Source organism: Prionailurus viverrinus, chromosome B4 (genome assembly GCF_022837055.1).
Source record: "Prionailurus viverrinus isolate Anna chromosome B4, UM_Priviv_1.0, whole genome shotgun sequence".
Classification (NCBI taxonomy): Eukaryota; Metazoa; Chordata; class Mammalia; order Carnivora; family Felidae; genus Prionailurus; species Prionailurus viverrinus.
Window position 1 is genome coordinate 52,383,978 of NC_062567.1, and position 234,961 is coordinate 52,618,938.

At 37.2% G+C, this 234,961-nt stretch overlaps 2 protein-coding genes across 6 annotated transcripts; both read right to left on the reverse strand.

Moving 5' to 3' along the window:
- Positions 1-74,944: 74,944 nt before the first annotated feature.
- On the reverse strand, positions 74,945-82,647 carry KCNJ8 (potassium inwardly rectifying channel subfamily J member 8). 4 transcript variants are annotated; one of them, XM_047868368.1, is made up of 4 exons: positions 82,565-82,647; positions 82,093-82,231; positions 80,801-81,242; positions 74,945-76,637 (listed from the first exon to the last, which is right to left on the reverse strand). In XM_047868368.1, the coding sequence occupies exons 3-4, from the start codon at positions 81,172-81,174 to the stop codon at positions 75,737-75,739; spliced, it is 1,275 nt and encodes a 424-aa protein (XP_047724324.1). In that variant the 5' UTR covers positions 81,175-81,242; positions 82,093-82,231; positions 82,565-82,647; the 3' UTR covers positions 74,945-75,736. The 4 variants fall into 4 exon arrangements, with proteins under 4 accessions (XP_047724324.1, XP_047724323.1, XP_047724326.1 ...); XM_047868367.1 differs by lacking the exon at positions 82,565-82,647 and adding an exon at positions 82,386-82,475; XM_047868370.1 differs by lacking the exon at positions 82,565-82,647 and having other exon boundaries at positions 80,801-81,828; positions 82,093-82,410.
- Positions 82,648-88,617: 5,970 nt separating this feature from the next.
- On the reverse strand, positions 88,618-232,534 carry ABCC9 (ATP binding cassette subfamily C member 9). 2 transcript variants are annotated; one of them, XR_007154077.1, is made up of 42 exons: positions 232,385-232,534; positions 231,928-232,042; positions 229,371-229,431; positions 227,666-227,827; positions 225,158-225,299; positions 219,234-219,355; positions 210,414-210,580; positions 209,203-209,445; positions 207,127-207,321; positions 204,901-205,053; positions 204,270-204,425; positions 201,097-201,231; positions 198,888-199,050; positions 194,225-194,265; positions 193,180-193,322; positions 184,177-184,285; positions 179,335-179,442; positions 173,366-173,438; positions 172,368-172,473; positions 164,593-164,631; positions 163,112-163,213; positions 161,354-161,438; positions 160,070-160,150; positions 149,318-149,455; positions 148,867-148,992; positions 144,942-145,038; positions 136,932-137,161; positions 136,113-136,261; positions 135,810-135,879; positions 133,400-133,557; positions 129,713-129,805; positions 125,035-125,137; positions 115,651-115,752; positions 114,950-115,070; positions 113,509-113,639; positions 112,708-112,786; positions 110,713-110,821; positions 108,719-108,822; positions 106,012-106,145; positions 103,968-104,030; positions 97,405-98,965; positions 88,618-88,628 (listed from the first exon to the last, which is right to left on the reverse strand). XR_007154077.1 is itself a non-coding variant. In XM_047867417.1 (41 exons), exons 4-41 carry the CDS (start codon positions 227,805-227,807, stop codon positions 98,828-98,830), a joined length of 4,650 nt encoding a protein of 1,549 aa, XP_047723373.1. In that variant the 5' UTR covers positions 227,808-227,827; positions 229,371-229,431; positions 231,928-232,042; positions 232,385-232,534; the 3' UTR covers positions 97,383-98,827. The 2 variants fall into 2 exon arrangements, 1 of the variants encoding a protein (XP_047723373.1); XM_047867417.1 differs by lacking the exon at positions 88,618-88,628 and having other exon boundaries at positions 97,383-98,965.
- Positions 232,535-234,961: the final 2,427 nt, after the last annotated feature.

Here is a 234,961-nt window from a genome sequence, read left to right on the forward strand (position 1 = left end):
TGATGCATAAAAAAACAAAATGATTTTAGTGATCAGAACCACGTGTAGATAATCTTTGAAGCATTTTCAAGGTGGTCAGTTTTGAAGTTTGGCAAGGACCCAGGTAGTTGCCTGGGATGGGGTGGAAAGAAATATAGGTGGAAAGAAAAGAAAGCAGAAAGAAACAAGCTATGCATTTATACAATGAAAGTTTGATTTCCTGTATAGAGTTTAGCACTCTGTGAAGTGGGAGATCACATTGCTTGGTGTATGATGGAGGCTTTGAAAGTTTAGCTATGATAGCAGTGACTGTGGAATCCCCCTGCAAGTTTACCAAACAATGCTGTCCTGAATTTTTTTAACTTATTTATTTTATGATTATGATTATTATTTTGAGAGAGAGAGCGCGCATAAGTGAGCGAGGGGCAGAGAGACATGGGGAGAGAGAGAGAGAGAGTAAAGCGGGACTCACCTGAAGTGGGGCTCAAGCTCACAAACCGTGAGATCATGACTTGAGCCAAAGTCAGATGCTTAAGACTTAGCCACCCAGGTGCTCCTGGTATACTGAATTTTGCTTGATTTTATCCCATTGATAACTTCCTGGGAAACGTAAGAACCTGATAGATGTAGATAGGTATTGAGATGTCCCCTTTGAAAGCTACACCCATAACATAGTATATCTGTCACCTTTTTGTTCTCCAGGATTAAAAGTTTTTGGGCAGAGTCTCATGGGGAGGTGAAATGGACATAATGATCATTACACCTTTTCTATGGTTCTTAGACTTTAGGCCTGAAAACTCAGAATACCTTTGCGTTCCCAGATATTGAGGAAAAAAGTGAGCCCAAATTCCAACTGATCTGGGTTAAATAATTAACATAGAACATCTGCTAGTCATTTTAGAATTCAACATGTTTGGACATTTTATTAGAGCAATGCTTTTCCCAAATATTCTATTTTGATGGCTCAGAATGTTTTCTCCTGTATTTTTGCATCCTTGCCACCAGATGGCAGTAACAACCCATTTATTAATTTCTCCCCCTTTTCTTCTCCCTTGATTTTCCTCCCTCTCCTCCTCTTTCCTCCTCCACCTCCTTTCTACTGGTCACCATTCTTCTGACTAATGTTATTCGAGAAGTGAATCAATCAATGGCTCTAAGTTAAAAGTGATGGCTAAAATTTCCACTGTATTTACTATGACAAATAAGCATGCTAGAGTCATAGTTCCCTAGTGCCAAAAAGGTGGGAAGGGACACCTGGGTGGCTTGCTCGGTTAAGCATCTGACTCTTGGTTTTTAGCTCAGGACATGATCTCACAGTTTCTGAGTTTCAGCCCCGTGTCAGACTCTGCACTAATTGTGTGGGGCCTGATTGAGATTCTCTGTCTCCCTGCCCTGCACATGTACTGTCTCTCAAAATAAATAAATTTAAAAAAAAAGGGGGGGGTGGGAAAATGTCCATTTGGCAAGCAATGGTAAATAACATGATCTTGTGTGGAAGTTGAAATGCCCTTAAATAATAAATGTCTCTAGTAAGTAATAAAACACTACCTTGGATTGTATGTATGAGAAGTATATAAAACTATGTGTGTGTGTGTGTGTGTGTGTGTGTGTGTGTGAGCAAGTTCTTAAAGCGTGTGTGTGAGAGCATGAGCAAGTTCTTTTGGGGTTGCGGTGTAGGTTGTATACAAATGACTTCGGGAATCACTTGTCATAACAACCCTGTCACATCCTAGGCATGACTCCATTAAAGATGAGAAAGTGAGGTTATCCAGAGGTGAAGTGAGACCTTACATGACCCTTGTCTCTATTCCACTTAATCATCACTTCCCTTATTCAGTTTGCTTAAATATGACATATTTTCTCTCTCAGATATTTTCTCCAGGAAGAAGTTTCTTGTTCAACTATCTTGGTTTCATAAGTACATGTTTCAGTTTGGGAAGAAAAATTGTTGTGTGACTCTTTTTTTTTTTCCACTTCTTAAAAATAGCTATAAAGGGGCGCCTGGGTGGCGCAGTCGGTTAAGCGCCCGACTTCAGCCAGGTCACGATCTCGCGGTCCGTGAGTTCGAGCCCCGCGTCGGGCTCTGGGCTGATGGCTCGGAGCCTGGAGCCTGTTTCCGATTCTGTGTCTCCCTCTCTCTCTGCCCCTCCCCCATTCATGCTCTGTCTCTCTCTGTCCCAAAAAATAAAATAAACTTTGAAAAAAAAAATTTAAAAAAAAAAAAATAAAAAAAAAAATAGCTATAAAAACCTTCTAAAGCTTGGAAGAAAGTAAAAAACAAAAAAAACAAACAAAAAAAACTAATAATTGTGCTGAACCAAAGGCTGCTTGGACATAGTTCTTTAGATTTGTCTTGAAGAGACTGTTTTTAATTCTTTGTTTTTTAAAGTTTATTTTATATATTTTGAGAGAGAGTGAGTGAGCAGGGGAGAAGCATAGAGAGAGAGGGAGAGAGAAAATTCCAAGCAGGCTCCACACTGTCAGTGCAGAGCCCAACTCAGGGCTCTATCTCACAAACTGTGAGTTCATAACCTGAGCAGAAATCAAGAGTTGGATGCTTAACTGACTGAGTCACCCAGGTGCCCCTTGATGAGACTGCTTTTAAACCAAACATGCAGGGGCGCCTGGGTGGCGCAGTCGGTTAAGCGTCCGACTTCAGCCAGGTCACGATCTCGCGGTCCGTGAGTTCGAGCCCTGCGTCGGGCTCTGGGCTGATGGCTCGGAGCCTGGAGCCTGTTTCCGATTCTGTGTCTCCCTCTCTCTCTGCCCCTCCCCCGTTCATGCTCTGTCTCTCTCTGTCCCAAAAATAAATAAACGTTGAAAAAAAAATTAAAAAAAAAAAACAAACCAAACATGCACACTCAAAATTTAAAGGGAAGTAGCTTGAAATGGATGGGTTTTTTTTGTCCATTGTATTTTTAGTTAGTGAGGTTTATCTGGACCCTTTTCAATAGCTTAAAATGATTAGCTGATATGATTTTAGCTGCAGCACAGAAAAGTAATTCTCAGGGTGTCTTTAGTGATTAACGATGGCAGATTATGGAACATAGGTTTTATTAGTGAGATACAGTTATCTTTAACATTATAATCTATAGGTCTAGCTTTGATATGTGCATGTTCACATACCATATTCATAGATGTGGGCATGTTTTTTACCCTCATATATAAAATGAGGATAATAATGCCCATATGGGGATTCAGTGTGATAAAGCCCATGAAGTGTGGCTATGCATACAATATTCAAACAAGAAGTGTGCTCTCTCTTTCTCAATCTACCCCCAGGATAACTGTATACAGATTCTAGTTTACATTGTAAAGAGGCAAAGCTTTTACACATTTGTTGCTCCCAGAAGTTCACTCGGTAAACATTCACTTCCATGTCTCCCTTTGGTTTGGGAATTTTTTAAAGTTTATTTATTTATTTTGAGAGAGACAGAGACAGCACAAGTAGGGGGGCGGGCAGAGAGAGAAACTGAGAGACAGAGAATCCCAAGCAGCCTCGTGCTGCCAGCACAGAGATTGACTTGGGGCTTGAAGTCACAAAACTGAGAGATCATGACCTGAGGCGAAACCGAGAGCCAGAGGCTTAACCAACTGAGCCACACAGGTGTCCCTGGAATTTTTCTAATGGCAATCTAATGAGGAAAATAATTTTTTGTTCTTTTTTATTTTAGATTTAAAAAAAATGTTTTATTTATTTTTCAGAGAGAGAGAGAGAGAGAGAGAGACAGAGTGTGAGGGGAGGGGCAGAGAGAGAGAATGAGACACAGAATCCTAAGCAGGCTCCAGGCTCTGAGCTGTCAGCACAGAGCCTGATGGGGGGCTCGAACTCACGGACCAAGAGACCATGACCTGAGCCGAAGTTGGACACTTAACTGGCTGAAGCACCCAGGCGCCCCAAGAATGTTTTATTCTTATGCCAATCACAGCACTTAAAGCATCCCTTGGCGTCTACCTCCTGAGCCCACCCTCAGCACTGGACCACATTTGTGGAGGAAGGAAGAATAGAAGCAGATGGGACTAAAGAAATTAAGTTTCTTTTCTTAACTAAACAAGGAACAATGCTACTAGTTAGAATAAATTAGTGAAGATTAAATAAGGTAATTAACAGGTGCTTTGAAATGCTCTGTGTTGCTAGAACGTCAGAGGGACTTAAGAGTATACTTTAATACAGAAAGTTTTCTAAATGCCTATGTCTTAGAGGGGCCTACAATAGTTGTCTCTGCTGAAGAGCTTCAAACTCTATCACATATTTCCGTGAGCTGTGAATCTGGTTTCATAGCCCTTAGCTTCTGGAATGGCACAGACTTCTAAAGGCAGGCAAAGGCCTCAGTTCCTCCTACAGTTTCAGCACTGACTGATTGATATTTTATTTCTGAATAGCTTTAAACTTTATTTTTGAAATAGAAGATAATGTTCCCATGGAATCTTGGCATTTTAAAGAAATAATTTCTGTTTTAAAACCTTGCTCAGGGACATTTGAGGTATTAGGAACTCAAAAACCACATGGCAGTTTGGCAAACCTACGTGACCAAATTGTATTTGTTTAATGAAAGCCTTGGGTTGCCTTATTCTAAAATGTTGAGTGCTTAATGCTTCTGGACCTTAACATGGTGAAGTTGGAAAACTTTCCATTTGGGGAGGAGTGATTATTCCTGATACAGGAATTTGCCTTTGTAGCAGGTCTTCCCTTTCACCCAGGAGTTTTCGATGTGAAGATAGAATGAATGATAACCTCCCATCATTCTTAGAGAAGTGCTGAAATCCAGTGACGGAACCAAAGGGCAGTACCTTCGGATTGATGCATAAGCATTTTGTTTTACAATATAAATTGTATGTACTGGTTGAACTTTTATCTTTGCAGAGCCAGAGATTTTTTCCCCTCTAAATTTTATTTATTTATTTATTTGTTTGTTTGTTTGTTTAATAATCTCTACTCCCAGAGTGGGGCTTGAACTCATGACCTCAAGATCAAGAGTCACATGCTCTACCAACTGAGTCAGCCAGGCACCCGCTTTCTCCCTAAATTTAGATTTAGACTGCCTAAAGCCTGAAAAATACTGTTTCAGAGAGATGTACAGATGCTTCCTCTCCTCCATTTCCACACCCCCTCTATAAGAATTTCCTCCCAGAGATGGGAAGTTGAGACTGTGTTTTCATTGAGCAATGCAAAGCCTAAGTGTCACTTCGTTTGAGGAGGTAACTGGGCTCAGTGGAAAGGACCTGAATACACAAGACTGATATCAAGGAGCTTTACCACCTATGTTTTCTTCCAGTTTTATGCTTTCAGGTCTTATGTTCAAGGCTTTAATCCATTTTCAGTTGATATTTGTGTATGGTGTAAGCCAGTGATCTAGTCTGCCTTCCCCGCTGGCTGGTTTTTTTTTTTTTTTTTGCAAGTAGCTGTCTGGTTTTACCAAGACCATTTATTGAAGAGACTGTCTTTTCTCCATTGTGTATTCTTGGCTCCTTTGTTATAAATTAATTGACCAAAGAGGCATGCGCTATGTTTGTTTGTTTATAATTAAACTGCAACCACTTTCTCCTACTTTAAGAATCCTGGTTCTCATGAACACAGTAGATAAATAAATTAAAATTTTCCATAATTGCACTATTATTTTATTCCGTGTTACAAACATTAGTCTTGAAATAACCATACTAAAATCACTATGATTTAAAATAACTGAGAACTGTTGAAGTGTTTTTTTTGAATATGTTCTATACATTATACCCAATTTTTTTTATAACTTACTGCCTAGCTTAAATATAGAAGCATTATGCAGTATACTCTCTTCCCTCATTCCTCTCTTAGTGTCAGTTCTACAATTAATTAAGTATATGTTCAGTACTCATCATCAGTCTTCATGTTGATAATTCTTTACTCGTTTGGGTTGTGTAAAATACATTTTGTATTTAAAAAAAATTTTTTTAAGTAGGCTTACATCCAGTGTGGAGCCCAACACAGGGCTTAAACTCATGACCTGAAGATCAAGGGGTGCCTGGGTGGCTCAGTTGGTTAGGTGTTCAACTTCTGCTCAGGTCATGATCTCACAGCTCGTGAGTTCAAGCCCCACCTTGGGCTCTGCGCTGACAGCTCAGAGCCTGGAGACTGCTTTGGATTCTGGGTCTCCCTCTCTCTCTCTGTCCCTCCCCTACTTGTGCTCTCTCTCAAAAATAAATACTTTTTAAAAATTACATACACAAAAAAGATCAAGACCTGAGCTGAGATCAAGAGTGGGATGCTCAGGGCACCTGGGTGGCTCAGTCGATTAAGTGTCTGACTTAATTGAGCTTCTGACTCTTGATTTTGGCTCAGTTCATGATCCCTGGGATGTGGGATCAGGTCCTGTGTTGGGCTCCTTGCTGAGTGTGGACCCTGCATGAGATTTTCTATCTCTCTCTCTCCCTCTGCCCCTCTCCCCAACTTGCACATACATGGGCGCTCTCTCTCTCTCTCTCTCTCTCTCTCTCTCTCTCAAATTAAAAAAAAACTGATGATAATCTAATTTTCTTTCCCTTAGTCATTCCCTCTATCTCTCTTTTACATTGGTGGTTTCTGTTGACACAAAATAAACTATACACATTTAAAAGGTATATGCTAAGCAGAACTATTCTAGCTCCAAGATTCCCTCCCCTTATCTGTGTACATACCCTGTATAATCCCCTCTATGGATTGAATGTGTCCCCACAAAATTCATATGCTGATGTTCTAATCGCTCATGTGATATTTGAAGATGGGGCCTTAGGGAGTAATTAGGGTAGATTAGATCATAAGGATGAGGACCTCATGATGGGATTAGTAGCCTTGTAAGAAGAGGAAAAGAGAGAGACAAATGACCAATGAGAACATAGCAAAAGACAGCCATCTGCAAGCCAGGAGAGAGCTCTCACCAAGAACCAAATCAGTCTATATCTTTTTCTGGAACTACTATGCCTCCAGAAGTGTGAGAAAATAAATATTTGTTGTTTAAGCTTACTCTATGGTATTTTATTATGAGAGCCCAGCTGACTAGGATACTTTCCTTTGAGTAAGGGCGGGATCTGTAAATACAATGGGACCATCACTCCTGTGATTAGGTTATCTTGAGTAAGATTCTGTCAGAGCACACTGGAGAGAGGTTCTCCTGTTTGCTTTAATAACGTAAGTATGAAGTAAGCTTCCGTGTTGTGAAAGGGCAACATAGCTGGAACCTGAGAGCAGCTTCTAGGAGCTGAGAGAACCCCTGGTTAACAGTCAGAAACAAAATGTAGACATTAGTTCTACAACCACAAGATGAGAGTCCTGAGACTTGGAGTCTCAAATGAGAGACATCACGGCCTTGGCAGACACCTCGATCTCAGCCTGGTGAGATACTGACCCAGTTAACCATACTTGGACTCCTGACCCACAGAAATGGTGAGATAATGAATTTGTATTGTTGTAGCTACTAGATTTGTGATAATTTATTATGCAGCAATAGAAAACTAATATAGAGTAAAATATAATAAATTTCAACATATACAAATGTGAGAAACCATAAGTAAAATAAAGATAATGAACATATTCATCACTCCCTTAAATTCCCTATGCACTTTTGTAACCCATCCTTCCAACCCTCTCCCAGACTGTCCTATTCCCAGGCAAGCACTGATCTGCATTCTGTGACTGTAAATTAGTTTGTATTTTCTAAGCTTTTTAATAAATGGAATCATACAATATGTACTCCTTTTTGTTGGGACTGTTTCACTCAGTGTAATCACTAAAATTTTTTTTAATTTTTATTTATTTATTTATTTATTTATATTTAATTTTTAATTTTTAATTTTTAATTTTTTTATTTTTTATTTATTATTTTTTTTTTCTGAAATTTATTGACAAAGTGGTTTCCATACAACACCCAGTGCTCATCCCAAAAGGTGCCCTCCTCAATACCCATCACCCACCCTCTCCTCCCTCCCACCCCCCATCAACCCTCAGTTTGTTCTCAGTTTTTAACAGTCTCTTATGCTTTGGCTCTCTCCCATTCTAACCTCTTTTTTTTTTTTTCCTTCCCCTCCCCCATGGGTTCCTGTTAAGTTTCTCAGGATCCACATAAGAGTGAAACCATATGGTATCTGTCTTTCTCTGTATGGCTTATTTCACTTAGCATCACACTCTCCAGTTCCATCCACGTTGCTACAAAAGGCCATATTTCATTTTTTCTCATTGCCACGTAATATTCCATTGTGTATATAAACCACAATTTCTTTATCCATTCATCAGTTGATGGACATTTAGGCTCTTTCCATAATTTGGCTATTGTTGAGAGTGCTGCTATGAACATTGGGGTACAAGTGGCCCTATGCATCAGTGCTCCTGTATCCCTTGGATAAATTCCTAGCAGTGCTATTGCTGGGTCATAGGGTAGGTCTATTTTTAATTTTCTGAGGAACCTCCACACTGCTTTCCAGAGCGGCTGCACCAATTTGCATTCCCACCAACAGTGCAAGAGGGTTCCCATTTCTCCACATCCTCTCCAGCATCTATAGTCTCCTGATTTGTTCATTTTGGCCACTCTGACTGGCGTGAGGTGATACCTGAGTGTGGTTTTGATTTGTATTTCCCTGATAAGGAGCGACGCTGAACATCTTTTCATGTGCCTGTTGGCCATCCGGATGTCTTCTTTAGAGAAGTGTCTATTCATGTTTTCTGCCCATTTCTTCACTGGGTTATTTGTTTTTTGGGTGTGGAGTTTGGTGAGCTCTTTATAGATTTTGGATACTAGCCCTTTGTCCGATATGTCATTTGCGAATATCTTTTCCCATTCCGTTGGTTGCCTTTTAGTTTTGTTGGTTGTTTCCTTTGCTGTGCAGAAGCTTTTTATCTTCATAAGGTCCCAGTAATTCACTTTTGCTTTTAATTCCCTTGCCTTTGGGGATGTGTCGAGTAAGAGATTGCTACGGCTGAGGTCAGAGAGGTCTTTTCCTGCTTTCTCCTCTAAGGTTTTGATGGTTTCCTGTCTCACACTTAGGTCCTTTATCCATTTTGAGTTTATTTTTGTGAATGGTGTGAGAAAGTGGTCTAGTTTCAACCTTCTGCATGTTGCTGTCCAGTTCTCCCAGCACCATTTGTTAAAGAGGCTGTCTTTTTTCCATTGGACGTTCTTTCCTGCTTTGTCAAAGATGAGTTGGCCATACGTTTGTGGGTCTAGTTCTGGGGTTTCTATTCTATTCCATTGGTCTATGTGTCTGTTTTGGTGCCAATACCATGCTGTCTTGATGATGACAGCTTTGTAGTAGAGGCTAAAGTCTGGGATTGTGATGCCTCCTGCTTTGGTCTTCTTCTTCAAAATTCCTTTGGCTATTCGGGGCCTTTTGTGGTTCCATATGAATTTTAGGATTGCTTGTTCTAGTTTTGAGAAGAATGCTGGTGCAATTTTGATTGGGATTGCATTGAATGTGTAGATAGCTTTGGGTAGTATTGACATTTTGACAATATTTATTCTTCCAATCCATGAGCAGGGAATGTCTTTCCATTTCTTTAAATCTTCTTCAATTTCCTTCATAAGCTTTCTATAGTTTTCAGCATACAGATCCTTTACATCTTTGGTTAGATTTATTCCTAGGTATTTTATGCTTCTTGGTGCAATTGTGAATGGGATCAGTTTCTTTATTTGTCTTTCTGTTGCTTCATTGTTAGTGTATAAGAATGCAACTGATTTCTGTACATTGATTTTGTATCCTGCAACTTTGCTGAATTCCTGTATCAGTTCTAGCAGACTTTTGGTGGAGTCTATCGGATTTTCCATGTATAATATCATGTCATCTGCAAAAAGAGAAAGCTTGACTTCATCTTTGCCAATTTTGATGCCTTTGATTTCCTTTTGTTGTCTGATTGCTGATGCTAGAACTTCCAGCACTATGTTAAACAGCAGCGGTGAGAGTGGGCATCCTTGTCGTGTTCCTGATCTCAGGGAAAAAGCTTTCAGTTTTTCCCCATTGAGGATGATGTTAGCTGTGGGCTTTTCATAAATGGCTTTTATGATCTTTAAATATGTTCCTTCTATCCCGACTTTCTCAAGGGTTTTTATTAAGAAAGGGTGCTGGATTTTGTCAAAGGCCTTTTCTGCATCGATTGACAGGATCATATGGTTCTTCTCTCTTTTTTTGTTAATGTGATGTATCACGTTGATTGATTTGCGAATGTTGAACCAGCCCTGCATCCCAGGAATGAATCCCACTTGATCATGGTGAATAATTCTTTTTATATGCCGTTGAATTCGATTTGCTAGTATCTTATTGAGAATTTTTGCATCCATATTCATCAGGGATATTGGCCTGTAGTTCTCTTTTTTTACTGGGTCTCTGTCTGGTTTAGGAATCAAAGTAATACTGGCTTCATAGAATGAGTCTGGAAGTTTTCCTTCCCTTTCTATTTCTTGGAGTAGCTTGAGAAGGATAGGTATTATCTCTGCTTTAAACGTCTGGTAGAACTCCCCTGGGAAGCCATCTGGTCCTGGACTCTTATTTGTTGGGAGATTTTTGATAACCGATTCAATTTCTTCGCTGGTTATGGGTCTGTTCAAGCTTTCTATTTCCTCCTGATTGAGTTTTGGAAGAGTGTGGGTGTTCAGGAATTTGTCCATTTCTTCCAGGTTGTCCAATTTGTTGGCATATAAGTTTTCATAGTATTCCCTGATAATTGTTTGTATCTCTGAGGGATTGGTTGTAATAATTCCATTTTCATTCATGATTTTATCTATTTGGGTCACCTCCCTTTTCTTTTTGAGAAGTCTGGCTAGAGGTTTGTCAATTTTGTTTATTTTTTTCAAAAAACCAACTCTTGGTTTCGTTGATCTGCTCTACAGTTTTTTTAGTTTCTATATTGTTTATTTCTGCTCTCATCTTTATTATTTCTCTTCTTCTGCTGGGCTTAGGCTGCCTTTGCTGTTCTGCTTCTAGTTCCTTTAGGTGTGCTGTTAGATTTTGTATTTGGGATTTTTCTTGTTTCTTGAGATAGGCCTGGATTGCAATGTATTTTCCTCTCAGGACTGCCTTCGCTGCGTCCCAAAGCGTTTGGATTGTTGTATTTTCATTTTCGTTTGTTTCCATATATTTTTTAATTTCTTCTCTAATTGCCTGGTTGACCCACTCATTCGTTAGTGGGGTGTTCTTTAACCTCCATGCTTTTGGAGGTTTTCCAGACTTTTTTCTGTGGTTGATTTCAAGCTTCATAGCATTGTGGTCTGAAAGTAAGCATGGTATAATTTCAATTCTTGTAAACTTATGAAGGGCTGTTTTGTGACCCAGTATATGATCTATCTTGGAGAATGTTCCATGTGCACTCGAGAAGAAAGTATATTCTGTTGCTTTGGGATGCAGAGTTCTAAATATATCTGTCAAGTCCATCTGATCCAATGTCTCATTCAGGGCCCTCGTTTCTTTATTGACCATGTGTCTAGATGATCTATCCATTTCTGTAAGTGGTGTATTAAAGTCCCCTGCAATTACCACATTCTTATCAATAAGGTTGCTTATGTTTATGAGTAATTGTTTTATATATTTGGGGGCTCCGGTATTTGGTGCATAGACATTTATAATTGTTAGCTCTTCCTGATGGATAGACCCTGTAACTATTATATAATGTCCTTCTTCATCTCTTGTTACAGCCTTTAATTTAAAGTCTAGTTTGTCTGATATAAGTATGGCTACTCCAGCTTTCTTTTGGCTTCCAGTCGCATGATAAATAGTTCTCCATCCCCTCACTCTCAATCTAAAGGTGTCCTCAGGTCTAAAATGAGTCTCTTGTAGACAGCAAATCGATGGGTCTTGTTTTTTTATCCATTCTGATACCCTATGTCTTTTGGTTGGCGCATTTAATCCATTTACATTCAGTGTTATTATAGAAAGATACGGGTTTAGAGTCATTGTGATGTCTGTATGTTTTATGCTTATAGTGATGTCTCTGGGACTTTGTCTCACAGGGTCCCCCTTAGGATCTCTTGTAGGGCTGGTTTAGTGGTGACAAATTCCTTCAGTTTTTGTTTGTTTGGGAAGACCTTTATCTCTCCTTCTATTCTAAATGACAGACTTGCTGGATAAAGGATTCTTGGCTGCATATTTTTTCTGTCTAGCACCCTGAAAATCTCGTGCCAATTCTTTCTGGCCTGCCAAGTTTCAAAAGAGAGATCAGTCACGAGTCTTATAGGTCTCCCTTTATATGTGAGGGCACGTTTATCCCTTGCTGCTCAGAATTTTCTCTTTATCCTTGTATTTTGCCAGTTTCACTATGATATGTCATGCAGAAGATCGATTCAAGTTACGTCTGAAGGGAGTTCTCTGTGCCTCTTGGATTTCAATGCCTTTTTCCTTCCCCAGTTCAGGGAAGTTCTCAGCTATAATTTCTTCAAGTACCCCTTCAGCACCTTTCCCTCTCTCTTCCTCCTCTGGGATACCAATTATGCGTATATTATTTCTTTTTAGTGTATCACTTAGTTCTCTAATTTTCCCCTCATACTCCTGGATTTTTTTATCTCTCTTTTTCTCAGCTTCCTCTTTTTCCATAACTTTATCTTCTAGTTCACCTATTCTCTCCTCTGCCTCTTCAAGCCGAGCTGTGGTGGTTTCCATTTTGTTATGCATTTCGTTTAAAGCGTTTTTCAGCTCCTCGTGACTGTTCCTTAGTCCCTTGATCTCTGTAGCAAGAGATTCTCTGCTGTACTGTATACTGTTTTCAAGCCCAGCGATTAATTTTATGACTATTATTCTAAATTCACTTTCTGTTATATTATTTAAATCCTTTTTGATCTGCTCATTAGCTGTTGTTATTTCCTGGAGATTCTTCTGAGGGGAGTTCTTCCGCTTGGTCATTTTGGATAGTCCCTGGCGTGGTGAGGACCTGCAGGGCACTTCCCCTGTGCTGTGGTGTATAACTGGAGTTGGTGGGCGGGGCCGCAGTCCGACCTGATGTCTGCCCCCAGCCCACCGCTGGGGCCACAGTCAGACTGGTGTGTGCCTTCTCTTCCCCTCTCCTAGGGGCGGGATTCACTGTGGGTGGTGTGGCTCGTCTGGGCTACTTGCACCCTGCCAGGCTTGTGATGCTGGGGATCTGGCGTATTAGCTGGGGTGGGTAGGCAAGGTGCTCGGGGGCAGGAGGGGCAGGCTTAGATCGCTTCTCCTTAGGTGATCCACTTCAGGAGGGGCCCTGTGGCAGCGGGAGGGAGTCAGATCCGCTGCCGGAGGTTTGGCTCCGCAGAAGCGCAGAGTTGGGTGTTTGGGCGGAGCAAGCAAGTTCCCTGGCAGGAACCGGTTCCCTTTGGGATTTCGGCTGGGGGATGGGCGGGGGAGATGGCGCTGGCGAGAGCCTTTGTTCCCCACCAAACTGAGCTCTGTTGTCAGGGGGCTCAGCAGCTCTCCCTCCGTTTGTCCTCCAGCCTTCCCGCTTTCCGAGCAGAGCTGTTAACTTATGACCTCCCAGACGCTAAGTCGTGCTTGCTGTCGGAACACAGTCCGCCCGGCCCCTCCGCTTTTGCAAGCCAGACTCGGGGGCTCTGCTTGGCCGGCGAGCCGCCCCTCCGCCCCGGCTCCCTCCCGCCAGTCCGTGGAGCGCGCACCGCCTCGCCGCCCTTCCTACCCTCTTCCGTGGGCCTCTCGTCTGCGTTTGGCTCCGGCGACTCCGTTCTGCTAATCCTCTGGCGGTTTTCTGGGTTATTTAGGCAGGTGTAGATGGAATCTAAGTGATCAGCAGGACGTGCGGTGAGCCCAGCGTCCTCCTAAGCCGCCATCTTGCCACAACTCTCATCACTTCTCCTAATTTTTAATTTTTTAAATGTTTATTTATTTTTGAGAGAGAGAGACAGAGCATGAGCAGGGGAGGAGCAGAGAGAGAGAGGGAGACACAGTATCTGAAATAGGCTCCGAGCTGTCAGCACAGAGCCCGACGCAGGACTCGAACTCACAAACCATGAGATCATGACCTGAGCTGAAGCTGGACTCTCAACCGACTGAGCCACACACGCGGCCCTAAAAAATTTTTTTTAATGTTTATTTATTTTTGAGAGAGACAGAGACAGAGTGTGAGCAGGGAAGGGGCAGAGAGAGAGGGAGACACAGAATCCGAAGCAGGCTCCGGGCTCTGAACTGTCAGCACAGAGCAGGACGTGGAGTTTTAACTCACAAGTTGTGAGATCATGTCCTGAGCTGAAGTTGGATACTAAACCGACTGAGCCACCCAGGCACCCCATCAGTGTAATCATTAAGATTTATACATGTCATGTAGTATAACAACAGTTCATACCATTTTATGGCCGAGTGGTATTCAGTCGTATAGTATTTACCACGATTTATTCATCCATTCAACTGCTAACGCACATTTAGGTTGTTAGTAGTTCTTCACTATTACACATAAAGTTGCTGTGAATATTTATGTATATGCTTTTGCTTGGATATATGCCTTTATTTCTTTTGGGTAAATACCTGGGAGTGGAATGCCTTGATTATATGAAAGATGTATGTTTAACTGAAAACGATTGTTAAACTTATTTTCCAAAGTAGATGTGCCACTTTACCTCCATAGCAGCAGTATATGAACATTCTAGTTGCTCCACATCCTTGCCAACATGTAACGTGGTCAGTTTAACAACTTTTAGATATTTTAATAGATGCGTATTAAATATACACATCTCAAAAATAAGATGTGAGATGCATTGCATCTCGTTGCAGTTTTAATATCCATGTCCTTAATGGACAGTAATGTTGAAAATCCTTTTATGTGCATCTGTATATCTTATTCGGTAAAGTCTGTTTAAATACTTTGTCCATATTTGAATTGGGTTTTTTATATTCTTATTATGGAGCTTTGAGAGTTGTTAATATCTGGATACAAATCCTTTATGTAATTTGCAAATATTTTCTTCTAGTCTGTCTCTTATCTTTTCATTCCATCAAGAGGATCTTTCAAAGAACAGAAGTTTTTAATTTTGATAAAGTACAGTTTATCAATTTGTTCTGTGTATTGTGCATTTGGTGTCAAATATTAATAAACTGTTGCCTAAGTTAAAGTCACAAAAGTTTTTTTTTTAATTTTTTTAACCTTTATTTATTTTTGAGACAGAGAGAGACAGAGCATGAATGGGGGAGGGTCAGAGAGAGGGAGACACAGAATCTGAAACAGGCTCCAGGCTCTGAGCTGTCAGCAGAGAGCTCGACGCGGGGCTCGAACTCACGGACCGTGAGATCATGACCTGAGCCGAAGTCGGATGCTTAACTGACTGAGCCACCCAGGCTCCCCAAGTCACAAAAGTTTCTAAGAAAATTTTTTTAATGTTTATTTATTTTTGATAGAGAGAGAGAGACAGAGTGCCAATAAGGGAGGAGCAGAGAGAGGGAGACACAGAACCTGAAGCAGGCTCCAGGCTCTGTGCCCTAAGCACAGAGCCTGATGTAGGGCTTGAACCCATGAACCGCGAGATCATGATGTGGTCTGAAGTTGGACGCCCAACCAACTGAGCCACCCAGGAGCCCCAAAGTCACAAAAGTTTTATCCTGCAATTTGTTTTATAAAAGATTTATAGTTTTAGGTTTTATATTTAGGTCTGTGATCCATTTTGAGTTAATTTTTGTATATAATGCAAAAATATGAATTGAAGTTTATTTCTTTTTTTGCATATGGATATCCAATTATTCTGTATCCTTTGTGTAAAAGACTGTTCTTTCTCTACCAAATTGCCTTTTCAGCTTTGCCAAAAATCAATTGACCATATTTGTGTGTGCATCTATTTCTGGACTCTGTTTTGTTCCATTGATCTATTTGTCTATCTCAATACCAATATAATGTATGTATATATACATATATATACATATATATTTAATGTTTATTTATTTTTGAGACAGAGGGAGACAGAGTGTGAGTGGGGGAGGGGCAGAGAGAGAGGAAGACACAGAATCTTAAGCAGGCTCCAGGCTCTGAGCTGTCAGCACACAGCCGGACGTTGGGGTTCGAACCCACAAACCATGAGATCATGACCTGAGCAGAAGTCAGACACACAGCCGACTGAGCCACTCAGGTGCCCCTGTAATGCTTTATTGTAGCTTCACGTAAGACTTGCAGCCTAATAGTGTAAGTCTTCTAACTTCACTTCTTTTACAGAGTAGTTTTGTCTATTCTAGGTCTTTTGGCTGTCATGAGTATTAATGATCCAAACTTATTGCCCTTTCCCCATTTATTGAATATCTACCCTTTCTCCTCTGATACACAATCCCATTTTCTTTCTTTCTTTTTTTAAATGTTCATTTATTTTGAGAGGGAGAGAGAGAGAGAGAGAGAGAGAGAGAGAGAGAGAGAGAGGTAGGCATGAATGGGGGAGTGGCAGAGAGAGAGACAGGGAGAGAGATAATCCCAAGCAGGCCCTATGCTGTCAGTGCAGAGCCCAATGCAGGGATTGAACCCATGAACAATGAGATCATGACGTGAGACAAAATCAAGAATCAGATACTCAACCAACTGAGCCACTCAGGTGCCCCCAATCCCATTTTCTGATAATTCATTTATATACGTGAGGTTTGTTTGGGACTTACTATATTATTCCATTGGACTATTTATTTAGCAAGGCACCAATATTCAGTCTTAGTTACCATAGCTTTATTATTATTATTTTTTTAATTTTATTTATTTTTGGGACAGAGAGAGACAGAGCATGAACAGGGGAGGGGCAGAGAGAGAGGGAGACACAGAATCGGAAACAGGCTCCAGGCTCCGAGCCATCAGCCCAGAGCCCGACGCGGGGCTCGAACTCACGGACCGCGAGATCGTGACCTGGCTGAAGTCGGACGCCCAACCGACTGCGCCACCCAGGCGCCCCAGTTACCATAGCTTTATAATATGTTTTATTTTCAGGTAGAATGGATCTATTTACCACTTTCATCTTATTCAAAAGTGAGTTGGCTATTTTTGGCCCATTTCTCTGCCATATAAATTTTAGAATCATTTTGTCAAGCAATTAAAGAAACCCCAAACTACTGGTATTTTTATTAAAAAGGTGTCAATTCTTCAGATCAGTTTGGTGACATCTACCATTTTTATCATACTGAGTCTTCTGAATCATGTAGTATGTCTTTTTTTTTAAATTTGTTTAATGTTTACTTACTTTTGAGAGAAAGAGACAGAGTGTGAGCGGAGGAGGGGCAGAGAGAGGGAAGGAGACACAGAATCTGAAGCAGGCTCCAGGCTCTGAGGGGTCAGCACAGAGCCTAATGCGGGGCTCAAACTCATAAACCTTGAGATCATGAGCTGAGTGGAAGTCAGACACTTAACTGAGCCACCCAGGTGCCCCTAGTATAACTTTGCATTAATTTAGATATTCTCTGTCTTTCAAAAAAGATTTATTTATTTTTTTCTCTAATGGCTGGCTTCTTTTTTGTTATATTTATTTCAAGGCACTTGATATCTTTGTTGAAATTAGTAAGATTTTTTTTCCATTTTAATTTTTTAATTTATATACAGTAAATTTGAATTTTCTTTGGTGCATAGTTATATGAGTTTTTAACATATGCATAGATTTGTGTAACTATCACCACAGTCATGACACAGAACCATATCCATTACCCAAAAAACTTCCTTCATGCTGCCCTTTGTAGTCAAACTGTCCCTGTATTCCTGACTCCTAATCAATCTATTCTCCATCCCTGTAATTTTGCCTTCTCCAAAATGTCATATAAATGCAGTTATAGTAAGTAACCTTTTGAGACTGGCTTTTTTTTCACCTAGCATAATGCATTTGAAGTTTATCTGTGTTGTGTGTTTGTTCCTTTTTATTACTGAAGAGTATTCCATTGCATATATATACCACAGTGTGTTTGTGCATTCACCCCTTGAGGTTGCTTCCAGTTTGGGGTGATTATGAATAATTATACAAGCATTTGTGTACAGGTTTTCATCTAAACATAAGTTTTTATTTCCTTAGCATATATACTCAGGGGTGGGATTGTTGGGTCATAATATGCATATGACTTTATAAGAAATTATCTAACTATACTATTTTGTTTTCCCAGATGCAATGAATAACTTTCAGGTGCTTCACATCCTCATGTATGGTATGAGGTCATGATATGGTCATTTTTTAAATTAGCCTATCTAATAGAAGTGAATAATATCTTTTTAAAATCATATTTTCTGATATTGCTGGGGCATAAGAATATAATTTTTAAGTTTATTTATTTACTTTGAGAGAGGGAGAGAGAGTGTGTGTGTGTGGGAAGGGCAGAGAGAGAGGGAGAGAGAGAGAATCCTAAGCAGGCTCCACACTGTCAGTGCAGAGCCTGACATGGGGCTCAAACTCACAAACTGTGAGATCATGACCTGAGCCGAAATCAAGAGTCGGGGACTTAACCGACTAAGCCACCCAGGTGACTCTAGAATCTAATTTGTTAAAAAAAAATTTTTTTTGAATTAGGGACACCTGGGTGGCTCAGTTGGTTGAGCATCCAACTCTTGATATCAGCTCAGGTCGTGATCTCTCAGTCATGGGATCAAGCCCTGCATGCAGCTCCATGCTAAACATGGAGCCTGTTTGGGATTCTCTCTTTCCCTCTCTCTCTGTCTCTCCCCTGCCCATGCATGCTCTCTCTCTCAAAATAAATAAATAAACGTTAAAAAATAAAAACTTTAAAATTAAAGTATAGCATATATACCAAATATGTATTTATTATGACAATTTGGTTAATTAAACACACACAGTAATCAACAACCAGATCAAGAAAAAGAATATTATGAGAACCCTAGAAGCCTCTTCTATTCCCCCTTCCATTTTTTGCCACCCTTCTAAACCAGATTCTGACTTCTTCTTTTTTTTTCTCTCTTTTTATTTTATTTTATTTTATTTTTTTATATATATGAAATTTATTGACAAATTGGTTTCCATACAACACCCAGTGCTCATCCCAAAAGGTGCCCTTCTCAATACCCATCACCCACCCTCTCCTCCCTCCCACCCCCCATCAACCCTCAGTTTGTTCTCAGTTTTTAACAGTCTCTTATGCTTTGGCTCTCTCCCACTCTAACCTCTTTTTTTTCTTTTCCTTCCCCTCCCCCAAGGGTTCCTGTTAAGTTTCTCAGGATCCACATAAGAGTGAAACCATATGGTATCTGTCTTTCTCTATGGCTTATTTCACTTAGCATCACACTCTCCAGTTCCATCCACGTTGCTACAAAAGGCCATATTTCATTTTTTCTCATTGCCACATAGTACTCCATTGTGTACATAAACCACAATTTCTTTATCCATTCATCAGTTGATGGACATTTAGGCTCTTTCCATAATTTGGCTATTGTTGAGAGTGCTGCTATGAACATTGGGGTACAAGTGCCCCTATGCATCAGTACTCCTGTATCCTAGATTCTGACTTCTAACAGTGCAGGTTAATGTTGCATTTTTGTACATCATGTAAATGGAATCACACTGTATGTGATTTTGAGCCCTCTGGTACTTTCTCTTACCCTCTTTGAAATGTCAGACAGAAGGAAATAACCCAGGAGAGTGAAAGCCTTATGGCAAATCATAATTGGTACCATTTTTAAAAATATTTATTAGTAGTAATTGAAATACACACTGCATATTTTGCACATTCATTAAGACAATGATAGATGTTGTACTACTGAAATATCAAGAAAGAAAGCAGATTATTTGGACTTAGTATTGCTAAGGTTTTCTTTTTTATATTAATTTCTTTAATCATAAATTTGTAGTTATGAACAGAGACCATGATTTATGTTTCATAGTTTATTTGGTTGATTGTGTGATTTTTATGTATTTTTCCCAGTATAAATGTTTTCCCCCTTTTGGAAATGGTGGAATGGAGACACATAACCCCTGTCATCACCAACTGAATTTTCATTAGTTCTGTCATTCATGGTCTCCATTCATCAGCAGCAGAATCATGACACCCCACGGAGGTGGTGAAGAGAAATTAGCCAGCCCTTTAATTTTCTTATGGAGTTTCCCCTCAAGGAAATATCATCATTCTTGTTCTTTCATATCACTGTGATGCTTTGTCATAATGGCAGAAGCCCATGTTGGCTGCTACATAGTAAGTTCACCACATGTTTTGACTTAATCTAAATTAGATCTTATGAACTTGCCTTATTACGTACATACAAGCTTATCAACATACATAGATACCTAAAACCTTACTGATTTATGTTTTTCCTTCTGGAATTGTTGAAAATAGGTCACAAGTTTATCTGAATTCTACTATCTTTAGTAATTCATATTTATGTACACCCATACACATACACAAGCATATAATACTTAAAGGCATACCTAACTTACCACTTGCACAAATTTTTCCTTCATCTATTACATATTTTATGATAGTCTTAGAACAATTGGTAATTACATTTTAAGAAACCAATACTTATATTTTTAACAACTGAATCTGCTAATGGTGTCTTGATAGATTTGGGATAGTTATATAGTGTTCATTTCTACATGTCTTAACACAAAGAAGAAAACACTGATATATCAGAATTACATTTATTTATTTATTTATTTATTTATTTATTTATTTATTTACAGATTTTATTTCTGGGATTCCTGGGTGGCTCAGGTGGTTAAGCATCTGACTCTTGATTTTGGCTCAGGCCATGATCTCATGGTTTGTGAGACTGAGCCCTGAGTTGGGCTCTACACTGATGGTGTAGAGCCTGCTTGGGATTCTCTCTCTCTGCCCCTCCCCCTGCTCATGCACTCTCTCTCTCTCTCTCTCTCAAAATAAATACATAAACATTAAAAAAAAAGATTTTATTTTTAAATAATTTCTACACACAACATGGTGCCATGAACCTACAACCCCAATGTCAAGAGTTGCATGCTGTACTGATTGAGCCAGCCAGGCGCCCCATCAGAAGTACTTTTAAATGCCAGCAATCAGACCAGGTAATTTAAAAAACTAGATAATACTAAAAAGGTAAGAGGAGTTAGGGGATATGTACATAATTCTCTTTTAGGGGGTGAGGGTCAATTTTAACTTTCAAAATACTAAAAACGTATTTGTAAGAAGACATGATATTCTGCACTAATAGAATCATTACCACCTGCTATGATGGCCAGTGATGGAGGCTTTCCCTTCTGGATCAGGACAAATATTTTGAAATCTACACCAGCAGAATTTCAAAGTGCTTCAACACATGGGGTCTGAGCCTCATGGGCTGGGTTTGAATCCCAGGTACATTGCTTGCCCACTGACTTTGTGTTCACTGTGCTTTTGTTTTATCATTTATGAAATTGGAATAATAATGGTATTTTTGTCTCATGGGGATATTGGAAAGATTAAAAGTGTTTATATATACATAAAGTGTTAGAAAAGTTCTTGACTCAATAAATACTGACCATTATTATTGAATAAATGAACTAAAAGTATAGTACAGTTCATCTTATATACCTCATTTTTGTTATTAACCTGATAATTCATAGTGTTTTACAGCTAAAAAGGGCTTTAGGAATTAACTATTCCAACAGCCTCAGTTAAACATGAGGAGAGTAAAATGGAGGAAGGTAAAATCATTTGTGCTAAATCATCTAGCTCATAGTAATAAAGCTAGGATATTAATCAAAGTTTCTTAGTGTGTATTGTTTAAGAGGAATTGAATAGTCTAATTATAACTGGGTTTACAATGAAAAGAAAATACCAATTTAAAGTAGGAGGTCAAAAGCCTTAAGGGTAATTCATGTTCCATGATATAGAACTTTCTGTTTCCTGTCTTCTGTATCTATGATCCCTACGGCATCATATTTGTTATGCATTTTGGTGGCTTTAGGTGCTTTGAAATATTTAGTAGCTTCTTGTATGATTTTTAATTTTTATTGAATGCTGTCATACTCATAAGAGCGGATATCAAAGCCCATTTAAGGAGCTCTGTGTTTCTTAGGTCATCTGAGATACCATCTAAATAGTTCCTCAACTTCTTTTGCTTCTTTTAGAAAAATACTAGCCAAAGACATTCTGATCAGACAGGTCCAAAGGGCACAAAGTGGACTGAAATATTTTATCTTCTGTGATCAAAGTAGACAAACTGGCTATTTTAGACTTCAAAATATGAATTCCTTATTTGTGCCCATTGAACCTATGGTTAAACTATTCACAACATATCTTTAATATTGTAGTTCTACAAATGTCACCATCCAAGGTTAAGTAGCTATTCTCAAAAATGAGCAAGAAAGAGAAAGAAAAAACAAACAAACCAGAAATGGTATGCTGCACTGTCTTCTAAAAAAAGTCTTTTTAAAAGAGTTTATTTTTTTGAGAGAGAGAAAGTGTGAGTGGGGGAGGAGCAAGGAGAGGGAGAGAGAGAATCCCAAGCAGGCCCCACGCTGTCAGTGCAGGGCCCAGCCTATGCAGGGCTTGGACCCATGCGGGGAACGTACCCATGAACTGTGAGATCACGACCTGAGCTGAAGTTGGATGCTTAACTGACGGAGCCACCCAGACACCCCCTAAAAAAAGTCTTGGTTGTGTGTACATGAGTGTGTACCTATGTGTGTGTGTATGACAGAGAGAGAGACCAAGTCCCCATTTTCTGGAAAAATGAATTAAATGCTAAAAATTAAATAAACTTTTATTACCAGTTTATTAAGTGTCAGGCCCTTTGCTAGGCATTCACCATATAGCAGTGACTAAGACAACATATCACACAGGCAATAAGTCACAGGACCAAGATTTAGCTCAGCCCAGCTAACTCCATCATGTGCTCTCTTAATCACTATTTCTTAAAAATCTTTGCTTATAAAAAACTATGATTTATTGTTTTCTTGTGAATGCTGAGTAAAAAAAACATGTCATTGCTTCCACACCAACATTTAGCATGAAAGTGACTCATGTTGATACCTTGAGGTTACATCTTACATTCTACAAAACATCTCAGTGAAATTTTAAAATAATATTAAAATGTGGATTTTTCTAGTAAGTTGCTATTTAGTTAGTTTTAGTTTCTATACTGTATTTCCAATAGGCAATTCAGTATACTTATTTTTTTATTTTTTTGATTTTAGATCTTTCTTAACACTTATTTGGGAGGTACTTAGACATTCTTAGCCCCAGCTGGGTCCCAGCTCCTCCCTCTTGGAGAAGGTAGAGCAAACTGCTTAAGAGTATGGCGTTGCCCAGTTCACACCCAGTTGTATGATAGAAATACTTGATACAGGTTTCCTCCCTGTGTGTGAAGTAATGAATCATTGATTATGTGACTTTTTAGGTATTCTATTAAACACTAAAGAATAAAACATTCACTCCTTTACAAAACAATAAGAGCATGGTCTGGAATGGTCAGCCCTACGTTCAACTCCTAGCTCTGCCACTTAGCTGTCTCATCTCTGACAAGGGACTTAATTTCTCTTGCACCTCAAGTTTTTTCATCTGTCGATCATTTCATATCTTATACATGGATCATGTACCTGTAATTATTATTTACCTTATAAATAAAGTACTGTTTACCTCAAGCCTGTCATTAGATTGCGTTCATCAATGAAGTATTGTTTCAGTAAAATGAAAGGGTCAGGCCTAGAGGTTTCTAGCTCTAATGTAGAACTTATGGCCTTGGGGATCCTAAGGCTTCTCCCTGGTGGTCTAGAGGGTGTTCTGCTTTTTTAAGACTTTCCTGAATTCAGCTGGAGTCTTCCGATTGAATATTCTGACTAGCGCTACCGAACAGCAGCCATCTTCCCGGCCAAATTAGGACTTTTGTTAATTCACTTTCAGACATGATCTTCACATTGCGGATAGTGAAAGTGAAAACCCTGTGAAGTTAGGTTTGAGATGCCATTTCCCCAAGATGATGATCAAGGTATTCAGAGTTCTGATTACTAAGCATTTCCTCAGTACTCTTTCTGGCACACTGCATTGCTTCTTTATAAAAAGGTCCAGTGAGAACAAACCATTTTGTTAGTACACTAAAAACATTTATGGGAGAGGCTCCCATAAATCTCTTTAGTGCTTAACATTGGGATAATAAAACTCGGGGATTTGGAACTCACTTTGTTTCTCATCTTCTCTCTGGACCTTTGTGATTTAGAAAGTCCATATGTTAAAATCTCATAAAGGCTGATTCAGAGAGACCTTCTTTAATTTGGAGGCTGCTGGGGACCTCTTATTTATTTGTTTCCTCTTATTTTTTTTCCAAACTAAGATTTTTTTCACAGGGCTTCATATAATTTTTCCAGCTTTTCTGGTATAAACCATCTGTGGTCATTTTGCAGAGTCTCTTTAGGTCATGGGAAAGTTCTGTCTTTCCTGCATAGCACATATATGAGTCCTGCTTACCACAGCCACTTTTTAGTAGTGGATAGTTGCATTTGTCTCCAAGGAATTTAGATGTAGTCACAATGCCAAACTTGTTGCTGATCTATAATTGTGAAGAAATTTGAGAATTCTCTTACATTTAAATAACTCATTCATCAGTTTATTTTAATGTTTACTTTTATTTTTGAGAGAGAGAAAGAGAGAGAGGGAGAGAGAGAGAGAGAGAGAGACAGAATCTGAAGTAGGCTCTAGGCTCTGAGCTGTTTGCGCAGAGCAGGGCTCAAACTCACGAACCATGAGATCATGACCTGAGCTGAAGTTGGACACTCAACCAACTGTGCCACTCAGGCACCGTCCTTTGTCAGTTTTTGAGATGCGTTTTGCCTCTTCCTCAAAGATATAGGTTATTACAGAAGATCTGTTAGAAAATGAAAGTTGTTAAATGCTGTATTTAGTATGTTAGTAGTATTTTATGTTGGTTTTCCAGATACCTTACAACTGTAAAATAACCATTGAGTGGATAGAAAATATGAGATGTATTGTCAGAGCCAGTCCTGACTGTTTCTTTTCAAGTCTTTATCACTTATCTTTTCTAATTACACAAATTTCTATCTTCCTTCAGGACCCACCTCAGGTACCCTTCCTAGACTTTGTACTCCCCAGTGCCTCTGAATTTCAGAAGACAAATTATTGCCTATTTTGATATTTGAATATACCCTGTCCTATGTATTTGAATTTTTTTTATGCATGAGGTTATATGGAGTGAAACTATAAGCTTCTTGAGGACACAGACTACCTCATTTAATTATAGTCAAGTCCAGACATCATCTGCCTGGTGGCTGCAAATATGTTACTTTAAATAATATAATTTATAAAAACTACAATACATACCTCCCATGGATATTCTGGGAAAAGCCAAGATAGCAAAGCAAACCTGAAATCGTCAAAAAATTGCAACAAATACATTCTTCTATTTTTTGGGGATCTTATCCTTTGAAAATGTGTGTGTGTGTGTGTGTGTGTGTGTGTGTGTGTGTGTACAACCTGTGATCTGTGATCATATTAGATATGGTTTTGATGCTTTTTTTTAAATAGCTCATAATAATCTTTTTGCTATGAAATATTATCCAAATGCATAATCTTGCCAGCCATCATTTATTCAACTATTTACTTATTGTTGGATATTTAAATTGTTTCACTTTTCATTTTATTTTTAAGAATATTTTTAAATATTTTTATTTAAAATAAAAACCTTTACCAATTTATCATTTCAACAGTCCATTATAGTGCCCTTTCCCTCCATTTTTGCAGCTGTCAGTATTATTGCTGAATATATATATGTTTTTAATTTTAGAAACACATTTTTATTATTTTAAATTACATTCTTTGCTTATTAAAGACATTATCTATTTCCTATTTATTATCTATTTCCATTTAAATTTTTTCTTTTGTGAACTGTCCATTTGTCATTCTTTCTCAATTTAATTTGTTATGTCATGTGTTATTCTCAGGTTCATAAGAACTAATTGTATATTGGGGCGCCTGGGTGGCGCAGTCGGTTAAGCGTCCGACTTCAGCCAGGTCACGATCTCGTGGTCTGTGAGTTCGAGCCCCGCGTCAGGCTCTGGGCTGACAGCTCAGAGCCTGGAGCCTGTTTCAAATTCTGTGTCTCCCTCTCTCTCTGCTCCTCCCCCGTTCATGCTCTGTCTCTCTCTGTCCCAAAAAATAAATAAACGTTGAAAAAAAAATTAAAAAAAAAAGAACTAATTGTATATTAAGGACAGTATCTGAGCCCATATTTGTTAGATTCATATTTATTTTTCCTTTAGTGTTTACCTTTAATTTTGATACAGCATTTCTTAATAGTTCTTGCAAAAAATTAAATTTAACAATTTTTTTCTTTGTGAGTTTTTGCATATAAAGCATTGAAAATATTTATTTACATTTTTCCTCACTTAGATTTTTCTGCTCTGAAGTTTTAATATTTAACTTTATAATGTACTTAGAATTACTTGTTTTTTCCCTCAATTGATCAATTTCTTAGACCCATTTATTGAATTTTTTTTCCTACTCATTATATGTTTTCTTATTTATTGCATATTTTAATGCATACTACATAATTTCTTACTGGTAACACATGTATCATATGCCAGTTTCATGTGCATTTTTGGGCTCTCTATTCTATTTCATTGACCTGTTCATGCTTGTTCTAGCTCCACAGTGTTGATTATTATAGCTTTATAGTAAATTTTACTGTAAGTTATACCATTAAATACAGTAAATTTTAACATCTGGAAAGAAATTCCTCATGTCACTATTTTTAGCCTTACAAAAATTCATTGTTTTTCTTGCCCATTTGATCTCCTTACAGAAATTTAAGATTATTTATTTGCCAAGTTAAAAGTATCTATTTGGGATTTTGCATAGCATTACACTAAGCCTTAATATTCCTTGAGATACACTGACAGAAAATATTATAGCACTCAGTATGTTCTTTCTTTCAAGTCAGACTACTATTTTCATGCTGGAAGAGAAATAATTGCCAGCCTGCACCATAGTCCAAGTGCGTAAGAAGCAGGGTGTTAACTGATGATAACTTACATCTGCAAAGAACGTTTCCTGAAGAGACTTTCTGAAGTACCTCTCACAGCTGTTTTACTTATCTGATACTTTTCCTTAGAACACAGACATGAATTTTCTCCATCAATAAATCTCAAGCAAAAATGTTAATCCTGAGAATTTTTAATGCATTGGTGTTTCCTATCGAAGCCAATGTTTATTAAAATATTGAAGTAAATACCTTGAACAACTTTCATACTCGAATGGAATTTAAAAAGTTATCACTGGAAAATTGCCCTAAAGTCTAGTTGTAACACTGTAATACAAACAACAAAAAATAGTTTTCACTCATCTAAGCCTCCTTATCTGTCTATTGTTTTTGGGTTTCATTCAGTTTTTCATGGTCTCAAATGCATGTGTTCTTGTTTCTGGTGGGAATTCTTGCTAAGTGATATGTGTCTTTCTCTTCCTTTGGGATTTGAACTATCCCAGAACCATCTTTTCTCTTTTTTTTCCCATAAATTCTGCTCCTGGGATGACGGTGTCCGTGTTTGGTTTCACAAACATCTGAATAAAATGTGTTTATTTTCCTTTAGAAATATGCATTGTAAACCAAGTGTACTTTCGTTTTTAGAAAAGTACAAGGTGGTAACTCAAGGCCTAGATAGACAGAGGATTTTTATATTCAGAGTAAGTCCAAGAAGAGTAGACTTATTTTCCAAAGATTTCTGTGCTGAACAGCATCTTGAGATGAGAAATAAATTTAATTAGTTTGGATAATTTTATCTGTCTAGCTATTTGGCTTTTGATCAACAATTTTGAAGCAAAGATTGCCTTTTATTACAGAAGATTTTTCTTAATTCTTATTTTATGTTCTTATCAGAACAGTAATCTAATAGCAGATCAAAAATCTCTAACTGATGGTGGCAGCAGAGTTGTTCTTGGGAGGTGTTGAGTACAAAGCATTTTGTGTTTGGGGAACTCATTACAGTCTCAAAACTTTCTTCATTTTCTAAGACAATTAGGAAAATAAGAAATCCTGACATCTTAGACAACTTCTATTAGATACACCAGGAGGAAGCTTTTAAAGACATAATTTAGGAGCACACAAGAGATCAAGTAACTTCAGAAAAGAAACTTGCACTTTAGTTTCAGGACAAGCTATAAAGTTGAAAATTTTGTGATAGTAAAATACTAAACTTGAGTAAATTATAGGCACTGATACTTTAGTCTGAACATATGTTTAGAAGCAATCACCACCATCAGTGACTGTAGACACGTGCCAGTAGGTTGGATTGCTGAGAATCATATGTTTTCATTTATTTTTGAGCTAACAACTTGAGAAGTTTCATGGCAGTGGGATTCTGACAGTATTTGGAGCAATCTGCCGCTATAACGCCTATATAAAGATTCATGTGGATTCCTAGGCCTGACGTATATTTGAGAGCCTGAGCTCATGCGCATCTTCTATGATTTGTGAAACTGGAAGTAATGACCATTTTCTTTATTTAGAGAGAAATATTTTTGAAAGGGTCATTAAAATATTTAATTTTAATTTTACCTTATTTTAAAACATCAAACATAGATTATTATCCAATTTGATTCAGATTCAATTCAATTTTTTTTTATTTAAAAAAAATTTTTTTTAACGTTTATTTATTTTTGAGACAGAGAGAGACACAGCAGGAGGGAGGAGGGGGAGGGGCAGAGAGAGAGGGAGACACAGAATTGGAAGTAGGCTCCAGGCTCCGAGCCATCAGCCCAGAGCCTGACGCGGGGCTCGAACTCGCGGACCGCGAGATCATGACCTGAGCTGAAGTCGGACGCTCAGCCGACTGAGCCACCCAGGCGCTCCTCAGTTTTTGTTTTTTTAAGAAAACATAATTTTGGGCACCTGGGTAGCTCAGTCGGTTAAGCATCCAACTCTTGATTTTGGCTCAAGTCATGATCTCATCCCACATTGGGTTCTGCGCTGATAGCGTGGAGCCTGCTTGGGATTCTCTCTCCCCCTTTCTCTGCCTCTACTCCACTCACACACTCTCTTACAAAACAAATAAATAATCATTAAAAAATTTTATTAAAAAAAATAAAATGCAATTCAAAGATGCCAAATAGCAAGAATAATGCCCATAACCACAAAACATGCAAAGGATTGATTTTATATTTTTTATGAAGAAACTCTACCAGTGACCACTAGATTTTCCTTTTTTCAACAATATAATTCTGTGGTAGAAACTGCTGAAATTTCTACCCAAACATGGACAACTACTTCTTGAAAATTATTGTCATCTAGTGCTGATCAACCTATGACAGAATAGAAACAGAAGCAACAATTATACAAAGAGAAATAGATTTATGTAATATTCCATATTTATTAAAAACTGTTCATTGACCATCTACTAAAATGAAACATTAAACATTAAACAGAAAAGTCTTTGTCAATAGGGGTTTCTGTTCTAGGGGCACCTGGTGGCTCAGTTGGTTAAACATCCAACTCTTGGTTTCTGCTCAGGTCATGATTTCACAGTTGGTGGTTTCAAGCCTCGCATCGGGCTCCATGCTGACAGTGCAGAGCCTGCTTGGGATTCTTTCTCCCTCTCAAAATAAATAAAGAAATATATATATTTTAAAAAGGAGTTTCCATTCTAGAGGGTGAGTTTAGGAAAGAAACAGGTACTATATAATGCAGATATTGAGAAACTATCACTCAAAGACCAAATATGGCCCACCACATATTTGTGTAAATGTTATTTTATTAAAACACAGCCATGCCCATCCCTTTGCATGTTAACCAGTGGCTGCTTTTGCACTACAACAGTGGAGTTAAGTAGTCGTGACTGAGACTTTGGCTCCCAAAGCCTAAAATATTCACTATCTGGCCCGTCACATCAAAATTTGGTTGACTTCTGGGAATAATGTGTTGATGGCAATAAACGGTTTTAAAAGGCAGGGTGAATATTTGTGTAGAGTGATCAGGGAAGTGTTTTCTGAGAAGGTAACATGTGAGCAAACCCGAAGAAAGTGAGGAAGAAAGCAAGAAAGCTCTGCAGATTTGACAGAAAAGAATCCTGAGGAAGAGAACAGGAAGTACAAATGAAGTGGGAGTGAGCTTGTCATGTTTGAGTAACTGCAAGGAGGCCGGTGAAGCTAGAGTGTATTGAGCAGGGGGACCATGATAAGAGGGCTGTCAGAGATAGCAGAAGGGCAGATAATGGAGGACCTTGTAATCCAAATAATGAACTTGTTTCTACTCTGAGACAGTAAATCACTGGGAGCTACAGAGTGTAAGAGGGACATGATATGCCTTATATTTTAAAAGAAAACCTCCAGCAATAGCTAGAGGGAAAACTGTAGGGGAATAGTGATGAAAATAGTAAGCTCATTTGGAGTGCTAATTGCAACAGTCCAGGTGAGTGACCATGGTGGCTTGGACTAGGGTGGTGGTGGTCAAAGTGGTAATAAGTACTTGGATTTAAGACACATATTGAGAGTAACCAACAAGATTTTCTGACTGACTGGATGTGATGTGTGAGAGAAAGACAGCCACAAATGACTCTAAGGTTTTTTTCCAAGCAATTGAGAGAAATAGGGTGAAATTTATGAGATGGGATCCACTAGAGGAATAGCAGGTTGTTTTGGAAGCAATAAAAAATGAGTTCCCTTCCCTTCCCTTCCCTTCCCTTCCCTTCCCTTCCCTTCCCTTCCCTTCCCTTCCCTTCCCTCCCCTCCCCTCCCCTCCCCTCCCCTCCCCTCCCCTCCCCTCCCCTCCCCTCCCCTCCCCTCTCCTCTCCTCCTCTCCCCTCCCCTCCCTCTTGCTTTCTTGCTTTCTTTCTATCATATTTTCAGACCTTTTATTTTTAGGTCAACAAAATCAGATTGAGACTTGCAAAAAAGAAGGAAAGAAAAGAAACTTCTTTAATAGACAATGTAAAGATATTGGAAGCACTTTCTAGAGCAGCAGGTGATGATTAACTCATAGCTCACTCTATGGCTTCTAATCAGCTTCAAGACAATTTACTTGGACCCCTGCCTCATCTCCCTTCTCTTTCATTTCAGCCTAATGCATCTTCTTCTTCTCCCCTTCTCTTCATGAGTCCAGCTGCAGCAAGTAGGCCTCATGGACACATGCCCACAGCTGCTAAAGTCTGCTTTTGAACTTACAAATTTTGATATGACCGTTAGCATCCAAGTGACCATGTTGAGTAGGTAAGTAGATACCTGAGATGAGTTCAGGGAAGCAGTCTTGGCTGAAGAAAAAAATTGGGGAATCATTTGGACATAGAGATCATAGATCATGGCACTGTTGGAGACGACCTGGGAGTAAGTGTATGAAGAGGAAAAAAAAAGTGTAAAAATACAAGGATTCCCAAGAACCATGTTTAGGATGATGAGGAAGAACCAATAAAGAGAATGAGAAATGTAGCTGGACAGGTAGAAAGGGAACCAAAAAAATTGGTGTCTTGGAAGCCAAGTGAAGAAGTTGATTGAAGATGGAAGGAATGGTGCATTGTCTCCAAGGCTGCTGAGGTCAAGATGAGGAGTAGGAATTGACCTTCTGATGTGGAAGTGTGGAGGTCATATAGGACCATGTAAAAAGCTATTTCAGTAGAGGGACAATAGCCCAGTTAGAGTGACCTCAAGAGAAAAAGGGGATATTCAGGGAAATAATGTATCTGTGGAGCAAATGGAGAGAATGAGAACAGGTAATCTTGTGAAAAGATTTTCAGTAAATTCAATCACGGAAAGGAAGCAGTTGCTAGAGGGAGTTAATGGGTCAAGAGAGGATTTTTTTTCCTTCAAACAGGAACTATTATAGTAAGTTTTTATATTAACAACAATGACTTATAAAAAAATAGAATGTGGCCTGAATGAGGTCCTTAAGTAAGCGAGAGCAATAGAATTCAGTGTGCAAGTGGAAGAGATGGATTTACACAAGAGCCCAGGAGGTTCATCCCCAGAACGGGAGGAAAAAATCAAGTGCAGAAGCATCCAGAAAAGACGGTGTGATAGGTTTTATAGTAGACCCATGTGGATTTTCTCTTGTAATTTGATTCATATTTTTCAGCAGAATAAGAATCTAGGTCATCAACTCAGAGTGCAGAGCTAGGAAAATGGGTAAGTGAATGAATTAGGGGAATGAGTAAAATTGTCTGGCAGCATTAAGGGTCTATTTTAAGTTAATAATCCTCATTTTATTTTTATTTTTTTTAATGTTTATTTATTTTTGAGATAGAGAGAGAGAATGAATGGGGGAGGGTCAGAGAGAGAGGGAGACACAGAATCCGAAACAGTCTCCAGGCTCCGAGCTGTCAGCACAGAGCCCGACGCGGGGCTTGAACTCACGGACTGCGAGATCATGACATGAGCCGAAGTCGGCCGCTCAACCGACTGAGCCACCCAGGCGCCCCAATAATCATCATTTTAAAGTGAGACCAGTCAACATGGTTGAATGCATTTTTTTCCCCAACTCTGTTCTCCTCCTTTGGTGCATAAGAAAACTAGACACAGGGTTGTATTTAACCAGGTGTGGAGTTTTGGCAGAGGACTACTATGGAGAGGAAAAAAGGTGAGAGGGCATGTGTATGGGAGTAATGGTACTGATAAATTGTAGAATCTAAGCTGGATAAGAAGGAAGTGAGAACATGAGATGGATAAGGGACAGTGAAGAGGTTGTAGAAAAATTGGAGGTCCAAAGACAGGTGGAAATAAAGTTGAGTACCTAATTGTTAGAGTCAGGGAGAAAAGTACACAATCTTAAAAGGTAGGATGTGGGGCTGGAGAGAGGTACATTTGAAACTGAACTTGGGGAATGGTGTAGTTATTGGTAAAGCATATGGAAGATATCATTGTGCCAAGGTGAGTTAGGCAGAATTAAGGACAGGCACAATTCAAGAAAAGAGGCATGAATCTGAAAGGTCAAGATAAAGGAGGGCTTGTCTACCTGGATAGGAAAACCACCAAGAATTATGGCAGAAGTCCTTTTGGACTGGCCATTGCTGACCTCCCAGGGGGGTGGTCCTGGATATCCACAAATGACTGGAATAAAGACAGATAGTGAATGATAATTGTCTGATGGCATGAACTGAGAGTTTTAGATATCAGCCCAAGAAAAGACTAAAAAATGCATAGGCCAAGGTTCCCAAATTTTGCTGCATCCTGGAATCACCTGGGGAACTTTACAACACCTGGATCCCCACATCACAGCCCATACTAATTAAATCAGAATATCTAGGAATAGGAACATAGCATGAGTATGTCTTTCCAGATTCCGAGGTGATTTTGGTGTCAGCATAGTTTGGCGACCACCACCAGCGTCAACCCTACATTATATCATTTGGTGAGAATTAAAGTAGAACAAATTGATCTTGGCTGAAAGGCTGATTTTTTTCTGAAAATATCTCTATGTAAATGGAGAGCAGGAAATGAAAATAACATCGAGAACAATAACAAAAACAGCTGTTGGAAATCAGCCGGAAATGGTGAGGTTGTTATGATAAGAAAGTTGACAGTTTGAGAATTGGAAAGAGTGTTTTAGTTTAGATAATTAGCTTTAATATCCATGTGGCCATGTGCCAGGTACTTAACTTTATCCTCAGGTTCCTCATTTATAAAATGGAATCAAAATATATACCTTTCAACTATTGACAGAATATGAATATCTTGGCAGAATTCCCTTACTGAATTCTTCCATTGAACATTTTTGTATCTTCTGCATAAATGCCTATGTACTATTTCTTTGCTACAGATATTTTTGTGTTTTATATATGTATATATAATTTATATATGTTATATGTAATTTACAGTGTATGTGTATGTGTATGTATGTATGCATCTGCCAAATAAAATCACGACAGCAAGCCCTATGTGTAAGAATTTCATCAAGCTGAAGCCAGGTTCAATTCTTTTCTCTCAAAGTCATTGTCTGATAAAATATGAGTGTACCAAGCTCCTCATCTTCTCTTGCTTTGTGAAAGGATTGTAAATAACATTTCTGGAAGTGAGAAAGGGGAAAGAGCTCATCACTTGCCTTCTAGCTTCACTCAGACCATGTTGTATGGTCAAGGGTTACAATCACAGTGTAAAGTCAGGCATGGGACTAAGTTTTAGTTGTATAGTTTTTAACTTAACCTTTCTGAATATTATTTTAGAGCTGTTGAGATAATATATGTGCCAATTGAATAAGTTAGTAATTGGCCCATAGTAAAGAGGAGTATATGTTTAATAAATGATCATATTACTATTCACCATTTTTAGCCACTTTATTTATTAAATAATTTTTAAATTTTAAAAAATATTTATTTTAGAGAGAGAGAGTGAGAGAGAGTACACAAGCAGGGGAGAGGATCAGAGGGAGGCAGAGAGAGAGAATCCCAAGCAGCCTCTGTGTTGTCAGCATGGAGACCAATGCTGGGCTTGATCTCATGACCCTGGGATCATGACCTGAGCCAATATCGAGAGTAGAATGCTCAACTGACTGAGCCACCTAGGCAACCCTAGCCACTTCAATCAAGGCCATTTACAGTTTTAAAGTCAATGTTACCATTAGAAGAATTCAAAGCAATGTGTGAAAAATACAAAAATTCCTAGTGTTAGAAAAATTGGCATTTCGTGGGTTTTGAGAATTTTTCTGACACTTTGTTTACACAGGACATAAAGATTGCAAGGACAGGTATTTAATTTCCTCTGACACAGAGGCTGGCAGGAAGTTGAAAAAAATCAAGATGGATTGTTCCATAAGGGCTTGATGTTACTTAAGACATGAACGCCACCAGGATAGAGACCTATCTAGGGAAATGGTACTTTTTTTTTTTTGTGAGCCAGTGACCTATTGTCCCTTCTTACAATTTGCTGAATGTGATCTTTGCTCAAGTTAATCACAGAGAGCCAGTTTTGCAGGATTCCAACAGCAGCCTTCCAGTGGTGAAGGGCCAATGGCAACATACTGCAATACTCGCAGGAAATCCACTGCTTTATGGGTGAAATAGGCTCTCCAAAAGAATCTTTAATAGCATGGTGTTGTTTCACATGAAGCTATTAAACTGTCTACATGAGAAAGAGACCTGCACTCCAAAGCTCTCTCTGGTCCCTTTCACTTTGATTTTTCTGGCTCTTATAAACATATATAAATTCAGTTTGAAATTTTCAAATCCTGTAAACGGCTCAGAAAATTTCAGATCAGTTAACAAAAACCCAGTTAAGCAGTCTCTTGGCACAATTCTGTAATACTTAACAGGTTTCTTTGGGCCGTAAATTAAACAGCCCCTCACAGGAGTTTAAATAGCTTATGGGGAGGTGGGGTGGGCTGGTGGTCTTTGACAAAAATAGCCAAGGAAGCGATATATTGATCTAAAAAAAGGTATGATTTAATGCCTTCTATTATTTTCTTCTTAGATTACCAAAACCTTGTATTCCACAAAATTACTTTATATGTACCAATAGTAGCAGTTCTTGGTAGATAACGTGTTGCCATCTTCAGAAAGTGATAATGTTTGATTGCAAAGGTCTTGTTCTGTTGACTGTATAAATCCTAAAGAGCGAGAAGGGATTGTTTTTCTCTGCAACTAACTGAGAGTTGGTAGGAGCTTCCAACATGGCTTTGAAAGGCAAACTTGGCAACAGTGGTTTCCACTTTAATCAGAGAGTATAAATCTTTTTAAAATCTGTATTAAAGAGTCATGCAAAAGAGAGGAACTTAAGTTAAATTTCTGCCTCTATTTTTAAGAGCTAAAAACTTATATCCATGTATCCTTCACAGAGGTCCAAGTCCTATTGTTTCTAACTAACTTATTAATGGTGTCATGTTTGGCAAACTACCTTAACTCTCTGGGTGTGTTGGCCTTTTTGGAGTAACCGTAAAGAGTGAATGAAATAATGTGTATAAAATGCCTAGAACTTAATAGTTTCTCAATAAATGTTTACCCCTCCGTACCAAATTTGGGCTTTATAGGATTTACCATGACTAGAAAAGTACAGGCACCTTGCTGAATCAGTTTGCTCTGCTTATTTAACATATGCTCTCTGCATCTCATTTCTTTTTCCAAAAAGCTAAAACAAAAGTGGGACCTGAGATCTTGTCTGCTGTAGGTGGGCTCTCTGTCTATATTCCTACTCATTTAATGGTGGGTACATTTTCTAATTCATTATGTGTGTTGCAGGTTGATGTCCCTGAGAAACAAACTCTAAGATGGACATCAGCATGCAGGAGGGATTTTACAGGGTGCCCTTAGGATCAATGCTTATGAAGAGAAGGTGAGATAGAGGAAAAAGTCTAGCTTCAAGGCACTCTCAACGACAGACTCAGTAAACTCTATGGGAAGTTCTGAAGGACATGCCACCTCCCTTAGTGGAGATGAGAGAGAGGGGCCTTTCTAGTCCCATGCCAAACACTGTTAGGGTTTGGGACATCCTTTAAAAAAACTTGACTTGGACAAGTTGACTCTCTACAGTTGACGAAATATTTGAAGGAAGCTGGTACTAGGAACCATCTGGAGGCCGTACTCCCAGCAGCAGGGGGAATAAGTCTTTCATCATAGCAAGAGATCTAAGCATATACCACAGTGTTCACTAGTGCTTGGGCCCATGCCAGGAGCATTCTGAAAGCCTGTAATGCCTTCAAAAGCAAGCTCATGCCATGACTATGCTAAGGTGAGCAGATGTGCTTCCTTGTTCATACAGGTTTATGCTGATGCAAACAAACACAAGCAGATACTTATCCCTTGGAATAATGAATGGTTATGAAATAGACAAGATTAAATACTCATGTGTAAAAGGATAAAAGCACTTATCGATAATGTATAGGGTACTACCACTGAATGTTTGTTGAATGAATAAGTACAAGTAAAGGAGATGTTGCTGAGGTCATACCATCTTTGAAGGTGCCATCAAGGAGTGAATGTAACCCAGGGAAGCTGTGTGGAGGAAACAGTAGTCACAGAAAAGGGCTGAACTTGGGTACGTTTTTGGATATACATTTGGCATAGAAGTCCAAAATAAGAAATGTGAAGTTGTTCAAGAGGACTGAGATTGAAAGGCTAGAGGATGATTTTCTGTGAATCTAAATCACAAAAGAAGGGAAGCAGTGTACAGTCACTTGGTGAACACTTTGGTCATACAGTTTTAAGGAGTGGACCTGGGCATCATAGACCCAGTAAGGCACTAGAAGGTGGTGTGGACAGTTGCGTTCGTTTTACACACAGGACATGAAGCAAGAAGTGCTGGAGATTGAGATTTGGAGAAGGGGGTGTTTCAGTAATTGCACGAACTGATTAAATTAGCTGGGGTAATAATGGTGAATGAAGCAGAAGTTATAGGCAGGAATAATTTAGAGAATTTGTCTGGAGGCAAGTTGAATTTTTCTTACTTGGAAAATAATGTACACAGGGCTTCAAATCATTTGGGGTTATATTCAGTTTGTATGTAGCTATGAAGACTGAGTTGTGAAAAGTCATGTACTATATTCCTTTTTTTTTTTTCCTAATGACACCAGGATAAAAAACTGCAGATTTGGAAAGAGCTCTAGAGATTATTTATTTCAGCTCTTTCATTTTACAAGTGAGAATAGCAAGGTGGAGCAAAATTAATGACTCGTCCCTTGCAGTGGTGGAGTAGTACAAATGGGGCCCTCTGTTGCCTGGGGTATTTTCTTACCTACAATTCCAGACTGTGGTACTACATTTACAAAATATTATTAAAAAATCTAACAGGTAAAAATATCTCGTACTAACCCTGTGCCATTATAATATATACTGGGGCTCCCCTCCAGGTTCCAATCACAACCATCTGATGGGCTTTTTTTTTTCTTTTTTTTCAACATATGAAGTTTATTGTCAAATTGGTTTCCATACAACACCCAGTGCTCATCCCAAAAGATGCCCTCCTCAATACCCATCACCCACCCTCCCCTCCCTCCCACCCCCCATCAACCCTCAGTTTGTTCTCAGTTTTTAAGAGTTGATGGGCTTTTAAAAATATGTAGATTTCAAAGTATATATTTTGAAGTTCTACAAGTGGTTTTGTTTCTGAAAAGAAAGGTTTAAAATGTTAATATCCTAACAAACCAAAAAGCAAAAGTAATAAATCAAAGATATTACACCCACAGGAAAAATTGTATTATGCATGTGAAAACCAAATGGAATATGTTTTATATGTATATTTGTGCATTCTCTGAAATCTTTTGCTTGCATGAAGTTATTGGCAGGAATCCTGGCTCTTCTAGAGAATTTTACAGACAGACACAGATTGGCTCAGTGCCCTCTGCACTGTGTCTTCGGGAGACTAGGGAGGGTGTAAGTTTTATGACTCCTCCAATGTAAAATATTATACTTATGAAATACTTAAAATAGCATATTTATGCAAAAACACCATATACTGAGAACAACCCGGTTGTTGGTGCATATTTAAAGATATGTAAGGTTTTCCAATATTTTTCTGTCTGGCAGTTACATGAATCAGTGTCCCAGCGTTGGGCAGATGGCACATTCAGATAAGAATCATTTGAGGATGGTTTAAAAATGGGTCTATTTACATGGGTGTGGGCAGGGTGTAGTGGAACTACAAAGGAAAATGCATCAACCTGGCTAGGGTCAGCAGAAACTTTACTAGTCTTTAATCCAAAGGAATGAGGGGAAGAAGAAGTTACTAGAAGGGTAGAAGAACATGGAGTGACCTTAAGCGAGTGACCTTAAGTAAGGGGACACAACAGATTCAAGGTGACTTTACAGGGAAGGAGGGAGTGGGGGATTATGTGCATTGGCCTCAGTGTCCTCTCTCCTTCCAGTCTCCTGTCACCGCTGTCCACTGGCCAAACCAGCAAGAAGTTGGAGTGCAAGGGAGTGGAGGTAGCGGAGAGTGGATTCGGGGAACAAAGGGAAGGTATCTAGCACAGGAGTTGAGGGGGAGCAGTGAGGCCTTGGAAAGGTTAGTATCTATTGATGACATCATCAACTTCGTTAACTTGTTCACCACACATGTATGGAGTATTCACTATGTGGTGGGCACTGTTACTTGTCATTGGGACACAAAGGTAAATAGTACCAAGTTCCTGTCATGAAGGAGCTCAACTCCTTCATGGAGAGAACCGCAAATCAATGCAAGAGTGAAAATACCTGTAAATGCAAGGTTAAAATCCCATTTTGAAGAAGAATGGCAGCAACTGCTTTTGAAAGGATACTTTCCTCCCAAGATTCCTTAAAGATAACAGGAAATCCACTTCCAGGAAGAACCCAAATCTCACGGGTGATCCGAGAGAAGAAACAATATCAGGATGTTACATCAAGACCTGATAGCAAGGAGTGACGTTGATAAAAGTCCAATTAGAGAAGTTCTGAAGAAATACGATATTCTTCTAAATCCGGGAAGGTTTGCGTGTGTCTGTGTATAGGGTGGCAGTGCACTTATACACGGGGTGTTAGGATGGAAAGACAGGAAGCAGATAAGTGTTTACGAGAACCTTAGATTCTGTGTCAAATGTCATCATGGAGAACTAATTTAGGGAGATTCCTTGTGTAATTCAGACACCAGTGGGGCCTTCCATGTTCCCTCCATTTGCACAATTTCTCTTTCCCTCCTGTGTTAACCTGTACCCACGAACTCAGCCCCTTTACCAGTTTCTATATACGCACAGAACTTTGTCATGGTAGGGTGCGGGATATTTATGAAAAGTGTGCCACAGTCGACCATAATACTTGCCTTCTTTTCCCTTCTTCTCCTTCATTCCTTCTCTCTTTCTTCTTTCAGATTCTGCCCAGGCACTCAATTGTTTCCTTCTATCATTGTTAACCTAGTAAAAAGCAGTGGTTCCCAAACTAGCATTATCACAATCCCCTCAAGGGTTTGTTAAAACACAGATGTCTGGGGTTCTAGAATTTTAATTTCTAGCAGGTCCCCAGATGATGCTGATGCTGTTGATCTGGGGACCACACTGAGTACCATGGCCTTAAGTTCTAACACCACACATCTCTGGTAGCCATTTTAATCTTCAGGTGATTTCGTTTCTCTGCTGATGTCACAAGGATAGGTGTAGATAGAAGCCTTCAGAAAGACACCTCCGGTAACTTTGGGAAATGATGTCTCTTTTCACTAGACTGAACTGAGCCCTCTACCCTAGCCATCCTGAGCATAATGTGTCAGGTCATGGTCCTTCTTCAGCTGGGACTTACCCAAAAGCCAAATTATAACACATTCCTTGATTTCGTTAGTTGCACGAGACTCAGAGGAAGACAGAGATAGACTGGAGATCATTACGTGATTTTTCCTATTAGTCTGCCACTCAATAGTACCAATATTTGATATAACTGGGTGTGTACTTTTATTGTTTAAAAAAATAGACCATCAGCCTGAAAGCAAGTGTTGAACACAAACGAGAGCTAAATCTACCTGAAACATGTCTCAGTGTTCAAGTTACCCTTTGATTTATTGTATCTTATTGAACCAGTATTTATCAATTCCTGGTATATGCATAGTGCTTCCCTGTCTTGGAATGAATATGAAATTTGGTGGAGAAAACAAACATACACACAGACAAAGGAGCAAATAAATGATAGAAAGGAAAAACATTGCATTATGTAAAGAGAGGAAATGGCTGACATCAAAGTACCTAGCCAAACCTTGGTTCTGTAACTTGTGAACATTTAAATCTTTGATTGATGGTGTTTGGGACACAAGAATAGATCACTGTCCCAGGATTAAGCTGGGCTCCAATGGCCAATGTCTATTGGCAATAGCATAAATAAATAAGGATTTATTTTCCTTTCATAAGTAGTTGTCTGGAAGTAGGTAGTTTGATGTGGGTTCAGGAGTTCAATTTCATTGCCGAGATTTGTTTTGCTTTGTTTTGCTTTGTTTTGATTTAGATTTCCCCTTATGGCTTTAAAGTGGCAGCTGCAAGTTCCACTATCCTCTTGGTCACATTTGGGGCAGGAAGAAAGGAGGAAGGAAGATTTGGGTCAGTCTTGTCCCTCGTTTCCTTCTGGGAAAGGTTAGAAACACAACCTTTCCCAGAACCGCCCTGCAGAATTTAATTTACATATTACTGGCCATGGGTCATGTGGCCAGCTGTGGCAGCAAAGAAAGATGAAAAAAGTTTTTAGGTAGGTATATTCCAACCCCAAACAAAATCTGGCTTCCATTGCGAGGGGAAAGGGAGACAAATAATGTCTATCCCAGCGAGGTATCTTGGGAAGCTGTTTGTAACTGTCAGGCTGACAGTACCTGCCATCTGCCTGATCTTGCTGTCCTATCAGGATTTACACTTGGGGACGTAGAGAATGTAGTTAAAATCTCCAGCTCTAGCATCCCATAGCTCTGTGGTTTAATCCAGGGTTAGACACAAATAAGCTGGGTGACCTTGAGAAAGTTACTTGCCTTATCTGAGCTTAAATTTTCATAGCTGTAAAACAGGGATAATAATATTAGTATCTTCATCCCCAGGGTAGAGGTGATTTTAAATGAGGCACTGTATGTAGCACCCTTCCTTCAGGGCCTGGCTTATAGTGGGTACTCAATAAATTAAAGACTTAGAGTTTTAGTTGCTGAGATCCTTCTCAGGGAAGTGAAAGCATGGATGTCCCAGGACGGCTGTAGCAGAGGATCATGTTGGGATGTGAGAATAAATGATAGGCTAACCCATAGCTCATTACAGTCTCTCAAATTATTATAGTTGTCTACATAAGCAAATTCTTTCCAGTCTACTTTTAGCCTGGCACTGTTCACACTACTAACTTTTACAGACTTGAGTGTTTATGTGAGCCAATGAAAATGAACTGTAACTCAGGAAATGTAACTAGAAGAAGTTCAGTGCGCTATTGTAGTGTGCATGCAATAATCTGTCAGATTTTCTCTGAATTGTGTTCTCATCCTTGTGAAGCATAGAAGGTGAGTTCTTCGGTAGCTGTAAACAACTTCCTCCTCCTGATTCAGTTCACTTACTTGACTCTAGAATCTGCTTTATAGTTTTGCTTGGTATTATGAAAAAATGAGTGCCATATTTGTCCTGGTAGTATAGGAGACTGCTTCATGCCAATCACCATTATAAAACAACAGTGCCATTCTTGGGGACTTTGTAGAATGGTCATGTGAAGTAAGTAAGCTGAGGTCCCCACGGCTGAGATTGGAACGAAGCAGGAATGTGCGACATCAGAGCCCAGGGCCTCTTAGAGCTGTTGGGATGAGGGGAGGAATGGAGTTTCTCGTGGAGGCCAAGAATTTGGTACTGAAGAGGACAAAGTTAAAGCCATGCTGAGGGGGCAGGACAGGACCAAGGGCTCAGGGGGTCCATCTCAAGTAATGGCACAGCAGCCCCTGGTGCTGCAGAGTCATGTAACCTCTACCGTAGAGGCATCAGCTCTTCTGCCCTTTGTTGCAGGACCCCCTTCCAGAAGGAAAACCAAACGGCTCTCCTTCCCATGTCACCTCCTAAAACTCATCTTGATCAGTCCAACCCACTTTTCCTTTTTATTGAATACATAGTGTTGAGCCCTTGCTGTGTGCCAGACCCTGCTCTGGGCAATTTGAACTTGCCGTTCCCACTTCCTGGAATTCTTGTTCCTCAGATATCCACATAGCTTGCTACTTTAAATCTTTCCTCCTTCAAGTCTTTTATTCAAGTATCACATTCACAGTGAGGCCTTTCCTGGCCTAGATCTTTAAAATCATGCCCTCCCCTCTCCCCTTCCCTATTATATATTTCATGGCGTGTAGCAAATGTGCTATGAGATTTACTGATTTGTGATGTGTGTGTGTGTGTGTGTGTGTGTGTGTGCTCTCTGAAGAGAAGGTAAGCATCACAAAAGTTTTTGCCTGCCCTGTTTGTTTTAAAATATGTTCCATCACTGTTGCAATTCATTGCCTAAAAAAATGCCCACCACATAGTAACCTCCCAAGGAGAATTTGTTAAATGAAATAATGAAATACACTCCAGACAAATCCCTTGGTAATCCAGTGTTAAACAGTCTATGTAGACATTATTTTGTATATTTGGACTATGTACACTCTACTTCGACCTTGGTGTTGATATTGGGTTTTGGTGGTAAGCAGCACCTTTTATAGAATATGATCTTAACAGGATCTTACTCTAATAGTGTGTATGTATCCATGTTACATTCTCTGAACGTATAGATGGGGCTTCTTAGTTGCTGCAGTTTCCAAGGTAAATGAAATTTTATGTTAATTGACTTCCATAACTACTTTTCTTTTATTTTTTCCTCCTCTTCCTCCTCCTCTTTCTTCTTCTTCTTCTTCTTCTTCTTCTTCTTCTTCTTCTTCTTCTTCTTTTTGAGACAGGGAGGGCTCAAGTGAGTGAGGGGCAGAGGGGCGGAGGGGAGAGAAGTGGGGCTTACCCGGGGCTCCTGTATTTTACCCAAAGCGGGGCTCTGGCTCACCCGACATGGTTCCTGAACTCAAACTGAGATCATGACCTGTACCGAAGTCAGATGCTTAACGACTGAGCCACCCAGGTGCCCTCCACAACTCCTTTTCAAAGTGCTAACACTAACCCTTATTTCTTATTTCTACCCTCCACTATTGGAAGGATATGAACCTCACCTTATCTCACTAGCAGGGACAGATCCACCATGAAGCTAATGAAGTTTAAGTTTCTGTGATCCTTATGTATATGGATCCCATCTATATCACAGTATTTAATTGTGTATTAAGTGTAATTTATATATTATATTATTATTATAATGTATATATAATAATTATGTATATTATCTTAAAGAGAACCTCAAGTTGTTATCAGCTTCAAGATGCACCAACCTATACCCACTCCTATTCAACAGCTATGGTCTTTTTATTGAATGGGTCCTATGTGAAAGAATTGTATCTCATGGAGTTCCCTCTAATTCTCATGCTCTATTTCCCTAAAACATAAAACAAATGCTTTCATTTCCTTGAGATTTCATTGTAGATAATTTAAAAATATATCTGTCCGCTCTCTTTCATTATTTTTTCTAGCATGATAAACTTGGACAGTGTGTAAACTTGAAGATTACATTATTTAAATAAATATGCTATTAGATTATATTATTTAATAAATATGGTATTCAATAATAACACTCACTGTTATTGAGTGTGTACTAAAGATCCCCTGTTGTTTTTGCATTTTACATACATTAACTAATTTAATTCTCATGAGAACTGTGCATTATCCCCATTTAACAGATGAGGAAACAAAGTTTCCAGAGGTGTTTGTTATATGTTAGTCAAAGCCTAAATACCACGTAATTTCCATAGCAGGGTAAAGACTGAAAATTTGTGAATTGTATGATAGTGTAGGTGTCTAATCACAAAGCTGATTATTTGTCAAACTTTTAGCACCTTTTGGAAAAGTGACAAGAATAGTATTTGAGGTTTTTGGTTTTTCTGGTTTCTTGAGACAGGGTGACATTTATATCCATATGATTGCATATACAATTTACTCTAAAAGGAAAAAAGAAAAGGAAAAAATAATCTTACTGGCTCACTATCCTATGCATCAAATAAAGCCAGTGATCATGAAGGCAAGAAGAAATGGAAAGTGGAAATTAGGAAATGAATGCACACAAAGAATTATGCTTAGGAATTAAGCTAAGCATCATTTGCTTTTCCTAATACCATGCAATAAAATGTTTTATATATACTGCTGCTAAAAAATGCATCCCCATGATTGCTAAATGTAAAAAATCTGCTTTCGGGGCGCCTGGGTGGCGCAGTTGGTTAAGCGTCCAACTTCAGCCAGGTCACGATCTCGCGGTCCGTGAGTTCGAGCCCCGCGTCGGGCTCTGGGCTGATGGCTCAGAGCCTGGAGCCTGTTTCCGATTCTGTGTCTCCCTCTCTCTCTACCCCTCCCCCATTCATGCTCTGTCTCTCTCTGTCCCAAAAATAAATAAACGTTGAAAAAAAAAATTAAAAAAAAAATCTGCTTTCAAAATTCAGTCAGGTGGCTAATTCTGAAACTGGATAATATGCATTGATATTAATAATATGCATTGATTATGATGATTATTTCTGGTATCTCTTAGCCTTTTATTGCTTAGAAAGTAAATCAACATCAAAATTCACACCTGCGAAATGTATATCATTTTCTTAGCTGTTGTGACTTATGATTCATGATTCGGTTGTTTGTGTGTCTGGCTAAAATTGTGAGTTCAATGGCTGGGATCCTATTCTCTGGATGTCTTGCCTAATGCTTAGCATTAGGCAAATTATTTAAGTCATAACCCCTAACATTCTTGTCTAGACAGTCTTCCATGTGGTGTACTTGTTCTTATTTCCATGTTTTCATCAATAATAGCAGAATGAGTTTGAGGTTAGATGCAGATTTTTTAGAACAAATTTTTAATGTTTATTAATTTATTTTTGAGAGAGAGAGAGAGGCAGAGAGAGAGGGAGACAGATAATATCAAGCAAGTTCTGTTAGCACAGAACCCGATGCAGGGTTTGAACTCATGAACTGTGAGATCATGACCTGAGCTGAAATCAAGAGTTGGACACTTAACTGACTGAGCCACCCGGGTGCCCCTAGATGCAGATTAAAAAAAAAAAAACCACAGCTTCTCCAAATAACAGAGTGTGAACCATTCTGGGAACCATATTTTATAACAAAGAACATTTGAGAAAAATTCTATTTAATTTTTATTACAATTATATATATTATATATAACTATATATATACAATTTTCAAGTTAGTAGTCTTGGCTTTAGGAGTAGAATCCAGTGATTCATCACTTACATATAACACCCAGTGCTCATCCCAACAAGTGCCCTCTTTAATGCCCATTATCCATTTCCTCCAACCCCCATCAATCCTCAGTTTGTTCTCTGTATTTGTCTCTCATGGTTTGCCTCCTTCTCTGTGTATATCTTATTTTTCCTTCCCTTCTATGATCATCTGTTAAGTTACTTGTATTTCACATATGAGTGAAATCATGTGATATCTGCCAATCTGTCAAGAAAAACTCTATTTAGTTTGGAGAGTTTCTTTCTTATTTTAATGCTTTATTTTTGAGAGAGAGGTAGAGAGAGAGAGAGAGAGAGAGAGAGACAGACAGACAGAGGGAGAGAGAGAAGGGTGGGGGGGAGAGTGCGAGTAGGGGAGGGGCAGAGAGAGAGAGGGAGACACAGAATCAGAGGCAGGCTCTAGGCCTGAGCTGTCAGTACAGAGCCTATGTCAGGCTCAAACTCAAGAACCATGAGATTATGACCTGAGCTGAATGAGCCACCCAGGCGCCCCTAGTTTGGGGAGTTTCAAGAGTCATTTTCATATCAACTGGGTTTTAACAAAGTCTTTATGGTATAGAAATCTGAGGCTAGGATAAGCAGTTGCTATCTTTTCCAATAGATTCTGTGTAATGATTAATGTCTGGGCCTCCTCCACATAATGAAACTTCTGTTGTTTAAACAAGAACTCAGTTTCGTTAAAGGTCAGACCAATTAGTTACACACAGTATTTAGAATTCAGAATTATTGATTTCTATTTCCAAAGGCACAAAACTCTGCTACTAATAGCTTCTTTATTTTTCCTATATGTTGAAGTATATTTAAGAACAGTGAAATGTAAAGATGTCATTCATTAAAACACAGCTATCATTTATATCTATGACTGTCAAACAAGACATGACAACTTTAAGAGCAACAGGATTATGTGTGCCATATAAAGTATGTTGCCAATCACTTAAAGATCCCAGAAAAACATCCCAGAAGATAACTAAGATGTTTGTGGTGTTCCCTTGCTTGTTTGGCTCTGGAAGCCAGCTCCTTTAATTTGCTTAGTAAATTATCCTCCTATTTGAACATGAAAGTCTTGATCTGAACTTCAGCAGAGGGCAAAAAAGATAAACAGCCAAGATAGGTCATGTGAGGATAGTAAACTTGGCTGAATACTCTCTCCTCTTCTGGAGTTTGATCAATATCTGTAGGTGAAAATAGTTCTTATTAGGTCACTAAAATGTTTATGAGCTAGCTAGTTTCAAGTTTTCTGCTTTCCCAACTTCCTGGCATTGTAAACGTTCAGTAATTATCTAATAGTGACTTTTTTTTTGAAAATCAGATACGAATTAAAAAAAAAGACTTATTTGGGAATCACATAAACCCTGGAACTTTCATGATCTTTATCCTCAAAAGCATATAAACAAATATTGATCCCATACCACAGTCATTTAAAGACTATTGAATTTCAGTCATACGTTTGGCCTGCTGGTTTCCTTCTACATTCCTTTCTTGATGCCAAAAACCCCACTTGGCTCCAGTAATTCCAAATTATTCCAGCAACTTCTTATTTGATAAATATTATACTCAAAAACTATAAAGGCTAAGAAGGAGAATAATTAAGAAATTATAACTCATTATTAACGGTGTTTGCTATTTGACTCAAATGTATTAGTTATATGGAGGTTTTTTTTTTAACCTAACATTTCGAAGACTTATTGTGGCATAAAATAAAGGCTTTTTCAGAATATTTAGCTCCTAGTGAAAAAAAGAAGTTAGAATTATCACTAAATAATTGATATCACACTTGATATCACACTTGATATCACAGTTAATTTCTAGATGGTGTCCATACATGTTACCACATTTGATCTTACAACAATCTTGTCAAGTGATATTATTTCAATTCTGCAGATAATATATATACATGTTATCTGTAAAATTTAAATTTTTTACAGGAAATATTTTTATTTTTATTTTTTTAATGTTTATTTTAAGAAGAGGGAAAGCATGAAGCAGGGAGGAGCAGAGAGAGAGAGGGAGAGAGAAAATCCTAAGCAGGCTCTGCACTGACAGTGTGGATGTGCTGGGCTTGATTTCATGAACTGTGAGATCATGACCTGAGCAGAAACCAAGAGTCCAATGTTCAATCGACTGAACCACCCAGGCGCCCCACAGATATTTTTAAAAGTATGTTTACATTTCACAAACTTGTCTTTAGAAAGTTGGCTAAATAAGTCTCTGGTTGAATTTTTAAGGGATTCTACAATCTGGTTTTATTAGTTTTAAGATGCTTTCATCCGTTCTCTCTTCAAATATTGTTTTTGACCTTTCCTTTCTCTTTCTTTCTGGGACTCCAAATATAAGTATTGCTATTGTTAGTCTCTCACTCTATCCTCTATGTCTTTTACTTTCTCTTTTAGATTTTCTACCTATTTGTCTCTTCATGTTTCATTATGGATTTATGGTTTTAGTTTCTGATCTCTCTTTCAGTTCGGTAATTCTCTCCTCACTCTTTCTTAGCTGCTGCCGTACCCTTTAATTGTGTTACCTATTGAGTTCTAATCTGCTGTTAGATATGTCTATTTCCAATTCACTGTTAAAATTTTTAATCTTGTCATTTCCTTGAACCTAATGAGTACTGTTGTTTTAAAGTACTTCTCTGATAACTCCAATATCTAGAGCTCTTTTGGGTCTATTTCTACTGTCTGTTATTTCTGCTAGTTTATTCACATCATTTTGTCTCCTTATGTATCACCGTTTTGTCTTCACCTGCATAGAATTGGTGAATTCTTCTAGGTAGAAAGTAGCCTTAAATTCTAGCTCATCTTCCTAAGCCTCCCTCTTTCCATGGATTTCATCTCATAATTCTTTACTATTTTATTAGCTCTCTGACGCTTTCAGCAGAATTAAAAAAATACTTCACCAATTTTTTATTGTCTTCAGCAAAAGAGTAGTTTATTTAATCTGTGATTTCTCAGAAGCAGAATTTTTTAATGCATTTTTCTATTAACAGCATATATGCTAATTAGGTTTGGAGGCCCATTCATAAAAAAAATCTATTGTCCCTATGTTTTGGATGTAGTTCCTAGAAGCAGAGTCAGATATTGGGATTCTTTTGCAGGTCATTGAGGTAGTTCTCTCAGAGGAAACACCTGTAAAAAACTGAGGGAAGCAGGGTAGGGCATGGGGAAAAGTCAAGCAAAGATCTTCAATTACAGTATGAGCTCACCAATCCCATGCAGAGTTCTAGAATTTAAAATGTGCCACTGTATTGTGCCAAATTGAGGTAAGGGGCTAGGCTTTTATACCCCTAAATTAATCATTCATTGGCCTCAGGCTAACCCTAAAGAGGGAAGTTATAATTTTCCAGGCATTTCCATACAAAGTAGTTCCTGTCAGACCATGGTAATTCTGGGAAAAAGGTGTAGTGCTGAGCTCTTAGTAGCCAGCTCAAAATAGATGAGGGATGGGTGCCCTCTTCCTAGGATCTGGGCAGGACATCAACAGCAATCTTTTACATCTCATAAGCCACCTGAAGTATAAGGGAGTATTTTCAATTTCTAAGAATAAATGCATTTGTTTGAGAATATGTATTTAGATTTTATACTTTGAATACCTGCCAGACTTTTCTCTCTCTGCTGGGACTTGAGCAACTTTTTCCACACTTTTCAACTGCCATACAGAGAAATAAGGATTCCTTAAACTACAAGCCATGATGGTAGCTCCAGTATCCTGGCTTAAGAATACTTAAGGAAAGGACACAGAGTGTCCTGGAAGGAAAATAATAGAAAGGTGAGAGTCTTTAGGGGGGCAGATAATGAGTTCTGGGTGCTAGTGAGGAGCTAGAGAATGAGGACTATTCTTAGACTTTCTTTTCTTTTTTTTTAGATTTGTTTTTAATGTCTACATATTTACTTTTGAGAGAGAGAGAGAGCTCACAAGGGAAGGAGAGACAGAGAGAGAGAGGCACACATACAGAATCAGAAGCAGACTTCAGGCTCTGAGCTGTCAGCACAGAACCTGATGCAGGGCTCAAATTCACAAACCGTGAGATCATGACCTGAACTGAAGTTGGATGCTTAACTGACTGAGCCAGCCAGGCACCCCTTTAGACTTTCTAGTTTCCTGGTTACCTTCTGTTATCCACATCCCCCCCAACCCTCTCTTGATTTTATTTCTTACTTCTCTCATCTCTACCTGTTGTTTCATCACAGGGCTTTTTTGTATGCCTCTTAATCTTTTGCTGAGATTTGGGCATTTGAAAAAACCACCTCTCCTAGTCTTTGCCTATTGTCTTTCTGCAGAAGAAGACCTTCACCAACCCTGGCTAGGGGTTCCAGGACCTCTCCAACATTTTTTGAGCTCTTGCTTCCCTGGACAGTTTCATGTGAAACTGTACTCTGATGTGCCTGGGTACAAGCCTGTTTCTAGTAGCTTCCATACTATGCCACCAGTCCAGTCAGCATTTGGCATCAGAAGAGACAAAAATCAGTCTAATTAGGCAGATCCCCGACAAGCCAGAACGTTGGATGCACGGTCTACTCCTTTGTTTTGTCCAGAAGGAAAAGCCCTGTTATGGAGAACCCCTTCCCAGTTGTGCTGCACTAGCATTATAGCCCATGGGGAGGGAGGTGTGGACTGATACTCAAAACTTGCAAAATGATTTCCACTCATTTTCCTGGAATCCCTTCTTGGTTTTACATTGGCCTGGGTGCTGTGCCTTATCAACAGGTCTCTAGAGGTCACAGAATTATTCTTGTCTGTATATATTTGTTAACTCAGTTTCTCTTTGAAGGAAGGAGGGCTTGGTGCTTCCTCGTCTGCCATTTTGCTGATGTCACTGTGTGGGATTGTGTTTTGTAACATGAGTGACCACCCCAAACTCATTTGTTTTATAAATCCTTATTTTTATAAGTTAATTTTTCTTAAAATTGAGTATATCACCATGGGAGTCATTGCCTCTTGGTCTTTGTCTCTCTCTGAAGAAGCTGCTTCTGTACTAATAGTGGTATCTTAGCAGAGTACCTCCCCAGGACAGTTATGTGCTCTCTTTCTATATTACAAACTACAGGTGAAGCTGCTGGCCAATATCTTCTATGTCAAGCTACACATTCTAGCTATTTGGAAGAGCCTCTCTTGTGTTAAAGTCACAACTGCAAAATATGTTTTAAAATAATTGCTTAAGTGCAAACTTCTATTATTGAGCTTCTAGTTTTCAAGGTTTATGAAATTTGAAATAAAGACAGTCTGTTGTCTTCTTCTATTACTTTATAAGTAGATACAGTCATGGCTTACATGATAGATTTCTGGTTAGGTCCTTGCCAAAACTTATTTGATAGCTCACTATCAGTTAGTAAATCATAAGGCATTAAGTGCCTTGCCCAGACCTTAAAAGAATTTGGGTAGCTCAGTGAAGAAGCTATTTTTTTAAATAAAATATTACTTATTTGTGTCTTAACACGAGTAAACACTGAATGCCATGAATATAGAACATGAAGTAGGACAACACTTACTTTTGGAAATCTGTTTTACCATGAAAATTCCACCTGCCTTTCAGCCTACCTGATGTAGCTGGAAATGTGCTGTACTTTTTGCATGGGTAAATCACTCCGTTTTTCTTTTTGATTATTAGGAGGTGGGACATACTGATTTTTCCCCCCGATTATTCTTCCAGTCAGGGTGTCTTGAATAAATTTTCCAAGAGAATGGAGCATTAAAGGATCTCTTTCCTATTTAGGCCTGGAGAATCTATTTCGAGTTTGTGTTCTGAGATGTCCGAAGAGTGATTAGGGAGGCTTGTCTAGGACTCTGGGTGTGCAGCTTTAGGTGGTTGCCTCTCATCCTCCATTCTCCCTTTTCCACCTCTGCCCTGTAGTGACGCCAGCAGAAGCAGCAGGCTGGCCTGTCTTCCCTGAAAGATTCTCCCTTGCACAGGGTGCCATCCTCCAGCCTAGGCTGCTTCACCTGATACCCATGTTGAGTCATCTTGGGGTTTTCACCATGGTGCCTGTTCTCATGGTCCTAGACAAGCTGTTGCAGTCTTCATGTATCTTTGGTAAGTGTGCTGGTCAGCATGATTTTTGCGTGACCTCAGATGGCAGACAGGACTGTATTTGCAGGAACCAGCAGTGGAAGGCTTGCTCCAGAAGCAGAGTGACAATTTACAGTGTGTAAACTCAACGGCCTGGTGGGTGTGCCCTAGGTAAGACAGTGACCTACTCTAATTTTGTTTTCACTCTTTTCTTATGTACCTTTGTCCCTTTTTTCTCATCTTGTCTTTCCTTCCCCCTTCCCCACTCTCTAGACATGAGGATTTCTGGAGATGGTGAGATCATGGCTTACATCCATGTTTTTATAACTCTCCTCCAAAGCCTTTTAAGAAGGTGAAGTCAGATGCTCCAAAAATTTCCCTCTGATGTTTCCTTTCTAGCTACAAAGCTCTTTTACTGCAGTTTTCTTTCCTCAGCAAAGTGTCTAAGAAAAAGTAAAAAAATTAACTAACTCAGAGATTTTTGTCAATGACTAAAATAACATAAGATGTTATCACCCAAGGTGTATTTACAAATTAGAAGTGTAAGAGAGGCCTATTTTCCTAACCATAGGCATGCGTAGCAAATACCTGCTTAATTGTTAGTGTGCTGAGGAGAGAGTTAAGAAGGGTGTCCTAGAGTGACAACAGGTTCCACATTACAGAAGATCAATCCAAATTTGCCTTCTGCCTATCCCAGATGTTCGTGTTGTCTGCAGAAGGCTTACCTCTCGCATTGCTTCACACCCACTTAGGACCCACAGAATCACCTGAGTTTCCTTTCATTTCAAGGGGGTTGTGACCTCTATCATCTATGATGCACTGGAAGGAAAAGGGAATGCAGTAATGTAGGTCAGCAGTTCTCAACTGGGATTTCAGACTGGTGGTGGGGGTAGGAAGAGAGGAAGGGTTAAAATTTTTCCATCTTCCTAATTTTATTTTTTTTAAAAAACCTCTACTGCAGTGAATGGTGCTAGCTGAGTATAGGCTGAAATTTTGTCTTTCCAGACATGTTCTAGAATAAGATTCCACAGTGTAAGAAGCTTCCCTTGGGCCTGAGATGAAAACAAGGTCATTTTCCCAGGGGAGTAACCCATCGAGCAAGCGTTTAAAGTAAACAAACTGCCTGGCTCTGGCTTGAAATGAGCTGTAGTTATCAAGATTTATTGCAACTGACTTTGGACCTCATCCAAATGCTGAATTAATACAACCTTCTTATTAACTAAAATGGAGTCTCCCTTTTGGCAGATGCAATAGAAAAGTTCCTTTTCCCATATTCTGGAAGATTCAATTGCCTTCTCACTCCCAACATGGGTCACTAAGCATCCTAAGTGGAGAAGCAAGTACTTTCGGTAAGCATTGTATACGTGGTCTGATTTCAATGCTCATAAAACAAAATAGCACAATTCATTTATAATATGCAAAATTAGGACTTTTTTTCACGTTAGTTGAAAAAATGTAGCAATTCAGTTAAAATAACATCGTATATATGGTGTAGTTTAAATAGTGTAGGTACATGTGATACCTATAATTTTGATAAGTATGGTATGGTTTTGATATTTCTGCCCAACTATTTTGATATTTTCCCCCAACTATATCATTATACAGTGGAGAAGGCAGAATACTAAAAGCCAGGCGAATTGGTTTGACCTCTCCCAAATGACCTTTAGGATGCTTGTCGATAGAGCAAAGAGAGTTGCCTTACATAACCTCAGAGCTTCCTTTTAATCTTAACTTTCAAAGAATCTATAATTTCCTCATCCTTCTCTGGAAGATGAGAAATAACTTGACATTTCTAAGGAACCCTCCTGTGCCTGCCCTGCTAACAGGCACTAAAATATAAGGATGCACAAATAGAGATGCAATCCAGGCACAGATTCTAGTGTCTTCAAATAATTGAGGTTTTGGAAGTAAGTGAAGTTGCTTTATTTTAGGGAAATAGAGAATGACTGAGAGTACAAATCCTAAACTAAAACAATAGGCAAAGTGACCACTTTGAAAAAAAAAGTTGTGGTGTCTGGGTGGTTCAGTTCGTTAAGCGTCCGACTTCAGCTCAGGTCATGATCTCAAGGTTCATCAGTTTGAGCCCCACCTCAGGCTCTGTGCTGACAGCTCAGTGCCTGAAGCCTGCTTCGAATTCTGTGACTCCCTCTCTTTCTGCCCCTCCCCCACTCATGCTCTGTCGCTCTCTCTTTCTCAAGAATAAATAAACATTAAAAAAAAAAAGAAAAAAAATGAATTAAAGATGTGGTGTGGTAGGATGCACATGAAATGGAACCAGTACTTAGATCAGCTAAAAGGGTTCTGGATTCTAGGTGGATGGTGGGGGGAAGGCTTTAGGAAATGCCCACCTAAAGTTTTTGTCAGTCTTGCATGTGTAAGATGATGATTAGAGGGACTTTCTCTTTTCCCAGAATTGGCAACTGGGGCTCAACAGTGAGGTCAAAGAATATTACATACCCCATGTCCTTATTGAATTGTGGGAACCCCATAGCCTCTTCACCCCCTACCCCTAGCATTTATAAGAGATGACAGAACCCAACTCCCATCGCCAGCCACAGTCTCCAACCTGTCTGCACTTTCTGTGCCTATGTAAGACGATTGTGAGAAGAAGAAAAATGGCTAATGTCACATGTTAGTGGGGGTTCTGTGGCTTTTCCTCCCATTCTTTATGAGACAGGGCTCCAAGAGAGCCCTCATAAAGTCTAGGGTTGCCTGCAAAGTGTGAAGACTGCCACCTCATTCTCTGGATGGATGTTTGCTAAATTGTGATCCTCTCAGCATGGAACGCATAGGTGACTTTCTGGCAGTTTTATTCATGCTCTCTGGAGTTTTCAAAGCCTTTATGAATACTTGGTCTCATTGTTTAGAGAAGTCTGAAGGTATAAAGCTTGCTAGAGTTGATTGTGACAATGGAGTGAAGATATTGTGGTATCATGTCCCTGGGAAAATGAGAGCAACTTCACCCAGACAGAGTCTCTGTGGCCTTTGCAGGATGCAAGAGTGGAACTCAGTTCTTTCTGAGGCTCCAAGTGAAGGAGTTAGGGATAGAGGGTGGGGCAGGAGGAAGAGGGTTGTCCAAATGTCTACGGCAGGTTGACTTTAAAATGTCCTCTAATGATTTCAGTCTCCTAATATTCACACCCTGTGACTTCTAACTAATAGAATATGGCAAAGATGATAGAATGTCACTTTTGGGATTTTATTACTAGGGTTGTAATTTACATCTTGCTAGCTGACTCTCTCCATTGCCTTCTTGGCTTGCATGCTTTGGTGAAGTATGCAACCATGTTAGGAAGCCCATGAACTGAGAGTGACTACTGGCCAGCATTCAGCCAGGAACTGAGGCTCTCAATCCAATAGGTTGTAAGGATCTAAATCCTACCCACATCCACATGAGCTCAGAAGCAAATTCCTTTCCAGACAAGTGTTCAGATGAAAGTTGTTTGGGCCTCATTAGAAACTTTGAAGCAGAGGGACATAACTAAGCCATTCCTGGATTTCTGAACCTCAGAAACTTTGAGATATTAAATGTATGCTGTTTTAAGCTATTAAGTTATATAGCAAAAGATAACTAATACAGAGGCAGCGAAGGCATGGCCACTGGCAAAGGATGAATGAAGAGTGGTAAACCCCTCACTGAAGGGGGTATTCAGTAATATAATGGTGAAGCTATAATCACCCCAAGAAAAATACACACACATCATGTTGATAGAGACCACGACACTGGCGGAGGCTACTAGCAACACATGGAAACATACTGGGCACCAATTATATATTTTTCTACTATATCGCTTACTCACTCTTATCTCCCCAATACCCATGATGCCAAAAAGGAAGAGAGAGGAGGTGTCCTAATGATAGGACTTTTCTCCAATGTGAGGGAGAGGGAGGAAGATAAAAAAGAGCAGGCCACATCCACTCATTTATTTCCAGTCCCCTGGGCTACAAGCCTTTCTAGGGACAGTAGAATAGAAGTTATTAATCTGATATGTGATTGGAATTTTTAAGTGGAGAATGTTTTTGGAAATTGTGCAAAAATTTGTTACGAGACTTTCTTCCCCATCAGAAAGGGAAATTTGACATGTTATACATAAGACAGTGCTTGGAGAAAGCATAATCTGTTTCATGTATATATTCCCACCACGTTTAGACTCCATGAGATGGGTAACACATTAGTACAGGCAAGAAAGCATCTGAAACTCTGAAAAGTGGAGGTTGCCTTGGGAAAGGGGTTTTAAGCTCTGAACTGTGAGAAAATGCTTCAACATCTGAGAAACACCAAGATATCTTTGGCTGCTAATATGGAACCAATTGGTTTAATGTGGAAATTCCCAAGTGTTTGATAGTAGTGGGTCAATACTTGCATATAGCCTCTGATGAACCTCTTGAGTCATATGTATCTGGGTCAAATCAAGATATTGAATCACCTTAAAATATGATTTGAAAATGACCATAGTGACTCAAAGAGATGTATTTTCCTAACTTTCTCTGTCACTTCGATACTATTGTTCATTCCCATCCTTTGGGGAGTTCTCCTGTTTTAGGGCTTTTGTGACACATTTCCCAGGTTTTTCTCTTGCCTTTCTTATACTTCTCTATCTTCTTTACAGACTTTCCCTTCTTCCTATCTCTCTGAACTTTGGCAAGTTTTCTTCCTGGCTCTACTTAGCATTTTCCCTCTTCTTTTCCCTGTCAGGAATATCCACTTCTGTGGTGTCATCTGAGTTGTCTATGCACATGCCTTCCAAATATACACATAAACACACATGTGTGCCTGCACATACACACACATACACACACACACACACACACACACGTGCTGCTTTCCATCCTGGATCTTTGAATGATGAAAAAAAACGACATAGATTATACTTACTCTTCTTTGGCCCCTGTTGCCCCCTTGTCTTCTCAATAAATCAGCTTCAAAATTTCATAGTTTTCCTCTCTCACAATGTCCTGTTCATCTAAAAAGAGTCAGGTGCCCCCATAGCTTTGTTGGCTTTAATGGTAACTACTTTAATCCTAGTTCAAGCCCTCATTACCTGTTGCCTCAGCTACTACAATTACTTTCAATCTGGTCTTCATGCCTCTCCTTTCTCTGCACCATCCAACAAATTGTTAATGACATAGTTTTCATAAAGTAGAACCACTGTTATGTCCTTTGTTTAAAAAAGCTTAAAGACTTTCTCTTGCCTTCAAATGTAAATTCATACTCCTCATCCCAACACTCAAAGCCTTCTATAAACCCCTAATCTACCTTCTGAATTAATCCTTCTTCCTCTCATTTATTTTTCCCATAAGACTCATCTTGTCCCCTCTTGCTATACTTGAGCAAGCCCCTTTGTCTACCACTTTGCTCACAGCCACAGAATAAACTGTAAACATATATGTATATATATATACATATCTATTAGGCTATGATAATCCCTGCTTAAATCCTTTCAATGCTTCCCCATTGCTTCGAGAATAAAAATGGAGGCCTTTTGTGCTGACCCTCCAAAGGCTCTTTCACTCAGGCACAAGGCCTTTGTTCTATTCCTCTGAACAAGACCTGTCTTGGGCTTTTACACTTCTCATTGCCATTCCCCTGGCAACTTCTTGTCCAGACCTCAATAGAAATGGTGCCTTTTTTACAGTCTTTCCGGCATGATCCCACCTAAAGGGTTGCCCTTGCCCCACCCAGTCAGGTACATAACCCTGTTTGTTTCCTTCATCACTTTTTATATCCAGCAGAAATCATCTTGTGGTTTAAATATATATATTATAATATTTATATTATATCTATTATATAATATATTTATTATCATATATATTCGATTATAATATAAAATTATAATATAATACATATATACACATATATACATGTATATACACATATATACATGTATATATGTGTGTGTGTATATATTTACCTTTTTGTTGTTTGTCCTCCTTCACAACATGATAAACTCCATGATGCCAGGGATTTTTTTAAGTTTATTTATTTATTTTTGAGAGAGAGAGAGAGACAGAGCACAAGTGGGGTAGGGGCAGAGAGAGAGAGGGAGACACAGAATCTGAAGCAGGCTCCAAACTCTGAGCTGTCAATGCAGAGCCCTGTGCTGGGCTTGAACTCACGAACCATGAGATCAGACCTGAGCCAAATGAGCCACCCAGGCGCCCCCTTCAGGCCAGGGATTTTGTCGTCTTGCTCATGGCTGTGTTCCCATCTCGTTTAACATAGTGCCATTCCTTATTTAACAAATATATGTTGAATGAACGAATGAATGAATGAATGAATGAATGAATGAATGATTCAGTGTCATTTATTCTGAATTGATATACTCCTCACTCTCTCTACCTGTTGAAAATAGTGGTCTTGCCAGGTTCTGCTTGTTATTTTAAACCTTCTACCATCTGTTCATTAGACTATAATTTTCTTTAGCAATGCAGTTTTATTATATTCATCTTTACATCCAGTTACTGTGCCAAACAATTATAATTACATACATAGCTGATATATTGAATTAAAAGCCAAGAAATACCACAAGAAATAATGGGAAGTTTTCACAAATGATTTCATAGCTCTGTTGGTTTTATTTATTTATTTATTTATTATTTATTTATTTATTTATTTATTTATTTATTTATTTATAATTTTAAAAATTTTTAAGTAATCTCTACACCCAACGTGGAACTCGAACTTGCAACCTCCACATCAAGAGGTGCATGCTTTCTGGCTGAGCCAACCAGGTGTCCCCATAGCTTTATTGGCTTTAATGGTATTTTTGTCTCTGGCGCTAATTATTGATACAGGAACTGATAATGTCCACTGGTACCAATTAATAGTTGTAAAAGGCAGAAAATGTAAATCACATTATTTTAAAGAAAAAAATCAATGATAAAGAATTTTCCTTTTTGTTTTTGGAGTCAAATAAATGGTTCCATGCATGTGAGTATCTAATAGGTCTAAAAGGACCATAGTGTGAACGTGACTTGAATTTAAAAAGTAGAAAGTGGTAAATAGTATCTATCTAAAATTAGCAAAATATCAAATTATATTCAAGTATAATTTGTGAAAATCCCATTAGTGCCTGTTTCCAGAAGCATCTCTTTTACATTGATATAATTCATCTTATTTCTGCCATTTCCCACTCTCTGTTTTATGTATTTGTTTATTTTTTGTATTCTTGACTTTAACTGGATTTGTTTAGTCTTTTTTATGTTTATTTATTCATTTTGAGACAGAGACAGAGAGAACATGTGAGTAGGGGGAGAGGCAGAGAGAGAGGAGAGAGAGAGCATCCGAGGCCCTGTGCTGTCAGCATGCTGTCCAATGTGGGGCTCCATCTCACAAAACACAAAGATCATGACTGAGCTGAAGTCAAGAGTCAGATGCTTTACCGACTGAGCTACCCAGGTGCCCCTCCTTCGCTAGTCTCTACCACTTATGGTCTCTTGATGGGCTAGATATTCTATACCCTGCCTAATAATTCTAATCTTGTTGCTACCTTGTAGTGTTATCGAATATATATAAACTTTTCCCGTCAGTTTTTATTTCTAATTGCCACTGAAGATAAGCATTACCCTGGCTGTGGCAATACTAATTTGGGAGCATGCTGATGACATGATGACATTGTTGTTAGTTTTGTTCTGGGTGTGATAATTGCTTGTACAGATTCCATATCTTTTTAAAGTTTGTTTATTTGTTTTTGAGAGAGAGAGAGAGAGAGAGAGAGAGAGAGAGAGAGAGAGAATCTCAAACAGACTACGTGCTGTCAGTGAGGAATTCATGAACAGTGAGATCATGACTTGACCCAAAATTGAGTCGGACTACTTAACCTACTGAGCCACCCAGTAGCCCTCCATATCTTTTTAGATATGTAGTAAAATATTTATAGATAAAAGTATATGATGTTGGGAGTCCTTCAAACAATGTGAGAAGGAAAGAAGGAAGCATAGGAAGGTAAAAGAGGAAAAATGATTGGTCCGTTAGTCATTACTGAGGTGACTGATGAATAAGTGTAGTTCATTATATTATTCTCTCCACTTCCACATATGTTTGAAATTTTCTCTAGTAAGTTAAAAAGAAAAAAGAGTCACAATTCCCCCCAATGAAGTATAATTGACTTTACTGGTAATTTGCAAAAGGAAATCGGAGACAAAATAATTTTATTTTGAATGAGCACACAGAAAATCTTTGATTCAAATGCCAGAAATTTTATTTAAATTTGATAAATTCTGTGTGTTAACTGAACAGTTGTTCTTTGTTGTATTTATGATATTTGCCATTCCAGCATTCCAGATTAAGCTCTCTATATGTGTTTCTCCATAACGTTGCTTCTATCACGATGCACATTTCCATGGCTACTGCAGTGTCCTGCACAGCCTAGTTTTAGTCTTGAAATCATCTTGCGATTTCTCCAAAATGCAGGGTAATACCATTCAACTGCAAAAGAGCAAAGTTACCCCAGAAATCCTTTCTGCCTAATGTAGATCCACCTAAAATGGAAATACAGTAACTTGAGTTATGTTCCTGGGTAATTGTTTAAAAAGGTTTAATGTCTGTACCAAATGTAGTTTCTTTAGAAAATGCCAAAATTGTGATCTGTCAAAAAGTGTATCAACATACATAATCTTTAAACATAAATTGTGACCAAATGTTAGGAAACTTCAAAGGGCATTGAATAAAACTTTTCATCCTTGGATTAAAAAGATCCTCTTTCTCTCCGTATCACTTGCGATGGCCCAGGTTATCTGCAGGCTGAAAGCCCCTGTGGCCTCACTAGAAATTAACCTGAGGGTAACGGATGCCTAGTTACTTACAGGACCAATCAATCATCACTGTCTGTCTGCAGAGCATCACGCATCTGCACAGCCCCGCACTGTCCCCACATCATTGTCTGCTCCTGCTTCTGCTCCCAGCCCTACGGTCTATGAACTTTGGATATTTCCTGACCTTTGTGAAAAACTACTTGTCTAGAGACTCTCTACTTTCTTTTTGGTGAATCTGGGTAATATGACTCAGCTCTGACTGACTTTCGCAGCAACTCCGTTTCATCTTCTTTACATTTTCCAGGGATTCCTCGGGGTTTCTCTCCCACTGATAAAAAGATCTCTTATTTATGGGACTTCAATAAATTAATTATGATTTAAAAAATTTTTTGGTTTTCTTATGTCAGTGACAAGAGGACAAGCTTTAGGCATAGCTTATTGTTTTTCCCTAAACTACCTACTCGTACGCACTCAGTGTTTTCATGCTTCTCTGATCCTAAGCCACTTAACCTCTGTATGTGCCTGTTACCTATGACATAAAGATGGAGATTAATATGAGAAGAGAGTTTTGATAGCCTCTCTCTTTCCTTTCTCTGACTTTAAACACCCATGTCTAAGATATGTCTGTTTGTGAAATTAGACACACAACTTGGGGAGGAGGAGGGACTTTAGGAGTTGATAGCCTGGTAGCAATTTTCAGTGTCTTTGGTCGAAGATGGGATTTACCCTTCATCGTATTCCTGTGCAGTCACAGTGGATATTCTAAGAGCTTGGGGGATGATCTAGAATAAATCTACTGGTCTTCCCTTTTCATGGTTTCTTATTGCCTTTTCTGCTAGGTATTCTTTTTTCATTTCTGCCTTTTGGTTAACACTACTGTGGGAGCATCACACCATTCCAGTTGCTGCCAAAATAATAGTAATTATAATGATATGCTTAAGATTTACTGAGGGTTGGGGCATCTGGGTGGCTTAGTCAATTAAGTGTTTGACTCTTGATCTCAGCTCAGGTCATGACCTCATGGCTGTGAGATGGAGTCTTGCATCGAGCCCCATGTTGACCTTGGAGCCCGGTTAAGATTCTCTTTCCCTCTCCCTCTGCCCTTGCCCTGCTCATGCACCTGCACACATGTGCACTCTCTCTCTCTCTCTAAGTACATAAACAAGAAAATAAATGATTCATTGAGGACATAAACTGTGTTGAACACAGTTGAGTGTTCTAACTCCTCAAAATATGAAATATGTTATATAAAATAAATAATTGCTATATTGTAACTATATATAATGGTATATATGATATAATTACTACGTATAACTATATATACTATACAGCATTATAATACATATGCATTATGTGTCTTATATGTTATATGTATTCTATATGTGAAATATGTTATATAAAATTATATATAATATATACATAATGTATGTGTTATATGTGTATTATATACACAATAACATAGAAATAATATAATTAAATGTAATCCGTTAGACTGTAGGCATCTTGCGATGACTTCGTTATCATTTGTGTTCCCACAGTTTAACACAGTGTCTGACACTGAGTAGTTGATAAATAAATAATAAATGAATGATTGTATTCAGGCTTTAGCATGAGCTGTAAATCTAATAGATTGTGATACCAATGGAGTTAAGTGAATTTTAAATAACATTAATTTTATAGGATCTTTTGATAGTCAATTTAGAAAAATTCAGTGCATTTATCACATAATTAGAAAAGTAGAATTCTATCAGTGTTGATTAGTTTTAAGAGATTCGTTTTTTGCCTCTCATTCTTTTTCTCTTTAATGTATTTGGTGTGCTGAAATTCTTTTAAATTTCATTGAATGGAACTGTGGTTATAAAAAAGTGCACAAGTGATGATGTACAGCTCAATGAATTTTTCCAAGGTAAATATACCTAAGTAATTAGCATACTGTTCAAGAAACAAAACCTTAACAGAACCATGGAAGCCCCCCCATGCTGTCTTCCAGGTACGATCCTTTGCCCTTTGCCTTCTGAAGGTAAATTACATCCTGACTTGTAAACACCGTGGAGTTGTGTTGGCTGTTTTTAACTCTTTTGATTTGCTCAACAGTATTTATGAGATGTGAGTAGTTGTAAGTTTTTTATTCTCATTGTGCTATAGAATTTTATCATATAACTGTACTGCAATTTATATATCCATCTTATAGATAAACATTTGCGTTGTTTTCCTGTTTGGGGCTGTAATAATGATACTATAAACATTCGTACACAAGCCTTATGAGAATATACCCAAAGTGGAATTGCTGAATCGTAAAGTTTGTTATATTTAGTTTTAGAAGATCCTATGAAACAGTCCTTTAAGGCGCTAATGGTATAATCGTGTTCGACTAGTAGTATATGAAAATTCCTCATCTTCCCCAACACTTGTTTTTTGTTTTGATATATATTTACTAGTTTTTATATAATAAAGTCTCCAATAAAGGATACAGATGAGTGGCTAGATGAAGGGTTGGATTATATAGGGTAAGGACTTAAAGGGTCCTCAGGAGCTTCTGTCCCTGTGAAGTTGGGATACATACCTCTCCAGCACATGGATGTATTCACCATCCTGGAAACTCTTCTAGCACTGAGCCCCATACTAACAGAATTTTGGGGGGAATTTGCATATCACTCATTTAAAAAAATTTTTTTAAGTTTTATTTATTTTTTTTTTTTTGAGAGAAAGAGAGAGAGCATAAGTGGGGGAGGGGCAGAGAGAGGGGGGAAGAGGATCCAAAGCAGGCTCTGCACTGACAGCAGCAAGCCTGATGTTGGGCTTGAACTCATGAACTGCGAGATCATGACTCGAGCTAAAGTTGGACACTCAACCGACTGAACCACCCAGGTGCCCCGCAGAGCACACATTTTTAAAAACATTTCTTCCAGTTTTATTGAGAAATAATTGACAGAGACTACTATATATGTTTAAGGCATATAGCATGATGGTTTGATTTACATATATTGTTAAATGATTATCACAATAGGTTTAGCTAACATCATCTTTGCATCTAGATAATGAAAAGAAAGAAAAAAAGAACAAAGAAAGAAACTCTCAACTTGTGATAAGAACTCTTAGGACTTACTCTCTTAATAACTTTCCTATATATCATACAACAGTATTAACTATATGTTATACATGACAACCCTAGTATTTATCTTGTAACTGGAAGTTTGTACCTTTTGACTACCTCCCTTCACCCCTGCCTCTGGTAACCACAAGTCTGACCTCTTTTTCTGTGAATTTGCTTTTTTGTTTTTTAAAGATTCCATATATAAATAAGATCATACAGTGCCTGTCTTTCTCGGTCTGACTTATTCACTGAGTGTGATGCCTTCAAGGTCCATCAATGTTGTCACAAACGGTAGCATTTCCTCATTTTCTATGGCTGAATACCATTCTATTGAATGTATTTACCATAACTTCTTTACCCATTCATCCGTCATTGGACATTTAGATTGTTTCTGTGTCTTGCCTATTATAAGTAATGCTCTTTGATCATGGAGATGCAGATATCTTTTCAAATTAGTATATTCATCACCTTTGGATATATTTCCAGAAGTGGAATTGCTGGATCACATGGTAGTTCTATTTTTAATTTTTTGAGGCTCCTCCTACTGTTTTCCATAGTGGCTGCACCAGTTTACAATCCTACCAACAGTGCACGAGAGTTTCCTTTTCTCTACATCTACTCCAGCATTTATTATCTCTTGTCTTTTTGATGATGGCTGTTCTAAAAGGTGTGAGGTGAAATCTCATTGTGATTTCAATTTGCATTTCTCTAATAACTAGTGATGTTGAGCATCTTTTCATGTACCTGTTGATTTTTTGTATTTCTTTGGAGAAATGTCTACTCAGGTACTTTTCCCATTTTTTAAATTGGGTTATTTGTTTGTTTTCTACTGAGCTGTATGAGGTCTTATCCAAAAAAATCACTACAAAGACCCATGTCAAGAAACTTTCTTCCAATGTTTTCTTCTATGAGTTTCATAGTTTCAGCTCTTATACTTAAGTATTTAATCCATTTTGAGTTAATTTTTGTGAGTGGTATAAGATATGGATCCAGTTTCATTCTTTTACATGTGACTATCCAATTATCTCAGAACCATTTATTGAAAAGACTGTTTTTGCTCCATTGAGTATTCTTGGGTCCTTTTCAAATATTAGTTGACTGGGTTTATAGTGGGTTTATTTCTGGGTTCTTGATTCTGTTCCATTTGTCTATTTTTCTGTTTTTGTGCTAGTGTGGTATTGTTTTGATGACTAGAACTTTATAGTAAAGCTTGATATCAGGAAGTATGATACCTCCTGCATTGTTCCTTTTTTTCCCCCAGGATTTCTTTGGCTATGCAGGAACCTTTTGTGGTTCCATATTGATTTTAGGGATTTTTTTTTTCTTCTGTAAAAATTGCCATTGGAATCGTGATAGGGAATGCATTGAATCTACATATGACTTTCTGTAGTATTGACATTTTTATAATATTAATTCTTCCAATCCATGAACACAGGATACCTCTCCCTTTATTTGTGACTTCTTCAATTTCTTTCATCAATGTCTTATAGTTTTCAGCATGATATTTTTTGCCTCCTTAGTTAAATTTATTCCTAAGTATTTGATTGTTTTTGATGCTATTGTAAATTGATTCAACTTGTTTATTTCTTTTTCAGAAATTTTGTTGTTAGTATATAGAAATACCACTGAGTTTTGTATGTTGATTTTGTACCTTGCAACTTTATGTAAGTCATGGCCACGTCTAACAGGTTTTTTTGGGGGGTGGGGTGAGACTTAAGATTTTGTATACATAAAGATATTCTTTATATATGGATTTTTTTATAATTTATTGTCAAATTGGTTTCCATACAACACCCAGTGCTCATCCCAACAGGTGCCTCCTCAATGCCCATCACCCACTTTCCCCTCTCCCCCACCCCCCATCAACCCTCAGTTTGTTCTCAGTATTTAAGAGTCTCTTATGGTATGCCTCCTTCCCACTCTATAACCTTTTTCCCCATACGGATTTTTTATATATAAAAAGATTTTAAAGATTTTCTGTATATAAAATCATTTTGTCTTCTAATAGTGACAGTTTTACTTCTTCCTCTTTGATTCTGATACATTTTATTTATTTTTCTTTACTGATTGTCCTAGCTAGGACTTCCAGTACTATGTTGACTAGGAGTGGTAAGAGTGAGCACCTTGTTTTCTCCCTGATCTTAGAAGAAAATTTTCATCCTTTCACTATTGAGTATGATGTTAGCTGTTGACTTGTCATATATGGCCTTTATTATGTTGAGATATGTTCCTTCTATGCCTAATTTGTTGAGTTTTTATCATGAATGAATGTTGAGTTTTTTCAAATGCTTTTCTCTGTTTATTGCTTATTGAGATAATCATGATTCTTTTCTTTCTTTCTGTTATTAATTTGATGTATCACATTGATTGACTTGTGTATGTTGAACCATTCTTGCATCCCAGGGAGAAATCCTACTTGATCATGGTGAATGATTCTTATAACGTGCTGCTGAATTCAGTTTGCTGTATTTTATTGATAGCTTTTGAATCTACATTCATCAAGGGTGTTGGCTTATAGTTTTCTTCTCTAGTAGAGTCCTTTTTTTGGTTTTGGTATCAGAATAATGCTGGCCTTGGAAAATTAATTTTAATTTTTTTAAGTTTATTTATTTATTTTGAGACAGACAGAGACAGCGTGAGATGGGGAGAGGCAGGGAGAGAGGGAGAGAGAGAGAGAGAATACGAAGCAGGCTCCTTACTATCAGCACAGAGCCTGATGTAGGGCTTGAAATCATGAAACTGTGAGATCATGACCTGAGCTGAAACCGAGAGTCTGACGCTTAACTGACTGAGCCACCCAGGTGCCCCAGAAAATGAATTTTAGAGTGTTCTCTCTTCTTTGATTCTTTGGAAGAGTTTGATAAGGAGTGGTGGTAATTTTTTTTTAATATTTGCTAAAATTCACCAGTGAAGCCATTTGGTGCTGGGTTTTTCTTTGTTGAGAGATTTTTGATTACTGATTCAATCTCTTTACTAGTAATTTATATTTAGATTTTTAATTTCTTCCTCATTCAGTATTGATAAGTCTGCATATATATATATATGTATGTGAATATATATATATATATATATATATATATATATATATATATATATCAGAGAGAGAGCACAAGTGGGGGAGAGTGGCAAAGGGAGAGAGAGAGAGAGAATCTTAAGCAGACTCCACTCTCAGTGTGGAGCCCAATGCAGGACTCAGTCCCACAATCCTGGGATCATGATCTGAGCTGAAATCAAGAGTCAGATACTCAATCAACTGAGCTACTCAGGTGCCCTTATAAGTTATATATTCCTAAAAATTTTTCCATTACTTCCAAGTTGTCCAGTTTGTTGGCATATAGTTGTTCATAGTGGCCTCTTCTGATCCTTTGATTTTATGTGGTATAAGTTGTAATGTCTTCTCTTGCATTTACAATTTTATTAATTGGGGTCCTTTGTCTTTTTTTCCTTGGTTAGTCTGGCTAAGGATTTGTCAGTTTTGTTCATCTTTTCCAAGAATCAACTCTTAGTTTGGTTAACCTTTTCTATTGCTTTTCTTTTCTCTATTTTTATTTATTTTGCCTCTAATCTTTATTATTTATTTCCTTCTGCCTACTTTGGACTCAGTTTGTTTTTCTTTTTCTAGGTCCTTAAGGGGTAGAATTAAGTTGTTTATTTGAAACTTTTTTGTTTCTTAATATAGATGTTTGTTGCTATGAACTTCCCTCTTACAACTGCTTTTGCTGTATCCTATAATTTCTTCTATGTTGTGTTTCCATTTTCATTTGTATCAAGAAACTTTTATTTCTGGGACACCTGGGTGGCTCAGTCGGTTGTGTCACTTTGGCTCAGGTCGTGAGCTCATGGCTAGTGAGTTTGAACCCCGTGTCAGGCTCTGTGCTGACAGCTCAGAGCCTGGAGCTGCTTCAGATTCTTGTCTCCCTCTCTCTCTGCCCCTCCCCTACCTCACGTTCTGTCTCTCTCAAAAATAAACAGTAAAATTTTTTTTAATTAAAAAAATTTTTACTTCATTTTTAATTTCTTCTTTGATCCATTAGTTTAGGATATTGTTGTTTAATTTATATGTGTTTGTGAATTTTCCAGTTTTCCTCTTGTTATTTCTATTTTCATGCCATTGTGATAAGAAAAGTCTGCATCAGTTTGCATTCCCATCAGCAGTACAAGAGGGTTTCCCTGTCCCCACATGCTTACCAACTTGGTATGATTTCAGTCTTCTTAAACTTGCTAAGAGTTGTTTTGTGACCTAACATGTAGATTATCCTCGAAAATGTTCAATGTATGCTTGAGAAGAATGTGTATTGCTGTTGTTGGATAGAATGTTTTGTATATGTCTTAGGACTGTGATGTTCAAATGCTGTTTCCTTATTGGTTCTTTACCTGTATGATCTATCCATTGTTGAGAGTGGGGTATTAAAGTTTCCAACCATTATTACATTACTGTTTGCTTCTCCTTTTAGCTCTGTCTGTTGTTGCTTTATATATTATAGATTTATATTACATTTATATATTATAAACTTATATACCCAATGTTGGGCACATAAATATTTACAGTTGTTTTACTTCTTGATATACTGACCCTTTTATTGTTATATAATAACGATTTTGGTGTCTAACACTTGCTTTTAGGTTTTTAAGATTAAATTTTCTGTTGATATAAAATGGTATTGAATTGTGGTTATTTGCATTTTTTAGTTCCTAGTGAAATTGCACATGTTTTGATATATATGTTGGCACTTTAGACTCTCTCTTTTGTGATATGCTTTTTCATGTTGCTTGCCAATTATTTCTATTTGGCTGTTTTTACTTTTTATTGTACTTTTTTATTGATTTATGAGAGTCCTATATAAATTACAGATATGAGCCTTTTGTAGCATATGAAGACGACAAATGTCTTTTGCTATTCTGTGGGTTGTGAGTCCATTTGATCTAATTTAGCATTGTAGTATTTAGCATAAAATTTAAGCTTGAGTGTAGTAGTAAAATATACAAACAAGCAAATTTTGAAAAACTAAAAATACCCCACTAAAATTATATATATATTGGGGCGCCTGGGTGGCTCAGTCGGTTGAGCGTCCGACTTTGGCTCAGGGAATGATTTTGCAGTTTGTGAGTTCAAGCCCTGCCTTGGGCTCTGTGCTGTCAGCTTGGAGCCTGGAGCCTGCTTTGGATTCTGTGTCTCCCTCTCTTTACCCTTCCCCACTCATGCTCTTTCTCTCTCTGTTTCTCAAAGATAAATAAATGTTAAAAAATTTAATATTATATATATAATATTAAATATATATTTTTATATATTAATATATATATAATATTATATATGTAATATATTGATATATTTCTTTATTTCTCATGTAACTAACTGTCTAAAGGTAGATAGTCCAGGCTAGTGTGACTCTATTCCACAAAGTCATTTAGTGTCACAGGTTTTTCCATCTTTTTGCTCCTTGGGTTTTGTCATCATTAGCCTGGTGAAAGCTGACCTCCACCACATACGTGTCTGGTCCATGGGAGGGAAAAAGAAGGTGCAGAAATATAAGCTCAGGACATTTTCTTATTATTTATTTAGCTATTCATTTGAACATTAAAAATATTCACATTTCAATTAATGTGCAGTACAATATTGGTTTCAGGAGTAGAATTCAGTGATTCATCACTTACACACAGCACTCAGTGCTCCTCATGACAAGTGCCCTCCTTAATACCCATCACTCATCTAGCCCACCGCCGTCTACCTCCATCCTTCAACCTTCAATTTTTTCTCTATCTTGAAGAGTTTCTTGTGTTTTTCTTCTCTCTATTCTCTTTTTCCACCTTCCCATATGTTCATCTGTTGTGTTTCTTAAATTCCACATGTGAGTGAAATCATATGGTATTTGTCTTTCTCTGACTGACTTATTTTGCTTAGCATAATATATTCTAGCTCCATCCAGATTGTTGCAAATGGCAAGATTTCATTCTTTTTGATGGCTGAGTAGTATTCCATTGTGTGTGTGTGTGTGTGTGTGTGTGTGTGTGTGTGTGTGTATACACACCACCTCTTCTTTATCCGTTCATCAATTGATGGACATTAGGGCTCTCTCCATAGTTTGACAATTTTTGACAATGCTGCTATAAACTTTGGGATGCATATACTCCTTTGAATCTGTATTTTTGTATCCTTTGGGCAAATACCTAATAGTGAAATTGCTGGATTATAGAGTAGTTCTATTTAGTGTTTTGAAGAACCTCCATACTGTTCTCCAGATTGGCTGCATCAGTTGCATTCCCATCAGCAGTGCAAGAGGGTTTCCCTGTCCCCACATGCTTACCAACACCTGTTGTTTCTTGTGTTGTTAATTTTATAAGCTCAGAATTTTTAAAAGATTTATTTATTTTTGAGAGAGAAAGAGAGAAAGAACAAGTGGAGAAGGGACAGAGAGAGAGAGGAGGACAGAAGATCCAAAGCAGGCTCTGTGCTTATAGCAGCAGCAAGCTTGATGGGCGGGGCTGGAACTCATGAACCGTGAGATCATGACCTGAACCAAAGTCGGACGCTTAATCTACTGAGCCACCCAGGTGCCCCTAAGGTCAGAAATTTTAAAGTCAAGAAAGGGAAGACATCCATTGACCTCTGTCCATGGGCTGTTGACCCCAATTAAGCATGTGACCACAACGAACAGCAACAGAGTCTGGGGAAGGTAGTATCACTAGCTAAACAAATTTGTTGCTGTGAAAGGAAGAACAGATTTGGGGGAAGGTAACTATCGATTTTCTGTTACCATTTATTTGTGGTAAGTATTTTGGGAACAGACAGACTTTTAATCTAGTTAGGAATATGAAAATATGATATCACAACATTATATAGTACCAGTTATTATGAAGTGACCAATAAACAGGTACACATTATGGGAATGAAGAAGTACTTAAGGTGGAGGATTTGAAAAGGCTTTGTAAAAGCTATAGTTATGGTGGATAGAAAAAGCACAGATTTCAACCTCAGAAACTTGCAGAATTGTGTGAGAGACTGAATGGAGCATTCAATAAACTTGAAGCAGTATAAGGTATTGAGGAGAGGGGTAGGATTGTGGACGGAAGCTGGGAGGTGAGGCTGGAAAGATGTGTTGGAATCAGACCACAAAGAGCCTTGAGTATCATGCTTAAAGAATGTGGGATTTTATCAACAGTCAATGAGAAATAATTGAAGCCTTTTTTTCATGAAAAGGCTATTTTAACTTCAGTTTTACAGATAGCTATTTTGTCTTCTACATTTTCAATATTTATTTAATGCAAACCAAAGTAATCCAATAATATATAGAAATCCAGCCTTAATATTTTTGTTTTTTCAAGTGATTAAAATAAACACTGTGCAAAGTAATAGTTTCATTTAAATTACCCCAGAGAGTATTAGAGTTGGGGGGAAGGGTGTCATACTGTACTGCCAAGAAAATCTTCATGAGAACTGGGGAAACAATCAAAAAAGAGTACTAATGAAGATGTGAATAATCTGACATGAAATTTGGCTCCAATGTGATATTTTGATCTGAAGTTAAAGACTGATTAAGATTTTCATGAACTTAAACTTGAATCTGTGCAGTAAATTATCAAGGGGTGTAATTAGAGTCACTTCCTTCCTAGGTCTATGGGGAAATTCCCATCACCATTGATGAGAATTGTGTGTAAAGATCATGGGAAGAGCATGGCCCTTGGGTTTCCTCTTAAACAGCCTGTAGGATTTGTTATGGTTATTTTAATGCACTGGTCCTTAGAGACACTAATTTCAGATCTGCCTCTACCTTCGACATGCTGAAAATGACAAAAGTTGGGAGTGGGAACCCCAAGAGACATAGATAACTTGTCATTCTTCTTCATCTATAATTAATTTACTTGTAAAGAGGAAACTTCTTGTTTCTTAAATGCCAAATTATTAAACAACAACAACAACAAAAATGATTCATATCAATGGAGGGGAAAGAATACTGCCTCGTGTTGACTAAGTGGCTAGCAACTTCTCTGGGAGTTAGACTCTGGGAACTGAGGTTATTTCTTTAAGTCGCTGCTGGTTCTGAGACACTTATGTGCCAAAACACTTGGCCAGGGGTATTTAGAAATGTTTGTGGCTTGGGAAACAGGGTTTTTACTCAGGAAAAGTCTTGAGACAAATGGCAAATGATGAGAAATTATAGAATAAAACTGATATTGGGATAAGGTAAAGCAGGAAAACAATGGTAGTTCTAAGGATTAACAATGTTCTGGTTTCTCATGCAGCTCTCAGCAAAGCCATATGTGCAATGGCCCTGGATCTTCTGTTGTCTTCCCATGCCCTCTTAGTAACTAAGGGTAGGTCTTAACTTTGATTTTGAGATGGAAGTGTCTTTTTGGTAATTCTTTTTTTTAATGTTTATTTATTTATTTTGAGAAAGAGAGAGCAAGCGTGAGGGGGAGAGAGGCAAAGAGAGAGAGGGAGAGAGAGAGAGAGAGAGAGAGAGAGAGAGAGAGAGAGAGAGAGAAAGGAGAGACAGAATCCTAACCAGGCACCCAACCAGGACAGAGGCTAGTGTGGGACTCGGTCTTATAACTAACTGTGAGATCATGACCTGAGCTGAAACCAAGAGTCAGACACTTAACTGACTGAGCCACCCAGGCACCCCTCTTTTCTGTAATTCTGATACACAAGCCAGTGTTTCCTCATACTTTCCATCTTAGATTACTTAAGAGCAGAATCAGCACCTACCTTGCCTATAAATTTCTGGTCCTTTTTCATAAAACGAAACACACCTAGCTATTTTTTGCCAGATGGTAAATGTCAGACATTGAAAATATATTACCAGATGAATAAACGAATGATAGATATGTAAAACCAGAAATATCCTCTGTATATAAAATATTTCCTTTTATACATTATAGTGTTTTATACATTATACTAGTTGATGATAGGCAAGTGGCAGGTATCAAAGAATCAAGAAACATAATAACTGGAAGTGGGCAGATATAAGGTCTCTGCTGCAGATTTAAGAGATTAGATTTACACTGCAAAGATCTTTTGTCTGTCTTAGAGAACAAATGTAATGCATTGAGTTACTCATTTACTAAGAGTGCAACTAATTTCAAGGCAGTCCTTCATTTCAAGCTTTTGTTCTGGGCAAAGAAATTAAATTCTTCTGAGCCCTTTATACATGTTAACTCACTCTTTACAAAATCTTATGAGGTAGGTACCATAATCATTCTGCTTTTATGCATGGGGAAAATGAGGTGCAAAAATTAATTTGTCAAGACCTCACAGATGCTAAGTACGGCTGCAGTCTATTTCCTTAACCATAATATTGTATTGTCTTATGAGACGGCACTCCAGTCACTAAATAATGACAGGAGAGGCCCGTGAGGCTTTCTGGGGATAATGCTCCAGGTGCAAGCAAATCCATGATATAAGAAAGTATGTATGGTTCCTTTTCAAAGAACACCAAGGCCAGTGTGGTAGAGAAGGGAAAGAGTGATGAGACGTAGTGGCTTACAGGCTTTGGGAAAGATTTTGGTTTTCATTGTTAGAAAACCGGAAAGCCACGGGAGGGTGTTAAGCAGAGGTGCGATGTAGTATTACTTAAAACAATATTGAGGCTCAGGGTGTCTGGGTGGCTCAGTTGGATAAGCATCTGACTTTGACTCAGGTCACGTGATCTCACGGTTCGTGGGTTCAAGCCCCTCATCGGACTCTGCTGAGAGCTCAGAGCCTGGATCCTGCTTCCGATTCTGTGTCTCCCTCTCTCCCTCTCTCTATGCCCCCTCTCCCACTCGTACTCCGTCTCTCTCTCTCAAAAATAAACGTTAAAAAAATTAAAAAAAAAGAATATTGTGGCTGCTGTATGAAGATTAGGGTGGGAATAGAGACTAAATATTTAATATAAAATAATACTTAAATTCAATACATAAGTCAAAATTACCCCCCCACACATACAGAGTCTTCCTGTTTTCTAAAACTAAATAGTTCCTGAAACTTTTTAGCCAGTTAAATATATTTTTAAAAAAACATAGGTTCTCAAATTCTTGTAGTATTCTAAAACGTTTGTATATTTTTAGGAATTATTACTGTGATCTTTTCTTTAATGTGGCCGTCACCAGCTAAATGATGTCCCTGCCTGAGCCATGACTTGACATACGAGGCCCCATCGAACTTCTTGATTGACTTCCCCATTGAACTGATGGTCATTCGGTGTTTGGTATTTAGTATTTGGTTGCAGCTGGAAGGGGGATGGAGGAATTGCTCACGCTCCATAGCTAAATTTGCCCCAGTGCCAGGGAATTCTGTATCACTTGGACTCAAAAATCCTGCATTTCAGTCCCACTGACTGTACCCAACACTACCTACCCTGTAGCCTGTGTCACCTCCGCTAACATTGGCTTGTTATGGGGCAGCAGGCAGGCATTATACACAGTCTTACTGTTGGTGTGGCAGCTGCCTTTCTGGGTCTGCCCAGCTGCCCCGGGGTGAGAGTGGGGGACCTGCACCTGTACCAGAACTGCTACGAAGTCTGATACCAACCTCTGAAACCTCCGTTGGGTGAAGTCTTATTAAGATCTATTTTTTTCTTTGGCATCCTTTTCCAAAAACGGTTTAATATTCTAACAATTGGTAGAGCTGCATCTATATATTCTGGGTAATGAGCACCCAGCTTGAACTATGGAGGGAGAGGTAGAGAGAATTGGTCATACTCTGGATGTATTTCCACCGCAGACCTAACAGGTTTTGCTAATGCATGGCATGTGAGGTATGAAAGAGAGGTGTCAAGTATGATTCCCAGGTTTTGGCCTGATTGGAAGAAAGAGTGGGGATAGGGGGTAGGTTTTGTTAGTGAAAATGGAGTGTTTGGTTTTAGGCACATTTTAAATGCATATGGGGTAACCAGGTGCAGCTTTAAGTACCTGCTTGCTACATGAGTCTGGAGTTCAAAGGAGTGGTTAGAACTGTTCAGAAATGATTAACTCAGTAACTCAACAAACAATTTCCATTCATCGATTAGAATCATGAGTCTTTTGTTTAATTTAGGATTTTAATATATTTGTGATTATCTGCCTATTTCAAATGTTCATAAATGAAGTAAAATAAAATCTCCAAATCTGTGGAAAAGGCTGTACAAGAGCTCAGCTTTCTGATGTTTCTGATGTGAAACAGAGCAAACCCAGAGCCTCTCAACTAAGTGCTCGTCTTTGTGCCCTCATCCCTTCCTTGAAGAAACAGGAGCTCAGGATGATTAACTCAAACTTTGATAGAAAATATCACTTTAGCAGGTGAAATAAAGCTAAACTTATGTATGGTAGGCCTGAATTCAGGAAGGAAGTATAGTTTTAAGACGGAAGGTTGGAGATTCAAAGAAAAAAGGTTGTAAGATTTCCATGATACATCAGGCTCAGAAAGAAGAGCTAAGAAAACATCTCAAATCTTGGAAGGAAATAAAACCAAAATGAAAGAAAAAGATGTAGTGCCCTTGGAATAACCAATTGCAAAGGCAAGAAGATCTGAGAGGTATTAGCACTGTATATCTCTTTCACATGCCTCTAAAAATGCTTTTTTTTCCCCTTGAGCTTTGACTAGGGATAATATTGTGAAAGAGAAATCACAAAACTACAGTGAATACAAAGAAAATATTTTAATAAAATATTCAATACAGTATTTCCCTATGGGGGCTTGTAAGAAGTGAGAAGCCAAAAAAGTAACTGTCACTTTTGGCAATCCAGTCCTAAATGAGGCAGGAATGCTCTTACTTTTCTCTAAAGCTCCTTGCCCAGTTCCACCAATAGGCTGCCATCAGGAGGATGAGGAAACCTGCAAAGGTCATTGTGAAGAAGTGACTGAACAGAACCTGTTTAGAAGCAACTAGAGACCAGCAGGTTTTGCCTCAGGCCTCTCACCAGGTACAGTATCTGGGAAAAAAAAAAAACAAAAAGAAGGCAACATAACATACTGGTTGATATACAAAAGGTGTTAACAACAAAATTTTGGGTTTCTGCCCTTCATCCTATTTGCATTTCCAGAGTGACCAACAGAAACAGAGAAATCTGTTTTAACCTCTTTTAGTGGTTTTAACCTCTAAGCATTTTGAACAAATCATTCCTTGTCCAACTTTTATATTCAAGGTCTATTATGCAATTCTTGGGTTTCAAATGGAGAAAAATGAGAACATACTGTTTCCTATACATAATATAACTGCAAATACTGCATGTATGAAACAAGTGTCAGCCATGAATCTTCCACCTTGTGTGTTACTGTTTATTGACACAGAAAGTGCTGTTGCTTGAATATGAGTATCATCTAGTGCATGAAGATATAGAAGGACAAATTACTGTGTTTCCATTCTGGAATAGTCTGACAGTGCTTTGCACAAACTATCAACTTGATAAAAGACTTTCTTGAGGTTGTCTTGCTGTCATGATTCCGATGTGTTTTGATTTCCTTCAGGAGTCATAAATTGCACCTTTGGCACAATGAGGGATGAGTTGTTCCTTCGGATAGAGTTGTTTCTCCTCATGGAATTGTTTCTTCTCATGGAATTGCGCTTCCTCAGAGAGTTTTGATGGGATAGTTCACTCTTTTGGAGAGTCTGAATAAGGATGGAAGGCTTCTCATCCAGCTCTCGGGCACTGCACCTTGGAGCAGCTACTTTAACAGTGTTGCCAAATTTGGAGTAATCCACAGAATACACTCCTTCCTCCTCAGTAACAATGGACACAAAGCGATGGCCCCATTGTATCTCCTCGGCGATATAGGAGGTTCTTGCTTGTGTGGTAATGCCAGTAGTCTCAACCACTCCTTCGAGAATCACTATGACCTCTAGGTCTTGGTTGGCAAGGTCAGTTGCTGAGATATCATACAAGGGGCTGCGCTTGTCAATCACATGGCAGATGATCAAAGGGGCTACCAGAAAAATGTTATTGCTCTCAATTGGGTTATCAACAGGAATGTCCAGCTGGTGAATAGGCACCACCTCCCCTTCAGGTGTGGTTGTTTTTTTGACCACCTGGATGCGCACTGAGGCACTAATGATCATACTTTTCCTTAGGTCACCTACTCGGAACATGAAGCACAGCTTGCCATTTCTAACGGCAATCACAGCATGGCGGCTGAAAATCAAAGTTTCCGCCCTTCTGTGAGCCTGAGCTGTTTTCATGAAAATGCAACCCAACATGACTGCGTTGATTATCAAACCCACAATGTTCTGGAGAATCAAAACTGTGATGGCCAGGGGACATTCCTCTGTCATCATTCTCCCTCCAAATCCAATTGTCACTTGAACTTCAATGGAGAAGAGGAAAGCAGAGGTGAAAGACCTGTAAGGAGTGATATCAGAAAACGGTGCCATCAGATCAAATTTTGAATAATGAAATAACATGCTAAGCTGAATTTTCCATTTTCTTCCTCCAAAAGCTATTCAATACTTTTGGAAACACCTGGCAACTTAACTTGTCAAATGTCTGATTCTAAACACAAGCACTTTCTCTCTCCCCCTCTCTCATCATAATGCCTCCACTTTCAGACTTCTGGGATACAATTCTGTTATTTTCTACATCACATAATGATGGGCCTACTTATATGAAAGCATTAAAAGAATAAGTTAAAATAATAAATACACATTTGTATCTACAGGCATATTTTACTTTGTGAAATATTTTCACAAAGGCATAGTTTACTTGGTGAAACTTTCTATGTTTATTATTTATTGCATATCTGTGTTTAAGTGACTTGAGTCATATGGGAAGGTATTGAGTAATAAATGAACATTTTATTATTTACAACCCTTAAAATCATATTCATTGGCTAACACTTATCGTATACCTTATACAGACAAAGCATGGTGCTTAAAGGTGGCACAAAACACATGACTCAAAAATATTAGTATTTTTAATAAAAAAAGAATTTTTTGCCATTTGGAAAGAAAACTTTTTTTAAATTGATTGTCCCATTTTGTTCTCTAATTCTAGTGAATACTGAAGCCATTAAAGGAAAAATTTGAGAAAGAGATTTGTAAGTGGCTATGTCAAGATCACATAATTAATGAGAACTTGAATTCTGTCACTTCTAGCTTAGTGAGCTTTTGAAAGAAGCAAAAGGAAAGAGTGGACAAGTGTCAGTATTTTCTTGGGAAGTTTTTTCAAATTGTACCTCTCTTCCATATCTAGTGCAAACACTGATTTGGTAAGTTCAAAGTTGACTGGGCAAAACTTAGTCTGATTTGTTCCCCTGGTTAAGATACACCACATTTGGTTATTAAGGTTAATTTATTCACTTACCCACATAACCTATATTGCCATGGCTTCTTTACATAAACAAGGTTAGTCCTATGTTTGCCCCCAATGCCAATTCCAAAGTCCTCTAATTTTATAGATTAACCATGCGTAGGCTATCTGCCAGAGTATTATCTATCTATAAATGCCATGCACAATGAGTGGGCAAAATGCTTAAACATTTGAATACTGAGTATACGCACTGCCCTTTGGTGCAACACCATGAGGGGTAAGCATATATGATGCTGTTGATTAGCTTTCCAGTGGAACGTGAAAAATTGCCCTTTTACCCCTTTTGCTGCTAAAAAGATTCATGGAAACCACAATAATTGCTTAGTGCACTAGCTACACAGAAGATGTGTTGTATGATACAAAAACTCGTAAAGATTAAGAATGGACCCCAGGGGAGGAACTTGGATACAGCACTGATTTCTAATAATGTATATGTACTTCATGGAGCAGACTGACGGTGAATATTCCCAGGTTTCATTTTAATGGCTTGGGAGATTATTCATATGCTGTATTTTATGTATTGTTTATTTTATGAAAGAATTTAATTCTAAATATTACGTGGTACAAGACCCAGCCTTTTATGGACACCTGTCATGCTAAACACCCTCAGAAGATGAAAGTGTTCAGCTGTTCATTTGTTCTGGTACAGAGGGAGTTAGGCTGAATGAAAGAAAACATGTTGGTTTATTTTCTGACTCATGTTGGAAAGTCATCCACATGAAAGAGAAAGTGAGCCATCCTAAAATGAGAATGGTAGAATGTTATTTGGACATACTGGTGAGTAACCATCACTCTAAGTTGTTTCTAATTTTGATGACATGGTGGGACATTTAACTTACGAAAGGTAAAGAAATGTAAAGAATAAGAAATATTATCGGACATCTTTTAATCCCCTTTGGGAGAGAATGGAGATTTTCTGGTTCTATATTTTTGGTGAAAAAATTTTTATTATGTGCGGTTGGTTATGATTAAATGTTGAGATGAAGTATAAACAGTAGGAAAACGTTAAAAATAAAATTAGTAAGATTTTAACCTTAAAAGATTTCAAGTTATTTTTTTAGGTAAGAAGCAAAACTAAAAATCAAAAATTGTCATGCTGAGGAGATCAGCTTTGTCTCACTGTATTTGAGACGTCATTTCTCACAGTAAATGGAATATTCATACCAGCAGGAATACATCAGGGTAATGAAAATGCTTCAGAACACATCTTGTGAAAAATAAAAGCTAGCAGTAAAACAGCTTTTAGCAACCAGTGCATTCTATAAAGTTCTTTTTAAAAAATCATCAAAAGGATGTTAGTTTTGATGCTATATCTTTCTAAAATTTTTTTAACATTTATTTATTATTAAGAGGCAAAGATAGAGCATGAGCATGGGAGGGGCAGAGAGAGGGGGAGACACAGAATCCGAAGCAGGCTCCAGGCTCTGAGCTGCTAGCACAGAGCCAGACGCAGGGCTCAAACTCACAAACCGCTAGATTATTGACCTGAGCCGAAGTCGGGCGCTCAACCAACTGACCCACCCAGGCGCCCCAATGCTATATCTCTAATAAACTGCTTCATGACTTCTTTTTCACAGGAAAAGCCAAAATATTTGTCTTGTAAATAAAATCTGCCATTTATTTTTGAGGTTTATTGTTTTTTAATCTCTTTTTATGAGTATCTACTGCACGCTTGTTAAAAATTTATCTTGATATGAAATTGGTTCACCAATATCAGTGTCCATAAATTTCTTAAAGAGAAATATTATAGAAAATGATACTTGGCCTACAAATACCTGTTAAACACAATGTTTTGTTTCTTTTATATCCGGTACGCTGATGATCACCGACATTTTTCATCTATATTTTCTTTCAGGGAAAAGTTTGTGAAAAGTTCAAGACACAATAATATCTACTTGATGATAAAGGCAATGGATCAATTCAGTATATTTTTCTCTTCTCAAAATCTGAGCTGAAATCTGTGATGTGTGATCTCTGCACACAAATGTTGCATCTCTTCCTGATACGCTGGCATTGAAGTTACTTAGGAAATGGAAGGACGGACAAGGACAAGTTCAAAGTCTGGGTTTCCGCTTCTGGCAATGGTATGCTAAGTTCAGAAGATTTCAGGGTCAGTAAAGGTCTCATTCTTTACAGCTGCCTGGCAGAATGGTGCTTGTTCAAGTTGCTTTGCTTTGTACACTACGCGAATTTGTAATATTACTCAGAAAATGTCCTGGCAAAGTTTCCAGTATTATTGCCATTGTTTCGCTTCAGAGTGACTATTTTTGCAATTGATATACATGATCTCTTTGCACCTTCCAACAAAAATTAAAGGACAGATCACCCCATCTAAATGTTCTTAGGCCATGTGAAAATATGTTCTTAGGCCAAGTGAAATCAAATTCACTTTACTTACCATTGAAACACTTACAAGAGAAAGAAGCAAAAGCTAGGCAGTCTGAGGACGGTCTTGTTTTTACTCTATTAAAACTTGTAAAGAAAATCACAACATTAAGGTACTTCTGTATAATCCCTTCCATGAAAAACTTGGATCAATTTCCATTAAAAGTTAATTTTTTTCTAGTTCTGCATCTTAGCATAACCAATGCTGGCAACCAGCTATTATATAAGATACTCTTGATAAAGAAGGGCTTGTAGCTACTTATTTCAATTTTAGTGGATTTTTAACCTAGGACACCTCTCCGCCAGTGTTTTCCCATTTCCCTCACTATTGCTGGAAATGTCATGGGCAAGAGAAATATTGGAACAATATTGCTAGCATTGACACAATATTTTTTGTTGTTCAGAGATATTTACCCGTGGACACTAGAACTATGGCCAGCAGCTTTTTCATACTGAAAACTAAATATGTGCTTTTTCTGAGTGAGGCATTCTGGAATCCTCTGAATCATAACCATTTTTATAATAACCAGTGCAGTATTTTTAAAGCTAAGCTAGCCAGAGGGATTGAAGCTCCACGTTTGCAGAGACTCCTCATCCATAAAGCTTCCTTTAAAACGATTTTAATGTGTCAGATTAGTTTTGTTTTTTTTTGTTGTTTGTTTTTTTGTTTTTTTACTTCTTTGTGCCCGAAGGTACTAAAGGAATGCTTTATTTCACTTTCCACAAAAATAACTGTAAGAGGAGAGCAAGGGCAGTGTCCTATTTTTTCCCACACCGTTTTCAATCCCTGCCTCATCCCACTGCATTCTTACCTGACGTTAGTCACACAAACAGTGGACTCCAAACCACTTTTCTCCATTCCGCTTTTCTCCATGTAAGCGTAGATGTCCCCATGGGCAAAGGCCACGAGCCACCACATGATGGCGAAGAGCAGCCAACTGCAGAGGAACGACATGGTAAAGATGACCAGCGTGTGGCGCCATTTCAGGTCCACCAAGGTAGTGAAGATGTCCTGAAGGAATCGCCCTTGCTCGCGGATGTTCTTGTGCGCCAGGTTGCATGCCCCGCTCTTGGCGATGAAGCGGGCTTTGGGGAGGCGGTCTCGGACGCGCGGCTTGCGCAGATTCTCCGCGGCGATGCGCGCCAGCACATACTCCTCGGGGATGATGCTCTTTCTGGCCAACATCGTCCTGTCACCATAGCCAGCTTATTCACCTGTCTCTGACCTGACTCCTCTTCCCTCGGGACGTCCTCCTGCATAAGGCAAACGACGATTTTAAAACTCCCCCCTCCCCCATTTTCTCACCTCTTCAGTTCTTGCATTCAGGGATATGTGTATACGTTCCAGGTGACCTGCAAAGCTAAGGTATGATTTTATCAATCCCAACACGATTCTAGTTTTTGCGCTTGAGTTCTGGAGTCGCGGAGAAATTATTTGGTACGAATCGGAAGTGTTTCAATTTTCCGTATCGTTATGAACACGGGCAGAGCCTTAGTGAAACAAAACCAGGAGCCGTCCTGTAAACAGCAGGCTCAATGATAATTCCGAGATTAACCGCGTCTGTAGATTAGTGCAAAGATACAAACACGCGGCGTCTATGGTGGAAATTAAAACCAGCTGGGTATTACGATCCACTTATTATTTAGACGATATAGCAATATGAAAAGTACAGAGAGGAAATTCTTCCTCCGTTATTTTTAGAAGTAGCAGAGAAAAGGCCGTGGCCTCTTGCGCAGTATAAATAACATGTTGAGTGAAATTTCACAAAATAATAATAAGCGATGTGCTATGTAACTTGAAAACGATGAAGAAGTATTTTAAATTTTAAAGAAGTATGAACTGCATTAAAAAAAGAGAAAAAAATCCCATTGGAATTCATAATATTGTAAATTGAAAACTTTACAGCGAAGGCTTCAAACAAACATACAAGCCGCAGGAAAAACCCGGACAATAACCTGCGGATTGCAAGATAGAGTTAGAAGAGTGTGCCCCGAAAAGTCCCTCTAATACTGTAAAACTTCTGCTGTGTTTGGCATTTTAAATCATTTGCGGGGGTGCGAGCAGCCTCCCCCTCCCCTCCCCGGGAGGAGCGTTGAAACTTACAGACTCTGGGCAGCGGGTGCGGCAGCTGCACCTCCCTACACAGGCCGGCCGACCGCGGGCAGGTCCCTCGCTCTCCCATCCCGGCGCGCGGGTGCAGGGACCGCGAATGCCGGAGGGACAAATCCGGGGACCGCGTGTCCTAAGGAGAAGAGTTAAAATAATAAAAGGTGCAATTGAGTCTGAACGCGGGAAGGCTAGAAGAAGGGGGATGGGTGTAGATCTTCCCCTCCCCCGGTTCAGCGCTACTCCCCTGGCCGTTGCAGTGCAAGGAGGAGGGGCTGGGGGAAGAGAACCTTGGGGGTGATGCTCTACAAATCAGCCTCCCGGTTCAGGCTTTGACGCGCGCCAGATCTATGAGGCCGCCGGAGTTGGCGAGATAGAGAAGGGAGGGGAGTGGGGGAAGGCTCAACCCGCGGAGGTAGGGAGCTGGCCAGAGGAGGGGCAACCGGGAGGGGGGTAGGGAGGGCGGGACCTGTAGGGCCAGTTCTCTTCCAGAAGTGGCGACCCCCCGGGCCTCCAGTTTGACACGCAAGTCTTTAAAAGGCTCCCTGCTCAGGAGGGAGAACTTGCTGAGTCCAAGTTCACTGACGTAAGGAGAATTTAGTTTTTATTTTGTAATCTGGTAGATAACCGGGCTACTCAAGATTGAATAAAACCAGGTATAGAAATCAGAAAACAGTTTTCCGAGGTGTTCACGCTGTGTGCACACATATTTATATACATTAAATTTCGAACTAGTGGGGATGATACAGGTGGAAGATGTCTGAAACCCAGTAAACTGTTTCTTCACCAGCCAAAGCTAGTTCTCAGGAAATTAAACGCGCACGTGCACACAGGCACACTAAGACACCCGCCCCACCCCCCAACCTACAAAAACAAAAACAAAAAAACATTTGGGGTCCCTTCCAGTGAGAAAGTTTACCCCCAACAAAAAATCGCTGTCAACATTTAGAATTCAAATGGCCATTTTTCAGTAATTGGTTGCTTTCTGAAATGTTGCAGCTTCTCTATCTTGTCTAGATGGTCTGAAAGATAAAACAGAGCAATTGCGCACAAGAAAGATTATACAGTGAATATCTTTCTATAGCTTTTTGAATAGGAGCCAGCAAAGACAAATGTGCTTTGTCCCATAGATCAGGCCTCCTGATTTGGCACTTGTGTTAATGGAAACTTTAATTCTTGGAAATTTCACGTATTTTCCAAGACTCAGGACAGAAAGTGTATGGAGAATAAACAGTATGTTCACTTAATTTCCAAAAGACCTAAAATTAGTGTTTAATAATGGCAGTGAAGAACTTTTTCCCATTGTGGATAGATCTTAGTGCCTTTCAGCCTGGGGATGCTGGTCTGTTAGTGGTAGCTCTCCTCTCTACTGATGTTAATTTTTCCAGTAATTTATGTCATAGATTTACTACAAGTGTGTGGGGATCTATTTGTATAGTTAATCCCCTCATTGTTCTATTTTACAATTGAGTTTGGTGTACAACTTTTTCCCTATTATGGTTTTAGCTCAGGGAATATTCATTGAACACCTATTTTGTAAAGATTTTTTGTTTTTTTGTAGATATATATATATATATATATACACACACACAATCATAGTTGCTGTCTGAAGAGGCAAATGGTTGTAGTGATAGAAATGGGAGTTTGATAATAAATTCCAATACAAGCAAGGATGTGAACCAAATGAGAAAAAGAAATACAACCAAATTGCTATCGGAATTCAAATGAGAGATAGTAAGACAAAGACAATAAGGAAAGCTTCATGGATGAATTGACGTCTGATCCAGTCTTTAGACAATATATATTTGGGGTATGCAGAAAGGCAAAGATAAGACATTCCACAAAGAGGAAACATCATGAACAAAATTATGAAGTACTGGCAGGGGTGGGCTATGATTTAGTAACAGAAACTAAATGAATTACCATCGATGAAGCAAGGTCAACAAGATGGCAGGATTAGACACTTGGCGTTCAGTGTTGCCTGGGCAGCTGTGGTCACCACTCTTCTCAACACATGGGTTATTCATGTACTTGTCTCCATGCCACTCAGCCCCCCATGAAATGAGAGTTACTAGAGGGCAGGGCTGGGAGTCCTTTACCTCTGGGTCCTAACTAAGCCTCTAGTTTACCACAGCTCAAATGACAGAGGTGCTAACAAAATACTTTGGAATCAATATGTGGAAAAGGTAAGGCTGAAAACCGTATTGGGGACTTGAAAATAAATGCATTGATGGCCTTAAATGTTCAACAAAGGAGTCTGGGCAGTTTTCAATGCATAAGGGTAAGCCATGGAAAGATTTTGATTAGAAAAAACACAGTAAGAGTCTGATTTAGTAGGGTTGATCAGGAAGCAGGGGCTATGATGGCTTTGGGAGGTGCATTTCTGAGTAGAGTCCCTTGGGCTCCAAAACTCTGTGATTGGCAGAGGGAGATACTGGAAACTATTATATTAATTAAAAAAGGAATTGCGGTCTGGGGCTGCTAAGCAAATATATACAAAAAGAATGTTACATAGAATCAGTAGTGAGAGAGGGAAAAGTCAGAGCTGACTGTGATATTTACTGTGGTGACAGAAAAATACAATTGACACTTGAACTGCATGGGTTTGAACCACACAGGTCCACTTCTAGGCAGTTTTTTCCCGATAAATACAATACAGTACTGTAAATGTATTTTTCTTAATAACATTATTATTATTATTTTCTTAATAACAATTTATTTTCTCTAGTTTACTTTATTGTAAGAATACAGTATATAATGCATATAATATACAAAATACACGATGTTTGTTATCGGTGAGGCTTCTAGTCAAAGTAAGTGATTAGTAAAGTTTTTGGGGGTGTCAGAAGTTATATGTGAATTTTCAACTGTACATGGGGCCAGCACTTCTAACCCCTAAGTTGTTCAAGAGTCAGCTGTATTTATTATTGATCGATATCTAGTTTCTCTCCTTTTTGATCTTCCTATTCTCATATTATGGCCCAAATAGTGAACATTTAAATTTACCTTTGAGAAGCTTGTTAAAGAAATCAATGTTTTAAGAACACATTTACTACTTAAGGCTTATTTTATTGGTCTACTTGTTTAATCATTATTTTGCTGTCATCCACTAACAGTTACATGTGTTTTCTTTACTCTTCAATAATTTTCCTATTTGTTCTTTGATTAGTGAAGACTAATTTGTGCTCCACTCTTGAGGAGACCAGTAATAAGTTTAGAACAGAGCTAACTTTTAAAATCTTGTGATTTTCTTGACTTTAAGATGTTAAAAATTCTGTTAGAATCTGCTCATGTTGCATACCAGAGGAATTTATGTGACTGGGAAGCAATTCAAGGATATCTGTTCACTTTTAAGTAAACATCTGTTAGGTTCCTTTTAGACCCTATGAGCATTTTATTTGTGAATAAAGAAGTTTCTACAATTCCTAATTTTTCTGAAAACAAAGTTTGTCAGGTGCCTTCAAACAAGTAGAGAAAGTATTAGGCTGATGCTTTTCCCAGTTGTCTATGGTTTTGATTATCAAATATAAATCGGTGAAATCCTTGAAAGTACTCTCTAGATAAAGGGTGAAGTCCTTGCATTTAATGTGCTTGCCTTTGACTAGACTTGTGAATATCAAACTCTTGGATTTCCTGAGCCATATTAGACGTAAGAATTTGGAGAGTCTTCAACATGACAATGGAAAGGATTCATGTTAGCAGCCCAAGTAACAGTTGGTCTATTTGCTTGGTATGCTGCCTTATTAGTGTCCTCATATAAACCACTTTGGAACACATTGCTTGGGAATCAGCTTAATAAAACTCTTACATAAACTAGTAATCAAAACAGCATGTTATAAACTCACTTTTTTTGAGTTATCATGAAATGGCAATGACAGTATAACTCTTCTTACTTATCTGTTCCAATGAGTTTAGAGACCATTTCTTTTTGAGATGTGTATCTATTTATGTACAAAAAAGTCTCCCTGTCCTTGAAATTAGGTCACCCCATTTCTTCAAGGATATCCATCAGCACCCTTCATGAAAAAGAATCCACGCAGCTTGCATGCTCAGCTCCTCAAACTTATGGCAGCTCAAGGTGTGGATCCACAAGTCAGGAAGGGAGGCATTCGTAGTAATCACTACCTTTTAGTACACATCTAGGTGAACAAAACAAAGCTTCTGTGCCAAGGCGTTCTTGGGGAGGAAGCTGTTAGCAAACAAGTAACTGAGTAATACATTGTGTAGTTATCAATGGTGTCAAAATTTATAAGGAGAATAAAACAGAAAAGTATTGAAAGTAACTGGAGCCAGAAATGGACAATTTTACATATGGCTCAGAAAAAGCCACTTTAAGAAGGAGGAATTTGAAGGAAGAATTAGCCAGCTGATCAACAGGTGGAAAGAGTTCTTCAGGCAGCTCAAGAGCAAGTATAAAGGAAATGGTTTGGTATATTCAAAGAACAGGAACAAGATCAAATATAGAAAGGAGAAGAGGAAAAACAGACAAGTGGGGGGAAAGTGGCAAGAATATTCACTTATCTATCCGCCCCTCCATTTACCCAAAGAATAGAGAGTCTGCATATACTAGGCTCTGAAAAACATTGACCTAATCCTTTATACAGCTCTGCTGGGTTGTTTTCTTCCTTTCACACACGACTCTATTAAAGTATGGCTAAATAACTTACCCCATATCAAATACCTAGTAGATGAAAAGCTGCAACAAACTCAAAACATCTGAACCCAAATCCTGTGCTTTTCTCACTGGACAGCATCTCAAAGGGATGGTTGTTATTCCATCATCCAGCTACATGAGAAATACTTGGTAACATTATTTTATGCCCCTCTAGGCTTTTATTGAGCAAGAATAGAATAAGATATAAAATCTTAGGCCCCCACATGAAAATATCTTTAATGAGAATGCTTAAATACGGTAATAAAATAGAGCCTATTTAAAGGTTCCCCTGGAGATTCTCTTGCCCACTCAGGTATAAGAAGCTCACAGAATTGTTATGAGGGCAAGATGACACAATCCATATCAAGCACTCAGATAGTGACTAGCCTGTTAAAAGTACATATTAAATGTCGGTTCTTATTAATGTAGCAATGCTGATTTTGGTTTGGTGATGGTCGAAAGATCTCAGAGCTGGGTGTGGAGGTGGGAAGGGGGAAGGTATAGACCCACAGATTCCTAATAGTTAACTACTAGTTAACTATCTTCCCTAACCTAAGACTGAGAAAAAAAGACATGACCTGTGTCATTTTATAGACTTGAGTATTATTTTTGAGAACTCACTGACCTTCGGAGTGTTCACTAACCAACACTTGCAATAGTGTCTCCTCAACTCTTGAATTTAATCAAGACACCAGGAACTGAAAAGAAGCCAGCCAAGACACTAATAAAATAAGGACCCAGGAAATCAACATGTCTGCTTTACTATAATAGTGTTTCCAGGAGAAAAATGGTTCCTTCAGTCAAGTGGAGAGTACCTGTGGTAATTATTTTCTGCTGGTAGGGCACAAAATGCTAGTACTAAATAAAACGGGTAGGGTCTTTTCCAAGAGAAGATGAAGAATAGTGGCCTTGAAATTATGCTTTGATATTCTTGTGCCAAGAAAGACAAGTTTGCATGAGCCTGGGATCTGTCTTGCTATAGGAACTCTTTGCAGGCTTCTCTGAAGCTCTTAGGGAAAGAGCAATGTCCTGATCTGTTGCTAAGCTTTCACGTCACAATGTTTTGAAAAATCAGTGACTCATATGGTGCTTGGAAAGGGAAATCTGACATTTTCCAGAACTCTCAGTAGGGTGACTCCTTATTGCCACCTTTCATAAATGCCAGTTGCAGAAGGGATTATAGAAGTTGGAAGTTTTAAAATGATATTTAGACTCCACGATTATTTGACATGATTTTTTTCCCTGCTACTAAATGATCTGGATTTTCCTTTAGGTAAAAATTATCTGTGCCAGAAAAGCTTTCACAAAGTCATTTTTCTAAACAGGTTCATATCAGAATTAAATAGTTGGTATTTGTTACTAATTTAAAATGCCAAGTTACCTAATTTATTGTTAGAATAAATGGGGTAAGGGGTGCCTGGGTCAGTCGGTTAAGTGTCTGGCTCTTGGTTTCAGCTCAGGTCATGATCTCATGGTTTGTGGGTTTGAACCCCGCATCTGGCTCTGTGCTGACAGCACAGACCCTGCTTGAGATTCTCTGTCTCTCCCTCTCTTTCTGCCCCTCCTATGTTAGCTTTGTCTGTCTCTCTTTCAAAATGAATAAGTAAGCTTAAAAAAATAAAAATAAAATAAATGGGTAATGATATAATCTTTCTGTAAACCTACAGAAATTTATTATGCAGTTGGGTAAATCTTTTTTTTTAATAAATTTTTAATGTTTATTTTTGAGAGAGAGAGCATGAGGAAGGGAGGGGAAGAGAGAGAGAGGGGGAGAGAGAGAATCCCAAGCAGGCCCTGCACTGTCAGTGCAGAGCCTGATGTGAGGCTTGAACCCATGAACCGTGAGAACGTGACCCCAGTTGAAATCAAGAGTCAGATGCTTAACTGAGCCACCAAGGCGCCTCTGGGTCAATCTTTTTTTTAAAAAAGTGAAGAACTGGGGAAGATGCATGAAATATACTGTAACCTTTTGTTTAAGTTCACATAGTTTTAGAGTCAGAAAGATGTGGGATCAGTTGTCAGTTTTGCCTCTTCCTTAGTTGGTGGCTTTGAGCAACATACTCTATCACTCTGAGCCTCATTTCCTCTTCTGTAAAATGGAGACACTAACGTCTGCCCCTCAGAGTTGTAGAGCTGAAACTAGGTGAGGATGTAAGGGATTTAGCACACACCAATATACTTAAAATGTAATGTGTTCTAAAAAAATCATAACTTTGAGACAGCTTCCTTAATTAGTATTTAATTAACTTATCACTATAACTATTTTAATATTTTCTTAACCTGCATTTGTTAATATTTTTGGATCAATAGTGGGTAATAATGGTGGTAACAGGCACAGTCTTCTCCTTAGTGATTTTGAGACAATGCTTCCAGAATATGTAATTTACATAGTTATCATTTCAAGGTAGATAGATGTTCTTTCTACTTTTCTAGGTTTTTAAAAATTAATAATGGCTGGTGAATTACATAAAATGCCTTTTTAGCAAATGTCAAAGTTATTTTTTTTTTTGTTTCTTCCTTGGCCAATTAACTTGGCAAATTAAGTCACTAGATTAAAAAATGTTGAATTATTTTTACATTCCTGAGATAAACTGCACGTGGTCATGGTGAATTATTATTTTAATATAATGCTGAATTGCATATACTTATTTAGGATTTTTGCATAAATATTTATAAGTGAGACTGGTCTGTATTATTCTCTTTGTGTTCTCTCTGCCTGGTTTTGGATGAATGTTATGAGCCTTTGTAAAATTAACTGATGCATTTTCCTTCTCTCTGGATCAGAATAGTTTAAATAGAATAGGGATTAGTTCCTCCTTGAAAGTGCAATAATTTTGAAATCATCTGAGTCTGATTTTTTTAGGAATAGTTCTTGGCTCTTTAAATTCTCTTCATTCTTTGTTTGTTTGTTTGTTTCCCCTCTGAGACACCTGTTTCAGAACTTCTAATACGTTCTCCATATTTTCTTATTATGCTTCATATTTTTTATCTGCTTGTTCTGTGCTGCATGCTGGGTACCTTCTAGATCTGTGTCCAATGGAAAAAAAGTCCCTCATCATCTAAGCTTAATTACTATTTAATTTGTCCATTGAGTTTTTAATTTAACTCCATTTCATTAAAAAATTTATTTAATGTTTATTCATTTTTGAGAGACAGAAAGAGAGCGTGAGCAGGGGAGGGGCAGAGAGACAGGGACACACAGAATCCGAAGCAGGCTCCAGGCTCTAAGCTGTCAGCACAGAGCCCAGCGTGGGGCTCAAACTCATGAACTGTGAGATCATGACCTGAGCCAAAGTCAGACACTTAACCGACTGAGCCACCCAGGCACCCTGAGTTTTTAATTTTAATGGCTCTTTTTTCTTTGCTAGTTCTATTTGGCTATTCTAAATTAATCTACTTTCTCTCACCTTTTAAAAACCTGTGCATACCACCATTTAACCACTGCATGGATCACAGATCAAGACATAAAATATACCTATCACTCTAGAAGATGTCCTGCTGCTCCTTTCCAGACTGTCATTGCTCCCTACCAGAGCTAGCACTATTATGACTTATTTCATCATTAGTTTGTTTTGTTTGCTGTTGAGCTTTGTATATGTGGACTCATAGAGTAGGTACTCTTCAGTACTTGCCTTCCTTTACTTAATTTTGTGTGAGATTTGGCTGTGTTGTTTTATGTGTATTTCAAAGTGCTACTAAACCACCATTTATTTACCCATAAATAATTTTTTTGTTTTTTTTTTTTTGTTTGTTTTGGGTTTTGGGTTTTTTTGACTATTATGAATAAAGTTGCTATGAACGTTTCTGTACAAGTCTTTTTGTAGACATAAGCACTCATTTCTCTTGGATATATGCCCAGGAGTGGAACTGTAAGTCCTGGTATAGGCACATATTTAGCCTTAGTAGAAAAAGCCCATTTTCCATTCAAGTTGTGCCATTTATACTTCCTTAAGCAGTGTAGGAAAGTTGTAACTTCACCAACACCTGCTACAGTTTGTAGTTTTAGTCTTTTTATTGCTAGTCTTTGTAGTTTTAGCTGTCTTTATTTGCATTCCTGATGAAGAATGATGATGAGTACATTTTCACATCCTCATTGGCAAACATGCATATTTTTAAATCTCTTATAGATTGTTTTAATATTTTTAGTTCTTAGGGCCCCTGGGTGGCTCAGTTAGTTAAGCATCTGACTCTTGATTTCGGCTCAGGTCATGATCTCACGGTTTGTTGGTTGAAGCCCTGCATCAGACTCTGCACTGAAGGTGTGAAGCCTGCTTGGGATTCTCTCTGCTCTTCCCCTGCTTGTGCTCTCTCTCGAAAGAAATAAATTAAAAAAAATAGTTTAAAAAGTATTTCTAGTTCTTGTGCTAATATTTCTATTTGTTGTGTCTCTTGCTTCTACTCATGGTGGTTCATTTTCTCATGTGGTTTTAATTTTGAGTGTGAATTAATTTTATTGTTTGTTTTTCATTTCCAGGAGATCTAGGTTATACCCCAACAGACTGATTTTGCATTTGCTCTTTCCAGAACCCCATGGCTATCAATATTCTAGAGCCATTTTTATATAATATCTCAGCTTGACTATATCATCTCACCATTGTAAAGTTGGAAGCATATCAATTTTTTAAGAGGGAAAAAGCTTATTTTGTGACTTAAAAAATAATCCCAAATCATACTATTAAGATATGGTATATGTAGTGGATTCTCAAGACTAATATCATATCAGAATGTGCTTTTCAAATCATAAAATCCTTTTACCACCATTTAATCAGAGATTCACAAAAACTTGATGAAGCCGACAGAGCAGTTATCATGCCTTTTTGTGTTTTTTTTGTTTTTGTTTTTGTTTTGTTTTGTTTTGTTTTGTTTGTGAATGAATACTTGGAAACTCAGGCTTAAAATGATTAATCCAAGGCCACATCCAATATGTGATAGACCCAAGACTAGAACTCAGGTTTTCTAATTCCCGATCCAATTCTTTTCAATATATTCTCCATAGGCTAACATATTATTCTTTATTATATATCATAGATCATATAAATCATTTATTTCCAAGAGAAGTTCATAGGTTCGCTAAATGAATCCTCAGTCTAGTATAGTGCATGGCCAGGAATGTGGGCCTTGAGGTCAGATTGCCTGAATCTCTGTTCCACTAAACCTTGGGCAAATTAGCCAATCTGAACCTCAATTATAAAATAGTGATAATGTTTACCTTGTAGAATTGTTGTCAAGATTAAATGAGATGATACTAAAAGGCTCACGTCATATCTGCTCAACCTGTTCATTGTAATTATCCTTTCATCAAATTTTTAATGAAATGGTTTATGTGATACGCATTCTACTGATACCCTAATTGATTTTACATTGCTCTTTTCTTCTTTCCCCCAGGGATTTTGCTTCTCTCGTGTTGTTTGATACAAGATGGTACTAGACATTACAGAGATATGATGTTTAAATCATAAGTCATTATGTCATCTCTCTGCTTTATTGGCACACATAGCTAAGCTTTATTAAAATATTCTTTAAGCCAAGAATTTCTCATGAAATATTAGGCTTGCTAATTTTTTCCCTACGTTTCTGGCCAAAAGCCTAGATGCCTTGTGTTTCCAATATAATATTTTACTGAATTTAATATATGCTAGAAGTCCAGTGAAGTGGGAACAAAGAAAAGGAGCTCCTATTTTCAGGTGAAATCTTGTCCCAAGTCATAGTCTTTTGCTACCTCTCTTTTCCAGTTTGCCAATGACACAGCAAATTCAGTGCCTGGGCCAAGTGCTTGGCATTTGTAAGTGTCTGAGAGTGACAGGTCACTGGGAGGACTTGGTGCCTCTATCTGAAGTATGCTAGTAATTGTCCTATGTGTTGAGGATCCTAAAATGGATGAGAGAGTGCAATTCTAGGTGGGTGTTACTGCTTGTTTTGAATGGGTGGTTGTGAGAAAGCGTCTCACAGGCTGTGAGCTATGCAGTCATTCCCACAGGGAAATAAAACTTGGGCTTAAAAAGTCAATGTTTGGAGGTGATTACTTATGGCAGGAGATTTTGTTTTGTTTTCTTGGTTAAAAGAAAATTACATTCTTTTTTGGACTTTCCCTCTCTCTCTGGAGCAAAGGTAGGGTGTGGGACCATGTAAAGAATGTCCAAAGGGTTTAGTCAACCAGCTCACTCTGCTGCTCATGTGATAGAAGAATGGGTCTCCCTCCCTTCAGTTTTTTCTTTTATTCCAAAGGAAAATAATCAGTAGCCAGCTTGGTATCATCACTCTTTTTCTGAAACTACTGGTTGTTATTTTGGTTTGTATTCTTGCTTTCATGTCACTCTCCAGACTGTGTTAAATTTTCTCAGCATATTACTTCCAATTGGCATATACTGCCTGGCCACAAGCTTTTTAGGTCAGAGGTCAATCCCTGACCCAAAGTGAAGTAGTACAAAGTGGGATGGTCATGTGTAAGATAGAAAGATGAGCTGGACAAAGGATATTCCTTGCTTGATACTTTGAAACTGACAATCTGAGAAGTGGAGATAGTTGTGGGCCCCGGTGCTAGAAGCCTTCATATAAGATAGGAGTGGTTGGTAAAGGCTACATGCAAAGTGAGAAAGACATGGACAGAAGGATAGAATGCACAGAAGGGTAGAAGGAAGCTGAGAAGCTTGAGACAGAGAGATGAAATTAAGGGAGTGGACTGTCTTTAGACAGGCCATTAGACCTGGCCTAGTCATCACTTCTGAGATCTGACAATTCTGCTTTCCTTAGATTCCAATGCAGAAGTGTGTTTTCAACACATCCCTGTCTCCCACTCCCATCCCCAGGTGCTTGAAGTGCCATCTCTGGAGATATATCAGTGATTTGGGGGTGATACACTTAAAATTTAACCTCAGATCCTTACCTGTAAAATAAGTAAAATAAAGATAGTTATTTCAGAAGATTTTATACTATTTTTAGGGGAACCCTGGTTAAGCATCTAACTTCAGCTCAGGTCATGATCTCACAGTTTGTGGGTTCCAGCCCTTCACTGGGCTCTGTGCTGACACCTAGGAGCCTGGGGCCTGCTTCAGATTCTGGGTCTCCCTCTCTCTCTGGCCCTCCCCTGCTCAATCTCTGTCTCTGTCTCTTTGTCTGTCTTTCTCAAAAATAAACATTAAAAATTTTAAAAAAAGATTTTATACTATTTTAATATACAGTAAAGCTTTGTGTTACCCTGAAAAATAATCTCCTTGAATCATACTTTTTTTACTCAAAGGTGAACACATAGCAGATATTCATAACAGTATTACTCAAGATGAAGAACCAAAGTTTGTTTTCATATAGCATCCCTTAATAAGGAGATAGCCACCTTTCTTTCATAGATGCCCTGCTCAGTTCATTACCCTTATGACAACCATTATCATCTCTTTGTTGAACTAAAAAAAGCCCACTCAACATAACCCAACAATATGTTGCCATTGTTATTTTTTTAAATTATAGAAAAAAAGTTGAATTTCATATCACTGGAAACACATTTTATGATCTATCCATAAGTGAAATGTCCTCCTAAGGTGGCCTTAGGGCTAGAAGATACACTTATAGATTATTGTGATTATAAGAATTTCTCTTTATGCTAGCCATTGTATGCTTATCTATGCATTTGCATTAATATGTGATGCAAAGGTTAACTCAACTTTATTCTTCTTTAGGACAGCAAGATAAAATGTGAACATATATGTGCATGTGGAGGGTGGCATGCACACGTACTGAGGAGTTGGAGGATAGGATATAACCTTTGAAAGAGGGTTAACAGTACACCTTAAGAATTTAAACAGTTGAGAATTCTATTTATGTCTACATTCAGACTTGATAAACATTTTGGGTGTCTGAAAGATTAATTTTTTTTAATTGCTCCTTAAACTAGTGTTGGAACAAAGCCCCAATTACTATGGGTCAAAGAGCAAATACCTAGATATGGAAGAGCTGGTCTAAATCCACTTGACTCTGATAATATTAAAGGTCAATAGTCTTTCACTTAACAATAACTGATAATGTGTATAAATAGTGCATAATGTGGCTCTAAGAGAAAAATGGGAATGGAATGGCATTAAGTAGCGTTGTACTATTGCTGCATATAAACACATTACTTATTTTATGCAATGGGCAGATTAGGTAGGTGATAAAAAAAAATGATCGGAAAATAAAGCTCTTTGTCATTAGTGTGTAGTGTATAATTGGACATGATCTGTGATGGTTGGTGGCACGAAGTTCACAGAGAGCATTCTTCTTAGAGTCAGCTAACTTATTTAGCCAGGTATGACTCCTTTGACTTTTTGTCAATTTAGGAAAAGGGCACTGGTGACCATGGGGAAATTTGCTACTGCCTGTAGAAAAAGAAATAATTTAAATCCTATGTAGTAGATATATAGAATGAATATATCAACATTTATGTATCAGTGATGATGACAAACACCTGTATAAAAAAATGTGAAGATGGAAAGGTGAATAATCATCGCAGATAACTCACCTTCATTCCACAGTGTGAGGTATCGATAGTGAAACTTACCCAAATCCCTCACATTTATGGACTGTGAACATTTGGAAATATGATTCAAAATTCATCAGAATAACATACAAATGATTCAACACCTAACTCAGATGTGGGCAGGGGAAGCTTTGTATTTTTGTGAAGACATTTTCCCCTTAGATTCCATATTGCTGATTAAACCACAAAACAAAAGAAAATACATTCAGAACCCATCTTCTTGGGTAACATTCAGTTCATTTAACTATATGTTTCAATGATGGAACTAAGGGGTTCGCTCAATGACACTGAGAGGCTTGTTTTAGACATCTGGAGTAAGGTAATGTCAGGAAAGAGAGGAAACATGTGAAAATCACCTTCACTATTCTCTGACTTCACATTATGCATAACAAAAGGAAACTACAGTGATGAGTGAGGTGGGTCAGTGATTCCCAAACTTGCCTAGTTATGAATCTCATCTGGAGACACTTGCCAGAATAGAAGCCCTTTCACTGAAAAGTTGACCCAAGTGATCCTTACTAGTGCTTGAGAAAAACCATTGTGAATGATGTGTAATTACTAAAGAAGAAATCAAACTTAAGTTACAGGATCCATCCTCTTGACTACTGTTTCTTATGCTAAAATGCTAAGGTTAGAAGATTGCCTTTAACTTTAGATAAATCAATAGGGATTTATCATAGTACTATAAATCACAGAACTCCAAAGAATGTAGTACGAAATAAGTGATAAAAGATACATTGGAAGACAGCTATAAAAATTGATCAATAAACCTTAGGGAAAAGTCCAGACATCTAGCCATTTCATTAGAGATGTCATAAAATTTATCCATATAGCTGTTTCACTTAATGGAAACTTCCACATAGGACCTATATATAAAACTAATGAAGTGCATGATTGTGGCAAATGTGAAACAAAATTGTCAAAGCAGGGTATTATCTCAGCAATTGGTGTTAATTTACATCTATTGATCACCTTGGTTGATACCCAAAATACTATAAGTGAACGAATAATAACCCTATTTAATCAAGCAAAGAAAAAGAGTAATTTATGATATAATACCAAGTCAGTATAATTTCACAGTAGAATAAACATAACCCAGAAGGTGAAGGGAATAATCCATAATACTAGGCACATGGCTAGTGGTAAGATAATCAGTGGATCAATAATCTATACTTATTAGGGCCTACTGCAAGCTAGACACCATTAAATGCAAAGGGCAGAAAGACAAAACAGACATGGTCCCAGATCTCAAATATCAGTTACTTGAACTCAAATACCAGTCTTCTGGTATCTAATCTAGAGCTAAGTTGACTTTTAAATGGATGATGAGTAGTAGCATAAAAATAGAGGATGCACAATCCTTTAAGAGAAATTTTTTTTTTATCTCTCAGTGATATTAGTTACCTTGTTAGTTTTCACATAAATTTTTATGCATTAATTGATTTTATCAAATATTAAGGAATTAAAATTTATAAAATTAAGTTTGGTTAATTAAATGTAAAATTTGTGAGTGTAAAATTTGATTTGGTTAAGTCTCATCTTTTATAGATATGCACCTATTTAGTAAAGAATTATTTCAAGATGAGTCATTTCTATATTCAATAGATCAAACATGTGATATAATAAATGATTAAACAGTTAAAAAAAATCATCCCTGACTTTATTCAGTCAGTTTAGTTTTGTAAACAAACACTCAACTTAAGTGACTAAAAGTTATGAGGGAACCAGTGACCACTCGGGTGTTAGAATGATAAACGTGATTCTAGGTTTAGTGTAATTAGCTGCGGATCTGTTGACATTGCTGGTTCAGAAGTATAACTTACAAATATTGTGAGGAATCACTCTTATGGGTAAGTCCCCATTTCTCTGTGAGAATGAGCTATAAGTTGATAACAAGCGTCATGTAAATGCAGCCTTGTAAAACATTCCCATGCCAGAAATACTTGGAGGAGATTGGTAGAAATTTTAGAAAATATTTTCAAGATTGATTTACTAGCTATTGATTCCATTTTGTTTAGCTTTTGGGGAACAGTAAGAGGATTTTTCTCCCAATGAAGTTCTTTATATGCAACAAAGAGTGACAATTCAAGCAAAATAACATAGGACATTGTGTCCGTCCTCGTGGAACTTACTAGGTAAACATCAGGACTCTATATTCAGGTAAAGGCCCAGTCATATATTTTGGATAAATAAGTATTACATATTTCCCAAGAGTGAGTACATAATATAATAAATGGAACACAAGAACTATACGGAGGAAGCATAAATTCTCTTTTTCCATCAGTCATAATTCTTCAAAATCTAACAATGCATATGGATCTTCATATGAAAATCAATGGTATTTATACAAGGTGGGCACAGAATTATAGTAGAATGCTTTGGCTGCTAGCATGACAAGTGCAGATAAATTTGGTATTTTAAAATTTGTTAATTTATATTTAAGCAAAACAGCATTAATATTCCATACATTTTTGATGCACTCCTAACACACATAGTAACATTAAAATAACATTTTGATTCCTTTTTACATGTATGTTAAAATTAGAGCAAAATGGATACATGTGTGACACCACTGTGCATAAAAAGAGGTATACTCTTCCATCTTGAAATAGACACTTGTTATATATATACTTATATAGGCAAATATAAATTTGAATCTTGAATAATGTGGAATTTTAGGGCTCAAAATCATAAACACATCTAATGATGAGTTAAATCACAGAGAGCATTAGCTGGCCTGCCACTGAAGGATTGAATCTATTTATTCTTTGAACTTTAGTCTGGAAAAAACACATTATGCCTGATACCTTAAGAACTCTCTCCTTACTAGACAGGGAAAAACAGAAGCTTGAGTATACGTTTTCAAATATCCAAACTCTTTTTATGATCTTTCCAGTTAAGGCTTTGGCTTTACAAAGCTACTATAAATGTGGTGACTTCTTGGTAACAGAAAACAATTTAGATGAGGGGAAAAAAAACTGGTCAAGGAAGCATCAGTATTACTAATATTAATGAACACAGAACATTCACATTCAGTAGATAATGAATTTGAGTGTTTTATTTTCTCACTGATTAGAAAACCTGTCCTTTTAATCCTCTTCCAATAAAAACTGGAGACACTAACAAAAAGGAAAAGATATTCTTACAAATAAGAGTACAACAATACTGAATACTCATGACAACCTCTATACCTGAGAGCTATTTAACAGACTTAAAATTATGAGAAAATATAGCTGTTGACTTACCACTTAAAGTAGCTTACATGTTTTAATGCAACCTGCTATTCTTAAAGGTAAAGTGGCTTAATCATTAGAAAAACATCAGTAATGAACCTATTTAAGCAGTAGAGTCTAGGAAAGAAAAACAAAAAGGAAGTATCCATATAGGAAATACAGTAAAGTGTCATAGGTAAAGTGACATTGTTACTAAGTACAAAGTCCCACAACACAACAAATAAGCTTTACGAAAGAGTAAAAATTTAAGAAGCCACTTTATGAAGGTCAAGGTGATGATCCATTAAGTAGGTTATGACTGCATTATTTTAAATCCATGTATTGTTTCAAGACATCCCTTCACATGTCTGCACGGACAAAAGAAGCAAAAACTCCATCTTCTCTAGCCAAGAGGCTTTCTGGAGTGTCATATTCTAAAATATTTCCTCGCTTCATCACAATAACTAGGTCTGCCGTCAGAATAGTGTGAACCCGATGCTGTGAGTGAAAAAAAAAACAACATGTATTTGTTACAGATTTCTAGGTACAGGCAAAGCTATGGAATATGCATATTTCATCGATTATTCAGGGACAATTCTTTATCTCGGGGCACTAGGAGGTGCACAAAACAGCCTCTTTTTCTTATTTAACATATCATTATTTACATACTTTTAAATGCTGGCCAGTGTAACTGGGTTTGGGATGGGTTGTATTAAATTGAGTGTAGCTAATATAGTAGTTTCAGTACTGTCATGGATGTGTAAGGAGGCTAATTTTGTTTGTCAAATAATTAAATGATAAGAAGAACCATCATGGACCAGTTGGATTATCATTTAGTCTAGACTAAAACGATCTCTTGTGTGGAGCCAACTAATTTGTGGGCTAACACACATCTGAAGAACCTTGGAAGGTGGTTCAATTCTGGGAACACAATATGAGGAAATCCATTCTGGCATGCAGTATTAGAATGAATTATCCGGGACTTTAGACACGCCATGCTTTAGTCTTTAGACATCACTGCCACACACTTGTTCTCTCTTTCCACCTAGTACCCTTTGGAGAGAAGCTTTGGGATTAGTAACTAATAATAATAAAAACTATCACTTACTGAGCATATGCTATACATTAAGTGCTCCACACACATACTTGTTAATCATCAAAACATTCCTCAAATGTGGGTGTTATCTCTTTCTGCTTTGTTTGCAAGACAACTGTGGCTCACAGAGATAAAGCAAAATCAGGAGATCACATAGATAATAAGTAGCAGAACCAGGATTAAAACCAGACTTATTAACTTCAAAGCATGAGATATTTCCACCCTGCTATCAAACTGTTTTGTAGGGAGTATCTGGTACCTTAGAGGATTGTTCGCCTACCATTATTAGTGTTATGGTTAAGAGCATGGACTTTGAGGTTAGACTGGACTTGTATTTTGGTTTCATCATGTTTGGTTGTGCGATCCTGATCAACAAACTAAATTTTTGTATGTCTCAAGTTCCACATCTGTAAAATGATGGTAATAATATAGTACCTGCCTCACAGAATGGTGGTGAGGATCAAATGAGATTATCCATGTAAAAAAAAAAATCAGCACCTTGTCTGACACATACAAGCAAATACTAAATGTCAGACACTATTATTTTTTTTTATTTTTAAAATTTACAAGGGAGAAGTCTGTGCTGTGGGCTTTTCACTTCTCTTGGTAAGATAAGTGCTGAGAAATAGAAATATAATGTGAACCACAAATGTGAGACACATGTAATTTTAAATTTCTTAAAAGCCACATTTTAAACCATAAGTACACAGGTGAGATCTATTTGAAGTTACATTAAATCCAGTTGATTTTTTTTAAGTAAGCTCTACACCCAGTGTGGGGCTTGAACTCATAACCTTGACATCAAGAGTTGCATGCTCTACAGATTGAGCCAGCAAGGCATCCCATGAAATCCATTCTAATGATATATTTTAGCCAATATATTTAAAACATTTCAATGTATAATCAATTTAAAAATTATTAATGATATCTTTTACATTTTTCTATAAGTATTAAGTTCTTGAAATCCTGTGTGTTTCACACTTACAGTATCTCTTAATTTGGACCACTCACATTTTGAATGTTCAATAGCCACGTATGGTTGAGGGCTACCATACTGGATGTGGACTATGCAGGTCAAAACATCAGAATGCTGATGGGAGTGACGGACCCAGAAAAACCATCTGTTTATCTGATACACAATTTTCCAAAATTCCTTCTCCTTACAACCCAGCATCCAACCTAAAACCATCCCCGGGACAAAGGCCTATCTTCTTCCCTGGGCCATGTAGATGGGGTAGTTTCAATGCTTATGCTCTCAGAAAAGCAAAGAGACATAGGTGGACAGCTAAAGGTGAAAAGAAAGACATATACAGAGTATAATAAAGATGCCAGCTTAGAACATATACCAGTATTTCACATATCCATAATAAACCTATCATTTACTGACTAGTAATGAATGATATAGGGGCACCTGGGTGGTTTAGTCTGTTAGCGTCTGACTTCAGCTCAGGTCATGATCTCGCAGTTTGTGCGTTTGAGCCACGTGTCTGGCTCTGTGCTGACAGCTGGGAGCCTGGAGCCTGCTTCAGATTCTGTGTCACCTCTGCTCTCTGCCCCTCCCCTGCTCATGCTCTGTTTCTCTCTGTCTCTCAATAATAAATAAATGTTGAATGATATATATTTAGGAATTACCAAAATTTGTAGGATACTGCTTATTTATTTTTGAGAGAAGATCAGAATCACTTGTATACCCATGCATTTAGGAAAAAAAAAAACAACTTAAGGTTAATGAATTGTTTAATATCTGCTGTGTATTTTCCCTCCAAAAAAGATTATTCTTCAATCATCATATCATAGATGCTAAAAAAGGAATTTGGCCTTTAAATCCATAAATAGAATATTATAAACATTGCCCTGTTTTACTAAAATAACATTTACTTAAAAAATAAAAATAAAAACATGGAAAAATCTTGGCCAATGAAATATGTATGTGGTGTCTATTCAATTAATCAAAAATATTTTTTGCTTGAGAAACTGTGGTGTCAATTATAATAGCATTGATACAATTTTTGAAATGCTCTAGAGAAATTAATTAAGAGTGAAGAATAAATCACTTTCATAAATAAATGCCATGCACTATTTTCGTGCATGAAGGCTTACTTTCAGAACCCAAAGACATTTGTCATTTGAAGTTCTTTCACTATTTTCAGTTGCAGTCAACAAAATTAACAGAACAGCTTTTAGCAGGGAAGAAAGAATAGTAACTGTTAACATAGCTGAGAATCATTCTACAAGGGTTCTGTCACAAGTTGGTGGTTTTCTCTTTCTGTTAAGAGCCTGTTAAGAGAAGTTGGTCCCACAGTAATTCATCCTACCCATGGCTTTCTGTGTTCAAATGGGGAGGTATCCTAGTGACTACATTAGTGGTCTTGAAATGAAGAATGGGTGAAAGATACAGAAGTCTATGAAAAGTATTCAGTGAATGTAGGCAGATAAGAAAGAGAACATAATTTTTTGGTTAAAAATAGAAATTTTGCTATGGGGTGCCTGGATGGCTAGTAGGTTGAGTGTCCGACTTTGACTCAGATCATGATATCGTGCTTTGTGAGTTCCAGCCCCATGTTGGGCTCTGTGCTGACAGCTCAGAGCCTGGAGCCTGCTTCGGATTCTGTCTCCCTCTCCCTCTGCCCCACCCCCGCTCACACTTTATCTCTCTCTCTCTCTCTCTCTCTCAAAAATAAATAAAGATTAAAAACAAATTTAAAGACATACAAATTATGCTCAAGTAATCTAGGTGTGAACTAAATGGGGCTACTCAGCAATACCATGCTTCATGCAGAAGACAGAAAACTAGTCTTTTGAGTAGGCAAGGGTCTGCTTCTCCCACCCCTTTACCTGCTCATTTAGGGGCAACAGGAAGTTCTTTCTCCCCCCAAATATCTCCCTACCTTCTCCAGGGAGAAAATTCTTGAAAATATTAGAGAACTGTTTTTCAAGTTAGCTAATTCTCTCACCCATTAAATCCTTCACACTCCAGTGTGAATGACTTAATCAGGTAACTCTCCTCCAGGACAGAGTTCATTGGGAAAGTGAGAAAAAAGTGGCCTTTTCTTTACCTAGGCCCAGTGTATAAAAGGTGGGCCCTGATGGGAGTCATTTCCTACCACTTTAAGAAAAGCTGCACTTCAAAAGGTTCTCTTTCCCCATGTATCAGTCACAAAAATGGAAGCATACAAGCACTTCATACATAGCTACCAGTACTCAACGGTTAAACATAAATAATTCTGTAAATTAAATAATGCAATCTTCAGGGCACATAAGGAACATGTACAGTGTTTTTAAGGACACTTACAATATATCCTCAAAGAATAGTGAAATTGGTCCATAGGACAGAGGTAAATCTGATTCTCGGGTTTTTGTAAATACTACCTCCTGCATATATACGTACTTAAAATTATGCATGTGCTTCATTAAGTATTGAACATAACTGAAGCAGCAGGTTGAGCTGATTTGCATGAGAATACCCCAAAGGCATTTCCTTCACCATATCCCCATCCCCTTTAATCCCTGCATTAGTCCTGCCTGACTGAGGGGATGCCACTAGATAACTACCAGAGAATGGGCTAGTTGGCAGAGGAGCTGATGACGGTCTACTTGTTGGTCATCACCAAAGTGGAAAAGAGGCCATTCTTGTGGGCGAGCAAGTTTGGAACGTTATCACACTCCACTAAAATACCCTCAGAGAAGACTAAAACAAGACCTGCATCCAAAATAGAAGAGACACGGTGCTGGAGAGAAAAGAGAAATGGAAAGACAAGAGTCAGCAAGACGGAAAATGTCCAGGTGATTCATTTAAAAAAGTTATTGTTAAACATTAAGCCTAAATGCGAGCAAGAAACCATCCATCTGCAGACAGGAAGAAGAAAACCATGGCCTACATTAAGTAAGCTATGACAAATACAAAGATGTGAGCAATCCTTCAATTTGGTGCTCAGAGAAAGTATCTGCCTCAGCTGTATCTCATTGCTTTCTTTCTTGTTTAAACAGTTAAATGAATAGAAACATAGAAATTAAGTGTAAGTAGTAGCAGAATTGGTAGTCATTTTGAAGAATTTTGCTTCTGAAACTGCTCATCAGATGATTAGATTATCAAAAAGAGAATTACCCCATGTGAATTACCATCTGTGTCTGGTGAAAAAACACAGGCATTCCTGCTGGAATCCTTAAATTTAGGATATCACATCATTAGGGGAGGTAGGCAGAGGAGACAGTTTGGGGAAAAACAATATAAAGACTTTTAGAGCATAGCTGTGTGTATGTGTGTGTGTGTTTCACACATACAGAAGCATTGGCAGAGAAATATATCATTCAACGTACGTATACTTGAATTGCCCAAAAGTTAAGATTATTGAATCTTGGAACAAAACCCAAAGAGGAATAAATAACCCTGTCTCCAATACTTACAGCTATTGTAACAACAGTGCGGTCTGCAAAAGCCGTCATTACCACTTTCTGCAAAATGTTTTCCTGTCAAAAAATAAATAAATTAAGTCTGAATTTTCTCTGGACTTCTTTTTCTTGCCATACTATTCCTCCCTAAGACCAAAGACCCCCAGGCTTCTGAGAATTCCCGGCTCTTGTCTTCTGAGGAAGGTATGACGGGGGCAGTGCCAGCAGCAAGCTTATGCTGGGTTCTGTATGTGTCTTCAAAAGGCCAATAAAACTCAGTGATCAACCCAGAATGACTGATAGACTTGTTACCCAGGGAACTGGAAGGGGAAAATGAAATTAAATGGGCATGGAAATGCTCACTTGAGTTATACCAAACAGTATGTATTCAAAACTAATAAAACCCTAAAATGGTGTTAATCTTTGGGTTAGAAAAGGGAAAAAGTAAAAATACATGCCCCAATTCAGATTTTGACCCATAAAAGAAGAACCATCTAGGCAAAAACCATTTTTATCCTTACCACAAACTGTTACCATTATACCCTGAAAGATGTTTTGGGTAATGATTCTCTCTCTCCTAGGGGAAAACTTGATTCCTAAGTCTTCTTAAGTTTATTTATTTATTTTGAGAGAGGGAGAGAGCGAGCGATCAGGAAAGGGCAGAGAAAGAATCCCAAGCAGGCTCCATGCTGTCAGTGCAGAGCCTCATGAGGCTCGATCCCACAAATCATGAGATCATGACCTGAGCCCAAATCAAGAGTCAGACACTTAACTGACTGAGCCACCCAGGCAACCTGATTCCTAAGACTCCTAAGTCTTAATATGAAGACTTCCTTCCAGTTAAGGTGGCCTATTGCCCATTAATTCATTCTCTCTTTCTCTCTCATCTCTTTTAAGGCTATATTATACTTATGATAATCCCCAATATTATAAATAATTAGTAATTAATACTAATTTTGATGTAGTTATGTTTATTTAGTGAATTGGCTTAATTAGAAACTATTTTATATGCTTCAAATTATGTTAACTTTGAGAAGGAGATACAACTTTCTGTAATTGGTTAGAATTACTAGAAAGAAATGATGTCAAATTAGCATCTCCATGTATAATTGACTCTTAATAATCTTGAAACTGTTTCATATGTCTGGATATTTTTTACCCAACCTAAAGTGTGCAGCAAGAGAATACCATACGTTTGTGGATGTTTTTTATTTTTGTCCTTTCTGATGCCAAACGTCTAATATCAAGTTAACTTGTAAAAGAACAACATTAATTGCTAGCTCATACAGTTTGTGGTTTAATGTGACATTTTCTCCACTCCATCACATTCTTCTAGACAGATCCTTCTTGGGTGTATTTAACAGTTTTAAATAATTTATTTCAAAAGCTAAAGTTTCTGGCTTGTTCCTGTGATCACACTGAGAAGACCACTGTCAGTTCTAGTGAATCCTTCTTCTTCAAATTGCTTTAGAAAATAATGATTGATTTTGTTTATCAATTTCTATTAAATAGAAATTTGCATACTTCATTTTACAACTTCCATGGCATAAGACTTGAACACTTGAGTACAGTACAGTACTGTCGTCAACTGAGCATTGGAATTTTACTGCTTTAAGAATTTATCAAAAACTGGGGTGTCTGGGTGGCTCAGGTGGTGAAGTGTCTGACTTCAGTTCAAGTCATGATCTCATGGTTTGTGAGTTTGAGCCCCACGTCGGTGTTGATAGCAGAGAGCCACTTCAGATCCTCTGTCCCCTTCTCTCTCTGCCCCTTCTCTGCTCTCTATTTCTCAAAAATAATTTTTTTAAAAAAAGAATTTATCAAAAAGTGATGGCAAGTTGATTTTATGTTTACTGGTAGTAGGAATTGCTTTAAAAGTGTCATGTCTCCTTTATCATAATTTTCAATGTGTTATCATCCGTTGATTAAAGAAATGAATGAGAAGATACTCAAAACAACAGTACTGAGGATTCTGAACCCAGTTGGGGAAAAATAAGTTGTAATTTTTACATGTGTCTCTCCAACTCTTCAATTTAAAAAGCATAGATAATGTACTCACTGTGGCCATGTCAATGGAAGCTGTTGCTTCATCCATGATGAGAATGCTGCTTTTGCGGACAAAGGCCCTGGCAAGGCAAAACAGCTGTCTCTGTCCAACGCTAAAGTTCTCCCCACCTTCAGTGACAACTGCATCTACATCAGAGAGAGAAGCAAGGATTTCACTAAAGAAATGCTACTAACATTTTCCTTGAGCAAAGTAGGGGAAAATAGTTATGTCCTACAAGAGCACGCTGGACCTCATTGTACTGCTGTGAAGATTTCATAGTGGGAGGGCAAAGAGGAATTTTACTTTGGGAAAATGAAGATGATCCTGGGCCATCCTATATTTGACAACAGATTGTAAATTACCTCCTTATACTAGGATATAAAATACATTCAGCATCTTGAAGACTGGAAGACCTTAGAGGTCATTTAATTATTGAACATAATTATCAAGGGGGATTATTTATTATAATTATTTGAGGCCCAGAGAAATGAAGTGGCTTGCCCGTAATCACATAGCTAATTTGTAGTAGAGTTTGATGAGAAACAGAACATTCTTGACTCTATTATCCATTCTTTTTTCATTATACCATCCCACTGGACTGTAAGGTCCATGTGGTTAAGGACTGGGTTTGTTTTTGTCCATCAGTGTGTCCATCTGACATAGTGGCTGAATAAAACATTGTATGGATAGATGAATGTTACATCCTCATTAACATTTTTGTTTGCTTTCATCCATATGTCATAAACTGTCCTACTATGAAGTTAAGATAAATTCTGTTTCCAAAACATCTCTTTTATTAGGTTTCAAACACTTCTTCTTAGGGTCCTGGAGGTAAATTTCTATTGATCATATTCTCATTGCATCAAATTTTTATAATTTTTCACGCTTGGGAGCTATGCCTTTATTCTCCAAATTTTAATTTACATAATAAATAAGGAGGGTGATGGAGGTGATGAATATTCTTCATCAGAGTTGGCCTGAACCAGATCTTTATCAAGCAGTTGATATAATCTTTATGGGGACAATGAGCATAAACAACACTCAATTACATTGTGTAAATACAATCCCCTGTTGCTTACACTGTACCATAACCCTTGAACATCATGCCCATGATTCAAAACAGGTGCATGCATCTTTCATGTGAGTGAAGAGGACTATAAAGTTTTCATTGCCTGTATTCCAACTACTAACGGTGTGAGTGTCTGTACCACGAGAAGGGTATATACGCATTATCAATTTCTCAAGTAGACTTATTGGGCTTACCATGAGAGACGTCAAAAATTATGATAGGAAAGTTCTTCCAGACCTCTGGAATTGCTCCCACGGTCTAACACTGGCAAGGTCAATAAAACTACCCTTAAAGACATGCTATCTCAATTTCTCTTTGTGGGATGCCTTCGCCTTGGAACCTAATTAAAATCATATTGTTTTTGAGTAGGTCCTCCTAACCAAATAAACTAATAATAAACATGGTTTTATTTTGGAGGCTGATTTTCTTTCTAGATGCCAACACAACACAACCAATATGGGAACTACATGTTATTTATTAAAATTAAAATTTATTAAAACAATTTTTATTAAAATTAAAATAAAATAAAATTTATTTATTATTCATTAAAATAGTTAAAATAATTTATTAAAATCTAATTTAATAAATGTTTGATTTATTAATATTTAATAATTAAATTAAATTAATATTTAATTTATTACTATTTAATTTAATCAACCAGCTCTGATCTTTCTGATTACTTTCTTAAATGAGTTCAGATTTTTTTAAATGTTTATTTATTCTTGAGACAGAGACAGAGCATGAACAGGGGAGGGACAGAGACAGAGGGAGAAACAGAATTTGAAATAGGCTCCAGGCTCTGAGCTGTCAGCACAGAGCCTGACGCGGCCCTTGAACCCACGAACTGTGAGATCGTGACCTGAGCTGAAGTCAGATGCTTAACCGACTGAGCCACCCAGGCACCCCATAAATGAGTTCAGATTTTAAGTCCAAAACAATAAATATTCATTTTTATGAGTTGAACACTGCATTGTACACTTTGTTGTTTTGGTTTGTTAATCACTTTCTTTCATTATTCAAGTTGTTGTTTTATTCTGTCATCATTTGCCAGAAGTTGTCTACCTTACTCTTGAGCTAAATTTATATCAGTGATTGTTTGAGTATGTGTTTTATCCCTTACACAGGTGGCTAAAACTGATACTGCAGCAAGGTCATAGAAAATGATGTCTTCACAAAATTACGTTACATAAATATAAGAAACAGTCCCTCCTGGGAACAAAGAAAATGGTTGCCAATGTGGAGAAACTGCCTGCTCCTAAATGGTACCTCCTACTTTGAACTTAGTAGCCTCTTCAATCCTTTTACTCATTTACTGAGGGTTAGAGGTCATGTAGATCATGTGAGTAGAATGATCACAAGGAAATATTCTGATTAAAATGACCTGTACCACTAAAGGTGAAAAGACTGAAGAGTTAAGTGTATTAAGAGGAATATTTTAGAGTGTTCACATAGAACGGAATTTGTTATAAGGTTCATCCTTTTGCATCCCATGCAAATCATTAGATTTTAAGTGTCCTAATGACCTTTTGGAAATTATTTTAAAAATAAGGGGATTTAATATGAATTATGTAATTCTAGCATAAAATATAGATAGAGATATATAGAATTAATTGCATATGTTAAAATAAATGTATTCTTTAGAAAATATACCTAGACCTCCTGGCAGGGATTTGACCATATTCTTCAGCTGAGCAATTTCTAGAGCTTCCCAGAGTCTGTCATCTGTGCATTTACACTCTGGATCTAAATTAAATCTGTAGGGGAAGAAATAAGTTATTTAGTCAATAAATAAAAATAAAGGAATTTTTACATATGCTTGCTTATTGCTATTCTTTCCTGAAAATGTAAATCCTGGGGTACCTGGGTGGCTCAGTTGGTTAAGCATCCAACTCTTGAAATCAGCTTAGGTCATGATCTCAGGGTCGTGAGATGGAGTCCCTTGTTGGCTCTGTGCTGGGCATGGAGCCTGCTTGGATAGAGGAGCCTGCATGGAGAGAGAAGATTCTCTCTCTCTCTCTCTTTCATTCTACCCCCGGCCCCCTGAACTCACACACGTGTGGTTTCTCTTTTTCTAAAAAAAAATGTTAAGTCCTGTTTGTTTTGGTTATTATTATATCCCTGGTACCTAGAACAGTGCTCAGGATAGAGCAGGCATTCAATTCATGTTTGATGAATAAATGAATGACCTCAATGTTATGAACAATGTTTTTTGATGATACAGTTAGTATATTTATATGTGAGACATGACATGGTAAAATTCATTATGTGGATTTATCCAGTTTCATATTATGTTTAATGTAACTTGAATAATGTCTAGTAAGGTGTTCCCACAGAACTGATGATTATATGGGAACATATAATGATATCTTAGATGAGCTGTGCTGCACCAACCACAATAGTAGTATTCATCATAAATATATTCAGAGATAGAAATCCACTATGGTATCACTAAATAACTTGATACATCCACAACTTTTATTTATTTTCTTAAAATTCTTTTTTTTGAGAGAGTGTGAGTGGGGGAGGGGCAGAGAGAGAGGGAGACACAGAATCTGAAGCACAAAGTTGGACTCTTAACCCACTGAGCCACCAAGGTACCCCTACACAACTTTTAATTAAAATGATTTTACAGCTGAATATTGAGCAACCTTACATACATTTTCTCTTCAAGACAAAAAGAAGTGGCAAATACTTCTTTGTAATTAAGGTAGAGGAGGGGAGCCAGAGAGAACAAAGGATGTATGGAATGAGAGACATGACCCGGCAGATAATGCCATGGTGGGCTTTGGAGTCAGACGAACATTATTTGGAATTGGAGTTCTACCACTTACTAAGTGTATAAACATGGACAAATTAGAGCTTCTCTGAGGTTTAAAATTTTCGTATGTAAAATAAGGATAATAATATGTATACTAGAGCAATGCTTTGAAGATTTAATGAGACAATATATTCAAAGCACTTAGCAGATAGTAGATACCTAGATACTGCCATTCTTTCTTTCTTTCATTTTCTTTTTTTTACTGTGGGAAACCATAAACCAGGTATCGAGAAGATTGTAGCGGCTTCTTAAAAGCAATTTTGGCTGAAAGAGTAATTGTGAGGGATGGGGAGCCAAGGGATTCACTGAACTTAATATCTGCTGAGCCCAGGCCAGACGCATAAGCAATAGGCAGGATATCTGTAAAGGTAGAACACCTTAGAAATGCCTGTCAACAATCGCTGCTCCAAGTACAGAAGAAAAAGTAGCTTTTGTGGAGTCAAACTTAAAGAGCAGAGCTCCTAGAAATATATAAGGGACTGGCTTCTATAGGTTAATTCAGCAACTCTAGGGTTTCCCAATCCAAACTGTTGGTCAGAATATTTGATCTTATCATCCTTATTTTGTTTGTTTTATTGCTTTTTTTATTTTTAATTAAAAACAAAATTGTATTTTAAGTAGGGCCACACCCAATGTGGGGCTTGAATTCACAGCCCTGAGATCAAGTGGCTTGCTCTATCCACTGAGCCAGCCAGGTACCTCTCTGATCTTATCATCCTGATAACATCATTCACACCTACCTGAAAAACAGTTCTGAGTAAAACCCTCCCATGAGCCAAAAGGTAAATCCTGAGGCATACAGGTTTCTGTTGAATACATCACCTACCTAATAGAACCACTGAATAGTATTGGATCCTGCAAAATGATTGAAAGTCTAGAACGTAGTGTGTGCAGTGGTAGTTTTGAAATGTCTATCCCATCAATGACAATCTTTCCTGTTAAAGAGAAACAAAAATTATAAGCACGTAGGAAAATCAAAAGAAAAACAATATTGTTTACAAATTGAAAGTACTTGCCGGGTTCAGGGTTGAAACTCAGAAGATAAAGCTTTCCATTTAAGTATTAAAAACATCATTATGCATCTCTAAGAAAAATATACATTTTGGTGATATTTTATCTTATGTATTTTCCCTTAAAGAGATTCTCAGTTTCTATTCAATTTCTGTGGTTCATACAAACCAAAAGTACTTTTTCTCCTTAATGGGTCTTCTTTCTTCCGATATTCCTTTACCCTCCTTCCCTGTTTATTTTCCTTCACAAGATATTCTATATACATTTACCTATCTGTTTTAATTGTCTTTTCCTCCTAACCACAATAATAACTCCTTGAAGACAGTGATTTTTATCTAAATTATTTACTCTTGTATTGATTGAACAGAACATTGCTTTGCAAATAAGAAAGGAAATTCTATGACATACAAATCAAATTTTAATGAATTTCTCCATACTGTGTTTAGACTTATCAGAGACTTGTGCAATCTTGATGTTTTTTCCTCAGATTGATAAGCTATTTTATCATATCACTGTGTAAAGACAGTATTGCCCTATGAAATGAGTGGCCAGGTGAAAAATGGCAGGTGGGAGTCCCTTTTCCAGCTAGATTTAGATTCAAGAAGAAGCAAAGTGATCAACTTAAACTTTCTTTCGGGAGTACCACATTATCTATTAAAATCTTAATAGCTTAATGCTAAATAAGAGAATCAGTCATTGATAGTTCACATGGAGCCTAAAATCATGTTTCTGGATTCGTGAGGAAGGAAAAGGCTAATCTAATATGTACAGTTACAGCCACAGGTTTTTTGTTTTTGTTTTTTGAATGAAAAGTGTCAATCAATTGTCTTTGGATTATGTCATTGACTTACAATGCAAAGCCACTGAAAGTCCTCAAAGTACCTGTGTATTATTACTTGCCATGGAAGGGCAGGCTGCTAACCCAGTGGCTGATGCCTACTCTGCTTCTGAGTCTAAACCCTGAAGAGACTTCAATTCCTGTTCATCTGTGCTGTTCATAAACTGACCTCTTTATCTCACAAAGCTGTTGTGTAGATTACATTAAGTAATATAAACTGTCAAGTATAATAAAAATGTGAAGTACTATAATTGTCAGCATAATCATTTCAGATAATAATAGGAAGCACTTCCTTGAGCTCATGATCAAGCACATTGCTGGATCCCCTTTTATTCAAGATTGCTTATGTGCTGGGCTATTTATAGGCCACTTGATAGACTAAATAATGTGACATATTTTTTCTAAAGCAAAGATTAAATTATTTCCACGTATCATATTATTAGTAATTTTGTGGATGCATAAATATTTTTGTATGTTTTCAACATGTGCTTGGCAGTTTGCAGCTTTGCTGCCTCACAAAATGTTCAACATCATTAAACCATGTTACTAAGATGATAGTAAGAGTCATGCAGCAAAATTAATAATGTAGATTACTTATCTCCTTGCATTTTTTTCCTTTGATGGGAATGGATATATTTTTAGTTTCCCCTATTCCTTTCTCTTAAAATGCCACCTGAATCTACTGCTGTTCAAAATGGATGGCACTGTTTTCGTTTTACCAGTTTATTAGAATTCTTCAACAACAGTCTCTAAAGTTGAGTTCAAGGCTAATAATTTTATTAGCAATTCTATGTTCATTCTTTACTTCTAGAGTGTTTATCTGGGACACCTACCTCAAGCCATGGGTTGCAGGACACAAAGTCCTTATAAATATTCGTTTGTTATTTCTGCAGGATTAGGTAAGTTGATGTTGCATTTTTTTAAGGAAAATCACCACATAGTCATGAAAAAAAAACTGAGTTAGTAACTTACCATCAAATATATCAACCATTCTGAAGAAAGCCAGAGATAATGACGATTTCCCACTGCCAGTTCGGCCACATATGCCCACCTAAAAAAGCAAATGTCACCCAAAGAGAAGAGGACACAGAAAATGGGCAAAAGTAGTTTTAATTTAGACAAGATACCATGGTGAAACTGCATTTCTATTTAAATAGTTATAATAAATCATTATTCTTTTCTTAGGGGTCCTTTATGTATTATCATTAAGATGAAAACACAGAATCCTCACCAATCTTCAATGACTTCATTCTAGCTCTTTTGATGTGTATGTGGTTGTGTTGTTTTTCCTTTATGGCTTAATTTTTGTGTTTAGTGTATTGTTGGTCTAATAAGTAAGTATTCAACTTTATCTTAGAAGTGATGATATTATAACAAACAAGACTGATTCAATTTTTTTCTGCACATTTTCTCTTTTTAAAGTAACTAAAACAAACCATTTTGGGACTAGAGCTAGTACAAATGCAAAATTTCTCAAGGGGATGTCCAATATGGCTTTGAGCCAGAAGCCAAAAATTTGGAAAAACACATGTATTGTTGATTTCCCTGATCTTCGTGGGAGACTAATGAATGGCAATATAACTTAGAGAACATGTATTTTATCCTGATCCTATCTCCCCTCTCTTTTATGTAGATAATTTGATCTGTAAAGTACCAGGAGTGTTACATGAGCCCAGTGAGAATGTACTTGGCTGGATGTCTGAAGAGCTTAGGTAGTGATAAAATGGCTCCATCAAAGGTTTTGTATGAAACAAATGGCAATGAATTCCATACCTTTTGCCCAGGTTTGATGTAAGCCTTGACGTGTTTAAGAACAGGTTTCAGATTATTTTCGTATCTGACACACAGATCATGAATCTTGATCTCCCCTTCCTGTGGCCAATGTTCTGGAACTTGAGAAGGGTCTGGAGGGTGAGGGTGGAGTAGGGGAAGTCAGAGAGAGAGGAAGAGAGAGTGGAATGGAGGGAGGGAGAAAGGGACAGAGAGAGAGAGAGAAAAGGAAGGAGAGAGTGACAGAAAGAAACATACGCATACTGATATACATTTATACATACAAACATATACTTTTTTGGTAAATTTAAAGTAATACTGAACCAAATGCTATGCCTTTTTAAAATTAAAATTACATTCAGAGTAAAGGCCTATTGATTAAGAACTTTCAAAATAGTTATTTTGTGTTTGTTTTGGAGCTTGAACTATCTCATGTCTTTCTGCATTCCATAACTTGATTCTCTTTAAGATAGTTATTCATTCCTTTGTTCAGTCAGTCAGTCATGAAACATCTGAGTACTTAAAATGTGAGAGGTATTGTGCAATGTGTTGGAAATATGGAGATGAAAGACACACCTCATGGTGCTCACTGTGTCCTGGGGGAAGCATACAAGTAAGTTGGTGTCTGCAATACTGCAAGGAGAGTCAGTGATGGAGGCCAACCCAAGGTGCTCTGGGAGCACATGTGGTGGTAACCTGAGAGTTCCGGGAGGGTTTCCAGAGGAGATGGTGGCTGAGATGAGTCTTACAAGGATAAGGGGTGGTGAAATTTGTTTCAAATATATATAAAGAGAAAAAAAGATAAAAAGAAAACCATAGAAAGAAACCATAGTATGTTGGTATGGCCAGAGTAAAAGGTGTGTAGATAGATGATGAGAGATTAGACTAGGGTAGGTGGGTAAGGATCGACTAATGAGGAGTCTAGTGATCTTAGCTTAACTTATCTGGGTTCTGTCCTTGAAGATCTGGATAGCTATTGAAGTATTTAGGCAGAAGAATGCATTTTAAGCATGAAATTAAGAAAGATCATTCCGTCTTCAGTATTGAATTTCCTGCCAATTTTATTCTAGCAAAGCTGAGAATCTCAGTGAGTAGTTTTAAGATCCAAGTTTCTTGACATCTAAGTTAAATTGATCTTGAGAAAGAAAACACAATAGTTCATAGTTTAGGCTGGTAACTAATGTAATAAAGTCCAAATACTTTTTATAATTCTCTTTAAATATTACTAAATAATATCTATTTGGATTCTGGTTGTATCCAAAACTTTTCAGGCCTAAGTAGTCATATTATTTCAGGTATACCTTATAAAGCAAAGTCAAGATGAGAAGGGATTCTCTGGATATTAAAGTGGAAAACAAAAGCAAAAAAGACAGTGTCTGACACACAACTATCATTTATATAAAATAAACACTTAAGTGAAACAAAATAATATTCGGAACAATACCCATGGTGCCTTCATAGTTCTCAGACTCCATAGTTAAGAAACTGTTCACTTTCTTCACTGCCCCCATTTGGACCTCCAGGTCAGCCAAGTTCCTCACAACCCAATTCAAATAATTGGTTATCTGTGTCAGGTGACAAAAAAGTTAACACGTTTAAAATAAAGTAGCAATCTTTGTAATCACTGGATATTTTAGGATAGGATGACTTAGACAGTTAGTGTACATCATGTGCTATGACTTATAAGTGCTGCAAGATATCAGAGACCAGGGAGGGTATCATGGGATAAAGCAGGCAAAGAAAGTGTCCACTCTTCTTCAAGTGTCCTCAAATGTCAGTGTTGTGTAAACTGTCCCCTGCTTCCCTGCACAAGTTGTATTACCTGTTTGTACTTCTCTCATTTATATTCATATTCATTTTAGTTTCTCAGAATGGGTTGTCAATGACTTAGGACAGGGATTTCACACCTCGGGAGTGCTCTCACCATAAAGTTTGAGCAGTTTCTAAAAACTGACTCACAGTATAAGAACTGAATCCACACTGTCCTAAAATGCTGAGCTTGTGCCCCATCCTACCATTATTTGCAAGATGTCATTTCATTATGAATTTCAAACTGCTCCTCTAAATCCATGAATAAGAACTGACGATGACTATAGAAAGCACCTCCAACACCACATGAAAAGAGACATTTTCATCCATACTTACCGTAAGTGCATACAGAAGACCCAAGCCCACCAATCCAGAATTGGAAGACCCGCTGATGGATGCAATGGAAGCAGTGAGGACAATGCAAGCTCCCAAATAATCCTAAAAAGGAGCAAGTAAAAAAAAAATGCTAAAAGATTTTCGTCGAGTTCTCATACAAAAGGTACCAATCAATTTAGAGAGGTGGGTACTAAGACAGTACACATAAATTTCAGGGGAAGGTTACCTAAGATGCGGATGAATGAAAACTCACAATATTAGGGCTGGAATGGGAGTAATTCAGCACTCTCATTGCATCTGTGCAGAAATGGATTCATACAAGTTAAATAACTTGCCAGAAATTAAGCTGCAGTTGGTGGCACCACCAGGATCAGACGTAGGGTTTCTTTTTCTCCTCCCCCACCCTTGCTATAGCATTGTGTTGCCGGACAAGTAATTATTTCGAAACTCGATTTACTACCTTCAATTTCATGTGTGCTTATGTCAGAGTTGTGATCTAGCTCCCTTGTGCTATATAGTAAGGGCTTGGCAGAAATTTGCATCTGGTTAACTTTAGATTCTTGTCTAAACTGTTTGTCAAATATCTAGGCTTAGAGTTTGGGACATTAAGTCTCCAGATTCCATGTAAATAAGGATAAGGGTTTATATTTGTTCTTAAATGGGAAGTGTGGGCCTGTCTTAGAGCATCTGGATGAGCTATGACTCAATGGTAAAGTCTTTTGTGAAATTTTTAAAAGTTCACTGAGGCCAGTCTTTATCTCAAATAAGAAACAGGGCACAACCATCCATTTTCAAACACCTTGTTCCTTCCCATTTCCCAGCAGTCTTAGTCATTGTTATGTCTTATCATTTGTAAAAGAAATCTTTCAAACTTTTCATGCTGATGAGTCACATGTTCCAGAAGCAGGTAGCATTTCAGGCATGAGCACTTCTACAGTTATTTTAAGTCTCATCTCACTTGTGACCTTTCAAGTCTAGATATGTCTCTGATCCCTCAAAAAAAAAAAAACCAAATTACTAGATGCTAAGACATTAATGACAGTAAAAAAAAAAAGACTTTAATGACAGTAATGGACTGCTTAACATACTGGAGTAACAAGTGAAGTTACTCAAATCATCTCCCATGTGAGCTTTCCAAACTCTTTTTAAAACAGCTCCAAAGACCTAGTTCTTGAGGAGCAATCAGTAATCCCAGCCTTGAAATCAGAGATCTGGGCTCAGACCCTGACTTTGCCAATTACCAGACAAATAATTTAAACCCCTTTGAAACTCAGTTTCTTTGGAAAATAGAAATGATACCTAATTCAAAGACTTTGAAAGGACTAAAAAAGATTAAATGCCCATTAGATTTCACCACCTCCATGTATCAGGATGTCTTTTTTCCTCTGGATGATTTTCAAACGTTTGAACCAAGCTTAAAAGTTTATGTGCATCATAAAACATCAAAGGTTAAAAGAGGCACTAAAATTTAATTCCATAATGATTCCCATGATCTTTATAAAGAATAAAGAAAGAAATCATGCAGAGTTACTCTCTTGAGGCAGTAAATTCCAAAGAGGTAGTAAATGCTCCTTGGATTGCTTCTTCCAATGGGACCATGTGTTAACAACTTGTCACATCCCAATTAGACAGTTCTTCTTCATTTTCCCTTTATTTGAAGCAACAACTACATGGATGCATAATCTAACCAGTCTGGGCCACTCTTACATCTTACAAATGCCAACATGCTCCCCAAATACTTCTAAAATATTTACAGCAATATGAATTTTTCCTTCCAGCCCTCTGTCTAAAGTTAGTACTTTTGAAGTTATGCTGTAAATTTGTAATTTCTATATTATCTTTTTAAAAAGGACTTATAAAAAGTTTCTGTGATAAGTACCAGAAAGCAAGTTAGTATCAGGGGATACTTTGAGCAAGGTCCTCCTTCTCAGTTTGATATAAATAAATACACCATTCAGCTTCTGAGAAATTTCTGTGGGTAATGTACACATTAAGGCTTTGAAACAAGGCACATTTTTATTAATTTCTATTCTCTACTTTCTCCCAGATGGCCTTATTGGGAAGAAGAGCCTCATTAATTCATCTGTCTATTGATTTATTCATACATTCATTCATTTATTTTCAAGTCTTTACTTAAATTCCATTTAGTTAACATATAGTATAATATTAGTTTCGGGAATAGAATTTAGTCATTCATCACTTACATACAACACCCAGTGCTCATTGCAAGTGTCCTCCTTAATGCCCATCACCCATTTAACCCATCTGCCCCCCCACCTTCTTTCCAGCCACCCTGTTTGTTCTTTATCGTTTACAGTCCGTTTTATGGTTTGCCTCTCTCTTTCCCCCACCCCCACCATATTCATTTCTGAAAATCCACATATGTGTGAAATCATATATGGTATGTGTCTTTCTCTGATTCACTTAATTCAGTTAGCATGATACACTCTAGCTTCATCCATGTTGTTGCAAATGGCAAGATTTCATTCTTTTTTATGGCTGAGTAATATTCCATTATATATGTCTACTACAACTTCTTTATCCATTCATCAGTTGATGGAAATTTGGGCTTTTTCCATAGTTTGGCTCTTGTTGATAATGCTGCTAAAAACATCTGGATGCATTTGTCCCTTCGAATCAGTATTTTTGTATCTTTTAGGTAAATATCTAGTAGTATAATTGCTGGATCATAGGGTGGTTCTATTTTTAACTTTTTGAGGAACCTCCATATTGTTTCCCAGGATGGTTGCACCAGTTTGTATTGCCACCAGCAGTGTAAGGGGGCTCCCTTTTCTCCACATCTTCGCCAACATCTGTTGTTTCTTGTGTTGTTAATTTTAGCCATTCTGAAGGTATGAGATGGTATCTCGTTGTGGTTTTGATTTGTATTTCCCTGATGATGAATGAAACTGAGCATCTTTTCATGTGTCTTTAGCCATCTGGATGTCTTCTTTGGAAAAGTGTCTATTCATGTCTTCTGCCCATGCCTTAACTGGATTATTTGGTTTTTAGGTGTTGAGTTCGATAAGTTCTTTATAGATTTTGGATACTAACCCTTTATCTTTCTGCTGTGCAGAAGCCTTTTATCTTAATGAGGCAAATTCATGTTTGCTTTTGTTTCCCTTGCATCCCAGACATATCTAGTAAGAAGTTGCTATGGCTGATGTCAAAGAGGTTGCTGCCTCTGTTCTCAAGGATTTTGATAGTTTCCTGTCTTATATTTAGGTGTTTCATCCATTTTGAATATATTCTTGTGTGTGATGTAAGAAAGTGGTCCAGTTTCATTCTTCTGCATGTTGCTGTCCAGTTTTTCCAATACCTTTGTGGAAGAGACTTTTTCCATTGGATATTTTTTCTTGCTTTGTCAAAGATGAGTTGACCATATAGTTGTGGGTCCATTTCTGGGTTTTCTATTCTGTTCCATTGATCTGTGTGTCTGTTTTTATACCAGTACCATACTGTCTTGATCACTACAGCTTTATCCAGAATTGTGATGCCTCCAGCTTTGCTTTTCTTTTTCAAAATTGCATACATTCTTTTAAAAATATAACAACAAAATAATCACTGAGTCTCAACAATGGAAATTAGACAGTAGCCCTAATATAAACATTATAAAGGAAATGCAAAACATTATGTACTCAATCTCTCTGTCTCCTTCTGTCCCTTTTTCTCTTTCTCTCACCCCTCTCCCCTTCCATTAAAATTACTATGGAATTGTTATATTTTATATTGGGGCTTAGATTCACTTGTTATAGAACTAAATGGTAAATGCAATTAGATGATTATTTAAATTATTTTCTATTACATTAAAATGGTAATTCTGGTAATAGTTTACCCTGGCAATAAAGCCAGCAAGAGAAGTAAAAACAGATGAAGGAGGGAAAGGAAAAGGCTGATCAATAAGTTTGAGTTAATATATATTTTCTGGCTCTCTTTCATATGGCTAATGTTTTTAAAACTGCTTGTAAGGTTTCCATTATGATAATTAGACACTATTATTTTAATTATTATCACAGTAAATAAAATATGCCAAAATTTACTTATAAGAGATAATGTTTTTGGTTTTTTGGTTTTAAGAGATAATGTTTTTGACATCTCAGTGATAAGGCATAGCTTCTTAAAGTACATTTATAGCACATTTTCAGTGGATGAACCCATTTTCAAAATCTACAGTCCACTAAATTCGAATAGATATGAGGGCTTAAAAGCCAGGATGTCTGTACCTATATCAAAGCTATATCTGAGGCGCCTGGGTGGTGCAGTCGGTTAAGCGTCCGACTTCAGCCAGGTCACGATCTCGCGGTCCGTGAGTTCGAGCCCCGCGTCAGGCTCTGGGCTGATGGCTCAGAGCCTGGAGCCTGTTTCCGATTCTGTGTCTCCCTCTCTCTCTGCCCCTCCCCCGTTCATGCTCTGTCTCTCTCTGTCCCAAAAATAAATAAAAAACGTTGAAAAAAAAATTAAAAAAAAAAGCTATATCAAAGTTATTTTATTTATTATAAAAATATTCTTTATCTTTTTTTTTTTTTAGAAAGTACTATCCATGTTGTCTTCTGGTTAGACCAAACTAGATATTTTCAGTTCACTCCTAGATTATTTCCACTGCTCAAAGAAATTTTTTTGTAATGAATTTGGAATTTTTTGGAGGCATTTGATCAGAATTTTACCTTGATCTGCATAAGAAAGGAAGCTCTTTTGTGCACAATGTTTATCATGAGAACTCATAGCAAAAATACTAAATTCTATTAACTTCCCTTCAAGTAGGACAAGAGTATAGGTGTGTGAAATTGGTGGATAATGTAAGAGTTTATGCTAGCTCCCTACTTTTTGTTTCTTTACCATTAAACTTAAGCAATGTAATGAATTACAAAGTGATTGTACAGTTATACCTTCTTTCCTTTCTTTGCAAATATGTGAACAACAAAATGGCTTCAAGGCAATTAATTAAGAAAGGAGAAGCAGCTGGTCTGAATAACTCACACAGGAGATCAAATACTTAGCACTTAGTGGTCACTAGCCAGCATTTATTCTACTGCTAAGTCCTTACACATACTAATCAATCAATTCACTGAATAAAAGCACCTGTGGTCAAAACGATACAATGGAATGACAAATTCAGTTCAGGAAATAGAAGCTACTGCTTATGTGAACTGCCAGTTCTCAAAGAGGTCCCCACCAGAGGACCTTTTATCTGTCTAGTGATAAATTATAACTTCCATCGAGTTTGTGAATTCAACACTTCCCTCCAGAAGAGAAGCCTTTGATTTTCAAAGCTAAAAGAGAGGCCTCTTCTTGGATTTCCAGTGATTCAATGGCATCTATCTATCTTTTCTATAGTGAAAACTATAATTCTATAAAACAGACTTGCAAATAGTTAATAGAGATTCAATCTCTTTCCTTTTGTAGCCCTCAGAAGTACTGGTCTATGGCACCACTGAGTATCTGGAGGAATATATCAGGGCCTCCAAAGTATAAGATCAGTGCACACCTGTCTGTTGTGGAGTTATGAACACACAAAAAAGCTCTGTGTTGCTTCATAAAACAGGCTCTCGTGCAAGCTCACCCTGAATACTATTTTCACTTCAGTCTGTTGATTCTAAAGACTTTCTTTTTGGCTTCCTGATGTGAATTTTCTTTTATCCTTTCACCACACAGCAAGACAAAGCCTTGGAAAGACAGCCTTTAGATAGAGTTACACAATTTTCGCAAATGGAAACACTGGTGCCAAAGAACTGGAAGTGTTTAGTGCAGAGGGCTGAAGAGAAAACGCCATGTCGAACCAGAGAACGTAAGCAACATTCAAAGGTTAGGCTGTAGTGACACTCTGCACGTGATTGTGGCCCCCTCCACTTGGCACCCACAGGAAAAATGCTCCCCTCTCTGCCAAAGCAACCTGGGTGGTCACAGTCTTGCTAGTTTTCCTCCAGCCAATTAGTTTGCTCTTTTAGACTCTTGTCCTTTTTCGATGTGAGTGTATGGTGACCTTTATCTTTTTTTGCTAATTCAGAAGGAGTATGAAATGAATACAGTGGCCAGGGCTACCTCTTCCATAGGGAAAGCTGTTCACTCAGAGAAGGGGAATAACTTGTGATTGTCTTAACTCTCACTTAAGTTGATGAGGGAAAGAAATGAGAGCCATATATTTAAAATAAATTAGAGAATGAAAAAAAAATTGGATGGGGCTCATGGATCTTCCCGAATCCCACAAAAGGTGTTTTTCTCTGGTTTCCCTTCCTTTCTTCTTGAGATTTTCTGTCCAGGGAATCCAGTGACATTGCTTTTGAAAGCTCAAATTGAGAATGAAGAGAAAGGGAGGCAAAAAATAGCCACAGAAAACCACAATAAATTTTCTCCCCTTTCTCTTCATTAAGGTGATGAGTGAATTAGAGTTGGTGAAATCCCTAGATCTGCATCAGGATCTCCCCTCACACAGGAGAGCAAACACTTGCTTCTTCTGATTCATGCCCAATGCCCCAACCTTCCTTGTACCACTTTAGTTGTGTTTCTGCTCTGAGAACTCCAAGAATATTTGCTATAAGCAAATATTTTTCTTAATTTGCTGAGTAATATGGCAAAGAATAGAGAAAGGAGGAGTTATGTCAATACTGTGGGTTAAGTAAGATCAATGCAGATTCACTGCAACAAATAGAAGTTTTCATTACTTATTTTTTTAATGACTTACAAGACTATGTCCACAGCTGTTGGGGTCAGAGAACAGTTCACACCCTAGTCTCCAAGGTCCTATATCTCAACATTCATGTTTCTGACAAAAGGTCCATTTATTTCAAGCTGAAATTGTGTCTCCGGTGATGCGGACATGTCCACAGGAGGACAGCAGTAATGAGTTCTTTATATGTATACAATTAGGAGAAAGGTTATTTCCTAATAGGAGTTATCTAGTTAATTTATTCAATACTCCTACTGTAGCACATGTTCTTGGATTACAGCATTTATATTCAAATAAATATTCTGATATTTACATACTCTAAATAACAGCCTGGTTCTAACGAACACTCCCAATGTACTCAGAAAAAAAAAAACAGAAAGAGAGTGAATCTGACTAGTTTTAAGTTGGATCACTGAGGGCTATCTAGAGGGGTGTGTGTGTGTGTGTGTGTGCGTGCACACCTATACAAACCTATATACACCTATATAAACTTATTGACACACACAATTAGGCAAAAGAGACAAATCATATACAAAATCATATACAAAATCATATACATATACTTGATTTCTGTCTGCAGATATGCCTGGAAGTTTGCAATGAATCAACAAGTTCCTTACAAAATTTACTTTTATCCATAAGAAATAGAAGCCAAAGATTCCTGATTTATTTTTGTATTGGTTTTTAAGGGAGAGCTCTGGTAATGAGATTAGACAGCAAATGTTGGAAGGATTATAATACACAGAAAACAAAGACAAGACATACTAACAAATGTATTATAAAGGAACAAAATAGATAGCAAAGTCTGCCCTTCCTGTTTCAAATACCAGTATTTTCTTTCAGTTTCTACAGTTGGAACTAGAATTCTTTTACATTCAGGTTGGTCTGCTGCCTTTTCACTTGGGGGTTAAAGTAACGGGCCATGAGTCAAACTGAACTAAGCCATTCTGAATCTGGCCACTCTTCCTCTCTAATTTTTCCTGACTTCCCCTTTTTTGGCAGTCTGAAGGCTCTAATATCTTGTCTTCTGGCTATGAGAGTAGAACATACGGTTTGCTTGAAGATTCTTGTTAAACACTTGTCCATTAACCTGACAGTAGGAAGTGTGAAAGAGCAGAAACAGGAGTCTGGTCACACATTCACCTCAAGTCCAAAGCAAACACACTTGCCCCTTAAAAAACATGCTTGATCTCCAAGTTAAGAAAAATCAGATAACAAAGGTAACTACTGATATTTTCCCTTGTGGTTTGGGGACATTCTTTCATTAAGCTATTTCATGATTAATGCTGTTATTCAGATATGATTGGGTTTTTTTCTTCCTTAGAGAAAACAAATTTAAACAAACAAATAGAAGCTTAAAACGAGGAATTAGGGTCTGGATAGGATCTAGAAATAAGGTCTTAGTCTGGTTATAAATCCTAAGCAATACTTCATCTGCTTTCATGCTATCTATATATAGGTAGTTCAGGAGACATTTTGTCCTGCCCCAGAGCTACCTGGAAGGAATTTCTTAACAACAACCAATCTAAAATTTGTAAAATATAATTGTCTTATGTCACTGAATAATTTCTACATTATTACTAATATAGTGGAAAAGAATCTCTAAACCAGCGGAAAATCATGACAACTAAAGCTCACAGGGGGCTCTAAGAATCTATATCAATTTGTATCCGTCTATCAACAACTCAAGATTATAACCTAGCCTCCTTCATTTTAACCTCATCAAATTCCTTTCACTATCTGCCCTCTCTGGTCTGTTGAGTTTTGAAAGCCTGCATACAGTAGGGATGTTTAATTAGTAGACTCGATGTCCTTACAATAGTACAGATAAACTTACTTTTCCTTTTGACAAATGGACAGGTAATTATTTTTTAAAAAGTTTACAGACAACTCATCATTACCACAAAAATAGCTTATTTATAGTGCTGATTATGCAGACTAGTCTGCAAACTACATTTCCTTCCTTTCTGGAATTTGTATCTCATTCGTCTCCTGGTTCATACTCCAGCCGGTTGGCTTATGAACCACTTACCAGGGTAGGTGCTGTTTCCACTCATTTATTTATTCATCCATTCATTCAAAAGTCATTTGTCGAGTGCATTTGCTAATCAGTGAACTAGAGGACTTATATTATTATTTTTCATCGCAACACCCCCATATTCTTGTTTCTATTTTACAGATGGGAAACAGGACTCAAATAAATTAATTAACTTGCTAGATTCAAGTCTGCATGATGCCAAAGCATGTGCCTGTTCTCCTACTTCATAAAGGAAAGAAGAAGGCAACAGATGATTAATTGCAGTTTTTTATGTTTTGTGCTAACGTGATCCTCCACTGGCTTAAAACATAGAAAGTCACCATCTCTTGTCCTGCTCAATGAAGGAAAATGAGTACATCTGTTCACTTGTCAAATTTGCTTTTTTGAAAAAAAAAAACAACTGAAGTTATACAAACATTTGCCATTCCATTAACTTATGTAATCTAGAGACTAAAGAACACAAAATGAATTTTTGCTTTTTGGGCTATTTGTCTTGCCATTAGCTAAAACATTATGACAAATTTCATCTGTAACATAAACAAACCTGAGCTATTTTAATGTCTGGAAAAGTGAAGTTAGTGCTGAATCTCAGTGCAAGACTAATTTTTACAACTGTCTCCCTCTTTGCATCAGCCCCCTTTTTTTGTTTGGTTTCCATTTCGAAATCATGAAATGAACGTACCGTTCTGACCTCTAGCCATCTGTTGGCTGCTGAGAGAAATAAGTAGGCAATGTTGTTTGTGTCCGTCAGTTCCAGCATACGTTGCTTAAATCTGGTTTCGTGCCTGTAGAAAACAAAATTATTATCATGCTAGCCACACAACAGGAGAAATAATAAGAAACAGTCACACTTACTACTACACTATTTACTCGACAGTGACAAACTGATGGGATGGAATGACTAGTAAATGGACTCTGACTTCAAAATAAAGGCCAGCTGCTACTCCTTTGCTGTATGCTTGCTGGAGAGGGTGTGGTTCGGTGTTTCCTCCTTTCTCAGACCTCCGCTATGAAAAAGAAGCTTTTGGATGACAAATTCCTATTAAAGATCATTTCATAAATTTCCACATAATTTTGTAGCCACAAAGACAAGGCATGGCCTATGTTGCAAGGGCCTTACAAAAACCAGAGTAAGTTGTACAGAAATGCAGTATGCCTACTTTTTATTGCATATTTTACTTTTCCCAATGACACAGAGTTGGGTGGGAGGTGCTGGATGAGGACCAGGAAAGACAGGAAACTATGCATGTGTAACAGGAAAATATATACTTTTAAATATCTACTGCTGCCCGGTGTTTCTGGGAACCAAAGAGGGAAACTGGGTGGCAAGAAGTGGAGGATGGGGGTCCTTGGAGGTGGCAAATGTTCTTGCTAGATGTGGTATCTTACGCTCAAGATTCTAAAATATTTGTAAGGATGGTCATTGCATGGAAGGAACTCTTAGTCTATGGTACCTACAGGGTTTTATGACATATACAGTTTAGATATTGATTCCTGACCAAATTAAGTTCATTCTTGGCAACCAATGCCATCAGACCAAATTCTGTGTAATCCATGTTATAAATGAAACTTCTAAGAAAAATCTTATCCATTTCAACATGTGAGCTACTCTCTCACAGAACTCATGCTACATGGTGATAAATCTAAATAACAGAAATAGTCTCTTTTCATTTTCAATTATTTTTCCCTAAATAACCAAAACAATGGAAAGCTGGATAATATAATCAAAATAACTGGTTTGAAGGTTGGAGGAAATGCCATATCAAAATGTGGTCTATTCACCCTCTGTTCTTATATGGACTGCTTGACTACATGTTGCATTTATGAGGAATAGCCAAATTTCATTTGACAGCCCAGCAATGATTCCTGTTTGATAACAGATTGCCCAAAGTTTCCCCAAATCTGCAAATCAATTTGCAAAACTTTATATTAAACCATCACTATATCAAAGAATGAAAAAGTCCTGGATGGGGTGTTCCCTTGGCCCATGAAGCCATCTATACAGGCCAATATAAAGCAGATACTTGATATCTGTCCAATTGATCTGATCATTCCAATATGCCAAACCAGATAAATCAGATAACTGAGTCAAACAGCAACATCTGATCTACAGTAATCAAAGGATTTGGCAATCAGAGCCAAATAATTACCTCACTTTGAGTTATGAGTTTGCAGCCTTGATCTAAATGCCATGTACAGGGGGACCTGCCCTGAACAGCAACACATTTGAAGGGGACTGAGCAGTCAGAGAAACATGGCTACCTTGTCCTGTGATGACCCTTTTAGAGATGAATAGAGTGAATAATGAAAAGGTAGAATGGCTCACAGGATTATAGGATTTACTGAGATAGTGGATATGAATTGTAAAGAGATCTATCCATGTAAGAGCCAATCTTTCTGTTTGCAGTGTTATGTCGATTTTCATCCACTCATTCAGAAGCACTTAGGAAGCACCAACTCTAAATGAGACATTAGAATACCTACATGAATGAGACATAACGTCTCCCTCGAGGAGCCCATTCTTTATTGAAGGCGGTAAACATGGTATTAACAAACAAGGATGGCACAGCACAGAATCTAGTCATAATGACTCCGTGCACAAAATGCTACTTGAACATTAAGGAAGGGGGTGATTTGTATTGACCAGAGGGTTGGGATGGCAGGGAATGAGGTGAGGAACGGGGGGAGAAGGAGGATTAAGCAAAGTTTCAAAGAGCACTGTGGGGATGGTCTGAGTGAAGTTTTAAAGGATGAGCTGAAATCTTCAGGTGAACAAGGGAGGACAAAGCACTGGAAGCAGTAGGAACAACATGAGCAAAGGAACAGAAATGAGAAAACTCATGTTCTGGGGCTCAAGACAGGGTTCTCTCCGTAGAGGACAGTGGTAGTGGAGAGATTGGAGGTGGGGCCCATTGGACCAAAGCCACTGGGCTACATTTGAGATAAACATCAAACACTTTATTCTGACAAAGTGCTTTGTCTGGGACTCTTCTTACTCCTCATTTAGTTTTGGGATATTGTTTCAGATACACTCTTAAAGAGTTTGTAAATGGAATTGGCAATGGTCTGAAGCAGCAGCGAGAGGGGAGGGGTGGAAATGCAGTGAACATTCTTTCTGTGTGTTTCTATTTGGCAAGAAACCTTCTGTTTTCCTAATGGAAACTTTGACACACTCAGTCTGTATCTTTTCATCCACATCCAGCTCATCTTCTGAACATTCTTAGACCTTTATTCTGTTGGACAAAAAAAAAAAAAAAGGAAAGGTCCCTGAAATCTCAGTCTAATTTAACTGTGATGCTTTCGTGGTAAACTACTTGAGGGAGTACACTGCTGTGTGTGAGTACACCATGATCCCTGAATGCAGGGGAGGAAAAGCAGCCTAATCAGTAAATAATAACTTTCCAAAAGAGCTGAAGACTCTGGGGATCCAGGGAGCCTGAAAGGAAGGAAGAAATGGAGGGAAAAGAACATGTTTGATTCTTGACCACAAGCACCAAATGTAAAGACTCTAGAATTTTATTCATGGCAGCAGGACTAGCCCCACATTTTGAAACTCCCTTGGCTTAAAAATGCTGATACTTGTGGTATTTAATATTTACTTTAGAAAGGAACCCTGGAAGATGTAAATCTGGATGATTATGATGCAGATACTTCTACCCAAAAGTTGTCTTTTGTTTCTTTCAATCATAATTCAAGCGTGAAGGTTTAACACGTAATATTTGGTTCTTTTTACAACTACCTAGACTTCTCCTCATGTAAAATTAGGAATAGTCATGCTAAATTCTGTCCTTGTGTCTAGTGACAAACGTAAATGAAAAGCCTAAACCTTGACTCTTGGTCAAGTTTCTCTCATTTTGAACTGTCATTTCCTTCATGACAATTTACCTGATTCTAGTCCTCTCTTTCAGAAAATAACCTCAACTTGTTCAGAGAGAAAACAGAGCAGGGGCTATTATATGTCGAACCCATCAGTATTCTGTTGTCCCATTGACCAGCTTGCCTGAATCCAGTAACTTCTTGCCCCTCACTTGCCATGCTATCTTGTTTTCTTTGTGGTTTTTATCTGGGATGGAAGTGGAAGGCCATGTCTTTTTCATCTTTAAATATCCACATCAAGAGTAGTACCTAGCATATATTCAATACTCAAACAAATTAACTTGAAAGGACTTATTTGGTGAAAAATGTAATCTTTAATATGATGCACTTATGAGTACCAGTGGTCACTGCTGGCTACAATGTCAATAAATAATTTTGCCATCTCCAATAAGAGGCACTCTGATGGGAAAACACACCACTGCAGAAAATGTGAATGTTTCATGATGAAGTCTATGTAGATTTTATGTAGAAATTCTGTGATACACGTTGTGGATGGTTATATCTCTGTATCTCTATATTCTACTTTTTTTTAAGTTTATTTATTTATTTTGAGAAAGAGAGAGAGAGAGAGAGAGAGAGAGAGTGTGTGTGTGTGTGAGCGAAGGGAGGGGCAGAGAGAGAGGTAGAGAATCCCAAGTAGGTTCCACACCATCAGCACAGAGCCTGATGTGGGACTCAAACTCACGAACCATGAGATCACAACCTGAGCCAAAGTCAGACACTTAACCAACTGAGCCACCCAGGTGCCCCTCTATATTCATTTTAATTCAAGTTTATATATGTAAAATAATATAAATATGTCTTAGGTTAGAAAAATCTCTAATTGAAATAATTACATATTTGCATTTAGGGTTGCGAGAAGACATAATACTTTAATATGTCAATTTCCAAGATTAAATGAAATATTCAGTGGTACCACCTTCTTTAGTGAGTTTACTTAAACAGGGTAAATAGGGCAGATAATTTTTTAAGTGTTAAGCAAACACTCTTGATCAAAAGCTTGGATTATCACTATTTACCAACATTAAAGAAAATGGATTAAATCCTGAAATAACCTTGATTTAATATTTCTTTTATTATTATCAATAATACATTCATTTTAACTTGTTTATTGGGTGCTTCTTCACTAATCACTGTGGTTAATACTTTACATGCATTTTTCAATTAGCCCAAGGGCCTAAGAAGCACAGTTGATTTCTCCATTTCACAGATGAGTAAACCGGGGCTAGGGTTTGCAAAGCATGGTCTACATTATACAGCTAGTGTCTTCTCAATATGGTGTTTCATTCTTTCTTTATTTTTGTTAAAATTTTAGGTAATTAACTCTGAATATTTATTGCCATATTTTTCATTCTTGTAGTTTAGAACATTGCCATGCACACAGTGGGCATCCAAAAAATGGTAGCAGTTATCAGTTATTTGTAGATAAATATTTGTTGATGATGTAATGGCTTAATCCGCAAAATGAAAACATGTTTACTCGCCTAAATGCCCGAATGGTGGTGAGTCCTTCAGCTGTTTCTGAGAAGTGGCAAAGCAGAGGGAGCTGGGTACTGTCATCAAGTTCCTGGAGGTCCCTAGAGCAGAGAGAAGTGCAAAATTAACTTCTTATGCATTCACGCTCAGAGACTACTGTATTCATCCTCAGGTAGGTTTTTATTTGTCGTTGCAACTTATTTCTTCTAGAACCCAGTTAACAAAAACTTTAACAGCTTATAATCTAAAGAAGAAGAGAAATATGGGTACATAATGAATTTTTGTCCAGGCCAAATATATGTGTTGTTAAAAAAAAAAAACTACTTGTGGGGCACCTGGGTGGCTTAGTCGGTTAAGCATCCGACTCTTGATTTCGGCTTTGGTCAATCTCAGGGTTGTGAGATGGAGACCAGCACTGAGTTCCATGCTGGGCACGGAGCCTGCTTAAGATTCTCTCTCTCCCTCTTCCTTTGCCCTTCCTTGCCTGCACATCCATGTGTTCTCTCTCTCTCTCTCTCAAAAAACAAACAAAACAAACAAACAAACATTTGCTTGATAAAACAACTAAAAGTGCTGTGGGGACACAGAGGAATGGATGATTATTTCATACCTAGAAGATGGGTAATATTTTTTTTTGAGGAGGTAGAATTTAGGCCAAATCTCATCAAGCTTTGAGGAGGGTTTCAACCAGTCAAGAAGAAGTACATTCCAGCTAATAGGAACAAGAGCAAACACAGGAGACTAAAGAACCTAGCAAGTTCAGTCTGGCTGGGGTCAAGTCCTTTGTGAGTGCTAAGGAGGAGAAAGTTTGTATAAAGGAGAGGTGGGACTAGACAGTAGAAGATCTTGGGTGGACTGGACAAAGTCACTGAAGACTAGAAATCATCAGGCTGTGCTTAAGCAACATAACTTGGGAGGCTATAATGGATGAAAGAGAAAAGTGAGTTTGGAGAGTCTATCTCAGAGATTTTTAAAAGTTCTGAATTACTGTGATACTAGTGGGGTTTAAAATAGGGGGAGGATTGTGAGATAGTCTTCCAGAAGTAGGCTTCTAAACTATAACAATCAGCGAGTTGTAGCAGGGTGAGTAAAAGAAAAGAGTCAAATATGGCTTAGCAGACTTGACAGATGACAGTGTTATTTGTCAGGGTGAGGGACACGGAACAAAGCAATTTGAGGAAAAAGACAATGAGTTTGCCTTTGGCCACAATGAGTTTGAATCTCTGCCTTCATGGAACTTTTATTCATAGGTTCTCCAAGGACCTATATAATATCCAATGTATGTTTGGTAGACAAACGCCTGATCATCCCTTTCATAAAGATGCACACTACTCATGAAAACATTTCCTTAAACCATGTAAGCTAGCATTTCTCAAAAATAGGCTAAGAGTTATACTATATGTTTCAAAACATCCTTTTTTCTTTCAGTCTTTTTTTCTACTCGTTTTTTGTTTGTTTTTAGGTTTGGGGGATTGAGGATTTAGAGTTGTGGCATCAACTGTCACCTTCCGGAGTCAACTGAATTATACTGTTACTTTAATCTTCAACAATTAACTTGGGCCATACTGGGCAGCCTGTATCGTTCCAAACAAATGCAAATTTATTTCGAGTTTCTACAATGGATTTATTCACTTTAGAAAATGCAGAGGAGGGAAGAAAAAGAAAGAGGGAAGGAGGAAAATGAATATGAAGGAATGTGAGTCATTTGCTACTTTTTAAACATAAAACTAAGTGGCTATTTGTAAATTTGACACAACAACAGGTGGTCACTACATTTGAGGTTTGTTGTGAAGGGAAAAAATTAGGAAGGAGAAATCTTTGTTTATAGGACTACATTTTGTGAAACCAAACAAGTGACAATATAACTTGACCTTGTATTCTTGTAAGAAACACTTCCTTACAGAGCTAACCACACATTAGATCTTTGATTTCAGATATTCTAAATTCCATGACATTTCCTGTCTCCCACTTTAATTCCTTCTGGTGTTTAGAAAGCAGTCTGTTAAGCTGCTTTTCAACATGAGTGAGTCTGGTGGAGCCTCAACATCTAGAAGGGATTTTTTTTTTTGTCTGTGAAATTGAATGTCATGTGGCCATATTTACTCACTTTCAAAGAATTTCAAATAAGAATGGTTCATAATCCATTATTAGTGTTAATTCTTTAAAAGTGATCATCTCCTCTATATTTTGGTCACTTACTAGCAATGCTAATAACAGATTATTCCTTCTTAAACAGAATTCACAATTCCAATTTATAAATGACTAGGAATATTTGCCTGGCCTTTGCACTCAATTTGTATTGTGAAGGGGCAATAATAAGGCCAAATGAATATGTGACTGAAGTAAGACATGACTGTAGTATTTAATTTAATAGTGAGAAGATAAGGACAGATTTGGAAATAGCAGAAATGCAGTAACTAAACTTTTTGCCCCTCTAGGAAGCAGCATCCGCAATAGTACTGTAAGAAATGAAAGAGTGAACTGATGACTAACTTCTCCCTTTCGGTCTAAATTTGCTACAGGAAAATAGGATGAGGCTGGTAATGAAAAAATACTTAATACAGATCTATAACATTTGAAGAACCCTAACTCATAACCCCTAGGGAGAAATAACTATATTTTTTAAATTAAAAAATGTTATATGATATATTGAGAGCCAACTATAATCTTGGCTTTCTTGTTACCTTCCCCAAATTTTCATCATCATCCTTGCACTCAAGTCTTATTAAATATTTTCATTTTACTGAATAAACTCAATATCTACCTTCTTATTCCAGCACTTAATCCACATACAAGGATTACTATATATATATATATATATATATATATATATATATGCTTCATTTTCTCCAGATTTTAAGTTTCTCAAGAACAGGTTCTTGTCAGGTGGCTCTCTTCATCTGCCACATGGCTTACACAATTATTTTTCAACACAAAAATGCTTGATAAGTGTTTGTTGAAATAAAGTGATTATTGCAATGATATAAAATTTACTATTTATAGCAAGACTTCAAAACTAAACTGGAAATTTTAAAACAACTGGTACTACATTTCATTTAACTATGATGCATCTCAGCAAGTGATAAATCTTACATTAATAGAAGAATTTAAGATTCATGGCTACTTTTATTTATATTCAGCTGGGTACTCAAGTACGTGTTAAATGATCCAGTTTGAAAAGTTCCAATCTCTTAAAGTTACAGCCCTTCTATCAGACACTCAGGGTTATCTACTTTTCTGGTCATCACTCTGACTTATCACTTTAACCTTTTTAAATTCTTCTAGTTTTTTACAGAATGCATTTTAGCATTTTACAATATTTTATCCCTTTTTTCCCACTTGTGGAATAGAACAATATTAAGTCACTTACCCTTGATCTTACAGGTTTTCTGTCAATGCTATGTTAAGCAAAAGGACCATATAATGAAAAATTTGGCGTAGTTTGTGGATTCAAAACTCAACAGGTCAAATCCACATGTTAATATATATCCAGAGCTATGGAAGGTTTACACAACCAATTATAGAAACAATTGTAATAGATCTCCAAATGAAGCATAATATAGGTTTCATCATGTTAAAAATAGGTTGCATTTCCAAATTCCATACCTAATCTTGAAAAACACTACAGCAAATCTGGATCACAGTAAATCAAATATATAGGTTTTTGAAAATGAACAGAACTTTGTTTTACTTACTTGGAGGCCACTCGAAAGTATTTCTGGATAAAATAAAAGGCGACCCCAAGAGGCACAAGAGCAACCAGGAACACAGGGGTAGCATAAGAAATCATGCCAATGGCAGACAGGCAGAGCAGTGTTGAGCGAGTTAGAGATTCCAAAGTTGGAGGGATGTGCTATTAAGAAGGTAGTTTGAAAGGAAAATATTTAAGCTCAAAGAAAATTTTGGTTACAATGCAATAAAATATTCATTTTATATTAATGTTATGTAACTAGTTACAAAAGTAGTATATGAATCTTTTCATTGTAAGCAAGTCTTCACTCCAACTTCACTAACTTCCCATAGTTTAGTATCCATTTATCTACCTATCTACTTATCATCAGTCAGTGTATCAGTCTATTTATCTTGGGAATTTCATGTAAATGGCACTATACTATAAATCTTATTTGTCCATGTGTTCTTGTTTTATTTTACTGGACAAGATAGATTATAAATCTTCCCACATAACCATATACAAATCTCTTTCTTTAGAATGGCTGATACTTTTAAAAAAACAGCTATTTCTCTCCAGTAAGACATTTACATTAATTTTCTGTAACTGCTTGTTCATATCCTTTGCATGTTTTTGATTGGATTATTTACCTTCCTTTTGATTTTTAGATACTCTTTATAGATTATGGATGTTTTCCTCTTGCTTTATATATGTTACCAGCTTTTCTCCCACTTAATCTATTATATTTTAAATTTGTCTTTGATGCTTTTAGCTCAATAGAAATTTAAAATTTTATATAGTCATTTCTGTTGGCCTTTTTCCTTATTCAGAGTTTTGTGTCTTACTTAAAAAGCCCTTTTGGGGGCGCCTGGGTGGCGCAGTCGGTTAAGCGTCCGACTTCAGCCAGGTCACGATCTCGCGGTCCGTGAGTTCGAGCCCCGCGTCAGGCTCTGGGCTGATGGCTCAGAGCCTGGAGCCTGCTTCCGATTCTGTGTCTCCCTCTCTCTCTGCCCCTCCTGCGTTCATGCTCTGTCTCTCTCTGTCCCAAAAATAAATAAACGTTGAAAAAAAAAATTAAAAAGCCCTTTTGTACCCCAAAACTCTAAAACTACTCTCCCACATTTTATTTAAAGCATTATGTTTTTATATGACTATCTTTATTCCACATGTCTTTGCTTTGTATTTTATGGATAGCTAATTGTCCCAACATCCTTTATTGAAAAAAAAAATCCTTTCTTACTGATTCCAGATACCACACTTATCCTATGTTAAATCTCTCCATATGCTGGTATTTCTGAGTTCTCCATTTTGTTCTTTTGATCTACTTGTTTTCTGTGATCACTAGAGTATTTTATTTTTATACTGTTTTCTGGGTATCTGAAATGGAAATTCTCTTTCTCTATATAGGATTTTTAGGATTTCTGGGATTGTTGGATCTCTTTTCTTCATTTAAGGTTTCTAATTTTGTTTTTGTCATTAGTATGAATAGAATTTATTTTTCACTTAATTTTTCACTTAGTGTAGAGAAAATTACTGAATTTTATTATACACCTTATGTAGACACTCTTCTGAACTTTCAAATTGGGTTTTCATTGTACTCATTGTCTTGGACTCTCCAAGTGGCAATCATGTCCAAATAAGGACTGTTTTATCTCTTCTTTCCCCATATTCATTCCTTATGAAGAGTTTTAGATGCATTGTGACTGACACCAACGAAACATGAAACATTTTCAACATACTTATAGTCAGCTGCATGCATCAAGCATTCTTTTTCTAAATTGAGGATAATTTAGTTATTCCTAAAGCAACTCTGAAAAATCAGAAAAGACAAGTGCTAGATTTGATGGATTCTTTTGTCCAGTTAACCTAAGAGGTCTCTTCTTGGAGTGATCCAGTTTTAGACATTGAGGACTTTAATTTCAGGACCAAATTCTAAAGGCATAAGGATCTAAAACTAAACTGGGTATCTCTGTAATATTTTCTAAAATATCACACCATTGCCTCATGCAAGAGCCCATCTAATTGAAATAAAGGACCTCTAGGACGCCTTGGCATTCTATCCTTTGCTTATGGAAGACACTCTGCATCAATATTAAACTCTTAAGAACTTTACTATGAATGGAGATACAACACTGACAAAATTATTCCTTTTTTAATAAAAAATTATATGTTAGTTTATTCTTTGCTATTTTTCTTTATTTCATTCTGATCCCCTAAGTATCCTCTTCCCACATAAATTATTTTGAATTAAGGTTTCCTTTAAGTTTTGATTCTAGAAATCATTTATGCATATAATATTGATATAGATATATATAGGCTTTCATTTAAGTTTTAGATGTTCTCTATGGCTAACAAGAAACATGGTTTATCTTAAATGTTACTTTGCTTATACTGAAAAAATTATTTTTGAACTTGGAAGTAACTCAGGCACTTACCTGATCGATGATATTTGTATCAGCTGAGAAGCGATTGAGAATCAGTCCCAGGGGGGTGGTATCAAAGAATCTAGGCAATAAAGAACACACTGGAATGTATAATACACATACATTGGGATGTATAATAATACTAAGCTATCTGGAACCTAAGCAACTAATGGACATCTTGGAATCAAGTAAATGAGAAGGTCCCTATTCATTTATTTAAAGACTGAACAAACGCACTAAAATTTCACATTTCACTTAAAGATGCATGTTTTTATGATTTTATGTGGGGAAGTAAGAAATTAGTTACTTTTTTACCTTATTGGTCCAAGAATTATCTTATTGAGGAGATTGTGGTGAAGATTTTTGGCAGCTGTGAGACCCATCCATTCTACAGTGAGAGATGTCACAAGGCAGAGGAAAATACCTGCTCCGCAAAGTATGCTAAATCCGGCCACATAGTAGGTCTAAAAACAACCAACACACAAAAAGACACAGCTTTTTCTTACTAGAACACCAAATATCGAAGTCAGACAATATCTGTAACTTCATTATCTTGAGTCAATTTAAGCAGTTTAAGGAGAGCGGTTTTTAGAGAACTAAAGATAGTACTGCAACCATAGCCCTAAAGCCAAGTCACCCACCTATTTCCTTCACTCTCTTCCAAGGGCAGATGAGACATTAGAATCTGTTTTCAGGTTTGAAATATTCTTGGCTTTCTACACTGTAGAGCTCCTCCTTCCTATCCCTAATCTCAGAATGACCAGCTAATATATTGGCATAGGTAGTTAAAATCAATACCATCAAAACAACAACAAAAGTGCTGTGTATAAGTTACACACACACACACACACACACACACACACACACACACATATTGAGTGCATATACCTCCCCTAATCCAAAACCAAACATTATCATTAAATGTTTCTTACAATAAACTTTGAAACACAAAAGTTATCATAATAAATTCCGTTTTGACAGTTCATTCTATTTCAGGTCCTGTTCTAATTAACTTACTGAGTCATTATAAAAATCCTATGGCATTTGGGATTCTAATATCAAACTAAATAAAAGGGTATCACTGTTAATCTCAGCATTATTTCCTTGATGATTTAAAAACAGAATTCATTATACCTGATCAGCTTTTCCAGTATTATTTATACTGTACTCTGAAGTCCATGTGGCCAGCCAGTAGTCTATAGCCACAATGACTGAATGTTTCAAAAGCTTAGAAAAAATCATCAGGAAGAGCAAGAAGAATCCTCCAGAAGTAAGGTACCGCCAGCAGGTTTTCCACGGCATTTTAGTCCTGAGCCTCATTACAGTGGACATATTATCATCCTCATCTTCCTCCTCTTCTTCCTCTGCAAATAAAGTATTAGTTTAAGCTTTATTCAGTCAACAGTAGATAGAATTTGTATCATCCTACAAAAAAAGCATACAAAAATATCCCTCAAAATTCTAGAAATACAAATGTTAGTCTTAGAAATTGTGAATGCTTTTAGCAGGGAAAAACTTCATTTAAAAATGGTGAAGAATGAATGAATGGGCAAGGCAATAAACAACAACTATATCCAGATGAGATAATTTGCCAATTTATTACACACCAAATTGACAGAAGTGTAGACTAGAAATTTACAAGGTTACTGAAACAATTGTGTTGCCAATAAAACCACAGGCCTGTTATGCAAACACAATTTTTTGTACTCTAAATTTCTGGATTCATAAAACTTCACCAGAAGGAAATAGACTCTGAAATTTGTAGATACCCAAAAGGGCATAATCTATAGTCTCTATGGCCCATTTTAGATGCGGTCATGGAGGAGCATGAGCAAGAAGAAACCTTCCAGAGGGCAGAGGACAGTAGGCAGGGAGTTCCTCTCAGATGTTTAAACCACCTGGCAACTCCAAGATGGCTGTCCTAAGAACACACTTCATTATGAAGACAGGGAATTTCTGCATTTCCTGATTGGCAAAATGTGATTATTTGTGTGGTCCAGGGTCTGTTGTGCATTGCCCATCATTTCCTTTTCCAGAGATGGTTTTCATTGCAGTTGTCTGTTTATATATATTCCACTACTGTATATTGAGCAGGTTGTGGGTAGGAAAGATGGATAACCTGTCTTTGGTTTATAGCTTCAGACCACACAGATCTAAAAATGGACACTATGGGAAGACTGAGCATCACCAAAGATCCTAATATTTTGAGCTGGATGTAGTAAATGAACAGATCTCAGATAATCTGTCCTTTGGTAGAGGTAGATTCAATGTGTGGTGGCTGGAATGGACATACTGACCAGGACCTGGAACAGCAACCTAGTGGGAAATATGTACCATACTGGGCTTTTGAATATTTATTACCTCATTTTATTCTGTAAGAAAGTAGTACTGTCTTCTTTTATCCTTGAGAGAATGGATTAACACAAGAAGCCCAGGGTACAGTACCCAGCCATATACCCACCCCTGGAACACTGGAGAGAGTAACATGGCATGACTCCACATTTAGAGTGCATTAGAAATAACTGGTTTAAAATTCTAGAGGCTGATGTCTGTTTACAGCACCAGACATTCTTTTTTTTTTTTTTTTTATGAAATTTATTGACAAATTGGTTTCCATACAACACCCAGTGCTCATCCCAAAAGGTGCCCTCCTCAATACCCATCACCCACCCTCTCCTCCCTCCCACCCCCCATCAACCCTCAGTTTGTTCTCAGTTTTTAAGTCTCTTATGCTTTGGTTCTCTCCCATTCTAACCTCTTTTTTTTTTTTTTCTTCCCCTCCCCCATGGGTTCCTGTGAAGTTTCTCAGGATCCACATAAGAGTGAAACCATATGGTATCTGTCTTTCTCTGTATGGCTTATTTCACTTAGCATCACACTCTCCAGTTCCATCCACGTTGCTACGAAAGGCCATATTTCATTTTTTCTCATTGCCACGTAATATTCCATTGTGTATATAAACCACAATTTCTTTATCCATTCATCAGTTGATGGACATTTAGGCTCTTTCCATAATTTGGCTATTGTTGAGAGTGCTGCTATGAACATTGGGGTACACGTGGCCCTATGCATCAGTGCTCCTGTATCCCTTGGATAAATTCCTAGCAGTGCTATTGCTGGGTCATAGGGTAGGTCTATTTTTAATTTTCTGAGGAACCTCCACACTGCTTTCCAGAGCGGCTGCACCAATTTGCATTCCCACCAACAGTGCAAGAGGGTTCCCGTTTCTCCACATCCTCTCCAGCATCTATAGTCTCCTGATTTGTTCATTTTGGCCACTCTGACTGGCGTGAGGTGATACCTGAGTGTGGTTTTGATTTGTATTTCCCTGATAAGGAGCGACGCTGAACATCTTTTCATGTGCCTGTTGGCCATCCGGATGTCTTCTTTAGAGAAGTGTCTATTCATGTTTTCTGCCCATTTCTTCACTGGGTTATTTGTTTTTCGGGTGTGGAGTTTGGTGAGCTCTTTATAGATTTTGGATACTAGCCCTTTGTCCGATATGTCATTTGCGAATATCTTTTCCCATTCCGTTGGTTGCCTTTTAGTTTTGTTGGTTGTTTCCTTTGCTGTGCAGAAGCTTTTTATCTTCATAAGGTCCCAGTAATTCACTTTTGCTTTTAATTCCCTTGCCTTTGGGGATGTGTCGAGTAAGAGATTGCTACGGCTGAGGTCAGAGAGGTCTTTTCCTGCTTTCTCCTCTAAGGTTTTGATGGTTTCCTGTCTCACATTTAGGTCCTTTATCCATTTTGAGTTTATTTTTGTGAATGGTGTGAGAAAGTGGTCTAGTTTCAACCTTCTGCATGTTGCTGTCCAGTTCTCCCAGCACCATTTGTTAAAGAGGCTGTCTTTTTTCCATTGGATGTTCTTTCCTGCTTTGTCAAAGATGAGTTGGCCATACGTTTGTGGGTCTAGTTCTGGGGTTTCTATTCTATTCCATTGGTCTATGTGTCTGTTTTGGTGCCAATACCATGCTGTCTTGATGATGACAGCTTTGTAGTAGAGGCTAAAGTCTGGGATTGTGATGCCTCCTGCTTTGGGCTTCTTCTTCAAAATTCCTTTGGCTATTCGGGGCCTTTTGTGGTTCCATATGAATTTTAGGATTGCTTGTTCTAGTTTTGAGAAGAATGCTGGTGCAATTTTGATTGGGATTGCATTGAATGTGTAGATAGCTTTGGGTAGTATTGACATTTTGACAATATTTATTCTTCCAATCCATGAGCAGGGAATGTCTTTCCATTTCTTTAAATCTTCTTCAATTTCCTTCATAAGCTTTCTATAATTTTCAGCATACAGATCCTTTACATCTTTGGTTAGATTTATTCCTAGGTATTTTATGCTTCTTGGTGCAATTGTGAATGGGATCAGTTTCTTTATTTGTCTTTCTGTTGCTTCATTGTTAGTGTATAAGAATGCAACTGATTTCTGTACATTGATTTTGTATCCTGCAACTTTGCTGAATTCCTGTATCAGTTCTAGCAGACTTTTGGTGGAGTCTATCGGATTTTCCATGTATAATATCATGTCATCTGCAAAAAGCGAAAGCTTGACTTCATCTTTGCCAATTTTGATGCCTTTGATTTCCTTTTGTTGTCTGATTGCTGATGCTAGAACTTCCAGCACTATGTTAAACAGCAGCGGTGAGAGTGGGCATCCTTGTCGTGTTCCTGATCTCAGGGAAAAAGCTCTCAGTTTTTCCCCGTTGAGGATGATGTTAGCTGTGGGCTTTTCATAAATGGCTTTTATGATCTTTAAGTATGTTCCTTCTATCCCGACTTTCTCAAGGGTTTTTATTAAGAAAGGGTGCTGGATTTTGTCGAAGGCCTTTTCTGCATCGATTGACAGGATCATATGGTTCTTCTCTTTTTTTTTGTTAATGTGATGTATCACGTTGATTGATTTGCGAATGTTGAACCAGCCCTGCATCCCAGGAATGAATCCCACTTGATCATGGTGAATAATTCTTTTTATATGCCGTTGAATTCGATTTGCTAGTACCTTATTGAGAATTTTTGCATCCATATTCATCAGGGATATTGGCCTGTAGTTCTCTTTTTTTACTGGGTCTCTGTCTGGTTTAGGAATCAAAGTAATACTGGCTTCATAAAATGAGTCTGGAAGTTTTCCTTCCCTTTCTATTTCTTGGAATAGCTTGAGAAGGATAGGTATTATCTCTGCTTTAAACGTCTGGTAGAACTCCCCTGGGAAGCCATCTGGTCCTGGACTCTTATTTGTTGGGAGATTTTTGATAACCGATTCAATTTCTTCGCTGGTTATGGGTCTGTTCAAGCTTTCTATTTCCTCCTGATTGAGTTTTGGAAGAGTGTGGGTGTTCAGGAATTTGTCCATTTCTTCCAGGTTGTCCAGTTTGTTGGCATATAATTTTTCATAGTATTCCCTGATAATTGTTTGTATCTCTGAGGGATTGGTTGTAATAATTCCATTTTCATTCATGATTTTATCTATTTGGGTCCTCTCCCTTTTCTTTTTGAGAAGCCTGGCTAGAGGTTTGTCAATTTTGTTTATTTTTTCAAAAAACCAACTCTTGGTTTCGTTGATCTGCTCTACAGTTTTTTTAGTTTCTATATTGTTTATTTCTGCCCTGATCTTTATTATTTCTCTTCTTCTGCTGGGCTTAGGCTGCCTTTGCTGTTCTGCTTCTAGTTCCTTTAGGTGTGCTGTTAGATTTTGTATTTGGGATTTTTCTTGTTTCTTGAGATAGGCCTGGATTGCAATGTATTTTCCTCTCAGGACTGCCTTTGCTGCGTCCCAAAGCGTTTGGATTGTTGTATTTTCATTTTCATTTGTTTCCATATATTTTTTAATTTCTTCTCTAATTGCCTGGTTGACCCACTCATTCGTTAGTAGGGTGTTCTTTAACCTCCATGCTTTTGGAGGTTTTCCAGACTTTTTTCTGTGGTTGATTTCAAGCTTCATAGCATTGTGGTCTGAAAGTAAGCATGGTATAATTTCAATTCTTGTAAACTTATGAAGGGCTGTTTTGTGACCCAGTATATGATCTATCTTGGAGAATGTTCCATGTGCACTCGAGAAGAAAGTATATTCTGTTGCTTTGGGATGCAGAGTTCTAAATATATCTGTCAAGTCCATCTGATCCAATGTCTCATTCAGGGCCCTTGTTTCTTTATTGACCGTGTGTCTAGATGATCTATCCATTTCTGTAAGTGGTGTATTAAAGTCCCCTGCAATTACCACATTCTTATCAATAAGGTTGCTTATGTTTATGAGTAATTGTTTTATATATTTGGGGGCTCCGGTATTCGGTGCATAGACATTTATAATTGTTAGCTCTTCCTGATGGATAGACCCTGTAACTATTATATAATGTCCTTCTTCATCTCTTGTTACAGCCTTTAATTTAAAGTCTAGTTTGTCTGCTATAAGTATGGCTACTCCAGCTTTCTTTTGGCTTCCAGTCGCATGATAAATAGTTCTCCATCCCCTCACTCTCAATCTAAAGGTGTCCTCAGGTCTAAAATGAGTCTCTTGTAGACAGCAAATAGATGGGTCTTGTTTTTTTATCCATTCTGATACCCTATGTCTTTTGGTTGGCGCATTAATCCATTTACATTCAGTGTTATTATAGAAAGATACGGGTTTAGAGTCATTGTGATGTCTGTATGTTTTATGCTTGTAGTGATGTCTCTGGGACTTTGTCTCACAGGGTCCCCCTTAGGATCTCTTGTAGGGCTGGTTTAGTGGTGACAAATTCCTTCAGTTTTTGTTTGTTTGGGAAGACCTTTATCTCTCCTTCTATTCTAAATGACAGACTTGCTGGATAAAGGATTCTTGGCTGCATATTTTTTCTGTCTAGCACCCTGAAAATCTCGTGCCAATTCTTTCTGGCCTGCCAAGTTTCAAAAGAGAGATCAGTCACGAGTCTTATAGGTCTCCCTTTATATGTGAGGGCACGTTTACCCCTTGCTGCTTTCAGAATTTTCTCTTTATCCTTGTATTTTGCCAGTTTCACTATGATATGTCGTGCAGAAGATCGATTCAAGTTACGTCTGAAGGGAGTTCTCTGTGCCTCTTGGATTTCAATGCCTTTTTCCTTCCCCAGTTCAGGGAAGTTCTCAGCTATTATTTCTTCAAGTACCCCTTCAGCACCTTTCCCTCTCTCTTCCTCCTCTGGGATACCAATTATGCGTATATTATTTCTTTTTAGTGTATCACTTAATTCTCTAATTTTCCCCTCATACTCCTGGATTTTTTTATCTCTCTTTTTCTCAGCTTCCTCTTTTTCCATAACTTTATCTTCTAGTTCACCTATTCTCTCCTCTGCCTCTTCAAGCCGAGCTGTGGTGGTTTCCATTTTGTTATGCATTTCGTTTAAAGCGTTTTTCAGCTCCTCGTGACTGTTCCTTAGTCCCTTGATCTCTGTAGCAAGAGATTCTCTACTGTCCTGTATACTGTTTTCAAGCCCAGCAATTAATTTTATGACTATTATTCTAAATTCACTTTCTGTTATATTATTTAAATCCTTTTTGATCAGCTCATTAGCTGTTGTTATTTCCTGGAGATTCTTCTGAGGGGAGTTCTTCCGCTTGGTCATTTTGGATAGTCCCTGGAGTGGTGCGGACCTGCAGGGCACTTCCCCTGTGCTGTAGTGTATAACTGGAGTTGGTGGGCGGGGCCGCAGTCAGACCTGATGTCTGTCCCCAGCCCACCGCTGGGGCCACGGTCAGACTGGTGTGTGCCTTCTCTTCCCCTCTCCTAGGGGCGGGATTCACTGTGGGGTGGTGTGGCTCGTCTGGGCTACTTGCACCGTGCCAGGCTTGTGATGCTGGGGATCTGGCGTATTAGCTGGGGTGGGTAGGCAAGGTGCACGGGGGCAGGAGGGGCAGGCTTAGATCGCTTCTCCTTAGGTGATCCACTTCAAGAGGGGCCCTGTGGCAGCGGGAGGGAGTCAGATCCGCTGCCGGAGGTTTGGCTCCGCCGAAGCGCAGAGTTGGGTGTTTGCGCGGAGCGAGCAAGTTCCCCGGCAGGAACAGGTTCTCTTTGGGATTTCGGCTGGGGGATGGGCGGGGGAGATGGCGCTGGCGAGCGCCTTTGTTCCCCACCAAACTGAGCTCTGTTGTCAGGGGGCTCAGCAGCTCTCCCTCCCTTTGTCCTCCAGCCTTCCCGCTTTCCGAGCAGAGCTGTTAACTTATGACCTCCCAGACGCTAAGTCGCGCTTGTTGTGGGAACACAGTCCGTCAGGCCCCTCCACTTTTGCAAGCCAGACTCAGCACCAGACATTCTTTAAAAATATTTTTAAATCTAAGGAATTGAAGTGCAAAATCAATTCATTCATCGTTCATTCATTCATTCTCTCCATGAGTATTTGCTGAAATACTAAATAGTTCTCATCTGAAATGTAAAGGTAGCACATTTTGGTGTTCTTTGGCCTGAAATTACAATTTTCTCGGTTTCCTAATTGGCTTGTAACAATGCAGTCTTAAGCAAAAACTGTATAGGAAACATGAAGTATAGTGTATTTACCTTAAGGACTTAAGTGCAATTTATCTTATAAACTTCTTGGCAACAAATGTCAAGGCAATGTAATTATTTCATCTCATTCCTCAATTTTCCAGGAACTCATTTTTTTTCTCTACTGTACATTAATAGATCCAGACAACTGAAACATAACAAACGGCTTTTGTGGAATTCTCTTATTCTTCATTGTTGTATTGTCATGAAAACTCCACAAAGACTTACTGAATGATTCAAATATAAGGATTTCAAAATGGTACTTTCTTCCTATTCCCTATTTATTGTTTATTTCTTAAGGACTGACATTTTATTAATAGCTTGATTTGGTCATTCTACTAGACCTTTCCAACTTCTACGAACAAGGGCCTAGATCTACTTACAAATACTGCCTTTTCCTTTCTGCTCTCTCTCACACAGCACAAACACCCTGAGACACACTTAGAAACCGCTCATGATGCCTGTTGATGGATTATGTACACCTTTCCTTTGCTCCTTTTCTTTTCATTTCATTTTCAGTATTATGTATTTGGTTTAGGTCTTTCCCCCCTGGAAAGTGGCTCATTATTCTTCACAGCCACACTCGTGCTTCAGTTGCCAAGGTGGAACAGTCACATCCCCCTTAAATGTTTCAGATACAAAAGAAAGATCTACCTTCATCTTCATCCTCCATTTGGGCTTTGGCCTCTCTCGAATACATGGCTCTTCGGAGGGTTTTCCTCTCTAAAGTTGTTTGGTCCGCTTCCATATCCTACAGCAAACATTGTACTATCATTCAAGAAGCTCACAACCACAGGAAGATTTTGACGTACCAGTCAGTGACCCACAGGTACCAATCGTTCGTTACCTTTGTCAGTCTCGGGCTCTCTGTAGAAAAGCCACAACTCCTACCACAGGAGTACTTGTGAGTACTTTGTAAAGCTTCAGAGCTTAGAGGTGTTGGGCAGTAAGAAGCCAGGAAAAGTAGCAACAACACAATGGAGCTGACCCCAGAAAGAGGGACACCTCCTCCCACCTTAAAGTGCAATTCCACCAGTGCTACTTCTTCTATCTCTACATCCTTTTCAGATACTCCCTGTAATTCTCTAACTAAAGATTTATTCATGGTAAAAAATATCTTCCTTTAAAAATGCATGCAGTTCTAGACTGGTTCAAGTACTATCACTCATCCCCTCTTATTATAAATTATTAAATCAGAGTGAGTTTCTTTAGCATCTCACTAAGGTAGCTGCACAAAAGAAAAGGACTTCAATAGGCATTGAAGGAAGGTAGGTAATTTTGAAGCAAATGAAAAATGAGGGTACTTAGGTGCCTAGAAGTTTAGGAGGAAGCCCCAGGAGGAGAAAATACACAGAAAGAGAAAGGAAATGTGCCCTGAACAGACTTTGTGAATTTTTCCGGTTGCTTCAGACTTGTTCTGTGTTCAAGAAGGAGGAGAATTTCATTTTCTCCACTCCTCTGCCTCGAACACCCTCGTCCCTGTGGCTTTGGAACTGGACTAGTGGTATCTTTCTGATACACTGTGGGTTAAGTCAGCTGCTGCTGGACAGTTTGGGAAACTAACCATATCCTTGTTTCTACGGGAAAATGCATTCTGAGTTCCAAAAAACTGACCCACAGACTTTTGGAATCTGGTAAATTGAGGGCTTTCTGTATATGTGCTTCCTCCCCCTCTCTGACACCCACACACACCCACACACACAAATTGCAGTTTGTTACATCAATAAACTAATAAACCCTTATTGGTCAGTCTCTAGGTAGTGATCATGGTTGTTGTTGTTGTTGTTTTGGCCTCTTACACAACATGTGTGATACAGGATACTTGCTAGAAGACTCTATTGCCTCCAGATTCTTGGTTAAAAAAGAATGAAAACTAAAGTGTCTCTTGAATAGTGTTGCTTTTTCGGAGACAATTTCATATCAGCTTTAATTCTGCCTAATGATATGAAAACTAATGCTTACAAATGTGATTAAACACAAAAATAAAGATGACTTGTTCCTTTATGTGTATCGTGATCAAATTGGGAAACAGAAGATGTGGTTCTTGTTCAACTCTCCATGCTGTGTGAGTAAAAGATTTAACATCTAAGATGCTTTAAAAAAATCTTTACTCATTTCTCTTATAAGTAAATGCACGTATTAAGCTCATTACAAGTTAAATATTTTAAATTATGTTGATATTTGGCTTAAGTATATGTGAATTTAGTTTAATTTATCTAATAAATATTTATTGAATACTTGTTAAGGATCGGATCAGGGGGAGGGCTGGAGACTGGGGGAGGAAACATCAAATGATGCTAGTTTATTTTGCTTAATATTATGATGAAGATAATGGTTGTCATCCAAGCTAGAATTTTTGATAACATTTAAGTCAGCTAAAAGTGTTAACTCCTTCTCTTTGTTGTAGTTTTCACTGCTATCCTTTTAACATATTCTTTTGTTTCCCCCTTACCCCTTATTAAACTGGCAGTTCTGTCCAAAGCTCAGTGACAGGATACTTTGTTTTGCCATCCTTCTCTGCTTGCTTGATCTGCTTTGGCTCCAGGTTTGTCTTTCTCAACCGTGGCACTATTTACATTTTGACCAGACAACTCTTTGTTGTGGGGGCTGCACTGCAGGATGCTAAGCAAGTATCCTTGTCTTCTACCCACTAGATGCCAGAGGCACCTGCCCCTCCACTGTGACAACCAAAAACATTTTTAAATGTTGCCAAATGTCCCCCAGAAAGCAAACTGGGCCCTGGTTGAGAACTGGTGCTCTAGGCAAACACTCGATCCTGCCACACAACAAAGTGAACAAGAGACTGTTTTCTCCACAGTGTGATTCTCCCTGCTTTTGGATGAATTTCAGGTGCCTGCCCTTCCTTAGGTGGCGGTAACCACCCTCTATCACCAGGTGAGGATTCTGGACAGGTGCATGGTTCATACTGGCTTTTACTGGCCACTGTTCAACCTCACAACTGCATTTGCTCTGTCCACACTCTAACTTGCTCCATATCTCCACCAGCTGATTTATAACCCTGTAATGTGTCTTTAATTATAGAGCTACGCTATCTCAAGTGATCTCTTCATTTCTAAATACAACTTAATGGACTTTCTTCCTGGCTTGTTTAATAGTCAGTATTACTATAAAATCAAGCCAACAACTTTCTCCCTCTTTTTTTTTCCAGATCTTTTTTCCAAAGTAAACCATAAGTGGCCCCACTCCTTAAGTTTACGTCATATCCTTTTGTCCCTGGCATCTAGGTCACCATAAAAAAAATGTCATTTGGAGCCATCCCAATAAGTTTATAATCAAGTTTCTCACAGTATAATTCCTAAGTGGGCTCTTGCTGATTGTACCTTATATATATTTTTTGATGAATGTCTTCATTGGAATGGTTCTGTGATTTTTCCTATTCTACTTAAAGATTTTTACTTACATCTTTTCTTCCTTAGGTAATTTGTTTTTGAGATCTCTGGCAAATCTGGAGAAGACAGACAAATGCTAGGGTCTGTCTGACTTTTTATCTTCGTCTCTCTATGGAAACATAGATCCTTTTATTCTTTTATAAAATAAGTCATTTTAATTTCTGGATATTCTCAGAAATTTGCTGATGTAAAAATTTCACTTTATAATGCTCATTCCATGCCAGGCGTAACAAATTCTGGACACTTCCTAGGCTCGACTCAAAAAACACTTCAAAAATTTACTAATGTAATTTATAATTTAACCTTTCAACTACAAGTTGTTCTTTCATTGTACTCAGTCTGGTTTCTGACTCTGTTATCACCTCATTCAATGTAATGTAACATAATACATAACACTATACTGGAATTACATTGACTACAGACTTGGGTTTAAATCCAACTAGTACTACTTATATGTACTACACAACTTATAAGTTATGTAACCTTTCTGGGCTTCAGTTTTCTCATCTCTAAAAGTGAGATATTTTCTTTACTTATTTCCCATATTGTATTTACTTTTTTTCTGGGGATTTGTGAAAATTAAATGAGATTGTGGACTTGAAAAACTACATCCATGTAAAAGTTAATTGTTATTTCCTCCTGATCACCTTCCTTCACTTCCCAGCCCTATTCCAGACATGGTTGGCAATTTCACCTACAGCTCACAGTTCTTCCTTCTTTCAAAATCATCTTAGATTTTGTTTTGATCACTGCCCTCCATTTGTAGGTGGTGAGTGAAAATTTCCTCATATTACAGATGAAGAAAATGAGATACACAGAAGGAAAAATGAGATAAAATAATGATATGCCATGCTTTAGAAAATTGTTTTTTTAGACACATAATTGTAATATCATTCAAATTCAAATCAAAATTCTCTAAAAACCTGAGACTACTTCATCCAAAAATATCATTAGAATTTTATAGTTTCAAAGTAACCTATTTATTAACTATATTATTAATTATATACATATACATATACACATACAATTACTTTGGGTTTCAAATGAGGACCATTATATCATCAATATTAAATAATAATACTTCTTTAGAATAATTTTTGATAATTATACAGTATACTTATGACTCTTCTGGAGTGGATTCTCAACTCTTCTGAACTATGAGCAATTACCTTTTCTAATTCTTGATCTTGCCGATTCATAAGTGTTTTCCAGTGTTCATAAAGCTCAACATCTTTGGTTTGAATGTCCTTCAAAGTCCCTTCTCTTAGTACACTTCCATCCTTCATGGCTATGATCTAAGCAAAGCACATATTAGCAGAACTGTGACAAAAAGCCCTAATTGGCCAAATGAATTACTTTTACCTCAGACAGGATTTCTTAATGTGCCTATTTACTTATATGACTATAATATTAAAATTAATGGTTTTTCTTTTCTTTATTTAAATTTATTTATTTTTAATTTACATCCAAGTTAGTTAGCGTATAGTGCAACAATGATTTCAACAGTAGATTCCTTAATGCCCTTTACCCATTTAGCCCATGCCCCCTCTTGCAACCCCTCCAGCAACCCTCTGTTTGTTCTCTGTATTTAAGAATATGACACTTCTTTTAAATTCTTACCCAGTCAGCATGTGTTAGATACTGTAATTTGTGAGTTACAAGAACAAGTGTCCTTTTGTCATCTTGGAGAAATTTCAAAATCCCTTCCTGCATTAGGTGATCACTCAAGTGAATGTCCAGGGCAGAGAATGGATCATCCTACAACCAGTAAAATGGAGAGAATATGAAACATTTTCTATATTCTGGATGTAACTCATGATCTCTAGAAAGCAGAAATACAAATAACTAAGAGCAAATTATCCTTAATATATTTATAAAAAACCAGACTGTATATGTTTAAATTGTTGGGAAAAAGTATTAAATTAAAAATGAAGCTTTTATTTTCTCTTTTACCTTAAAAATTATTCAAAAAGTGAATAATAATATCCAAAGTGGTTTACATTATTATATCTAGAATCTTCAAGCTCAAAAAACAACCCTTCATGACAGCCTTTAGCAATAGACTAAACAGGGGTGCCTAGGTGGCTCAGTTGGTTGAGTGTCTGACTCTTGATTTCAGCCCAGGTCATATATCACAGTTTGTGGGATCAAGCTCCACATAAGACTCTATGCTGACAGCATGGAGCCTGCTTGGGATTCTCTCCCTCTCTTTCTCTGTCCTTCCCCCACTCACATACACTCTCTTTCTCTCAAAATAAATAAATAAACTTAAAAAAAATAAAAACCCACAACAGACTTAACAAAAAATAAAATAATTCTAGAGTTGAAATTTAGATAATAAAAATAGGCATAGACTCCACATCAAGATGGCGACATAGGAGGCTCCTAAATTTCCCTCCTCCCATGGATGCTTTGACTATGAAGCTACACACAGAACAATTCCTTCTGAGAGAAATCCAGAAACTAGTTGAGTGACTTCTACACATTGCAAAACTGAGAAAATACCCCATTTAAAAGACAGTAAAGGCTGAGACAACTCTCACCACAAACCTTACCCTCTGCGCAGCACCATACAATTGGAGAAAATCCCCAACTCCCAACTTCTCTTTTAGGAGTGAAGGGTTGGGACCACACAGCTAGTGCCTCAAATTTTATGGCTGCTATCCAAGGGGCAGGCCCCCAAGTCACTTAGCTTTGAAAGCCAGTGGGGCTTGCATTGATAAGTCCCACAGAAATACAGGAAGCAAAAAAGCAGTTGTTAACACACATGTGAGCACTTACTACATCTATCCTTCCAGGGCTCAGAGCCAAAGGGGCAGGCAAACAAACAAACAAACAAACAAAAAACAAAAAACAAACCCTCTTCCCAGTCTTTTCCTGAGCAGAGTTTGCATACTTTACAAGCTACTACCTGAGGGCACAGCTTCTAATTAGCATGAATGTGGGTGCTGATTGTGATCCTCCCTGTACACTGAAAGAGCTATTGGAAGATGGCTCAGGTCATGATGTCATGGTTCCTAAGTTCAAGCCCCCCACATCAGGCTCACTGCTGTCAGCACCAAAGCTATCAAGGCAGAGCCCTCTTTGGAGGTTCTGACCCCTCTCTCTCTGCCCCTCTCCTGCTTGTGCTGTCTCTCTCAAAAATAAATAAACATTAAAAAAAGAGAATGAACTATAGAAAGGTAAATTAAGAAAAAAAAATCCCATTTACAACCACTCAAAAAAAAATTAAAATACCCAGAGTGAATTTAACCAAAGAGGTGAATATCCATCCATATACTGAGGATGTTGGTGGAAAAATTAAAGAGATGAACAAATGGAAAGATACTCTGTGTTCATGAACTAGAAGAATTAATATTAATAATAAAATGTCCAGCTAGTGAAATCCTTAGCAAAATTCCAATAATATTTTTCTAAGAAAAAAAAAAATCTTAAAATTTATATGGAACTACAAAAGACCCCAAATAGCCAAAAAAAAAAAGAAAGAAAGAAAGAAAGAAAAGGAAAAAATCTTGAGGAAGAACAAGGGTAAAGACATCACATTTCTTGATTGCAAACTATGTTACAAAGCTATAACAATCAAAAGTATGATATTCACATAAAAAGTGACACATAATTGGGGCGCCTGGGTGGCGCAGTCGGTTAAGCGTCCGACTTCAGCCAGGTCATGATCTCGCGGTCCGTGAGTTCGAGCCCCGCGTCAGGCTCTGGGCTGATGGCTCGGAGCCTGGAGCCTGTTTCCGATTCTGTGTCTCCCTCTCTCTCTGCCCCTCCCCCGTTCATGCTCTGTCTCTCTCTGTCCCCAAAATAAATAAAAACGTTGAAAAAAAAATTAAAAAAAAAAGTGACACATAATTAATGGAACAGAATAAAGAGCTTAGAAATAAACCCATGTGTATATGGCCAATTAAATTTTGACAAAGGAGCCAAGAATATACAATGACGAAAAGATAGTTTCTTCAATAAGCTGTATTGGGAAAATCACAAAAGACTTGACGAAACTGGACAACTTACACAGCACACAAAAATCAACTTAAAATAGATTAAAGACTTAAATAAAAATCTGAAATTAGTCTTAGAAGAAATTATAGGAGGCAAGCTCTCTAACATTGGTCTTGGCAATGATTTTTTTGGATTTGACACCAAAAGCAAAGGCAACAAAAGCAAAAATAAACAAGTGAGATTACATCAAATTTAAAAGCTCTGCACAGCAATGGAAGCCATCAACAAAATGAAAAGACCACCTATAGAATGAGATAAAATATTTGCAAACTACATATTCAGTAAGGGGTTAATATTCAAAACATATAAGGAACTCATACAACTCAATAGCAAAAAAGCCCAAATAACCCAATTTAAAAATAGACAAAGGACCTGAACTGACGTTTTCCAAAGACATACAAATGGCCAACAGGTATATGCAAATGTGCTCAACATCACTAGTCATCAAGAAAGTGCAAATCAAAACCACAATAAGGTATCACCTCACACCTCTTAGGACGTCTATTATCAAAAAGACAAGAGATGACAAAAGCTGGTGAGGATATGAAGCAAAAGGGAACTTTTGATGGGAATATAACTGGTGTAGCCACTATGGAAACAGTATGTAGATTCCTCAAACATTTTAAAATACAACTACAATACCATCCCACGTCTTCATATATGTCCAAAGGAAATGAAATCATTCTCTCAAAGAGATATCTGTTCTCCATGTTCTTAGCAGCATTATTCACAATAGCCAAGGTATGGGAGCAACCTAAGTTTCTGTCAAAGATGGATAAGATGTATGAATAAAGAAAATGTTTCTCTCTCTCTCTCTCTCTCTCTCACACACACATACACACACACACACACAGATACACACTTGAGTATTATTCAGCCATGAGAAAGAATACCCTGACAGGTGCAATAACATGTATAAACCTGTAGAGTATTATGCTAAGAGAAATAAGACAGACAGAGAAAGATAAATACTGCATGCTATCACTTCTATGTGGAATCTAAATTAAACAAAAAAAGAGTCAAACTCACAGAATCAGGGTAGAATGGTGGTTGTCAGGGGCTGGGCCTGGGAGTAATAGGTAAAGTTGGTAAAAGAATATAAACTTTCAGTTATGAGATGAAAAAGGTCTGAGGATCTAATGTATAACATGGTGACTATAGTTTATAACACTGTATTATAAAATTGAAATTTTCTAAGAGAGCAGAACTTAAGTGCTTTCATCCTGCCTTGTCCAAAAATGTAAAGATGTGAGGTAATGGATGTATTGACTAACTCAATGATAGGAATCCTCTCACAATGTATACATATAACAAATGATCATGCTGTACATTTTAAATATGTTACAAATTATTTGTCAAATATACTTCGATTAAAAAAGAAATTTCAGGTGGCATCTGACTCTAGCTAAGTTAACTTCCTTTGCTAGAATAAATCAACACTCATCATAGGAAACTACTAAGAATGTAGAGGCTCTACAATATATCACTTACAATATCCAGGATACAGAAAACAATGAACACATATATAAAGTAACAGGAAAGTTTGAACCAGAGTAAAGAGAAAAAGCAGTCAGTAGAAATTGACTCTGGCTCAATATGGCTCAGATGTAAGAATTAGTGGCCTTTTGAACAGTTATTACAGATATATTCAAGGACTTAAAAATATATGGTAAGGGGTGTCTGGGTGGCTCAGTCAGTTGAGTGCCCGACTTCAGCTCAGATCATGATCTCACAGTTTGTGAGTTTGAGACCCGCATCAGGCTCTCTGCTGTCATTGCAGAGCCTGCTTTGGATCCTCTGTCCCCCTCTCTATCTGCCTCTCCAGTGCTTACTCTCCCTCTTTCTCTCTCAAAAATAAAATAAACATAAAAAAAGAAAAAAATATGGTAAAACAGGCATAAAAATATTAATTGGATTAAATGAGATAATACAAATAACGTACTTAGTATATTACCAGCTAAATAATAGACACTAGGTAAATGATAGCTTTATTATATTATTGGTAGTAATAGTAGTAATGACAAGAATACCATACCTACCACTGACCTGACAATTGTCTTGGGAAGAAAGGAAGCTTTCATGTACCAAGTCATTAAGTCACTTAGAAAATGATTTAGGGAATTATATTAATTGACTGGTGATGACATTCTTATTATTTATTTTAACATACATTTTATTTCTATAATGTTACATACAGCATCAAAGTAGATGCTTGACATTTTGGAATTCTTAAAAGAAGAAAACTAGAAACTATTAGAGAAAACTGGAATCTTTCCAGAAAATAATGAATTATAAAGCAAAGTTACCTGCAGAGAGCATGGTGAGCAGATAATGTAATTACCAGTTGGAAGTGCTACTCATGGCAGGGGACTGAGAGAAACTCAGGGAGTGCTAAAGGGACAAGCAGTAGAAAACAGTAGAGGTTTCTGGTAAAGAATTGGGAAGAGCGATTGGAACAGGGAAAAAGGAATTCATAAATGTCTTCTTCATCACACTTACTTCTTTGCTGTTCTTGCATATTGCACTTGCATGCAATATGAAACAAATTTGTACTTTGTCTTTTAGGACCAAAAAAGAAGTCTACTCATTCTACTACACGTGTGCTACATAGCGAAATAGTTAAAAACTGTAACTGGGGAAAATTTTCTAAACAATTGAGTAAGCATGGTTATAGTATATATACAGATAAATTGCACTGGATAATTATCTGGACAGTGAAAAGTAAAAGCAATTTCAATTGAGATAGAAATTGTTATCTGGAAGTTAGAATAAATGCATGTATGTGATCATTATACCAGTGATATGATTACTCAATAATTTCACAAAAGTCTCCATCAATCTCTGCCTGCATCAACAGAAGCTATAAGCAAGATGGCTTTATTATAGTATTTAGGAGTAGCCTGTATGAAAAAGAAATATTAACAAGGCATTTAGATAGCTAAAGGGTGATTTAAAATTATAACAGCTTTTAAAAAATCAGTTTACTGATTTCATAATTACAAATAAAGAGGTGATGTAATTAATATCCTCAAACAGCTTTTATAGGAATACATTTAACAGTGGAGACATGCTTACTGTAATCTCATTTGTTTAGATCATTTAAATAATGCAACATTTTGGACAATGTAATAAGTTGACAAAGTGATATCAACACACATGTATATACACACATACATACATATATTAATGTGAGTATATATATTTTAAACATGGTAACTAAACACAATGCCCTTAATGACACAATTATCTTGACTGTCCTGAAATTTCTTTGGATTACATGGGAGATATTTCAGAATCTTTCAGAACCTATGGATCATCCTAATGAACATTAATTATTTCTGAAATGTTCCAAGATGTATGCATAGGAGATTGAATTAGCTTTCTACTACTGTCCAGTGAGTTTCTTTTTTGAATCATCACAGACATCAGCTTTTTGTCACTTAGCTTCTTTTAGTAACAAGAAGAAAATCTCTTATTTGAATTTTCTAATTGTTAGATTTTGGATAAGTGATAGAAAGATCAATTACTATTATATGGAATTTCTTTTAACATAGAGAAGTTCTGATAGCACTTAAGAATTACTTTAAAAAGGAGAGTTCAGGTATCAGTATAAAGTGATGTAGAATAGGGGCACCTGGGTGGCCCAGTTGGTTAAGCGTCTGACTTTGGCTCAAGTCATGATCTCATGGTGTGTGAGTTTAAGCCCTGCATTGGGCTCTGTGCTGACAGCTCTGAACCTGGACCCTGCTTCAGATTCTGGGTCTCCTTTTCTCTCTGTCCCTCCCCCACTTGTGCTCTGTCTCTCTCTGTTTCTCAGAAATATATAAATGTAAAAAAAAATTAAGTGATGTGGGATAAAGCAATGTTTCCACAGCAGTGGAAAAAATACCATTAGTATCAGGGTTATACTGGTGAAGTTTTCTCTATCTCCATTTCCAATAAGGTAGCAAGGATATAATACCAAGACTTAGCTACCAGCATATCACTGATTTTCTAAAATCAGATAATAATTATAGAGGTAATCTGATTGTTTCTGAGACAACCTCCTGCCTCTGATTCCAATAAGAACCATAAGACTCCCTTGTGATACAAACTATTCCAAATGATTCTGAGAAGTTTTCACGTAGAAATAGCACATGAACTGGAAATGAGTTCTTAATAATAATTCAGCTTGGTTTTCTATAAAATTCTGACTTTAAACGTATAAGATAGTAAGGCATAATGTAAAGTCCATTATCTCTAAATTAAGAGCCTCAAATTTTAGTCATGACTCCACCTCTCTGACGCTGGGTAATTTTCCAAACTCAATTATTTCATTTGCAAAATGGGGTAATAAAGAGACTTTTCAGAGAGCATATAAACTTTTTGCAAAGATCAAATAAAGTAGCACGGGAAAAGTTTCTGCAGAGTGTTGTAGAAGTGTTATTTTATTATTACTTTCTTATAAATAGATTATAAATACTTTCTTATAAATAGATTCTATACTTTCTTATAAATAGATTAATACTTTGCTAATCCCTTTCAAGCATCACAATGAGAGTTTATTGACGTCTAAGAATCTCTTAATAAGGAAGGTGGTTAAAAACATAGGCTATGAAATCAGGTTATCTGGGTTTGTAACCTTGCTTCACTATTACTATCTATATGACCTTAGATAAATTATCCCCCAAAGCCTCAGTATCCTCAACCATAAATAGCAGTGGTAATAACAATAACGATAATAATAATAATAATAATCGTAAAAATGCTAAACCTAATAGGGTTATTCTGAGAATTAAGTGAGCTAATATGTATAAAGTACTTAGAATCATGCCTACATCACAGAGATCCCTTAAGAATGGTTGCTATCATTTATATGCCATAGCTTCATTAAGGAGCATCTTGGTGTTACAGTCAAATGTAATCTTTTATACAACTTAATAAAAATCTAGGTTATATGGGTTGGGAATCATTTCTCAAGATTCAGTTTGTATATTAACATTTTGGATTTAGGGGAGATACTTTTTTAAAAAAAATTATTTATTCATTTTTGAGTGGGGTGGGGAAGAGCAGAGAGAGGGAGACAGAGAATCCTAAGCAGGCTCCACATTGTTAGCGCAGAACCCAATGAAGGGCTCGATCTCATGAACCTGAGATCATGACCTGAGTTGAAATCAAGAGTCTGACACTTAACTGACTGAGCCACCCAGGTGCCCCAAGGGAGATACTTCTTTTAAAGAAAGTAAAACAATTTGTCAAAAGCCAATTCAATGAATAAATGATTCTTCCTTTTTTCAAAAGCATATTATTATTTTTTATATACGTACATACAGTTCTCGCTAGTGTATTCTTCTTATATTCAAAGAATATCTATAAATAGTATGTATTTTTTGTATGGATATATTTTTGGAAATAACTTGTAAGTATATTCACTGATACAGCACATTTGTATATGCCATAAAGCTTCAAAAATAACTAGTATACTTCATGCACCATTAAGAAGTTTCCATTTGGCTTTGATATTATGTAAAGGCTAATGTGATAAAGTTTAATTAGAGTAAAACAAAACATCATCCAAGTAATTATTTGTACAAGATCCTGAAAGATAGGGGAAAAGCCTTTTTCTCCTTTGTTTCTTCTGTCTAACACAGAAGTTGGCACTGAGGACATTCACTAAATATTAATGGATGGGAAGATGGAAGGAAGAAAGGGTGGAAGGGAGGAAGGGGAAGGGTTTGGGAAAGGGAAGAGAGGGATGGAAAAAGGAAAAGAGGAAGGTAGGAAGGTAGGGAGATAATGGGAAAAGGCAAAAGGAAGGGGAAAAAAGGACAATACAGGTGCTAACTTGACAGTAATAATTTTTTTTTAATACTAGAGATTCTTAGCTGATCAGAAAACAATACTCAAAAGGCATGCAGCTCTAGCCCAGACATTGCCACTCACTAGTCATTAGTCCTTGGGTAAGGCACTCTATGCGTATGTTTCTTCATCTAACATGAAGATACCATCTACACTCACAGCAGTCATAAGATCAAATGGGATAACACCGTGGTTCAGAGTACTTTGTGAATTTTTCTACAAAGAAATTATAGGATATAATTCTGAGGTAATTATTAAAACACATCAATAATATTTTTTGCTGCTAAAATATTCAATTACAGGTTGCAATGAAGTAAATATTTAGATCATAAGATCCAATAGTTGTAAGGTTATCTAAGCTTATCAGAGTGCATCTAGAACACACTTTTTCAAAGGGACTCTGACAAATACTATTATACCCAGGATTAAGAGAAGTTATCAAAATTATATTATTGTGGAAGAATTAAAAATACTAAACTTGCTTAGCTTAAAGTAAATTAAGACAAGTTATGAAAATAATATTAAAATGTTGAATATGACTGCATAAAAGAAATATATTTGCTGCTGTAGAAGCAGAAGGAAAACCAATTAATGAAAAATCCAAGGAAGTAGATTTTAATCACTTAATAACTTCCCGATAAGAGCCATCTGTGGTAGGCAGAATAAAGGCCCCCAAACATGCCCACATCCTAATTCCCAGAACCTGTAAATGTTACCTTATATGGCAAGTGGGACTTTGCACATATGATTAAGATTAAAAACCTCTAGATTGGAAGATTGTCCTGAATAATCCAAATAGGTTCAAACTAATCACATGGATCTTTGAGAGAAGAGAACTTTCCTAGCTGTGAAGAGAGGAAGATGTGACTAGTAAAAATGGTCAGAGATAGAAAGTTACTGGCTTTGAAGATGAAGGAAGGCAGCCATGAGCCAAGGAATGTGGGCAGCCTCTACAAGTTGGAAAAGGCAAGGAAATGGATTGTCCCCTAGAGCCTCCAGAAGGGAACACAGCCCTAACGACACTGATTTTAGTTCAGTGAGATTCATTTTAGACTTCTAACCTACAGAACCATCAGATTATTTAAACCACAAAATATAGCAATTTGGTATGGCAGCAATAGGAAACGTATACAGTGACCAAAAAGGCCACCTGAAAGTAAAGCAATCTGTCTTCAGAGTCATCAAAAAGCTGTTAACAGGCAATATGAAAAGTAATCCTATAATGAATGGATGGGAATCTACAATAAGTTAACCCTATGAATTCTTTGAATAAGTTAACCAGACACCAATCTGGATATCCCAACTCTCAACACCCCAACTCTCAACAACTCTCAACTGATTCTACAATTGTAATAAGTAACAGTCACTAAATTGAAGGCAGTGGAATGAACAGGGATAGAATACTAGACCCAGAAGACCTTGGTCTCTTTCAGATTTCCAAGTCACTTCGTCTTCAGGCGGTTCAGCTATTAACTGATCCTAAAATTCGAGAAGTCATTTCCAGTTGGAGGTCCATCCACTATGGAAGGGATTTACAAGTACATAAGTTACTGCTAGATCTTGCTATGGTTTTTGTGGTGTAGTTTTTCTGGAGAATTTTGGTGACAGGTACTCTTAGGGAGATTAACCTAAAGTGAATTTCCAGTATGTCCAAATTCTACTCCTATCCCCAGCAATAGATCCACATTTCGTGAGAGACTTCAAAACCAACCTACTTTTTGAAGAGCTTATAGATTTTAGATGGAATGAAAATTATAAAGAAGTCTGGAAACCGGAATTACAGATGGTTAATAATTGCACAGAAGGAGAAGGCAGGGGAATGATGCATTTACATACTCTGCTGGTGTCTAATATACTACTTAAAAGTTCAGTTATTTTGGCTACCTCCTGCTAGAGGAACCAAACTAGGGCAAAATTCATAATCAATATAATCATCAAAATCTGTTTGTGGATCCATAGGTAGAACAAGATTTTTTACCCAGTATATACAGGAGGGTCATCTATGTAGCTTTTTTTAAGACCCAGGCTCTAGACCCTGCCCTTATAAATTATGATTCAGTAGGTCAAGGGTGGTACCAAAATTTCTATAGTTTTAGAAAGCTTCTCAGTCAAAGCTTATGCACAGTCTGAGCTGCACACCACTGTAATGGAGTACTATGCTTACTTCCCCCTATATCCACCAAGAGTGCATTTTCTAGCCTTTCTTTCTTTGTCATCCAACATAAATGAGAAGGCATATGATCTTGTCCAGTTGATCCAACACTATACAGACTTTTCCATTAATGATACTCATGGTTAAGAAACTCACATAAGCAACAATTTAGGGCACCTAAGTCACTTGGACACCAATCTGGATAATCCAACTCTCAGCCTTATGGGTTGATCTGATTTGTACTGTGAGATTTTGTTTCCTTTATGTTCTTTATTATTTCAGAAGTTAACCCATCTTTCCTTGAGTAACCTGACTTGAATCTTTAAAGTCTCATTTGTCCAGAGGGAAACATGAAGTAGAAACAAAGATCATATTCTCACCAAAAAGACAATGTTGGTATTTTGATAGAGAGCTCGTGCCACACAGATTCTTTGCCTCTGACCCCCACTCAGGTTGATGCCCTAGAGAAGAATAACCGTAAGTATCCAACCTTTCCAAAAGCAAATGATCTGACGGTGAAGAATTCTCTTTAAAATACAAACTTGTTTTTCAAAAATTTTAAAGTAATGGTAATTTATTGATTAAATTGTGATAGCATTAGTAAGATAAAATCAAAATTGTCTATTAGTCAATACTTGAATCATAGTTAAGAGAATTTTTGAGTGGTAACATGAATTCTTCTTTCACTCTGATAGACAGCTCTGCTGTACAAAAGCTTTAATAACCAAACACATTGTTAGCACTAAACACTGCCAGCAATTCCAAAATTTTTACTAGTTTTGCAAATTGTATCTCTAGTTTACTTAACATATACCTCTTAAAATTTATATTGCCAATTATGTTCAACAGTCTATACAGCAATATGTTTTTATAAACAAGTACCAATTATAACAATTTTTAAACTAGTATTTATTGACCACTTAGTATGTGCAGACTTGTGTAAATGCTTTTACATTCCTTATTTCTTTTATTCCTTGTAGCAATTCCAATGTCTAGCATTATTCCCTTTACTTTACACACAAGGAAACTAAGGCTCAGAGAAGTCCATGCTCTTAAACAGTATATTATGCTGCAATCAAGAACAGCCATTAATAACACTGACTATAGGGGCGCCTGGGTGGCTTAGTTAAATTTCAGACTCCTGATTTCAGTTCAGGTCATGATCTCATGACCATGAGTGCTCTCTCTCTGTCTCAAAATAAATAAACTTAAAAAATTTAGCCAAAATTGTTTTAAAGATTGTATGCAGGCATAAATATTTTTTAGCTGCTCAGAACAGTATGACATCACCATTAAACATGTTTACACAAAGAAAAAAGGATACTTTAACAAGAATAAATAGAAGTTGACAAGAATGGAAGAAGTCGGAAGCAATCTCAATTTCAACTCCAAGTATGTAAAAATACATTTGATCAAAGGCAGGAACTGCTTTATTTTCCTTGAGAACTCTCTAGTAGCTAGCACAATGTTAAGTATATGGTGGTTACCCAACAGATACCGAAGACTGGCATTAAAGCTCCTGTGCTCCTATTTCCGGAACCTGCCACTAAGACAACGCACAGCCCCTAAGCTCTCAGATTTCATTATGCTCCATTAAAGGTTAAAGACAACCAGAAGACTTTTTTAGATGTTTGTTTTATTTAATTAAGCTATACATAGCTCACCCTCTCTCCAATTTCAGTTTGGTCTCCAAAAGGTAGTAAGTCAATATCTGGCTGAAGAGAACAGGCATCCGTAACTGCTTTGTACCTTTGGGAGAAATTGTTTTGAATTTTTAGATCACTATTAATATACTACCCATAAAGTAAGTCCCAAGTTCAATATCTTGGAAGCCAAAATACAACATTTGTTGAACAACTTGGTATCTATTCGCCTCTACATTGGGTTTGTGGAAACCAAGATAAATAGATTTTGGTTTCCACTCTTATAAAACTAGTAAATGGAGAAGGCTGATAAAGAAACATATAATAAAATGGATCTTATTAGGTGCTACAGCTGATGTAGGCGGAAAATGCTTCTAACATACATAGAAAGAAATGGTTGACCACTCTAAGAAGTCTTTGCAAAGGAGGCAACATGTAAGCTGTATCTGGAAGATGGGTTGTAACTTGTTAGGAAGAAAATGATGGAAAGGAGGGAGACTTCAGGAGCTGCATGAAGGTGAAAAGGCCATGGTGCATCTCAGGGACAACAGGAGGCTCACAAGAGCTAAAACACAGGTTGTGGGTGGGTGTCTGTGCATATTATCATGCATGCTGAAGGGAAGAGAAATGGAAGGTGTTGAGGATTGATGATACTTGAACAGATTTAACGCCTGGACTGGAAATGATAAATTGCAAGTATAGGAGATAGGGAGCACTAGGGAAAATATGAATAATTTCATTTTCTCAATCACCTAGTCTTAAAATATTAAAAAGTCATTGTTGATTCTTCCCTCTTCTTCTCCCTGCTCTTATTTTTCCATTCTTATTCAAGAATTGTTTTTTTGTCAGCCGTCTCTTCTTTTCTATTTCTGCAGTCACCCCCAAGGGCAGGCAATGAACACTGCATGCCTGGATAATTATTCCAACAAATGTCTAAATGTCTCCTTGCTCCTAGTGCAGATTCATCCTTATGTATCTATCATTACACTTTCAGATTAATCATCACAGTTACTTCATTATTCCCCTTTCTAAAACTTGCTGTGCCTCCCCAGAATGCATAGAATTATATCAAATTGGCTTTTAAGGCATCCTCTACCTCAACTCAGCTTTAATTTAAATCCATTTTGCCACTGTGAATATACAAAAATCCTTTTCTGTCTGGTTTGTTCCCAGGGTCCCAAATGATCCCATGTAACTTAAGTTCTTCCTCCCACACTATCTGATTTCCTCTTCCCTCCCTTCCCTGTGCCTCCCCCTTGAACTAATTCTCCTTAACTTTCAAGGTTTGGCTGAGGGTTTTAAGACCCAGCCTTCTGAGGCTGGCTTAAGGGTCATGCCTTTGTACACTCTGGTGGTATTTAAAGACGGTTGAGAGATGGTGTATTCTGGCTGCTGTTTGTAACTAGAACCTCTCAGATCCCACATTCTTCCTTTTCTTTCCACTGGTAACTTTCTTTCTTCCTTGGATTTTTCCTTCTATTTATCAATAACCTCACCACCCTCCCAACCACCAGCCCCTCCACCCCTCCACACTCCACCCTTCATGATTCCATTTCAGCAGCTTAGTTTTGGTGTACAATAAGTATACAGGATGGGCTGAAATGTCCAGTCAGACTTCTATTTAAAAAGTTGACTCAAAAGACCTGGTGATGAAGATGGAAACAGGGCATGCAGGGAAGAAAGGAAGGCATGGCTCTGCAGGTTCCAGAAACCATGGACCAAACATAAGCATTAGAAATAGTCGCTCATTTTAGTTCTAAATTTTACATTCAAAATTACCTCTGTTTGTTGAAAGGACTTCCAAAAGTAATATTTTCTTCTACTGTAGCATTTAATAGCCAAGGTTTTTGAGCTGCGTAAGCCACAGAATACCTGTTCCTACTGGAAAATGGAAAAGATAAACAAAACACCGAAGGTATAAAAGGATGTTGTGCTGTATGTGTATTTTAGTAAAACTAAGAAGAACAAAAGTTGATGAAATATCTTAAACAAAGAAATGGAAAGCTTCTAAGAAAGAATATTTTAATAACCACCGAACTTACTATTTATGGTTAAGTATTTCACCTGAATTAGAAAGGTTAGAATTTAATCAAAATGTTCCTCAATGTGCAAAATTTGATTTTGCTATGCTAAAGAAGTGTTTAGAGGTATAAACTATAGGTTGGAAATTTATTTTGTAAAATAACTACAATTTTTAAAATAATTAAAAGGTCAATAGCAATACACTCTCTCCAATAGCCACTGATATTTTACTTTATACTAAAAGCACCTTACATAACTCTGAATTTTATATGCAGACCTTAGAAAAAGACATTAATTGGTCCTGTGTCTGTGGCTTATTCATGTTAACAATGTTTTAAGGTAGTAGATAATATATAATTATTTCAAAGCAATAATACATTGAGGAATCCATTTCAATGTTGAAATAACTACACATTTAAAAGCTACATATTTCAAAACATATTGAAATAGCTTATTTCCTAAAAACTATAGCCTCTTCCTCCTCCCCATTTTTTTTTTTTGGTTTACACATTCTACCAGATGTCTATACATCAGACTTTAATTTGCAATCACCAGGAAAATACATGTGAGTTGAAGATAAAGAAGATGATGGAATTGGGGTAGGAAAGGGGTCAGCTTAAAAGTCACACTTCCACAGTTAGTTCATGGTCTGTAAGTACTAATTAAGGAATCACGGTTAAAAGATAGTAAGGTTAAGAAAAGGAGTAATTAGAAATATTCAGTGATCATCCCAAAACATGTCTTAGGAGTTTAAAAGATATGATGATATAGAGTATGCTAGTAGTCTCTGAGATCATTGTATGTGCAGTAGAACAGTGGTTCCCAACTTCTGACATGTCTTCTTCTTCTCCCCCTGGTCTTTCCATCTCTAGCTTATGGACAGATCCCATCACTGTTGAACTCATAAACAATATACATATTCTTGTACTTTTATTTTATGAAATCCCAAAAACAATTTACTAAGAACAGTTTGAGTTTCGGCCAAAGTTGAGACATCTGTGACTCATGGAGAGGAAAACCGTTGACACAATGGGCCACTTTGTTCGGCAAATTAATTTTTTTAGCAGACTGTAAATGTTGGGAACCACTGCTATTGGAAATATGTTGGTACATTTTAATAAATAAATTGGTACATCATCAGAATGAATAAAATGACTAGGAGTAAGAGTCTGAGTATTAGGTAAAGTCTGAGGAAGAAAGTTATTCTTATTAAATGCAGATTAAAATAGAAATAATACCTTCTGGTTGCTTCAAAAGAAGGTTCAGATTCATTTACACTGCAAGTATGGCAAACAATGTTCATTAATTATGAAATATAAATATAAGAATGAATGTGTGCATATATCAGATAAAAATAAAATAAACATTGGACATATTAATAGCTATGTTTCCCAAATGGTTTTTGATATTAATTTCAAAGACAAACCAGACAAATAATAATTTTCTTTTATGTCTTAATCAGTGAGGAAATAATTGCTTAGTAAGCTTCCAAAAGATAGATAGCACTGTTCTGTTTCATTACAACATCTGGGTTCATACAGTGACCTCGGTTCTACACCACCTCTGTTCTATCTAGCTGTATAAATTTAGGTAATCTTCCTACAATAGTTTCCTAGTCTGTATAAGGATTTGGTATTTCCAAAGTCTCCCTACCTTTAAAATTGAAATCTAATCTGTTTAGATTCCTAATTAGCCATCCTATGGCATGAAAAAAAGAACTACTTTTGGGGCTCTAAACTTGAAAGGTTTAGACACAGCTTGGTCCTTAAGGAATCCTAAGAAAGATAGACATGCACAATAGGTCAAACCACAACATTTGGGTATGGTTATTGTTTGATATGATTTATGTACAAAGAGATGTTTTCCTAATAACATTTAGTTATATCTATATTATGGGGGAAAAAACACCTATTCATTTTATTGTTTTAAATTTGAATAATGTAGTTGAATTCAAGACCTGAATAATAATGATTATTCTCTGACCCAAGTTGCTCACATACCAAAAATAATGAAATCTACATTTTCCCAAGTGATATTTGCTTATAATATGCTTTAGTATCAGGAAATTTGGATTTTCAAAACCACACTGAGATACCACCTCACACTGGTCAGAATGGCTAAAATGAACAAATCAGGAAGGAGACTATAGATGCTGGCGAGGATGTGGAGAAATGGGAATCCTCCTGCACTGTTGGTGGGAATGCAAACTGGTGTAGCCGCTCTGAAAAACAGTGTGGAGTTTCCTCAAAAAATTAAAACTAGAACTACCCTATGACCTAGCAGTGGTACTGCTAGGAATTTACCCAAGGGATACAGGAGTGCTGATGCATAGGGGCACATGTACCCCAATGTTTATAGCAGCACTTTTAACAATAGCCAAATTATGGAAAGAGCCTAAATGTCCATCAACTGACAAATGGATAAAGAAGACGTGGTTTATATATACAATGGAATACTACTTGGCAATGAGAAAGAATGAAATCTGGCCATTTGCAGCAAAGTGGATGGAATTGGAGGGTATTAGGCTAAGTGAAATAAGTCAGGCAGAGAAAGACAGATACACTATGTTTTCACTCATATGTGGATCTTGAGAAACTTAAGAGAAGACCATGGGGGAAGGGAAGGGACAAAAAAAAGTTACAGAGAGGGAGGGAGGCAAACCATAAGAGACTCTTAAGGACTGAGAACAAACTGAGGGTTGATGGGGGATGGGGGTGAGGGGAAAGTGGGTGATGGGCATGGAGGAGGGCACTTGTTGGGATGAGCACTGGGTGTTGTATGGAAACCAATTTGACAATAAACTATATTAAAAGAAGAAATTTGTAGTTTTTAAATGTTTATTTATTTACTTTTAGAGAGAATGAGATAGAGAGCAAGCAGGGGAGGGGCAGGGAGAAAGGGAGAGCAGGGAATCCCAAGCAGGCTCCGTACTGCCAGTGCAGAGCCTGACACAGGGCTTGAACCCACGAACCATGAGATCATGATCTGAACCAAAACCAAGAGATGGACGCTCAACTGACTGAACCATCCAGGTGCCCCAAGTAATTTGGATTTTTTTTAAATGGTAAAAAGTTAATGAATGACTTCAACGGTTTTAGTTAATTTGAGGAAGACAGAAAACAGATGAAAAGAAGCAGGTGTAGAAATTAATGGATTACTCTGTAGCTTGTTTCATAATAGAAGAAAGGAATGGGACCAAATAGAGAAAACTAAATTCATCGGAACTTATCTGCTTGCCCGGAGAGTATACATAGAGGCAGAAAAAAAGGGGACAAAGTTAGAACCTGAAAGATATCACTATTTAATGAATGACTAAGGAAGAGAAACCTGAAGAAAGGACCAAGAGGAGCAGGCAAATGCTTTGAGGTAAACTCACCTGTGAGTCAAAATTAAGCAAGGAGGCATTTTGAAGCAAAACTTATGGGCAACAATATCAAGGGACCAGGAGGTCAATTAACACAATGGTCAAAAAGTACACAGTGAATTTAAAAATTAGGATGCCACTATGGACTTAATAAGAATAGTCTCAGTGGAGTGGCAGAGGTAGAAACCAGAGTGCAGTGGACTGAGACAAGAGGAGAATAAGAGGAACTGGAAAGAACTTGTGAAGATTTTTCTCATCTACAAAAGGAAGGGGCCAGGGTGGTACCTGGGGGTGGGAGTTGAAATTAGAAAGATAGACAGAAACACGATAGAGACAGAGACAGAAATGGGAGAGTGCTGTTTTTCCACTAATAAAAGTAGAAAAGAGCCAGGACCTGGACTAGATGTAAAGCAGATAAAGAGAAAAAGAACATGCTTTGGATATAGGGTGTATCAGTCTACTAAGGAGACCAATAACACACTAGTTACTTAAACATAGTTCAGAGGGATCAGAAGAGACAGTACATTTCAATCTGCCTAGGAGAATGAGACAAGGCTCTGTCAAAGAGATAATATCTGATTTGACACTAGAAAAAAAGTGAGACTAACTATCTAAGGAAAGGAGTTACATAGGAGTGTGTGCATTTGAGAAACAACTTGCAGTTCAGGGTTACTGGAACACAGTGCTAAGGGTGGGGGGATTAGACAGGCACCAGATCATGAGAGGTCCTGATATAGTATGCAAAGGTCTTTGGAATATTTCTTGGCCAGTCAACTGCAAAAATTATAAGCAAGAGGTAAGTAATTAGATTTTCATATCAGAAAGGTACATCTCATAACAGTATGAAGAAAGGTGAGGGGATTATTACTGTGAATAGTTCACATATGCAATTCTCCTGAACTAGGACAATTAGTATAGGCATAAAAGTGTTAAGGACAGACATAAGAAAAGTGACTGGTTGGACTGTGTGGGCAATGGAGAGAGAGAAGAATTCAGGTTGGATCTTTGAGCTTTGACTTGGGCATCCACGAACAGATTTCAGTGGGTGGGGACACATTCCTGCCAAGATACAGGAGAAGTAGGTATTGGAGATAATGAGGGATATGAGCTCAGTTTAGATGTGTTCAATATTCAGTTTATATATAAAGACTTTTTGGAGGAGCTATTAGATCTTTAGAAGAAAGAGGTTGGCCAGAAATGTACACTGGTGTGTTAATACTTAGGGAGAAACTGAAGTCAAAGATATAAGGCCAAGTAAAGGAAGAGTGTCCTACAGTAGACCACAGAAAGACTGAAGGAGAATCAGAATATTCTTCTTCACCTTCTATCTCCATTTGTATTACGGCTCTTTACTTTTTGACTCATTAATTTTGGTTTATCCTTAAAATATAAGTTCAAGTATCATTCATTCATGCATCTCCCTAAAAAAGGCTTGTTGACCCCACAGACTCAGCTCAGTAAGGTTACCTATTATTTGCTCTGATAAAACTCTGTCCTTCTTCGTAGCACTTATAAAAATTTGACCAAATAATTACTTATGAAATTATTTTCTTACTTCCTCGTGGCCTTCCCTGCTAAGCAGTAAGCTTCATGAGAACAGTGTGTTCAATTATTTCCTCCCCAACAATTACCACAGTGATTTGTATGTCAAAGATATACTAGTCTCAGAGTAAGGAAGATATGGTAGATATTGGTCCGTTTGTAGGTAGTCATCCTCCATGAACAAACAAAAAGAAACCCTATTGTTTCAATTTTAATGAGTAATATTAGAGTCCTTAACTTCTAGAGACCACCTCTATAATCTCACACAACAGCAATATGTTTAATCTAATTCAAAGGATTTCTTTTTCTCTTACAAAACAAATACACTTATTTCTGAATTTCAACATCAGATCTTAACGATTACATGAAAATCACTGGGTCCATGTCCAGACCCATCCTCCACCATTCACTGTGGTAGTGAATAGCACTGAAAGCAGCAAGAGAAAACAAAGAGGCCAGATGGAAAATCCCCTTGTGGAAAAAATCCCCTTCTGTATGCAGGACTTGTGTGTATTTTCCTTCAAGAATAAAAATTAAACTTAGTAGCTAGCAGCTTTCAGGTATCATGGCTGATACCTTGTGGAATGGGAAAGAGTGAAGCTTTGCAAGCTTACATCAGAAATAATATTTAGAAGAATGGGAGCTAGATGTGGGCCCAAACACACTACACTGCATCTAATCCAGGAAAGCTGATTCAGTGTGTTATTATTCCTTCATACCACGTAAAGTCACATGAAAAGGAGTAACTCCTCAATTCACCGGTCTTAGAATAACTGAACCACTGTTATAAAGCTGATTACACCAAGATGTTAGAAGATAGAACATCAGCACATATGAGGCCTGACAGGAGGATGGTTGACAGCCTGGGCAAGAGAGAAAGAAAAGAAAAGGAAAACAAAAATAAATGATGGCTGTGTCTCACATGATTATCAAAATTATTACACAGTGTAGACTCTGTCACTGGAACCACTTGTCAGGTAGAGCATTTTAGTTCTAGCTCCTAAGATGTCAGTAGGAATTATTGTTTATCAAGACAACTTCATTGTTGTATTGTTTATCAAGACAAATTCATTCAGGTAGAGCATTTGCTTTTCAACAAATATAGAGCACACCCAGATGCAGAAATAAAAACCCTGGCATTCTAACAATTTTGGAGAATTTTTTAGTCCCTTCCTCCTTTCTCTGACCTTTCTCTTCTGAGGTAACAACATGGCTGACTAGGTCAAAGGTAGCAATTTCCAAAGAAATGTCTTTAGAGGTCTTTGTACACTTGGTTCTACTCATGTAGGTGTGCCTTGGGTGAGCAGCAATACCTTCTTTCCTGCCTAAAGTAAATATTTATCACCACAAGAGGACCAAGTACTTATTGGACTTTGCTCATGCCAGTCTATGAGGGCACATTTAAAAATAAAATTCATGCAGCCAGAGATACATGCAGTGGTGAAATAATGGCAGCAAGGCACTTGACACCTTATGCTAACATTTAGTTCATTAGGTTTTTTTTTTTTGAGCTTCCAAAAAACATCAAACAATTCAGTGTGTTGAAGTAAAGCACTTCTTAGGTTTTGTACTTCATCAACCAATCAATATCGGTAACTTCTAAATTAGCTTTGCTCTAATAACATTTCTCTGCCTTTCCTTATTGGGTGAGGCACAACAGCCTTTTATGGAATGAAGAGTAATTATAAATAACTCTTTAAAAGAAGATCAGTACCTTCTGAATATTACCAATAGGAAAATATGTTTTATCAGATATTAAGGATGCCATAGAAGAAAAAAAAGTAATTCTTGTAATAAAGGAAAATAGAATTTGTGTTAGCTTATCCAATCTCTTAGAGGCTTAGTTTTTTAAGCCATGTGTGCCTAAGCCAACACAAACATTTTTTGAAGAAAATCTTAGTCCTTCTGCCATTAAGAGATGGGAGTATAGTGAATGAAGGCAATGTTCATAAAAAGATGATTTTTAAGTTATGAGGATTTTATAAATACTTAGAATTATCTAAAATCCTTTTACACACCTTCATCCCTTTGGCTCCATCTCTAAGACATAATCTTTTATTAGCTTTATTGTTGGGATCCATGAGATTTCTTTCTTTCTTTCTTTTCATGAGAGAGACTTCTTAACCTCTGTTGAGTAAGTGTATGTTTTTATCTCTAGTTTCCTCTTTGCTTAGCTTCAATGAAGCTCAGAGTGGAATCTGTGGTCCATATTTTATCAATACACAGGACTCCAGAGCATGTATTTTTACCTATTTACTTCTCAGATTATTATTTAAATCTTAATTTTTCTTGATATCTTTATCTTTATTTTTCAAGCTTTATTACACTATGTAACTTTAAATAAAATAATTTCCTACCTTTGTGAAATGAGGTAGGAATGCAAAAGAAAAAATACTAGATTATGTAAAATACTTCCCTAATTCTCATATCATTTATTTATCAGTTAGAAAAATGATGAAGATTATTAATGATAATATTGGAAGTTGATCTGGCCTAAGTGGAATCCTAAATAACACAAGGGAAGACTATATTAGAAGAACATCCTAGAGGTCTGAAAATAAATCTCAAGCTTCTTGAGCTTCTCAAGCTGTCACTGATTCCCATTCTTTCTCTCTGTTTTAATGACAAACAAAGGTGAAAATAAAACCCAAGTAACTTGATGATGGCTGTACATGTCACAAAATAGAATTTAATCCAGTAAAATCTGTTTCTCAAAACCTCTAGTCATCCAAGATGGAAGGAGATAGTGGCAGGGCAAATTGCCTGGTGCCTGATCTTAGTGATCAACAAGAACTTGTCATGAAGCAAACTGCAGGTGGCAATTATTTACCAAGCTCTCTTCTGGATATTCACTAAACAGTTTCATGTCTACTGTCTTTTTTAGATTGGTCCAGTAGGAATAAAATGTACACTCAACATTTCCCAACCTCCTCCTTTCACTCATGATACTTAAAATAGGATGTTTCCTGTTCAAATTTCACATCCAAGCATTTCCATCTCTTACCTGGAGTTTAACATAGACTCTATTCTAAAAATGCTCTTAAATAGTCTTTACTCATTCTTGAGACATACCTGTGTATGTAAACAGCAGAGTAAGCAACAATAGAGTTCACAGTGGTAGGGGCAAAATATTAACAAACGTCTATAGATCTAGAGCAAGGTTTCCCAACCTTGACACAACTGACATTTGGGGTCAGATGATTCTTTGTTGCCGGGGCAGTGGGGAGGGGGTCCTGTGCATTGTAGGATGTTTAGCAGCATCCCTGGCTTATACCAACCAGATCAGGAAAACCTGTTTCCCTAGTGTGACAACCAAAGATATCTCCCCTGGGAGAAAAATCATACTTGGTTGAGAAACACTGGTCTATAATCCAATTTCTTAGATAAGCTATAGCAAATTTCTTCATAAACTGCTTATGGGGAATCTACTAGGTAAGCCAAACTGAGTAAATTGGTTTAACACTTTATTGCACAATTATATGATATTATGGTTCTGAGTCACTTCATTACCACAATGTTTTTCAAAGACCACCATTCAAATATTCAGGAGAAGCACCATGCTAGATACCTCCTTTTTCATGTCTTTACAGTGGCATAACACACCACTTTGACCTATCCATGTACCTCTTACTAGATATTTCTAGTGCCTACTTTAAGTTGGGTGTGAAAAGAAATGGCTGATTTCTCAGCTCCTTATGAAGATTTTTTAAAAGATTATTTGGTAGTTCTTCACTGAACAGTGAACCATTACAGCTCTTTTGCATTTAAGCTTTATGAATAATGTAAGTTTTCCATAACTTCTTTTAATATAGGATAAGTTTTTAAATTATTTCTTTGAATGTTATTCCTTTTAACTTTGAAAATCTATCTTTACAAAATCCCAATCATACTAGTTTATACCATGATAACCCTCTGTAAGAAACTGTTTTCTAATTTTTAATTTATGACCTTTAAGGTTTCTACTAATTTAATTTTTTAGAAAGCTGCACTTATTTCTGAGGGGATCCTCAGATTCCTAATGTAGGAATCTATTGCTCTCATTTCTTCCCTTTGTAAGATTATCGGATGGATGATACAGCAATAGAAACCAATTAAAAATACACATACTTGCTCCAGTGAACTTTGCCTTCCAGTGTCTGCATCTCACCAAGGATAGCAAGGAGAAGAGAAGACTTCCCACAGCCCACTTGGCCCACAATCATGGTCAACTGACCTAGAGAAATTAGATAAAGGATAACAGCAAGAGGACATGGAATTCTAGTAAAATAAAACCAAAATACATTTAGAAAAGGCTGAGGCTTCAAAATCAATAGCCCACACTTGGTCTCCAGCAATAAGGTATTCTAAATAGCTCCTTTTTCTGATACATGAGGTTTTTTTTTGACAAAGGAGAGAAAAATTAAAAGATATAGGTCTTGATTTACTGTTTCCAACTATAAGAATAGCTGACATTAGTGAATAGAGCAACGAAATAATTGCCTAAATAATCTCAATTAGTTTTAACTTTTTTATTCAATTCATTCAGGTGAAGAAGGCAGCTTTGACTCAACTTGATAATTGAGATGAAAGGGATTGGGCTGGTATTAAGATGACTTCTCCAATTTCTTACTTTGATACGCATGTAAAATAGAAAAATCTCAATCTATTGACCATCAGGCCAGATCAAAACATTTTTTCTATTCAGATATCTAGGCATTTTAACCAAAAATTATTGGGTATTTGAGCCTAAAATAACTTGAACACTTTAGTTGTCTCAGGGATAGAAAATAATTTTCTTATATAGTCTTTATTTAAATCCTTTTTCAAACAACATGAAAAATCAACTACCCCATTATTTAAATGGACAAATCAGCAACAAGCTGTTATCAGCTTATTTGGACAGTAAATAACTTGTCCAAATGTCTACACATTTTGTAGTGAAAGGCAAGTCTTATTTCCAATCACTTCCATGATGATACAGTGGCTTATGAGCTACATGATGCAAATAAACAACTATAAATAACATTAATAATGTTTAAGCAATCTTTTTTTTGTTAAGATCAATTACCTTGGAAATCCATACTTGTCATAATTAAAAATAAAAAATAATAACAAATGTCTCTCACCTGTTGGAATTCGAATATCTATATTGGATAATGTAGCTAAACCACTGCCCCATGAAAAGTAGCCATTTGTGACCTAGAAAAGAAGAATACATAAGTTAAAATATAAAATTATGTATGTATTTTTAGAGAATAATTCCAATAAAATACATTTTGTCTTTAAGACACTGGAAGACTTTCAATATAAGGTAGAACACACAGTGGTGAAATTCTAATTTAGAGTTAGCTAGAATTGTAACTATTGAGAGGTATATATGAAAAAAAAAGAATGGAAATGAAAGGAGGGTCTTTCAAGAATTAGTGATACTATGAAAAGGCTAAAAATTACAATTTTCTCTGAAAGTTTGGGATTACTAGATCATTTACGTGTGAGCATTCCTAAAAAGTAATCATCCCAAATATTTTCCAATGTAACACCAGCATTGATTATTTTCTCACGGCTAGGCAATTTCCAGAATCCTAATGATGCAAAGTATAGAGTGGAAATCATGTCAAATTATTCCAACAAAATGCCTCTGTTAGCCAAGGAGGAAGGTTTTGTAATAAGGTTTTGAAGTGTGTGGATTTAGTGCCATTTAATGAAGTTCAAGGAATGAGTAAAAGGAAGAGAGGAATAAAGCACAGAAATGAGGTAATATATCTTAGTGGGATAAACCTCAACAAGCAGCAAATATCATTAGACCTATAGTCACCCAAAGCAATCTATTTGTATTAAGAAGTGTGAAGTGGACTTGATAGTTTTTTGTTTTTAGTTTTTATATAAAGTTTATTTATTTATTTTGAGAGAGTGTGTGCACTCCACCATCAGTGTGGAGTCCGATGCAGGGCTCAAACTCACAAACCTCGAGATCATGACCTGAGCTGAAGTCAGACACTTAACTGGCTGAGCCACCCAGGAGCTCCTGGACTTGATAGGTTTAATAGTTACAAAAATGGGAAATGAGAGGTACAACAAAACCCCTGGATTGAAGTTACTTGAAAAGTCTAAATTGTAATTTTCCATGTAGGTTTTCTTTAGCTCGTAAGATGTGTGACATTTAGTACTGTCTATCAAATAGATGTGCAAGAAATTAGCCCTGGAAGGAGGGTGGCACGGAAGGGTTGAATTACTGATTGCTTTACAAATATTTGCTGAGCACCCATTCTGTGTGAGGTACTGTGTTAGTATCTATGTAGACTACAAAAAAGGTATAATGCATCCTCCCCGCTTGCTTGGAGCTTGCAACCAGTTGAGTAAATAAACCATGGACAGAAGCAAATACAACACGACAGACACAGATAAAGGTGAGAAGACAGAGCTACTGGAGACTGAGGAAACTAATGCTGATGGGCGGCATGTAAAGGATCACCAGGAACTACTGAGGGGCAGTGGAATGGGGAGGTCATAAATATGTGTGGCTCTGCCAACTGGCACATTGTGTCATTTCCTCCATAGAGTTCAGCAGCCTGTTCTAGGAGCATCAAAGGCACAAAGTTGGATTGCTTACAGAAAGCGCTGAAGGACTGAGACAAAAGGAAGGGGCTCAAGTTGCTGGAGGTCTCAATAAGGTTAAAAAAGCAGTGTCAGCAAAGGTGAAGCCCTTTGGAGAGAGAGAGAGAGAGTTGGAGGTAGGGTTGTGGTGTCAGTGACTGACTGACATAAAGGAGTTTATGATTTTGGAGGAGCAGCAGTTTCAGGTGGTGGCCAGGTGTGACCATTTGTGGAAATGGAGTGAAAGCAGAGCAAGAAATTTCTGGGCTGGGATACTAGATAGCTGGGCCCTTGGAAGTTTAAACCACATCCATGCATGGCACCAAGTAAGCTAGAGAGATGAACAAGGAAACGGGCACCCAAATCTTCAGCAATGGTGTGGAGGTGCTGATGAGGTCCTTTGATAATAGATGTGATAAAGATAGACAATGCCAAAGCTTCACAAGGATGCAGGAGAAGAAAATATATGGTCTGAAAGCAGCAGAGAAGAGCTAGAAGAATGCAGTGTCGCCTCTTGATTTGGTGCTGCACAGAAGTAAAAGAGAACAAGCTTCCTTCAAGAGGGGTAGAGGAGGAGGGTCAACATTAGTCTCTCCTGCTGCAATCTGCACTTCCACTCCCTCCTGCCTTTTACAAAATAGTCTCATGTGTCCACCAGGGTTAAAATCCTGGTTCCCCTAACTAGTTGTTTGACCTTGGAAAATCAGCTAACATATAAATCTTTGCAAAGGTTCAGGGGAGCCTGGGTGGCTCAGTTGGTTAAGCGTGCAACTCTTGATTTGGGCTCAGGTCGTGACCTCACAGTTTGTGGGACTGAGCCCCGCATTGGGCTCTGCGCTGACAGCAAAAGCCTGCTTGGCTCTCTCCCTCCCTCTCTTTGCCCCTCCCCTGCTCACAGGTTCATGCTCTCTCTCTCTCTCTAAAAATAAATTAAAAAAATAAATAAATCTTCGCAAAGGTTCATAAAAGGTTAAGTACAAAAATGATCATCTTAGCATGGTTTGTGATAGAAGGAAGATGGAGGCAAATCCAGTGTCCGTCACTAGGGGATAAGGAAAATGCAGTGATTCATACTATGGAACACAGTAGTGCTGTGAGAAGTAGCAAACCATCATAAAAACATTTCAGGACACCGAAAGCACATGGATGCTTATCACATATTTTACAAGGATATGAGAGTATATTTAGGCATAAACATTGAGCACATTACAACTGGTACCATAATGGCAGGGGAACGGTACAGAATAGAAGTGAGGATCAGGGACAAGGGGAAAATGTATTAAAAGTAAAGGAAGGGGAAAAAAAGGAAGGAATGAGATAGATATGAGTTACCTATTACATGACCCATTTATATAAAATACCCAGAACAGACAAATTCATACAGACAGAAAGCAGATTGGCCATTGATAGTGGCAAGAGAGCAGGGTAAATGGGGAGTGACTGCTTAACATGTATGGGGTTTTCATTTGGGGTGACAAAAATATTTTGCAATGGAAGAGAGGTGGTGGTTACACAAGATTGTGAATGTTCTAAATGCCACTGAATTGTTCACTTTAAAGTAGTTAATTTTATGTTATGTGAATTTTATCTCAAAACAATTTTTAATAATTTAAAGACAGGGTCTTACACAGACCATTGTTCATTTCCTCCTGCTGAAAATAAGTAAAAATAAGTAAAAATGCTGAATAAAATGTAGTGTATAAAAAAGCTCATTAAAGCAAGGAGTAAGGAAATACCAAGTCAAAGTATAAATAAAAGGACAAATTCAGAGCTGTAAGCCCTGAAACATGTAAGACGTTTTCCCACTAAAGGGATAAGAGAAGCTATTTTAGAAGAGAAACAGTAACATGTAAGAACGCATCCTAAAAGATGCCAATGTTTATTAGAAAGTTGTAGTGATCATAGCAGTGGAATTTGGGACAAAGAAACAAATGAAAGAAAAATAAATAAAGGCCAGCAATCAATCCAGACATATAAGATCCCTGATGTGTGTATAAGACTACACTGACTGTTGGTGGGGACGGTGACCAATATGTGGGATGAGGGCAGCCAGATATCATATAAAAATTAAATCAGACCTTTCTTACTACTAAATGTAGTAAAATTACCACTACTGAATTTACTACTGCTAAATTTACAACCCAAATTACTTGTTACTGATTTCCCTACACATCACATCCCTACTTTTTACCAAACACAAAAATGTATCCTAGGTTGATTAAAGAACTAAAAGTGAAAGGTGTAGCTTCAAAGATTTTAGGAGCTACTATAAATCATCTCTATGACCTCTGGAAGGAAAACTTGTCTTGAATGAGACAAAAAACAAAGCATAAGCCATAAAGGAAAACACTGAAATGCTACACAGTAATGAGAAAGAATGAAGTACGACTTCACAGGACAATCTGGATGAATTATACATACATCATGAGCAAAAGAAACAAAACACACACAAATACACACACATAGTTAAACTTAAAACAACTACAGTGTGTTTTTAAGGAGGTGTGCATAGCAAGGGTAATCAAGGAAATTATGACTATAGAAGTCAGCATGGTGACTGTTTCTTGGAGATGTGAGAGAGAACAACAAATGTGTGTGTTGGGAGGCCCTTCGGAGGAAAATGGCGATGTTCTTTTCCTGGTGTGGGTTCCATAGGTGTTCTCTTTTTTACTTAAAGGTGTATATATATATATATCTATCTATATATATATATACACACACACACACATATATATATTTTATGTACTTTTCTGAAGGCATGTTTTATTTTTATGTAATAAAAAATGATTCAAAGCAAATGAGTTATTACCAACTTGAGAATTTCCAACAGGAATAAAAACTGAAAGGCTTGCTGGTGGGCCTGAAACTGTAGTATCCATTGCTAAGCAGTTTTTCTGGGTATTTTTGTGTTTTTTTGGCAGAGTTGTTTTTTTTTGGGTTTTTTTTGTTTTTGGGGTTTTTTTTGGGTTTTTTTGTGCGTGAAAGGTCAACTTTAGAAAAAAATAATAGCCTCTATTTTTTTTTACATTCGAAATAAAAACAAATTTAGCAAGGCACATGGAAAAGATGTATTTTTAGATTCTTACTATATTGAACAGAAAATGTTAATAGAAAAAAACTGACCCTGTTCCTTTAGTCATGCATGCATTACTTGCTATCTGGGCGTAACTGGAAGTAGAAGCACAGAGGACCCTTTCTAGTCTCTCATTCCATACTTTGTCATGGCCTAGTACTTCACACCCCATCACACATTCTAATTGTCTAGGGAACTACTAGAACTATTTTTTTAAATGGTGCCTGGGATATATATATATATATATATGTACATGTATACATACGTACACATATACATATATGTGTATACATACGTACACATATACATATATGTGTATATATACGTATATATACACATATATGTATATATATGTATACACACACACACACACACACACACACACACACAGCTTTCTAAGAGATTCTAATGTATAGCCAGGGTTAAGAATCACTAAAGCTCTTTTAAGATTCCCATGTGACATATTTTAACCTTGAAACAACCATACTAAAATGGCATTTCTACTTCAAGATGGTCAAACCATAGCTCAGGGAGGCAAAGTAATTTACCCAAAAGGCACACATCAAATCGAAGGCAGAGGTTGGGCTAGCTAGCATTAGATTATTCCATCCAGTAACACATTTGCTCCAATTGCTAAGTGCCTATTGTGGGACAAGCATTGTGTCAGACAATACAGAGAGAGATATTTAAATGTAGCCTTTGGCTCTGTTATACTCCCCAGTGAGGCTCCCCGACTCTCTGACTGGCCTGGGCAGTACAGAGAGTTGGATAGCCCCACATTCAACACAGCTAGTTTTCTAAAAGGGCTAATTTCCAGAACTCTGGCTGTACTAATGTCCCAAAGCCCTTGACTGCTCAGGCATCTGTTCCTGAACAGCACTGAGCCCTCCTTGGACCTTATCCCCACTATCAATCCTCAGCCGCTGATTCCCTGGTGGCCTGTTCTACCTAAGCACACTTGCTTGGGAGAGTACAAAAGGCTGTTTGAAATTAGATCAAAGACACTTACTGGGAAACTGGGTGAATGCATGCAACACTGGTCTAAGCCTCTCCTAGTTGAAGGAAATTACTATCTATTTCCTTAAAAATTGGATTTATAGTATTGGTGTTCTCTATAAATCAATTTATTAGGTAGAGGAACATAAGAGTATGAAAGGAAATAACGTTGGATGCTAGCTTCTAACACAGATTCAGAAGAAAGGCTCACCCTCCAGTTATTAAAACATACTGCTAGAGCAAGAAATGTGGTTTTGAGGTGACGAAGAACTGAGAAGTGAACTCATCAGAACACTTTGAAAATGTTATGAGGATTAGTGATCACTGTAAAGAGACTTTAAGGGCACAATTTAGGACACTTATACAGAACTTCACCATAAAATAGTACCATAAATGTTTCTATTCGTGCAAGAATCCAGGAAATAAAATAACCTTTATTGCAATGTCCTCTGTCTCTACAGGACGTAGACGCCTTGTTGATTGCTCATAGCTGTCCAGGTGATATCTTCCAGGCTGCTTCCTGTTTATAGTTTTCGGCTGCTGCATTCCAAGTGGGAAAAAACACAAATTGAAGTTTTATGCAAAAAAAAGAGGTTTTACTAAACATTAAGGCATATTGCTACTTCTCCACTTGAATTCCAAGAAAAAGAAATAAAGAAAGTGAGCATGATATTTTAATTATTTCAATAGCTTCTCCAAATAAAAAAGCAAATAATAACAAAAAGTGTTAAACTATAATTTTAAACCTAATTCACAAGCCTTTTAAGAAAAATTAAAAATACAAAAATGTGATACTTGCAACAGATGGAATTTAAAGTGTGGAACCCCAACTAGGTTTTGGATACTCTTTCTCCAGCTCTCCGGGTAAATATGCCTGGGCAGTAAAAAAACTGCATGCATGTCAAAGCCAAACAGACTAACTCAGGTTAAACTAGAATCTACTTGTAAGACCATTTGGCTTGTACATGCTCCAACAGTACATTTTTGGTCACCCTCTGAATCAAGAGGATTTTGAATCTCCTACACTCACGTAACTCAGATCACCCAGGGATCCACTACGGAGTGAGAAAAAGCATAACAATCTAGGATTTTTTTGGTCCAAACATGCATGGATATTGTTTCATAAGTATATAAACATTATATAATGCTGATGTAAGAATAACAAAATGATCCAGTCTTTCCCAAATGTTATAGCATTGTTCTTGGTCAAAGGACTAAAGCATTTCATTATACAGAGGATGCCAGCCGAGGTTGGACAGTCTTCACATACTTAAAATGAACTTGAATTAGGTCATAGAAGTTTGTTATTCTCTTAACTTGACTTCAATTCTGTGTATATTGAGACACATGGCTAAAGAGAAGGTAGAAAATTCAGTTCTGTAAACTTCTAATTTAGAAAAATTTATGAGCTCAAAGTTTGATCTAGTGAACAAGTATTTCAAAAAAAATTATCCGTCTTACTTAACTACCTTATAGATTTTATGAAGGCTAAATAATAATACACTTTAAAACTGTTAAATTACTGGGGTGCCTGGGTGGCTCAGTCAGTTGAGTGTCCGACTTCAGCTCAGGTCATGATCTCATGGTTCGTGAGTTTGAGCCCTGCATCGGGCTCTGTGCTGACAGCTCAGATCCTGGAGCCTGCTTCCAATTCTGTGTCTCCCTCTCTCTTTGTCCCTCTCCCCCCCATATTCTGTCTCTTTATCTCAAAAATAAGTAAATGTTAAAAAAATTTTTAAACTGTTAAATTACCTATAAGAGCAAAGTATTCTAGAATTGTGAAACTTTTTTTTTTTTGGCCTGGAATTGCAGGTTTAGTTTTTTGAAAAATCCACTGAATTCTACTATGGGAATTAAAAATGTCCTTAAATAATCAGTAATTTAATCCAAACAAGATACTGCTCTTCCAATTTCCATCAATTGTTATATCAACAGAACATCAAATTATCAAGTAGTACATTGCTAGGCTACATGCAAATAAATACACAGATTAAAAAGGTACTGAGCAGAGCGAGCAGTGATTCTGTCCCACAGAAAATACTGAATGCATTTCACTTAAAAAAATAGAGATTATTCCTGAAATTTTATTTTAGTTTTGTTTTTCTTTTCACAATCTCACAGATGAGCCTGGAAGTATGTCACATGAGATACATAAAGTCACTATCCTTTAAGCTAAGTGTATCTTCCTCACGAGACAGGTCTATGCCTTTACATAAATCCACTGTCTTCTAGAGTCTTTAATTCCATAGTAGTATTGCCCCAGAGGTCCAAAAGGAATGACGTCATGTTCTTCACAAAACCAAGGAGAGGGTGGGAGGAGGAGATGTGTTGACAGAGATTTGAGTCGGAGTTCCACAGATGTAATTTGAAGAGACTTTGGCTCTAGAATGTCACTAATTCTCCATGGAGATTCTACAGCCAAAACCACTTAACTCTAAGCTTTTACAGAATACATAGCATCTTAAGCTCTCAAGAAGAAGTTTCCATTAGTGTTATTTTCAAACACACAGCTTTTTTCACTCCATTTAAAAAAGTTTGTCGTTTGTGGTTTGGCCCATCAGCAGTGATGAATGACCCTGAAAGACATCAGAAGTCCAGTCTGGTTTCAATAACCCTGAAGATATTGAATGCACTTGAAGGGGATTCTTTTTTCCTTCCAGCAACCTTTACTCAGTTCAATTTTTCTTCTATCCCTCATCTCATGCAAAAAGGTTCTTCAGATTTCCCTAACTCCACAAACCTGACCTACCACATCCCCGTTCCTGGGGTCATCGACTCTGCTCATCCTCACATCTCTGAGAGATGATCTAATAAGTTCTGTGGTTATCTCCTACCATCTCAAAGGATGACAACGCTGGTTCTAATCAAATACTTGACTTTCCTGCTGCCTCAAAGGAAACCTTTTTCCTACACTTTTTCCTCCACTCTATAATGTGTTCTTGTTTTTGTGTCCATGGCCACACAATAGCAAACAAGCATTTTGAAGCATTGTTACTCCAGTGTATACAGGCATGGGTGGTAGCTCCTTCTCAGACAAAATCACACTCGCTCAATAAAATAACTTAATGGAGAGTAAAGAATAACTCCAGAAAAGCAGAAGAAAGCAGCAAGTCTAAATATAATTGAGTGCTCATCTCAACTATTTTTAGTAGTTTTAAACATGATTTAAGGAAAAATTTAATATAGCTTGACTTCCTGGTAAGAGGACTTTCCAAGCCTCAGTTAATTCCAGTCAAGAGATGGCATGTGCGATTTTGTTTGCTTATACAAGTAGTAAATATATTCATATTTTGTCTCATAGTAACATGAATAACTAATATTAATTATAACATGACTCTCTCTAGAATATAACATCTTTCTATATTTTATTGTTATGAAATATATACATATAATTACAAAGAATTTCTTCAGAATTATTCAGACATACCTTTCAAGAAAGTGGTTTGATCAAGTCTCATTGATTTAAATATTAATTAATGGCTAATGATTCTAAAGTTTACATCTCCAAAGCTGACTTGTCTTTTTAGATGTCAATCAGTATCTCAAAATTACCATGTGCAAATATGCCTTTCGATTCTACCTCAACTTCGACCTGCTCACTTCTCAGCCTCCTTATCTAGTTGATCAGCAAGTCTTTATCAGCTCAACCCAAAAAAAGGTACACTGAATTTGATCACTTTCTCACAATGTCCACTGCAAGTGCCACAAAAACTAACTCTAACCATCATCTCTTGTTGCCTATGTGATTATAACAATCTCCTCACTGATCACTGATCTAGCTGTTCTATTCTTGTTCCCACTGATTACCGTCAACCTAGTAGCCTAGTAGCCAAAGTGATCTTTTAAAAATATAACCAAAATTATATTAGTGCCTACTTTAAACCCTCCAATGGTTTCCTACTGCATGTCAATACAGTCCAGACCCTCAATCCTTGCTCTTACGTTGTCTTGTCTCTGCATTCTTCACCAGGCTTCAACAATAGTGTCCCTCTGTTCCTTGAGCACACCGAATTCATTTACATTGTCTTGTCTCTGCATTCTTCACCAGGCTTCAACAATAGTGTCCCTCTGTTCCTTGAGCACACTGAATTCATTCTCACCTTAGGGTCTTTGCAACTACTAGTTCTCTGCCTGAAATGCTTTTTTTCCCCAGATCTTTGTTGAGAAGGTCTCAGCCCAAATGCCAGCTCTTCAGAGGGGGCCTTCTGGGAAATGACCACTCTACTTCCAGTATACCAGTCACTCTCTCATCTGTTATTTAATTTTCTTCAAAGTGAAATTATCTCATTTTTTAAACTTATCATCTGACTCTTGCCTTCAGAAAGCAAACTATGACAAGGATGAGGTTGTCTGCCTTGTTCATAGCTACATCCCTTGTTCATATCTATATCCCTGAAATCTATAAACACAGGCAAATACATGGTACATGTCACATTACATGTAACAAATACAGAACAAAATAATATTGACCATGTTTCCAGGCTGTGTAGATATTGAGTAAATATTTGTGTAGTGGATAAATAAACTGGTTTAAGGGTTACAAGACTCAGGTTTTAATCCTTGCTCTGCTGCTTACTAATATGGCCATATTCAAGCCACACAATACACACACTCAATATATTCAGTTGAAAAATAAAAATAGGTAATATAATGTTATATTAAGTGAGTCAAAGATATAATACATCAAAAAGCACTTCTTAAACTAAAAAGTGTAGCTCAAAGGTATTGGAAGAATATGATATGGGAGTTGTTACACTCATTTTGTATTGTTTTTATATAAAGTTTCAGGTAGACAGCCTTTTTATAATGTTTATTTATTTTTGAGAAAGAGAGAGAGAGAGAGAATGCGCACCTGCAAGCAGGGGAGGGGAAAGAGAAAGAGGGAGAGAGAATCCCAAGCAGGCTCCACACTGTTAGTGCAGAGCCCAATGTGGGCTCGATCCCACGAACTGTAAGATCATGACCTGAGCTGAAATCAAGAGCCAGATGCTCAACCCTGAGGTTAAGGTGCCCTGGGGTAGACAACCTTTTTTTTTTTCATTGAACATGTTCTTTCCCTCTTGGGATAATTCTTTAATGATTTCTAATATCAAGCCTTATACATATGTTTATAAATTTTAGACTTTTGAAGTTTGTTGTAGAAGCAGGTGGCAATTTTTCTTCATAAAGGTTAAAAGTAAAGCTTACAATTTCTTCTAACTGCACTCACTGAAAATCATCCAATATTGGGACTGTTACATATTCACAGCTTCAGTAAGAAGAAAAAGCACCTACCACTGCAGTGTGTTTCTTACAGGACTCAAAAGGGAGAGAACCTTCGCCAGTTCGCCAGCTATCCTCACCAATCTCATCACTCAAGAGAAACTCATTCAGCTTTTGAACACTGCAAAAAAACAAACAAACACACAAACAAAAAAAAGGGGTTAAAAATAAAAGTGCCAATGATGAAGTTCTACCAAAATAAACAAGCATCTCCTTTACCAATTATCATGTTGAGTAAGTCACCTCTGAGAGTCATTTCTCAACACCAACTGGGAATTTAGCTCAGAGGAACAAACATCCTAACTAAAATGCCCAAGAATGATGGGCTCCCAGGACTGGGTACTTTCAGTGCTAAAACTAGAAAAGTATCAGAAAAATTAGAAACAATTTGTCACCCCCTTGAATTCAGTTAACTTTTTCGCACCTTTTTTTTTTGCAATTCTGTTTCTTGTCAAAGCCAGTAGAGTTGAGTAGGAACTTGAAACAGAGAGGTTAAAAATAATAATGCCAATGAGGTAAGGACCTATTATTCTAATTATACAAATGAGGGGGAAATAAGTTATAGAGAAGTTAAGTAGCCTGCTTAAAAGCATTTAGCATATAACACACAGATCTGAGGTCCATGACCATTCTGCCATCTTGCTTCATTACACATATTTTTTGAACCTGGCAATAAGAGGGGCCTCTAGACAGTTGTTGCTCAGTATTGGCAAAGGACCAGAAGCATCAGCATCACCTAGAGCTTACCAGAGATTCTCTGGCCCCACCCGAAACCTACTGAATCAAAATACTCATTTTCACAAAGTCCTAAAGTGCTTCATAAGCACATTACAGCTCTAGAAGAGTGGTTTGCAAACATTCTTTATGATGGTCTTCTTGGGTAGGGCACGAGGATCCTTGGCCTGCCTAGGAGGCATTTTTTAAAACCACTGTTACAGAATCAGGAGCAAAAAGAAAGAACCAAATAAAACAATAACATGATTTGAAAGCATCCACCTATAAATAAAATAATATGCTAAAGAAAATTCTGTGAAGCTGCAGAGGAAAAGAAATGTTCCTTTTAGCATGCTAGGATGCTAAAAGTAGATACACTGGCTTGGCACATGCAGCATCAGCCACAGAGGAAATATTGCCTTTGGTAGGAAACTAAGAAAGGTTTGAAACAAAAATTAATATTTTTTTCATTTAAGCTGGTAGTCAAGTGCCTCCAAATAGGTCTGCAAAGCTTGTGGTGTGTGTGTGTGTGTGTGTGTGTGTGTGTGTGTGTGTCAGACTAATAAAATGAAGAAAAGTAAATTTATCTCAGTCTGTTGCCTATCATCTTTAAGCCCGGTGGCATTGAATGCCAAAAAAAACCCTGCTTCTTTTCATTGGAAACATAAAGGTAAATAAAATCCATTGTGCTGGTCTAACTGTTAGCTTCCAAAATGCATTTACAGAGAACTAAGAAGGATAATTGTTGAAGAAGAATTTTGGCTGAATAATACTCCATTGTCTGTATATACCACATTTTATTTATTTATTCATCCATTGATGGATATTTGGGTTGTTTCCAATTTATGGCTACTGTGAATAACGCTGTTGTGAACATGGGTGTGCAAATATGTATTCAAGTTCTTGCTGCTTTGAATTTTGGGGGGCATATACCCAAAGGTGGAATTGATGCATTGTATGGTGATTCTATATCTAATATTTTGAGGCACCATCATACTGTTTTCAATAGCACCTGCACCAGGGTTCTGGAATTCCTGACTCAATGTATTAGAGTTATGATAACAGGGATGAACCTTGAAGACATTATGCTAAGTAAAATAAGCCAGGCACAAAAAAGCCCTCACAAATACTGTATGATTCCACCTATATAAGGGACCTAGAATAGTCAAATTCATAGAGACTGAAACTCAGTTGTGGTTTCCAGGGCTTGGGAGGAGAGGCAAACAGGGAGTTATTTTTTGATGAGTAGAGATTCAAATGTAAGGAGCTGAAGAAATTCTGGAATGGACTGTGGTGATGGATGCACGGCAATGTGAACATACTTAATACGATAGAACTATACACATAAAATGGTTTAACTGGTAAATTTTATGTTATGTATACTTTACTGCTATTAAAAAAATTAATTTCAGACGCCTCAGAAAGAAAAAAAGAAAAAGGAAGAAAAGAAGGAAGAACGAGAAAAGAAGAGCTTTAGTTTGTGTACTTTCTTTAAGTCTTTGTCAGCAAATACTGACCACATAGAACTTAGAGAAAGATGCCTTAGAAATGCCTTATGAAATGGTAGTTTATAAATCTTAAATGTCAGCCTTTTCTTCTGTACTTTTTAAATTGAGGTATCATTGACATATAACGTTTATATTAGTTTCAGGTATACAACATAACAATTCGATACTTACATATATAGCCATCTGATCATCACAATGTCTAGTTAACATCGTCACCATACATAGTTAGGATTTTTTTTCTTGTGATAGGAACTTCTAAGATCTACCTTAGAAGTAGTAGTAAAAGATCTTCTTAACCTTAATAGATTTTAGTTGTCATTCTGTTCTTATATTTTGAAGAGTGGATTTTAGGGAGCACAGCTTTGCCATTCAAAAAAATACCTTTTAGGGGCGCCTGGGTGGCTCAGTTGGTTGAGCATCTGACTTTTGGTTTGGGCTCAGGTCATGATCTCATAGGTTTGTGAGATCCAGCCTTGAGTCAAGCTCCGAGCTGACAGCCTGGAGCCTGCTTGAGATTCTCTCTCTTCCTCTCTCTCTCTCTCTCTGCCCCTCCTCTACATACACACACACATACATGCGCACGCACACACACACACACACACACACACACACGTGCTTGTGCTCTCTCTCAAAATAAATAAATAAATAAATAAGCCTTTTTTTTTTTTAAGAATACCTTTTAAACAATCAGACATTGTGTCTTTGCACACTAAGGAAGCCCAGAGACCAGGCTCATTTGCCTTTGTAACTATGTCTAGCTGTTCCTGGCATATATTGCTCAATGAATGCTCAATAAATCAAAGAAGGAATAAACCAATAATTCAGACATTTAAGTCAAGTCAGTTGATTCAATTCTCCATTTCACTTTTCTAGTAGACACACAAATCTTACTGAAGCTTTCATAAAATTAATGAGCCCCATTCTTGCTAAACATCAGAAAGCAGTGGTCTCTGAGTGTAACTGAGGCATGGAGAGAACCTTCTTTCCTCTCTGTAACACCTCACTTCGGAACTCCAATTACAATGAATATCAGAGGATCCCAAGATGAACACTTCTCTGAACCTCTCCTTCCTTTCCCCACCCCTGGCCCCATCATTCTAGGCTGAGGGTCCCTGGCAGTGCTGTTTTATAATTTTTTGTTATCGTCTATCTCTCCCATCACACCGTGAACTCCTTAAGAGCAAAGATTTTCATCTTTAGAATCTAGCCCAATGCCAAAAATACAACATAGTAATTTCTCAAGAAATGTCTGGTGAATGAATAAATGGGCAATACAAAAAGCATTTCTTATTCATATAAGGTCCTTTCAGAAATCACTGAAGCAAAGCAATTATGGAAAATTCAGGAATCCTGACCATGGGTGAAGTAATTCCCACCATGCTGCCAGAGTTATATATTAAAAATCCATTTCTCTCCTTAAAATAACAAATGGCACCCCTTTGCCTTCAGTGTCCTTAGATCATTTACAGGCTGATCAGGATCTCACTCTCCAGCTTCATCCCCTGCCACTTTGCATATTAGAAAGTTTCACCAATTACACTCAACTAAATTTAGTCCTCTGAATGTACCAAGAATTCTCACCTACTTACTCACCCCTTCACCGTGAATATGTTGTTCTCTCAGATTGAACATGTTTTCCCTTTTTCTTCAACTGATCGAGTCCTACCTATTCTTTAAGATCTTACTAAGGAACCACTAACTCTTTTAAATCTTCACTGACCAGACTGTCTGCCTTCTCTCTCAATGAGCTTTAGTGAGCCTTACATATGGGCCCATGGCATTCTGTGTAGAGCTCTGTAATAGCATAACACACCATATTGTACTTAGTTTCCCTTCTTGGTCTCTCCAACTGGACTGTGGGTTCCCTGCAGATTTCATTCTACCTTTCATCTTTGCAATTCCTAATACCTAGCAATGTACCTGAAGTATTAACGAATGCATGTGGACCCACAGAAGATATCTCTCTGAAGCACAAAGTGGGGATTAATAAAATGTGTGTAAATTAGTAAAACAGAAATGGGTAGAGTACCTAAAATATTTAGGCAATGTGCTGGGCACTCTTCATATACTATCTCATTTAATTATCTCAATTACCATAAGTATAAGCTATTGTGCTCATTTGATAAGTGAGGATGTTGAGCTACAAAGACACTAAATAACATGCTTGAAGTTGAACAATGTGTATTCTATGGCAGTACTAGGATTTGACAGCAGGTGTATTTGATACCAATTTCCTAGCTTTCCTCCACCATTTTTATAGTTCAGTGTTTTACTAATTTTTCATGTTTTTGGATAATTCATACAAGTATTTAAGGTTTTAGTTACACATGTCACTTTTTCACTTTTCAAGCTTCATTTTGGGTTTATAGATAAAGCTTGAGTACCTTGGACAGGTGCTATTAAGTTCACTGGGAATAAATTATTTTATACTGGCAATTGTGCGCTTTTCCTGTAGGAACTATGAAACTTTTGTAAACAGGGACAAGGTATGCATGCTCCATGATATGCATGATGATATGCATGTATGCATGCTCTATGATCAATATCAGTAACAATTTATTTGATCAAATGTAACTGTAGTGGACTAGCCAAGCTTACATTCCTTTCTGAGGTACATGAAAGAAAAGATACAGAGTTATTTTCCGACACAGCAAGGGATTGGTTTTACACATTTTTCTCTTAGCCAATAATATTTTTGTACATAGATATTGCATGATACATCAAATACCAGAAACCTAAACTGAAATTATTTATAAAGGATACAACATATCAACTTATGTTCTCCTCCAGAAAAGCAAAAACACACAAATTATGTCCTTACAAATAAAGCAAAGTGGAAAAGTGAGGCAAGCATCCTGGAAAATCACTGTTACTCAAGTATTTTAATACTTTGTTTTATTTTATTATTATTTTTTAAATGTTTATTTATTTTTGATAAGAGAAAGAAAGAGGGAGACAAAGGATCTGGAGCAGGCTCTGCACTGAGAACTGAGAGCCTGATGAAGGGCTCGAACTCATGAACCGTGAGATCACGACCTGAGCCAAAGTCAGATGCTTACCTGGCTGAGCCACCCAGACACTCCAAACTAACATTTTTATTTTTATTTTTTAATGTTTATCTATTTTTCAAAGAGAGAGAGCGCGCACGAGCAGGGGAGGCGTGATGGGGGGGGAAGGGAACCGAGGATCTGAAATGGGCTTTGGGCTGACAGTAGCGAGCCCTGTGTGGGGCTCAAACTCACAAACCACAAGATCTCTACCTGTGCTGAAGCCCTAAGCTCAATCGACTGAGCCATCCAGGCACCCCCCAAACTAAACATTTTAAAAAGAAAGTGTAGAATTTTCATGTAGGAATGAATTTTACATGGCATGGAATTTTCCTACAATAGAGAAGTATGTAAGTCTCTTACAGGCATGTATAACATGAGTTTGGAAGTATGCTGTGCTCCATTCTAACCCGCTGAATTTCAGAATGTATTTAAGAATGCAGCAGAGAACTTATGACTTCCACGGTCCTGAACAGGAGGTTTCAAAATCAGCTCACCAAAGTCTCCAATTATAAACAGGCTGCTCAGCTCGTTGTGGGCCAACTGGCATCAAAGACAGGTCACGGGCTCCCAGGCACAGAAGAAAATGCCAAACCCAGTCAAAACTGGGAAAAAGCTCATTGGGGTTCCCAGAACCAGCACACAGGGGGGAAAAAGCCTGGCCTCCCCTGTTGGTCGGTCATCTCTGTAGGACCCACAAATCAACCACTGAGACTCATTTTAGAGAAGCAAGTGTTTATAAGCTGATTTTATTCGGCCTATGGCTTGGGAAATCTGGAGCTGAGCCTTGAAAACAGACTGGTCTTTATCAAACTGGCAAATGCCTTTCCCTGAGACATAACGAAGAAAGAGTGCTATGCAGAAATATATAGTGAATATTATCCACTCTCAACTTTACCGGGATTTACTACTGCAGGATTGTATACTACGAAGTGGGAAGGAACTCCTAGGTTTTTTGATGGGTTTTTTTTTCTGTGTTTTTTTTTTTTTTCAAATACACTCTTAAAGTCCTTTTGATGCTTGGTAACCTCCTGACTTCATAGAAGTTATCTGTTATAAGTTACCAACTAACTGTTTTCTATCCCCATTTGTGGTACAAAGTCAAATTCCAATTAAAAATGAAACCATGAGAGGGACAGCGATTAAATGGAGAAAATGAAAATAAGGACCAAAATAGCAGACTTTGGCCATTTATCAATTTTATTGTTTGAAGTAGCTTCCCTTCCAGAGCACTGCCTAATTTGGAAGTGGTGCTACAAAAATCAGTCAGTGTTCGGTATAACTGTTTCAGAGTCAGAACAGAAAGAAAAGAAAATGAAGCAGATGAGGCCAGAGGGAGTGATCTTTAAACTCTAACAGTTCCAGAATTGGTTACTAATGACACATCTTACAGAAGAGGATTATACTACTGTAACCAATCAGAACTTGAGTTTATAATAAGATAATGCATATGCATTTGAATGTTGTTTGGTATTAAGCCATTGTTAAACCAATATAAACTATTGCCTAAAACTGAAGATTCTGATATTTTAAGTATCAGATACCAGTTTTCTTAGTAATACATAGCCATTGGGAAAATTATCTCATTTAAAAGACCTTACAAGAAATGTTCAACATTTATATCAATGACAACACCAGGCGTCATATATTTAAGGCCTCCATTTTCCAATTTTTCTCAGTATTGCAATATCTTGACGTTTCTTTCAAAAGCCAGACATGATATGACTGTTTATGAAACATGCTGAGGTTTATAAGATCTTATACAATAAGCAAAATACTACTTTAAGACTTTCTTGCTTGTAATGCAGCATAAGATGCAGTAGATTGTGGCACAAACAGCATTATATGATATAGTTTGGTAGCATACTTATTTATACAATACAAGAAAAATTCTGGGAAATGGTCATTATCTTATCACATTTATTTTCATTGTTGTGCATTGTGGGGAACTGTAAATCTGAGACAAACTATACACTGGTTAAAAACACTGGAGAGCACATTTAAAATGAGAAAAATGTGGAGTGGTTTTGCAGAGTCTTTCCATTTGCAGAAGCCATGAGCCTTACTTAAATTTTTTTCCAGATTAAATTAAAATTAAAACAGTAACTATGGATTGATGGGAACACTGTCCATCACTGCTAGTGCAAATATAAACTGACACAGCTTCACTGAGAAATATTATGGCCATTTTCATTAAAAAATCTTAAAAATGTGTACACCTTTTGACCTATCATTCTGTAAATGGAAAACAACATAGCAATATTCATTAAGGACCTTAAAAATATTCTTACTGTTTATACAATTGAACACCCCCCCCAAAAAAACTCCAAATAATCTAATGAAAAAAATGGGCAGAAGACATGAATAGACAGTTCACCAAAGAAGACCTACAGATGGCCAATAGACACATGAAAAGATGCTCAACACCATTCATCATCAGGGAAATGCAAATCAAAATCACAATGGTATTATTATCTCAAAGTGTCAGAATGCCTGAAATCAAAAACACCATAAACAACAAGCGTTGGCGAGGATGTGGAGAAAAAGGAATCCTCTTCACTACTGGTGAGGATGCAAACTGGTGTAGCCACTGTGGAAGACAGTATGGAGGTTCCTCAAAAATTTAAAAATAGAACTACCCTACAAATCCAGTAATCCCACTACTGGGTATTTTCCCAAAGAATACAAAAACATTAATTCAAAGGGATATATGCACCCCTATGTTTACTGACGCATTATTTACAATAGATAAATGATGGAAGTATCCATCGATAGATGAATGGTTAAAGAAGATAGATAGATATAGATAGATAGATAGATAGATAGATAGATATAAAGAGATATATACATACATATGCACACATACACAATGGAATATTATTCAGCCACAGAAAAGAATGAAATCTTGCCATTTGCAACAATGTGGATGGAGCTAGAAAGTATTATGCTAAGCAAAATAAGTTACTAAGAGAAAGACAAATACCATATGACTTCACTCATACGTGGAATTTAAGAAACAAAACAAATGAACAAAGAAAAAAGAGACAAACTAAGAAACCGATTCTTAACTATATGGAACAAACTGATAGTGGGGAGGGGGAGGGGTGAAGCAGGTGAAGGGAGTTAAGAGTACACTTATCTTGATGGGCATTGAGTAATATATGGAATTATTGAATCACTATATTATATGCCTAAAACTAATATAACACCATATGATGACTATACCGGAATTAAAATAAAAACCTTAATAAAAATTTTAAAATTATGCATACTGTTTAAACTAGTATCCCCACTTCTAGAAATCTGTCTTAAGAAAATAATCAGAGAAAAGTTTAAAGACAAAAACAGACATTTATCTCAGTGTTAGTTATATTATTTATGTTAGGTATAAAGTAGAAACATTCCAAATGCCCAATAAGGAAGTAATTGTTAAATAAATTAGAGTACAGGACTTCAAAACAATAGACTATCACGGAGCCAATAAACATCATGATCTTAATGAAGAGAAAAAATAAAACCAGTAAGTGAAATAATGAATCAAAAGCTACATAAATTCAAAATTTTTACTTTAAAATCATAATTCTTTTCATCTAAAAATAGTTGTAAAAGACTGAAAAGTAGCATATTAAAATTTTAACAATGGGCAGTGATTTGAATGTTGTTCTTTATACTTTTTCAAATTTACTACCATGAGCATATATTATTTCCATAATCAGGCAAAGAACTTCAGATATTCCAATGCATACCTTATGATGGCTTTGACTGCAAATCTGACCACTGTAGAGAGCAGGAACAGTGGGGTGACCAGGATATGAAAGAGAGACAGTGAAGCAAAGGCCTCTGCAGGTTTTAGATTGTTCCCGCTAGCATACGCGTGGGTAACAAACGTCTGTGCAAAGAAAGAAGTTCTTTAGAGAAAGTTGGAGAAAGTTTCACAAATGCTTACATTCAATTTTAGAAACCTAACATATTCTGCTACCCCAATACGTCCATTGCAAATATGAAAACAATTGCTTTATCCAAATTACTCCTGAGGAAAAATAATACTTGTTATTGGTAGAGTACATAATGGTTTACATGCCATCTTAGCAAGAAACTTGTGAGAAAGGCAGAATAGATTCTATTTACAGATTAGGAAACTGACTTCTGTCAAATTACTGAGTAGGGGGAGTAACTGTGAAGTGAACCTAGGGTTCTTAACAACCAGTCAGGTTCTTTCCAAGCAATACTAAATTTTCTAAGAGCAAACTAAGATATTCCATTGCTTTAGGGTCCCTATTGTGTATCTTTACTAAAATTGCCAACATTAGTGTTTGATGCAGATGTATTTACATTTCTAAATAAAATACGAGTTCCCAGGTTTGTCCTTTTAGTCTGAAATATAATGTAATCTTCTGGTTGTTGATCTAGCATGATTCTGATGTAAGAATGTCTTGGAACCAGGTTGTGGAGATTAGAACAGTTTAGGTCTCAACTACTGTTAATTTTGCTCCCGAGGGCACATTTGGCAATGTCTAGGGAGTGTTAATGGTCTCTAACTGGTAGAAGCCAGGGATGCTGCTACCCATCCCCAGGCAGAGGAAAGGCCCTGACAACAAAGACTTATCTGGGCCAAAAAGTTCATAGTGTCACAGTTGAGAAACCCTGGATTAGAACTATTACGATGGGGACTATAAAGAGAAAACTGGCAGAGGTGAAGTAATATATATTACCACCCACACATTCCTGCTCATGAATCATTTCTAAACACTGACTCTGTTCCATGTTCAAAAGCAAGAGAAAGTTTCTTACAGCAAGAACAGCTGCTATGGGGATTGCTGCGTTCATGAAGACTGTGGAGAGAAATCGAATATATTAGGTTCGTTCAACTATGAAACATTTTCAGTAACTTTAATGCAGCATCTATTATTACTTTAACTTCCCTTGAAGACAGAGAGGACCAAGTGCCTTTTGTCTGGAGTCCACAAAAGTTTCCCAGTTGGTATTTCCTTGTTTGCAGGTGTATGAGCTCCCCCCACATGAGTCTTAATCAGAAAATATTTCTATTACTGAAAAGCTGTTTTTAATAAATTGTTATAAGCCGCAAAATTCAGATAAAATGCTCCTTTAGTGGTGCAAATTATTAGACTTTAACAAATGTGCATTCTTGAAGTATTCTCTGTCCGTATTTCACGTGGTCCACTAAACTAACTTAAATGTATGAAAATTAAGCTATTACAACTGATAAAAAAAAGAATTTGACATCACTTCACATTCTGCCTCCAAAAGTGGTATTTATTTTCACGTATAGACCTTTTGCTTAACAAAACAACTCCATATCCTGAACCCTCCGCTAGTTTAAATGTCTCTCCAGAAACATATTGCACTAATACTTGATACACAGGATATGCATAAGTGAAACAAAAACTCATAATTTAGGCTAAAATACTAGTATTTGGAGGTCACAGTAAAATTACAAAGTCAAATTGATAATTTGTAGTTATATTTTTTATAAACCATAGAAGTTTAGGGGCTGGGGGCTAAAAGATTAAGTGAATTACTAACAGAGTGAGAGCTAGAACCTAGTTTTCTTGACATGCAGGACAGAATCTACCCACAAATAAATCATCATCAGTCCTCATGATCCACTCTCATGAACTACCCTGACCGCTGAACACAGAATCAGATTGTGATTTTGCAGGTCCAGATGTGGCTTGGTTATCAAATCCAAATTCTTGTATAATACTGGGAATCCAAACACTGCTCTGTGTTTTATAACAGCACAGATGACGAGCCACATTTCTGCCTCCATCTTGTTTCTCAGGCTACTGTCACCCTGTTCTCTAAGTGTATTTCTTTCTTTTCCCCTCATCATTGTTTATAATTCATTTTACAGTCCGCATCTTTGAAAAAGTAATCCCCCCTTAATGAGGAAGAGCAAGAACAACTGCTATTTGATTGAAAAAAACATTTATACAGCAATCTGCACCGGGTACATGTAGCAGGTACCCTTCCTATGCCATTACAAAGATGAGAATGAGAAGCTCCAGGTCACACAGTAGGGATTCAAACCAATGAAGACTGCTTGCCACCACCTTGCTCTGCTGCTGACAAGTCACCATCATTGAGGTATGATAAAAGACTGCTTTACATAGTTCTCATATTTAATGATTACAACTACCACACACAATAATAAGAAAGCAGCTTAGGTGCTTAGGGTGTTACTTAGGTGAGTAACATGCAAGATTCCAAACTAGGAGGTGATAGAGCTTGGATTTAAACTCAGATCTATTAAAGAGAAAAAAATTTAATACTGTCTTTTCGTCTTTTACCAATGGATTAAATCCATAAATAGCACATGACCATTTGGCAATGGAGACTGGGAAATTAATAGAATTTCTCTTCCCTTCAGATATTATCTCGACTGGCAAGAACACTGATTCACAAAAGCTGGATCTTCTGTTCTACTAGTGAGTGTTCTGTTTAACTGCTTTTCAATATTTTCAGATACCACTGATTGAGCACTTTTATGTTTCAGGTACTGTTCTAAACACTTTATCCACATTATCTTATTTAATTTCCCAAGATCCTCTTAATACTTCCCAGCTTCTTGATGAGAAAACAGATTTTACCAAAGACTGACCAAGACTGTAGAGCTGCCAAGTTGCTGAGGCAGTCTTTCATTTCAGGTCAGTTTGCCCTGTAAGACCCAACAGTAACCACTTTGTTAGACAGTTGACTTCCTTCTTTCATTATTTTTGTCTTCTTACGATGCTCTACAAATACTATTTATAAAATGTTTTTAACAGTTACTGAACAGTGTCACATTCACTGCCTCATTTGATTCTCACAATATACCTGTGATAAGGATTTATTATTATTACACCATTTAAAAATTTTTTTTAATGTTTATTTTTAAGAAAGAGAGAGAGAGACAGACAGACAGAGTGCGAGTGGGGGTAGGGCAGAGACAGAGGGAAACACAGAATCTAAAGCAGGCTCTGAGCTGTCAGCACAGAACCCAATGTGGGGCTCAAACCCACTAATCAGTGAGATCATGACCTGAGCTGAAGTTGGACACTTAACAGACTGAGACACCCAGGTGCTCCTACACCAATTTTTAGATGAGGAAACTGAGGGATGGAGGTTGGTGAGCACCAGACCATTTGCCAGGTGCTTGGTATGAGGTAATGAGTATGAAGCACTTGACCTCGTGCCTGGAATAGAATCAACAACTCAGTCAACATGTACAGCATTCATTATTTTAATCTTTACTACAGTCCTACATGGTAGGTATTATTATCATCTCACTGTCCAGATGAAAAATATTGAGGCTTGGAAGACATAACTAACTTGGTCAAAGTCATACTGCTATGAAACGGCAGAGTTGAGATATATAGCCAGTTCTATGCATCAACCATAGTTCAAGCTCCTAATCACCAAGAATACTGTATTTAACCATATCATAAAACTTGGGGGTGCCTGCGTAGCTCAGTCGGCTAAGCACCTGTCTCTTGGTTTCAGCTCAGGTCATGATCTCAGTTTGTGAGTTTGAGCCCCATGTCAGGCTCTGGTTAACAGCATGGAATCTGCTTGGAATATTCTCTCTCTCTGCCCCCTCCCACTTGTGCTCTCTCTGTCTCTCTTAAAATAAATAAACTTAAAAAAAACTTAAAAATGGTTCAACTGGAATTTTACACCATTGACTCAAGAATTCCTGCTGCCTATAATATACACATGCTTCTGCATTTTTACTTTCATGATCTGTTGTTTTTCTCCCCTGTGATGGCCTCTTCCGTCCTCTCCTTTTGTATCTGGCATTCAAAAAACAACCCAAATCTCATGTCTGGAGACAGGCAAACTGGATTAACAACCCAACTCTGCCATTTAGTAGGTACATGATGTAAGAGAATTTCAGGTTACTTAAACTCTCTCCACTTCCATCTTTTAATATATAAAACAGAGTTAACAGTGGAATCTAAATTATTGGAATGTTGGGAGGATTAAATGGGATGATATGTATAAAGCCACTTATGCCAATAATTGGCTGGCTATCTCAATGTATTTTTATTATTGTCATTATTTTTGGCTGCAGCCATCCTTCTCATGAGTATTTCAGTCTATTGAAAAAAGGAATGTATTGTCAGGGTCAGCAGCTTTGAGTACTATTATATAAACAAGTGGATATCAATCATTTCATCTTCTAGTATTTTGACACCATATTAGCAGTGGTGCAGAGCTGGAAGATAAATCTCCTTCCCATTTCATTTCTAATGCATCAGGCATTAGGGCTAGAATAAATGAGCTATATAAACCAAATATTTTCTCTAAATTTATTTCACAAATGAAGTATTTGTAATGTCTAAGAACTAAGTTAGTTTAGAATTTGAGAGGAAACAATGTATAAATCTCCAAAACTTTAATTTGTTCAAGGTCTTGGGAACAATAGAGATAAGCAAAACTGACACATAAACCAAATCAAATGTCGGTGGTAGTAGTTCAGCTAAATTTTTGAATAAGTAAGAAATGTACTAACATAAACGTAATTATTCTTGAGAGTACTCAGTGTCACTCTGGGGGAAAAAAAACAATTTTTTAAATGATTGCTTTATAAAAATTAGAGTTGAAGATAAAAATGCTCCATGTTTAAAAGTTCTTGAAAATGTATTGGAAAAGAGGGTTTTATATGAATGTGATTTGGCTTCTTTTACTTGGAAGCATTGACATTTTTTTCGTCGATTTTCAAAAATAGCATTCTAAGTATAATTTTCAAGAAAATATAATATCATAAGCTTCCAGAGATATAGGTAAGACAACTGCAGATAATTTTTGAGGATCTTTGGGGATAAGAAGGTCAATAATAATACAGTCAAATCAACTTAAATAAATAAATTTTTACTGGAAACCTATTCATCCCAACTGTAAATGGTGATGATTTCAATAACAGGTACTGTACTCATCCCATCCCATTTTACAGATGAAAAAAAAACAAGAATTTCAGATGTAAAGTAATATGACAAAAACACACATCTTATAACGAATCAAATTTAGGTCTACCTGACTCTAAGCCTATGCTAACTCTGTTCTTTTTTTTTTTTTTTCTTCAACGTTTTTATTTATTTTTGGGACAGAGAGAGACAGGGCATGAATGGGGGAGGGGCAGAGAGAGAGGGAGACACAGAATCGGAAACAGGCTCCAGGCTCCGAGCCATCAGCCCAGAGCCTGACGCGGGGCTCGAACTCCCGGACCGCGAGATCGTGACCTGGCTGAAGTCGGACGCTTAGCCGACTGCGCCACCCAGGCGCCCCGCTGTTCTTTAAATTTAAATAGACTCATGTGGCTAGTGGCCTACTGAACAGCACACATGTGGAAAATAAATGGGCTTCTTCTGATGAGTAGAATGTCTCAGTGATCACCACCTAAGCTGAATAGACCACATGTTTTTTGGTGGTCCTTCTCGCCATGGCAACTTACTGGAGAGTGATGTATAAAGTGCAAAGGTTTTGAGACTGGATAGTTCTTTCATTCTTGTTTCTTCTACACTTTTACAAAAGATGTGCTCCCAGGCATACAACTTTAGAAGTTTGATGCCTTTCAATATTTCATTTGTTTTCTTCAGTCTCTCAGTAGAATAATCCTATAAAACAAAGAAATAGAAAATAATGCACGCTGCATCCAAGTGACTCAAACAGGCAGGACCATATATATAACAGACAGGGATGGACCAGATCTTGATTTCTGCCTGGCTCTGCCACTGATTATGGCTTTGAGATCCCCGGGAGAAGGGGTCAAATCCTCTGTGCTTCCACCTCCGGGTGTAAAATGAAGAGTTGAATGAAATGGCTTCCAATTTCTTTCCACCTAAAACCTCTCACGCTCCTGTTACTTTGAGTTAAATAAAAGCAGTTTCTTAAGTCTCACGTGATTTCCTTGAATAATGTCTGCAGATAGTAATTATAAACATTTATGGAAATGATACAGAGACTTCCAATGCTTCCTTCTAACATCAAACTTGTTTTATTTTCTTTTCAGCACTATCACTCATACTTAGAAGAAGAGAAAACAATGAATGTAAGAAAAGTTAGTTTGCTTCTTATTTGGGAATGTCAGGGTTGTGTATGCTCACACTGTGTGTGTTCACATTGTGTCTTCATAATACACTTTGTGAAACCAAGGCTATTCCCTTTAACTTTGAGAGATTTCCACATACTTCTTCATAAGCTCTTGTTTAAGGACAAAATTAGATTTACTGATTACTAACAGTTTGGGTTGAGTGTAAAGAGATTTTTAGCAGTTACAAGAGCCAAAATTTACTCAACCATTGCAATTTCCACCACCACCAAATACTAGAATTTCTAGTAAGGTACATTATGACCTATGAACTATCAAAAGGAGCAGTGCAAGTGGCCAAAAGGCAGATAGGAGGGAGCAAAAGTAGCAAATGGCTTGGTTTTTATTCACCTTCTGGTCTCTACAGGGTCTTAGATGCCTATCACATGATTGTTACATGAGTAAATGAGTACAGTATGACCAGGTAAATGAAAGACGGATGTTTGAGGAAAGTCCTGTCTTCCCTTTGTGCTCCTCTTCCTCACCTCTCTGTATTCATGTCCTAAAGTAAAGACGGGTAGATGGCTCAGACGGAAATAATGAGTAACGTCACCAGAAGCAGCAGAAAAACGGTGATGAAAACCACCTGCATGACATGCAACTTGCTTGCCACAGTAGAAACCAACTTGGGCAACAATTCCATCAGTGGCAGCATCCCTGTATTTTACGTCTGATTTACAGGCAGCCTTGCTCATATTTAATCAAACTTTACTTCTGAACATGCTGTCAACAATTTTATTATTTACAAATATTTCTTTAAAAGAAGCCAATTCTTGCTCAAATGAAATGATTTCATGGAAAACTGAAGCCAGAAGGGGTCAATAATTGGTCTTTTTCTTGCTTGCCAAGTTGACCATGAGCATACTCGGCCAGAGCAGCTTCCTGAAATATTTTAGTGTAACTCTGTAGATCATCACGTGGTTTGCTTCAATTCTAGGGATATTTCACTTCAGAAGCAATAAACCTGATGCTTTATTTATTCTTTGATCCAATTCTCCCGTGTCAATAATTAACATGCAGGGGGTTCAAAATGGATGTAGATACATTCTCTAGACCAATGATCTAGAAGAAGTTCAAAGCCTCATCACCTCATGGCACTTAAAACCATCAGGAATTGTGATTCTGGCATTTTGAGTTTAAGATCATCAAGTCATACATTTCAAATTCACTTTTAAAAAGTGCACTTGCGGGGCACCGGGGTGGCTCAGCTGGGTAAGTGTCTGACTTTGGCTCAGTTCATGATCTCATGGTTCGTGGGTTTGAGCCCTGCCCCTGACTTTGCACTGACAGTACGGAGCTTGCTTCAGATTCTGTCTCCCTGTCTCTCTATTCCCCTCCCCAACTTGTGCTCTCCCTCCCTCTCTCTCTCAAATAAATATAAACATTTAAAAGAAGTGTTTTAAACATAAATACTTAAAATAAAAATATAATACACATTTGCTGCCTAAGAATTGAAATGAAACATAATAATTTCCAAATTATTCTGAGTGGCATGTATTAATTTCCTATTATTTTGAAAATGAGACAGCTTACTAGATTTTCCTAGTAAAGTTTCCAAAAGATGTTAACTTACAAGAGTGCTCTTCTGAGCCTCTGCCAATTTTGTTGCGATGAAGTACTGAATGGGTGCCAGAAGCACAATGACAGCTGCCCCAACCAATGCGCTTGATCCAAGTAAATTATAGAGCAGAATCACTCCCATTATGATCTAGAAAGGAAAACATATGGAAAAGGGAAAATGAACAGGGGCATGGCCACTGCAGCATGAAAGGCAATACATTTTGGTGAAAGCATAGGATTTCTTAATTCTTAATTAATTAACTAATACATATACGTGGAAGTCAACTCAACTATGAACAGCTAGGTTTTACTATGATTTATTTGGGGAAAGCTAAGGAGTCAGAATTTGTTGTTAGGATGATGTTCTGTGCAACTGGTGTCAAACCAATTTGCTGCATGAAGCTACAGACTGGTCCTGTGATGCTTCCGACCTTTGAAGGCAGTCTTCACATTTTTAAAAGGACATGAAATGTTTCTTGAAAATGTTACCACCCACTGTAACTTTGATATTCCACGTTTTCATGGAATTGTACCAACTTTTCCAGGTGAGAAGGATGGAAAGCAGGAGGTGACATCATAATGTGAGTACTGGATGGTTGTTTGCAAACTAAAGGAATAATCTGAACTCCTCACATCCTCAACGATCCCAGAAGTCACTTGATGACATGAAACCTAGGCTCAACTAAAACTGTGGAGAAGCTAAAGGTGGCACCCCATCATACCTCACTTCCCTTTTAAAATTTATTTCCGTTGGGCGCCTGGGTGGCTCAGTTGCGTAAGCGACAGACTCTTGGTTTCAGCTAAGGTCATGATCTCAGGGTTTCATGGGTTTGAGCCCCACATTGGGCTCTGAGCTGGCAGTGCAGAGTCTGCTTGGGATTCTCTCTCTCCTTCTCCCCCTGCCCCTCCCCTGCATGCACTGTCTCTGTCTCTCTCAAAATAAATAAGTAAACTTTAAAAAAATTAAAAAAAAATATTTCCGAAAAGCCAGGGCTGACCCACGTAAGCCAACCCTCTCAGGTTTGTTACTTTCTTCTTCTTCTTCCTTTAAAATTTAGGATTTGACCCTTCAATCTTCTCTCTTTGCTTTTCCCCCACAATAGCTCAGATTATCATGGCTAAAAATGTCAACTAATGAACTATATTCATGCAGTTAAAGCGTTTAACTTTTGAGTGTATGCCAATGGTAACAGCTTAATAGTGGCCGTTTGGAGGCAAGCGCACATATTTACTGCCTAACCAATTAGGCTTTTTATGAATTCCAATCAAAATGAAAGTTTCTTTAACGTCACTCATGATGCAATCATTCAGAGGCAGCCTTTAAATTGTACCACATAGGAGGCTACTTACTTGACTTGTATATAAGTACATTTTGATAAAATGAGACCGAGCAGACTTTATATCCTACTTTGTGTCAAGCACTGCACATGATACACACTTTTGTTTGACTTGGATTTCCATTTAGAACTAGAAAGGTGGGGCGCTTGTGTGGCTCAGTCACTTTAGTGGCCAGCTCTTGATTTCGGCTCAGGTCATGATCTCAGGGTTCATGGGTTTGAGCCCCACATGGAGCTCTGTGCTCACAGTGCACAGCCTGTTTTGGATCCTCTGTCTCCCTCTCCCTGCCCCTCCCCTGCTCATGCTTGTTCTCTCTCAAAAATAAATAAGCATTCACAAAAAACAATTTTTTAAAGATGAAACTAAAAAGGCAAACAATACATTTAAAAACTAGCATATCTTCTTTATTATTGCATGCATTTTAATAAACATGGTACACAGGGACATAAGTGACAGACTGGATCAAATAAGATCTACAGTTGGGGCACCTGGGTGGCTCAGTCGGTTAAGCATCTGATTCTTGATTTTGGCCCAGGTCATGATCTCATGGTTTGTGATTTTTAGCCCTGCATTGAACTCCGCACTGACAACACAGAGCCTGCTTTGGATTCTCTCTCTCTCTCCCTCTCTCTCTGCCCCTCCCCTGCTCTCTCTCTTTCAAAATAAATAAACTTAAAAAAATAAGACCTACAGTTTAAGCTCCATCTACAGGATGCAAAACTCAAGGTAAACATATTCAGCATCACACAGAGGAAAGAGCTAAAAACATATCTTTTGCTATTTTGACCCAATTAGGGGGAAAATGCGTCTTTCCTAAAATACTATTTTCCATTAAAAAAAATAGCTAAATAGCCCTCCAGCTTGTTAGTGTTCCTACCACCTTATAAAATTTGGCATTGTATAATACATCAGATCAGCTATTGAAACAATGGGATGGATTACAACTGTTTTACTTTAGAAATGCTATAAGAGACTCTGTCAAAATAAAAGGGGTCAAGACTTGGCTCCATGATTTGCATGGATTTGGTCAACAATGATAACAACTAACAATTACTAAATGTCCATGAAGTACTAGGCACTGTGCTAAATGTGCTACTCATACTAACTTATTTAGTCTTGATGATGCCAACAATTCTACAAGGCAGATACAGTTATCATTCTAATTTTAAAGCTAAGGAAACTAATATTTTGAGGATTTAAACACTTGTGCAAACAGGGTAGAGCAGACATTTGAACCTAAGCAGGAGAATTTCAAACCCCACTTTCTTAACCTGTCAGAGCATTTCTGAGTCTCAGTTTTCTTCTCTACAAAAAGGGTATCAGGGGCACCTGGTTGACTCAGTCGGTTAAACATCTGACTTTTTAATAATTTTTTTAATGTTTATTTTTGAGAGAGATACAGAGTGTGAGTGGGGGAAGGGCAGAGAGAGAGACAGAGACAGAGAGAGAGAGAGAGAGAGAGAGACAGAATCCGAAGGAGGCTCCAGGCTCTGAGCTGTCAGCACAGAGCCCAATGTGGGACTCAAACTCATGAACGGCGAGATCATGACCTGAGCTGGAGCTGGACGCTTAACCAACCGAGCCACCCAGGTGCCCCTAAACATTTGACTCTTGATTTCAACTCAGGTCATGATCTCACGGTCGTGAGATAAGGCCCCATGTCAGGTGCCATGTGGGTGTGGAACCTGCTTAAGATTCTCTCTCTTCCTCTCCCCTCTCTCTCTCTCCAAAAAAAAAAGCATAATAACATTAGCAAGTTCAAAAAGTTACCTTTTACTGAGCTAAATATTTCATACTCCTTTTGTTTTGTTTCCTCTGCAAATGAGAATATTACTTATATTGATTTACCTGAACAGGCATTGCCCATAGATTGGGACACAGGAACAAGAACCACATGAGTTGATTGGTTTCAATGGCAACCAAGTTATTGATCTGTCCCAGGGTCATCTCACCCATGGATAAATTAGATGTAGACAGCCTAAGAATTTTATTGTATATCATGGCCTGCAAAAAAAAAAAGCGTATTTGAAGCTCTAAACTTAATCAACATTATGTTTATTTACTTCCATTGAAAATATTACATTTTAAAAAAATTTTTGGAAAAAAAAATCCCTGTAATGACATTTTCTTCAGTCAACCACTATTTTCATTTTAGCATAGTTACTTTCAGTCTTTAGCTAAACACAAACCTAACTGGCCATATGATCAAAACATATATTTGACTTTAAACATATTGAAACAGAGATCATCAAATGAAAGATTTCAAAAGCTTTCTTAATATATTACTACAAAACTTTTTAAAATTCTGTGGGTCTACTAATTAGTTCTGTTTCTTTTATCAAGTAGCTCCTAGAAGTGTTGAAGTTGCAGTGTCAAAGTCAAACAGAAAGAGAAACAAAACTGAGACCCCTACCCTTCCTGTCATTGAATGGCATATGGCATTTTCAAGAAACAAAGATCATTCAAAGCTTGTACATACCAGCAGAGCTCCACGGAGGTTAATGCCAGTCTCTATGGTTACATAGTAGGAAGCCTGCAAAAATGTCCTTTGCAGAATAAGGGCCAAGAAAAGAAGAACTGCTAGTACATAAGCATTTTCAAGAAATTCCTTTGATGAAAGGGTTTCTGAAATCTTGTCCCAAAAGAAAAAGACATAAATTAGAACTGGTCTTTTCATATACCAGGTGTACAGATCACATTTATCAAATGATACATAATTCTTAAATATAAAAACTCAATCTCTTTATAATGCAGCAGTGGAATGAGCCAAGGTAATTTTGGTTTTTCTTCATGATGTCCACAGATACAAATTCAAACTAGTTCAATGCATAAAATCCCAAATTGATCATTAAGATTGCTGGAAATGCCTGATTGTAGGAAAAAGGTAAATTTTGATTTAAAAGTGTACGTACAGGGGCGCCTGGGTGGTGCAGTCGGTTAAGCGTCCGACTTCAGCCAGGTCACGATCTCGCGGTCCATGAGTTCGAGCCCCGTGTCGGGCTCTGGGCTGATGGCTCAGAGCCTGGAGCCTGTTTCTGATTCTGTGTCTCCCTCTCTCTCTGACCCTCCCCCGTTCATGCTCTGTCTCTCTCTGTCCCAAAAATAAATAAACGTTGAAAAAAAAAATAAAAGTGTACGTACATTTTCAGAAAAGATATATTTCGTCTTGAGAAGTAGTAATTGAAGATCAAAGTTAATTTAGACTGTAATTTATTTGACTTAGTCTAATATTCACATAATTTATATTAAATGATAAATGATAACTGTAATTTGGGTATTGATTTCACCCATGTTGACACTTCCAATGACAAAACACAATTTATAAAATTGTTTCAGTAGGAATATGACTGAAGTCATCATAAGGATATACAAAACTGATTGCTTTTTGTTTGGAACAATACTATGTGGTAACTTGGTTAGAAGTGAGAGAAAGGTAACACTCAAATAAGGACATCATGTCAGTTTGGGCAATACTTTTGTGGGTTAGATCCATTAAATTCTACTTCTGGTCCCTTCCTTTTCTTTCATGGGGATACATACAAATGTGTAAGTTCTTCCTTCTCAGAAAAATGTGTGATTAATATGTGTAAGGGAGAGGGATGATAGAAAAATTCTATGTGGAACTTATGGAATGCAATGAGGCTAGTAGAGACAAAACATCACAAAAGTGCATTCAATGGTGAAAATATCTGGTTCATTTCAAAATAACTGAACACTACTATATGCAAGCAAATGGGCTACACATTGTGAACACAGATATGAACAGTTCACATTCTGTTTAAAGAGCTTACCACCCAGAGAGATAAGTGTATCCATAAATAACATGCTTCCTTATAAATAGCATTTACAGCAAGTGCCAAGGTGAAATCAACAATGTGTTGGAGAGTATGAACGAGAGTCAAATTCCAACCAGAACAATCAGAAAAGCTTCACTGAAGAGATGGCATTTAATGTAGGCTTTGAAAAGTGCATGAAATTTTAATAGGTGAAGAAAAAAAGGACAGGAAATCAGATTGAGAGAATAGAAAAGGAAAATTGATTCATCTAGACTAGATTTTTCTATCTGTGAAACTAGGGAAATTAATTCTTATCTTAGAAAGAAACTAGGAAGTTCATGATGAGATTTTCTTAAGAACAGAAAATAAAAGACTATATTTACAACAGCAAATATATAGTATCTTATACCATATAGCCCCCCAAATATTAGCATAATATCTAATAAAATATCATAATGCGACTTGCCCTTATCATTGTGAATCAAGGTGATGGTGTTTATCATATAAGAAAAGAAATATGTATATAGTACAAATCGCATTGCTAACATGATTGGTCACAGGCCTCTAAAAAAATGACTCAGCCATCCCTCATGTACTCATGCATGAAAATTCTTCTAAGGGTTGCTAAAAAGATCAAAGAAAATAATCAACGTGAAATTCCTGAGCATGGCTTCTGGCACACAGTAGATACTTATCAAATGCCTGTAGGCTCTGAATCTGAGAAATAATTTTGTTGAACAGATCCATTCAATGAATACATAAATACCTGATTTTCTCTACAAGGAAAATTGTTTTCTTTGTTTTAAATGCATTCAATTCTCTGTAAATAAGACTGTAAGAACTGTTCATAGAACTGCATTAATAAAAAGTAACAATTACAATAAAATCTGCCAATAATATATTCCCCTTCAAAAGCACCACAGACTTACTCCTGTTGTGTTGTTTGTCCCATTCTGGGTTTCATTCACACGCTGAACTATTCCAGAAATACAGAGAGGTCCAGCAAAACCCAGTAAATCTGCAAGATAACGGAATGTGCTACTAAGCAGAATTGGTCGCCCAAATGCTCTGTACATTGCTAGCCATATAGATGGAGTCCGGTTTGGATGATCTGCTACTTTTTTCTGAAAGAAAAAAACAGATGAACCAAAGATAAAATGACTGGAGCGGCATTTAACCTCACCAACTATGGGCAATTCCTTCTGATATTTCTGATGATATGTTAAGTTTATAACTAAATGTTAAGGAGTCCCTTTAGTATAGTATGCATAACCCATATCCTTGCACTCTATGCAAACAGTAGCCACTGAGTATGGAATAGAATGAGGAGTAAAAAGGCCATTTTCAAAGACTTTGCCTTATTTTTAGTTGTCAAAGGATAACCCAAAATTCTTAAGGCCAAATTAATTTTTTAATTCTCTTTGGTTTGGAAAATGTATTTCTGTCATGACTGTTACCAAATACCATTGTATGGAAAAGAAGATAGTAAAATACTAAGATCAAGATTATTGAAAGATTAGTCAAGATTTCTGGAGTTATTAGATCACAAGAGATCTACTACAAGCTAAAGATATTTTACTCCAGATATTTTACTACAAGCTAAACAAAACAAATCATCCTAACTTCAAGTTGTTTCTCTTTCAGGTATTTCCTGTCTTCATGAATAGTAGTCAGTACTTTTTAAAGTTGTGTTAGACTTGTGTTTCCTAGTTATTCAACAAAGAAATGCAAAATTGAAGAATGGCATATATGCTTAAGCCAACTCATGGCTTCACACATATGTTGTTGTTTGTTGAAAGGATTTTATGACCTTAATAATCATAATTAAGTCTTAGAGAGGAGGTAGATAAAGTTTTTTCACTGTGGCAAAGAAACCAAGTCAATGGAAGATAATTCAGTTGTGTCTCATATTCAATTCCCTGTTAGACGAACAATACAATTATTTTTAAAAGTTTATTAATACAAGACATTAACACACCAAGTTCAAGCTGATCTTTATAATAAAGAGTACTAGGAACACTTAAAATATGTTTAGGCTATACTCTTAATCTTTACTTTAGCAGAGAAGTTTAAAAAATATTATGCAATACTTTTCCCAGAGGTGAAACCAAAGAGATGACTCAAGTTCATTTGTAGTAACCATTTCCTGCAATATTAATTTCATAACACACATTTTTGACACAAAACAGAGGTCATTTTCATCATTTACCGTAAATGCTTTGTTGTCTTGATTTAGAACAGACAAAACTCACACCGATTCACCATACCCTACTCCTTTCCAATGTTGTTGTGAATACCAATAATTTAAATTATGATAATATTTATAGATGACTGCAATATAAAATACATCTACCACCATGTATGGTATACATGACTGTATAGAATGATTATAAGACAAACTGAAAATATCTAAAAACTCTATTTAAGGTGTTTAAAGTAATTATAAATGCTCAAAGAAAGTACCAGAAGAGACCAGTTTTGACAAACATATAGGAATGGTAGAAAACTTTATTTAATTCAGTTTCACAAGTTTGGAATACCGACTCCAAAATATAGTCAATAATTAATTTAAGGACTTTGGTTTCTTAAATGTGGTTATTAATGATATGATCTATTTTTACTGTTATATAACAAAATTATTGACAAGATACTTGGAAAAGCTTCATAACAACAATTCCATGAATTATTAACATTATATGGGAATAATGATCATATATACATGACCATTAAGCTTAATTCTAACTTTCCAGTTGGTTTCAGAAAAAAGACAGTGTTCCCTCTATCCCTCCTCAGGTGTGAACTGGGCAACTACCACAATATAACTTTATTTCATTGGCCCTTCTGGTATATTCTCATTGGCCCAATTCACATGACTCAAAACTACTGGGAAAGACAGATGAAGAAAATCTCCTCTTCCTTAACCATAGATATTTAAGCTTAGTGACTTTATATTTAATAGATCTATTTTCTACAATTATGGGCATGAAAAACAGATACTAAATTACCTTTTGTTCTTCATATGCATCTTTCAGGCAAACATAATTTGTTACTGCCCTCATTGCAATTGGCAATTTTCCAATTGCCTTCAGATCAATAGGCTTTTTATGAGCAGATATGATAAGTGTGTTCATCCACCAGTATGTTGCTTTTGACAATAAATTCACAAACGGTTGAAGAAATCTCACACCCAGATCTTGGAGGTCTTCAGGAGGCTTTACTTTCTGAGGATTCATGAAGAATACATATCTCTGTGGCAAGAAAAATTCCACAGAATGATAATTAACCCAATTCTTTTCCCACATATTAAAATAAAATTTTAACCTTTTCTATATTTTCATTTCAACAGGCAAAAATGTTTATTTTACTAAACATTTTCATTCCTTTGGAAATATTCTTTGAAATACTTTCCTTTCACTGTGACTAGATTAATTAAATACCAGAATTTCACATTTAATCCTGCTTAGAGACAATTCTAAAATTATAGATTATCCCTTTAAAATATAGCTATTGCTAAGAATCAGTCTTTCATGATATACTGTGATAGGGTCAATTAAATAAAGATTTTTACATTATTTAGATTTTTTTAAATGTGTTGACACCATTATTGAGTCACTCTTTGATAATTCATCGTTTGGTTGATGTTCACTAACTATACTCCACTATTCCTTGCAGCTTGTATCTTGACATTCAGAGCAAACTCAAAGTGCTCTGTTAGAAATGAATATTAAAAAATCATTTACAACTATGTCACACAACATAACAGCATTATGTGATGCAAACTACAACAGGTTTGTAATAACAGACCAGGCATGACTCTTGGCTATGCGACTTTGGATATAGCTAGAGTTATCACTGTAGAAGTTTCTTCATCAGTGGAATGAGTAAACATATTATCTTCTTTTCATTTTGAAATTTCTAGGAATACAATAGTTTGCTTAATATAGGTGTGCTTGGGACACATCATGGATGATGTAATTTTCTGATGCAAACAGTTTCATCTATAATATGAACTGAGATTAATGTTTGGCACACAATCATTCAATCAATATTTACAAATAAATAAATAGATGCTAGGGTTCTGGAATACCAATGGTCTGAAACTTAGTGATTAGTTCAACTTTTATACACATAGATGATACACATTTGTTTGTCTTCTTAAATACAAATGATTTCTGGCTGAATTCTGGTAATTAAACAAAAATGATTAGATACTTACTCTGACCCGAATTACATTGATCTCCACAGCCATCAGGAGTCCATTCAAGATGACCATCATGCCAGTGATGCAGAAACGCAAGTCTGATACTCCCCAACCAGACTGCCAGTACTTGACTAATTTTATGGTTTTTGTAATAAAGGCCATTACCCAATACAGAAATAGGGCTGGAAAAATAAAAAGGAAAAAGATGCATTTTTTCCCTGATTTTAAAAAACTTCATTGAAATTTCAATATAAATATCATACTCTTTAAGAACAAACATAATTTTAAATATTCTATTTCCACATAATTTTATTTTTTAAGAAAACAACATATATGGAGTTTTGAACTAAAGGTATGGTGATGACTTTAAAATGCTAGTGCTTCTGGACGCCTGGGTGGCTCAGTCAGTCCAACTTCAGCTCAGGTCATGATCTCAAGGTTGGTGAGTTTGAGTCCCACATAGGGCTCTGTGCTGATGGTGTGGGGTCTGCTTGGGATTCTGTCTCCCTCTTTCTCTTCCCCTCCCCTTCTCTCTCTCTCTCTCTCTCTCTCACACAAAATAAGTAAATAAAACTTTTTTAAAAATGCTAGTGCTTCCACTCTGATTATATGTAATAGATGGACAGATGGAAAGAGACATGTAAATAGGAATAACCTACACTCCGGAACTTATGTGTAATTCTGTAGACTTTAAAATTGCTTTGATCTCCTGGCCTTGTTTTTTTGTGTTTTTTTTCCTTATGAAGCCTCAATTATATTATATGAAGAATTCACAAGTTGTTATCTGTGTAACCTATCCAATAGGTAATCTAATGGTATTATGCTGGAATTATTATGGAATGCATATAGCTTTATAATGGGGTTTCTGCTTTCCAGATAGCATTCAAGTAGTAACTCATCTCACCCAAATGGTTTAAAATACCACATGCCTCCACAAAGAGAAGAGAAGAACAATGATCCTACAGAACAAACTCAGACCTTAAGTAGTGGGATGAGAAACGTAGGCATCTATACCATCTCATACCCACAGCCGGCCTTTTATAGCAAATATGAGATGGGCACAGAGACTTTCCTAGAAATAAAAGGTTCAGTATACTTCACACTTTAAATAAAGGTCAGTACAAATAAATATGGGATGAGAAAGAAGAAATCCAAAACACATATGAGACGATCCATTGTACAGCACTTATCAGAATTATTAAAGTTTAAAGGTGGTCACAACTTCCTTAGAAAAAGAATTGAACACTGGCATATAAGCTCATCATCTATCTTGTTTTAGCATAAAATGAAAAGTGCCAGAATAGATTTAGAAAGAAAAGAAAGACTACATGCTAACTAAAGATATTCGTCTTAAATATAAAGAAACAGATAGTAAGTAGATGGAAAAAGACATACAATGAAAACAGTAAACATAAGAAATCTGAGTGGCTATATTAATATCAGATAAAGTAGACTTAAAGACCAAGAGTATTATCATAAAAAATACTAACCTAAAGGGATACATGCACCCCAATGTTTATAGCAGCATTATCTACAATAACCAAATTATGGAAACAGCCCAAGTTTCCACTAGTGGATGAACGGATAAAGAAGATGTGGTATATATATTCAATGGAATGTTACTTAGCCACAAAAAAGAATGAAATTTTGTCATCTGCAACAACATAGATGGAGCTAGAGAGTACTAATCTATGTGATATAGCTCAGTCAGAGAAAGACAAATACCATATGATTTCACTCATATGTAGAATTTAAGAAACAAAACAAACAAGCAAAGGGAAAAAGAAAGAGAGAGAGAGGCAAACCAAGAAACAGACTCTTAACTACAGAGAGCAAACTAATAGTTACCAGAAGGGAAGTGGACAGGGGAAGGGGTTAAATAGGTGATGGGTATTAAGGAGGGCACTTGTGATGAGCACCGGGTGTTGTATGTAAGTGTTAAATTAATAAATTGTACACCTGAAATTAATATTACACTGTATATTAACTAACTGGAATTCAAATAAACACTTGAAAAAAAGACAAAGAGTATTACCAGAAATTTTAAAAACTTTTAATAATGACAAAGCGTCAGTCGATTTTTCAGAGAGACACAACAATAAAAAAATACACATATGCCTAATAAGGATTTAGAAGATCTGGTAGCTATCAACCACTTTGAACTGTTTGATATTTATAAAGCTATATAATACTTAGTATTATAAAAATACACCCAAACACCTGCAGCATATACATTCTTGTTAAGTGCATGGTCCTGGCATAGGCTACATACTTAGAAAACAAGAAAAAATAAACTTAAAATGACAGAAATCATATAACATATGTTCTCTGATCACAATAAAAATAAATTAAAAATCAAGGACAATAAGCATATTGATTTTCTATTGCTGCTAAGCAAATTATGACAGGTTTAGTTAGCAGCTTATACCAACACACAATTATTTTCTCACAGTTTCCATGGGTCAAGAGCCTGGGCATGGGTCAAGTGGGTTCTCTGCTTCAGGGTCTCACCAGACTGCAATCCAGGCCTTGACTAGGGCTGCAGTCTTTCAACAGAAGCTCAACTGATTTGATGTCTTCATCTTTGCCATACTCTATTGGCTAGAAGCAGGTCACAGGTCCCACTCACACTCAAAGGTAGAGAATTATACAGGGTATGAACACCAACGAAAGAGATTATGAAGGTAAACTTCAAGTCTTTCCACACAATAGGATATCTATAAGTCTCCAGATATTTGGAAGTTAAACATAGTTGTAATTGACCACATGTTACAACATAGTTGTAATTGACCACATGTTAAAGAAAAAATTGCTAGGGAAATTAGTATTATATCTAAATTATAATAAAACTACATATTAAAAATTTAAGTATTGCAGCTAAAACAACACTTAAAGGAAAATTTATGGCTTTAAATATTTATTTTAGAAAAAAAAGACAGATCCAAAATCAATGATCTAAGCTTCCATCTTAAAAACTAGGGAAAGAAGAAGAATGAACAAAATAAAAGGATGAAAATGATAGAGATAAGAGGAGAAAGCAATGAAATAGAAAAAAAAATAATTGAGAAAATTAACAAACCCAACCAAGCCAAGCAGGTTGATTTTTTTTTAAAGATCAAGAAAATTGCTAATTCAGCTAATTCCCCAGCTAGACTGATTAAGAAAAAAAGGAAATCATAAATTGCCAGTATTAGGAATGAAAGAAGAATTATCTCTACATATCCTGTATACTTAAAAAGGATAATCAGGGAATATCTTGAACAACTTCATGACAAATAAAAAAACTTAGATGAAAGGGAAAATTTCTTGAAACCTGTAACTTACCGAAACTGACATGAGAAGAAATACTCTGAAAAGTCTATGTCTAATAGAACAGTAAGTTTATAATTTAAAATCCTCATTTAGATGACTAGGCAGGCAAGAAGGACATATGCCCATAATAGAGAGTGTGTACTCTGAATAAAAGAATCAAGATTAAAAAGAAAAAAGAAAAGGATTTCTAAACCTTGGAAAGACTGAATCTAGCAGAATGAAATTTACTGTGCATAAATGCAAAGCTTTATGTTTAAATTAAATATTGTATGTGTGTTAATAAATAAACAAACAAATAAATAAATAGATAAATAATAAAAATAAATAAAATCCTCACTTAGTTAAAACTCCAGGCGCAGGGGCACTTGGGTGGTTCAGTTCATTGAGCGACCGACTGTGGTTCAGGTCATGACCTCATGACCTCATGGTTTGTGAGTTAGAGCCCTGAATCTCGAATTTCCTTGCTGTCAGCCTATCAGTGCAGAGCCCTCTTCAGATCCTCTGTCCCCTTCTCTCTGCCTCTGCCCTGCTTGCACTCTCTCAAAAATAAACAAACATTAAAAAAAAATCTCCAGGCCCAAATGATTTCACTGATGAATTATTTTGAACATTTAAGGAAGAAATAAAATTAATCATACACAATGTCTTTCAGAAAATAGAAAAATAGAAAAAACTTCTCAATTCATTTTCAGAAGCCAGTATAACCCAGCATATGAAAACCTGACAGACATTACAAGAAAATAGACCAATATGCATCACAACATGGATCTAAAAAAACTTAGCAAACAAAATCTAGCAATATATAGCATGGATAATATATCATGACCATGTGTAACATAGCCCAGGAATTCATGGTTACTTTATAATTTGAAAATTCAAGCAATTAATTTAGTACATTAACAGAAATATAATTGTCCCAATGGATGCAGAATAAAATCTTTAATAGAATTCAACATCTATTCATGATTTAAAAATACAAAAACAAAAACAACTCTGAGAAAGCTCTGAATAGAAGAAAACTTACTCACCTGATAAAGGTCATCTACAAAAAGCCTATAAATAACTTTATAATTAATTATGAAATGTTGATGCTGTTCCCCCTAAAACTGGACACTAGACAAAGATTTCACTCTCCCCATGTCTATTTTGCATTTTACTGGAGGTCCTAGCTAGTACAATACGATGAAAAAAGCATAAAGTTTGAAAAGAAATAAATATAACTGTATTATCAGATGATATGTTTGTATATATAGAAAATCCTAAGAAACCTATAAAGCAATATTTAGAAGAAATAAGAGATTTTCCAAGGTTTCAAAACATAAGGTCAATATACAAAATCAACTGTATTTCATAAACATGACAAACAACTGGGAAATGAAATTTAAAATACAAGCCTATTTATAATAGCAATGGGAAAACAAAAAAAGCTAATAATAAATTTAGTAAGACATGGAAGACCTCCACCCTGAAAAATAGAAAACATTGCTAAGAGAAAAAAAAGAAGACTTAAATAAATGAAGAACTGGTTGTGAAATTCAATATTGTTAAAATGTCAATTCTCCTTCAAACTGTTGTAAACATTCAGTGCAATCCTTATCATAATCCTACTGAAATTTTTTGGGGAGAGAGTAGAAATTGTCAACCTGATTCTAACCATATATGACAATACAATAGAACTGGAATATCCAAGGCAATCTTGGGAGAAAAGCAAAGACAACAAGTTGTATGGTATACTATATGATTTCAAGACCTCCAAAGCAGTAGTAATCAAAACAGAATAGTAATCTTATAAAACTCACAAATACATCAAAGGAACAAACTATAGAGCCAAGAAACAGATCATACTTAAATAGTAATTTGACTCAATATTTTACAAAGGTCCCAAAGCAATATAATGAGAAACGGAAAGTCTACCTCACAAATTATGCTGGAATACATGGATATCCGCTCGGGAAAAACAAAAAAGAGCCTTGGCACCAACCTTACACCACAATTAATTTTAAATGGATCATAGTCCTAAAAATAAAAACTAAAACTATAAAGCTTCTTTAAAAAAAACACACACACAAGAGAATGAGGGAAACATATTTAGAGCAGAGGCAAAAATTTCTTAGGACCCAGAAAGCAATAATTAGATGTGAAAAAATGATAAATTATGCTACATCAAAATTAAAATCTGCTCACCAAAAGACCCAGTTAAGTAAATGAATGTACATGCCACAGACTGGGAGCAAAATATTCTCAAAACATAGATCCAATGACATACTAGTATCTAATATGTACAAAGTACTCCTGCAACTCAATAAAAAATGGGCAAAATATATCAAAGAGACACTTTACAAAAATCACAAATGACTAATAAACTTATCAAAAAGTGCTCAACATCATTAGCCATCAGGGAAATGCAAACTAAAACCACAATGAATTATCGGTACATACCCACCAGCATGGCTAAATTAGAAAAATTAAATCATCAAATGTTGGTGAGCATGTGGAAAAACTGGAACTCCTACACATTATTAGTGAGTATATAAATTAAACCACTTTGGGAAAAGAACTTGTGGGTTCTTAACAAAACATAAACATTTACCTACATACCCTATGACCCAGCAATTCCACTCTTAGGTATTTACTCAAGAGAAATAAAAACATATATCCAGGGGTGCCTGGGTGGCTCAGTTGGTTAACTTCTGATTCTTGATTTCAGCTCAGGCCATGATCTCATGGTTTGTGGGATGGAGCCCACACTGGACTCTGTGCTGACAGCAAAGAGCCTGCTTGGGATTCTCTCTCTCTTCCTCTCTTTCTGCCCCTGCCCCACTCATTCTCTCTCTCTCTCCCTGTCTCAAAATAAATAAATCGCACGTGAATGTTTATACCAGCTTTTCTTCCATGATAGCCAAAACCTGGAAACAGTCCAGATACTTACTGTTAAGAGAACCGAAAACTGTGGTATATTTATACAATGGAATAATACCCAACAATTATAAGAAAAAAATATTGATCTGTAGTACGTTATGAATGAACCTTAAAAAATCATGCTGAGGGGCGCCTAGGTGGCTCAGTTGGTTAAGTGTCTGACTTCAGCTCAGGTCATGATCTCATGGTTCATGAGGAGTCCTGCGTCAGGCTCTGTGACTGCTTGGAGCCTGGAACCTGCTTCGGATTCTGTTGTCTCCCTCTCTCTCTGCCCCTCCCCCACTTGTGCTCTGTGTGTGTGTGTCTCTCTCTCAAAAATAAGGAAACATAAAAAAAAAAAAAAGAAAAGAAAAAAATGCTGAGAGAAAGAAGTGGTTACACAAAAGAATTTATACTGTATGGTTCAATTTATGTGAAGTTCTAGAACAGGCAAATCTAATCTTTGGTGGAAAAAAATCATATTAGATTTTGCCTCTGTGGAGATGAAAATGAGAATTGACTGGTAAAGGGACACAGGAAAACTTTCATGGATGATGGCACTGTTCTGTATCATGATATGGTTATACAGGTGTGTGTATTTAGCAAATTAAAATTTCTATACTTAAGTATGCAAATTTTATCTCCCAAAAAGAACTGTAGAAAAATTTTAACTCTAGTTAATGATATGCATGCTGAAATAATTAGGAGGTGAAGCCTATTAATGTCTGTAATGTACTTTAAAATGTATCCAAAAATAAGATGGCTGGATATAGGGATGGAAAGATGTAGACATGTGATAAAATAAACAGAATAAATTGTAAATTGAAGAATCTAAGTACATGAGTATTCTCTTGTTTTTGTTTTCTTTTCAACTTTCTGTATATTTGGTGATGTTCATAATATAATGTTGGGACAAAATCAGTAGTTTTGTGATCTGAAAATAAGTGTAATTTTTCTGGGCCCAAATATTTCTCTCCTAAAATAATGAGAAACTTAGACTTTTATCTCTGTAAGTCGATCCAACAATATGATCAAATTGTGCCCTCTGTCTTGTATCTGCTCTGATCTCCAAGCCAGACTCTGATCACATCTCCTTCAAAATATTATTAAGATGCATATTTCCCTTCTAATTATATCTTACAACTCTTGTATCTTATTCATCATCAGTTTTTCAAAAACTTAAATGTCTAGCATATTGGATATCCAATGGTATGTATATATATTTTTGCTATTGCTGTTAAAAATTTCACTCTTTTTCTTGGCATCCTCATAAAAAGATTTCTGTGATAGCATCTGCTTATCATGTTGTACTAGACGGCCTTCTATTAAGATAATTCAGACTTTGACAAGCCTTTTAAATTAATATTTAACCCAGTCTACTTATTTGTGTTAGACTGCCTTTGCCCAATCATCTGATGTGGTGCAACACAATTAAATAATCAGTATTTCCCACTAATACATTTAAAATTTTAATTTCCTCTGGACAGGCAAATAAAATATTTGTGTGGTTTAATTATTATTTTCACAAATTTCTATATTCATCATTGAGCAATCAGGTGAACTCTCTGAAACTGATAAAATTGTAAGCATTCATTCACACACAGATAGGTCTGCCTCCTATTTTAGGATATTCACAGGTCCTTGAAGCCGAACCATGATCCATGTTCTACACCTTCATCTTAGCTCTATTTATGCAAATGTACCCTGAGCTTCTGGGTGGCTCAGTCGGTTAAGTGTCCAACTTCCTCTCAGATCATGATCTCACTGCTCGTGGGTTCAAGCCCCACATCGGGCTCAGTGCTGACAAGCTAGGAGCCTGGAGCCTACTTCAGATTCTGTCTCCGTGACTCTGCCCCTCCCTTACTCACTCATTCTCTCTCTCTCAAATATAAAAAATAAAACATAAAAAATAAATTAAAAAAAAGAAAATGTACACCGAGGAATGCAAGGATTGGTCAAAGTATTAAATACCACTAATTGGATAAGTGACATTATTTCAATGTGAGGCAAAAATAAAATTAGAACACCTTAGAGAGGCTCTTATTTCCATAGGACAAGGAAGCAAGAGAGGCTAAAAAAGAAAAGGTTAGGCATGAAGCAGATCTGAGGGGCCATGCTTTGGGGACAGTACAGTTTTCAGCATGCTGTGAAGCATACTCTGCTGCACGAAGTCCCCTGATACCTTGGCAGCAATGCTATGAAGAGTGTGACATTGCCCCCGCCTCAGTGAAGGCTGAGACCTTCCAAAAATGCCTCAGGACTCCAAGCCAGGGGCAGAAACACACAACCAGACACACCAACTTGCTGCTGGGGCAGGATGGTGCACGGGTTCAGATTCTTAGAGTACAGCCTCTACTAGCCAGAAGGCTAGCACACCCGTCCACTTTGCTCCTGCCTCACACTAACACACCACAAGGGCCATCTGTGAACAGATGTCCTGGGGGTCGAGAGTTTTCACAGCCTAGAGCACTCAGTGTATCTTCATCTCCCCATTCACCAGGAGACTAGAGAAGAATAAACTACAGTGTTTTTCCCATGCTTCCCAGTCCCAACCCCCCACAGACAGAGTGTACTAGGAGGAAAAAAATAGTTCTGGGGTTGAGGGGGACACTTGATCATACTTACCTAAAAGCAATTTAGGAAAATTTGATGTTTCAATATTATGATAATATACTATTGATGTTGTAGTGGCGACAAATCCCATCACAGCTGGCATGAAGAGGTGGAGATGCCGTGACTCCCGCCGTCTACGGAGAGCGGTACAGTATCAGTGTCTAAAGCTGATGGTTCCAGATTCTCATTTTGTTTCCATTAGTTCTCTAAAACTTTCTCTTAATAACAAGATATTTAATATACAGAATGCAGTAGCAGTGGCTACGAGAACATGCAAAGGTAGACCTCATTGGGAGACATAATTCTGCTCAAAGGGTTTATCCCAACACAGAGGAGCAGGTACCACAGCTCAACAAGACCTTAAATATTCACAACAAAAGTAAGTATGTAACTACTCCTATTCTGAAGGGCAGAACTGCTGAAATAATTTAACACCTAAAGCATGTAAAAACTACCGGATGAATGTGAACTCTAATGTATGTGAGAAGTACACTTATTCTTTTGATGGCTTTCCTAAACTATATGGCTGTTAGTGATTTCTCCATTTCTATTAATTCGTTCAACACAAATGTGTGTGCAGTGTCCAGGCATGATTAGTTGTTGAGATGCAATAGTGAATGTGACAAGATATAGTGTCCATAGTCATAAAGCCCAGAGTCTGTTGGTGATACCAAGAGTAAGTAGGAAATTATCGCCCAGGTGAAGGGACTATAAGTGCATGCAGGGTTAGTGTCTAAGGAAGAGAAAGCTGTGTGAAGGAACCTACTTCTGAACTGAGGCCCTAAGAATGAGGAACTGCTGTTCAGAGAAGGAAGAGAAGACTGTTCCAGGCAGAGGATCCAGACATGTCTAACACAAGCAACTCAATATGATTGAAAAGAGACCAGATTTCATTCTGAGGGTAGTAGAGAGCTTCACTCGGATTAGAAATATGACAGAACCGGATTTACGTGGTGGACAGCCCTCAACTCCATTTACATTAATAATGTAAGCTGGTAAAACATTTAACTGTTCTCAAATTACTTAAATACATTCAGACATAAACGGTATAGGGAGTGATTAGTTTGAGAGTGGGGGAAAAAGGAGCATTTGGGAAAGTCGCTTCAGAAGAAGTACAGTTGACAGTGGAAATGGAAATATGAAAAGGAATCCACTAATCAGGAACATGGAAGAAGAGCATTTTAAAAAGAGAGAACAGAATATGTAAATACATAGAAGGAGGAAACTGTGTAACATGTTCAAAATTCCAAGCAGTTTAATATTCTCAGAGAGTTTGAAACAGGATATGTGGTGAAAGGCTCTGTATGCCATGGTAAGGAGCCGGAATCTAATCTTTTGGAAAATCTAAATAATTTAACAGGTAAGTGGCATGGTCAGATTTTAGGGGGTTTTAGACAAATCAATCTTGTAATAATGTGGATGATGCAGTAGGTAGGCAGTGTGTGCATCTGAGGAGAGGGGAGAGACATACAAGGAAGAAAAGCAGTTAGCAAACTGTGGGTATAGACCAGGCAAGAGATGACAGAAGCCTGAATTAAGTTTCAGCAGCAAAAACATGAAAGAAATACAACATCTGGAAAATATTCATTGTTAAAATGGACAGGACTTTAATAGTGTTAGGGTATGAGGGTGAGGGTGATGGAGACATAGAGAATAATTACCAAGGAGCCTGGATGGGGGGTGGGTAACCAAATAAGACTTCAAGAGGATGAGCAGATTGGAGAAAGGAAGCCAATAAGTTCTAGCAAGGCCACGCGGGCTGTGAAGGTGTCTAATAAACATGCAAAGGGAGTTGTCTAATAAGCCAAGTGTATGCAGAGATTTGGAACATGACCACTGATATTCCTGGAATCATTAATATAGACAATTTTAAAGTACCATGATAGCGTAAAAGCTGGTTTAAAAACCACCTACCATCCCCAGAAATACTTCAAAACAGTCAAAAAGTAGGAAATAAATATTTAATCACTACAGAAATTAAGAAATGCTTCCAGCATTCTTTTACTACTGAATCAAAGAAAGAATTAAAAAATCACTTACTTAATATTTAGGAAATTTAAAAATGAGCATACTACATATCAAGGCCTGTAAATAATGTTGTCAAAACCATATTCAGAAGAAAGTTTATAACCTTAAACATATTCAATAAGAAAACATTGTAATAAATAAATTATGTAGTCAATTCAAGAGGAAGAAGAATGACAAAACATCATTAAGGAAGGCAATGGTAAAGGATGAATAAAGACAGCAACAGCCACAGTAAGGTTTTATATTTATATTGTGGCATTTCTTTATTAGGGATTTGATGTGTGTTTTAAGCATGCTAGTATCTGTATTAGGATTGCTATTATATTGTTAGTTGTTTACTTACAAACTTGTACAAGTTTCGAGTAGTGTCCCAACCCTATTCTTTCCTTAAGCTCTGTTATTTTTAGAGTATGACTCACAGACTTCAAGGTTCTGGTAGATGCACATATATCACATTATAGCAGAAAATCTTTACTCAGAAAGTAAGGAAGAAAATCAAAATGCATTGATTTTGTCCTCATCATGGAGGAGAAAAAATGATTTCAAAAAAAAAAAAATGAAAAAAATAAAAGCTTAAATGAAAACAATAGTGAATATTTTAATACACACTTTTAGAATTTGAAGAATTAAATAATACAAAAATAATTACCACACAGGACTTGAGTAATCTAATCAGTAAACTCAATAAAATTTTATCTCCAACAAGGAAAATGAAAATTATTTTCTAATTCTCATTAAAAACATATGAAATAATCAAATATTTAACTATAATGAAAATGTTAATAAGTCCCAAAATGTATTTAACAAATTACATGCTTTAATAATCTATCAACCATATTAGACTAAAAAGCAAACCAAAAATGATTCCTAGACCAAGAAGAGTAAATAAACCAGAACTACAAGCTATTTAGATAGAAACATAAAAAATGACATTTCTTATAAAAATCCATACAAAACAGATAAGGATGTTTGTTTCAAAAGAAAAAATGAATAACTTCAATATTTGTATTACTAAAAAAGAAAACCAAAAATACAATTTGGAAAGTCTTTGCATTGTTTCACTAATTATAATGAGCATTTGTTATATTTTAAGAAAAGAACTGTTCACAAATATTTTCTTAAATAAGAAGGAATGAAGGATCAGCGGTGTCAAATGTAGTAAGTATGATAAGGAAGAAAAGGTGTACATCAAGGTGTCATTAATGTTCACTAGGATTCTTGTGGAAGCAGTTTCCAGAATAGGACAAGGCAGACAAGAAAAGAAACTAAATTTTGGAGGTCAGGAATCATTGGAAAATGACTTTTTGAGAAGCTTGGATGAAAATGGTAAGGGAAAGCAGTCTGCAGCTAAAGAATGGGAGGAGGTAACACAAAATCAAGAGTGTATTTCTGCTTGGTTTCAGGACGGGCCTCTAATATCACCATGTCAATAAAACAAGTTTATTCCATTAGCATACATCTTCATCATTGTTAGCTCAGCCTCTGTTCTAAGTCTCTGACTGAATCTACCCACCAATCATGAGGCTGGAAAGAAGGAGGCATCCTTGCCTACATGGTGTCAAGTTTTTAGGAAATATTGGACTAATCTATCTTTCACTTTATACACACACATAGAAAGTTAGCTTGTATGTTAAGGTAATAAAAAATGAAGACTAGAATTGGCTATGTTAATTGGCTTGTATGAGTTAGTTTGTATGTTAAGGGAATAAAAAATGAAGACTAGAATTGGCTATGTTAATACAATATAATACAAATACACTGAAGGGTTTTAAACAGTAATCAGTAATAGTCAACTAAGCTTCTTTTTAAAAAATATTTATTTATTTGTTTGTTTATTTATTTATTGAGGGGGGCAGAAAGAGAAGGAAAAAGAGAGAGAGACTCTGATGCAGGGCTTGATCCCACGAACCATGAGATCAGGACCTGAGCTGAAATCAAGAGACGTGTAACCAACTGAGCAACCCAGGCACCCTGCCAATTAAGCTTCTAAATGCTTGGAGGCATGCAATATCTTCAGAGTCCCTGATTTTTCTTTTTATCAGAAACTAAGATGTGCATATCTATGAAAAGAACTGTCATAAAACATTACAAAATAGTTGGCTCTGTGATGAAAGTTTAGAAGTTTCATCCCTCATTAATTGCAACAGAAAAACATAAACAGATGTCAGGGAAGGTCCTGATTAGATAAAAGGAAAATGATTTCAGGGCTTTCTTTAAAAAAAAAAACAAAGAACACTTTCATATCAATTCTTTAATTAAAGGTGTACCATTTAGGGGCGCCTGGGTGGCTCAGTCAGTTAAGCACAGACTGCTGATTTCTGCTCTGGTCATGATCTCACTGTCATGAATTAGAGCCCAAAGCCTTGCCTCAGGCTCTGCTCTGGGTGTGGAGCCTGCTTAAGATTCTCTGTCTCCCTCTGCCCCTTCCCCATATACTAACTTGCTCACCTGTGCTCTCTTTCTCTCTCTCTAAAAAAAAAAGGTGTACCATTTAGCATAATTTCAAAATTCTATTTGATACTGCCTATCAAAATTATTTCCTATTTTTTGTTAGTATGTGATAAAAATATCCTCCCCACATTATGTTTAAATTTATAAGTAGAATTCACTATATTCTAACTGCCAAATGCAAACTGTTTTTTTTCATTCTTATAAATGACAAAATTCCAGGGCACCTAGGTGGCTCAGTTGGTTAATTTGCACACTTTGGCTGAGGTCATGATCTTGTGGTTCATGGGTTCCAGCTCCACGTCAGGCTCTGTACTGACAGCTCAGAGCCTGGAGCTTGCTCTGGATTGTGTCTCCCTCTCTCTCTGCTCCTCCCCCTCCTAGGCTCTGTCTCTGTCTCTCTCTCAAAAATAAATAAACATTTAAAAAAATAAAAAAATAAATGGCAAAATTCCTTCAAAAACATGAGCTTTATGAGAAATCCTGATTTTAAGACAGTTTTGTGTTTTGCCTTGATATGTGGCTATATTCTCACTGGTTCTCAGACATCTTTAATGCCTGCCTCATCTACCTTTGCTTCTTTATAAAATAAACTGAAACACTTGAGAACTGGTTATATATTTATATGTAAATATATAACTCTTAGAGCTATATGTCAATATAGACAATCTTTCTATGTATATCTATGTTGGTAATATAAACATCAAACTGTTTAAAAGGAGAGAACTTTCTGCAAGGGCTACATAAGTGAAGGAACAAAGAAATAGAAAACACATGAATAAGCGCAAGCCACAGTGATCTGAATTTTGTTATCAGAGAAATTATGTATCAACATAAAAACACAGACAAAACACATAATTATCAAAGCCAGCAGTGCCCCCTTATCTGTGGGGAATATGTTCCAAGATCTCAGTGGATGCCTGAACTCACAGATAGTACAGAATCCTATATATACTGTTTTTTCTTATACATACATACCTATGATAAAGTTTAATACATAGATTAGGCACAATAAGAGATTAACAACTAATAATAATAAAATAGAATAATTATAATAATATACTGCAATAAAAGTTATGTGAATGTGATTTCTCTCCCTCTCTGTCAAAATAATTTATTGTACTGTATTCACCTTTCTTCTTGCGATGATGTGAGATGATAAAATGCCTACATGATGAGGTGAAAGACATAGACACTGTGATGTAATGTTAGGCTACTACTGACCTTATTGACCTTGTGCCAGTACATCAGAAGGAGGATCATCTGCTTCCAGACTTCGGTTGATCATGGGTAAATGAAATCATAAATAAACAGGACTACTATGAAATGAGTGACAGCTGTTGTTCTTAATAAGTCATAACTAAAAAAGTTAAGCCTGACCTGGTGTTCTCTTAACTCCCATCCATATCAACATACTCACTAGTATAGTGTAATGATAGTAACTATGTTGAATCACTTACGAATCAGAAACAATGCCTTCTGCTATTTCACAAACATGCACAAAGAGAAGAGCAAATGTAAGAATCCATCTCAGGTTATGTCCAGGAAAATGAAGCCATGTGTTGTGATGAATTTGTACTTTTGAACTTTGACTTCCCCACCCTGGAAAAAAGAGAAGAAATAGAAAGATGAAAGTATTAATTATAATCATGGAAATAATTCACATTGTGATATCATTTGGGGGATGGGTGGTTCCTCAAACAGGAAAGAGATGTGCTTTCTAGGGTAGCAATGAAAATCCTGGTCTATTTTCATTATGTTAAAAAAACTAACAATTTCAATTGTTATGAGACTGCCTCGGTTAACACATTGACATTTGCTGCACTGCTCAAGAATAACACCAACTCTGGGTGGTAACATGGTTAACTCATGCTAATCAGAGCTCTTACTGACAGGTCCCTGATTCATTCAAAAGGAAACTGAGTTAATGGTGATGTTAATAAAAGCAATTTGGTGTCTAAACTCTTTCAAAACATGGGATCTGCAGGGGGACTAATGAAAAAAGCCATATTTGGTAATGAAATGTAGAACTCATTACTTGAGTCAACTCAATCATATGCATATCATGTGAGAAAAATTATAACCTATGAGTGGGCCAGCACTATTCATCAGAAATAGTAGTTTTTCTCAAAGAAATTTTTTGTCTGTGGAGAAGCCTCACATACTTCAAGAATGAATCGGGGTTTGCACTCAAAATATTGCAGGAAGCAATTTCTGCAAAAACAAATGGGACCCCTGAAGCATTCTTTGAAAAGCAAATTTATTCATGTCTTAGTTGTTCCCAAATGAACTTCATTATTGAAATATTAGTTACATTTAAAATATTGAACTGGAATTTATGCTGTAAACTCTTGCAGGCAAGCTTTCCTTATACCTGATACTTCTTTAGGATTTATTTATGATCTCTCACTAGCTCAAGGAGCCAATATTATAGATGAACAGTCTGTATTTTTCCCCACCTCTTTGACAATGTTCACTCTGATTCTACTTGAGTCAAATATTCTTTCGCCAGCCTGTGTTTGAGGCTCGAGATGCAAACAGACAAGACTGTCACAGTAATTGCCCTGAAGAAGTTGGATGAATGTCAAAAATGAATAATTAACTGTTGTATTGCAATAAAAAAATATATAGGCTACTTTTGGCCAAAGGGCATTGTCCTACCAGCAACACCATGTAAACAATTCGTGTTTTTATATATGGCCATCATAGTCCAAATATTTAGTGTCTATATCAAGAGTTGCACTGGCCTCTGCATGATAAGATATATAACAGAAATCTTTGATCACTGTGACAATGCCAGGTACATAGTAGTCTCTCGATTAACATTTGTTAAATTAAGAAATAAAATCATACAAATTATTTTTAAACCTCCTTTTAAAGCAGATTGTTAAACTATGCTAATTTTCTTAAGAAAATCAGTCTGGTAGCTTTTTCATTTATTTTTATAAGCAACATTGTGCATGGGAGTATCAAACACTAAAATAAGATAGTGGTTACCTCTTGAAGGGATAGGAACATAGGATGTGGGAAGAGTAACAGGCTCAGGAAATAGTACACAGAGGGATTCACTTATATTCTCACCATTAGATTCCTTAAGATGAGTGATGATAGACTCAATAGATGTTTATTATATTAGTCTTTGTCATTTTTGTACATGAAATGTATTTTAAAAAATTTAAGTTAAAGGTCTATTTTGGTTGTTTTGGGCAAGTGATGCAAATTATATATAATTGCTCTAAATAACTGGGTTTTTGTTATATGTAAGCTGAAAAATAGTAGGGAAAACTGTATTTTTAACTCCTTTCCAAATAGTTCACATAAGTATTCTTTCTACCTGGAATGCACCCTTATCACTCCTACTCAAATTTGTAAGTTCTGTGTCCTTAGGTCCCCAAACATGTCACTTCCCATGCAATCTTTCCCACTAGTCCCAAGAATTAGTTGTTCTAGCAAGTTAATGCCCAGGAAAATGTATTTCTATATCTGCACATGAGCTTACAATGTGGGATAGTCATTTTTCTCTTGACTTTGATGCATCTGTTTCACTGGACAAACCCAGTGAATATTCCAGGTCAAGTACTATTCCAGGCCACTTCTGAATAGTGCTGGCCCACTCATAAGCATTTTACCCATTTTCCATTCTCTTCAACCAGCACAAAACAAGTGCTCAACAAAGGATTTAGATCTATCGCATATAATTCTCTTTCCCCCTTCTTAAAAAAACTGCTGCTACTACTTCAAGTCCATTTCTAAGAAGGCATCTGACTTCTATTTTATCTACAGAATATCCTATGCCACAAATATAAATAATTGGGAAGCACAAGATACTTGTTTGTTCTTTTCCCACAGATTTACGCATAAGTTTTCATGTCGGAAAAATTAAATAAACATTATACCAAATCTCAGGCACTAATAAGCCTTTTAAAATAAATATTAGGTGATGAAATATAGGACAGTAGATTACTTACCAATAAACAATATTGGAAAAGTGATAAACAACAGGAAGACATGAGGGACCAGGTTGAGGGCATCCACAAAGCAGGGATTTTGTAATACACCATGACAGATATTATATGAAGAAATGTTGTTACCACAGAATGAAAGGCTCATTTCTTCTTATATGGTTTACTCTAAAAGGAAGAGAAAAGAGAAAGAGCCTCTTATTATTAAATTCCCTTTTATAAAATCATAGCCCTAAGGAAGAGGTTTTATTATAAAATTAACCCCCTTTATTTTTGCAGTTGTGGAAATAGGAAACTGTATGCCAAAATCATTTGAGAGTTTCTTAGAAAGGCCTGTGCATTCTATAGATCATTCTCTTTCAATCTTGTTTTTTTTTCAGAGAAAGATATTTTATTTTAACTTGGGAGATATGTCATTATTAATATCTACCAATGATGGTACCTTAAAGAAGCGTGTGTTTGACTAAAATGATTTCAAAGAACAAAAATGGTCATATCTCAAGAAAAAGAAAGAAAAAATAAACTATTCACCGATATTACAAAATAGTGTAATATCAAATCCTTTTTCATCTTCTCTCATTGAAAATGCATTCAACTTAAGTTTGGTAAAATTTACCGTCACTTTTCACTGCAGGAAATACGAATACACAGAGACCAATGTGGCTGCAAACAGCAATCAGCCTTTCTCTGAAGGATATTAAAACCAAGTGCTTCAGACAAATTAAATATAACTCAAGTGACAATTTAGTGAAATTACTCAGGTCCCACAGTCAGAGAATATTCTTACATGAAATGCACCCTATTCAAGTTTTAAAACAAAAAAACATGTCTTTTAATTAGAAATCAATATTACATTAGAGTAGAAGTAGACAGATTTAGAAAGGAAACAAGATAAACCAGAGGTTTTTCTAGCTATTGTTGAGACTTTGGCTTCTACTCAGTGAAATGGAGCCACTGGGGGTTTTGATCAGAGGACTGACATACTCTGACTCACATTTAAAAAAAAAATTAAGTTTATTTATTTTGAGAGAGAGAGAGAGAGAGAGAGAGAGAGAGAGGGCACACTTGCGAGCCAGTGGGGGAGGGGCAGAGAGAGAGGGAGAGACAGAGAATCCCAAGCAGTGCAGAGCTTGATGTGGGGCTAGAACTCAGGAACCTCCAAGATCATGCCCTGAGCCAAAGTCGTACGCTTAACTGACTGAGCCACCTAGGTGCCCTCTGACTCAAATTTTAAATTAATTCCTCTCATTGCTGTGCTGAAACAGATGGTATAGGAGCAAGGGTTTGCTTCATCAAAATACTACTATGAAATTCTGAAAAGTTTTAGCCTTCTGAAAAAAATCTTTTATAATGCCTCCTATTTACTCAGTCTCTGCCAAATTCTGGGCACTTTGCATACACTATCCTTATAACAACCGTGCGATGTTAATTATTTGTATTTTACATAAGGGCATCGTGAGGTTCAGTAACTTGCCAACCAGTAGAGAAGTGGTAATCCATATCCATGTGTCTGACTTAAACTATTTTTCTCCCACTGCATCATGCAGCCTCCAACCTATTTTTTTAAACATCTTCTCTACTGTCATTAAAAGAGTAGAGTTTAAGATTTTAACCTCACTGGACTTTGGAAAGAATCTACACATATATGTCACACTGGATTCTGAGTTAGATTATCAAAGGTTGGTGAAAGTTTAAATGAGTTTATAAGTACCTTTTCTCTCTTCCCATTCATTGAGAAATGATTTAGCAATGGTCACAAACAATATTTTTTCCTAGGAAAAAAATAAAGAGTGTTACACAGAAAATACTGGCAACAGTAGGTAATCTGTTGGAGAAACCAAATTTCAAGCACAAGTTTTATAAGCTTTATATTACTAGAACTAACTAAAATGCCTGTGCTTACAGTCGGTAGATACTTATATGGAATTCCTCTCACATATTGTTTCTGTTAAGCCCTTTCATTGAACATCATTGATATGATCTCTAGTTGAGACCTTTTCTCATTGAAAAAATTATATTAAAAACAACTCAAGATGAGGGTATATACTTGGCAAATTCTTAGTAACTATTAAGGCTCTAAGCCTCATAGAATAATTAAAAGCAGTGTGAAGTTTTTTAAATAACAGTAAAATGGAATTTGTCACTATATGAGGTGATGGATTTTAACTACACCTACTGTGGTAATCATTTCTCAATACATCTGAATTAAACATCATGCTGTACACCTTAAACTTATACAGTGATGTATGTCTGTAAACCTAGAAAAAACAAACACCTAAAAAATAATAGTTACTAATGGAACTTCTAAGACTATTTCTTTTATTAAGTAGAAATGATAAAAAGAAACTTGATCTCACTCTTACTGAAAGACATGTATAAACTGTTTCCTAGAACGAACGGGAAATAATTTTTACTTTTGCTAATTTTATAATTTTATTCAAAATTATGCTATTCCAATTGGTCACATTTATAAATCTTGACATTTAATCATTATTGCACCAGACACTAAAGTATAATTTGAATTTGTAAAACATATATTTCATTGGCTATAGTAAGTCTGCCTGCTATGTTTAATCAATCCTCAAACCTACCAATCAAGTAACCTCTGGATAAATGTGTAACGGTGGAATGAAACTATCAGAGCACTACTGCAAGTTGAAAAAGTCAAAGAACGTTTCCAGTCGTGTACCTGATGTCTGAAATTCTGGGCCATTAATTAACTATAAAAATACTTACTGATGCTAAACATGTGCTAGGCACTGGGAAACCAAGAGTGCATATGACAGAAACAGTACCTGTGGTCTTAGACTGTATAAATCAGACTACACTAATCCCAATAGTTCTTGGTATAATGTAAAGGTTGTGATCTACCAGACAGGGAGCTATACAATGATATGATCATACTAAAGCATACACTTCAGATTAATAAAGTGAAAGCTTTAGAATGATTTCTTCCTTCTACCATAATCTCTAACCTCACATTCCCTGGGGCTCCCAACCTGTTCTCTACCTCTCACCACATCTCTCCTTTTGTTTTTGTTTCTGTCTTTTCCTCCTCCATCCATTTCCCTTTGACCCTTAGCTTCTTTCTCCAACATACAGTGCACATGTGGCACATCCTAACAGTCAGCCCATATTATTACAACTCAACATGGGCAAAAAGAGGAAAGGAGTAAACTTATAGATATGTTGATAATTACTGTGTTTACCAAAGGCATTTTATTCAATCAGGACTTTTAATTAATTTTTAAATCTCTGATTGTCATTCAGGGTTTTCCCTCCCAGAACCCTGATTAAGTCAGGGACGCTTTGGGAACAGTGTAACGTGCTGCTGCTCTTGCTGGCTAAACTCTGTCACGTGACCCCCCTGAGTCCTGCCCTTTCTGGAGCTGTCTAGTTCACTAAGCACGGACAGAGGCCCAAGCATCCAGGAGGAGGGAGAGGAAAAAGAGGCCAGATGGGAAGACATGACACTTTTCTCCCCACGAGCACACATCTACTGAAAGATGTTCAAGTGTTTATGACAGCAGACAGGGTCGAAGAACTTGACTGAATGAATCTTAAAGACAAATGTCAAAAGTGAAACTCTGATTACAGGGATGGTCTGCAAAACAGAAAACACAGAAAGAAAATACTCCTTGAGGACCAAACTTATGATTTCATCGCAAGAATCCTACCCTCAGTATTCTTTGAAATGCATTATATGAAGTTCCACACCCTCAGGAGTTATAAAATTGGGATTTAGTTGATGACTATAAAGTAAAGTAAGTAAAAACTAACACTGTTTCCTGTTCACCCAGAAGAAAGTGTCAGTTTTAAGGGAGCAACAGCCACAGGGAACTTAAACATGCTGGAAACACCTGAAGAAAACATGCTAAAAGCAATATAAAAACTTAATTCTTATATACAACATAACTCGTTCTTTAGTTATTCAGAGATTAACTATACACTATGAGAGAGAAACATGGCATTGTAAAGAATGTAGGGCATGTAATCTAATAACCTCTGAAATTTCTCATTCAGTCAGTGGTTCACAAAATATGACTAAAAGATGTCTATCTATCTATCTACAAATGACAGATCCAAGTAGGAAAATCACTAGCAAAAATGACCACTGATTCCTGATTTAGTGCCTGATCTCAATGCACCCGTTGGAGTTCTATCGCACACTAAAGGAAATGGTACTCAGAATATAAGATTCACACATGCCAGTGGGATATATATATATATTTTAATTCCAAACTTAACAAAAAGGAAAAAGTAAATACCTTGGGCGGTCGCTTGATGCTGCTTCAAACCCCTAGTCGTGCACTTGCACTACCTTCAAAACACCGGCTTCCTACACTGTTTTAAGTGTAAATTTCAAACCCAGACGCAGAACTCCTAAAAAGTAAAGAGTAACAAAAATTAAGCAGATAGAAAGCAACTTCATGAACAATACAGGAGAATGTCTCAGAGAAAAAAAAAATTAGTAATAACTCTCTGCACTATTCCTGGCTGGTTTTAAGTAGGAGTCGGCAAAGTTTTGTAAGTAAAGCTGGAAACCTGATCCCCACGCCCTCTCTTCCCCGGCTGGGGCCGGGTGCCTTAATCCTAGAAATAGCTACCCTGAAGTCAGAGCGCCATGTGAGCGCGCGGGCGCCTTTTGATTGCCAAAATCGACAGTTTACAGTTACTCTTAAATTTTTAAAATCATGTTTATGTAAAAAATACAGACGCACTTACTCCGAAGGCAGTTTTCCTCCCCTAGGCGAAGCACGCAGGGCGACGGAGCGGATTATTTTTAGGGTGGTGGGAGATCAGCTGCTGCCTCCTATCGGGTTTCTAAATTGCACAAACTGCTCCGAGCTGGGGCGGACACGACAACTCCGAGGCAGGAAACTGGGCAGAAGCCCCGAGTGCAGGCGCGCCTGGGACTGGAGACCCTCCCCACCCCCGCTCGGCCCTGCTTTCCGTACGGGAGCGACAACCTTGGGGTGCGCGATGCGGCGATCTCACAAACACAAGTAATATGTGTGCCCCAAACTTCATTAAGCACGGAAACTTGCAATGTATGAGTCAATGATTCTCTGGAGTCAGGTTTTCAAACGTCAAAACATGCAAGGTACTCAACTTGCACTTGTAATTTCCCTCCAGGTTCTATATGCCTTTTATTAACCACAAAAGGAAGCGGATCTGGGGAGTTCACCTTTTTCCCCCCGAGCGGACCTGGGAAACGAGGGGCTCATTCAAGGCAGAAGACCCCGCTGCCAGGCTGTGTGGGCGCGTGCAAGGGTCTCACAGCAGCCAGGCGGGCTCAAATCTAATATTTGCCCCAGCGACCGGGAAAACTTGGTTCCTCCTCCGGACCGGCCGCGGCGCTTTTCCGAAGGGCGACCGTCACCCTAGCTCCCCGAAAGTAGGACTTCGGCTTCCACATCTGCACAAACAGTTCCCCCACTCTTGCTTCCTGCGTGCGAGAGAATTAATTCTCAAGGAGATAACGTGTTTAAAATACACTCACCCCACAGTAAATAACTGCCCCCAGGGCGCAAGCTGTAAATTTTGTCCCCGGGCAACCCTCTTTAATTAACACGCGATTTTCTGCGGGGCCAGCCTTCGATCAGCTTGAAGTCATCATTGTTCTCAACCATTGTCCTAATATGACACAGGATGGTAAGCAGGCGGGCTGGTGCCCCCCAGGCTCCGTGCGCGACCGCCCAGGGGCACCGCTCCAGGAGCGCGGGCACCCGGAGCAGGTCCTCGGACCTGCGCCCTAGCCCGGGCGGCCACCCCACCTCCACGCTTGGCGGACAGAGACTGACCTCCGCCCTGCGAGCCCCGGGGATTTCCCGCGGTCGCCTCACTCTCGGGAAGGTCGCTGCGTTCCCTCGTGAGAGCCGGGCCTCCGCCAGCGACCGAAGCTTGTACTCGCGGCCGCTAGAGGTCTGCGGGGCCTCGCGGGGCGACATCTGGAAGGGTCCCGAAGACCGTGGTCCTACGGCCCCTGGAAGTTTGCCAACTGCACCCCGGCGCGGTCTGCCACGGCGCAAGTGCACAGAGAAAGCGTGCTTCAAGAATGGGGATCCGGATACTGTGGGTGGATCCCGGGGAGACCCGGTGAACTAGCCGGAAGGGGGGCCTAGGGCTCCCCAGGAGGCTGGGGAGAGACACCTGGAAATAGTGGGTGCAAATAATCCCCAGATGTAGACTCTGAGTGTCACTACAGATAATCAGGTTGACTCTGAGACTTTATATCTATATCGATATCGATATATTACTATTATTAAGACGATTTTTAAAGATTAAAAGTCATGCTTATTGTAGAAACTGGAAATTATGGAAGAGTATAAGGGAGCCCAAGGAGCCCCCAAACCTATAAAACTGATAACATTTTGTTACATTTTAATGGTGAGTTAAAGCACGGACCTGAGGGCGAAGCTGCTATCAAACCCTGCTACCTGACTCAGGTCAAACACTTTGGCAAAATATTTAATCTTTCCTTGTATCCGTTTCCTCACCGGTTCAATGGGGAAAACTGAAAAATATATATGGATTCATAGTCTTTTTTTTTTATTTTTTTAAAAATTTTTTTTTTCAACGTTTATTTATTTTTGGGACAGAGAGAGAGACAGAGCATGAACGGGGGAGGGGCAGAGAGAGGGAGACACAGAATCGGAAACAGGCTCCAGGCTCCGAGCCATCAGCCCAGAGCCCGACGCGGGGCTCGAACTCACGGACCGTGAGATCGTGACCTGGCTGAAGTCGGACGCCCAACCGACTGCGCCACCCAGGCGCCCCATTTAGGGCTGTGATATAGAATATGAAATTACCTTTCTTAAAAGTTTGTGTTAACTACCCCCAAACTGTATGAAATGACCTATTACACTTATGGTGAAACCAACATTGAATATTCTTATTTTTAAAAAGCCTGTAATTTGGGGTGCCTGGTGGGCTCAGTCAATTGAGAGTCTAACTCTTGATCTCTGCTCAAGTCATGATCTCAAGGTTGGTGGGATCAAGCCCAGTACCAGGCTCTGAGATGACAGCACGGAGCCTGCTGGGGATTCTGTCTCTCCCTCTCTCTCTGCCTCTTGCTTAATGCTCGCTCTCTCTCTTTCTCTCTCAAAATAAATAAACTAAAAAAAATCTTGTAATTTGACAGATAACATGCAATTCTTTGTTATTAATATTAACTTTTTTTCAAATGTTCGCTAATCTTTGTTGTATTCCCTCTGTTGTTGAATAGGTTGTTCACATACTTGTCCATCTAATGGGTCTTAACAAAGTTTTTTATTATTTGCATGAACTTTTTACAAGAGT

Bases quoted from the DNA above. Each gene is read 5' to 3' on its own strand.
- KCNJ8 (XM_047868368.1), bottom strand. From the start codon at position 81,174: ATGTTGGCCAGAAAGAGCATCATCCCCGAGGAGTATGTGCTGGCGCGC. The intron at 76,638-80,800 runs GTAAGAATGCAG...CACTCCTTACAG, and splicing joins GTTTGTGTGACTAACGTCAG to GTCTTTCACCTCTGCTTTCC.
- ABCC9 (XM_047867417.1), bottom strand. From the start codon at position 227,807: ATGAGCCTTTCATTCTGTGGTAACAACATTTCTTCATATAATATCTGT. The intron at 149,456-160,069 runs GTGAGAATATGA...TACTGGTTGTAG, and splicing joins ATACCAACATTGTCTTTTTG to GATGATCCATTCTCTGCCCT. The intron at 133,558-135,809 runs GTAAGTGCCTGA...CCTTCTTAATAG, and splicing joins ATACAAATATCATCGATCAG to CACATCCCTCCAACTTTGGA.